Below are 288,358 nucleotides of genomic sequence, written 5' to 3' on the forward strand. Positions count from 1 at the left end.
AGGAGTATACTACCGTCCACCTGGACAAAATGGTCAGACAGATGATGAAATGCTAAGAGAAATCAGGGAAGCAAACCAATTTGGCAGTGCAATAATAATGGGAGATTTCAATTACCCCAATATTGACTGGGTAAATGTAACATCAGGACTTGCTAGAGACATAAAGTTCCTGGATGTAATAAATGATTGCTTCATGGAGCAATTGGTTCAGGAACCAATAAGAGAGGGAGCTATTTTAGATTTAATTCTTAGTGGAATGCAAGATTTGGTGAGAGAAGTAACGGTGGTGGGGCCACTTCGCAACAGTGATCATAACATGATCAAATTTAAACTAATAACTGGAAGGGGGACAATAAGTAAATCTGCAGCTCTAACACTAAATTTTAAAAAGGGAAACTTTGATAAAATGAGAAAAATAGTTAGAAAAAAACTGAAAGGTGCAGCTGCAAAGGTTAAAAGTGTTCAACAGGCATGGACATTGTTTAAAAATACAATCCTAGAGGCGCAGTCCATATGTATTCCGCGCATTAAGAAAGGTGGAAGGAAGGAAAAACGATTACCGTCATGGTTAAAAGGTGAGGTGAAACAGGCTATTTTAGCCAAAAAAACATCCTTCAAAAACTGGAAGAAGGATCCATCTGAAGAAAATAGGATAAAACATAAGCATTGTCAAGCTAAGTGTAAAACATTGATAAGACAGGCGAAGAGAGAATTTGAAATGAAATTGGCCATAGAGGCAAAAACTCATAACAAAAACTTTTTAAAATATATCCAAAGCAAGAAACCTGTGAGGGAGTCGGTTGGACCATTAGATGACAGAGGGGTTAAAGGGGCTCTTGGGGAAGATAAGGCCATTGCAGAAAGACTAAATGAATTCTTTGTCTCCGTGTTTACAAATGAGGATGTTGGGGAGATACCAGCTCCGGAGATGGTTTTCAGGGGTGATGAGTCAGACGAACTCAACGAAATCACTGTGAACCTGGAAGATGTAGTAGGCCAGATTGACAAACTAAAGAGTAGCAAATCACCTGGACCGGATGGTATGCATCCTAGTGAAGGGGTCTGAACGCTTCAACCTGACAAAGGACTTCATGTACCAGAATTCCCTGCTTCATGACGGGTTTACTTACAGTCTGCAATACAGCTGTAATTAGGACATTGAGAAACTCTCTGTCAGCACATTGCACATTTTCATCTTTTGGCTTCGCTGTTCTTATTCTCTGATAAGCTTTCACTGCTGTAACCTAGATTAGAACAATGGATGTATTATGTGATGGGCTGTATTACTGCAGACTCGCGAATTCCTTTCCAGAACTGCAAGTCCCAGCAGCCTCTCCTGCAGAACATGGGAGAAGTTTCACGAAAGTTCCAGGGTGTCGAGGGAGGGGGTCAGTAGCCCCTTCAGCCGGAATATGCTTGCTCAGCAATGCTTAGAATGCATGTGTAAAAGATAAGAACTGTAAAGTGCATAAGAGTCTGCTCCTGGAGGGGAGGGGCATGCAGTTGTACTAAGCCTTTGTCTTAGCTGCATCTTGCTGGCAATAAAAGTCTATCTTTACGGATCAGTTGTCTGGACCTCCTTACTGACTAAAAAGAGACGGTTACATTTGGCGAGCCTCAGCCAGGAGGTACCGGGGATGCTATTTTAGCCCCCCAGTTGGTCCAGGGGATTTTGTGGCGGAGTGATCCCCCAGACTTGCCTGGTGAGTGGCCACCGCTGAGTTCAGTGATCAGGTATCCGAGGGGGTCATTCCACGGAGATCCTCTGAGACCTTTGGGCTGGTGATCCGGGAAGAAGGCTTTCATGACGTTCGGAAGAACCCTGCAGGCGAGTATTAAGGGAATGATGGGAAAAGTGAAGAATAGCTAAAAGAGTAGCAAATAACCGGTCCATCCGTGAGGGGACCGAGGGGGCTTTGATCACACCCCAAGCGGTGGTTTGGTAGGAATTGCATTCCGAAAGCCACGCGCATAAAAAGAGGAAAAAGAAGTAACGCATACGATAGTGGGAATAGGTTTCTTGTTGTGTGAAAGTGACCCTTTTGTGTCTGACGGATACGGACCCCTTACCTATCCGTCTTCCCTTCCCTCCTTTGTCTGTGATTCTATCCTAATGGGAGGGGGCGGTTCTACTCCATTAAAGTCATGACGGAACACTATAGGGAAGTGTTCGATAGACATAAATGTACTAAACCCGGAATGATTCAACGATGCACCCATAGGTGGCCCGGTTTGTGTGTAAATTGGCCTCCGGAAGGAACTTTCAATTTCCAAACGGCCACAAGGGTCCTGAAAATAGTTAGTGAAGAAGGGAATCCGGGTTGCCCTGAGGATTAACCGTACATAACTGCTTGGATTGCAGTTATTGAGAATCCTCCGTCGTGGGCAAAGAAGTTAGTGGAGGGAGCCGCCCTCGTAATGGTGGCTCAGGCGCACAAAATGGGGAACTGGAAGTCCCCATTATTAATTAAGGATTGTAATGTATGTAACTGCTATCTGTGAATTGCAAGCACATGTACCAGGGATTCTTTGTTTTTAATTGTTTTAAACCCTAATAAGAAGAGATTTTGGGTTACAGATGCTGCACAAGACTACTATACAACAAATTAATTTACAGTGTTAAGTTAAAATACTGATTTGATTACTGGAGAATGCATTTACTGGTGTTGAAGTTTAGAACTTGATGGCAGTTAAGGGTTAACGGCAGAGATAATTACAGGAGAGAGGAGGGAATCGAGCCAGAGGAAAAAAAAAAAAAAAAAAAAGGGACATTGGCTAGCCTGGGTGAATGAAGACAAAGAGAAAGAAAAATTGTTTCGTTTGTTTTAACAGAACATTATTGAAAGTTAGTTGATGGTGTGCGTATGTGAATAAAGATAGAATTGTGGTATGTTAATTAAAAGAAAGGAAGATTGTAGCTCCAAGTTTCTGCTGATTAAATTTATTCTCCAAGGTCCTTGCTAAAACTGTCTGTAATCTGACAAAGGATTGCTACTTGCAAAGAAATACCAGAACCAAGGGTCCCTTACAAATCATTTAGTGCCTTATGATGCAGGCTATTTTTAAGACATTTTATAGCAGCAAATTAATTGTTACAGTACAAAGTGGAATGGTGGTGCGTCCCACTGCGTGTCAGTACGTAGTGCGTAGGCATTCAATATGGCTGTGCGTTTCAATGCTGGCATTGCTAATCAGAAGTTTTAGTTTTCTCATATCTTCTATCCCAGTGTCCTCCCTATGCTTATCTTTCTATTCTCTAATACCATGTTAATTATTGTTCTTACTTGTCTCCTATATATTATCTGTTATTTAAAAGTTACATTGGAACGCATGATAAAGTATGAACTCTCTTTTGCTGACGCAGTTTATTTTGAAGCTGTCTCTGGGAAATTTAGAGAAATGATTAAGAATGGGTTCTTTGTTAAAGTTTTTCTTGTTGCTTCTTTGGCTAGCAGTAGTTAAATATGCAGAGTTACTCCCTGTTTTAAGGAACTGGCAAGATAAGACAGCCAAGCATGTGCAGCGCTGACTGTGGGAATTACAGGATGCCGTTTGTAAAAAAAAAAAAAAACAAAAACGGAGAAAACAAAGACTTAATATTAAAAATTTTGATTCAGTGGCAGGCGCAAGATAAGGATTATTGGAAGTTGTGGGCAAGAAAAGGGGCCACTATGCAAGATTAGGAACAAGAGCAAATATGAGTCGGCCCAAATGATAAAGTAGTGGCCCCCACACACATATATATATATATTGCAATTATGTTCTTTTACCACTGGTGGGGGCTGGGCTCTGGCTATTACCATATGTTCTTAGTGTTTGCAATGTAATTGATACAAGGCTTCCAAGGGTTTGATCATCACTCCTGCACACCTAAAGCGCCCCCCCCCGGATCCTTGCCTGCAGATCCAGGTTGACTTTATTGAATTAACCCAATGCCAAACTTACAAGTATGAAGGAAGCAATGTTTTGCAGCTTCTCAGCCTCGTCAGAACTGATTTGCCTCCAGGCGCAAGTCACCTATTCAATTTCCAGATGGACTGTGATCTTTTCATCGTATTTTGAGATGTATGGGAACAGGGATCAGGAAGAGAAGAAAAGGGCCCGTCCCTGCAACCAGGAACTTAATAATAGAGACCCGACATCCGAAAGAAGCTGCAGAAGGCCGAAGGCTTTGAGGGCATGAGCCTCAGCCAGTTAAAAGCTATAGCAGACTAGGTATGTGGAAATAGAGAAGTGGAAGAGAAAAGAGAGAAGCAAGTAGACATATGAAGGAGAAAGTGACTGTTAGCCGCCGCTCTCGAGGACACTCGGACGGGAAGGAGCCAAGACAATGGCAGACCGCGAAGAGGAGGGGGAACAAGACCCCCTTTGGGAAAGAATCAGTGTGCGTACTGCAAAAATGAAGGCCATTGGAAGAGAGACTGTGAAGAATGGCAAAAGAAATACGGGAGCCCTGCAGTGAATACTAACGACAAAAATGGACCTGCACCGAGACAAAGGGGCCGAGGAGGAAGGAGATCGGACAACCCCCACTGGCAGATGGCGGGGGAGGCGACAAGGAGCATACAGCCTGAAGAGACCGGGAGGGAAGAATCCCCACTGACCCTCTGGTGGAGATCCACGAGGTAACACAACAAAAATCAGGGGCCTGTTGGACTCAGAGGCCAACGATCTACGAAAGAGACTGTTTCTGTAGTGGGTGCCTCAGGTTAGGTACTCACTGCCCCTCTGCAGAAAGAATGAACTATACAAGTAGGCGGGACCATGGTATCCCTTATCGGATGGAACCTGCTGTGTAAGCCTCAGACCACATTGAGATTTCAACCAACAGGGGAAGTTAAAGCCTCCTTCGGGGACCATCCAGTGATACTCATCTGTCCCCTCCAAGAAGAATGGAGACTACATCTTCCCATAGTCGAACGAACCATCGAACATCGATATGAAAACAACACCCCCCTCAACAAAAACGAAGACAACTGATGGATAGTGTACCCCAAGTATGGTCCGAGCAGAACCCGGGAGGAATAGCTATCGACACTACCCCCATATGGATAGAGATGAAACAGAATGCACAGGTGATAAATCAATCTCAATACCCCATTCCATATATGGCCAGACAAGGAATCCAGATACACCTGCAAAGACTGTATGATTTGGGCATTCTTCGGCGAATCCGATCTGCTTGGAACACCCCTTTGTTGCCAGTAAAGAAGCCTGGATCTAATGACTATCGACCAGTACAAGACTTAAGAAAAGTGAATAGTCAAGTAGCAGATCTAGTAGCCCTCGTCCCAAATCCGTATTCAATCTTGGCTCAAGTCTCTCCTGCATCAAAGTGGTACAGTGTCATTGATCTCAAAGATGCCTTCTTCTCCGTCCCGGTGGCGGAGGAATGTCAAAAGATTTTTGCTTTCACATGGGAAGATGCAGATACTGGAGTAAAGCAGCAGTACACATGGACTCGGTTGCCTAAAGGGTTTAGGCACTCACCTACGCTGTTCGGTGAGCAACTGGCAAAAGATTTAAAGATGTATCAAGTAAAGTATGGGCCAGTCATACAATACGTGGATGACCTTCTGTTGTTTCGAGAGACGTACCTCGAATGTGCGGTATCCACTCTTCAGCTGCTAAAGATGTTGTACTCAAAAGGGTATCGTGCAAGTAAAAAGAAAGCGCAAATCTGTGAATTGGAAGTAGAGTATTTAGGCTTCCAAATACGTGGAGGAACCCGATGTCTGGGGATTTCTCGCACCAGTTCTATAAGAGATCAACCTGTACCCACTTGCAAGAAAGAGCTCCGGGCGTTCCTTGGAGCTGCAGGATACTGTAGGCTGTGGATTGCTAACTATGCAGTTATTGCCCAACCCCTGTACGACAAGCTGCGGGGTAAAGAGGCAGAATCTCAACCCTTCCAATGGGAAGGAAACGAACTGGCAAGCTTACGTCAACTAAAAGAAGCCTTAATTGAACCACCTGCCTTAGGATTGCCAGATGTGATGAAACCATTTCATCTATTCGTCGATGAAAAGAAAGGAATGGCCATTGGGGTATTGACTCAAACTCTAGAATCATAGGAACGACCTGTTGCATATCTGTCAAAAGGAATGGACAATGTTGCAAAAGGATGGCCAGGTTGTCTTCGAAGCATTGCGGCTGCATGCTTACTAATTCCAGAAGCAGTCAAATTAACTTTTGGTCAAACTCTGAACGTAACAACTCCCCACACCATTCAAGGACTGCTAGAGACCCATGGACCAAAATGGATGACTAATTCACGTCTCGTCAAGTATTAAGCCTTACTGTGTGAAACACCTGAACTTCAAATACAGGACAGCAAAAACTTGAACCCGGCCACTCTTATGCCGGCACCTGAACCAGTTGCCCATGATTGTGAAGAAGTCATGACTACAATACATTCCAGTAGACCAGACCTGAGGGATCAACCCTGGCAAGGAGCTTGGACTTTATTAACTGATGGGAGCAGCCAAATCATTCATGAGATACGTTCTGCTGGATATGCTGTTGTATCCGAAGATGAAATCATTGAGGCTCAACCTCTTCCCCCAGGAACGTCTGCACAAAAAGCTGAACTAATTGCCCTTACTCGAGCTCTGCAGTTGGCAGAAGGACAAACTGTAAATATCTATACAGACTCTAAATATGCCTTCCTTACAATTCAAGTGCATGGAGCATTATAGAGGGAAAACAATTGAACAATGCATCAGAAGTACGTGAATTACTAGACGCAGTTTGGCTTCCTCGCAAGGTGGCTGTAATGCATTGCAAAGCACACACCAGGAAATCAAACCCTATTGTCAAGAAAATCAGAGAGCAGATGAAGCAGCAAAAAGGGGCAACTCGGGAACCCTTCCAAGCAGTATTAATTGCATCGAATCATCAGGCTTCAGGCAGTCCTGGAGCTCATCACCAACGACTGCTTTCGCTCTTAAACTCTGGGCAAAACAAAATACCAAAATTATGACTGCAGTGTACCAGAATAGATTGGTTTTAGATTACCCTCTGGCCCAGGAAGGAGGGTTTGTGGAACATTTAACCTCTCCAATTGTTGTTTACAGGTAGATGACCAAAACAAGGTTATCCAAGACATCACTGATCGCATGGTCAAGATGGCACACGTCCCTGTCCAGCAGTGGAATAGTGCTTGGGACTGGACCAATGGATTCCGTGGTTGGTTTTCCATGATCGGTGGATTTAAGAGCTTGTTTGTTATCCCAGCCAGTTTAATTCTGTTTTGTTTTTTAGGACCCTGAATTATTCCTTTCTTGCTCAAACCGCCTTCGTCGGGTGATGAAGGACATTGCTGAACGCAAAACAGCCACGCAGCTCCTGTCACTGTACATGTATTCCTCTGAACCTATAGAACCTGTTTAACCATCCTCATGTTTTATCCTGGGCCATCTTCCCATACATGACAAGTTCGGGCTACAAAGGGGGGTGGAGCCAATAGGGCCCATCCGTCTCAAACCCGTGAAGAAACCATCGGACTGTTTGGGAAATTAGGGCCCCCTGAGAACTCAAATTGCTAATTTTTCTTGTTTCTGTTTCTTTCAGCTCCACAGTTGCGTTGTGATGGTGTGATACTTTTCATAGAGAATGATAAGTATCAAAGGGGGGAATGAAGGGGTCTGAACGCTTCAACCTGACAAAGGACTTCATGTACCAGAATTCCCTGCTTCATGACGGGTTTACTTACAGTCTGCAATACAGCTGTAATTAGGACATTGAGAAACTCTCTGTCAGCACATTGCACATTTTCATCTTTTGGCTTCGCTGTTCTTATTCTCTGATAAGCTTTCACTGCTGTAACCTAGATTAGAACAATGGATGTATTATGTGATGGGCTGTATTACTGCAGACTCGCGAATTCCTTTCCAGAACTGCAAGTCCCAGCAGCCTCTCCTGCAGAACATGGGAGAAGTTTCACGAAAGTTCCAGGGTGTCGAGGGAGGGGGTCAGTAGCCCCTTCAGCCGGAATATGCTTGCTCAGCAATGCTTAGAACGCATGTGTAAAAGATAAGAACTGTAAAGTGCATAAGAGTCTGCTCCTGGAGGGGAGGGGCATGCAGTTGTACTAAGCCTTTGTCTTAGCTGCATCTTGCTGGCAATAAAAGTCTATCTTTACGGATCAGTTGTCTGGACCTCCTTACTGACTAAAAAGAGACGGTTACACTAGGGTTCTGAAGGAACTCAAAAATGAAATTTCTGATCTATTAGTTAAAATTTGTAACCTATCATTAAAATCATCCATTGTACCTGAAGACTGGAGGGTGGCCAATGTAACCCCAATATTTAAAAAAGGCTCCAGGGGCGATCCAGGTAACTATCGACCAGTGAGCCTGACTTCAGTGCCGGGAAAAATAGTGGAAACTATTCTCAAGAACAAAATTGTAAAGCATATAGAAAGACATGATTTAATGGAACATAGTCAACATGGATTTACCCAAGGGAAGTCTTGCCTAACAAATCTGCTTCATTTTTTTGAAGGGGTTAATAAACATGTGGATAAAGGTGAACCGGTAGATGTAGTGTATTTGGATTTTCAGAAGGCGTTTGTCAAAGTCCCTCATGAGAGGCTTCTACGAAAACTAAAAAGTCATGGGATAGGAGGCGATGTCCTTTCGTGGATTAGAAGCTGGTTAAAAGACAGGAAACAGAGAGTAGGATTAAATGGTCAATTTTCTCAGTGGAAAAGCGTAAACAGTGGAGTGCCTCAGGGATCTGTACTTGGACCGGTGCTTTTCAATATATATATATAAATGATCTGGAAAGGAATATGACGAGTGAGGTTATCAAATTTGCGGATGATACAAAATTATTCAGAGTAGTTAAATCACAAGCAGACTGTGATACATTGCAGGAGGACCTTGCAAGACTTGAAGATTGGGCATCCAAATGCCAGATGAAATTTAATGTGGACAAGTGCAAGGTGTTGCATATAGGGAAAAATAACCGTTGCTGTAGTTACACGATGTTAGGTTCCATATTAGGAGCTTCCACCCAGGAAAAATATCTAGGCATCATAGTGGATAATACTTTAAAATCGTCAGCTCAGTGTGCTGCAGCAGTCAAAAAAAGCAAATAGAAAGTTAGGAATTATTAGGAAGGGAATGGTTAATAGAACAGAAAATGTCATAATGCCTCTATATCGCTCCATGGTGAGACCACACCTTGAATACTGTATACAATTCTGGTCACCGCATCTCAAAAAAGATATAGTTGCGATGGAGAAGGTACAGAGAAGGGCAACCAAAATGATAAAGGGGATGGAACAGCTTCCCTATGGGGAAAGGCTGAAGAGATTAGGGCTGTTCAGCTTGGAGAAGAGACGGCTGAGGGGGGATATGATAGAGGTCTTTAAGATCATGAGAGGTCTTGAACGAGTAGATGTGACTCGGTTATTTTCACTTTCGAATAATAGAAGGACTAGGGGGCATTCCATGAAGTTAGCAAGTAGCACATTTAAGACTAATCGGAGAAAATTCTTTTTCACTCAACGTACAATAAAGCTCTGGAATTTGTTGCCAGAAGATGTGGTTAATGCAGTTAGTGTAGCTGGGTTCAAAAAAGGTTTGGATAAGTTCTTGGAGGAGAAGTCCATTAATGGCTATTAATCAATTTTACTTAGGGAATAGCCACTGCTATTAATTGCATCAGTAGCATGGGATCTTCTTAGTGTTTGGGTAATTGCCAGGTTCTTGTGGCCTGGTTTTGGCCTCTGTTGGAAACAGGATGCTGGGCTTGATGGACCCTTGGTCTGACCCAGCATGGCAATTTCTTATGTCTTATGTTTCTTATGTAAAAAAGCCCTTTATTGAAATTTGCCCGACTCTGGCAGGTGTAGCCCCGCCTCCTCCAGTGTACACTGCTCATCCTCTTGTTGGCTTCAGCCCCTGAGTTTTACATTATCAACCAATGCTTTCAGGACAAATGCTTTGAGGACAAAATTGAAAGTAGTGTTCTTCACATTTGACGCTACATGTCTTGACTACATGTTCCGTTTAACAGGCATCACAAGTTTGTATACATAAGTGGACGTACTAATATTGTGGCTTTAGCCCTGCAGGCATGCAATAAATCCTGCCGATACATATTGCCCCTGAGGAAGCTCTCGACCAAAGAGCGAAATTCGGCCAGAATCCGGCAAATTTCAATAAAGGGCTTTTTTACATAAACCGATCTTCACTTCTTTACTGTATTAAAAAAATACTGTACGGAATAAAAGATGGTTAAATACTTATTACTATCCTTAATGTATTTTATCTCAGCTTAATATTGTTTCTAAACACAACCCTTGCTTACTTTCTACCAAACCACGCAACAACCAGGACAGTAGTAGCAACAGCCATAAAGCGCATGCGCAAAGTTATTAGTGACCGCAGAACCGGAAGCGTTTATTGGATTCCGGAAGCTCTCCCACTGCTGTAGACAGCCTGTGACGTCACCATGTTGGTGCGCATGCGCGGAGTACACCCCTTCCCCGTCTTTTCCATGGTGTCGGCCAGAGTTGAATGTGAAAGCAAGGAAGGAAAGAGTTGTGGTTCGTTATCAGCGAGGTGAAAAACACAGCAGAAAACAAAAAACAGAGGCCCAGTTTGGTGGGAATACCATCTACTTGGCAATATTGGGGGTGACGCGAGTACCATCGGCTAGTAGTGGGTGTGCGGTGGTGACGCGGAAAGCGTCGGCCCGTGGTGGCCGACCCGCGCTTGCTTACTTACCATGGGCTACATGACTGCGGTTCCGTGAGGGGGACCCCTGGGAATGGCGCGACAGGGGTCCCCGGAGCGGCTGAGGGCTGAGCCGACTGACTCCAACGCTGTCCCCGAGGTAGCGAGCCCTACCGGCCTAAACAGCCACGGCCTAGAGGAGCAGTTGAAGACTTGCCGAAGCCAACTACGGAGAGCCCGGCGGTCGCTGCTGCAGAGCCGGAGATTGCGGCGGAATGTCCAGCGGCACAACCGGAATCTGCGCAGACAGGTGAGACCTGAGAGACCAAGGAATGTCCCCCTTCCAGGAGACGGCTGAGCCTTACCATCCCAGCTGTCTAGTGGGTACGGGTGAGAAGGAGGAGATCCCCTCGTGGCGAGGGAGAAGGAAGAGCAGTTGCAACTCCTGGGAGGAGAGAACGAGCAGAAGAATGTGTGATGTGACTTAGTGTACAAACAGTAAAAGAATTGGACCATGTAAAGGCAAAGGTCACGGAGCACCATCTTTTTAACTGGGGCCCTAACTTACGGGCCGATACAGTAAGGAGCGGTAGGAAGAGCTGCGTTAATGCCGGGCGCACCCACGTTTGCCGCACGCACAGTCCTGCTCACCTACCGCTCGATACTGTATTTAAATAGCTTGCAAATGCAAGCCACGTCCAAGAAGCATCTGTGAAGTGTTAGGCCCGCGCAACCCATTTTATTGTATAGGCGCTTAATACAGCGCCTATACAGTATCCTGGGTGCGCTGGTACCTGTCATTTCAAATGACATTTGAAATGACAGGCACTTTAACCCATGAAAACCTAAAATCCCCTCCTCCCGAAGCGGCTTGACATGTACCAACTTACCTTTTGTTGTTTTTCAGCCCTTTCAGCCTTCTCTGCCGTCCTCCGGAGGGCGCAGCTGGCAGCGAAAGCGGCTTGCAGCGGTCCCCCCCCCCCCCGCACAGGTCCTGGTTCTCCTGGCTTTTGATGATGTTCCAGCAGGTACTCCACGGCGCAATTTCCTTTAACCATCTACAGGCAGAGATTATGGCAACGGGATCCATAGCAAAGCTCCTATGTCCGGGACAGTGCACGGCCCCACTTAATAACATTTCCCAGCTAAACTCGAGAGGAGCTGGGAGCCAGCTCGACTTCTGGCTGACAAATTGACGGGCGCTCAAGCCAATGAAAGCACAGGGACGGGCAGGCGTGATGTCACACCCGCCTTTCCATGTGCTTTCATTGGCTTGAGCGCCCAAATTGACGGGTGCTCATGCCCATGAAAGTACGCTTCGCTTCCAAGGCCGTAACTCAGCAGTCTTTTTGGGGGGGGGGGTTAGCTGTCAGCCAGAAGTCGAGCTGGCTCCCAGCTCCTCTCGAGTTTAGCTGGGAAATGTTATTAAGTGGGGCTGTGCACTTTCCCGGACAGAGGAGCTTTGCTATGGATCCCGTTGCCATAATCTCTGCCTGTAGATGGTTAAAGGAAACCGCGCCGTGGAGTACCTGCTGGAACATCATCGAGAGCCAGGAGAACCGGGACCTGCGCGGGGGGGGGGGGGGGGGGGGGCGGGGACACCGCTGCAAGCCACTTTCGCCGCTGGCTGCCCCCTCCGGAGGATGGCAGAGAAGATTGAAGGGGCTGAAAGCAACAAAAAGTTGATAACATGTCGAGTAGCTTCGGGAGGAGGGGATTTTAGGTTTCTAGCCTTACCCCTGCCTCTAACGCAGGGGTAGGGGTAGCCTTACCCCTGCCTCTAACGCAGGGGTAGGGGTAGGCGGTAAAATAGCAGGTTAAACGCGCGGCTAAACTCCAGGTTAAAAAGGCGATAGTCGGGGCGCTCGTTACTGAATGGGGGGGAATAGCTAATCCGATTGTTTACATTAAATATACATGCCGCGGGCGGAAGGGGTTACGTGTTGATTTAAAGAGGTGGTAAGAATGGGTTAAAGGGGATAGTGAATCGCGGGTTGGGCTAATGCGGCCAAATTGTGAGTAAAAGGCGGGTTAGAAACAGAATAACCGCAGCCACACTTTACTGTATTTACCTGTTAGGTTGGCCTTGGCAGTGACAAGATCTAAGAGAATTTGAGAAAGAATAGGAGCAATAAAAAAAATCTCTATCTTAAAAAAAACAAACAAACGAGGAGAAGGTTAGGGTGAAAAAAGTGACATTTAAAAACTACAAGGGATCAGATTATAGAGGGAAGGCAAGGAAGCTTATCTAGCTTTGGGGGTTAGTAAAATGCGAATGAAAGAGAAATTGACTTAGATCAGAGATTTGCAGCTTTTAAAGCAGAAGAGCCATTTTTAAAACTTTTGTTTTTGACCTTAATATTTTTTAGAGCCACATCACATCCTTGACTGTTACTACATCCACCACATGCATACATACAAAGGGGTAGTTTTCAAAGCCATTTACATGCATAAAATACTGTCTTATGCGTGTACATAGTTGGTTAAAAAATTTGCTGGTCTTTGTGTGCAAAAAGTATGCATGTAACTCAATTTTGTGCATATTCTTGTGCACACAAAGAGGTTCTGGGTTTTGTGTTAGATTACGTGTATACTTTCAATTTAAAAAGTGTGCACATAAAGTCACATGCACAAGTTAAACCAAGTCAAATACAGGTGTAACATTGTGTGTGGGAGTTTGTATGCATACTTTCTGAAAAATTTCAAAGCAAAAGTATGTGTGTACATTCATTTTGAAAATGTGTGGAAAATCTGTGGGTAAAATATACTTGCAGACTTTGCTGTCTTTCAGGCCGATACAGTAAGGAGCGGTAGGAAGAGGTGCGTTACGGCCGGGCGCACCTGCGTTTGCCGCACGCACAGTTCGGATCACCTACCGCTCGATACTGTATTTAAATAGCTTGCAAATGCAAGAAGCGTCTGTGAAGCGTTAGGCCCGCGCAATCCATTTTACTGTATAGAACGCTATACAGCACCTATACAGTATCCTGGGTGCGTTGGTACCTGTCATTAAAAAACGTCATTTCAAATGACGTTTGAAATGACAGGTACCAGGGGGGATTGCGAGTCCTCTCCACCCCCCCCTCCCGAAGCAAAGCAGTGTGAAAATTAAAACAAAGTGAATAAAGTGTAATAAGAGTAATAAAAGCGTATTGCGGCTCCCTTGCCTCCTGGGGGTAGCCGGCAGCGAAAGCGGCGGGCGAAAGCGTACGGGCGAAAGTGAATGAATGCACGCCCGTACGCGGCGGGAGCCAGTGGGCGTGCATTCATCCAGCGGAGGGAGCCGGCGGCGAAAGCAGCTTCCAGCAGCCCCTGCTGGCGGTGAATGAATGCACGCCTGTGCGTGCAATTTGGGCGCTCAAGGCGTGACGTCATGGTGTGTGACGTCGGTGTTCGCTAATGCACTGCCTTGAGCGCCCAAATTGCACACACAGGCGTGCATTCATTCACCTTCGCCGGCGGGGGCAGGGGAGCCAAAGCGGCTTCCAGCAGCCCCCACCGGCGAAGGTGAATGAATGCAATTTGGGCGCTCAAGGCAGTGCATTAGCGAACGCCGAAGTCACACGCCGTGACACCAAACATCGTGACGTCACGCCTTGAGTGACCAAATTGCACGCACAGGCGCTCATTCATTCACCTTCGCCGGCGGGGGTTGCTGGAAGCCGCTTTCGCCACCGGCTCCTTCCGCTGGATGGATGCATGCACGCCCACCGGCGAAGGTAAGTGAATGAATGCACGCCCGCCGGCTCCCGCCGCGTACGGGCATGCATTCATTCACTTTTGCCTGTACACTTTCGCCCACCGCTTTCGCCTGCCCGCCCGTACGCTTTCGCCGGCCTCTTTCGCCGCCGGCTGCCCTCGGGAGGCAGGGGAGCCGCAGTACGCGCCTCGGGAGGAGGAGAGAGGACTGTTCAAAGAAAATTCACATGCAGTAAGTTTACTTTTATTATACTTTATTTACTTTTGTTTTAATGACATGTCGATTTTCGCCCTGCACCTTGCTTCGGGAGGGGGGGATTTTGACCGGAGCCTGCCTATTGCTGTCACACCACACTAACGCCAGGGTAAGGGTCCCGGGGGGGGTGAGGGGGTCGTTTGCCTATGAAATTTCGTCTCTCTGACCCGACGCTCCACACTAACGCAGGGGTAAGGGTAGGCGGTAAGTTAGCAGGTTAAACGCGCGGCAAAACTACAGGTTAAAAAGGAGATAATCGGGGCGCACGTTGCTGTATGGGAGGGAATAGCTAATCGGAGCGTTTACATCTCATATACATGCTGCGGGCGGAAAGGGTTACCGGTTGATTTAAAGAAGCGGTAAGGATGAGTTTAAAGGGGTAGTGAATCGCAGGTTGGACTTACGCGGCCAAATTGTGAGTTAGAAGCGGGTTAGAAGCAGGGTAACCGCGGCCGCGCTTTACTGTATCGGCCTGTTTGAAAGTTATCCTTCCTGAGGGCAATTTTCAGTCATTTCTGCAGATAAAACCATATTTTACATGTCCAAATAGGTTTTGTAAAAAATTGCTTAGCCTCTATGTGGGTAAAATATGAATGATGTCCTACAACATACCTACTTTTTTGCACATAATGTAGAGGTGTTCTTGGGGGAGGGATTAAATGAGGGAATCAATAACACATGTAGTTTGGCCCAGAGAAAGAACCAGCAAAAAAAGTAGGCATACATCTCTGTGAATACTTTATCACATGGCAATAATGGAAACAAAATTATATCTATAATTTTTGTTTTATTGATGCAAACCCTGTGGTGTCAGAAGTACCTGTAGTGGGTAGGAAAATTGGTGATTATTTTGTCATAGATTATACAACACATTTATAAGTATAGAAGTTTTACTTATAAGTCTGAGAATAAGCAATAAAAACATACAAGATTAGAGTTTGCATTAAAGAAAAATTCACAAAAATCCTTCTCACAGTTCCCCCAATGTGAGTCTAATATATCTTTGTAGATCTGAGAACACAGCATGTTGGGAAGTCAGCAACAGTTCATCAGGCACTTCATTAACCACTGTTAATGTCCAAAGCTATTCTTCTTAGCTACTCTTTCTCCGATTTCAAACAGTTTGTCTCATGTTGCTCTTTTTAAGTTAATTTTTCTGACCTTTGCTCTAGTTTCTTCTCCATGCCTCTCCCATGTGCTCTTTGAGGCCCCATCTGTCTGTCCTTATCACATCAGCAAGCAGTGAGGTGTGGCCAAATGGCTACTGTCCTCTTTTCCTCTAATATCTGCAGTTAGCCTCCTGAATGACTGCTCTTTAATATGTCTGATCTCAGGACATGTTTTTTGCTGCAAGCAGGCTGAGAAAAACAGCATATTCTCAGAATTTGTGGGCCTTCTATCAAATAATTACACTAATAATATCAGTGATTCCTCTGCTTTATTATTCTCTATCACAGCACAATATTCTTCCGCAAGCTAAATAACTCCTTAAAAGAATTTCCCACCGTACTTGAGGTATTTATACCATTGAGACCAGGGTTCGAGTCTTGTCGCTCCTTGTGACCTTGGCCAAATCACTTTAACCTCCATTGCCTCAGGTACAAACTTAGGCCTGGATTTATCAAAATGCACTAAATATCGCATACGATAGGAAAAGGGACGTGTTTTTGGTAATAGCACACTTTGTGATAAACTGCCTATCTTAGCACTTCGCATAGGTATTAGTGCAAACTGTGATAACTTTTTCGTTCTTTGTGATAAATGCCAGAATTGTTGTATTTCCTACATACAACCTCTGGGGGGACAATTTTTAAGGTCCTGGAGAGCCAGCCTAACTATCAGGGCCCTCCTACAACTACTAGGGGGAGAGAGAGAGACTAGCCATAATGCCCTCATACTATCAGGCTGAATCAGTACAGTGCGCTCCGACCCTATTAGTTATTCCCGCACGATTCAGAAAGTAAAATGTGCAGCCAAGCCGCACATTTTGAAGCGCCTACCCAAAGATAGGCGTTAATTTCTCTCGGCACCGAAAAAGTGTACAGAAAAGTAGTAAAAACTGCTTTTCAGTACACCCTCCGACTTAATATCATGGCGATATTAAGTCGGAGGTCCCAAAAGTGAAAAAGTAATTTAAAATCAGCTCGTGGGTTGAAAACCAGACGCTCAATTTTGCCAGCTTCCGGTTTCAGAACTCGTGGCTGTCAGCGGTTCCGAGAACCGACACCGGCAAAATTGAGCATCGGCTGTCAAACCCGCTGACAGCCGCCGCTCCTGTCAAAAAGGAGGCGCTAGGGACGTGCTAGTGTCCCTAGTGCTTCCTTTAACCACGGGCCCTAATTAGCATATTTTTATTTACTGTATCGCGCGCACAGGACACTGGCCTGTGCGCGTGCCGGGAGAGCGGGCGCTTACCCGCTCTTCTTTCTGTATCGGCCTGTATGAAAGTATTTATACCTCTATATGAGGCCCATCTAGTCACTCGAGGTGAGGTTTAGGTATTAGTGTAGGGGTTAGGGGCCACTTTGACATTCAAAGTGAGACGTACGAACAGAACAGTGCTCTCTTGTGAAGATTTGATGACCTTCGGAGTGAGGAAACTCACCCAAAGATGAGATTTGTACAATGTTCTCTCAACCTAGCTTGATGGACTCTCTACCTGGGCTTTACGCAAATGAAAAAGATGAAGTTAAAATACGCGTTAAAGCCGTGCAATAGGGCTTAGCAAATTATGAAGCCAGCCCACTTGGCCACAAAACCTGCCACAATCTCCTCCCCTTTTTCTAATTTGCATCGCACTATGCGTTATGGCGTTTTCGCATGCGTTAAAGGCGTTTTTTGTATGCGAAAACGCCATATAGCAGTTTGATAAATGACCCCCTTAGATTGTAAGCCCTCTGGGGATAGGGAAATACCTACAGTACCTGAAGCGCTGAAAAAGTGCAAAAAGCGGAATATAAATCTAAATAAAATTTAAAAAATTGTGTGGAGTTTATTACCCCTATAATGTAGATGCACAAACTCTAACAGATATGATATGGTAAACTAATTGTGACTGATGTAAGAGAGAGAAAAATGTGTAGGGAAATAAAATTCCTTTCACATTAAGTATTTTCTATTTTATTTGTGATACACAGCTCCAGGACTTTTCCGCCACAGCATTTTTCCCCAGCCTTCTTCCCCCGCCCCATTCCTGCACAGGGCCAGCACTATTACCTGCTCACAACCCATGATCCCACACTCCCCTCCAACTAAGAACTTCAGTTTCCCTAGTCCCTGCTTTCAAATCAAAATATGCTGCCCACGCCTCTGTTGTGGTTCTCCTGAAATAAATACTTAGAGCCAACAGCTTTGGAGAACACTTTTACTTTTATTAAATGCAAAAAAAAATAAATAAATCTTTTATAATAAGATAGCTTTTGGAGAGGCAGAGTGCTATGCAATGCATCCACATAAACTTCCTCTCAAATGATTTGATTGATAATATGATGTTGTATAAGATTAGTCCTGGGGGAATTCTGCACTTCTGCGGAATGCAGACTTTGTGCAGAATTCCCCCCTATGCAGAATTGCCAAATTCTGCGCAAAAAATGGCAGAGGAGACCCCGGCATGCCACGAACGGTACATGCGCCGTTCGCAGCAAAAATGAAAGCCCCGGCACTCAGCTCACGGCAAAGATGAAGGCCTCCACATGCCATGGGGCGCGCTTGGCTTGCGGCAAAGATGAAGGCCCCCACATGCCGTGCTCAGCTCATGGCGAAGATGAAGGCCCCGTAGGACATGCTCTTCTCGTGGTGAAGATGAAACCTCCGGCATGCTGCGGGACACGCTCCGCTTGCAACGAAGATGAAGGCTCCGGGGAGAGTGAATGTGTGTAAGAGAGATGGGTGTGAGAGAGAGAGAGAGCAGGGGGGGGGGGACTATGAGAGCAGAGGGGTTGCTTGAATGTAAATGCCAGAGAGAGGGAGCCTTTATGAGGAGATTGTGAAGGAGTGTGTATGTGTGAGAGAGATTGGGGGCTGGTGTGTATGAAAAAGGGATTGTGTGTATGTGAGGGTGCTAGCCTGTGTGAAGGGGTTGTGTATGTGTGAGACAGAGCCTGTGTGAAGGGCTGCGTGAGAGAGAGAGACATAGGTAGCCTGTGTGAGGATGTGTGGGTGTGTATGCAAGAGAGAGGGAGCCTGTATGAGGGTGTGTGTATGTGTACTAGAGAGAGAGGGAGCATGTGTGTGAGGGAGGGACAGAGGGAGCCTGTGTGAGGGGCAGTACTGAGAACGGGGTCAAACTCTGGGATTGGTGATAGAGTGGAAGGGGTTGAGCCTAGAGGTGGAGGGGAGAGAATACTGGCAGATGGAGGAGTTGGGGCCTGAGAGGGCAAAGTGGCCAGGGGACTAGGATGAGCGAGTGGAAGGGACACTTGCAGTGAATTTCTAGGAAAATTCTGCCCAAAATATTTAAAATTCTGCATCTTTAAGTAACTAACAACTTTTTTCTGTATTAATTTAAAATGTAATTACTTAAAAACTGTCATGTAAATTGTTATTTTAACCAATATAAAATGTGCAGAATTTTAAAGTTTTTGTGCGCAGAATTCCCCCAGGAGTAATAAACTTTCAAACTTATTTCTTTCCACCTCTAAAATGGATTACATAATTGTCAAAATTTCTATGATTTTTTTTTTTTTTTACTATAAACAATCTGAATCTAGTTTCCTCTTACTCTCCATGCTAATTAATCCTCACCTTGTATGTAAATATTTTCTTGGAGTTTTGCGGTTTTAATGTGGCCTTGTCTGTTCTAAGAATGTTTTCTATAACCCTATAGTTCAGTTCTTTTTTGTAATGTAACATCCCTATCTTACATCTTCTGTCTATGAAAACAAGCACAAAGTTGAAGTACAAATGTCGTGTTACAATATTATACTTGTTAGTAATTATAAAAGCTGCCTGTGATCGAAAATAAAAAAACTTAGGTGAACCAGAATAATAACTACTTTTGTGTGTTATGTCAAAAAGTGTTTCACTGCCTCTTCACCTCTTTTCTTTACAAGTCATGTCTATAAAAGGGCCATGAGAACTACATCACCTCCTAGCTGGCTATTTGGCCATGGTTAGACTTAAAAAATAAACTTGCTATCGAGCCTCTGCCACTTATCTTGCAGATAGGGAGGGAACCCTAGCATCAGATCCAGCATTAGAAACTTGACTCCACTATTGACCAGGAGTAAAGTTTTTAGCATTAAGAAAATGTGTGCTCAGCCAGTTAGTCCATGGGGATTCCTCGCTACTGTGGTGTGCAGAATTCCCCTCCCCCCCCCCCCTACTGTGGAGCACAGAAAATGGCAGAGGAGACCCCGGCATGCCGCGAATGGAGCGTACCATTCATGGCGAAGATGAAGGCCCCCAGTGCACTGGTTGCCATGAAGATGAAGGCCCCTAGCATGCCGTAAACAGAGCATGCGCGCCATTCGTGGCAAACATGAAGGCTCCTGCGTGCCTCAGGATGCATGCCACTCATGGGAAAGATGAAGGCCCCCGTGAGCATGAATGTACGTAGAGAAATATGTGTGAGGAAGAGGGAAGGGGTGTGAGAGAGGAGAGGAGGGGGGGTGTGGTGGAGAGGAGGGGGGTGTGAGAGAGACTAGAGAGGGTAAGCAAGGGGGGGGGGGGTAAGAGAGAGCCAGGGGTATTTGAGTGTGGTTGCCAGAGAGAGGAAGCCTATATGAAGAGATTGTGAAGGAGTGTGTATGTGTGAGAAATTGAGAGCTGGTGTGTATGAAAAAGGGATCCTGTGTGAAGGGATTGTGTATGTGTGAGACAGGCAGCCTGTGTGAGGGTGTATGCGTGAGAGAGAAAAGGAGTTTGTGAGAGAGTGCATGCAAGAGAGAGGGACCCTGTATGAGGGGGGGTGTGTGTGCGAGAGAGTGAGGGAGCTTGTATGAGGGTGTGTGTATGTGCACTAGAGAAAGGGAGCATGGGTGTGAGAGAGGGAGGGACAGAGTGAGCTTGTGTGAGGGGCAGTACTGAGAATCGGGTCAAAATCTGGGAGTGGAAGGGGTTGGGCCAGAGATGGAGGGGAGAGATACTGGCAGGTGGAGGAGTTGGGGCCTGAGAGCGAAAGAGAGTGGAAGGGACACTCTTACAGTGAATTTCTAGGGAAATGCTGTTCAAAATATTTAAAATTCTGCATCTTTAAGTAATATTTTTTTCTATATTAATTTAAAATGTAATTACTTAAGGACTGTCATGTAAATTGTGTTATTTTGACCAATATAAAGTTTGCAAAATTTTGCAGAATTTTAAGCTTTTGTGCACAGAACTTAGAATTTTTATGCGCAGAATTTTAAATTTGTTTGTGTAGAATTCCCCCAGGAGTATCCAGTGTATCTCAGCATTGGGAGGGTATGCTTAATATCCTTATTTGCTTGGAGTTTCTATGTGAGGGCACTGAGCTCAGTACACATTTTTGCAGGTAAAACTCCTTCCTCCACTGGAGTAATGTTTACCTGGAGAAAATGTGAGTTTGTGTGACTAAAACTGTGCATTCATTTCATAGCACTTTATTGTATTGGCCTGAGAAAGAAGCACTTTTTGCTGGGTTAATAGGAGCTGCAGATGTATCCCTGTTTTAAGTGGTCTACATTTGCAAAAATGAAGATGTGGTTTTGAGATAGGGAAGGGGAGAAGATTGTAATCTTCAAGCAGTGGGGACTATCTATTATAGGATTCATTTTCAGAGGGACGTCTACACATAAAAACAGTGTTTTGTGCACAAAAGTAACTTTTTATAAAATTGTTCATAGAGGCGATAACTTTAAAATACATGCTGCCATATATGCTGAAATCTTACATCCTGGACTCAGCTTTGTGTACAGGTTATAAAATAGGCCTTGTGCGTGCATGTGTTCCTAATTTTAAACATGTACACAACAGCTGGGAATAGTTAGCAGTTACATGCACGAGTAAGGAAATTTTATAGAATATGCGATAAAGAAATGACTAGTATAACTAGTTCGTCCACCAGTTTGCCCAGTTTGTCTGTCATCCAGAACCTCCTGGTCTTTTTAGCTCGGACTCCAGTTTACCCAGAACCCTCAAGCACTTCATATGTGGCTAAAAATATTTTATTCAGACTTACAGCTGATCTATAACAGAAGTAAATTTGTGTGGAAATGAACCGGACGCGTACCACATTTGCTTCGCTATATACATGCATATCTCTTGGCCCTACCTTGGAATGCCCATGACTGGCCCCCATTCCTCCCTTTTTTTTTTACTTAATGTGAGATATTCGTGCATCGGTACCTGTGCGTATACACGTAAGGTTTATAAAATAGGCTAGATACGCTCATGTGCTAAATGTGTGCGATTCTGTATTTTTTGGCATGCGCATAAGAACATAAGAAATTGCCATGCTGGGTCAGACTAAGGGTCCATCAAGCCCAGCATCCTGTTTCCAACAGAGGCCAAACCAGGCCACAAGAACCTGGCAATTACCCAAACACTAAGAAGATCCCATGCTACTGATGCAATTAATAGCAGTGGCTATTCCCTAAGTAAACTTGATTAATAGCCATTAATGGACTTCTCCTCCAAGAACTTATCCAAACCTTTTTTGAACCCAGCTACACTAACTGCACTAACCATATCCTCTTCTTTTAAAAGTTGGTAAACTTATAGCATGTTTGCTTTTAAGTTTATCCAGAGTAAGTGGCGTTATTTCTAGTGGTGTATTTGGGCAGGGATTTGACTCTTTGTGCATACTTCATAAAATTTGCCATTATGCACACAACTTCTCGCCTCAAAGGTAATGGAGTCAAGCTGTTCACAGGTGGTTGATCAGGATTTTTCCCCTGCTGAGGCAACCGGAGGAGCCCCCTGGTTCACCTTTGTCATCACTGGGGTACTGGGAGAGTGTTGTACAGATGCAGCTTCTAAACCATTTCCAGATATGCCTGACATCACACTGAAACACCTGTCATATTCAGAGTTTGTAGAACAGGTAGGGAAAAGGCATAAGGCCTGATTTTCAAATGCATGTACACATTTAAAACTGGGTTCTACATGTCCAAGTACACTTTACCTACATTAACCTTATTTAGAGCAGACCCAACAATGACTGACTGATGTGGCAGTTGGATGACTCCAAACCTCGGAGATTTTGGACTCTGCATTTGAGATTTAACTTTGTAGCCATAGTAATGCCAGAGATAAGTATTTCCACAGTCTCATCTGCAAACAGTTTAGAACAGGGGTGGGCAATTTCGGTCCTCAAGGGCCACAAACCAGTCGGGTTTTCAGGATATCCCTAATGATTATGCATGAGAGAGATTTGCAGCCTTCGAGGACTGGAATTTCCCACCCTTAGTTTAGAATGTTGTAGACTGGGAGAGCCACTGGCTCCAGTGGGGCATCCAGTATCTGGTGGGACCTGCAGATTTCTAAGCAGGGGGTCTTTGACGCTAATATGTGAATTTTCAAAAGTGTTAACACTCGTAAATGGTAACGTATTATTGTAGCATTATTTTAGAAGCTATTCAGTGAACTTAGCGCTGGTAAAACATATGGATAATTTATGTTAAACAATTTTATTAAGTGCAGAAGGAATAGTACAGCAAAAAATACACAGATATACTTCAATTTTCAATTATATCCCAAGTAATGACAACAATTCAATGTCACCAAGCATCCCACCTAAAATACCCACCCCCTTCCCTAACCCGCCCCTTTTCATCCATGTTACATTAAGTCCTTGTTACATTAATTCCCGCGCTGGTGGAACTCTCTCGGACACCAAACTGGGTCCAAACCCCTCAACAATTAAGAATGAGACTCCTGGCTCGATGAGATAGGGCTTGTATGTAAACAGTCCACACCTGAAGAAAACGTCGACGTTGCTGGGGACTGGATTTAGAGACCATATTGTCCATTTGCATCATTCTATGGAGATTATTTCTCCACATCCAATATGAGGGACAAACCATCGAAGACCCGGCCTTCGGATCACAGTGTTGGGAATACAATCAAATAAAATCATGTAAGGAGATAAAGAAATATTCACCGCTAACAGCCCCCTCAAATATTGCACAATCTTCCCCCAATATGCTTGAATACCCGGACATTCCCAAAAAACATGAAGGAGTGTCCCGCTGGGACAGGAACATCGAAGGCATGATGCTGTGTGCACCAGTTTCGCATAGAAGGCCATTTGCGGGGTTACATATGCTCGATATATCAGTTTCAGTTGCATTTCCCTATAATACATATTACTAGTTGTCTCCATCAGTCGTTTCATACTGGCTTGAATTACCCCAATTGGAACCTGAAACCCTCCATCTCGAGTCCACCTTTCTGACACACATCTATAAACCTCAACAGAGTTAACTGGGCCAAGCTTTTGGTAGTAGACGGACAAGGAAGGCCCTCCCGTGTTACCCAACAGGAGAAACCGCTCCAAAGCCTGCCAATGGGCTGGTTCTTTAGAAACCGCCGGGAGCGATTGATAATAATTGCGTATATGGATAATATAATAGTGTATACCTTATGGCAATTCTTAAAAGCCACTTTCTAGATATTCTTGGCAAAGAAGTCTTCTAAATCTGTATCTCTACACACCACTTCCATATGGTGCAATATCCTTGCATATGCATTAAAAATCTGATGGCTTTTCTGTAATCTGTAGAAGGAGGATCTTATTGCCCACACCTGCTTTTGAAGGCAAAAGAGTGAATTCATAACCACCTCTGTTCTGTCTACAAACATTTCAACTCTTTTTCACACATCAGCTTGGTTTGGAACTCGGCATATGACATAGCTCTGGGTGAATAGCATCCAAGATAATGTCCACTAGAAGTTGCTGGATGTACCTGGTCTCTGTGACAAGTTAAGAATTAGAATGCAGTAGTCCAAGCCTATTGAGGATCCTCAAGCAACTTCTAAACTTACCATTAGTCATACTTATATAGGAGTCTGTTCTGGCCTTTTCAGCGGTACCATCTACCACCTCTTCTGGCCCAACGTTAGCAGCTACCTTTGGCCACATCCCAGCAGCATGTGCGTTGTGAGCCTAAATCTACGCAATACGCACATACCCGGAGCCCGGTTTTTCATCCCTCTGAACTCTGTTTCAGAGGGGCCCAGGATCCAAATCTTCTTGGAGGTGTGGTGCCAAATAAACAGGGAAATCTAGATCTTCGAAATCGTGGAGTCTGGATACTGTTTGTGTTTCTCCTGGCTACAGACCTCTCCCCACTGCTCAATCTTGAACCACGTATGTTTCGAGTGATACAGTTTCTCTGAGAAGTGCAATAACTTCCTCACCAACAAATGATAGAACCAGTCTCTGAGTCTCAGCATGGATGGGATTTCTAATTCCCATGAAATCAGAAGGATTGAGACCCATTCTGGATCTGAGGCCCTTGAACATATATCTACTTTGATGGGAATTTAAAAGAAATTCCAACAGTTTGCTTCTCACTTACATCCAAAAACAGGAATGGATATGCACTCTTGAGCTGAAGGATGCATATACTTGTATACCCATTCATCCTTCCAATTGGCGCTACTTTCGCTTCAAGGTGGATTCTTCCCTCTACCGGTTGGAAGAATCCACCTTGGCAGTTCCGAGAGTCTTTACCTAATACTTTACAGTGGTAGCTGCACAACTCCGTCACCAGGTATTTCAAGTTTTTCCCCATACCTGGACAGCTGGCTAATTGCAACAAGCTCTCAAAAATAAGCATTGCGTTCCGTACACAAGACTTCTACAAAATTTGGACTTTTGAGGCCAATTTCAAGAAGTCAAAACTAGAACCTGCTCAGAGAATGAAATCCATTAAAGCATGGATAGAATCGCTGCAGGCGAGATTGTTTCTGATGACAGATCGCACATACACCATATCATTCATGCTCGCAGAGGATGTGTCTCCCAGGGCTATTAACCAGGAGGGAAGGGTTACGTCGGCCGTCATAGTTGATGATTCGATTATTAGGAATGTAAACAGCTGAGTGGCTGGTGAGCGTGAGGATCGCCTGGTAACATGCCTACCTGGTGAGAAGGTGGTGGAACTCACACATCACCTAAATAAGATTTTAGACACTGCTGGAGAAAAGCCGACTGTCGTGGTGCATGTGGGCACCAACGATATAGGAAAATGTGGGAAGGAGATTCTGAAAGCCAAATTTAGGCTCTTAGGTAGAAAGTTGAAATCCAGAATCTCCGGGGTAGTATTCTCTGAAAGGCTCCCTGCGCCATATGCAGGTCTTCAGAGTAACACGGAGCTCCAGAGTCTGAATGCATGGATATGAGAGTGATGCAAGGAAGAGGGATTCAGTTTTGTAAGGAACTGGGGAACCTTTTGGGGAAGGGGGAGTCTTTTCTGAAGCGATGGGCTCCATCTTAACCAGGGTGTAACCAGGCTGCTGGCGCTAACCTTTAAAAAGGAGATAGAGCAGCTTTTAAACTAAGTCAAAGGGGAAAGCCGACAGTTGCTCAGCAGCACATGGTTTGGAGGGAGGTATCTTCAAAGGATACTAATGAAGCATTAGAGGTAGGGCGTCCCAACAAAGAGGTTCTAATAATAAGAAAAGTAGTCCATGTGCCTATAAATAATAACCTTAGCTAAAAGATTCCAGTTTATCCGTGTCAACAGAAAAGCAGAATATTAATACAAACAAAAACCACTTTGAAATGTTGCATGCTAATGCCAGAAGTCTAAGAAGTAAGATGGGAGAGTTAAAGTATATTGCAATGAATGATGACATGGACTGAATTGGCATCTCAGAGACATGGTAAAAAGAGAAAAACCAATGGGATAGTTCTATACCAGGGTATAAATTATATTGCAGTGATAGATGATCAACTTGGTGGTGCTTTATGTCTGGGATGGCATAGAGTCCAACTGGATAAAGATCCTGCAAGATATTAAATGCACAATTGAATCTTTATGGGTAGAAATCCCTTGTGTGTTGGGGAAGAGTATAGTGATAGGAGTATTCTACCCTCCACCTAGTCGTCATGAAGTGAAATGCTAAGAGAAATTAGGGAAGCTAACCAAATTAGTAGTGCAGTAATAATGGGAGATTTCAGTTACCCCAATATTGACTGGGTAAGTGTAACATCAGGACATGCTAGAGAGAGAAAGTTCCTGGATAGAACAAATGACTGTTTTATGGAGCAATTGGTTCAAGAACCAACAAGAGAAGGAGCAATTTTAGATTAAATTCTCAGTGGTGCTCAGGATTTGGCGAGAGAGGTAACAGTGGTGGGGCCACTTGGCAATAGTGATCATAACATGATCAGATTTGAATTAATGACTGGAAGGGGGACAGTAAGTAAATCCACAACTCTAGCACTAAACTTTCAAAAGGAAAACTTTGATAAAATGAGAAAATTAGTTAAAATAAAACTGAAAGGTGCAGCTACAAAGGTTACGAGTGTGCAACAGGCTTGGACATTGTTAAAAAAAAAAAAAGCATCTTAGAAGTGCAGTCCAGATGAATTCTATGCATTAAGAAAGGTGGAAGGAAGGCTATTCAGATGAACTAAACCAAATTACAGTGAATCTGGAAGATTTAGTAGGCTAGATTGACAAACTGAAGAGTAGTAAATCACCTGGATTGGATGGTATACAACCCTGGGTTCTGAAAGAACTAAAAAATGAAATTTCAGACCTATTACAATTTGTAACCTATTATTAAAATCATCCGTTGTACCAGAAGATAGGAAGGTGGCCAGTATAACCCCAATATTTAAAAAGGGCTCCAGGGGTGATCCAGGAAACTATAGACCAGTGAGGCCGACAGTGCCGGGAAAAATTGTGGAAACTTATAAAGAATAAAATTACAAAACATTTAGATAGACATAGTTTAATGGGACACAGCCAGCATGGATTTACCCAAGGGAAATCTTGCCTCACAAATCTACATTTTTTTAAGGGGTGATGATATTATTGGTAGTTTGCAAATTTCCAATAGCAGGTCTGCAATTTCATTTCTCAGTTCTTTCAGCATTCTGGGATGTATACCATCTGGTCCAGGCAATTTGCTACTCTTTAGTTTTGTCAGTTTGCCCTAGTTATTTATTAGTTTCCCTGAGATTTGTTTCAGTTCCTCTGAATCATCATGTTTGAATATCATTTCTGGCATGCGTATATCTCTGACGATAGCCAGAAAATAAAAAACCTTAAGGCAGAGTAATAAAGTCAAAGAACCATACGAGGATGTCTATTATGATGGTCAAATTTAATTGATAGAAGCGTCTATTCAAATTCACTGTGAGGTTTTTGGTTTTCTGGCTGTCATCTTGGATAAATACCACTACCTTATAATTTAATTTACAAAGAGGCATTCATGGCAATTATTAGATGTGTATATCTCTTACATCTTCCTCAGTGAATACTGAAGCAAAGAATTAATTTAGTCTCTCTGCTATGACTTTGTCATCCCTAAGTGCTCTTTTTACCCCTTGATCATCTATGTTCAAATAACTCCTTCGCAGGCTTTTTGCCTTGAATTTACCTCAGAAAGTTTTTGAGTTCTTGCTTACATGGAAAGCTTCTTTTCAAATGCTCTCTTTGTCTTCCTTAGTGCTTTGCATCTGACTTGCCAGTGCTTATGCTGTTTCCTGTTTTATTCATTTGGATCCCTTTTCCATTTCTTGAAAGATGTTCTTTTAGATATTATAACCTCTCTCACCTCACCTTTCAGCATGCTAATAGTTGTTTAGTCTTCTTTCCACCTTATTCTGATACATGGAATACATCTATTCCGGGCTTCCAAGATGGTATTTTTAAACAACATGCCTGAGCTAAACTCTTAATTTTTGCAGTTGTTCCTTTCAGTTTTTTCCTAATCATTTCCTCATTTTATCAGTCACCTTTTTGAAAGTTAAATGTTACCATAGTAAATTTTTTTTGTGCTCTCTCCAGTTAAGTCAATTTTAATAATGTTGTGATCACTGTTGCCAAGTGGCTCCAGCGCTGTTACTTCTTACGCCAAATCCTGTGTTCTACTAAGGATTAAATCTAAAATAATTTCCTCTTTTGTTTGTTCTTGTATTAGGTGCTCCATGAAGCAGTCATTTATTTAATCTAAAAAATTTACTTTTCTAGAATGTCCTGATGTAACATTCACCCAGTCAATACTTGGGTAATTGAAATCACCCATTATTACTGTGCTGCTGATTTTGTTAGCTTCCCTAATTTCTTTTAGCATTTCATTGTCTGATAGTTCATTCTGGCCAGGTAGACGGTAATATACCCCTATTAGTATTTTATTCCCTGTTTCACCTGGAATTTTTATCTATAAAGTTTCAACATTGCTTTTTGTTTCCTGCAGAACTTGTATCCTGTTTGACTCAATGCTCTCTTTAACATATAGTGCTGCCCCTCCACCAGTTTGATCTGTCCTATCATTTCGCTGTAATCTGTACCCTGGTATCAGTGTCCCATTGGTTATCCTCCTTCCACTGGGTCTCTGAGATACCAATTATATCTACTTCTTCATCCAGTGCTATACATCTCCCATTTTATTTTTTAGACTTCTAGCGTTTGTATATAGACATTTCAAGTATGTTTCTTGTTTAGATTAACAACCTGTTGATGGGGTAATTTGGAATCTTTCTGCACATTACTTAAAGGCACCTGGTCCCCTTTGGAATTTATTGCAACCTCTCTACTGGGATGTCCTGTTTTCTCTGTTCTCTTAATATCCTTATTTATTTATTTATTTATTTATTTATTTATTTAAAAACTCTTCTATACCATCAAGTCAGATAACCATCACAACAGTTTACATATAGGCACGATAAAAAAAAATATGAGTGGTATAGATTACAAATTAAGCACGTGCCATCATAGTACGGTAACAATATAGTACACTAAGCTATTTGTTTAAGTTGAGTTTATCTGTTTGGTAGGAAATTGTTTAAGCGGTTCAAATTTAACATTAAAGTGCACTTGTAGGTTTAAAAAAAAAACAAAAACAACAACTGTTTGTTCGGTGCGTCCTTATCAATCGTTTTTCTCCTTCTCTTTGTCTTTATTGAAAGCTTGTTTGAAGAGCCAGGTTTTCAGGTTAGATTTAAATATTTTCAAATTTCTCTGTAGCCTTAATTTGAGAGGCATGGTGTTCCATAGCACAGGACCAGCCAGTGACAGTGCTCTTTCCCTTACTTGAGTGAGGCGTGCTTCATGGAGGTGGAACACCAACTACTGGCCAGTGGCCAGTAGTTGGTGTTCCACCTTCAGGCAGCAAAACACTGCACGGAGCGGCAGTAGCCACAGAGGCATTCACGGAGCGGGATGCCAGTGGCCAGTAGTTGGTGTTCCACCTTCACGGAGCGGAAGGATGGAGGGCTGCCATCTCAAAAAATAAAAAAAACAAACAAACAAGCAAACAAAACAGGGGTGGGTAAGGGGCAGGGGTGTGGCCTGCTGGTTGCGGCAGTTGCTACCCCTGATTGAGCTGGATGTTCACTAGGATGGCGCTGTTCTCTGCATTGGTGGAAGGGAATTGGGGCTGGAGGGTGCTGGAAGCCAATAGAGACGGGTGGGAGGGAGAAAAAAGGGGGGGGAAAAAAATGGATAAACTGCGTAGCTTGCTGGGCAGACTGGATGGGCCGTTGGTCTTCTTCTGCCGTCACTTCTATGTTTCTATGATTTAACAGAGGGGACATCATTCCGAACCATATGCTTTTGAGCGACTATCTGCTTTCCCCCATTATCTAGTTTAAAAACTGTGCTATCTCCTTTTTAAAGGTTAGTGTCAGCAACCTGTTTCCACTCTGGTTAAGTTGGAGCCCATCCTTTTGGAAAAGGGCCCCCCTTCCCCAAAATGAAGCCCAGTTCCTAACAAATTTAAAACCCTCTTCCTTGCACCATTGTTTCATGCATTCATTGAGACTTTGGAGCTCTGCTTGCCTCTGGGTCCTGCATCTGGAACAGAGAGCATTTCTGAGAATGCTACCCTGGAGGGTCTGGATTTCAGCTTTCTACCTAAAACCCTAATTTGGCTTCCAGAAACTCCCTCCTGCACTTTCCTATGTCATTGGTACCCACATTTATCAAGACAGCTGGCTGTTTCCCAGCATTATCTAAAATCTTATCTATGTGATGTGTGAGGTCTGCCACCTTCTCACCAGGCAGACAAGTTACCAAGCAATCCTCACATCCATCTGTTACCGAATTATCAACCTTCCTAATAATCACGTGCCCCTGGAGATTTATCCTCAGTGTGAGAGGATACTACATCATATCGCGGGCAGGTCCTAGCCATAGGATTGCTTCCTGCCTCATCAAGCTGATGCTTTCCTTTCAGGTGACCTTTCTTCTCCAAAGCCGCACAGGAGCTACCAGATTGGAGGTGGGACTTCTCTACTATGTCCTTGAAGGTCGTCTCTATATACCTCTCTGTCTCCCTTAGCTCCTCCAGGGCTGCCATTCTAGCCTCCAGAGATTGGACTCGTTCTCTGAGGGCTTGGAGCTCTTTGCACTTAGCACACGCAAGACCTCTCGCCAGCTGGGAGATAATCATGCATGTGGCACTCAGTCAAAAAAACTGGAAAGCTTCCCTCTCGCTGCTGGACTACTTCCTGCATCATAACTTTGTTGATTTGTTATAGATGTATTTATTTTTATTTATTTAGATTTTTATATTCCACTTTTTGCCCTTTTTTTTTTCAGCACTTCAAAGTGGATTACAATTCAGGTACTGTAGGTATTTCCCTATCCCCAGAGGGCTTACAAGTTTGTACCTGAGGGTAAAGTGACTTGCCCAAGGTCACAAGGAGTGACAGTGGGACTTGAACCCTGGTTTCTTGGTTCCTAGCCCACTGCTCTAACCACTAGACTACTCCTCCACTCGATTTAAAATTTCTAAGGGAGCAGGGATGTAAAGCTAACCTAAAGTGTTTTTAGTTTATGGATTTATTTTATTTGTGACTGGCAATTTCCCTCAAAACACTACAAGTTACCTAAATCTTCCTTACCCGAATTATTGACTCTTGTTTTGAATCTGTAACAAATTATTCCTACCAAACACAATTTCCATGTAAAATCAAAACATATAAAGCCAAATGAAAACAGATAAGGTCTAGTAAACAGATAAGATATAGCAAGGTAAATGGATAGAGTATATATAGTAAGAAAGTTTGTTTCACGTGCTATATGTCACGCGCTTCCAGTCCTCTTTTGTTGCAAGGGGTGCGGGGCCTCTGGAAGCTGGGGCTGTGGAGTTTGAAGCCAGAATCGCTCACTGTGACTTCTGGAGTCCTCTCCCAGGGACTGTGGGGTAGAATATGCAGATGAGAATTCCAGGCCGCCTTCTGCTGCCAGAGTAGTTAAATCTAAAGCGGATTGTGATAAATTGCAGGAGGACCTTGCGAGACTAGAAGATTGGGCATCCAAATGGCAGATGAAATTTAATGTGGACAAGTACAAGGTGATGCATATAGGGAAAAATAACCCTTGCTGTAATTACATGATGTCAGGTTCCATCTTAGGAGTTACCACCCAGGAAAGAGATCTAGGCATCATAGTGGATAATACATTGAAATCATCGGCTCAGTGTGCTGTGGCGGTTAAAAAAGCTAACAGAATATTATGAAGGGAATGGCAAATAAAACTGTGGATGTCATAATGCTTCTTTATCTCTCCATGGTGAGCACCTTGAATGCTGTGTTCAGTTCTGGTCACCGCATCTCAAACAAGATATATAGTAGTTGCAGTGGAGAAAGTGCAGAGAAGGGCAACCTAAATTAGGAGCATGGAGTGGCTCCCCTATGAGGAAAAGCTAAAGAAGTTAGGACTGTTCAGCTTGGAGAAAAGACGGCCGAGGGGGATATGATAGAGGTCTACAAAATCATGAATAGACTTGAACAAGTTAATGTAAATCGGTTATTTACTCTCTCAGATAATAGAAGGACAAGGGGGCAATCCATGAAGTTAGCAAGTAGCTCATTTAAAACAATTCTGAGAAATTCTTTTTCATTCAACGCATATTTCAGCTCTGGAATTTATTGCCAGAGGATGTGGTTATGGTAGTTAGTGTAACTGAGTTTAAAAAAAGATTTGGATAAGTTCCTAGAGGAGAAGTCCATAAACTGCTATCAATCGATAAGGAATAGTAGATTAGGTTCTCTAATGTTTGGGTACTTGCCAGGTACTTGTGACTTGAATTGGCCACTGTTGGACACAGGATGCTGGGCTTGATGGACCCTTGATCTGACCCGGTATGGCATACCTTATGTTCTTTTGATCTGTGCAAAGAGCTGCAGTATTTGATGTCTGAGTGCTTCCTGAAGTTAAGATGAGCTGTGCTCTCTGTTTGATTTTTTACTTTTTACTGTAAATAAATTGCACAACACTCATGTGAAAACTCCTATACACGCTCAGTATTGCTCAAAACTCTGCTAGCTAGGAGAGATGAGTCAATTCTGTGCACCTGGATAATATCACCCATAGATCATGGCTAATTTATCCTACTATCTTTTGAAAACACCATTTACAGCAAGCAAACTTGCTTTACTTCAAAAAGCAGAAATGGATGCACACTCTTTATTGGAAGGAGCTATCCATTCTTTCCATTGGCACTACCTTCACTTGAAGGTGGATTCTACCCACTACTAGTACAAGCTACTCCCATTTAGGCTTATTAACAACTCCAAGAGTCTTTACCAAATGCTTTGCAGTGGTAGCTGCACACCTACATTGCCAGGGAATTCATGTTCCTGTACCTGGATGACCAGCCAATCACAGCGACCTCTTGAGAATAAGAGTTATAGAAGACTGTGCATCTTCTACAAAATTTGGGCTTTCTGTCAATTTCAAGAAATCAAATCTCGATCCTGCTCAAAGAGTGAAATCCATTGGAGTATGACTAGACTCACTGCAGGAGTGTGTGTTTCTGGTGACTGATCAAGGGTACACCATGATATTGCTTATTTACAAACTGCTGACCTCTCAGACAGCCAGAGTGATTCTAGTTAGGTCATATGTTGGTTGCCATTTCATATGGTCCCACTGATCTACCTTTATATCTGTTATCTACATTGAGATCTATGCTCTTAGTGGGATCAGCTAATCCAACTATTATCAACCACAGTCTGTTTCCGAGGCAAGAGTTACACTGCTTGTTAACCTCCATGTTCTTTAGGATGGAGTACTGCTTCATGGTTTTCCTCATCAAGCCTCGCTAGCGACTGACACCTCAAAAGACGGGGCCACTCACTCGGGATCACTTCTATCCGAGAACACCTGGTTTTATGAGGAGAGCCACTTTCAGATCAATCTCCTGGGATTAAGGACAATCTGATATGCTCTATCAACGTTCATACATTTTCTTAAAGAAAGGAGCATCTTAATTCATATAGACAACTAACTTGCCAAGTTTTATGTCAGCAAACAGGGACGCACACAGGTCATGGCCTCTCTACAAGGAAGCGTAAAGGAGTGCACTTGTCTTCCATGTATCTCCACCACTCTGACAAATTGTTTCAGCAGAGTATTCTGACTACATGAGTGGTTTTTGCAGCAATCAACAGCCGAATTATTTGAATTAAAGGGTTGGCCCTTGATTGACCTGTTTATGCTGTAGCAGAACAGAAAACGATATCATTTTTCTTCAGTTCTACCCAGTAATCTCAGACTGGCTCAGGTCACTTTCCTCCTCCACTGGGGAACAAGCCTCAGGTATTGTTTTCAGTCAGTACGGCTGTTTGCCAGAGCAGTGCAAAAATTGCTTTAAGACTGCTCGCCTGATTCTTATAGCTCCAGCATGGCCAAGACAGACATGGGTTGTATATCTTGTACAACTTTCTAGCTATCCCTCCTATACATCTGGGAACAGACCCTACATTGTTTAATCAGGACAAAAGAACTCTTTCGCATTCAGTGCTGCTGCATCCTAACAGAACACAGACTCTGTCAAAGCTCATCATGTCAGAGCTATGGCTTTTACTGTTGCTCACCTTAAAGAAGTACCCCTCAAAAACATTTGAAAAGTTGCAGCTTGATGGTCAGTTCACATCTTTACATCCCATTACTGTTTGGATAACCTCTTAAGGGCTAGCAGTAAATTCAGACAAGCAGTTTTGCGTAACCTATTCTTGCAGTAGTCTGCTCTCCATGATGGAGTCTGGGTTGTTTATTTAATAAACGCTCCTCTGCAGCCCCTCAGCTTGGGACTCTCCACATGTAATGGCTAATTCAGCTTGCTTATCGACGGAAAAAGCAAGTTGTCTCACTGTAAATGGTGTTTTCTGTAGATAACAGGATAAATTAGCCATGGAATACCCACCTTCCTCCCTGGAAAGTTGCCTACTTAGATGTTTAAAATCATGAGAGGTCTAGAACGGGTAGATGTGAATCGGTTATTTACTCTTTTGGATAATAGAAAGACTAGGGGGCACTCCATGAAGTTAGCATGTGGCACATTTAAAACTAATCGGAGAAAGTTCTTTTTTACTCAACGCACAATTAAACTCTGGAATGTGTTGCCAGAGGATGTGGTTAGTGCAGTTAGTATAGCTGTGTTTAAAAAAGGATTGGATAAGTTCTTGGAGGAACAGTCCATTACCTGCTATTAAGTTCACTTAGAGAATAGCCACTGCCATTGGCAATGGTAACATGGAATGGACTTGGTTTTTGGGTGCTTGCCAGGTTCTTGTGGCCTGGGTTGGCCACTGTTGGAAACAGGATGCTGGACTTGATGGACCCTTGGTCTGACCCAGTATGGCATGTTCTTAGTTAGATTTAGCTATGGTATAGACTAAGGCAGCTCATGTGGGCAGCATGCATGTGAGTACTCTCATACATGATCAGCAGAGCTCAAAACTCTAGTAGCTTGGAGAGATGAGTCCATTTGGTACAGCAAGATGTCATTCCCCATGAAATGGCTAATTAATACTTCTATCCACAGAAACACTATTTACAGTAAGCAAACTTGCTATGTTGCAGATCAAGATCCCAGAAGTTTTCTGCCTCCAGAAAATGGTGGTGAATAGTCTGGGATAGCAGGAAAAGGTGTTCATGCTCCTAGATTGATATACTGGTCATGGGTCACTCTCCCTAGTAGAGTACAAACAGAGTAGAGGGAGTAGTGGGACAATGGTCAGGGCTGGCCTTTTCTTCCCGCCTTGAGAGAAATCTGTTCCTGTTTAGACCTGATATCGTCAGCTAGCCGAATGCCTGCATAAAGTTGGGAGAAAAAGAAAGGATGCCAGTAACAGGAGCCATGATGCTACTCTGTTCAATCTCCCCCACGAACCCGCAGGAGGTGATGGCTGACAGGGGAAGAAAGTGTCAGCATTGTGGGAACTGCTGGCAGAGCAGCATCACAGACTCATTTTGCAGAATTTGTGATGCACCTGAGACCATGGTTGGAGTTCAAACAGTGCAAAAGAAGTCTGAAGTGAGCGATTGGGACAAGCACAGTAGGGGGGGAGGCCAAGAGCAGTTGCATTGCTTTGGTGGAGGGTGGTGAGGAGATGAGCCAAGTTGGCAGGATGGTGTGGAGCGCCGTAGATGCATGGAAGTGCTGTCTCCTGCGTGGTTATTGCAGTGCCAGGGCCCAATTTGTCAAGGGCAAACTTGGGACCCTGGGGACTGCAGGGCAACAGCAGAGAGCTGTAATTGTTCCTGGAGTTTATCCTAGTTTTGCGTAAGGGGAGACAAAAGGAGGATGGACATAGGCCCAGGTGGACCCCAGTCCACTTCGTCCATCAAGAGGCCTCTTCAGTGGAGGAGGTAGGACCTATACATTCTGGTTAGAACTAAGGGGGTGATTATCCTTGCCTCAGTCTATTGCATGAGAAAGGCAGGTATTTACTAAATATAGTAAGGTTATCAATTTAAAGGAACAGACTTGTTTCATTTTATAGTCAGTACTTTATATAAATAAACTGGATGCTCCATTAGCTATTTGCTCAAAGATAACTACCCGTTTTCTATATTACAATTTTTGGAATACTTTACATCACTGAAATACCTGCAGTTTCTCTTTTGAAATCTTTTAAAGGAAAATATGCAATTGAGAGAGAGTGCTGTTTTCTCAATAGTAAACTGATGGTTAGTCTTAACTTACTGAATGCAGAAATTTTTGTGGTTTGTCTTCTGTTTTCTTACTTTGCCTTCTCTTTGTTTCTTTATTTCTTCATCTGTTACAGGCCGATGTAATATAGTGCACCGCTTGACGCATGGTTGGACAAGCTAGAATAATTCTCGATGCGATAATAGCTTTCATCACATGTAAATGCCATGTAGATGAGTCTTAGCTAGTACCCCAGATGTAAAAAATCACCATGCGCCCAACGTGCACGTTTTAACCCATGAAAATTAACTCTAGCCCTGCAGCTGGTGTTGTTGACGCACCGCAAGCCTCAGCAACACAGCAAAAAATACTGTTATTCTGTGGTTCCTCCAGCTTAATATCATCACAATACTAAGTAGGAGGAACCACAGAAAGCAGTATCATGAAAAAAAAATAGTCTTGACGGTGGTCAGTTTAGGGAAACATGCTCAATTTACAGCATCTGCTTTCCTAATCTGTGGCTGTGCATGGGTTAGGAAAATGGACACTCATAAATTGAACGTCCGTTTTCCTAACACGCAAAGCCACCTCTCCTGGGTGCCCAATACCAAGGAAACGCAAGGGATGCACAATTTATCCCTAGCATGTCTTTTTTTTTTTTACTGCGGCACTTCATTAACAGATCGCATCGGGTGCCCAAGAAAGCTGGATGGGCGCTTAATGCGAAAGCCCATTTTATTGCATGAGCCCCATAGTGTATTGATTGGTCTGTGTCCTTTTCTTTCTTTCTTTCTTCTTTTCTTTTGGTCTCTTCTATTTTTACAGTTTTGTTCAAGAATTGCAGGAATATGTCACATGTTGTTGTGCACTGTATTTTCTGAGATGATTGAATCAGTTTCCAGGTGTATATTCATTTCAATCAACCTTTAGATGTGTATTTGAGGTGATCATTGTTTGGCTTTTGAGTATTCAATTTTATTAGTCATGTCTGGTTTTTGCAGCAATCATTATTCAGTTGTTTTTGTGTATCCCATTCAGTCTTTAGATATGTATTCCATTTAATGGCTAATCTTCAGTCAACATGCTGGTCGGGCTATGCTACTATACCTCTTCACATTCAGAGTATAAAATATTTTCCCGTAGGTAAGCAGGTTGAATTAATCATGCTGTCTGGGACATCCCTCCTGGGTGGCCGAGGTGAAGCTTCTCAAAGATCACAGAGCTTTGCTCTGTGTGCGGCTGTGCGTCCTTTCCCGCATGGCTCCATCTTTGTCCTCAGTCTGTTTTTTTCCGCATTGCAGGCTGCACGTGGAGCTTTCGAGCGCCAAAAATCACTTCTGGTGCACCAAAATGATACCCAGATCGCCTGGATTTAAGTTTTGCCAGTTTGGAAAATTTCATCACAGAACGGCATAATTATTGTAATCTGTGCCTGGGCCCGAAGCATGATCAGTCCTTCTGCCGGGATTGTGGACGGATGTTGCTCTAGGCCCAGCGCCATAGTGCTGATGAAATAGCCCGGCCAAGAGAAGAGAGCTTGGGGTCCTACACCCCCTCATTGGATCGTCTGTTGGCCCATTCTTCACTAGGGCCATGCTTGGATCAGCCTGAAAAATCCAAGAGGGCATCCTCCTTGAGACCATCAGGCAAGCAGCTGGGCCAGGTGGGTCAACCTCCACAGTGCCTCCATGTCCCCATGCCTATCAGCCATGAAAAATGTCGGGAGATGCGCCGCCAGAGCCCGCGCAGAAAACTGGGGTGACCAGCATAGAGGCCTCAACGCCAGCGGCGAGCACAGTGATAGAGGGATGCCGCTTCCAGCCGACGTGATGCACAAGTCAAAAGCACTGCACGAGATGTGCAGTCAGTGCCTGCGTCAAAGCAGAAGTACCCATGCAAGGATGCATTGCAGCCCGATGCACTGAAGTGCCAGCAACTTGTCATCTGGCTAGAGCAGGAAAAGTCCTCGATGCAGTTCTGACGCAGGAGTGGGTGGCATAAGTCCATTACGCAAAAAGCATCAGTCTCATTAGGTACGTCCAGAACTGAGCTCCTCCACTGGGAAACTTTCCAGTAAGCCTCATCAGGCGGCGGATCCTCAGGTGGTGTTCACCCCAGGGGAATTGGTTGAGCTCGGGTTTTCAGATGTTGAGCCTCTTTTTAAGCACATGTACACCAGCTCCTCTGAGTCCTCTGGACGGGTCTACTCAGATCTGTCCTTAGTATCCAAGAGGAAGAGGTCTTCCCCACAGCTGCAGAAGCCCCTCCAAAAAGAGGCATAAGAAGTCCTCCAAGATAGAGCGGTCATAGCTCCGCCCTAGAGGTCCTGACTCTAACATCTTATTGGCAGCCTTTCCCCCAGAAGACTGTACTTGGGAGAGGATAGCTCATGGCCAAGGAGACTTAGCCTAACAGGCAGTGTCACAGATTTCTCAAATTCTGTTACAGTTTTTCACCTCCTTTGAGGATCAGAAGGGCATTCCATATAGCCCCACCCCATGTGATGCCTTGTCATCTTCTCATCTGTGGAGGGACAGCAGCCCAGCCCCTCAGTTCTCTCTGCAATTGAACATCTCTCCACAAGTTTCACCTCCAAGCTTGCCGGATTCCTCAACGGAGTTCCTGTCTGACTCCCCAGAAGAGCAACCGGAGCCGTCCTCACCACCAGAGGACCTATCCTATTCCAAATTTGTGGAAAAGGTGGACGCCTTCTTAACATTGAGACATGAAAGATGCTGGATCCGTGGGCTGAAGTGCTGGGGATCCTAAAGATTTTTTAATTTCCAGCTCAACCTACCACCTTACCATCCCATGCGGTTTTAGACTCTGTGATGACAAAGGCTTGGGAGTCCCCCTTTTCCAGTCAAGCACCCTTGCAGAAAACGGACCTGAAGTTTAGAATGCGACAGTTGCCGTACTACAGCATGGTCCAGCTCCCGCATGCCTCAGTGTTGGTCAAGTTGGCCATGAGGCGTGCCAAGAAGACCTGCCTCCATTCGAATACCCCTCTGGGCCGTGACGGCAAGTATATAGGCGACTTCCGAAAGAGCGTTCCAAGCAGGTATGCTGAATGCAAAAATACAACATCCGTTCTATATCACGCAGTATCTGTATGAGTGCTTACAGTCCTTGAAGCCCCACTTTTACCTCCGCTTTGCCGGATGCGATTTCACGACCTGGAGGAGGGGTTGAGACACCTTTTGAGAACCATCTTATAAGGCCTTCGAGACATCCACCCGGACTTCAACAGGGGCCATAGCGGCCCGAAGAATGGCGTGGTTGCGAGTTAATGCCATTCAGGAGGACATTCAAGAGAAACTAACTGACCTCCCAAGTCTCACAGACAACTTGTTTGCAGTCAAGTTGTGGGAAACAGTCGCTCAGTTAGAGGAGCAAAATGTAGCGGTGTTGTAACTAGCGTCTCCCATGGACCAGCAATCCTGGATCAGGAAATACTACCTGAGCTTCAGGAAGGCTTACTACCAGCGACGGCCTTACAGGCCATACCCAACTTGATGTCGGATGTGAGAACGTTCTCTGCCTCCATCTGCTAGTGAGAAGGGGTAACCCATGTGTCTGAATTGGTCTGACAGGATTTGAGGAAAGGAAATTAATAGGTATGTTTAAATTTCACCTTATAGGGCTCCTATCATCCAGGGCACCTTATAATAAGTCTACAATTGGAGATACTTGAAGATAAAATGGTACTGTGGCGTTACAATGTAAAAAAAAAAAAAAAGTGGTTGAAGATAGATGCAGTTGCAATACTGTCTAAAGTTAGACTGTTTGTAATTCCCAACCCACCCACCCCAAGCTCATCCCTTAATTTATAGGCAGGTGCCACTTGCTCAAAAAAAACAAACCCCATCAACAAAAACTTTATTGAGAATTCGATCAGACCCCAGTAGGCCACTACCAGACATATAGTGAATTCACTAATACATTTAAAGGAACTTAGACACATTCCTACTCCCATAGCAACCTAAAACTTAACTAGGAACTGATCAAAATTGAGATGAAGGCAGCAGTCCAGCAGCAAGAGGGGGGCTTCCCAGTCTTTTGCATCGAGTGTCACATGTATGATTTTTTACCCACCGGTGAGAAGTTGTACATGTGCATGCGATGCAAAGAGCTCCTGGCTCTCAGAGAACGAGTCCGATCTCTGGAGGCTAGAGTGGCAGACCTGGAGGAGCTGAGGGAGACAGAGAGGTATATAGATGAGACCTTCAGGGACATAGTAGTCCAGTCCCAACTTCAGACTGGCAGCCCTGGTGCTGCCTTGGAGGAAGAAGGTCTCATAATGGGAGAGCACCAACCAGATGTAGCAGGAAAGGATCCTGTAGCAAGGACCTGCTCTCTAGGTGATGCATTGTCCTTTCGCACTGAGGATATCTCCCCAAGGCCTACTGCCCAGGAGGGAAGGGTTAGGTCGGCCGTCATAGTTGGTGATTCAATTATTAGGAATGTAGATAGCTGGGTGGCGGGTGGGCGTGAGGATCGCCTGGTAACATGCCTACCTGGTGCGAAGGTGGCGGACCTCACGCGTCACCTAGATAGGATTTTAGACAGTGCTGGGGAGGAGCCGGCTGTCGTGGTACACGTGGGCACCAACGACATAGGAAAATGTGGGAGGGAGGTTCTGGAAGCCAAATTTAGGCTCTTAGGTAGAAAGATTAAATCCAGAACCTCCAGGGTAGCATTCTCTGAAATGCTCCCTGTTCCACGCGCAGGTCACCAGAGGCAGGCAGAGCTCCGGAGTCTCAATGGGTGGATGAGACGATGGTGCAAGGAAGAGGGATTCAGTTTTGTTAGGAACTGGGGAACCTTTTGGGGAAGGGGGAGTCTCTTCCGAAGGGATGGGCTCCACCTTAACCAGGGTGGAACCAGACTGCTGGCGCAAACCTTTAAAAAGGAGATAGAGCAGCTTTTAAACTAGAACAAAGGGGAAAGCCGACAGTCGCTCAGCAGCGCATGGTTCGGAGAGATGTATCTTTAAAGGATACTAATGATGCATTAGAATTAGGGCATCCCGACAGTGAGGTTCCAATAATAAGAAAAGCAGTCCAAGTGCCTGTAACTAAAAACTCACCTGAGCTAAAAAATTCTAACTTATCCCTATCAATTAAAAAGCAGAATAAAAATACAATCAAAAAACAAACTTTGAAATGTTTGTATGCTAATGCCAGAAGTCTAAGAAGTAAGATGGGAGAACTAGAATGTATAGCAGTAAATGATGACATAGACTTAATTGGCATCTCAGAGACATGGTGGAAAGAGGATAACCAATGGGACAGTGCTATACCGGGGTACAAATTATATCGCAATGACAGAGAGGAGCAGTCGGGAGGAGGTGTGGCGCTTTATGTCCGGGATGGCATAGAGTCCAACAGGATAAACATCCTGCATGAGACTAAATACAAAATTGAATCTTTATGGGTAGAAATCCCTTGTGTATCAGGGAAGACTACAGTGATAGGGGTATACTACCGTCCACCTGGTCAAGATGGTGAGATGGACAGTGAAATGCTAAGAGAAATTAGGGAAGCTAACCAAATTGGTAGTGCAGTAATAATGGGAGACTTCAATTACCCCAATATAGACTGGGTAAATGTATCATCGGGTCACGCTAGAGAGATAACGTTCCTGGATGGAATAAATGATAGCTTTATGGAGCAATTGGTTCAGGAACCGACGAGAGAGGGAGCAATTTTAGATCTAATTCTCAGTGGAGCACAGGACTTGGTGAGAGAGGTAACGGTGGTGGGGCCACTTGGCAATAGTGATCATAATATGATCAAATTTGATTTAATGACTGGAAAAGGAACAGTGTGCAAATCCAAGGCTCTCGTGCTAAACTTTCAAAAGGGAAACTTTGATAAAATGAGAAAAATTGTTAGAAAAAAACTGAAAGGAGCAGCTACAAAAGTAAAAAATGTCCAAGAGGCGTGGTCATTGTTAAAAAATACCATTCTAGAAGCACAGTCCAGATGTATTCCACACATTAAGAAAGGTGGAAAGAAGGCAAAACGATTACCGGCATGGTTAAAAGGGGAGGTGAAAGAAGCTATTTTAGCCAAAAGATCTTCATTCAAAAATTGGAAGAAGGATCCAACAGAAGAAAATAGGATAAAGCATAAACATTGGCAAGTTAAATGTAAGACATTGATAAGACAGGCTAAGAGAGAATTTGAAAAGAAGTTGGCTGTAGAGGCAAAAACTCACAGTAAAAACTTTTTTAAATATATCCGAAGCAGAAAGCCTGTGAGGGAGTCAGTTGGACCGTTAGATGATCGAGGGGTTAAAGGGGCACTTAGAGAAGATAAGGCCATCGCGGAAAGATTAAATGATTTCTTTGCTTCGGTGTTTACTGAAGAGGATGTTGGGGAGGTACCCGTAATGGAGAAGGTTTTCATGGGTAATGATTCAGATGGACTGAATCAAATCACGGTGAACCTAGAAGATGTGGTAGGCCTGATTGACAAACTGAAGAGTAGTAAATCACCTGGACCGGATGGTATACACCCCAGAGTTCTGAAGGAACTAAAAAATGAAATTTCAGACCTATTAGTAAAAATTTGTAACTTATCATTAAAATCATCCATTGTACCTGAAGACTGGAGGATAGCAAATGTAACCCCAATATTTAAAAAGGGCTCCAGGGGCGATCCGGGAAACTACAGACCGGTTAGCCTGACTTCAGTGCCAGGAAAAATAGTGGAAAGTGTTATAAACATCAAAATCACAGAACATATAGAAAGACATGGTTTAATGGAACAAAGTCAGCATGGCTTTACCCAGGGCAAGTCTTGCCTCACAAATCTGCTTCACTTTTTTGAAGGAGTTAATAAACATGTGGATAAAGGTGAACCGGTAGATATAGTATACTTGGATTTTCAGAAGGCGTTTGACAAAGTTCCTCATGAGAGGCTTCTAGGAAAAGTAAAAAGTCATGGGATAGGTGGCGATGTACTTTCGTGGATTGCAAACTGGCTAAAAGACAGGAAACAGAGAGTAGGATTAAATGGGCAATTTTCTCAGTGGAAGGGAGTGGACAGTGGAGTACCTCAGGGTTCTGTGTTGGGACCCTTACTGTTCAATATATTTATAAATGATCTGGAAAGAAATACGACGAGTGAGATAATCAAATTTGCAGATGACACAAAATTGTGCAGAGTAGTTAAATCACAAGCAGATTGTGATAAATTGCAGGAAGACCTTGTGAGACTGGAAAATTGGGCATCCAAATGGCAGATGAAATTTAATGTGGATAAGTGCAAGGTGATGCATATAGGGAAAAATAACCCATGCTATAATTACACGATGTTGGGTTCCATATTAGGTGCTACAACCCAAGAAAGAGATCTAGGTGTCATAGTGGATAACACATTGAAATCGTCGGTTCAGTGTGCTGCGGCAGTCAAAAAAGCAAACAGAATGTTGGGAATTATTAGAAAAGGAATGATGAATAAAACGGAAAATGTCATAATGCCTCTGTATCGCTCCATGGTGAGACCGCACCTTGAATACTGTGTACAATTCTGGTCGCCGCATCTCAAAAAAGATATAATTGCGATGGAGAAGGTACAGAGAAGGGCTACCAAAATGATAAGGGGAATGGAACAACTCCCCTATGAGGAAAGACTAAAGAGGTTAGGACTTTTCAGCTTGGAGAAGAGACGACTGAGGGGGGATATGATAGAGGTGTTTAAAATCATGAGAGGTCTAGAACGGGTAGATGTGAATCGGATATTTACTCTTTCGGATAGTAGAAGGACTAGGGGACACTCCATGAAGTTAGCATGGGGCACATTTAAAACTAATCGGAGAAAGTTCTTTTTTACTCAACGCACAATTAAACTCTGGAATTTGTTGCCAGAGAATGTGGTTCGTGCAGTTAGTATAGCTGTGTTTAAAAAAGGATTGGATAAGTTCTTGGAGGAGAAGTCCATTACCTGCTATTAAGTTCACTTGGAGAACAGCCACTGCCATTAGCAATGGTTACATGGAATAGACTTAGTTTTTGGGTACTTGCCAGGTTCTTATGTCCTGGATTGGCCACTGTTGGAAACAGGATGCTGGGCTTGATGGACCCTTGGTCTGACCCAGTATGGCATTTTCTTATGTTCTTATGTTCTTAACCAAAATTTGAATGAAAGGATCATACTGTCATAGGTAATAGCGCACGCAGTTACAAAAATAGATGTCCTTGTTGAATTGTGTGTCTCTTGTTTTCAGCTGACTTAGCTGTCAAGTCAGGTAGCAAATTGCAATGTCTCCCATATGTAATACATTAATGTCAGTATTGGTTACAGAGAGAAGTGTAATCGTTATAAGTTGATTCTTTTTAAAGAGCCTTAAATAGCCATTTAAGAAATATATTGTAGTGCATGAGTTTTGAAGACCTCACAGGCCCACCTGTTCAGAAATGACTACTGAGTTGTTAATTTGTGGACCTCATTACCTTGAGATGTTGTGAAAACATCTAGAGGTAGATCTTAAATAAGTACGTGCAACCGTCGCGAACAAAAATCCGTGGTCAGCGCGCACAAGGCTGCGCAAAATCGGCAGCCTGTGCGCGCCGAGCCGCGCAGCCTGCCTCCATTTCCTCCGAGGCCGCTCCGAATCAGAGCGGCCTCGGAGGGAACTTTCCTTCCGTGTCACCCCACCTTCCCTTCCCTTCCCCTCCCCTATCTACCCCATCCCCCAGCCCTACCTAAATCCTCCCCTACCTTTGTTGTGCAAGTTTCGCCTGCTTGAAGCAGGCGTAACTTGCACGCGCCGCCTCGGCATCCCCTGGCACAGGCCGCAGTGCCGGGGGACTCTGGACTGCCCTCCTGTCCCTTTTATGAAGCCCCGGGGCTTACGTGCGTCCCGGGGCTTTGCGCGCACAGGCGGCTTATGCAAAATAGGCGCGCCGGCACGCGCAGGGCTTTTAAAATCTAGCCCATAGTGCTCAATCTTACAAAACAATGAAGTAAAAAAGACAATATGGTTGAAGATAGATGAAAGCAGCAAAATGCTGTCTAACCAAATGTTTTCCCATAAGCCCAAAAACTAAAAGAATATGTATGTACAAAAATCTAAATTTTTATTTCAAAATTCAAAAAGGTAAAAAAATAGATCTAAAATAATAATAAAAAAAAAATCATAAAAACCTAGCAAAGAAAGCAAAATGTAATGGGTAGTCAAACTAACAAAGTACCCCTGGCATGGTCATATTTCAGTATGCCAATTGTCTCTTTCAATTGGATTCATTTTAAACATTCCCAAAACAGAAAATATAAAAGAAAAAACACAATATAATCTTATCTGTATTGAATTTTTTCCTTTCATATAGGTAAAAATAGTCTTCTCTCGTCTGCCAGTTTCTATTGTGATTTTAATTTCTGTACCTAGTGAAAGGCAGCATATTTTTTGTTGTCCTGACCATATTTTGTTAGGATGCTTTTCCTTGTATTACTCTTGGGGGTGGGGAATTCTCTGCTAAAATAATTAAAATTCTGCATATTTTATTTCTCATAGTATCACAATATTATAACTGTCTTTAATTGTTAAAGCAATTCAGAAAAAGTTGTTCAAAAACATAGGAATTCTACCAGTTGTTAATCGCTGTATCAGTACACCAGTGGGCAGTGAACCATCCTTTCCTCCCTTCCTCCTCATCTTGTTCTTGCCATTTTCTCTGTCCACCTTGTCATTCCTTAACACTTTCTTTCACCCTATTCTGCTATTCCTGTCACGCTCTCCTGTTACCTTGTCCGTTATTGCCACACTCTCTTTTTTTCTTCCTTCAAGGCAGACCTAACAACTCTCTCCATGCCTGTTGCCCCCTACCCCCATCCTCGTGCTTCTTACATAATATAATATGTCAGTTAGTGTATATATTTGTTTATTTTTATATATGTAATTTTTATCTGTGTATTGTATGATTGTAATGCTTATCTGTTGTGAACTACCTTAGGGTCTGTTATTGAGGAAGGTGGTATATATAAGTATAAGAAATAACCATTGTGCCAATCTTTCCCGAGTCAGTTTCTGAAAAAGTCTATAATTCTCTTATAGCTGCTCTAGAAGCATAAATATATGGCCACTGCTGCTGTTTGGGCATTTTAAAGAAAGGGTTGTTCCCTCCAAGACCTGATGATATACTCATCAAAAAAGAAAATGAACCATACAACTCATTTGTTTATTGAATCAGTCTGTCATAATGGATACTCTGTTTAACAACAACTTTAGACATGAATTGTACTGATTACAGGCCATTCTGATCCTTCCTTGTATAGAAATAAAAAATAGAATTACAAAAGCTAGGTTTCTCTGCATACATTTTTCAGAAAACCATACATACATAAAAAGGATGCTTATTGGAAATTTAAACGAAATATGGTTCTTATTGAGACCATTCAAGCTTCTGTGGTTGAAATTGAGAGAACTGGATGTTTGCCAAGAAGCTCTTAAATCTGCATTGAGTGGGGATAGTGCTTTAAACATGCAGAGTTTCATTCATTCCATGGATACCTTTCGAAATGAGCTTAAACAATTTAAGTAAAAAATAAAAAATAAATAAGATGAAAATGATTGTCAGGCTAATTATATCATTGGATGTTTAATGCTCAAAGTGAAACCAAATATTTGTTACATTTGACTCATCTGCTGATTCGTCTGCTGAGGATTCAGGTAGAGTTCTTTTTTTTTTTTTTAGAGGGTACTTAGGCACAGGCATTGGTGGAATTCTTGAGGCATGGTGCCATGTTCAAACTCTGGAGTCCTGTGTGCCTGCAGACATAGTTCCCGTAGGTACATGGGACTTCGGGTCTTTGGTAAAATTCTTCCCACCCTATTTCTGAGTGTGACTCCCAAGTGTTGAGTAAAGGATTATCTTTTGTAACAATTTCAGTTCACGATCCATTCAATTTTTGTTTCGATTTTTTTGAGGATTTTGAGTCTTTTGTATTTTTCTAGGATAAACCTTCAGCTTCCACCAATATAGATTCTTCAGTGTAATCAAAGCCATGTAGGTGGTGGCCCCTGGGTTTGGGGGATCATATGGTTTTGGTTTTTGAGAGAATGAGAATGATTGAAGTGCTTTGAAATTAATGTTATTTTTGGACTTTGAATCTTTCAAGATTGCAACATATTGCTTTGAATGCTGTGGCACCTGTTACTAGTGTTGTGGTTAAACCAGCTGACAAACGAGTTTGCATAGTTTTTTTGGATAGAGATGCTTATGAATTTGGAGGTCTCTTGTCAATGAAACGATGTAATTTATTATGAGAAATTTATGGTTGATCCCATACAAAGGTTATGGAATAAAGTGTCTGAGTTAGTACTTTTTGCCCTCTCAGAGTGTGTTATCACTGACAAGGAGTATCATTTTTTTCGAGTAATGGTTTTAACCTTCGCAATGTAAGAAGTTTATAATAGCCGTCTCTAAATTTGGAGGATATACTGTATATTTTTAAAACTTAGTTCTGAATCGATAATTATTATTATTATTTTTTTTTAACTCTGTTTATTGAGTTTTGTTCATATATTCCCAGTGATGGGACCGTAACCATACATCAACACATAATGGGTACAAAGTACAAGGTAGGATACCGTACAACATCGAACAACAGGTAATTAAAGTTGACATTCCACACCAAGTACCTAAACTGAACATAATAAACCAGCAAACTCAGCTCGTCGTACATTAGTCAGACCACAAAACAATTCTCACAACAGGAGCTTGATGCTGGATAGGGTGCACATCGACCCATCAGATCTAAGGGTAACGAAGCCCCCATCTCCCTCCCCTCCCCCCACCTACCCCCATCCCTGCCATCCCCAATTCCCCCCTCCCTTCCCACTTGAGTGTATCCTGTGTATGGGCTGTACAAGAACAGGAAAAAATCAGTGACGGCCAGTGCAATGTATCATAAAGAGCCCGCTATCTTATCCCGTGGTGGGTTGTAAGTACTTAAGAAAGGGTGCCCATAGCAGTGCAAGATCTGAGGTATGCAAGGATGATTGGTGATTACAGATATACATTTCATGAGTAAAAAGTCGGAGAAATAGTGTAAACCATATATCCCACGTTGGGGCATCAGCATCCAGCCATTTTGTAAGGATCACTTTCTTGCCTGTGAGGGCCGCTTTAAGTATAAAAGCTTTCAATAGTGCTCTACGGGGACTTGCCATAATATCACTGGGCACAACCCCAAACAGCCAAAATGCAGGTGTCTGTGGTAGCTGACAATGCCAAAGACGAGCACAAAAGGAGCTGATCGCCCGCCACAAAGACTGGACATTCGGGCAAGTCCAAAAAACATGGGTAAAAGTACCTGGAGACATTCCACACTTTCTGCAAAGAGGAGAATCACAAAGATTAGCCTTATAGGCTTGAGTGGGAGGAATGTAGCCCCGCCATAAGAATTTGTATTGGGTCTCCCGCATATCCTCATTAACGGAGATATCGGGAATAGTTGCAAAACATTTCAAAAAATCCTCATAAGTAAGGTCCAGCTCACTCCAAATGGACCATCTCTGGTATAAGGATTGCAAATGACCTATCTCTCTCGGTTGGGCCAATTCTTTATAAAAACCCGAGATTTTGGGGGGTTTATTAGCCGCTGTGCAGAGAAGGTGTCTGAGGGCAGTGTGGCGTGAGGAATCATTCCAATGCGCAGCACAGGACTGCATAAAATGGCGAATTTGTAAGAAGGCATAAAAATCAGTGTGTGGAATATTGAATTGGTGTTGGAGGTCCCCAAAGCTATATAAGGTCCCAGTGGACGGGTCGAACAATTGAGAGAGAAATATGAGTCCCTCCGCTTTCCATCTCTTAAAGGGTGTGTCCCCCTCTCCCGGTAAAAAATAACCATTATTTTGTATGTGTAGGAAAGGCGTGATACCCTGTGGTTGACGGTACAGGTGGCAAAGGCAGGCCCAGGCCGCTCGGCACGTGGTCACTAGTAAGTGAGATCTGAGCTGGACCGGAACCTCCGAGAGCCTTGCGTGAAGCAAAAAATTGAGCGAGGGGACTTCATACCAGATCTGTAAAACGGAGTGAGGCAGAAAGTGAGAAGACCCGAATATCCAATCCCTGACATAACGTAAATTGCAGGCTAAATTATACATTTTAAGGTTGGGCACCCCGACTCCCCCCCGATCAGGGGGGAGGCACAGCATCCCCAACGGAATGCGAGCTCTCTTGCCCCCCCACAAAAAGTTCCTGAGAGCCCGGGTCACTACAGTCAGATCCGCTGTAGAAAGCCACAGCGGCAACATTTGAAGGAGGTAAAGCCATTTAGGCACTATCATCATTTGGTAAAGACGGATCCGTCCCTTGAACGACAAGGGTAAGTTCCTCCACCTTTTCAAAGTATCAACCGTGTAAGTCAGCTTTGGGTGGACATTCAGCTGGTATATAGTATCCAATTGATTGGGTATAACAATCCCCAAGTATTTAAGGGTATCAGACGCCCATTTTAACGGGAACTCCCCCTCCCAGGTTTCCCTCAAGTTGCGCCCCACGTCTAGAGCCTCTGACTTGTCTCTATTAATCTTGAGGCCAGCAAATACCCCGAAATGTTCCTGTACTTGTAGTAAGTAAAATAGAGAACGTTGTGGGCGAGTCAGGAAAACCAGGACATCGTCGGCGAAAGCCGCGACTTTGAAAGACTGACCCCGTTTGCTGAACCCCCAAATGTCAGGGTGCATCAAGATCTTACGTAATAATGGGTCAATTGTAAGGATATAAAGAAGAGGAGACAGTGGGCAGCCTTGCCGTACCCCCCTCTGGATAGCCACTGGATCTGATAACAACCCATTAGTCATAATGCGGGAGTGAGGATGATGATATAATAACCCTAAATAGGACACATAATTCCCCGATATCCCATATCGCTCCAAGACGGAAAACATGTATGACCAGGCTACCCTATCGAATGCTTTTTCACTGTCAAAGCCTATAGCCAACGCAGGCACTGTATATTGTTGACACATCGTCATAGCTGATAATAGACGCACAATATGACCAGTAGCCGAGCGACCCTTGACAAAACCCACCTGCTGCTCCGTGATAAGTAGGGGCAACAGCAACGCCAATCTGTCTGCCAAAACCTTCGCCAGGATCTTTAGGTCGCTGTTAAGCAGTGATATGGGCCTATATGACTCCGGTTTATGCGGGTCTTTGCCCGGCTTTGGCAAAACTATGATATGAGCAGAATTAAAGTCTAATGGGAAGCTCTTCTGCAGCAATCCATCCACATAAAAATTCGTCAATGGGACTGCCAAATGGTCTCTCAACATTTTAAAAAAGTCATATGAGTACCCATCGGGCCCAGGGGATTTACCCGATGCCATATCGTTTATGACTCGGAGAACTTCGTAAGTCTGAATGGGGCGGTTGATAAACTCCCTTTGCTGAGATGACAAGCTCGGAGTATGTAAATTGGAAAAGAAAGACTGTTCCTCCCCCCCACCGGGGGTGGAGTCCTCCGCATATAAGGCGGTGTAAAAAGAATGGAAAACTTTCCCAATAGCCCTAAGGTCCGTGACTTTTTGCCCCTGAGTATTAATCATGGCCTGTATCGCCGTCCGAGCCCTAGTCCTCCTCACAAGGTTGGCCATAGGCCGTCCCACCTTATTGCCGTATCTGAAAAAATTGTGGTGGGCTACTTGAAGGGCATTGCAAGCTCTCTTGTGTAGGACAGTGTTGAGCTGATGAAGTATGTGGAAGTAAGCCTGTCGGTGGGATTCCGAGGGAGAGGATAGAAAGGTCTGCCTAGCCTGCTTAGTCCTAGCATCCAAATGAAGAATATCTTTCGTCATGCGCTTGTGCCTGGCACTCATAAAGCTGATTATTTCGCCTCGCAACACGGCTTTCCCCGTTTCCCAAAACAACTGAGGTTGAGTCACATGCTGTGCATTATCCCCCGCATATGCCGTCCATTTGGTTATCAGAAACTGTCTGAACTCCCTATCCCCTTTTAAGGCATTAGGAAATCGCCACCAGCGGTCTCCTCCAGATTGTTGACCAATATTAAGACCAACCGATACCGGGGAGTGATCTGAAATAACCGGGTTTTCGATGTCTGCCCTGTCCACCCTCCCAAGAGCGTCCTGAGCCAGTAAAATATAATCTATGCGAGAGAACGTCTGGTGTGGGTTCGAGTAAAAGGTATATTCCCGGTTCGTAGGGTGGAGGACTCGCCAGATGTCCAACAGTCCAGTCACTTCACAAAATTTTTTCACCCCTTCACCCCGAGCTCCCAAGCGAGTCCCGCTCTGTGTCGACCTGTCAAGTGTATTGTCCCACACACAATTGAAATCCCCTGCAATACACAGAAGACCCTCCTGGTGAGAGAGGAGCACATCCGCGAACGAACGCAAGTATTTCTGTGGATTGTCAGTGGGTACATACACATTACCAATAGTGATCTTCTGCCCCCTCCACTTTCCAATAATTAACACATAGTGGCCATTGGGGTCAGCAATGGAGCGTTCCACTTCCAAATCCGCAGATTTACTAATCAGTATAGCCACCCCAGCTTTACGGTGTGTGGACGCCGCATAGAAGCATTCTCTCACCCAGTCCCTTTTCAACTTTTGACTCTCAAGGGAAGTGAGATGTGTTTCCTGTATACAAGCGATTTCCCCATGCAATCTCTTTAAATGAGCTAATATTTTCTTGCGTTTAATGGGAGACCCCATACCGTGTACATTCCATGAAATTATTTTTGGCATGATCCCAGCCAAGCGTGAAGTGATCCTAACATTCTTCTCTGCAATATCTCCTGGTGGAGAGGGTCCCAGCCGCCCCCTATCACCAGTAAGGTCCCACGGATTGACATCCTCCTGCCCGTCTCACTCACCCACAGGGAATCCCATACACACTGCACTATCCGTTCATCCTCAGATCCCCGCTCCCACTTACACCCGCCATACTCATACACCCAATCAACCTCCCAACCCCCCCTCCCTCCCCCCTCCCCCACCCTACCCCAATGATACAAGATTAGCATATTGCCAAACGGGCACAAAATAAATGCACCCGATCTGGGAGGTCCGCTTAGGATGTCCGGGTGCCACGGACAACAAGAACTGAATCTATGTCCCCAACAGGAGACCTAGCAAAACAACAGTCTAACTTTGAGTCCAACATAGTCTTTAGGTGTATAACATGTCGGACACTGGCGCACGCGCTCAATCATCACCATCCCAGGTATACCAGATCATGAAAAACGCTGTAGCCCTCTCCGGTAGGGCCAGCGGCTGATAGTTTGAGAGGCATGCGGCAATGGGATCCCACCGAATCCAACGAGACCAGGGCCCGCACATAGTCTAAGTAATACCTGAGTAGACCAAAGGGAAAAAAATAGTAATCCATCATGGGCTTGGCCCCTTCCTGTTTTCCAGAGAGCTCACGAACGTCTTCGCCTCCTCAGGGGTCTTAAAAAGGTGGGTTTTTCCTTCCCACCCAACCCTCAGCGTGGCAGGATAAATGAGGGCAAATTTGATACGCTTCTCAAATAGCTGGGAACACATTGGGGAGAACTTTTTCCGTTGCTGTGAGACTTGCGCCGAATAATCCTGCGTAATCCTTACAGTATGGCTTTTATATTTCGCCTCTGGATTCCGTCTATATGCCATCCATATTTTTTGTTTTATAGCTGAATTAAGAATTTTGGCGATAGCTATACGAGGGCGCTTGTCTGAGTCTCGGCGTACCCCCAGTCTGTGCGCACGTTCTATTTTCATTGTCCCTTGTAAATCTGGGAGGCCTACCGCCGCTGGCAACCATTCCTCCAAAAAGTCCCCCAAGCCGCGCTCGTCCACCGCCTCCGGGAGCCCCAGGAACCTCAGATTATCCCTGCGAAGGCGATTCTCTAAATCATCCATTTTTTGCAAACAGTCCTGGAGAGACTTATCTTGCACGCCACTTTTCTCTGTTTGGGCCTGTAGCCCCTCCTCCAACCCCACGATCCGGTCTTCCAAGCCATCGAGCCGCGGCTGCAGAGCCGCCAACGAGGATTTTACCTCCTCCAGCTGGTGAGTAATCCCCGCAAGTTTAACATCTAGGGTAGAATCCAGCGTTGCCTTGAGCGTGTCCACGGTAAGTGGCGTCGCTACCACCGGGCTGATGGCGCCGGGGCTCGGCGCCATTTTGGAATCCGCGGGCTTAAGCTTGTCTTTTTCTTTGTCCTTTTTACCACCTCGTGCAGCCATGGTTGGTGGGGTTTTGTACATATAATGTACAATCGACATGGGCCGTGTCCCGACACGCGTCTCTTATGCCGGTTCGTCACCTCAGGGGGGTAGAAAGGGTATGAAAAAGTCCGTGGCACCCGGAGCTCAGGGAGAACACGTCCTCCCTAGCAGATCATCCCATGTGACCCCCCCCGAATCGATAATTATTACAAGGTTCTTTGCAAAGGTGGTTGGTTTATCTTAGTGTTATTCTCAAGTATTAATGGGGGAATATCATCATTTCTACATTTCCTCTCTAAAAGTATAATCTCAGTTTTGTCCATATTTAGTACTAGTACATACCTAGGCCTTCCCCTCTTGTTCTCTCTCCCTCCCTACGTCTCTTCCTATATTGCAGGAAACAGAAGGGGAAGGGGTGATATTGAAGCAGACGTTGCAGAATAAAGAATAGACGCACACAGAATTTGAATTACACAAGTTTGAAACTTATAAGCAGTAATGCCACTTATCAAGACTTTAACTCTTGCCTTGATGAATGACCTACTGTTCACAGCTAATACAATCCTTTTTTGTGTCCATTAGCAAGGGCGTAATTTCTGGCAGAACAACTCAGAATGGCATTCTGCCATCTTTTTTCTGGGATCCAAGAAAGCTGAGCAGAGCGGACACAGTATATTCTGTTTCCCTTGAGGCCAACCCTTGGAGGAAGCAAGTGTTGAAGCTGCTTACCTTGAGACAAGGGTTTTATTTTTATGCAATTTCCCAATGCAATTTAGGAGGCCATGGGGGCAACAGCCAAGTAAAAAAAAAAAAAAAATAGACTTGGGGTGAATGCTTGTCAGCCCCACTGCTTCTCCCGCTTCTGAATGTGTTGGCTTCTTGCTACTTATGCTTCTTCCTAGGCCTTGTCATCTTTGCTGCTGGTGACCTCAGTGGAGAAGAAGAGGGAAAAGAGTGAGGAGAGCAAGTGACATTGTTCCCCTCATTCCATCCCAAGGAGGCAAAGAGTATGCCATGCTTTTGAATTCCAGGCATTACGCTCCTATCCAAGGAGACTGAGGGCAGTGAACAGTGCATCCCAGTCTGTTCCTGCCAACTTAAAGCAGAGATGCAGTTGTATGTTTCTGTCGTCTTGAGTTGTGTTTTTTTGTGATTTGTTTTGGTTTAGGTATGTTTTTGTTGGTATATTTTTATGTTTGTGGTTTTAGTGTGGACACTGGTGTGGGCCCATAGCAGTGAGAAGACCCCTGAAGAACCATTTTGCGAAACGTTGGGATGATGCTACCATACATCCCCCTTTTTACATTTCTGCTAAGTGTAGCCTCTGTGACCCTTGTCACCTTTGGATTTATCTTAAATGAATCCTTGAATTTGAAAATTTCTCTCTCTCCTTTTTCCAACATTTTGATTTGAGTCATTTTTGTCTAGCAGGCTTTTGTGGTAAAATTATTTAGACTTCATAAGGCTCACGATTGGGGGGACTTTGTGTTTAATGTGTCTTGGTGGAGGTTTCTTTTTGAAGCAATTTTTTAAAATAGCTTTTTGTGGGGGTGTTTGTGTTTTTTTATATGGGCCCTGTTCGTGTTCTCTGATGTATTTGATTTGCTTAATATATGCAGAAGATAGGATTTAAATCCTCTAGCAGATCATTTATCAGTAGGATTTTTTTGACAGTGAGCAAACATTAGGCAGTATTTGTTCAGAATTCTACCCCCCCCCCCCCCGTGCAGAAAATAGCAGAGGAGACCCCAGCATGCCGTGGAGTGCATCCCGCGTGTGCTGCAAGACGCGCTCCATTCACGGCAAAGATGAAGGCCCCGGTGCGCTGTTCGTGGCAAAGATGGAAGGCCCCCATGTGCCGCGAAGGGTGTGAGAGAGAGAGAGCATGGGAGGTAAGAGAGTGGGGGGATGCTTGAGTGTGGGTTTCAGAGAGAGGGAGCCTATATGAGGGGAGAGAGAGCAGGAGGGTGTGAGAGAGCATAGGAGGTAAGAGTGGGGGAATGCTTGAGTGTGGGTTTCAGAGAGAGGGAGCCTATATGAGGGGAGAGAGAGCAGGAGGGTGTGAGAGAGAGAGCATAGGAGGTAAGAGAGTGGGGGTGGGATGCTTGAGCTTGGGTTTCAGAGAAAAGGAGCCTATATGAGGAGATTATGAAGGTGTGTGTGTGTGTGTGTATGAGAGATTGGGAGTTCGTGTGTATGAAAAAGGGATAGTGTGTATGTGAGGGTGCTAGCCTGTGTGAAGGGATTGTGTATGTATGAGACAGAGCCTGTGTGAAGGGGTGCGTGAGAGACATATAGGTAGCCTTATGAGGATGTATGTGTGAGAGAGAAAGGGAGCTTGTGTGGGTGTGTATGCAAGAAAGAGGGCCCTGTATGAGGGGATGTGTGTGTGTGTGTGTGTGTGTGTGTGTGTGTGTGTGTGCAAGAGATTGAGGGAGCCTGTATGAGGGTGTGTGTATGTGTATTAGAGAGATGGAGGGACAGAGGGAGCATGTGTGAGGGGCAGTACTGAGAACGGGTGGAGGAGTTTGGGCCTGAGAGGGCAAAGTGGCCAGGAGAGTAGGGAGAGTGAGTGGAAGGGACAATCTTACAGTGAATTTCTAGGGAAATTCTGCTCAAAATATTTAAAATTCTGCATCTTTAAGTAATAACTTTTTTCTGTATTAATTTGAAATGTAATTACTTAGACTGTCATGTAAATTGTGTTATTTTGACCAAAATAAAGTTTGCAGAATTTAAAATTTTTTTGCGCAGAATTCCCCCAGGAGTAACCTCCGAGGTTTTTCCATTTTTGCACTGCATATACAGAGTATGATTTCTTGCTGTTTCCAGTTTATTTTTTGTCTTCACATTTCTATTTATACATTCCTCATACCACATCAAAAATAAAATCAAGAATTATAAAAATAATTGTAAAATAGACTAATAGAATAAATATTTCAAAACTACTGATGTACAGAATAATATACAATTATTAAAAATTCTCTTCCTTAGGACTCACAGCTAGTCTCTCTGTCTCTCACCCTCCTCCTACATCCAGGCTCTTTCTCTCTAGTCACCTCCCTGACCAGTTTCTCTCTCTCATACCAGTTGCCTCCCTGACCAGTTTCTCTCTCTCATACACACACACCAGTCACCTCCTTGAGCAGTCTCTCTATCTCACATGCACACACACACACATACAGGCTTCTCACTCCTATGCTGTCTCTGGCACACAAAGGCTTCTCAATCCAATTCTCTCTCTCTCAAACACACACGTCACCACCCTGACCAGTCTTTCTCTCAATCACACATATGCTGTCTTACATACATACTCATGCTCTTACATTTACACAGTGCTCTCTCACACACTTGTTCTCACACTTGCACTCTCTCAATCACACTTAACACACACGCTCATTTACATACATGCTTTCTTACATTAACACACTTGCTCTTAATCGTTCAGATGGTCTCTTACTTACACACACACTTTCAATCACTCACTCCCCTGAGCACAAATAGCAGCTGCAGTAGCAGCTTTCTCTTTCAGCCCTCACGGCCCAAGACAGAAGAATCCCATCGGCTGCGGGGGCTAATGCTGCTCCTGTTGCTGATTGCCTGCTGCTGCTTTTTGTTTTGCTCCAGGCTTGCACTGCTGGGGCTGAAGCTGCTGCTGCTGCTACTTTTGTGTGCAGCATGGCCCTTGCTTCTTCCCACTCACCCCACTGCACATCATTTCCTCTTCTGGGTCATGGGGGTGGAAAGAAGAAAAAGCTATGCCACTGTTGCCAGCTTCCACTAACATTGCTGCTGTTCCTGCCTGAGCTTGAACATGCTGATAACCGGGCGGCAATGGCAGCAGTGTTAGTGGAATGATGTTTGCCTCTCGCTGAGGTAGAGGACAGAGAGGGAAGAGCAGTTGGGCCAGCTGGAAACTGGGAAGCTGCCAGTGCTTGGCGACGAACTGGTGTTGCAACACATTAGTTGAGAATCGCTGATCTGAACCAATTCATCTCGTTTTGCATCGCATATAAATAAGGACAGACGGGATCTTTGTACATGGGATTGTAGAAGAGCTGCTTTCTTTAAAAAAAAAAACAAAAAAAAAACTTGCAGAAAGTTTTCACAACTGTCACCATCAACTCTCATTACAAAATATACTTTCTTTTTTATTTTAAAGGCAATTACAATAAAAATCACATCAAATAAATCAACACAAACATTTAAAAGGTATGAGAGTCCACAAAAAGAGGGAGAAAAGCGACTTATAAGAATTGTTTCAAAAAGGAAAAAAAAAATAGAAGATCTAACAATTATATAAGCATCTGCAGCTATAAACTTGTAATCCTACTAACCGCTGCCTTACTCTAAATAGCCTGATCTACCCAGGTCCTTGGTCCCTAACTTTCCAGTGCTAAGGGACTTATCCTGTACAAATATTTTAGAAAGATCTGGATCAGTAAAAATAAATATCTTCCCAGGAAACTTGACAATACATTTGCAAGGAAATAACAAGAAAAACAAGGCTCCATTATAAATGGCCCCACAGCTGGTGACAAGTGTGGGAACACATTTATTTTCTGCCCATGAAACAAAGCATTCCGGTATCTAATGAAAAGTTTTAATATCAAATCTTGCTCCACTTCAGCACTAAAGTAGCCACCAAGGTAACTCCGTTTATGGTTTCTTTCCACAAGATTTCCAACACGATTTAGATTTAAACTATAAGGAGAAACCAAAACCTCCATTCTCCAGCCACTGAATCTATTTGACACAAAGACCCAGGAATATAATAAACTTTAGAAGTAAATGGAAAGGAATCTGAACCAATTTTTTAAATGTCTAAAATATCTCCTCATGAGATGTTAAGAAGTTATTTACCTGTTTCATGGAAAATTCAGAAAATGCAGATTCCTGTACTACAATGTAGTCTCCATGTTTTACAACTTTTATGTAAATGAGAGTTCTTGGTCAAAGCAGCATTAACAGACTCTCGTGTCTCCACTTTGCTGTTACAATCACTCGCTAAGGACTCACACGCCTCAGTGCTGTTATCTTGTGCTGAAATCTTGGAGACAGTTTCACTAGAAAACTTACACAACTTTCACCAGTTGTTTAACTCTGTTATCTCCATCTGGGTAATCAATTTCCAAAGAAGTTGGAGACATCTCTGGAGCATGCGGATAGCCAGACCTTCTGTTTCTGCTTGCAACCTGGTGAAAGATACTGCCTTCAAGGCCATATCAACAAAAACATTGCTGACCTTTAAAGATTCCTCTGCCCCTTTTGATGAAATTTCCAGCATTCTTTTGTTCCTCTTTGAGTTTCAAATGTGCCTCATGCATGTCAAGCATCACTCACTCTGATTCCCGCTGCCTTCTGGGACAGCTTATCTCCAATGTCTGCATTGGGAAACTGATTCAGAAAACCCAATATAATCTGAGCACCCTCTGGTAAGTGGGAGTGGAATATGAGCCTCAGCGCCAAGGGAATCTTTCACAGTCATCAACTATGCACTTGGCCAACAATTGAGGTTCCTTCATTCCTCTCATATATAGACACATAAGTCTGGACCATGGGCAACCATTAGAGTCAGTTTGGGATAGGTCTTGATCTTGCCCTTTTGCTTCACTGTCTGTCACACCTCTTAGTAAAAGGAAATGGCTTGTGTGCATGTGCTGCCTCATGACACCATGTTGGCTCCCCCTCCACCCTCCTTTTTTCCAAAATGTACTCTTTCAACTTGAATATTAACTGTATTTAGTACTATTTTGAATCCATACAGCATCTTTCAAATAAAGTGAAGGGCCATCATGTCAGGGCTACAGCAGATTCCTTAACACATCTTCGATCTGCCTCCATAAAAGATATATGCAAGGCTGACACTTGGTCTTCTATGCATTTCTTTAGTGCTCGGTACTGCCTAGAAAATGTTTCTCATCTAAGCAGCAATTTAGGACTGGCAGTTCTAAAAACCTTATTTGATCAATTCTTTCATCTCTTCCCTCTAGCCTCTGGCATAATTACGAATTCTATGGTCCTTTGACAACACAGGAACATAATATATAATTTTGTGCAAGGAGTCCATTATACTTACTCCAGTGATAAGCATGACAGAGATCAGGAACACAAAGTTGCTTACATATGACAGGTGTTCTCTGTAGCCAGCAGGTCAAATCAACCACACAAATCCACTCTCCTTCTCTTGGAGTCGAAGGTCACCTTACTATAAAGACTGAGGAGACTTGCGCAGGAATACCCATGCTCGCTCAGAAAACCACCTGGGAGTTTCTGAACTCTGAAATAATTTTTTTCCCTTTGAGTGCTGTTTGAATGCCAAAATCCATTTGTGTGACTAATTTGTTCTGCTATCTATAGAGAAACCTGTTACCTATGTTAAGTGGCCTGCATTAAGCATCTTAGATATTAATGCTGGATGTGTTAACCAGCATTAATACCTAATGAAGCCACTAAAATAAAATTTAATTTCAGTGGGCTCATCTGCATGCATCTTCTTACCATGTGATAATTCCCAATATTTCCTCATCCCGAAGAAGAGTGGGGGTTTCCGTCCCATACTGGACCTCTGTGCTCTTAACAAGTGCATTCAGAAAGAGAAATTCAAAATGACATCTCTCTCAAAACCATTCTTCCCTTCCTCCAGCCTGACTAGATATGCTCCTTGGATCTCAAAAGATGCTTATTCTCACATCCCAATCCACAAATCATCTTAGCTCTACCTATGTGTTCAGATCAATGCTCAGCACTAACAATACAAGGTCCTCCCCGTTGGCCTCTTATCAGCCCCCAGTGTGTTCACGAAATGCCTAGCTGTAACTGTGGCCTACCTAAGAAGGAAGTCTTCCCCTATTTCGACAACTGGCTTCTCGTTTCCTCCAAATCCCAAATTCTCTAGTCACATCTACTACAGACAATAAACTTTCTGGAAAGCCTGGGGTTCATAATAAACTATGAGAAGTCCAAACTTCAGCCAAAGATAAATACAGTCCTCTACAGAGTTTTCCTTCCCACTGAGAGGATCAAAACCTTTTGCATACTGGCTCTCCAGTTACAACAGCAGTCTCACCTCTCAGCACATCAAATACTCACTCTCTTGGAACACATGGCAACAGCAATTTACATCGTCCAGCACACTCCCCTTCTTATGAGTTGTCTGTAGTGGGGGCTCAAGACGAAATGGTCCCAGTACAACCAACCAATGGTCCATAAAGCTATGACTCAATCCATGAGGATAGACATAAAGTGGTGGCTGTCCCCATCTGTTTTAGAAACAGGGGCACCATTTCAGATCTAGCAGATGAGCCCTTAGAGAGCTCATGTGCTAGATCTGAAAACGCAAGGCTTCAATAGAGAGGACTTTCCAGATCAACCTTCTTGAGATAAGAGCAATAAAGGATACAATTTACACCTTTCTGCCTCAACTTCTGGGACAGTGAGTGATGATACATACAGACAACCAATTAGTCATGTTCTATATAAACAAGGAAGGCGGGTCCGATTCCAGAATACTGTTCAAAGAAGAGGTGCAGATTCTGGAGCGGGTGAAACACACGCCATACAACTACAGCCAAATTATCTTCTTGGAGTAGTGACTCAGCAGGATTTCTCATCCTCACGAGTAGTCTCTGTCAGGAGGTGGCAAACAATCTTTTCAGGACATAGGGCACTCCTAGCATGGATCTGTTCGCCTCAGAAAGCAACACAAAGCTGCCAAAGTTTTACTCAGTGTACCCGATTCTGCACAGATTCTTGCAGGATGCGTTCCTCGGGAGGAAAACCTCTTTTATCCATATCCCCCGATACCACTAATAGGTTGAGCAAGCCAGAAATGCATCGCGGAAGAAACAGATCTCATCTTCATAGCTCCAGCTTGGCCCAGGCAGCCGTGGTACACCTAACTAGTTTAACTTTCTGTTCGAGCACTAATTTCTCTGGGTATCAGTGCAGACCTGCTATCTCAGGAGGAAGGCACTCTGTTGCACACCTTGCAGTCCTCCCTATATCTGATGGCTTGGAGGTTGAGAAGAAGGAATCAAGCCACATACAGGACATACTAGTGTCTGCCAGGAAATCACCCACAAGTAAGAATTATGCTTTCAAATGGCAATGATACCTTCAATGGTGCCAATCACGGGAGATAGACCCATCCTTCTGGCCCCCTGAAATGCTATTAGAGTATCTATCAATATTTGCTCTTTATTAAGGGATTGGCAATGTCGTCTTTCGAAGTACACCTTAGTGTTATAGCTACGTATCATTCATCAAGGGATGGACTGTCCATTTCAACCCATCTGTTGGTGTCACATTTCATGAAGGGAGTACTGAAACTTCACCCACCAGCCTCAAAACCTTATCAACTTGGTGTCGGAAAGGCTCAAGCTGCCGCCTTTTGAGCACCTAGAAACTGCCTCTATGAATTTTCTAACATGGAAAGTTCTATTCCTGGTCACAATAACCTCGGCAAGACGAGTCAGGGAACTACAAGCACTAGTTCATTATCCTCCTTATTTGCAATTTTACCATGACAAAGTCACCGTAAGGACACATCTGTCTTTCTTACCAAAGATTGTTTCAGCCTTTCATCTGAACCAAACAATTACGTTACCTATGTTTTTCCCAAAACCTCATGAAAATGACAGGGAAAGAATACTTCACACATTAGTTTGTAAAAGAGCCTAGGCATATTATGGGAAAAGAACCCAAACAAATAACCGGGCTTCCCAACTTTTTGTTTCTTTCAATCCAGATTTGCCAGGGGTACCAGTAGCGAAAAGAACATTAGCTAACTGGATAATTCAATGCATTCATTCCTGCTACTCGTACCAACCTTTGAGATTCCCATCCAGAGTCAATGCGCCATCAGCTTAGAGCTGCTTGTTGCACATCTTCATAACGTACCTTTGGATATTTGCAAAGCAGCTACATGGTCCTCTCTCCATACCTGCACATCTCATTATTGTCTAGACCAGTAAGTGGCTTCAGATGCCTCAATGGGATCAGCAGTGTTGCATCATGCCACTAGAGCTCGCGGGTTGTGCACACAGAATTTATGAATTAGCCATGCGATCCCATCCTCCTCCCTGGACAGCCTTTGTCGTCATTGCTGTGCTTTGCTGACTATCTTATCAACTGAGGAGACCGGGGCAATCACATGGGAACAGCCGCACAGAGCAAAGCTCTGTATTCTTTGAGAGAAGCTTTACCCTCCAGCCGCCCAGAAGACATCCCAGACACCACGGCCAATTCATCCTGCTATCTACTAAAACACCGTTTACAGTAAACAAACTTGCTTTTGCTATGGCTGGAAACTTTGCATGTTCCCGACTGTGGAAATATGCAGAACATTTTGCAAGGCTTACTGTCCCCTGGGTGGAGCTGCTGTGTAATTAAAAAAAAAAAAAAAAGCTATACGGCCTTAAAGGGGGCCACATGGTCCATCTGACTTCTACCTTGTTGTAACAAAAAATCCAAGGTAATGCTAGTGGGTGCTTGGGTCCTTAGCAGAGAAGAAAAGTTTCAAAGCTGTGAGATTTAAGCCCTATCCCCCTCAAAATAGTTATCATAATGATAGTGGTCACCCCAGCATACTCAATATTTTGGGGAGGTTCTGAGGGCAGGAGTGATTCCCATTTGCTCTTGTGCCATTTTGGAAAATTATACTGATGGGGCAGATGTTAATTTCCTGTGCCCCCCCTAACCCCCACAAACTATTGGGTTAGCTTGAGGGGGGGGGGGGGTCAAGAGGGATGGTCTTAACAAGCTGTAACTTTGAAACCTTTTTACCTTGATTGGGGTGGGGGAAGGGGCACAGCACTACCAAGTTTTAATTTGTTTGGGTTTGTTTTTTACATTACTGGGCCTTAGCCCTGCATCACACGAACCAGCATGCAGGCTTCTGTCAGGCTGGCCGCAGAATAGAACTGCTAGGTGTACTTAATTTTTTTTCTCTGTGAAAACAGGCCTGCGAAGTCTTTGTGCATGCCTGTTTTCACTAAGTTTTCCAACACTGAGTTGCTTTGCATTTTACTTCGCAGCAGCATATTACTGGGGAGCTGAAGTAAACGTTTGTAAGTAGCAAACTGTGTCAAAGTCTATAACTGCAAAGCTGACTTTTGCACAAATTTTTCAAACGCATTTTCATGAAAAATTTCACGCTAAATGTTCACTCTAACATTTTCCATATTTGTGGACATTTTGCTCTATTTTCATGTAAAATCCCCTTTTGTGGGAAAAATTTGCACTTTACTCTCTAAATGCAGGTAAACACAAGAATGACCAATAAATCCCAGCTCATTTTGCCACACTGTCTCCTCCCATCATCAAGGGCTGGAGCTTCTAAGTTTTGAATGGTCCCTCTCTTTCTCCCTATGACATTCCAGGATTCTCTCACCCTCTCCACCAACCCTCCTCATCTCAACCTAATCTTTTCTTCTCTTCCTCCCTTCTCACGCTGGCAGAAGAAATGGCCGAGCAGTGCTATACACTGGCAGTTTTAAGTGCAGTAGTATGAACTGCACTATGCTGACAGCAAATCCTACAAAAATAGAAGAGATCTCGGTGGGGGGGGCACTGTGTGATTCAGACTGCAACTGGCTGGAAGATGGGGCAGTTTAAGTATGGCATGCCAGTGAAGTAAAAGTTCAAACGGGCCGATACAGTAAAAACGCGGGAGAGCGGGCGAACAGGCCACTCTCCTGTGCGCATGATACAGTATCTCAGTTTATTTAAATTAGGCCTGGCAGGAAAAAGAGACGCTAGGGACACTAGCGCGTCCCTAGCGCCTCTCTTTTGACAGAAGCGGCGGCTGTCAGCGGGTTTGACAGCCGACGCTCAATTTTGCCGGCGTCGGTTCTCGAACCCGCTGACGGCCATGGGCTCGGAAACCGGACGCCGGCAAAATTGAGCATCTGGTTTTCGACCCGACAGCTGCGGGCCCATTTTACATTTTTTTTTTAAATTTTTTTTACTTTTTAAACTTTAGAGACCTCCGACTTAATATTGCCATGATATTAAGTCGGAGGGTGCACAGAAAAGCAGTTTTTACTGCTTCTCTGTGCACTTTCCCGGTGCTCGGAGAAATTAGTGCCTACCTTTGGGTAAGCGCTAATTTCTGAAAGCAAAATATGCGGCTTGGCTGCACATTTTGCTTTCTGAATTGCGTGGGAATACCTAATAGAGCCATCAACATGCATTTGCATGTTGCGGACGCTATTAGGTTCGGGGGGGGGGGTTGGATTCGCGTTTTGGACGCACTATTACCCCTTACTGAATAAGGGGTAAAGCTAGTGCGTCCAAAACACGCGTCCAAATGCCGGCTAACAGTGTGCTCCGTCGGCCCAAAAGTGAACTGGTGGTGACCAAGAATTCTTTGACTATTGTCTTCCTAGTTTTTATGGTCTTTGCAAAATTCTCACATTGTTTGTTTGATATGTTTGTAGGATGCGGTACCTTTTATTGACACAACAAAGATGATGGATATTGTACATTAATTTTCAAGATCACGTTGTTTCCTTTAGTTATGACTGCAACGCTAAAAGCAGGAAATATTTTTACCCAGAGTATGTTTTGGAGTAGGAGTGGAACAGACGGCATCTTCAAGAAAAGTCAAATTGATACTAATTCAATCTGAATTACCAGAAGTTTAGTTGTTGGAAGTTTTACAGTATGGCTACTGAAATCTTGAGAGCCAGCTCGCTATGATGACAGGGATTTACAAATTGGTGACTCGGTTTGTGTGCAACTCAATGTGCTTGGACCTACACACAAACATTTAAGTATTCCACAGCCATGGCAACTGGAGTTTGCAGGAGATGGTTAAGGGAAAAAGGGTGGAGATAGAGGAGAACATAAAGAAAGGGAGCATAAAGAGGTGAGCAAGAAAGGAGGTTGCATTTTTCTAAAATTTGCTGAGGATCCCTTATAAACTCCCCAAAGCCACTGTCAAGTTGTCCATAAAGGTTGATCATGTCTGCCAATTCCTAATAATTTGATTTAGCTAATGGTTGGAACTCAGTGTCAGCAACCCTGTGTTAGAATTATGAACAGGGTGTTAAGTTAACATATTGTTAAGGTAACATATCACTGGGACTGAGAGCAAAAGGTGTTTCCTAGCGTGTAGCAGATGGACTCAGGACCAATGGGTATGGTGTACTCCTGTTAGCAGTTGGAGACGGATCAGATTTCAATCTGACGTCAGCCCCTAGTACATATACCCCTGCAGGAAGTGTAGTTCCTCAGTATTTTCCATCTTCAAAGAAGTTAGGGACTATCTGCACGCTTTCACAGCGTTTGAACCAAATTCTAAGAAGAAAACCGAAATTTAAAAGGAAAAATTTACCTGAAGAAGAGCCCCGCTCTCCTGCGGTGATACCTACGGGTCCCTCCCCCAGTTGAGATTCCCGAGGTGATTTCCATGGTCCCTCGGAGGTGAGCCTCGGTCCGGTGGCCGATTCGCGGCATGGTCCTAGCCCCCGAATCCTCGGGCGCGGCGTAGAGGCAGCCTCGGTCTGACGGCCGAATCGTGGCAAGGACTTAGCCCCCGATCTCGGGCGCGGCAGAGAGGCAGTGGGTGCACCCCTCGAGCGCGGCGGTGAAGGTATTTACCCTCTCCCCCCGCAGCCGGAGACCACCTGGGGCGAAACCGGGAAGCACCGAAGACAAGGTAAGGTGGAAATCTTCTACTTAAATCCGGTCTCCGAGGATCGAGGAGGAGCGCAGGTCGTCGATCGGAGCCTGTGCCACCGGGTTGATCCGCCCTAGCAGGGCTAGGCCCCGGCTGTTCCAGGGTCTGCCCACGTGGAGACCCTCCATGGAGGTCGCCATATTGCCTGCATGCTCGCCGTCGCGGACCTGTTCGCCGCACCGTCCGATCCGAGCGCACAAATTGAGCTAAACACACAAAAGTACTTGTGCGCATAAACTACGCGCACATAAATCCATACGCGCATAAGTTGCGCGCACAAAGCAAGGCGCACATCTACGGCTTGGAGCATATCTGCGCACATATATCAGGCGCACTGGAGCACACAAGAGCTTACGCGTCCACAGACATGGCACTTCCAGAAACTGGAATAAAAGCTCAAGGCCTCTGCCCGGCATGCCACATCAGAGCCGCACAGAGCGAGGAAGCCGACGCCCTATGCGCACACTGTGAGGAGGCCCTGGGTGATCCAGGTCAGGGCCAGCCCCACCCAGGGCCCAGTGCTAGCTCCTCAGGGGGCACCCCGGACCTAGCAGGCCCCAGTGAGTCCATCCCGGGGCCCCCCGGGAACCGGCGCCCCTCAACTTAGACCCAGCGTCGATCTCTTGGGTGGAGCTGTTTAAGGGGATTCACGCTTTTGTCAAAATGCAAACTGAACCCGGGCAGACCAGCCATACGCGCCACCGGAAGACCCTCATGCCCCAGGACCCTCGAGGCCTAGGCACAGGCTCCCACCACCCAGAAGCCCCACCTACGGGGATACGGATTTCTCCGAAGAGGAAGTCGAGTCCCTAGAGGAGGGGGAACTTCCCTCGGGGACAGAGCCACACCGAACCATGAGAAACTTCTTCGCAAAGGAAGAGCTCCCGGACCTTGTATCCCAATGTCTAACGGAACTCGCTATCCCGGGGCAAGGCACCTCGGGGGAACCTAGAATGAACCCCCTACTGGAGGGCCTTCGACAGACGTCTCGCCATTTTTCTCTCTTACAGGCGGCACAACAGCTGATTGACCTGGAATGGAATGCTCCGGAGTCCTCATTCAAAGGGGGTCGAGCTTTGTAGGCCATGTACCCCCTGGACCCGGCGACCAAGGAGCTTCTGGTGTGCTCTATGCGCACTACCATCCCAGTGGAGGGAGGAGCGGCGCTCAAGATGCACGTGATGGGCGCCTGGAAGCCATACTAAGACAGTCATTTGAAGTGGCAGCCATGTCCCTGCAGATTGCGGCCTGCTGCACCATGGTGATGTGTTCCTGCTTATCTCAAGCCAGGAACAACACCCCGGGAGAAGACATGGAATCAGCACTATCATTCCTCACTGACGCGGCTTCCGATCTAGTGCGCACAGCAGCCAGAGGAGTGTCATCCTCAGTGGCAGCCAGGAGACAATTCTGGCTCCAAAATTGGTTGGCTGACACCTCTTCCAAGACACGCCTCACGAGAATGCCCTTCAAAGGATCCCTCCTGTTCGGCAGCGGACTAGAGAAACTGGCCAACAAATGGGGGCGACTCCCCATCACCACGCCTGCCGGAAGACAAGACGAAGAGAAACCAGCGTCCCTTCCCCAGGTCCGCCAGAGGCAGAAGTTCACAGCGCTTCAACCCTTACAAGAGCAACTATCAAGCGCCCCGCCCTACAGGCAGGAACCAATCCTTTCGAAACAAGCACAACAGGAGGGGAACCAGCTCGGGTCCAGGCCCCAGCCGCACCCCACAATGAGAATCAGCCGACCCATCCAAGGGAAGGAGCCATAGGGGGCAGACTAACCCTATTCTACCGCAGATGGGTCGAGATAACTTCGGACAAGTGGGTCCTAGCCATCATCCGAGAGGGGTACTACCTGGACTTCTTTCGAACCCCTCCGGACAAGTTCGTGGAATCTCCCTGCCACGATCCCCTCAAGAGGGCGGCAGTGGAAGTTACACTGACCAGACTTCTGGCCCTCGAGGCCATAATCCCGGTACCTACACGGGAAATGAATACTGGACATTACTCCATTTACTTTATCGTACCCAAGAAAGAGGGTACATTCAGACCCATCCTGGACCTCAAAGCGGTCAACCGACACTTAAGGATCCCACGCTTCCGCATGGAAACCCTGCGACTGTCATACGTGCAATACAACCAGGAGAGTTCCTCACATCCCTGGATCTGTCGGAGGCCTACTTACACATCCCAATTCATCAGGAACACCAGCGCTATCTACGCTTCAAGGTCCTGAATCGGCTCTATCAGTTCCGGGCACTACCCTTCAGGTTAGCCACGGCACCCCGGACGTTCACCAAGGTAATAGTAGTGGTGGCGGCAACCCTCAGGAAGGAAGGAATCCTCGTTCATCCCTACCTGGACGATTGGCTGATCAGGGCAAAGTCACCGGAGGAAAGCCACCAAGCAACCAGCAGAGTCATAACACTACTGGAAAGCCTAGGATGGGTAGTCAACACAAACAAAAGCTCCCTACAGCCCTCGCAGTCGCTGGAATACCTAGGAGTCCGATTCGACACCAAGGAAGACAAGGTCAGCCTGACCCCCACGAGGAGGTCAAAGCCGTGGAACCGGCTTCAGACCCTACTGAGCGTCCCTCGTCCCACAGCATGGAATTACCTGCAAGTCCTCGGACTGATGGCGTCCACACTGGAAGTGGTGCCATGGGCGTGAGCCCACATAAGGCCCCTACAACGCTCACTTCTATCGCGCTGGAGTCCACGATCCCAGAACTACACCGTACGTCTACCACTACCGGGCAGAGTCCGGACCCAGCTACGGTGGTGGCTACAGATCAGCCACATGAGCCGGGGATCGAGAATATCCTCCCCAACCTGGACCCTGCTCACCACAGATGCCAGTCTACATGGGTGGGGAGCACACTGTGAAGAGTTAACCGCCCAAGGGCGGTGGAACGAAGAAGAAGCAGGATGGAACATCAACCGCCTAGAAGCACGGGCGGTCAGATTAGCCTGCCTGCAGTTCGCCTACAGACTTCGAGACAAAGTGGTCAGAGTGATGTCGGACAACGCCACAACAGTGGCCTACATCAACCGGCAGGGCGGAACCAGAAGCCAACAGGTGTCCTTAGAAATAGACCGTCTGATGGCATGGGCGGAAGCAAATCTCCAGGAGATCTCTGCCGTCCACATCGCCAGGAAGGACAACACCACGGCAGACTTCCTCAGCAGGGAAAGTCTAAACCCAGGAGAATGGAAGCTGTTGTCCACAGCCTTCAACTTGATAGTGAATCGGTGGGGGACCCCAGACATGGACCTTCTAGCAAGCAGATCCAACACTCAAGTACCCAGATACTTCAGCCGCAGGTGGGATCCGCAGTCCCAGGGGATCGATGCCCTGGTACGGGCCTGGCCACCGGGGACTCTGCTATACGCCTTCCCACCGTGGCCCATGCTGGGTGCAATCATTCACAAGATACAGCGACACAAGGGCTAGTTCTTCTGGTGGCCCCGGATTGGCCAAGAAGACCCTGGTACACAGACATGAGAAGACTACTGGCAGGGAATCCACTACCCCTGCCTCCACACAGAGACCTACTACAACAAGGTCCCATCCTCCACGAGGATCCAGCTCAATTCTCTCTTACGGTCTGGCCATTGAGAGAAAGAGGGGATACTCAGGGGCAGTAATAGATACTCTCCTTCGAGCACGTAAGTTCTCCACATCTCTAACATACATAAGGATCTGGAGAGTCTTTGAGGACTGGTGCGAAGACCACAACGTCAAGCCACGCTCCTCTAAAGTTCCCGTGATCCTGGAATTCCTACAGAATTGACTACAGAAGGGTCTGTCCCTCAACTCCATCAAGGTACAGGTGGCTGCATTGGCATGCTACGGCTCCAGGAGCGAGGGCGACAGCATAGCCTCGCATCCAGATGTATCACGATTCCTGAAAGGAGTCAAACACATTCGCCCACCACTAAAGTGGCCAGTACCTTTGTGGAACCTCAACCTCGTCTTGGAGTTCCTAGTGGGATCCGCCTTCAGACCCCTCCAAGACCTATCCCTCCGTCTGTTAACCTTAAAGACTGTGTTCTTGCTGGCCGTGTATTCGGCCCGCCGCATCTCGGAGCTACAAGCACTGTCCTGCCGTGAGCCGTTTCTCAGACTCACCCCGGGGATCATCCAGCTACGCACGGTTCCCTCCTTCCTCCCCAAAGTGGTCTCACATTTCCACCTTAACCAAACCATCTCACTACCTACGATGGACAGCTTGAAGAATTCGGAAGAAGCCCGGAGTCTACGCCATCTCGACATCGCAGACTCCTCCACAGATACCTGGAAATGTCGGAACCAGTACGAAGGACGGACCACCTTTTCGTCCTTCACAGTGGGAAGAGACAAGGGGAAGCAGCCTTGCGGGCAACCATTGCCCGCTGGATCAAGGAAGTCATCAAGGCGGCCTACGTAGAAGCGGGAAAACCACCACCTCTACAGGTCAAGGCCCATTCTACCAGAGCCCAGGCGGTATCATGGGCAGAAACTAGAATGCTGTCACCTGCCGAGATCTGCAGGGCGGCAACGTGGTCCTCCATCCATACCTTTTCCAGATTCTACCGTCTGGATGTGCAAGAGGACACAGCATTTGCAAGGGCAATCGTAAGGGGACCACGGGCAGCCTCCCACCTGGTTCGGGAGTAGCTTTTATACATCCCATTGGTCCTGAGTCCATCTGCTACACGCTAGGAAATGGAGACATTACTTACCTGATAATTTCGTTTTCCTTAGTGTAGACAGATGGACTCAGCATCCCTCCCTCGGCTGCCGTTATACATGGTTTTTCAATTAATCAAGGGTAAGCCATGTTTTCATTTACCTAGGGCATCCACCCTGCCGGGTGTCGACGCTTTCCGGTTGAGTACACTGGCGGTCTCCAGCTATGGTCAATCAACCAGTTCGAGTTAATCAAGTTAATCAAGTTAATCAAGTTTTAAACGTTCTAACAAGTTATTTAAGTTAACCATATTAAGTTAATCAATCAGTCAGTCACACATATATCCACAATGCTTTGCAAGGAAGAATACTGAGGAACTGCACTTCCTGCAGGGGTATATGTACTAGGAGCTGACGTCAGATTGAAATCTGATCCGTCTCCAACTGCTAACAGGAGTACACTATACCCATTGGTCCTGAGTCCATCTGTCTACACTAAGGAAAACGAAATTATCAGGTAAGTAATTTCTCCATTAGAGTGCAATGATGAATTCTGAATCCAGTGCAGTGGTTCAGTTCATTCCTATCTCCACTTGACATTTTCTGAAGATTGTGGAATTTGGTATCTCACCACATTCTTGCTTCCTTTGGCCTTGCAGTCACATCTACAGAAAAAAACATACATGATTTCAAAATTTCAGATACTTTAGTCTTATTTTTTTCGTTAGTCCAATAAAATATGACAACCTACAAAACTGTGTTTTCTGCAGGGCCAATGTAGTTACTAGAACTCTTTGCTACATATTGCATGGTATGTTATATCTTGCAGGTAGAAAAACTAAGCAGGGAAATCCATGAAAGGAAGCAAAAAGAAAAGAATAAGACTGATGCAGCAGTGCAGACAGAAGATTACACCACATGGTCCCATTCAGGTAGATCATGACCCTATCAGTGGGGAAGCAATGTTGTTTTTCTTCACTCCCATATTGGATCCCTTTCCATTCCTACATATTGCAGCAATTTTACTGGGTTGTGTAGATGGGAAAATGGAGTTTATTTTCTTGCAAATTATTTTTGACTCCGTTTCTTTTTGTTCCTTTCTTGTGCTTCCAGCTGACTTGCACTGATCACAGCACTATTTGCAACTACATGGGGATTCTTACCATATTTTGTATAGGTCCCCAGTCAGATCACTCCATTGCAGTAACTTTCTTTTGTCTGGGTCCATGCTTCTTTCAGAACATGGCTAACGTGTAACCTAAGGGGCCATTTAACTAATGGTCATAATCATAATGCATGCTAAACCAGTTTAGCATGCACAATAAATATAACATGCTATTCACCAAAGCCTTAATGTACATGTTGAGGTTCCTGCTTACATTTTAGCATACAGACAGCAAACCCCACAGTGTTGGGTGCATGCTAATAAGTATAATTAGATGCAAAAGAGAGCAGAATGAGCTTGTGTAAATGATCACCCTATTCACTAAACCTCAGGCTAATTAGCAACTGTGTACAACAGACAAAAATGTATCACCCTCTCCAGACTACACCTTAGGCATTCATTACACATGCTTTATTTTCAACGCCAGTTTGGAGTAAAAAAGGGAATAATTTTGGCTTTTGTAGCTAACAGTGGTACAGCAAGCAAGGAGAAGATTTGGACCAGAAGAGTAGGAGAGATACAGCAGGGAAGGAGAAAGATGGGGGTCAACAAGTCAGCCACGACTGAGTTTTCTAGCCCAGGACAGACTCCTGGCAACCATGTAACCAGTATCCCTTTCAAATGCCAGTCCTGACTACACATCGTGCATTGGCCCTTTGTAACTCCTTGGGCTATCATGGGTGGAATAAAGAGTCAAGGGTCAGAGCCTCAGGTGAAAAGAGAGTAGGAGCGGATAGGAGGTGGTGTGGGTCCTTGTACACAATAGGTGACAGGTTCCTAAACGCACGAGGAGATTGGGAAGAGAGGGAACAGGCAGTCTTTTTTTTAATTTCTCCATATTTCACATCCTTCTCCTCTTATCTACCCTCAGTCGCTTCTGAGGGAAGGATGATGTATAAGAAAGATCACTTGCCCTAATTCCTAAACCCACCCAGTTAAAAACACAACCCCCCCCCCCCCCCCAACATACTTGAAAATATTTTACACAGCACAAAAGTCAACAATAAAACAAATGTGATAGTTATGTTATGTTGCCTTATGCATCTATCTCTTTTATGCAATGGGAGACAGTCCACAACGAAAGGCTTTTGGTGGGACCTGTTCGTTAACAACAGTCAGATGGTGCAAAAACCATAGTCCTTCAACAGTGAAGCATCAAAGGGTACCTATGTTCTGTTGGCTTCTCAGCTTCAGGGTGCAGTCTTGTCCCTATTGAAGATGGCCAGGTCTAGGCATTCAACCTATTGTCTGTGGCCCTGTGATACTTAGGTTTCTGCAGGCTGTGAATGGTATGGACTTTGAGAAAGTGCTGTACAGGGTTGTTGCTGCTCACTGGGTGTCCAAGCCCTGCTTAATGTGTTAGACTGAGGTTGGAGATACTGTTGTCAGTCTGGAGTTTCCCATAAAGACCATTCACTGCCTTTTATTAATTTGTCCATGGACTTCAGCAATACCTGTTTTCAGTGGATTTGCAAATGTATTTCCTTTCACAGAACCTTGAGGCCTTTGTGGTAAGTACTGTTATCCCAACAATATCGGTTGATCCACAGAAGAGCAGGTGCCAGCCTCCTTTTAGTATCTCTTTGAAGGGAGGATAAGATGCTCAGAGAAAAGCAGCACTGTGCTTGCACAAAATATCACGCAAACAGTAAAATAGCATGTTTAACAGCCTATTTTACCAATTAATCATAATTTTCCGCTAGTGTACACTTTACAAAATTTGGCCCCTTATTTTATTTATTATTATTTATTTTATAACTTTTATATACCGGCATTCGTAAAAAAACATCATGTCGGTTTACATGTAACTGAGAAAGGAAATTACAATGATAGGTGGAGGAAAGATAGATAGTTAAAAGGTAAGTTAACTTTACTGTGGTGCCAACGTGCGTCACAGTTAAAAACGAGATTACATATAAACCATATTAGACAAAATTAGACAGTATTAGACAGAAATTAATTATGTACAAGGGGAGGTGGTGCGAGGGGTGGGGGGTGAAGCGCAGTGGGGAGGTGGAGGAGGAGGGGTTGAGGGAGGCGAAGGGTGGCAGGGGAATGAAGGGGCAGAATAGGGAAGGGGGGATGAAGGGTAGGGTGGTGTAGGAGGGGGGGTGCCATATACGGGATATGGCGATCATTATGAGTAATTGTACAAGAGGCGGGGGAAAGGGAAAAGTAAGAGGGGGGAGGAGGAGGGGGTGGAACTGTACAAGGGAGCTGTAGGTAGTGGTGGGAAAAGTGAGTTGGTAACTGTAAAGGAAGCTGCTTAGAGGAAGGAAGGTGGTGGAGGTGGGTGGGGGGATGGGGAGGTAAGAGTGTTGCGAAAGAGTCACAGCGCTAGGATTGTGAAGTGTTGGGATAGGCCTGTTTAAATAACCAGGTCTTGATTCCTTTTTTGAATTGATTAAGTGATTGTTCTAGTCGGAGCTCGGCGGGGAGGGAGTTCCAGAGGGTGGGGCCGGCAATGGAGAAGGCTCTCTCTCTGGTGGATGTGAGGTGAGCAATTTTGAGTGAAGGGGTGTAGAGGGTGCCAGCAAGGGAGTTTCTGGTGGGGCGGTTGGTCTGACGGAAGTGTGGCATATCTTCGATCCATGGGGAATTATTTTTGTAAAGTGTGTTATGTATGATAGTGAGTGTTTTGTATTGAGAGCGATAGGTGATTGGGAGCCAGTGGAGGTCTTGAAGTATGGGAGTGATATGATCAGTCTTTCTTGAGTTTGTGAGGACGCGGGCCATGGTGTTTTGTAAGATTTGGAGGGGTTTGATTGTGGAGGAGGGAAGGCCTATTAGCAGTGAGTTGCAATAATCAAGTCTTGATAGCATGGTGGTTTGCATAACGGTACGGAAGTCGTGTACGTGGAGGAGAGGCTTCAGTTTTTTGAGGGTTTGTAGTTTATAGAAGCCCCCTTTTAGGAGCGATTTGATGTGGGATTTGAAGCTTAGTTGTGTATCTAGGGAAACTCCTAGATCTCTGACAGTGGGCGGATGCGTGAGATTTTGTGAGATGTTTTGATGCATTTGGTGGATGGAAAAGCTGGGTTGATTAATAATAATAAGAATTTCGGTTTTTGAGGTATTTAGTGCAAGGTGTAGGTTGGAAAGGAGGGAGTTGATAGATGCAAGGCATGTCTCCCAGAAGTGCAGGGTTTCGTTGAGGGATTTTTGGATGGGGATAAGTATTTGTACGTCGTCAGCGTACAAGAAGAATTTTAGTTCCAGTTTAGATAGTAGGTGGCAAAGAGGGAGTAGATAGATGTTAAAGAGGGTGGAGGAAAGGGAGGAGCCCTGGGGAACGCCTTGTGCAAGAGGAATGTGTGTAGATTCGGATTTATCGAGTTTGATTAAATACTTTCTGTGGTCAAGGTAACAGGAGAACCACGATAGGGCTGTGTTTGAGATGCCTATTTCTGCTAAGCGTGATATTAAGATTTTGTGGTTCACCGTATCGAAAGCTGCTGAGATATCTAGGAGGGCTAGAATGTATGATTGGCCGTGGTCCATGCCTTTTAGGATGGTATCTGTTATTGCAAGTAGGAGCTTTTCCGTGCTTCGGTTTTTACGAAAGCCATACTGGGCGGGGTGGAGGATATTGTTGTCTTCTAGGAAGTCGGTAAGTTGTGTGTTGACCACTTTCTCCAGGATTTTACAAATAAAAGGCAGGTTGGAAATTGGCCTGTAGTTTGCAGGGTCATTTTGGTCGAGGGTGGGTTTTTTCAGTAGGGGCTTTACAATGGCAAGTTTAAGCGGGTCAGGAACCGTCCCGAAGGTGAGGGAGCAGTTTATGATATCCGCTAAAGGTCTTGCTATGACGGAAGGAATAGTAAGGAGGAGTTTAGATGGGATGTTGTCGGCGATGTGGGTGGCTGGCTGCATCTTTTTTAAGATGGATTCGACTTCCATCGTGGTAGTGAGATCAAGGGATGTAAGGTTAATGTTGTTGGTGGCGGGTGGAAGATCGATGGGAGTGGGGTTAGGGGGGAGACGAGTGAGAATGTTGGTGATTTTGTTTTTAAAGTAATCTGCTAGTTTATTGCATTTCTCTATGCTATTATCTTCCTGGGGGGATGGAGTAGTGGATTTTGTGAGTTCTGCTACATAGGAGAATAGGGCGGTAGGATTGAATTTGTAGTTGTGAATTTTTGCTGCATAGAAGTCACGTTTGGCGTGTAGTGTTGCTTGTCGGTATAGGTGTAGGGTGTGTTTGTAGACTATTTTGAGTGTAGGGGTGGGTTGCTTACGCCAGGAGCATTCTTTGGATCTAAGGTCTTGTTTTAATTTTTTAAGTTCACTGGTATACCATGGTTTTCTTTCTGTTTGGTTGGGGTTTATTACTTTGTGGATGATGGGGCAGGTGTCGTTGGCTATGTCAGCGGTGAGCTTATCCCATGAGAGGAGGGCATTATCTGGGTTAGTAAGGTCGAGGTTTTCACTTACTTTATTGAAGGCTTGGGAGAGTTCTTCCGAGGAACATGGTTTATGGTAGGAAATTGTCTTTTTATGTGATTTTGTGTTGGAGGCATTGCTGTTGATGGTGAGTTGGGCGTTGATGAGGTAATGGTCGGACCAGGGGATGGGTGTGGGGATGGGTGCATGGGGTGTAGAGATGCAGGTATTAACAAAGAGGAGGTCGAGTGTGTGCTCAGCTTTGTGCGTGGGTTTGGAGATGAGCTGTTTGAAGCCCAGGGCTTTGAGAGAGACAAGTAGGGTTTCACAAGATGTGGTGAGGGGGTGGGTGTCTACGTGGAGGTTGAAATCTCCAAGTATCACTGCTGGGGTGTCTGGCTTTATATTGTTGGTGATGTATTCAATGAGGGGGGAGGGGTCCTGTTCCAGCATACCGGGGGGGGGGGGGGGGGGGGCGTAGATGAGGCAGACCTGCAGGGCTTTGGATTTAAAGAGCCCAATCTCGAGTCTTGGGGGGGGAGGGGGGGCTGGTTTGAAGTTTGAGGTTCAGGTGTTTCTTGGCGGCTAGGAGAATGCCACCTCCTCTTTTATTTTTGGGCCTAGGGATGGAGAAGATGTCGTATGTCTGTGTTGGGAGTTGGTTGATGAAGACCTGGTCTGAATTCTTTAGCCATGATTCAGTAATGGCACAAATATCAGGGCTGGTGTCAGTGAGTAGGTCTTGTAGGATTGGCGCTTTTTTTATGATTGATTGGGCGTTGCAGAGGGTGATGGCTAAGGTGGCCAGACCTAGTAGTTGGGTGAGGGGTGTGATCATGATGGGCACTAGAGATTTATGTTGTGTGAGGGTGTGCGTGTGTGTTGGGCGGAAGATACGTCGCAAGGGGTAATGTATGATGGGTATGGCGGGGAGACACATTTCAGGAGGAGGAGGTGGGTCGTTGGCTGGGTAGTAGGGTGCTTGTGCGAAGGGTCGCAGTTAGGATTCCTTTCAGATGGTCTGAAAGGAGGAAGGGTTAGATGGGGTGGTGGACGGGTAATATGGGTGATATTATGGCAAGTTGCAGTTGAAGCTTTCTGAAAGAATTACAATACAGAGAGAGATAACATGATATATGATGCAGCGTACATTTCCAAACATTTAGGTTAGGCAGCAGGGAGGGTTAGATGACTTGTGAGGGTTTGCATAGATTTCAGTGATACAGTTATGTTACTTGCTTTTGGAGGGATGATAGACGAGTCCAGCTGTTGTCATAGAGTCATGTGAGACGCTGGTGAGAACTGTAGCAGGGATAGAGATGTCGGCGGTTGACGTTCTTCCGTGTGTAGAGGTGGCGAGGAGGTCCTGTGCGTGGTCCGACATTAATTAGAGTATGCACAAAGGTCGCACGAAGGGGCGCACAAAGGGGCGGGCCCCTTTGTTGCGCTCCTTCGGTGCGCGACGCCCGAAGTCGTGCTTGTTTTTAAATGAGCCGGGTCGCGTCGTACTGACGTCACTGGGTGGCATCCGTCTGATGGTCGGCGGTGGGAGGGCCTTCCTTGCTGATTCCGGCCGCGAAGGGGCGGATCGGAGGCCGGGTTCGATGTCGGTGATTTGAAGAAAAAAGAAGGAGTGCAGGTAAGTAAAGAATCCCACGTGGCCGGTGCGGGGGCCCACGGTGGCAGGGCGAGAGTTAATGGCCTTACCCCGATGGGCTCTAGCGCCGGCTGCGCGGGCCCCTCTCCCAGCTCCTGTACGCCGCTCCTGGGATCTGCCTCAGTGTGGGCTCGGCGCTGCTGTAGGCAAAAAAAAAGAAGAACACACACTGCATATCATTATCTTAGGGAATAGCACATTAAATAACCATTATAAAAATCAAGAATGTGCAAGAATGCTGACTCTAGCAAGTGTTGTGCACTGCTATTCAGAGGACTGGGTTTTATTCATGCATTCACAGCCCACAATATCTCAGACATTGCTCAACAGTGATGCTGAAGTTTATACTAAAAATTTTTAGTATGCATATGGTATTTTTTGTGTAAATACAGGTAGTTCTGTAAGTGTATATACCACTGAAAAATCACATCAAGATCTCACACAAAATATTTACAGTCTGAACTTTGAAGTCACATGGGAGTTTATGCGCACACTACCTAGTGAGTCCCTCCGTCTTTCTTCTTCTGAGCAAATGCATGGACTTGTTGCCAGACTTTTGCTAAGCATTTTGTTAGCCTCATAATATGGCCTGGTTTTAATTTTTTCTGCTTTGTTGCTGCTTTTTTTCTCTTGCCACTACCTCGGTAGTGCCTCAATAGAACTATTTTTAGTTCTTTGAAAAAAAAAATGGAAAAAGCCAAAACCAAGAAGCCTGCAGTCAGCCAGCAACTTTAAGGCCTATGTTTGTGGGCACCAGATGTGCATTACTATCTGCCATCACGTCCTCGGCCCGGATCATGACACTTCCAACTGTTATAACTGTGGTCATATATCCCTGAGTGCAGCAGTACCATGCCTGGAAGATGAAAGCCCTGTAAAACATTCCATTGGATAAGTGCCTTGTGTTGCAGTGAAGCCACACCTCATTCAGGTGCAAGGTGCCAGCAGATTCTCTGTGCCGCATGATTTCAAGGTGGGATCTTGCTTCCCCTCTCTCCCACAAGTCATGAAAGGCTTCCTTTCCTATGGTGCTGGCTCTTGGATCCGTCACAAGTCAGGGGGTTGAGCAAGGCTTTTGGTGCCAGAAGAGCACAGATCAGGAGCAGGAGACCATTACCAGCATCCTCCCCTGGCTGATATTAGCCACGAATGATGACCGGCCTTGTTAAATGGCTGCACTATAGGCAGACCTGGTGCCTAAAGTCCACGCCAAACGACATGCGCCTTTGTGCGCCCCTTTGTTTTCAATCCTCTGGGCAGTCTTTGGGAAAGCCTTATCACTTAAGCTATCACAATTATGCCTGGATTTAACATCCTCCTGTATGCCTGGACATCCATCTCTCACCTTCAGTCAGAAGGTAAGACATACTTGTCCTCCCAATCTCTGCCTGCTTGTCCACCTAACACCCATAGATACCCAAGGGCTCCGCCTCTGATACCTTCAAAATTTGCCACTCACCAAAAACTACTCTTCTACACCTCACATCGGCACAACTTTCTACAATCAAAGGACAAGACAAGCACTCACCATATTACATACCAAGTCCACACAGTCAAGCAAACCACCAGAGAGCTATCGTTCACCCACCAGTGATCACCCAAAACTAGGATAATGCATCTTGCTCATAAAGCAACCCGCACAGGATACAGGTACTACTCTTGAACACTCGTTCCGTCAACAGCAAGATAAACCTGCTTCACGACCTACGCAGACACCCCGGTGGACATCCTGTGTCTAACAGAAACTTGGATATACAGCTCAAGCAAATCTGCCCACATGACTTCATCCACTCCTATATATCCTGCAGAAATAAGGCAGATGGGTAGTTGCCTTTTTCAATACTTTCATATTGCTGTTGATGACTGTATGTGGAGGCTCTGAAAGGTCACCTTACTCAGCTGGTGCCAAATGCTGCTTCAAAGAGCCAGGTATTCACTAGGCTGTGAGATCTGTGGCTTGTCTAATATGGGGAGGGATGGCATTCCACAGTATCATGGCAGAATAGTAAAGGTTTTCTTCCTGGTATTGAAGGGGCACATTGTCTTGGAAGATGGAATTTCCAGATATGACTGGGATTGTGATCACAGGAACATAAGAACATGCCATACTGGGTCAGACCAAGGGTCCATCAAGCCCAGCATCCTGTTTCCAACAGTGGCCAATCCTGGCCATAAGAACCTGGCATGTACCCAAAAACTAAGTCTATTCCATGTTATCATTGCTAATGGCTGTGGCTATTCTCTAAGTGAACTTAATAGCAGGTAATGGACTTTTCCTCCAAGAACTTATCCAATCCTTTTTTTAAACACAGCTTTACTAACTGCACTAACTACATCCTCTGGCAACAAATTCCAGAGTTTAATTGTGCGTTGAGTAAAAAAGAACTTTCTCCGATTAGTTTTTTGTTTTTTTTGAAATTGGAATTTTATTGAAATTCAAATGACAATAGTCAAAAAACAAACGAAAATTCAAGTCACATACAGGGTGGAGAAACATACGCTATACAAAAAAGAAACAAGCGAAAGCAATACAAAAGTCTGACATTGGTGAACAAGCGGAAAATCATACATAATTACAACAGAATAGAACACCAAATGTAAGCAATCCGCTGAGTATGGTATGAGAGAATTTTCGAAACTAGGCATAAGCACATGTGAAACTTTCTCCCCATTCCCCCCCAATCCCACCCCCCCCCCTTCCCCTTAGCCCATCGAGTAACTGTGACAACATGGGATAAATAAAGGAAAAGGAATAACCTAGCCAGGATTCCTAAATTATTGGCAGAGAGCTATGCATAAGGAAAATTACCAGTCTTGACCATTAAGGCAAGTGTGAGCGCCTTCATATGCCATCAGCAAATGAATAGACGAAGCTATCCGTACAGAAAGCGTGTAAAGCACTCAAGACCAACGTGAACAAGTATCCAATCACTAACTGCGTCTTCTACAACCCCCTATCACCCCCCGCTCAGCCCAGAACTGGAGGCCTATTCCTAGATTAGTCAAAGGAGCTTATATACTTGGCGCTTGGTATAGATTCCAAGTTTTGTTATATGAGGCTACTCGATTATGTATAAGAGCAGTCAAATAATCAAGCCTTTTAAATCTGTTAATTCTACCAGTCACTTCCCCCATGGTGGGAATGTGGTTTGATTTCCAATGCTGAGCAATTGACAGCCTGGCCGCCATCAAAATATACAGGCAGAGTCTTTGATGCGAGGAGTCCAGGCCCTCGATAGGAACATTTAACAACGCCATTTTAGGGGTTAAGGTAACTGGAATCTCCAGGAACTTATTTAGCCAATCATTTATCCCCTGCCAGAAAAGTACTATGAGATCGCAGTGCCACCAAATATGCATATAAGAACCTGCCTGTCCACAGCGACGCCAGCAATCGGGGGATACAGAAGGGTATATTGTGTGCAACCTTGTGGGACACAGATGCCAGCGATATAGCATCTTGTAATTGTGCTCTTGCAGCCCAGCGGAGACCAGGTTTCTGCTAGCTCTCATAAAGACAATGCTTCGTAGAGAGTCGGGTATGGTTTCCCCGAGCTCAGCTTCCCACTGATCAAAATGAGGCAACCTTGGGGCTTCGCAAAAGGTAAGCATAGAGTATAACTTCGATACCACCTTTGACAAGGAATCCGCTCTAGCACAATAGATTTCAAATAGGGAGCGGGATTCCCGGAGCCTGCGTGCCTTGAGGATGGATTGAATGAAGTGCCTAAGTTGCGCATAAGAAAGATAATCATGCTTAGGTAAATGAAATCCATCCTCTAGTTGAGTAAGTGCCATCAAATCTCCCCCCAGAAATAATTGGCCTATAGTACTGATACCAGCGGCTCTCCACTTCCCCAGGGCTGGGGAATGGTGCCCAGCTACGAACTCTGTATTATGAAAAAGGGCAGTTTGATAAAAATAGGCATAAGAGCCAACTATCCTGCACTTCCATTTTTTCCATAAGGCAAGAGTATTCCTAAGGGACCAAGGCAGGCAAGAAACCTGTAGCCAAGTATTCCTGGGTTGCCATGCTAACGCCCCCACCGGCATTGATCCAATCAGAAGCTGAGCAGCCTCCACCCATTGCTTAGTTGTCTTTATTCTAGCCAAGTCTATAATCGCTTTCAGTTGGGCGGCTATATAGTAAGCCTCCAAATCTGGTACCCCCAGGCCACCCTGTTTTTTGTGCAGGTATAAGACCCGCCGTGCCACCCTCGGCGGGCATCGTCGCCATATGAAATCAAAGATTTTCTTTTGAGTCTTGGGTAAGAAGGCTTTTGGCAATATGATTGGTAGGACCATGAAAAAGTATAGGAATCTAGGAAGAACGTTCATTTTTATGATAGCGATCCTCCCCAGCCAAGAAAACGTACCCTTGTACCACGTATCAAGATCCCTGTCTATTTTCTTGGATAGGGGAACATAGTTAAGGTCAAAGAGATCTTTCACATTGGCGTTCAAGTGAACCCCAAGGTATTTCAGAGCCTTTTTTGCCCACCGAAACGGAAATTTGGAAGAGATATCTTGTATTTCAGAGGGAGGTAGATTAATATTTAACAACTCTGATTTTTCGAAGTTAACTTTAAATCCCGACACACTGCTATACTGATTAAGCTCCCGTTCCACGCCCATCAAAGAATGACAAGGACTAGTGAGCGTAAGCATGATGTCGTCTGCGAATAGAGACAACTTAAAGTGACGATCCTTCAGAGGAACCCCTTGTATGGAATTCGACATCCTAATTCTAGCTGTAAAGGGCTCTAAAAAAAGAGCGAATAAAAGGGGAGAAAGAGGGCACCCCTGCCGCGTTCCCCTCCCTATCTCAAAACTCTCCCCATAGCCCCCATTGACCTTAACCATAGCTCGAGGAGAGTTGTACAACCGAGAAAAGCCACTGCAAGAAAAACGGGCCGAAATTCATTTTGGACAAGGTCGAAAACAAGAAAGGCCAATGGACCATGTCGAATGCTTTTTCAGCATCGATAGATAGAAGCACAGTCGGAATACCTTCCCTTTTCACCCACCAAATCAGGTCAAGAATTTTCCGGACGTTATCGGCTGCCATTCTCTGTGGCACAAACCCCACCTGATCTGAGTGCACCAGACCAGGTAGGACCTTATTTAGTCTCAAGGCCAATATGCGAGCCAGAAGCTTTAAATCTTGATTAATAAGAGAAATCGGCCTGTAGGAGCTACACAACGACGGGTCCCTCCCCGGTTTGGGCAATACAGTTATTCCAGCCATGTTAGCTTGAGCTAAGAAGTATTCCCCTGCCCTAAGAGCATTGAAAAACTCCGTTAACAGAGGTGTCAAGCATTCCGACAACGTTTTGTAATATTCACCTGAAAGCCCATCAAGGCCCGGGGATTTGTTGTTTTTTAGTGTCTGAATAGTTTTGGAGACTTCAGCCTCAGTAATTGGATCGTCCAGCATTTCCTGCTGTTCAGTAGTGAGCTTGGGAATGTCCATAGTTTGCAGGTAATCTAATATATCCTGGTGGGCAATTTGAGAGTTCGAACTATAAAGCGAGGAATAAAAATCAGTGAAGCATCTCCGTATTTCTATTGGGTCAAAAGTTAGTTGGCCATTAGAGTTTTTAATTTTGGGAATTACACTCTGAGCGATTTGCCTCTTAAGCTGCTTGGCTAAAAATTTACCCGCTTTATCCGTACCCTCGTAAAATATTTGCTTAGTTCTTTCCATTATATAAGCCAGTTGAGCGTCGTCCAAAACTTGAAGCTTGGATCGCGCGTCTGAAAGCTCACGGTAAACTGTGCGAGATTGGGTCTGAAAGTGGGTGCTGGCTAGCCGGTTAATAGTGGAAAGAAGTAAGAGCCGTTCTCTTTCCCTCTCCTTTTTAACGGCTGTGGCTCTCGCTATACATTGCCCACGGATGACAGCTTTGGAGCAATCCCATAGACAACTAATAGACGTGGACGGTTGCCGATTTAATTGATAATATTCCGATAAGGAATGCTTGAGACTCTGTACAAAGTCGGAGCTTCGCAAGAGAGAGACATTGAGGCTCCAGAATATTTGGCCCCCCTGTCCTGCTCTGAGCGTTATCTCCAACCACACCAAGCCATGATCTGACCAGGTGCTGGGTTCAATCTCACTTTTAATAGTGCGCATCAGTAAGCATGAATCAATTAAAAAAAAATCAATGCGGGAATAGGAGTTATGAGGATGAGAAAAAAACGAATAGGAACGTGTGGAGGGGTTATGGAGACGCCAGACATCTTTCAAAAGCCATTTCGTTATAATGGAGTGAAGTGTCCTTCTGGCTTTTTGACCAGGAATATTACAGCTAGGAGACTGTTTCGTCGAATGGTCTTTAGCTGGGTCTAGTGTAATGTTAAAGTCCCCACCCCAAATCAAAAAACCCTCACAGTGCTCTTCAAGAAGAGCGTGTATTCTAGAGAAAAATGAAGCCTGATCGCTATTAGGCGCATAAATGGATAACAACGTGTAAATATCTCCCCCCAATTTTAATATAATTAAGACAAATCGCCCTTTATCATCATAGACCTGCTCTATCAGATCAAATATGATCGTTGACGCAATTAGGATGCCAGTCCCCGTAAATTTACAATCTTTCCCTGCCGCTGAATGAAAGACATGCGGGAACCCCTTTAGATGCAGCAAGTGAGCATGCCTTTGCCTCACATGTGTTTCCTGTAAAAAAACAATAGTTATACACAAACGAGACAATTCTTTTTGGAGCAGATACCGCTTTCTGTAAGTATTCAAGCCCTTAACGTTCAAGGACGCTATTTTCACAGACATATTAAAGCATCAAAGAAAAAGCTCTTGTAAGAAAAGAAACGACCCTTGCCACAGACTGGAATATGAGAGGCTGCTTCTCCCGCATAAAGTATATGTGCTCAAAAGTAACCCGAAGGCTGTATCCCTGTATCTTGTGACCCTTGTTAGGTCCACCAGTTAGTCTAGGACTTTCCCCCTCTTTCCCTCTCCTCCCCTTCCCGCCCTCCCACACCCCTAATGGATCCATAGAATTCCTATATCGGATCCCCATCTATGGGGCCCACCTGTGAGTGCAAGAAAACCCCCCACCCGCCCCCCCCCCCTTCCCCCTGAACATCTGAAAAACATAATACAGTTATAATGTCAGCACTCGAACCTGCTGTTGGAATATGGTAACACTACATTAACTTCAAATTGAGAACCCTTCACAACATTTCAAACATGGGACCTGAAAGCCCGCAGCTCCGTCAGTAATCGCCGACGTGCAGCGGGACCAAATTACAAACCAAGTTTATAAACGCCGCACACGTTCAGCCCTGGTCTGATAAATTGCCAAAGTCCTTCCCTCCGCGGAAGTTCGGACGCCGTTTCTTGCTGCGATCGACTTTCTGCCAAGTTGCCGGCTCCCGGCTTCGCATTCTGGCCGGTTTTGTCGGAATCTCCGGTAGTTGGATCGGGATGCCTGCGTTCTTAAAAACAGACGCAGCGTCCGCCATGCTCTTCAGTTTGTAAGACTGGCCGCCATGTTGGAGGGTTAATGCGAACGGAAAGTTCCACCTGTAGCGAATGTTAGCCTGGCGTAAGGCCTCTGTCACCAGGCGCAACTCAAATCGTTTTTTAAGCGTACTTGCCGCCAGATCCTGATAGACCGCTACCTCCGTGTCATTCCACTTCCATTGTCTTTTGCTTCTAGCGATAGCCAGAATTTGCTCCTTTTGGGTGAAACTGTTGAAATTTATGACAATGTCCCTGGCTTTATTGTCCCTCCGAGCCCCTAATGCGCGGTGAGCCCTCTCTATTGTGAGAGGTATTGGTTCTGGAGCGGGAACTATGGGGTCCTCCGATGTCAACTCCTTTTGCGCTAATAAAAAGAGGCAAAAGGCCTGAGCCACCGCCTTCGGATCTGCATTAGCCGCGGTTTCCGGGATTCCTCGCAGACGAATATTGCATCGCCTAGATCTATTCTCAAGATCTTCCAATTTTTCTGAGATGGATTGAATTTCAGCTTGGGTCTCATTATTGTCGGCAGATAAATCCTTTAAGGTAATATCCTGTCCTTCTAAACGAATATCAAGCTCGTCCACTCTATGGCCCTACGCCTGAAAGTCCTCCCGAAGATCAGCAAAAGAGGCCAAAAGCTCATCCCGATTTGCCTTAATTTCAGAGCGGAGCTCCATGAACCACTCCCTCATGGTAGCCTTTGAAGGTAAGTCGGCGATGGATGCTGGTGCCGCGGAGCTCATTTGCGGGGATAGGATCGGGGCCTCACTCGTCAAGTCGCACTCCTCGCCCTCTGCGCTTGCCATGCCTTCCTCCGGATCGAGGCCTGACTTTTTTAATTCCGAGGCAGCACGCGTGAAGGAAAATTTTTGCAAGTCTTGTCTCCTTCTCGTAGTCATGAGGGCAGCTTACTAAGGTGAGTGCCTATATTTGTATCCCGAATATAGTGCAGAAAATCGGTAAAATCGAGCGATTTATTCAGGGGGAGCTGGGAGCTGAAAGTTTAGCGGCCATCTTGCCTCGTGGCGAACAGCGCCCCTTCTCCGATTAGTTTTAAATGTGCCACATGCTAACTTCATGGAGTGCCCCCTAGTCTTTCTATTATCCGAAAGAGTAAATAACCAATTCACATCTACCCGTTCTAGACCTCTCATGATTTTAAACATCTCTATCATATCCCCCCTCAGCCGTCTCTTCTCCAAGCTGAAAAGTCCCAACCTCTTTAGTCTCTCCTCATAGGGGAGCTGTTCCATTCCCCTTATCATTTTGGTAGACCTTCTCTGTACCTTCTCCATCGCAATTATATCTTTTTTGAGATGCGGCGACCAGAATTGTACACAGTATTCAAGGTGCGGTCTCACCATGGAGTGATACAGAGGCATTATGATATTTTCTGTATCACTCCATGGTGAGACCGCACCTTGAATACTGTGTACAATTCTGGTCGCCGCATCTCAAAAAAGATATAATTGCGATGGAGAAGGTACAGAGAAGGGCTACCAAAATGATAAGGGGAATGGAACAGCTCCCCTATGAGGAGAGACTAAAGAGGTTGGGACTTTTCAGCTTGGAGAAGAGACGGCTGAGAGGGGATATGATAGAGATGTTTAAAATCATGAGAGGTCTAGAACGGGTAGATGTGAATCGGTTATTTACTCTTTCGGATAATAGAAAGACTAGGGGGCACTCCATGAAGTTAGCATGTGGCACATTTAAAACTAATCGGAGAAAGTTCTTTTTTACTCAACGCACAATTAAACTCTGGAATTTGTTGCCAGAGGATGTAGTTAGTGCAGTTAGTATAGCTGTGTTTAAAAAAAGGATTGGATAAGTTCTTGGAGGAAAAGTCCATTACCTGCTATTAAGTTCACTTAGAGAATAGCCACTGCCATTAGCAATGATAACATGGAATAGACTTAGTTTTTGGGTACATGCCAGGTTCTTATGGCCAGGATTGGCCCTTTCTAATAATTCCCATCATTCTGTTTGCTTTTTTGACTGCCGCAGCACACTGAACCGACAATTTCAATGTGTTATCCACTATGACGCCTAGATCTCTTTCTTGGGTTGTAGCACCTAATATGGAACCCAACATTGTGTAATTACAGCATGGGTTATTTTTCCCTATATGCATCACCTTGCACTTATCCACATTAAATTTCATCTGCCATTTGGATGCCCAATTTTCCAGTCTCACAAGGTCTTCCTGCAATTTATCACAATCTGCTTGTGATTTAACTACTCTGTACAATTTTGTGTCATCTGCAAATTTGATTATCTCACTCGTTGTATTTCTTTCCAGATCATTTATAAATATATTGAAAAGTAAGGGTCCCAATACAGATCCCTGAGGCACTCCACTGGCCACTCCCTTCCACTGAGAAAATTGTCCATTTAATCCTACTCTCTGTTTCCTGTCTTTTAGCCAGTTTGCAATCCACGAAAGGACATGTAGAGGGAGAGCAGTCTTTAGAGAGAGGTAGAGATTTGGCCTTTGAGCGTTTTAAAGGGTAGAACCAGGATTTTAAATTTATTATGATATTATGTCAGGAACCAGTGAAGGGTTTTCAGAACAGGGGCTAGACAAGTACATTTGCATTTCGTTGCTATCATATGTGCTGCCGTGTTCTATATGAGGTGCAGGTGGTAGTGTAGGGTGCAAGGGAATTCCCGCATAGAGGGGAGTTATAGTAGTCCAGGCAGGAGATTAAGAGGTAGCAAAGTCTGTCTTCATCCAGAAGAGGTGGCAGATGGCAGAACTATTGAAGGTGAAAGAAAGCTGCTTTGGATACTGCTTGGATCTGGGCTCTGATGGTCAGTTGGAAGTCTAGTTTAAAGCCTAGACTTTGAACTTGTGAATTGAAGGTTTGTGGTGTTCCATTTAGGGTTAGTTTTGAAAGGTGGTGTCTGGGTTCTTTATTCTTGATCTATAGCATCTCTGCTTTTTGGGGTTTAAACTATATTTTGAAGTAACCAATTGGCTATTCTCTTCAAGGACTCATTGAGGTTGTTGATGGCCGTTTCATGGTTAATGCTGAGAGGGATTAGCATATATAATGTCATTGGCATAGAGAGTAGTATGTTATTTGACAGGCTCTGATGATCTTTCAGAGGGGGCTATGCAGATGTTGAATACTATGAGTGACACTTTGCAGGAGAGAGAGCTGCTTCCAGAGCTACTGAGTTGGTGTGGTCCGTCACAGTATATGAAGCAGGCCAGTGCTGGGCCTGCCACTCCTAGGTCATGTAATCTGGAGATGAGAAAGTTGTGGTCTATTGTTTTAAAGGCTGCTGAGAGATCTAAGAGTATTAGTTTTGCCGAGTGTATGAAATCCAGGCTATGTCCGAGTTCATCCACCAGGTTAATCAGGATGGTTTCAGTGCTGAGATGTGGCTGGAAGACAGATTGGAAGGGGATCTAAGGCATTAGTGGTGACCAGATTATCGGAGAGTTGCGCAAACATTGCCTTCTCTATGATCTTGCTCAGAAAGGAGAAATTAGTAGTTGAGATTAGAAAGCAAGAGCGTAGTTGTTCAGATCATTTGGGTCTAGGGTAGGTTTCAATGTGGCTCTGACTATTGCTCTTTTTAGATAGATTGGGAAATGGGCCTCTATGATGCATTTGCGATAGACTCGATGCAAGGAAGTAGTCCTGATTTTGCTTGTTTAACCAGGATGGGCAGGGGGTCATCAAGAGATGTGGTTGGTTTAAGTGCAGTAAGCAAAATATCCACATCATCTTCCTGTAGAAGGCTAAAACTTGTTAGGGAGTATTGTGGGATGCGGTTAGTTGGGGGGTATGGTGGGGATGGCTGGCAAATTTATAGAGAGTTAGCCTATGTTTATCCTGCCCATTTCATTCCGGATGCAGGCCACCTTTCCTGTAAAAATTCAGCCAGCTTGCTGCAGTGGTTCATAAGATGAAAGGTGGGCAGGCAGTGGATCCTATAAGTTTGTTGATAGTTTTAAATAGTTTTCCCAGTAAGCTCTCGGCTTGAATGATTGATTGTTCTAGAATAGAATCTTTTTGCTTTAGCAGTCACTTTGTGGTAGACAGTTTGATGCTGTTTACAGTTGATCTTATCTGCATTGGATTGCAATTTGTGCGACTTCCATTCCAACCTTCTACCGACTCATTTTAGCTCCTTTAATTCTGGTGTGAATTAGGGGACTGGTTTCGGGTTTTTAATGTGGGAGATTTTCCATGGGGTGATCTTGTCCATGGCTGATTTGATATCTGTATTTCAGTTGTCTACCAAGATGGCCATGGCAGATGTAGAGAATATCCTTGGCTCTCTTTGCGAGGGCGTGCAGTACAGATTCTGGTTTAAGATGCAATTTTTGTCAGACAATTCTCATGGTCTCTTCAGGCTTGGACTTCTAAGTTGGAGATAGTGGGCTCAATTTCATCAGGCTTCCGTTCTTCCAAAGACTCCTCTTCCTTTTTTTTTTTCCAGTGTTATTGAACTTCTCCCACTCTCCAGCAGTTGCTTGATAAATGTCGACAGAGGGAGAATCGTCAACCAAAACCCCCTATTTTCTATATTTAACATAAATGCCTGCTTGCACATATATGTATTTTTATGTGTATATTTTGAGAAGTATGTGTGTGCATATCTATCTATATAGATATGCACACACAGATAGTAGTAATACTATAGCCTGTCTAAGGATGGGGCAATCTATCTCACTCTCCCTTTTCCTTTTCTCCCTACCATCTGTCACCTCCATTTCCCTACTGTTTCCTGTCATCTTACTCCTCTTCCCTTCCCACACCTGGCAGTTCTCTCTTCAGCAGCTGCAGATGTAGCTCTTCTGCTGGCGGTGGTATGGGGCTCCTGCCAGCACTCTTAGTGTCTCCATTGCTACCACAGGTCTCTCTCTGTTGTCCACCAGCAGGGTTTGGGGTCACACCATCAGTTCGGCCTCTGCAGCAGCACCACCGCATGTGTGTCTCTGTCCTCTGCTGGTGGAGATCATGCCGGCCTGTCTTGTGCCACTGTGCTTTTCTGTCTCTCCTCTGCCATTGGGGGGGATGGACTTCACAAGCATTCCCATCTTTCCATTGCCACTGCGGATGTTTCTGTCTCCTCTGCTGGCAGGGTGGAGTCCTTTTCAGTGCCTTCGCAGGTATTTGCCTCTCCTCCACCAGCAGAGGGTGGGGGCCTGCCAGCACTGCGGCCTCCTCTTGGCTGCTGTCCTCCCTTCTGCTGTCAATTATGGCAATGCAGAGGTGGAGTATGTTTCATGAGGCAAAGAGCAGAAGCACTCATTTGCATACCGATGACGCAGTTACAGGATAATTTTACTTTCTATTATATAGATATACGTATGTGTCTGTATTTTATATGTCTGTATGAGAAGGTAACCCATTGTGGGGACCCCAACCAAGTGCATGAAGGGAAAGGGAACTGTGGCTCAAAAACTTTGCTCACCCCTGGGCTAGCAGACTGTATAGTGCACTGTTATGCGCTGGATGGCTGGTTTACAGATTATAGACTCTAAGGCTCATCAAGTGAGAACCATGGCGACTTCAGTGGCTCATCTCAGGGCCACTCTCACTGAAGACAGTAGCAAGGCTGCAGCTTGGTTGTCGGTTCACACCTTTGCATCCCACTATTGTCTAGACCAGTGGTTCTCAACAGGTGTGTTGGGAAGTCCTGGGAGGTGTGTCGCAGAGCCAGCAGAAGACTAATCTTTCCTCATCAGTCTGGGCAGAAGTTGGCAGGAAGCTGCTCTTGCTTCCTTCTCCTCTTCCTGGCCAGAGGGAGGTTGTTCCCTCTTCCTTCACCCAGATCAGAGCACAATATCACCAACTCCTGTTCATATGGGCCCGGCAGGACACCGACTTTCTTTCTCTGCCTGGCCTGGCAGTGAGGCTGCTGATGCTCTCTTCACCCCATAGGGCTTGGATGTGAAAGCAGGAAAATAAGGGAGAAAGTTGCATGCTCTGTAGATCCACTGCTGCTGCCACCTCATCTTCCTTTCCTCAATGCTTCTTGCCCTCCTCTGCTGCTGATAAAGAGGGAGGGAGACTGGATTGGACTGAAGTCTTTTCTGCTGGATGGAAGCCAGGAGAAGGGGGAAATATACTGGGAAGATAGGAATTCAAGAGTCTGCTGGACAGGAAGGCATGGGGAGAGAGGGAGTCAGGGGTGGGGGAAAGGAGATTGGGGTTGCTGGGTAGGGAGATGCAGGGGAGAGGGGTTGGGGGAGAGGGGATGCTGAGCAGGAAGGGATAGGAAAGAGGTGGTCAGATGTATTCTGGGTAGGGGAGAGGGAAGGGCAGAAAGAGTTGAACAGGGGAAGAGGATGTGGGGTTGTCAGAAATATTGGACAGGGATATGAGCATGTGAAAGGATGACTAAATAGTTGGGAGAAGTGATGGGGGCATGGAGGGGAGTGACTGGGTACAAAGGCCATACTATGTCAGTTTTGAGAATATGCATTTCTTTTCTCTTTGAACTTTGCTTAGTGTAGGAGGAAATATATCTTTGTTTCTAGTCTTCTGTTTTGCACTACATGCAGAAGGTGGTCCTGGGTTTCTATTCCAGGTTTGTTTTCACATTTATAATTTGTGGTCTTTTATTCTACATTTGGTGAAGGCAGATCTGTCTGTGTTCTGTGTGTATGTGACTGAGATGAGGTACTTTACTAGAGGTTTGTATTAGCCTTTTTTTTGTATTTTCTCTATTATATTGCACTGGTGGTGAACTGCTGTCTTTTCATAGGTAGGGCTTATTGTTGATTCATTTTTTGGCATTAGTGCTGCTGAGGTACGATTGGTTTGATAGACATGTACAGAGTGATATTTGTTTGTATTATTTTACAATGCACCTGATAGTAGAGGGAGTTTGTGATGCTGTTATTCTCCCAGGACAAGCAGGATGGTAGTCCTCACATATGGATGACATCATCAGATGGAGCCCTATCACGGAATATTTTTGTCAAAGTTTCTAAAACTTTGACTGGCACACTGAGCATGCCACCAAACCTGCATGCAGCAGGGGTCCCCCTTCAGTCTTTTTTTTTTCCACGCAGCAGTAGCTTCGTGGTTCTCAGGAGCTCTGAGAATTCCTCACAAGAATTTTCCTCGCGGAATTTTTCTTTAAAATTTCAAACTTTTTTTCCCGTCCCGGGGTCCCCCATCGAGCGCTGACCTCCGCCGACGCCAGTAAATTTTACCTCGTCCTTTGCAGTCGGTTTCTGGTGGTGCTTTCATCTATGCCTGATGGCCACAGACAGCGCGCCACCCTTCTTTTTTGAAAAATGGCGATCTGAGTGTCTGAGGAATATGTCCATTATGGACCCTCATAACGTTTGTGTCTTGTGCTTGGGGCCTACCCACGACGTCCAACGGTGCACTACCTGTGCCCTGATGACTCCAAAAGGCCGCCAGGCCCGCTTGGATAAAATGGAACACCTATTCAAGCGTGTGTCTCCGTCTACTCCAGCCAAGAGTACATCAGGTCGAAAGCCTTCATCTTCATCGACTCCGTTGCCATCGAGACACCGGTGACCGCCCGTCACTGGCATCTTCACATTCGAAGACATCGACATCTTTGTCCTCTGTGCTGGAGAAGGACCGGATCGAGCATCAGGAAAAGCACCGTCATCGTCATTGACGTGAGCCTTCTTCCGGTGCCGACGCAAACAAACCTTCGGCATCGACATTAATTGAGCCACCGGCCAAGAAGTCCCGGAGAGAGGGGGCCCCATCCCCCTCTGGACTTGTCCACCGAGGCGTTCTCTACCTGCACTGATGCTGGAAGCCGAGACTCCACTAATTTAGGTGGACCCTCCAGCAATGCCTTCTGAGCCCGGTCGCTATGTTACCAACACCAGCCTTCTGGGAGGAATTGGACCGGATGGTCCAAGAGGCAGTACTTTAGGCACTTCGGGGATTCCAACCAGCACCGGCTCCCAGGCTGACACCTGATTCGATGCCTACCATGTTGGCTCCACTCCTCGAGCACTTGGATACACTAATCGGTGCACTACCATTGGTGCCTGTTCCTTCGATGCCATCTGCGCCTCCGACACCGATTCTCATTCCATTGCCCTCTGATGAGGAACAACTTTTGCCGGAGCCGGTTCCAGGACCATCGGGTCTACTTGCCACCCCGATATCCATCGAAAACGCCAATTCCATCGATGCCATCGTCGTCCTCTGTGCCGGTTCCTTCTGCTTCGGTGCCTCCATCCTTCCCATCGGTGCCACCTCCAGATCTGGCTGGATTTGGACCTCTACCTCCATCTGAATGCCCGCATGGTGCTGGAGATACACCATATGATCCCTGGGTTGATGGTTCCTCTGACACTCAGGACTCCGATGAACTCCTGTCAGAGCCTTCACCCCCAGAAGAACGCCGCCGCCACTCCCCTCCTGAAGACCTCACATTTGCCAACTTCATTAAAGAGATATCTGAAACCATCCCTTTTAAACTACAAATGGAGGAGGATGACAGGCACAAAATGCTTGAGGTATTGCAGTTTGTTGATGTCCCTAAGGAAGTGATGGCAATTCCAGTACATGAAGTGCTCCTTGACTTGTTACAGTGTACCTGGGAGCACCCTGGCAGAGTTTCACCAGTGAACAGAAAAACTGATGTCACATATCTGGTTCAGTCAGTTCCAGGGTTTCAGAGAAGCCAACTGCCCCACCACTCTGCAGTAGTTGAGACTGCCCTGAAGAAAGCCGAGATCCTGGCCCCATTCTTTTGCCCCTCCAGGTAAAGAGTAGAAATCCTTGGATGCATTCGGGCGAAAAGTATTCCACGGATCTATGCTGATGGCAAGTATAGCATCCTACCAACTATACATGACTCAGTACTCAAGGAATCTTTGGAAGAAAGTCCAAGAATTCTCAGAGACCCTACCGGATGAACGTCAAGAAGGGCTTACCGCAATCCTCCAAAAAGGAGTCAGTGCTGGAAAGCATGAAGTTAGGGCAGCATACAACATCTTTGAAACTGCCTCAAGAGTGTCAGCAGCAGGCATAAGCGCTAGATGCTGGGCATGGCTCAAGTCTTCTGACCTACGCCAGGAAATCCAGGAAAGGTTGGCAGACCTTCCATGCACAGGGGATAATTTGTTTGGTGACAAAATTCAGGAAACAGTGGCACAACTAAAAGAATCACCATGACACCTTGCTTCAGCTGTCCACTCTCCCCTCGGACTTCTCATCTACCACCAAGAGGTCTTTTCGACGGGAACCTAGGAAGCTATCCTATAAGCCACATAGGTATTACTCGTCTCCATCCCGTACGCGACAGCCTAGACCCTCTCAAAGAAGTCAGCCTTGGCAACACAGGGCCCCAAAAGCCCAACCAGCTCCGCAGACTGGTCCAGTATCAGGGTTTTGACTCCTTTCTAGAGAGCAGAAGTCAACCCACACCTACCACATCCATTCCTGTGGAAGGCCATTTGTGCCACTTTGCTAGCATATGGCACACAATTACAACAGAACAATGGGTCCTTTCTGTGGTTGCCCACAGTTACCATCTGAACTTCCTCACGCTACCACCGTACTCTTCACCACATCCGGCATGGAGTCTGACCGACCACACTCCACTTCTCGAGGCAGAGCTCTCGACCCTCCTGCAGTCCAATGCCATGGAACCGGTACCTCGACTGCATTGGGGACAAATGTTCTACTCTCGGTATTTTCTAATTCCAAAAAAGTCAGGCGGCATTCATCCTATCTTGGACCTACGCGCCCTAAACAAATATCTCCGCAAAGAAAAATTCAGAATGGTAACCTTAGGCACCATGCGCCCTCTCCTGCAACTGGGAGATTGGCTCTGCTCTCTAGATCTTCAGGAGACTTATGCCCACATTGCCATATATACTCCTCATCAAAAATACCTCGGGTTTATAGTAGGCCACAATCATTTCCAATACTGAGTACTGCCTTTCGGCCTAGCATCAGCACCCCGGTATTTACGAAATGCCTAGCAGTAGTAGCAGCTTACTTACGACAACGCAGCATCCACGTCTATCCATATCTAGATGATTAGCTGCTCAGAGGTCCATCCAAGGAGGTAGTCCTTCACTCCCTCTGTTTTACCATCAGCCTACTACAATCCTTGGGATTTCTCATAAACTATTCCAAGTCACATCTGACTCCATCACACACCTCTCGTTCATCGGAGCAGATCTAAACACCATCCAAGCCAAAGCGTTCCTTCCAAAGGACCAAGCATGCACATTATCAACCTTGGCCAAAGCAGTACAGACTTGCCAAACCACTACAGCTAGTCACCTACTAACCTTGCTAGGTCACATGGCATCCACAATTCATGTTACCCCAATGGCTCGACTAGCCATGAGAGTAACACAATAAACTTTAAAGTCCCAGTGGTCCCAATCACATCAAACATGTCCCACATTGTCCACGTCACCAGCCAGCTTCGATTCTCACTGGCTTGGTGGATACAGGAGTCCAATCTTCAGATAGGACTACCCTTCCAACCTCCAGAACCTCAAATTACACTAACAACAGATGCCTCCAACCTGGGTTGGGGAGCCCATGTCAACACCTCCAAACCCAGGGAACCTGGACTACAGGGGAAACAAAGCACCAGATACATTTTCTGGAGCTCCAGGCAATTCGATATGCGCTCTTCACTTTTCAGGATTGCCTCTCCAACTAGGTAATCCTAATTCAAACAGACAACCAGGTAGCGATGTGGTACCTCAACAAGCAAGGGGGCATGGGCTCTTACCTGCTATGCTAGGAGGTGGCGCAGATCTGGGCCTGGGCGCTCTCCCATTCCATGCTACCTGGCAGGCATGAACAATGTGATGGCGGACAATCTCAATCGGACCTTTCATCCCCACAAATGGTCCTTAAATCCCACTGTAGCAAACCAAATTTTCCACCAGTGGGGCCACCCACACATAGACCTCTGCGTCAATTCACAACCGAAAAGTGGACAATTTCTACTCTCTACACTTCAGCCACAACACACCACCATGAGATGCCTTCACTCACTCATGGACAACAGGTCTTCTATATGCCTACCTTCCACTTCCACTCATCAGCAAGACTCTCGTGCAGCTAAGGCAGGACCGGGGCACAACGATCCTCAGAGCCCCTCCCTGGCTGCATAAGGTTTGGTTTCCTATCCTACGCAACCTCTCAGTCCAGTAACCAATTTGCCTGGGCACAGATCCAACTCTGATAACGCAGAACGACGGACTATTGCGTCATCCGAACCTTCACTCCCTGTCTCTGACAGATTGGATGTTGAAAGGTTAATACTACAATCCCTTAACCTCTCTGACAATGTGTCCCAGGTCCTCGTAGCTTCACGAAAGCCTTCTACTAGGAAATCTTATCGTTCCAAATGGAAAAGATTCTCCTTGTGGTGCACGACAAAAGAAATAGATCCCTTTTCCTGGACTACCTGTGGCACCTTTCGGAGTCTGGTCTACAGACTTCCTCCATCCGAGTGCATATCAGCGCCATAGCCGTTTACCACAAAGGTGTAGGAGATGCCCCGATCTCGGCGCAACCCCTGGTAGGGCGCTTTATGAGATGCTTGCTCCAACTGAAGCCTCCACTGCATCCTCCGGTTCCAACATGGGACCTCTGTTCGAGCCCCTACACTCCTTCGACATCTCACTTGGAAAGTGATCTTTCTAGTTGCTATAACATCAGCTCGCAGAGTCAGTGAGCTACAGGCACTGGTAACATACCCACCTTATACCAAATTTCTTCACGATCATGTGGTACTCCGCACTCATCCTAAATTCTTACCAAAGGTAGTTTCTGATTTCCACTTAAATCAGTCCATAATACTGCCTTCCTTTTTTCCAAGACTTCACTCACAACCAGGTGAGCGGGCCCTACATTCCATGGACTGTAAACATGCGCCTGCCTTTTATTTGGACTGCACTGTAGCCCAGAGGAAGTCCACCCAACTGTTTGTCTTCTTCAATAAAACCAGCCAGGTGGACAGGGTCTGCTTCCAGTGGGCAAGCAGACCTTCTCCATCTGGCTGGCGGACTACATTTCCTTCTGCTATCAACAAGCAGGCCTTCCGCTACAGGGATGCGTGGAAGCGCATTCAGTAAGAGCAATGGCACACCTCCATTCTGTACCTCTTGCTGACATCCTCAGAGCTACCACATGGAGCTCCCTCCACACCTTTGCAACTCATTATTGTCTCGACAAGGCTGGCCGGAGGATTCCATTTTTGGCCAGTCTGTCCTGCGTAATTTGTTTCTAGTTTGATAACCCAACTTCCTTCCTGTGACCCACTAAGAAACTCAGGCTGCCCTCCTACCCAAAACCACCCCAGTTGTTGTGCCTGTTGCACGTCGTTGGTGCTTTTAGTTCACTCTATTCGAGCATCCTGTAGCTTGCTATTTACCCATATGTGAGGACTACCGTCCTGCTTGGCCTGGGAGAAAGCAGAGTTGCTTACCTGTAAGCGGGTGTTCTCCCAGGACAGCAGGATGTTAGTCCTCATGAAACCTGCCTGCCACCCCGCGGAGTTGGGTTCGCTTACGTTTTATTATTTTATTTTTCACTCGTACTTTTTGCTACAAACGAGACTGAAGGGGGACCCCTGCTGGATGCAGGGTGGTGGCATGCTGGGCATGCTCAGAGTGCCAGTCAAAGTTCTAGAAACTTTGACAAAAGTATTCCGTGATAGGGCTCCATCTGATGATGTCACCCATATGTGAGGACTAACATCCTGCTGTCCTGGCAGAACACCTGTTACAGGTAAGCAATTCTGCTTTAAGATGACGCTAGAATCAGAATATATTTTTTGTATGGTGAGTTGTACAGGGAAATATCTTAGTACTGCTCTGCACCCATTATTAGGAAGTGGGGTACTTCTGTGGATGCAGCACATATGCTTATATTAAGTCCCATGATGTTCATGCATTCATTGTGTCATGCATGTAAGCATCATCTCTCAGGTGTATCCTGATAGAAAATAGGTTGAGAACCACTGGTCTAGACAGCATGTCATGCTGAGACAGTAATTTTGGACAAGCAGTTCTGCACAGCCTGTTCACTCAGTAATCCACTCTCCACCTGGCGAAGCCAGGTTGTCCTTTTAGTTATGGCTCCATAATGCAAACCTCAGCTTGATAGTCCCTATGCTTTATAGCTGATTTATGCCTACTTGTTAATGAAGAAAGCAGGTTTGCTTATCTGTAAACAGGGTTCTCTGTAGACAGCAGGATGAATCAGCCAAACTTAACGCACCCACCTCCTTGGAGAGTCAACTACCTTGCTAAAGCTTAAGCTCTGGAAGAGACTGAGGGTCTTACGAGGCAGTATGCACATGAGGGAACTCCTGTACATGCTTCATAAGACTTTTATTGAGCTCTGAGAGCTAGGTCTGTGTTTTCACGGTCAGATGACGTCATCCATGCATTATTACTTATTTATCCTGCTTTCTGTGGAGAACCTAGTTTACATGTAAGGAAACATGCTTTCCCTTTCCATTGTTGCTGCAGTCCATGTAGACCTTGATAGGAAAACCCATGCAGGAAGTTAAGGGCAAATATTTTGACTTTTTGAGGGTCTTTAGGCTGTGCTTCAACGTTATACAGCAATTGCTAGCATTTTAACCTGATTAACTTTTTTGAGTTGACTAGGTTGGAGTGTTACTTTTAGTAGAAAGTGAACTCTGATGAAAGCTGTTACATATAGATCTTCACATATGCATAGCTCAAGATCTTCATTGGATTCTGTACATAACATGCTTGTGGTTGAGCTATATAACGTACCTAATTGTTCAACAGACATTTATCCTATGTTTAATCTTGCTTTTCTGTGGTACATCAGCTATGAAAAATGAGTTGTATTTTCATTTGAAAGTAAGAATAATAAAGTATTATTGAGTGGATTATTATTTTAAACTGTGAAAGTATCAATAATTTTGCTTAGAGTTGGAAATTCTTAGAAGTTTTGTAGTGGAAAAATATACATTCTAGATAGACATCTTTTGGTTGCTTTAAGTGGAAGTGACAGAATGGGCCTTCTGCACAGATAAGAACACTATTGAGAACCAGAGGAGTTAGCCTGGCAGAGGGCACTGTGAAGGAAATGCCATAGGAAAGAGTGAAAGTTTGAAAGGAAGTCATCACTTCAGGAAAGAGCATGCTGAGAACTGTGGTTTCAGAAGCTTCTGCCCTCCTCAAGCCTGTCAGAAAAAAGCAATGGCACGCAGAAGGGAAGAACATTCAGGCCAATACTGTAAAGTGCGCTCCGCTGAGGGCACTGTTTTACCCGCAGTTGGACACTCGTTTTCATACACTACCCCTTATACAGAAAGGGGTTTAGCGCGTCCAACCCCTCTCCCAAAACTAACAGTGCACAGCGGGATACCGGAAAAAATGTGCGACTGATCCACAGCCCAAAAAACGATATTATGTTGGAGGATGTACAGAAAAGCAGTATTTTCTGCTTTTCTGAACATCCTCCAACTTAATATCGTAGCGATATTAAGTCAGAGAAACCAAAAGGTTAAAAAAATAAATACCGGTAAATCTTTTTTTTTAAAATGTGCTGGTAGGTCAGTCAGGAAAACGAACGCTCAACTTTACGAGCATTCATTTTCCTAACCCGGGGCTGTGCACCGGTAAGGAAAACAGACACTCGTAAAATTGAGCATCTGCTTTCCTAGCCTACGGACAGCCAACCTCTCCTGGGCACCCACTGCTAAAGAGGCACTAGGGGCACGCTATTGCCCCTAGCGCCTCCTTTTTAGCGTGACCCCTCATTTGCATACAGTATTGCATGCCCAGAAGAGATGGCTGGGCGCGCGTTAGGAAAGCGTTTTCCCGCAGACCTTACAGTATGAATTATGAATGATTGAATCTTTAGCTCTGAATTTTTTGTTAAAGAGCATGGAAGCTCGCCAGGAGATTCCTGCCCAGAAACTGCCAGAAAGGCAGAAGCCTTAAAGCTGCTGGGGAGAGGGGGATTTAGGCAGATGTTCAGAAGCTCCATGAGGGTAGAGACTTCAGAAGCTGTACTAAGGGGAGCAGTGACCCAATGAAGGAGGCTAGGGATCCCCGAGCTGACATGTTGGTAAGAGATTTCCCTGAAGGAGGTCTTGGTGAACACTGTTAGACTTTGTGTGCAGCAGAAGCTTAAGCTACCGAAGGTGTTTGGGGATTGTTGCATAAAGCTGGTTCCACCCTGTATTAGGAATATCCATTGTGCTCAGAAGTGAGACCATAGTGTAGGGGTGGCCAACCTTTTATGCATCAAGAGCCAAGAAATTAGAATACACAGTCCCAAAGAGCCTCATGTTTTAAAGAGACTGCAGGGAGTGAGATGGGAGTCCAGATCCCAGAGCCCTTGAGGAGCGGGGGGAGCTGTTTCCAATGAGGACTCCCCTTCCTCCTCAGCTCCATCTGTAAATACCCCCACCCTGTCCCCACCAGTATCTCTTTCTCTCTAAATTTCCTCACCCTGTCCTGATCAGTCTCTCTCTGTCGTCTTCCCTCTTTCCACCAGTCTGTCAATCAACCCCCTACCATGTTCCCATCAGTCTCTCAATCCTTCCACCTGTGCCAATCAATCTTTCAATCCTCCCATCAGTCTTTTTTTCAATCCCCTTACCCTGTCGCTACCAGTCTCTCTCACCGTAATCCCTCCACCTGGACCAACAAGTCTCTCCAGTCTAACAGGATGTCTCTTAATCCTCCTACCAGTATTTCTCGATCCCTACCATGTCCCCACCAGTCCATCTCAAAATCCTTATATTCTTTCCCCAGTCTTTCTGTCCTTCCGCCCTTTTCCCTGTCTCTCTCTCTCTGCAGCCCCAGGACATTCTCGCTGGGTGGACATAAGGAAAACATCCTCCATGCCATACAAGAATAATGATAGAGGCTCAGTGGCTGTAACAGATTACATTTCACACCACTCCTTGTGCTACTATTAAACCCCCTGTCCCCCCATCCTCTGCCAAGCACCAGTATTCCCCGTTCCTCACTTTCCCCTTCCCCCACACCCCTTCTTCTTGCTTTCCACATACGTTCTCTTCCCCTCCTCTCCCCTCTACCCAGCACCAATATCCTCAAGCCCCCCCCCCCCGCACTTTCTTTCTTGTCCTGCCTACATCTTCTTCTCCCCCCTCCCTCATTCTCTGTTCCTGACAACAATGCTCTCTTTCCTTCTCCTCAGTACCCTCTCTGTTTCTCTCTAATACACCCTCCACTATTACCTCTTCTGGCTCTTACACATCCAGTCACCCCAATCACCTCTGTGTATGTGTCTCTCTCAAATCCTTCCCCTCTTCCATTCACCATTTCTGGCTCTCTCTGACCCCTCCTCCCCTTCGCACCTCTGAGTTTCATTCTCTTCCTCCTCTTTTACCATATCTGGCTCTCACGATCTCTCTCCTCCTTTACCATCTCTGGTTCTGTGTCAACCTTCCTTTCCCTTCACTACCTGTTGCTCTCTCTCTCCTCCAGCTTCCTTCCCCACATACTTCATCCCCTTTGGCTGTCTTTCACACACACACCCGCGTCATCACCTCTGTCCCATCGCAACCCTATTTCTTACTCATTACCTCACCCTGCCCCAGCACCACCTCTGGACACACCCTCCCCCTCTGACTTTCTTGCACCAGTCTACTGCCTTTCCCCCAGTTTTTCCAATTGCATCTGCCCTCATCCTCAGCTGTGTTGTGACCCACTCCCCCCACACTATTTCACACACAGTTCTCGCTCCCACATGGCTCTTATGCCAGCCCTTTCTCATGCCCTCTATTTCCCTCCATCCTAGCCCTCAGTCCCTCACACTTGCTGCAGAAAAATGGCAGCATAGATCTGGGGGAGGAATAAGGTGCCAGACAGCCCAGTTTTCTTTGCTGACTTCAGGAAGATGGGAAGGAAGTGGCATTCACCCCCTTCTCACAGCATTCAGTGCCAGGGGTGGGGTAGCTGAAGCAGGGAGTTAACTTGCTCTTCTCTGTTATGTTGTTTTCCCTGTTCCAGCCCCTCCCTTCCTGTCCTCTGTAGTGATGCTCAGTTGGCATAGGGCAGGAGCACGAGGGCCACATTTCTTTTTACATGAAAGAGCCACAGGTTGGCCACCCCTGCCCTAGTGCCACAAGGGACTTTAACTGAACTTCAGTCTGTGAAGGAACAGAAGAAGTCGGTAAAGAGACTTTGCAAGCTGCTACTTACGTAGATGCTTTCCTGCTGCTCACAGGCAGCAGTCCCGCACAGTAATGTGTATTAGTCAGTGTTTATAGTAGGAAGAAACAAAGCAAATAGTTTTGGTTAGTTATCCGAAGAGAAGCATTGTGATACTGAAAATAGCTAGTTAAGTCTCTTTGCATGGTTTTATGAGTATTTATAAAATAATGCTTGTCTAGGCAAGGTAATTTATTGGTTTTGTTTTGTTTCTACAGTTTATGACCAGCCACAGAACTATTACCAGAACAATGATTTTTCGATGAAGGTAACTGAAGGATGGGCAGACCAAGGAATTGAAAGAGCACCTCCTAAAATTGCAGATCGGTCAGATGCAGACATCGATGTTCACTCTGGTATCATCTGTGCAGTGAATGCAGAACATGGACAAGAGCAAGAAAACAATGGTCTAATCCAAAATTCAGAGGTATTGAAACTGTAGTTTATTATTATTGACCAAAGAGAGAATTTTAACAAAACAACTCAAATGTGCAATTTTTAAAACAGGCTATATCCAAGTTTATGCCAGTTTTCCATTGCTTTTCAATTGCTTTTCAAAGTTTATTGCCAGTTTTCCATTGCTTTTCAATTGTAATTATAGTCATTGAGAGGTGATGATAAAAAATAATAATTTTATTCAAGAATAATTAATGGAATCAAATATCCCTAGGTGCATTATTTTGACAATAATACAAAGTAATTCTGAAAGAAAACAAACTGAACTAACATGTTTTTTTTTCCATTTGAATAAATTAAAACTCTATTTTTTGGAGAGACTGTTTGCTGTTGAGCTATGGCTAAAGATGCTTCTCTTAAAGTTATCAAGATTTATGGTGTGCATGCAAAAGAAAAGTCAAAGATGCTCAAATGTGACATTAAGCAAAGATTATATTAATCATGCTGACTGGAAGATCCAAGAAAGTGCTGTTCTAAAAGATGCAACTTTCACTTCTCGTGGATGTAACTTGCTTTCTCTGAAGACGAGCAGTTCAGAGTCACACACATGGGGGCCATATGACCATGCCAGATTCTGAGTGGACATGAATATCAAAGAGATTTCAGAAAAGGCAAAAATCTGTCACCTCACATGCATGGTAGCTCTTATGTTGCAGTGATCCCATGGCTCCCCTCAATTTGTTGTTTGTTTTTTTTCGCAAAGATCATTAAATATGTTTTCTTCTTACTTTGACCCAACAGATTAAGAATTTCTATTTCTTATTTTGTTCTGGTTTTCTGCCAAAAATCCCTTAGTATTTTCTTTGATTGTTTTTTATCACTTTTTAAAATGTATACATTTTTAATTATATACAGTACTATATCAAGATAAACATCATCAAACAAAAACTGCATAACACAAAATAAATAAAAACAGCATCAGCTGTAGGCATCAGTGAACATTTTTAAGCACCTGGGGAAAGAGAATTCTTTACAGTATATTTTTGTGCGCTTTTATTTTTTTAAGTGCATTTTTAGTTTGGTTTTCTTTTTCGCCATTTGTTTACTGAATCCTTCCATTCCAGCCTTATTCCCTCCTCCTTTCCTCACCTCTCCCACTTATTGTGTGTCCTCAATGGCTGTTCCTCTGCCTCACCCTAGCTCCAGGGTTCCAGGATGTGGGCCTGGTGTCAGTGCTGGGCCCACATCCTGGAACCCAACTCAAGCCACAGTGCTTCCATCCTTCTCCCACTTTTATTGTGTATCCTCAATCGTTGTTCCTCTGCCTCACCCTAGCTCCAGTTCCTGCAGCTATGGTTCTGTTTGGCCCGGTATCCGTGCTGGGCCCCATACCCTGGAACCCAGCTCAAGCCACAGTGCTTCCACTCATCTCAAGCACTGATTCCAGTTCTAACCGTAGCACCTCTGCCTGGCTTCCAGCAACAGTTTGTCCACATGAACATTGGCATTCTTGCTTGTTTTCCACTATCTTTTTTTTACAGGCTGAGATATTAATTAAATTCTGTTTTTCAGTCTCTTCAAAGCAGTGGAGGGTGAAGTGACTTGCCCAAGTTCACAAGGAATGGCAGCGGGATTTGAACACAGGCTTCCCTAGCTCATAGCCTGCTGCTCTAACCACTAGGCTACTTTTCCACTCCACCCTTAAAAGGTTCTAAATCGACAAGCAGAGTGAATTAGCTATGACACGTGGGGTAATGTCATCCAATAGCGCCAAAAGAACCCATTTCTCCAAGCTCAATAAAAGTTTACTTAGCATGAACAGTGATTCCCGTGTGTGCTGCCTCATGAACCCCTCAATCTGATTTTTATCCAAGCTTTTGCACGGACATGTAAATCTTTCTCAATATTTTTCACTTTTTAGCCTAATTGCTATCTTTTACACTGCCTAAACAATCCCTCAAAAGCATTCTTAAATGCTACAATTTTTTTTTTCAATTGAGTTGCTCTTCTATGATGTCCAGGGAGGTTCCCTGGAAAAAGTCAGTTGTCAGCATCTTCAACACCTACATCTGTGGGTGCCAGGTGTGCATCACTGATGCCCATGAGATCTGTTACAGGTTTTGGGCCCAGACCACTATGTGGCAAACTGCTACCATTGCAGCAGGATGTCTCCCAGGGTCTAGTAGTCTTGAGCCTGAAAATTTGTAACCTATCATTATATCATTAAAATCATCCATTGTACCTGAAGACTGGAGGGTGGCCAATGTAACCCCAATATTTAAAAAAGGCTCCAGGGGCGATCCGGGTAACTATAGACCAGTGAGCCTGAATTCAGTGCCAGGAAAAATAGTGGAAACAATTCTCAAGATCAAAATTACAGAGCATATAGAAAGACATGATTTAATGGGACACAGTCAACATGGATTTACCCAAGGGAAGTCTTGCCTAACAAATCTGCTTCATTTTTTTGAAGGGGTTAATAAACATGTGGATAAAGGTGAGCCGGTAGATGTAGTGTATTTGGATTTTCAGAAGGTATTTGACAAAGTCCCTCATGAGAGGCTTCTACGAAAACTAAAAAGTCATGGGATAGGAGGCGATGTCCTTTCGTGGATTACAAACTGGTTAAAAGACAGGAAACAGAGAGTAGGATTAAATGGTCAATTTTCTCAGTGGAAAAGGGTAAACAGTGGAGTGCCTCAGGGATCTGTACTTGGACCGGTGCTTTTCAATATATATATATAAATGATCTGGAAAGGAATATGACGAGTGAGGTTATCAAATTTGCGGATGATACAAAATTATTCAGAGTAGTTAAATCACAAGCAGACTGTGATACATTACAGGAGGACCTTGCAAGACTGGAAGATTGGGCATCCAAATGGCAGATGAAATTTAATGTGGACAAGTGCAAGGTGTTGCATATAGGGTAAAATAACCCTTGCTGTAGTTACACGATGTTAGGTTCCATATTAGGAGCTACCATCCAGGAAAAAGATCTAGGCATCATAGTGGATAACACTTTAAAATAGTCGGCTCAGTGTGCTGCAGCAGTCAAAAAAGCAAATAGAATGTTAAGAATTATTAGGAAGGGGAGAGGAAGTGACGTCACCGGGCTGCATGGCTGCCTGAAAAGGGAGCTCCTCCGCTTGCCGATTAAAACTGCTTTTTTTGGGCATCTTCGAGCTTAAACGCCATAAAAACAAAGCAAGGGAACCGACAACAATCCAAGGATGGCATCGAAAAGGAAATCGGTATATTTCCAATGCTTCTCATACCGCAAAGGAGAAGCACGGGAGAGCAAGATGCTTGAGGCCGATGCTGCAATGGACAGCGCTGTGGATGATGGCGCAGCACATTTGTGTGCCGATGAAGTCCCGACCAGAAAAGAATTTAGAGAGTGGTTTGAGGAACCGCCGGTCCGAGGCTTACCTCTGAGGGATCGCGGAAATCACCTCGGGAAATCTCAACTGGGGAGGGACCCAATGGGTGTCACCACAGGAGAATGGGGCTCATCTGTAGAGGTAAGATTTTCTTCTTAATTTGGTTTTCTTTGGTAAGATTACTCTAACGCTGTGCTAGCGTGCATAGAGTCCCTAACTGCTATGGAGACGGAAAATACTGAAGAGCTGCACTTCCTGCAGGGGTATATGTACTAGGGCTGACGTCAGACTGAAATCTGATCAGTCTCCAACTGCTATCAGGAGTACAGTATACCCATTGGTCCTGAGTCCATTTGCTACACACTAGGAAATTTCAGTGTGTTAGAATATCTCTTGGGGCATCGTCAGGTCCATCACTACCGATTGGAAACAATTTGCACCACCAAGACACAGCTTGATCAGTCTGTCCCTCCAAAGGGAACATACATCACTCCCATCCTCCGGAACCTGCATTGGCTGCCAATAAAATACAGAATCTTGCACAAGTCCCTCACCACAATCCACAAATCCATCCACAATCAGCTACAACTAGACCTTCAGATCCCACTCAAACTATACTCATCCTCAAGACCCATCAGAGAAGCATATAAAGGAACCCTGCAAGTCCCCACTACTAAAGCCACACGTCTATCAACTACCAAAGAACGAGCATTCTCCACAGCGGGTCCTACCATTTGGAATAACATGCCTACAGACCTCAGACTGGAACCCTGCCCTCTAACCTTTCGAAAAAAACTTAAGACTTGGCTTTTCCTTCAAGCCTTCCCTTAACTTTCTATTCCATCAATATGCTACCTAATCAGACTCCGCTGACCTAACCAGACGCCCCGCCTAGCTTTGACGTTATGTTTCTCTTGAGTTCTGCTGTCCTTTGTTTCCGGCTACCTAGCCTCCAAGTTCTAGCTCCCTGTTATATGTAACTTTGCCTCTTGTTAAATGGTTTATTAATTTTAGACCCCCTGTTCCATGTAAACCGATCTGATATGAATCTATTCATGAAGGTCGATATAGAAAAGTGTTTAAATAAATAAATAAATAAATAAAAGTCAGTAGCCATAAGTTAAGAAAACTGCTGAAGGTCACACTTCAAGAGTTTCTGTCTGAGACTGGGGAAACATTTCTGACGTCAGATTGAAATCTGATCTGTCTCCAACTGCTATCAGGAGTACACTATACCCATTGGTCCTGAGACCATCTGTCTACACTAAGGAAAACTAAATTATCAGGTAAGTAATTTCTCCATTTTCTTATAGCCTTCCCTCAGTGTACCTTTTGAATATGTTATCCCGGAGTTTTCAGCAGCTCCTCGTTCAGCATGTTTTGACCTTTTCTTCACATTCACTTCATTTAACAGAAGTATTTGAATCAGCTCAACTATTGTGATTGGACGCTATGGGTTCTGTTTAACTTATGGGCCTTGTAAAGGCAATTTTTGGAACTGGAGCTAATTTGGGTTTGCTGTGATAACGGGTGTGAAGACTTATACAATCCAGACTTTTGATTTATCATTCTTATTTACTTTTAGAATATTTCTATAAATGTTCTTTCACTATGAAAATGTAGAGTAGGGATGTGCAGACAAAAAGTTTATGTTCCCTGTACGTACCCGGATCAGTCCAGACTCCTGGGTTTTGCCCCCCCTCTAGCAGATGGAGACAGAAGTTTACAAACAAAACTCCGCCTATATCTAGGCTGGTGCCACCTACAGTCTGGCAGTCTTCTTCTGTCTCCTAGCAGGTGGAGAGGGTGCAAAACCTGCAGTCTGAGCTAAGGCCTAGTTAAAAAAAAAAAAAAAAAAAAAAAAGTGATTGGTTAGATAGGGTGTTTTTAGGTTGTTCTTTCCTTGACGCTGGGACCGCAGTGGGGTGCCTGCAGGTCCGAGCCTGTCTCCTCCTGGGGGGTGAGGTCCCGCAGGGGCTTTTCCTCCGGGGAGTGGAGCGCGCTGAGGGTGGGCTGAGGGCCCTTGCCAGCGTTCTAGCCTGGGGGTGAAACCGGGGAGCTCGGTTCACTCCCCCCAGGTGGTCCCGGAGCCGGCGGCGAACGGTAAAAAAAAAACAAAAAAACAAAAAAATAAAACTTTTGTTTGTCTTTTCTTGCCTGTCTCTCTTTTCTCTCCCGGTTCGGGCTCGTTTGCGTGCGGGGGAGGGGGAGCGGCGCCGCGGGTGGTGATTGATTTTTTTTTTTTTTTTTCTGTCTTGTTTCGGCTCCTCTGTGGAGCATGCCGCGGCGTCCAGTGTGCAGGGCCTGCGGGGCGGCCCGTCGCCTTTCCCGGGACAGCCTTTGTTCCGGCTGTGTCTCGGGTGGCGAGGGCGTTTCGGCGGGACCCGGTTCGCGGCAGCCGGAGGCTTCGGGACACAGATCGGGGGCAGTAGGTCCGTTCCCGCGGAGCGCGGGAACGGGCGCCATTTTGGAGGCAGCGATTTCGGCGGGAAAATTCGCCATCTTGGGCTCGGCGGGGCCTGGCTGCGCGGTGCCACCGTCGCCGGGGGGAGCGGAGGACGCTCCTCCTGCACTGTCCCCACAGCGGAGGGTTTCCGAGGGGGACCAGTCTCCGGCGGTGAGCGATCCGGAGGAGGATCCGGATCGCAGCTCTTCTGACTCCTTCTCCTCGGAGTTTGTTCTGGTAATGCATAGGGCTTTTAAAGCAAGCAGGCAGGCCAGAAAAAGATCGCGGGGAGCGCCGGATTCGGGGCGGGGGCCGGAGCCTAAACGGAGCACCAGGCCCTCTCCTGTCTCGGATCCCCCGGGGGGAGCACGCCCGCTCCGTTTGGGGGCTCCGCGGGGGGATGCCGAGACGGACTCCGAATTTGGGGATCCGGAGGAGCCGGATCCACAAGCGCAACCGCGTGGCGTTGACGGGGAGGGGGATCAGGGAGCTAGTGAGTCGAGTGGTCTCCGCGCGTCGGATGGCGATGACCCTAAGGTGGTGCGTTTATTTAGGCGCGACGAATTAGCGCCGCTGATCCCGGCGATCCTCGGTGAGTTGACGATAGACTTGCCACGACCGGAGTCGCGCCTCGGACGCACAGACCCCGTCGTGTTGGGGCTGAGGGGACCACCGATGGCTTTCCCATTGCATTTTTCGGTGTCCGATTTGCTTTTTAAGGAGTGGGACACTCCTGATTTGGGGTTGAAGGTGGCTAAGGCCATGGACAAGCTTTATCCCCTGACGGAGGACGCGCTCGAGCTCCTTAAGATTCCGAAGCTGGACTCTGCGGTGGCGGCGGTCACCAAGAGGACTACCATCCCGGTAACGGGAGGGACGGCACTCAAGGATTTGCAGGATCGTAAGCTGGAGGTGCAGCTTAAGAAAATTTTTGAAGTCTCCGCGCTTGGAGTACGAGCAGCGATCTGTAGCGGTTTCTCTCTCTGTGCGGGGCTCAGGTGGGCCCAGCAGCTTTCTGCTAACGAAGGTTTGTCGCCGGAGGAAGCGCAGCAGGCGGCTCGTTTGGAGGCAGTGATTGCCTATAGCGCGGATGCCTTTCATGATTTGCTCCGTTCTTCGGCACGGGCGATTGTCTCGGCGGTTTCGGCTCGGCGTTTGTTATGGCTCCGCCATTGGGCGGCGGACGTTTCGTCAAAGGCTCGGTTAGGCTCACTGCCATTTAAGGGGAAGTTACTCTTTGGTAAGGAGCTGGAGGATTTGATTGAGTCTTTGGGCGAGAACAAGATCCATCGTTTGCCGGAGGACAGGCCGCGTCGGGGGACGCCGGCCACGCGGGGTAGATTCCGTGGGGGTCGGCGGCCCCGTAATGCGCGAGGGGCGGTCTCGTCTTTTCGCCACAATGCGGCTAGGCAGCAGGCGTACACGCAGTCCTTTCGAGGGCGCCGGTTCGGTAGACCCGGGACCGGGTCCGGAACGCCGGGCGGGAAACTGCCACAATGATGGGCTGCCGGCCCACGCCCCGGTGCCGGTGATCGGCGGCAGGCTGATGCAGTTTGCAGGGGAGTGGGCCAAAATCACGTCGGATCAGTGGGTGCTGGACGTGATAAATCGCGGCTACGCGTTAGATTTTGCACGGCGGCCCCCGCCTTGTTTCATGGTGTCGCCCGGCGGTTTTTCCGAGAAGCGGCTGGCGTTGCGGGGCACGATCCGACATCTGTTAGCCCTGGGCGCGATCGTACCCGTACCGTTCCACGAGCTACGCACCGGCAGGTATTCCATTTACTTTCTGGTACCAAAAAAAGAGGGCACGTTTTCGTCCGATTCTCGACCTCAAGGGCGTCAACAGGTGCTTGCGGATCCCCAGGTTTCGCATGGAGACTCTACGGTCGGTCATCGCGTCCGTGAGGCAAGGGGAGTTCCTCGCTTCTCTGGATCTCACGGAGGCGTATCTTCACATCGGGATCTGCGCGGATCACCAGCGCTACCTTCGATTTGCGGTGTTGGGACAGCATTTTCAGTTTCAAGCACTACCATTCGGGCTGGCGACAGCCCCGCGGACCTTTACAAAGATCATGGTTGTGGTGGCTGCTCATCTTCGCAAGGAGGGGTGTCTGGTTCATCCGTATCTGGACGATTGGTTGATTTGGGCGAAGTCCGAGCGTCTCTGTCGGTTGGCGGTTCGACGAGTGATCGAGTTGTTGGAGAGTCTCGGCTGGGTGATCAATCGAGCCAAGAGCCGGCTAGAACCGTCGCAATCCCTGGAGTTTTTGGGGGCTTTGTTCGACACGCGTCAGGGCATGGTTTATTTGACGCAGGAGCGCAGAATCAAGCTGCAGTGTCAAGCCAGGCGTTTGTTGGACAAGCCCATGCCGGTTGTCTGGGACTATCTACAAATGGTAGGGTCTATGACGTCCACGCGGGAATTGGTTCCTTGGGCGTTCGCGCATATGCGACCGTTACAATTGGCCTTACTCTCCCGCTGGAACCCGGTGTCGGAACAGTTTCAGCTGCCGTTACCGCTGCCACGTTCGGCCCGTGCCAGCATGGCCTGGTGGCTCTGTCACAACAACTTGACCAAGGGCATTTCGCTGGCTCTGCCCTCGTGGACGGTGGTCACCACGGACGCCAGTCTGTACGGCTGGGGCGTGGTGTGTCTCCGGAGCTCGGTGCAGGGCGTATGGTCCTCGACGGAGGCGGCGTGGTCCATCAATCGGCTGGAGACCAGGGCGGTGAGGTTCGCCCTGCGGGAGTTCCTGCCGTTGGTTCGCGGTCAGGCGGTCAGGATTCTGTCGGACAATGCGACAACGGTAGCGTACATCAACCGGCAGGGCAGCACCAGAAGCCTGCCGGTGGCCGCCGAGGCGCGGCAGTTGATGGCTTGGGCCGAGCGGCATCTGCGATGCATTGCGGCGTCGCATATTGCGGGCGTGGAAAACGTCCAGGCGGACTTTCTGAGTCTACATCGGCTGGATCCAGGCGAATGGGAACTCGCGGACGTGGCGTTTCGAAGCATTTGTGCCAGGTGGGGAACACCTGTGCTAGACCTGATGGCGACGTTCAAAAATGCCAAAGCGCTGCGGTTTTTTGCCCGTCGCCGGGAGACGGGGGCGGAGGGAGTCAACGCCCTCGCGTTGCCTTGGCCGACAGGGGTGCTCCTCTATGTGTTTCCTCCGTGGCCCCTCATCGGTCGGACGCTGAGGCGCATCGAACTTCATCCGTCGCCCGTGATTCTAGTCGCACCCGAGTGGCCGCGGCGGCCGTGGTTCGCGGATCTTCAGAACTTGGCGCTGGGGCCTCCCCTGCGGTTTCCGTATGTGCCGGACCTGCTACATCAGGGGCCCGTTTGTTTCGACCAGGTCGAATGCTTCTGTCTAGCGGCATGGCTTTTGAGAGGCGTAGGTTGAAGAAACGGGGTTATTCTGATGCGGTGGTCACAACGCTGTTACGGTCGCGCAAGCCTTCCACATCTGTGGCGTATTTGCGAGTATGGACGATCTTTGAGACATGGTGCCTGGCACAGGCTATTCGGCCTACGCGGGCCTCGGTGCCAGAGGTGTTGCTTTTCCTCCAGGATGGTTTGGCGAAAGGCTTGTCTTGCAGTTCGCTTAGGGTGCAAGTGGCAGCACTTGCCTTGCTGCGCGGGCAGGTCCACGGGGTGGCATTGTCTGCGCACCCGGACGTCGTTCGTTTCCTCCGGGGCGCTAAGCTTTTACGTCCTCCGTTCCGTTCTCCGTGTCCTTCGTGGAGTTTGAATCTGGTGCTGAAGGCCTTATGTTCCACTCCCTTCGAGCCTATCCGCGGAGCTACAGTGAAAGACTTGACACTGAAGGTGGTTTTTCTGGTGGCTGTGGCGTCGGCAAGGAGGGTGTCGGAGCTTCAAGCCTTGTCTTGTCGGGAACCTTTCTTGAGGATTACGGATTCGGGGGTGTCGCTTCGTACGGTGCCTTCCTTCTTGCCTAAGGTGGTCTCGGCTTTTCATCTCAACCAGTCTGTGGAGTTGCCTGCGTTTTCTGAGGCCGATAAGTCGCTTCCGAATTATCGAGATTTGCGGCGGCTAGACGTGAGGAGAGCCCTTTTAGGTTATCTAGAGGTGACGAACCCCTTTCGGAGATCGGATCATCTTTTTGTCTTGTGGGGCGGTCCTCGACGCGGTCAGGCGGCTTCCAAGACTACCATTGCGCGCTGGTTGAAGGAGGCCATTGGTTCCGCATATCTGCTGCAGGGCAAGTCTGTTCCGGTGGGGCTTAAGGCTCATTCTACGCGTTCTCAGGCTGCCTCCTGGGCGGAGTGCAGTCAGGTTTCGGCGGAAGACATTTGTAAAGCTTCAACCTGGAAGTCGTTGCATACCTTTGCTCGTCATTATCGCCTTGATGTGCGTGCACCGGGTACCGGCGGTTTCGGGGCAGGGGTGCTCAGAGCGGGACTCTCCGGATCCCACCCTAGTTAAGGTAGCTCTGGTACATCCCAGGAGTCTGGACTGATCCGGGTACGTACAGGGAAAAGAAAATTAGGTCTTACCTTAGTTAATTTTCGTTCCTGTAGTACCACGGATCAGTCCAGAATCCCGCCCGGCGAGTCTACTGTTCGGTATGAGAATCCGGTCTGTGGACGGTATGGTTTCTTTCTGTCCATTCTGTCTCTGTTGTCTCTTTTCTTCGTTATCGATGGCTCTGGTTCTGGTCCCATTTGGGGGATAGTTGAGCAGTTAGTTTGGTTGGTAGGTTCCTGTATATAGTTCGTTTGTAGTGATTTTGGGGGCTTCATCTGCTTTGACATTAAGTAAGACTGCCAGACTGTAGGTGGCACCAGCCTAGATATAGGCGGAGTTTTGTTTGTAAACTTCTGTCTCCATCTGCTAGAGGGGGGGCAAAACCCAGGAGTCTGGACTGATCCGTGGTACTACAGGAACGAAAATTAACTAAGGTAAGACCTAATTTTCTTTCCATAAGTCGAAGGTGAGGGTCAATTTCGGTCAATATGGACATATGTAGAATTCCATAAGTTGAGGCTATGTCCATACGTGCACCGGTTCCCTAAATAAAAATTTAAACCCCTCACCCTCCTTAATCCCCCCCCCCAAGACTTACCAAAACTCCCTGGTGGTCCAGCGGGGAGTCAGGAAGCCATTCCTGTATTCATTTGCGAGGAGCACGTGACGTCCGCGTCACTCCGACGTGACGCCGTCACGTGGTCCACCGCGGTTCCGCTCCCAGACCCCTCGTTGGACCCAAACGGAATTTTTGGCCAGCTTGGGGGGGTCAAGAGGCCCCCCCAAGCTGGCCAAAAGTTCCGGTTGGGTCCAACGAGGGTCCGGGAGCGGACGCACGGTGAATCACGTGACGTCCGCGTCACTCCGACGTGATGCCGACGTCACGTGCTCCTCAGGAATGGCGTCCTGACTCCCCGCTGGACCACCAGGGAGTTTTGGTAAGTCTTGGGGGGGGATTAAGGAGGGTGAGGGGTTTAAATTTTTATTTAGGATCAACGATAGGGATTTCCAACTTATTCAACATAGCTTTGTTGAGTAAGTTGGAAATCACGATCATTTTCGCCTCATCACTTTTTTTAGTTAAAAAAAAAAAAGTTGCGTTTTACATATGCGGTCAAAACGAATGCACACCCCTAATGTAGAGTGTATTGTATAGATCAGTGAAACAAACTTACTTGGATGCATTTTAATTAGTATTTTTTAGACACTTAGAAATGTGTGGCAAAGTATGAAATTGTCTGCTCTGGGGAAGCTTGTTACCCTGACAGTTTTTTGTCTGCCAACAGCCAACCGATTATTGTTATTGGCTTATTTGAGAAATTCTGCTTAGGGATACCTGTGATAATGTTCTAAATTTTCAGAATTGTAGGAGTGTGAACTTTGGAGTTGGATAGCGGGTTAACTAGTTGCTCAAGACATAGTGCCAACCCTGTGGGTGCAATGTCCGCTTCAATACCCCCAATATTGAGCAAACCCCTTCACTGTGTCTAGGTAGGAGTCATTTATGTTGAGTTTAGCACCCCCAGTCATTTTGAAAAATTGGCCCCTGTGCTCCAAGATTCCCATATGAATGTTAAGAACAAAAGTCCTAAAGTGCTTTTTCACATCTCCTTTGCAGAGATGCTTTTGAACATTTCTCAGAAGAGAATGTGAGCCATGAAGTGAACAGGCAAGGTTTTTGTAGCTATTTTGTATGAATGTCACCATTATTTCTATTGTTTTCAGACAATCAAATTGCAGTAAAAGTGTTAGGTCAGAGTTCCAACACTGCAATTTGATTGTGTTTCAAAACAATTGGAAAAAAATGAGACATTAATATAAATGGCTACAATGTCTTTGTTCATTTTATGACTCACGTTCCCTGTTGAGAAGAATGTTCAATAAATGGCATCTATGCAAAAAGCACTGTGGCCCTTCAGTCCTTAAGAATAAATTTAATTGGGCAAAAGTCTGGCAGTGCTTTTTGCATCTTCTTTGCAGAGATGCCTTCTATTGGATGGTTCTCAGCAGGGAATGTGAGCCATGGAGTGAGTGGACAAGGATATTGTGACCATTTGTAGGAATGTCATACTATTTTTTTTTTTTTTTTTTTTTTAAACAATTGAATTGCAGTAGTAAAGGGTTGTACCCAGAATTCCAACTCTGACCTATTAGTGTCTGTTTTTTGTTTGTTTTTATTTTGTGAAAGAAGAGGAAATGAAGGGAAATGTCTTTGCCACAGAAAGCTTTGGACTACATCCTATCTTTGCATTCAGATTTTGGTATTAAGTTCATTTTATTTTCCTTTAAACAGCATCTCGTGATGAGGGTATAAAATATATTTCTAATTTTTAGTTAATTTTTTTTATTGTTCCTGCCAGATTGACAGCACTGGAGACTAAAGTCCTCCATTTATCTGCAGAGCAGTGGATTTACAGGTGGCTCTGGAAGAGCCACCTGTAAATGTAATAATTTAATTTAGTTCCCATGCCTATGCAATCTTGGCTTCTCTGCTGAGATCACTAACCATTGGATCAAGAAAATGGATTGTTTTTTTTGTAATGAATTGATATTGTATGTCTGGTTTTTCTTTTACTTATTTGCTTATTTGCTTTTTTTTTTTTTTTTAAAGGAACTGGAAGGTACATCATTAGCAGAGAGTTTAAGAGCTACCGCAGAAGCTGCAGTGTCGCAAACTGGGTTTACATATGATGAAAGCTCAGGATTGTATTATGACCATAGCACTGGCTTCTACTATGACTCGGTATACATTTTTTTTTTAATTTTCTTGTTTTCCAGTACATGGATTGCATGCACAAATGAAGTGTAGTAGGAGAGGTAGCATATTTGCTTTTTTAATTGCCAACAGTGTTTATATAATATATTTTTTGTATCAGCATATTAAAACTTATTTACATGCATCGATTTCCTTAATAGTTTAGGCCAGTAACTCCAGATCCTTTTCCCAGACTCCCTCCACTTTATGGTCCTTTGTCACCTATTGAGTCTTTCATAACAATAGTGTGCTTCTCTGGAAATGGAGCTACCAACTTTGAGACCCTGAAATATAGCAGCTCTTCTCTCTGTTTTGCTGACAAAAAAAGGATAACGTTACCTTAAAAGGGTGTATGATGCTATAAAAAAAAAAAAAAAAGCAGTGCCCTGGTGGGAATGCTTCATTAGCGAAGATTTTTAAATCCAAATATTGCTTTACTTTGTGATGAATTAAAACAGTTTTCTCAGTTGAGCCGTCTTTGCAGCACATTTGGCTGGAATGAGGGGTCCTGGATTGTACATTCTCTATACTAGGGGTAGGCAATTTTGGAACTCGAACCCCATAAACCGATCTGGTTTACAGGATATCCACAATGAATATGTATGAGAGAGGTTTACATACTGCGGAAGCAGTTCATGCAAATATCTTACTCATATTCATTGTGGATATCCTGAAATCCAGACAAATTGGTGGCACTTGAGGTTTGAAATTGCTTACCTCTGCGCTGCACTTTTGAGTAAACTTCCTCTACAGATTAACATGAAAAACTTACTGCATTGTTTTTGGTTTTCTTCTTTCCAAAGGAAAATCAACTGTATTATGACCCTAGTACTGGAATTTATTATTACTGCGATGTTGAAAGTGGACGCTACCAGTTTCACTCACGAGTGGACCTGCAGTGCTACCATACAGAGACTTCAGGTGCCCCACAAGGCAAAGAGAAAAAGGGGAAAAAGAAAAGGCGAGAGCCCTGCAATGAGGAAAAAGTAATTGTCTCATGCATTTTAAAAATAGTTTGCATTGTCTTTTTTTTTTTCTTCTTCTTTTTTAATTGAAAGATTTTCCTCATACTAAAAAGTTGTTGACAGATGGTCAGAAGTAATGCATTTGAAAAATAAAACCACGGGCGGTTCTATAATGGGGCAGGTGAGGCGGCCACTTCAGGTGGCAGAATTTTGAGGTGGCAAAAAATGCCCCTTTCAGAACACCGCTGTGGCATCTCCCTCACCATGCCTGCCCCTGCCGTGGCTGCCCTCCCACTCATGGGCGGATTGGCCTTTAGCAGCTGAAGGCGAAGATACTGTGGGTTGCCGCCGGAGCCAAGCCCGGTGGCTGTTGAAGAGCAGAGAGAGACTGGAGACCGCTACCAGAACCAGGCTGGCGGCAGCTGAAGACTGGAGAGCAGTGGCGTAACCAGCGGTGGGCCTGGTGGCATGCACCAGCGCTCTCTCCTTCAGCCGCTGGCTGGTTAGGCTCTGCTGGCAAGCCCACAGCTTCTCCTGCTGCCTTGTGCCCCACTGATCTTCCTCTCCTCCTCCCAAGCAGGAAGATTGGATAGCAGGAGGCCCTTGGGGCCTTGGTGGAGCTCATCCCACCAAGGCCTGATGATGATTTATTTTATTTATTTATTTTTATGTACCGACATTCAATCTGAAATATCACATCGGTTTACAGTAAACAAATAGATGAAATAAGACATTGCTTTCTTATTTCTTACAGAATAACTTAGAAACAATATTAAAAACATTAGTGTAACTTTAAGAAAGTTTGTTACTAAGAACATAACAGGAGACCATGATATGTGTGAGCTTGTATGTATGTGAATGAATGCGAGCCTGTGCCTGTCTGAGAGCCTGTTTTTGTGTGAATGTGTATGTCTGTGTGAGATCCTTTGTGTGTGTGCGCGTCTGTGTAAGATCCTATATGTGTGTGCGTCTGTGTGAGATCCTGTGTGTGTCTGTGTGAAATCCTGTGTGTGTGCACGTCTGTGTGAGATCCTGTGTGTCTGTGTGAGATCCTGTGCGTGTGTGTGTCTGGGTGAGATCCTGTGCGTGTGCGTGTCTGGGTGAGATCCTATGTGTGTGTGTGTGTGCATGTATGCGTCTGGGTGAGATCCTATGTGTGGTGCATGTGTCTGGGTGAGATCCTATGTGTGTGCGCGTCTGTGTGAGGTCGTGTGCGTGTCTGGGTGAGATCCTGTGTGTGTGTGTGTGTGTGTGTGCATGTATGCGTCTGGGTGAGATCCTGTGTGTGTGCATGTGGATGCATGAAACAACCTCCTAGTAGAGGTGGTGGAGACAAGGACAGTATCTGAATTTAAGAAAGCTTGGGACAAGCACAGAGGAGACCTCTGAAGGATTGTAGTGTGGGTGGATAGCCTAAATAGGCCATATGGACTTTCTCTATGTTTCAGAGCAGCAAAAGAATGCAATGAGATGGTGGCCAGAGGCAGAGAGATGCCAGGGTACATAAGGAGAGTTATCAGTAGAAGAAAGAAGCTAGTGCCTCTCTATAGATATTTGGTGGAACCTCATCTAGAATATTGTCTCTCGATCTGAAGGCTGTATTTCTGAAAGGATATAGATGGGATCAATACAATCCACAGAAGGGCTATGAAAATAAGGCTGGATCCACATCAAAAGCCATATGAGATGAAACTTAAGGATTTAAATATGTATTCTCTAGAGGGGAGAGAGACAGAGGAAATGTCATAACCACATTTATATACCTCAAAATTATAAATGCACAAGAAGCAAACTTTATAGAGGAAATAATGTACTAGAAAAAAAGTCACAATGTGAGGCTCCAAAGGGTTAGACTCAGGAGCAGCATCTGAAAATATTTTGTCATAGATAGCGGGGTGGATGCATGGACTGGCCTCCAACTATAGGTGATAGAGAAAAAACAATAACAGAATTCAAGGTAGCATGGAATAAGCACAGAAGATCCCTGGTTGCAAAGGAGAGCAGGGAAAGCCAAAGATCAACTGTGGTCTATGGTATTGCACAAGGAATGAAGTTAGGCAGACTTGATGGGCCTGTGGTCTATGGTATTGCACAAGGAATGAAGTTAGGCAGACTTTTGATGGGCCTGTGGTCTATGGTATTGCACAAGGAATGAAGTTAGGCAGACTTGATGGGCCTGTGGTCTATGGTATTGCACAAGGAATGAAGTTAGGCAGACTTTTGATGGGCCTGTGGTCTATGGTATTGCACAAGGAATGAAGTTAGGCAGACTTGATGGGCCTAATGGTCTTCATTGTCATATTCTATGTGTTTGTCTCTTTAATATTCAGTTCACACATTTCCATAAATGTTTTCCATAAATTGTTTTCAAGGATTTGAACAAAGAGGATCAGAAATCATCCAAAAGTTCAAGTTACCAAAACATAGTTAACGGACAAGTGAGCTGTACAAAATGGAAGGAGTCTGCATACAACACAAAAAAGAAGGCTAAAGTGGCTATGGAAATTGAAAATGGGCTATTACATGCTGAAAGACAAACTGCAATCAAAAATATAGATTCACAGTCAGATACAAAAGAGACTGTGCCACTGGAGGCTGAGAGTGATGTGATAGAGATGGAGAGTGAGCCAGAAGAAGGGGAAATCACAGACTCTGAGAACAAGGATTACAGCGATGAAGATGAATCATGTACAGACACAAGCACTTCTGGAGACTCGGAGCAGGAAGGTGAACTCTTTTATGGCATTTATACACTATTTACACAATAAATTTATTATTCAGAATTAGTTGACTAAAAAGTAATGCACTGAAAAATAATTATATTGCAGTGATTTTGATCTTATATTAGTTAAAATAAAACCCTTTCTCTCGGATGAGAGTATAGGAGACTGTCGTTTGTCCCCTGTATGATGTCTACCGAGATGATGCACTCAATTCCAGGGAGATAAGGAATATGGCTACCGTTACTGTGAATTTTTTCTGTAAGCTGGAGGAGTGGTACTGAGGGTAAATCTCAGAGACTTCTTTACAGCCCTCCTGACTGGAGAGGGTACATATTGTGCCTAGGCTTGCCATCTGTAATGAGGTTTGTATTAAAAGAAGAAAATAAATTTTTAAAAATACAAATAAACTGACAAGACAGCTAAGTACAACTTAGTATATATTAGCTTGCAGTATCTAGAGGAAGAAGACATTGAGTACAGTTTAGTAAAATAATGTTTCACATTATTAAAAGTTTCCATGATGTATATTCAGGTGACAGTGCTTTGCATGGGTAAACACATTTCTCTATTGATAAGCAGGGCTGAATTAGCTATGACACATGGGTGATGTCATCCGACGGCAGTAGATGGACCCATTTCTTTAGCTCAGTAGAGCTTTTTCTACTGAGCATGTGCAGGAGTTCCCACGCACATGTTGCCTCGCAAGCTCCTCAGGCTTTTTGTCTGTGCTGCAGCATAGAAATGTACTCTCTTGTGAAATTATGTTGTATATCTGTTATAGGGCCTCGTTTTTTGTTTTTTCACACTTTTAACACTGCCTAGGGAACCCCTCTGCATTAATGTTTAATGCTGAAAAAAAAGTAAATAAATACCTGTTTTCTTTTCCACAGGTCTTGGATCTGTTTTGATAAACACTCGCCTACCATACATTTGAGTCAAGCTGGAGCACCTCGCACAATGCTTCCCCTCCCTGCGCCACCGAATTCCAGATTTACTGTAGCTTTGGGGTTGAGTGGAGAAGAAATATCGCCAACCAGCACCTTTAAATGTAGCCTGCCTGCTGCCAACAATACAGAGCAGCCAGTGTAAGCACTGTGATGAAGGAGCACCCCGGCACCATCAGTCTCACCACATCATTTCCTGATGCATTGGTGCCAGCACCTTGATGCATCAGCATCATCAGTGAGCTCAATGCTTCAGCACTAGCATCATTAGTGTGCTTGATGCTTCGGCATCATTGGTGCATCTGCATTATCTGTGCATCTTCATCAATGCATAAGGACATAAGAAATTGTCATACTGGGTCAGACCAAGGGTCCATCAAGCCCAGCATCCTGTTTCCAAGAGTGGCCAATCCAGGCTACAAGTACCTGGCAAGAACCAAAACACTAAGTAGATCCCATGCTACTGATGCCAGTAATAGCAGTGGCTATTCTCTAAGACATCTTGATTAATAGCAGTTAATGGACTTCTCCAAGAACTTATCCAAACATTTTTTAAATCCACCTGCACTAACTGTAATAACCACATCCTCTGGCAACAAATTTCAGAGCTTAATGGCGCATTTAATAAGAGAGCATTTTCTCTGATTTGTTTTAAATGTGCTACTTGCTAACTTCATGGAGAACCCCCTAGTCCTTCTGTTATCCGAAAGAGTAAATAACCAATTCATATTTACCCGTTCTAGACCTCTCATGATTTTAAAGACCTCTATCATATCCCCCCTCAGCTGTCTCTTCTCTAAGCTGAACAGCCCTAACTCTTTAGCCTTTCCTCATAAGGGAGCTGTTCCATTCCCTTTATCAATTTGGTCACCCTTTTCTGTACCTTCTCCATCGCAACAATATCTTTTTTTTGAGATGCAGAGACCAGAATTGTACACAGCACTGAAGGTGGATCTCGCCATGGAGCGATAAAGAGGCATCATGACATTTTCCATTTTATTCACCACTCCCTTCCTAACAACTCCTAACTTTGTTTGCTTTTTTGAATGCCGCAGCACACTAAGCTAACAATTTCAATTTATTATCTACTACGATGCCTAGATCTGTTTCCTGGGTGGTAGCTCCTAATATGGAACCTAACCATGTAGCTACAGCATGGATTATTTTTCCCTATATGCATCACCTTGCACCTATCCACATTACATTTCATCTGCAATTTGGATGCCCAATCTTCCAGTCTTAAGGTCCTCCTGCAATTTATCGCAATCCGCTTGTGATGTAACTACTGTGAATAATTTTGTATCATCTGCAAATTTAATTGCCTCACTTGTCATATTCCTTTCCAGATGATTTATAAATCTATTGAAAAGCACCAGTCCAAGTACAGATCTGAGTCACTCCACTGTTTACCTTTTTCCACTGAGAAAACTGATTGTGTTCTGTCTTTTAGCCAGTTTGTAATCCACGAAAGGACACCACCTCCTATCCCATGACTTTTTAGTTTCCTTAGAAACCTCTCATGAGGGACTTTGTCAGATGCCTTCTGAAAATCAAAATACACTACATCTACTGGCTCATCTGTTCCACGTGTTTATTAACCCCTTCAAAATAATGAAGCAGATTTGTGAGGCAAGACTTACCTTGGGTAAATCTATGCTGACTGTTCTATTAAACCATGTCTTTCTATGTGCTCTGTGATTTTGACCTTTAGAATAGTTTCTACTATTTTTCCCAGCACTGAAGTCAGGCTCACAGGTCTATAGTTTCCTGAATCACCTCTGGAGCCCATTTTAAATAATGGGGTTACAATGGCCACCCTCCAGTCTTCAGATACAACGGATGATTTTAATGATAGGTTACAAATTTTAACTAATAGATCTGAAATTTCATTTTTTAGTTCCTTCAGAACCCTGGGGTGCATACCATCCGGTCCAGGTGATTTGCTACTCTTTAGATTGTTAGTCTGGCCTACTACATCTTCCAGGTTCACAGTGATTTGGTTCAGTTCATCTGAATCATTACCCTTGAAAACCATCTCCGTAACTCTCCAACATCCTCACTAGTAAATACAGAAGCAAAGAATTCATTTAGTCTTTCTGCAATGGCCTTATCTTCTCTAAGAGCCCCTTTAACCCCTCAGTCATCTAACGGTCCAACTGACTTCCCTCACAGGTTTCTTGCTTCGGATATATTTTAAAAAGTTTTTATTATGAGTTTTTGCCTCTCTGGCCAACTTAATTTCAAATTCTTTCTTGGCCTGCCTTATCCATGTTTTACACTTAACTTGACAATGCTTATACTTTTTCCTGTTTTCTTCAGATGGATCCTTCTTCCAATTGTTAAAGGATTTTATTTGGCTAAAATAACCTCTTTCGTGTCACCTTTTAACCATGCTGGTAATTGTTTTGCCTTCTTCCCACCTTTCTTAATGCATGGAATACATCTTGGACTGCGCTTCTAAGATTGTATTTTATACAATGTCCATGCTTGTTGTATACTTTTAACCTTTGCTTCTGCACCTTTCAGTTTTTTTCTAACTATTTTCCTCATTTTATCAGTTTCCCTTTTGAAAATTTAGTGTTAGAGCTGTAGATTTACATATTGTTCCCCTTCGTCATTAATTCAAATTTTGATATTATGATCACTATTGCCAAGTAGCCCCATCACCGTTACCTCTCTCACCAAATCCTGCATTCCACTAAGAATTAAATCTAAAATAGCTCCCTTTCTCGTTGGTTCCTGAACCAATTGCTCCATGAAGCAGTCATTTATCCAATCCAGGAATTTTATGTTTATCATGTCCTGATGTTACTTTTTCACAGTCAATATTATATTTGGAGTCTCCTATAATTATTTCACTGCCAAATTGGTTAGCTTCCCTGATCTCTCTCAGCATTTCTTCATCTATCTGATAATTTTGGCCAGAATACTCCTATCACTATACACTCCTATCACTATACTCTTACTCAACACACATGGAAATTCTACCCATATAGATTCTACTGAGCATTTAGTCTCTTGTATGATCTTTATCCTGTTGGACTCTATGCCCTCCCGGCCATAAAGTGCCACATCTCCACCAAGTTGAATCCTCCCTATTATTGCAATATAATTTGTACCTTGATATAGCACTGCCCCATTGGTTATCCTCCTTCCAACAAGTCTCTGAGAGGTCAATTACATCTATCTCATCATTCACTGCTATACATTCTAACTCTCCCATCTTACTTCTTAGACTTCTGACATTGACTTACAGACATTTCAAAGTGCGTGTATTGGAACCTCTCTGTTGGGATGTCCTAACTCTCCTGTTTCATTAGTATCCATTAAAGGTATATTCCTCCGAACCATGCACTGCTGAGTGACTGTCAGCTTTCCCTCTTGTTCTAGTTTAAAAGCTACTCTGTCTCCTTTTTGAAGGTTAGTGCCAGCAGCCTTATTCCATTTTGGTTAAGGTGGAGCCCGTCCTTTTGGAAAAGTCTCCCCCTTTCCCAAAAGGTTGTTCAGTTCCTTACAATACTGAATCTCTCTCTTGTCTGCACCATAGTCTCATCCGCTTATTGAGACTCCGGAGCTCTGCCTGCCTCTGGGACCTGCACGTGGAACAGGGAGAATTTCAAAGAATACCACCCTGGAGGTTCTGGATTTCAGCTTTCTACCTAAAATCCTTGCTGCATCTATGCCATTGGTGCATCTGTATAGTCAGTATATTGACATCATCAATGCACTCAATGCCTCTACATCATCAGTGTATCTGCACCTTTCGTGCACTCTATATATTTGCACCAGCAGGGCATCTGCATGCCATATGTCTGCATCAGGTGCTTCTGCATCATCGATGCACCTACATCATTGGTTCATCTGTTACTATCGGTGCATCTCTAAAATTGGCACACTCAATTAGGCTGTGCCATCTGTGCATCTGCACCCTCTGTGCCCTTGCTTCATTGATGCTCTCACTGCACTCTGCATCATCTATGCAAAATCTTCCCATTTCCTGGCGTGTAGCCAGATGGACTCAGAACGAATGGGATAGTATCCGCGTGCTAGCAGTTGGAGACGGATCTGACGTCAGCACGGGGTATATATATCCCCACAGGAAGCGTAGCAACTTAGTAATTTCCGTCTCCAAAGCAGTTTGGAGAGCCTGCACGCTTGCTGAGCGTGTTTTCCAAATCTACTTTTTTCTTTTCTTTTTCGACATTGGCAGATTGCTGCCCAGATATCTGGAAGTGACACAAGTACTACGAAAGACGGACCATCTGTTCGTCCTGCACAGCGGGAGGAAGCAAGGTGAAGCGGCCTCGCGGCCCACCACCGCCCACTGTATTAAAGAAGTTATCAGAGCAGCTTATGTGGAGGCTGGGAAGTCTCCGCCTCTACAAGTCAAGGCTCATTCTACCAGAGCACAAGCGGCATCTTGGGCAGAATCCAGGATGCTGTCGCCTGCAGAAATCGGTAAAGCGGCGACGTGGTCCTCCCTCCATACCTTCTCCAGGTTCTACCGTCTGGATGTCCAGGCCAGGGAGGACTCAGCATTTGCGAGGGCGGTCCTACATGGTCCTCAGGCAGCCTCCCACCCAGGCTGGGAGTAAAGCTTTTGTACATCCCATTCGTTCTGAGTCCATCTGGCTACACGCCAGGAAATGTTGAGATTACTTACCTGATAATCTCCTTTTCCTTACTGTGGACAGATGGACTCAGCATCCCGCCCAGCTGCCTGTGTACATGGGTTTTCACCGATTCACGGTAAGCCATGTCATTTGTTTACATAAGAGCGTACACTATACCAGGTGTTAACGCCTTCCGGTTGTGAATGCTGGCGGTCTCCAGCTACTATCAATCGATCCGGGGAATCATGTTTCACTTTTCACTGAGCGTCAGTACACACACATCCATAACAGCTTTTGCAAGGAAGATTACTAAGTTGCTACGCTTCCTGTGAGGATATATATACCCCGTGCTGACGTCAGATCCATCTCCAACTGCTAGCACGCGGATACTATCCCATTCGTTCTGAGTCCATCTGTCTACACTAAGGAAAAGGAGATTATCAGGTAAGTAATCTCAACATTGTTTGCACAGAAGTTGAGGCCCCCGATTTGAGAGCTCCTCTCTACATCAGAAAATGCCAGAGCCCATTTTCTGACACATAATCTAGATGGGTGGTATCTTCTCCACGGAGCCCAGTACAAGAGGAATTTGTTCCAGAAAAGTGTTCAGGATCATCACAATAGAAGGGAGCCATGCCCGACTGAGGAATGTCATTACTTTTGCACATACAGAGCCCCATCAGTGTTACCTGTTTGAAACTCTACATCTGGAGTGACATCCAAAAGGCCAGAGACATTACAAGATAACACATTTTCAAGGGAGTTCCCCTTTTTTCTTTCTCAGACATCAGCAAGGTTCCCATCTTGCTTACTATGTTATTGGAGTGTCATAGTCCCCCTAATATGAAGTTCTTCTCTAATTAGAATAACTCTCATCCCTGTCACTGGAACTCTCCTGCCAAAATTCTGGATGAAAGTAATTGGAGCCATTCAGAGGTGATTTTTCATCAAAATAGCAATAATAGCTGTGCTACAGTGGTTCATTGACCACCTTAGCCATCATAGTAAGGAAGATTTAGTGATGAAATGTTTCTTCTTTCTTCAAAGGAACTGGGCATGAGAGTCCTACAGAACCCTCTGTGGAATGTTTGTATAGCGATTCAGACTCATGTGGTCCAGTGCTCATATGACAGTAGTAAGTGGATTGATATCTCTGTCTCAGATTATATTCTCTTTCAGAAGCTAAGGAGTAGTACCCAACCCTAGTTTTTGATGGGTCTTTGAGCACATCTGTCTCTCTTGTGCAAGCTAGTTTTGCACTATTCCTTGAACAGTTGCAGAAAAGTCACGAAGTACCGTTGAGTCCTCAAGGTTACAGAATGTGTTTACCTGTAATGTTTCCTTCACTTTCCAGTGCATCATCATTGTTTTGTCTCTCATTCGGACTGCCTTGGGGGAAGACGTTTCTTCACCAACAAGTGTTAGAGCTTGTTTCTCCTGAAGAGCATGATCTGGTTCTATTCCTGCTATTTTTCTCATCTTTAAGTACACAGAGCAGTTGAGTTCTATCCTTATTTCACAAAAGTTATTCAGAATAGTGTTCTTGGAGAAGTTCAAGATGAACACCTCTTACTCCACCATGCATGTGTTTCAAAGCAGAGAAGTGGATGAATGCTCAGAAGCTGATGGAGTGCTATTCTCTGGCTTTTTGATTGCCTGAAGGTCTTCACTAATTTGTTAGAAGTACACTTAATCCACTGGGGAATGTGTATTTGCTCATGGCTGGTGTTGAGATCTGATACTCTTTCAGCCCTCTGGCCGTAAATGTTATTACTTCAAGACATGGAAAGCTTTGATGAAGGAAGGTATGTTCCTCCCATCATATCAGGTCAATGATATTTCTTTTGAGTCACATGGTGGCAGCAGGGCTTGAAAGACACCTTATGCCCCTGAATCTGAGAGCTCTCCATCAGCTCTCATTGGATTCAGTCATGTTACCCCTATTATGATTTATATTGGTTCTTCGATAACAAACATGTCCCTTCATGCATGATTAAACTGTTGGTCTGGGGAATGCTCCCCTTTTTGGGTTTCTCCCATACTGAGTGTCACAGGTTCCTTCCGTTCAGGGATTATAGTTCATTATGGAGCACATTTTTCCAGATTAACCTTTTGGAACTACGAACCATTCCAGTTTGTGCTAGAGATACTCTCCCATCACAAGCAAGGAATGGAATGGACAAACCAATAATCAAATAGTAATCTATGAAAGCAAGTAAGGAGGCAGAGAGTGACCCTCTGCCAAGAATTTCAGCAGATTAGGCCTCCCTTTATGCAACAGACTTTCCCAGAGTCTCTGATTCATTAGTGGATCAGGTTTATAGGATCTTCCAGTCTAACAAACGGGCTGTTCTTTTGGGCCCTCGTTCTTAGTCCTTTTTGTATTGAAAGTATTGAGGCAATGAAGACACATCAGGCAGGATTCATGGCAGGCAGGAAAAGGGCTGACCACTCCCGTGGGTCCCCTTTTTATTGTACATACACCCATAGCATACACTGTGTCATCACATCATTGGCTCCTCTCCCCATAGCATACAGATGTGTCACTACACCATTGGCTTGGCTCAGGGGGTATGTACGGATCATCTCATTGGCTGCTGAATCCTATACCATATGTGTCTGTCTTTTAACTGCATCTGACTACGTGGCAACTAGCTATCCTTTCAGGCAGTCAGGGTTAATCATAAGCTAGAGAAATACGTGACAGTCAGGTATCCTCTCCTTGGGCAGAGAGGTTTAATTATAAGCTAGAGATTTAGATGCACTAGTGTTGCTTCATTCAGTGCAAAGGTCAGGGAGAAAGGAAGTTAGTGTTAAACCCTGACATGGCCTGCTGGCAAGCTCATAATTCCCCACATCAAGGCATCAAAAAGGCTGAATAATTTGCTCTATCCTACAGAGCGAATACAGATCCTCTCTAGTATCTTATTTGCTAACGTGAGAGGCATACCTGCTGTCTGTGTGTTCAACAACTGCAGTTAGTGGCAAGAACCCTTCAGAAAATTCTTTAGGTTTGCGCTAGCTTTTTCTTATTGTGATAGCATGACCCATTCAGGGTGTGTGTTTTCTCATATCTCATCTGGCAATTGATCCTTTGCCTGATTCCTCTGAGAGTCAAGCACTCAACTCCTATCACAGGGGAAAGGTCATCTGTAGCTTATGAGCCTTCCCTCATTCAACTTGATAGCAAGGAAGTTCAATGCTCAATTTCCTCTCTTCACTGTTCAAAGTAGTCCAGAGAATCTTCTATTTGATGAGTATGCCATACTCCAAAGAAGAGTACAGATTTAGATGGCGCATATTTTCATCCAGGTACCATGCAGGGGCCTTTTGTTTCCCTTCATCTGTTCTGCATCAATACTTCCCCTTTCACCAGCAAATCTCAACACTTATCAATGAAGCTGGTATCTTACTGCCACTGTGGCTTACTTCTTCCAAATATAGGAAACTGCTTTCATTTCATTCTTGCATATCGCAACTTATACAGGTTCTGCTGGCATTTAAAACCCCAGTTTTGAGACCTATCTCATGCAACCTTATGGTCAAGCTACAAAAATTGGCCTCTTGAAGTATCTGACCTAGAATATAGTGTTCCTAGTCGTGATCTCATCAACTAGATGAGCCAGTGACTGCAGTCCTTTCATAACAGAAGGATGCACCACACCCATCTTGAATTTCTCCTCAAGTGGTCTTTGTTTTTCACTATAATCATGCCACATGCACTGAGGACAGAAGGCCCTTCATTCCTCTGTGAGAGAGTTGCTCCATTCTACTATATTGCCAGCTACTACCACACTGCCGGCTTCTCAGCTGTCTGTTTTCTACGAACCCATCAGTTTGTGAGTAGCAGTAGCCATTTGTTCCTTATACAGCTAGCTAGCGGACCATCATGCACACTCTCATGAATTAGCTGGCCTTCCACTTACATACTTTGTCAAGGCTCATCAAATCGGAGCCATACATTTTCATTGCTCTTCTGAGAGATGTCGCCATAGCAGTCATCTGAAAAGCTGTGACTTGGTGATCTGTATTTTCTACTGCTGCCTGGACAACCTATGCAGAAGAGATGGTATTTTTGTGCAAGCAATTTGCTGTAGGTTGTTTGCCAGTAGTCTACTCTCCACGATGGGGTCTGCTGTAGCCCTCAGCTTGGGACTCCCCACATGTCATGGCTAATTCAGCCCTGCTTATCGACAGTGAAAGTTTGCTTACCATAAATGGTGTTCTCAAAGGGCAGTAGGATGAATTAGCCATGCTTAATACCAATCCTCCTTCCTGGAGAGTCAGCTATGTAGCTGGATTTAGTTTAATATTGATTGAGGGGCTTGTGAGGCAATACGCACACAAGAACCCTTGCACATGCTTAGTAGCAAAATCTCTACTGAGCTAAAGAGATGGATCCATCCATTGCTGTCAGATGATGTCGCCCATGTGTCATGGTTAATTCATTCTGCTGTCTATGGAAAACACCATTTATGGTAAGCAAACTTGCTTTAATTTATCTGTGTAAAATTGCATATAACTTATTGCCTCTTCAGTGCAAGTGAAAGTTTATGAACAGTGTGCGTTTTTACCTGCATAAAAAACAAAGTGGGTACAGCTTGGGGAAATGCAGAGCACATACAGAGATTGCATTTTTAAATCTCAGCTTGTACTTTGTTGCATACTTTTGCACCTGCTGCCTTGCACAGATGCTGGCCTTTATTTTCAAAGGGAAGCTCTCTTCAGTGTAAAAGAAGGTGAAATGTAAGCTTACTTGTTAATTTCATTTCCTTTAATCCTGCCAGACCAATCCAGGCCAATTGCATTGTCCCCTTGCTAACAGATAGAGACGAGAAAAAAAACATCTCAAAACTGATTTCACTCCCCTAATAAAGATCAGGTGCTGCTTTCAGCTCTTCATTATCCTATGTCAAAGCTAAAACAACCAAAGGCAATTGTTTTATTTTTGTCACCAAATCACCACCATATCAAAACTTGTTGCAACCAAGAAACTTCACTCTGTGGTCATTAACTGAGGAATTAGATAATTCCTACACCAAGATCATGATTAGGCTAACTATCTTTGGAGTGGGCAACAACTTACTTGTCGTTATTTATCTGAACTTGTCAAACCGAAAGCCATGGATTGCTGCAGCTTTCCCAGTTAGATTCTGGATTGGTCTGGCAAGACGAAAGGAAAGAAACAGGTAAGTTTAAATTTCACCTTCCTTATCATCCATGCCAGACCAGTCCAGACATGTGGAATGTGCATGAGGAAGCCACAATAACTCTCAATACGACAGTGTCCAAGGTGCAGCCTCTCCTAGTCCGCACACCCATATTAGGGTACTCAGAGTAGGGATGCAATGAAGACAAATGTACTTACCCGTCCATCATCCTCTGGAAAGAGACATTCTGACTTTGCCTTTGAGGTCTTCAGCTCCCCCCATCCCTCACCTCCATCGAGTAGGCTTGCCAATCCTCAGGGATCTACAGCTGAAGGATTGTATCTCCCTGATTCCTCCTGAAATTAATGCCTTACAAACCGCAATGCTTTCATAGGGCACATCAGAGACTTATTTAAAAAGAAAACTGGTGACCTACAAAGAAACTGAGAATGACCATCCTTGTCCTGGCCTACATCGCCAGCTTTTTTCACAGTCCTAAGTGCAACAAGCCCGATTCCAACAAATGCAATACTGTCCTTGAAAGAGGGAGAATATTGTGCACAGAGAAATTCTTTATTTTCAAATTAGCAAAGGCCACCAAGGAGACTTGAACAACCTGACTCAGAGACTCCACTGAATGAGGCTTGAGAGGAAGGGAGGCCAGATTCCTTCAAAACTAAGCTCCTGTTCCAAGTCAAGGAGACCTCCTGCAGCAGGGGACTTGCATTGTTGACTTCAAGGATGAAAGTATCCCATTCATTAGAAAAGCAAGAGAGCTGCCATGACTGTGATCCTTGCAGCAAGCCAGAGCCAGTCTCTGCCCTCTGAGATTTACCGGGTCTGCTTTCATCCTCATGCCCTCAATGGACCTACTGTCGCCTCCTTAAACTGACCTCATATAGGTTCCAAACTCTTAAGACAGGTTTACCAAGTGTTCCTGTCTTGCACCACCAGGAATTGTAACCCCTGCACTAAGAATCCTAACTATGTAGCCTGAATTTTTTCAAGTCAAGTTTATAAAAGAGAATGGAAGGGAACATCTGAGATAAAATCCTCTGATCAGGGGAAGGCGTGAAAGAGCATCCTGCTTGCACTTTCAGACCTCAGTCCAGGGAATATCCGGGCTTCTGATGAGAACACATGCAGGAGACTGGATATTGGTCATGGTTTTACAAGGATATCCAAAATCCCACCCCCATGCTCCAGGTCCCTGCTTGTTTGGGTTTTTTTTAACAAAGAATTTGCTTGTCTTGTAGCTTCACTGAGCTGATCTGAATTTACTCCCAAATGTGTCCTGCCTGGCCTGTGGTAGGACAAAGGTCACTGCTACCCATCCCTACACTTCAGGGTCTCAAGTAACAGCTCAAAACATTTATCGTATGGCAATGGCATTGGCCATATGAGCTGCTGCTAGGTACTGTAGGGTCCTCCATCCCAAACCAAATCTGACTCACTTCCTAGGGTACCTAAGGGGCTACTAGATTCTCCCTACATGTTCACATCAGCTTATGACCTTAACTGCTGCCATCCAGGCTGCCTTTTCCAAGCCTAGCAGTCCAGATTTCTGGAGCACTCGATGACTGATTCTGGCTCTTGGTGTAGAGCTGGACCAGTTATTCTCTGCCAGGACTCTTGTACCTACTTTGGCCACCCCAGATCATAACTCACCTCCTAACCTATAAAGCTATTAAGATGAAGGTAGCAATCCAGCAGCAAGAGGGAGAGGTCCTTCCAGACTTCTACATCGAATGTCACATGTATAATTTTTTTACCTGCTGGTGAGAGGTTCTATGTGTGCACCCGGTGCAAAGAGCTTCTGGCTCTCAGAGAGCAAGTCTGATCTCTGAAAGCTAGAGTGGCAGACATGAAGAATCCGAGGCAGACAGAGAGGTTCGGGGGTCATAGTAGCCAATTCCAAACTCCAGTCTGGCAGCCCTGGTCTCATGGCTGAAGAGCATCAACCTGGTGTTGCAGGAAGTGATCCTGAAGCAAGGATCTACTCTCCAGCTGATGCATTGTCCCCTTGCATTGAGGATGTCTCTACCAGGACTACTGCCCAGGAGGGGAAAGGGTTAGGTTGACATTCAGAGTTGGTGATTTGGTTATTAGGAATGTAGATAGCTGGGTGGCTAGTGAGTACGAGGATGAACTGGTAACATGCCTACCTGGTGCAAAGGTGGTGGACCTCATACATTACTTAGATAAGATTTTAGACAGTGATGGGGAGGAGCCGGCTGTTGTGGTACATATGGGCACCAACAACATAGGAAAATGTGGGAGGGAGGTTCTAGAAGCAAAATGTGGGTTCTTAGACTAGAAAGCTGAAATCTAGAACCTCCAGGGTAGCATTCTCTGAAATGCTCCCTGTTCCACGCACAGGTCCCCAGAGGCAGGCAGAGCTCTGGAGTCTCAATGCATGGATGGGATGATGATGCAAGGAAGAGGGATTCAATTTTGTAAGAAACTGGGAACCTTTTGGGGACGGGGTCCACCTTAGCCAGGGTGAAACCAGGCTGCTGGTGCTAACCTTTAAAAAGGAGATAGAGCAACTTTTAAAGTAGAACAAAGAGGAAAGCAGGCAGTAGCTCAGCAGTGCGCGATTTGGAGAGAGTTTCTTTGAAAGATACAAATGAAGCAGGAGAGTTAGGACATCCCAACAGAGAGGTTCCAATAAAAGCAAAAGTAGTCCATGTGCCTAGAAATAATCGCCTGAACTAAAAGATTCCAAATTATTCCCATCAACTGAAAGGCAGACTGTTAATACAAACAAAAAAACACACTTTGAAATGTCTGTATGCCAATGCCAGAAGTAAAATGGGAGTTAGAATATTTATTTATTTATTTATTTATTTATGAGTTTTTTATACCGTCATTCGGAGAGGGGTACCATCATATCGGTTTACATCAAAACACAAATCACTAATACAATGTTTGTTCCTAACACTTAATTTATCATCACTAAAATATTACAATTAATTAAAAATTATATCAAGAACATCCACTACACATTAAAAAATGTTAATACCTCATACTTCCTAAAATTATATATTGACATATTACATCCTTAAAAAATTTAAATACAACATCCTTCCTAAAAATATATCATAAAAGATCGTACTTCCTAAAGACAGAAGTATCTAAAATAACAATAAAACTTACAGTACTAGTATTTGAGCATATATCTATTGATGAAAATAGTAAGTAATTTGAACAATTATCATACAGAAACTAAGTTCATTAAAGTGAGCATATTGGTAACTAAAATAGGAAGTTACTGTGTATCATAAAAGGCCTGCCTGAGGAGCCTTATCCTTATCTGAAGGTGTGGTTCCAGACATATTAAAAACCGCCATTAAAAACCCCATAATAAAAAAAATATAATCTGGATCCTTTAATATTGAGTAAATATTGACCTATCTCAAACCTGTCATTTATTTCAAAAATTCTGGAAAAAATAGTAGAAAAGCAATTGACAGACCATCTAGATGATAACATCCTTTTTCCAACACAATTTGGTTTTCGTAAACACTATAATACAGAGTCATTACTATTATCCCTAACTGATACTACATTAAGAGGCTTTGATTACGGGCAAAATTTCTTATTAATTTTATTGGACGCCAATGTGGCATTTGATACGGTGAATCATGCCATTCTTTTAAAAAGATTGAAGGAAATAGGACTCACAAAAATAACGCTGTCATGGTTCACCTCCTATTTAGAAAATCGAAAATTTCAGGTGAAAATTAGTAACTCAATATCAGAAAAAATAAACCTAGGTACAGGCGTTCCGCAAGGGATCGGCATTATCCGCAACGTTGTTAATATATATATCTACTACCTTTATGTCACCTGCTATCAGGCCTAGGCCTAACTTACTTTATACACACGGATGATATTCAAATTCTTATGCCTATTACAGAATCCATTGAATGCACATATAAAAAAATTGCAATGTACTTATCATACATAAAGCAGCTATTGTCACACATGAAACTTATTATAAATATGGCAAAAACAGAGATCATACTATTAGAAAGAAAAACAAATAATGAGCCCTTACCTCCACTGATTCTTGAAGATAAAAATACAATAATACAACTTCTCCAACAGGAATGTGATCTAGGCTTCATAATTGACTTGGAATTAAATTGCAAGGCGCATATATCTTGTAAAGTCAGGGGGATACTATAAATTAGTAATACTAAAACATCAGTTTCAGTTACTCCAATATTGACTAAATAAATGTAAATTCAGGAAATGCTAGAGTGATAAAGTTCCTGGATGGAATAAATGACAACTTTATGGAGCAATTGGTTGGACCAATTGGTTCAGAAACTGACAAGAGAGGGAGCTATTTTAGATCTAATTCTTAGTGGCATGCAGAATTTAGTGAGAGAGTTTAATGGTAGGGCTGCTTGGCAATAGTGATCATAACATGATCAGATTTGAATTAATGACTGGAAGGGCGACAGTAAGTAAATCTATGACTCTAGCACTAAACGTTCAAAAGGGAAACTGATAAAATGAGAAAAATAGAAAAATCTCATAGGTTAGGAGTGTACAACAGGCATGGACATTGTTAATAAAAAAAAAAAAAATTTAGAAGCTCAGTCCAGATGTATTTCACACATTAACAGGCCGATACAGTTTTCGACGCGCTAGCTTTACCCCTTATTCAGTAAGGGGTAATAGCGCGTCGAAAACAGGCAGCCAAGCCGCACATTTTACTTTCAGAAATTAGCGCCTACCCAAAGGTAGACATTAATTTCTCTCAGCACCGGGAAAGTGTACAGAAAGCAGTAAAAACTGTTTTTCTGTACACCCTCCAACTTAATATCACGACGATATTAAGTTGGAGGTCCCAAAAGTTAAAAATAATAAATAAATAAATTTAAACTCGGCTCGTGGGTTGAAAACAGGAAGCTCAATTTTGCCGGCGTCCGGTTTCCGAACCTGTGGCTGTCAGCGGGTTTGAGAACTGACGCCGGCAAAATTGAGCGTCAGCTGTCAAAACCCATTGACAGCCGCCGATCCTGTCCAAAAAGAAGCGCTAGGGACGCGCTAGTGTCTCTAGCGCCTCTTTTTACCATGGGCCCTAATTTGAATAATTTTATTTACTGAATCGCGTGCACAGGAGAGTGGCCTGTACGCGCCCGCTCTCCCGCGATATTTAATGTATCGGCCTGTAAGAAAAGTGGCAGGAATGTCAAACGATTGCCGGTATGGTTAAAAGCTGAGATGAAAAGGCCATTTTAGCCAAAAGATCTTCCTTCAAAAATTGTTAGAAAGATTGAAGAAAATAGGAAAAAGCATAAGCATTGACAAGTTAAATATAAAACAATAAGACAGGCTAAAAGAGAATTTGAAAAGAAGTTGGTGGTAGAAGCAAAAACTCATAATAAAAACCTTTTAAAATATATCCAAAGCAGGAAGCCTGCGAGGGAGTTGGTTGACCCATTAGATGACCAAGGGGTTAAAAGAGCACTTAAGGAAGATAAGGCTATTGTGGAAAGACTAAATGAATTCTTTGCTTCATTGTTTACTCAGGAGGATGCTGGGGAGATACCCATTCCGGAGATGGCTTTCAAGGGTAGTGATTCAGATGAACTGACCTAAATCACAGTGAACCTGGAAGATATAGTAGGCCAGTTTGGCAAATTGAAGAGTAGCAAATCACCTGGACCGAATTGAATACATCCCAGGTTCTGAAAGAACTAAAAATGAAATTTCAGACCTATTACAAGTAATGTATAACCTGTCATTAAAATCATCTGTTGTACCTGAAGATGTAACCCTGATATATAAAAAGGACTCCAGAAGTGATCTGGGAAACCATAGACCCGTGAGCATGACTTCAGTGCTGGGAAAAATCATGGAAACTATTATGAAGAATAAAATCACAGAGCTTATAGATAGACATGATTTAATGGGACACAGCCAGCATGGATTTACCCAGGGGAAGTCTTGCCTTACAAATCTGCTACATGTTTTTGAAGGGGTGAATAAGCATGTGTGGATAAAGTTGAATCAGTATATGTAGTGTATTTGGATATTCAGAAGGCGTTTGACAAAGTCCCTCATGAGAGGCTTCTAAGAAAACTAAAAAGTCATGGGAGATGTCTTTTTGTGGATTGCAAATTGGTTTAAAGGCAGGAAACAGAGTAGGATTAAATGGTCTGTTTTCACAGTGGAAAAAAGGTGAACAGTGGAGTTTCTTAGGGATCTGTACTTGGACCAGTACGATGAGTGAGGTGATCAATTTGCAGATGACACAAAATTATTCAGAATAGTTAAATCATAAGCGGATTGTGATAAATTGCAGGAGGACCTTGCGAGATTGGGTGTACATATGGCAAATGAAATATAATATGGACAAGTGTAAGGATGTCGCATATAGGGAAAAATAACCCAAGCTGTAACCGCACAATGTTAGATTCCATTTTAGGAATTACCACGCAGGAAAAAGATCTGGGCATCAAAGTTGATATTACATTGAAATCATCTGCTCAGTGTGCTGTGGTGGTCAAAAAAGCAAACAGAATGTTAGACATGTTAAACACTCCATGGTTACACTACATCTTGAATACTGTGTGTAATTCTGGTCACACATCTCAAAAAAGATATAATTGCACTGAAGAAATTACAGAAAAAGATGACCAAAATGATAAAGGACATGGGATGGCTCCTCTATGAGGAAAGGCTAAAGAGGTTAGGCTGTTCAGCTTGGAGAAGAGACAGCTGAGGGGGGGGTGGTATGATGGACGTCAATAAAATGAAAGGTCTTGAACGGGTAAATTGGAAATGGTTATTTACTCTTTCGGATAATACAAGGACTAGGGGGCACTCATGAAGTTAGCAAGTAGCTCATTTAATTAGAGAAAATTATTTTTCACTCAATGCACAATTAAGCTCTGGAATTCATTGCCAGAGGATGTGGTTAAGGCAGCTAGTATAGCTGGGTTTAAAAAAGGTTTGGATAAGTTCCTGGACGAGAAGTCCATAAACTATTAATCAATAGGGCATTGCTTCTGCTTGTTGCTGGCATTAATAGCATGGGATCTATTCACTGTTTGGATACTTGCCAGGAACTAGTAACATGGATTGTTCACTGTTGGAGATAGGATACTACGCTTGATGGACCCTTGGTTTGACCCAGTATAGCATATCTTAGTTCCTTATATAAGGACAAACCATGATTGGGAGAAGGAAATAGTTCTGCAAAATCAGATTTCAGAATATCACTATGAGAGAAGTATGAAATGAGTGAGATACATGTTGCCTATATACCTAGTGTACTGTCTTCAGGTCTATTGTCTTAGAGCATGAAACCTGCAGAATGAATCATGCTCAGGGCAGATGTGGAAACAAAGGATTTTAATACCAGGAGTGAAGCTTTCAGTGCTTAATGCCCAAGGCCATAAAACTACTTTCTTGTATGGATACTAGAGAGCTTCCCTGTATCCCAGAGAGCAGGAAGGACTAAATGCTGTTTGAGATGATCCTCAGTCAGCCAAAGGGATCCACCCCTACATAACCTTGGCTGAGGCAAAGCAATTTTCTTGCTGTGACTCAATCTGAGTAGATAGACGACTGACTAAAGGAGGAAACATTGGATGGGTTTTACTACTCCTTGACCCACAGGTGTTTGGGGCTGTTCTTAGCTGGGGACAGCCTGATAGCTGTCAGTACAGAATCCAGGAACTGTCAATACATGCTCCTGGAGAAAATAAGGAGGAATATCACTTGAGTGTCATATGAGGGACCTGCCTAAGAAGAGATATGCCATTTTGCGCAGGGACCTGAAGCATAGGAGAACTTAAAGTCCCTTTTCTAGGAGATTTAAGTCAATAAAACTATGTTCTGACCTCTTTTCAAGGGAAAGATGGAACCCAAAAACCTGTGGCTGTCTGCACACCCCGAGCAGAAGACTCCAAGAGTCACTTAGGAGTCTGCCAAGAACACATCAGCCCCACACCAAGAGGATTCCACCCCCACAAAACCCCTTGTGCTGGGCTACTCTTCCCCCTAGAAGGGAGAGGGATGCCTGAGTAGGTGGTTTGTAGCCTCTGAAACAGCCTCCCAATAAGGCCTGGCATTGACAGGAGAGGTAAGAGCACTAAAGCAGCCCTAGCCAGCTTCTGATTGGACATTAAACTTCCTGGATTGCTGCTGAGGACCAATATCTCATACAGAAGGTAAAATGGTACATAAAGGTCGAGATTGGAATGGCTGACACTCTGTGATGGGACAGCTGAAAATTCAGGGCTGTAAACATTGTAGTCCCATCTTGAACTAGCTTGGATCCAGCCCAATAAGAGATCCAACTAAAGGAACTCCTAATATCACTTACCTCTATCGTGCAAGACTTGCCAATTGTGCATCGGTCCAGGAGCTACAGGTCTCTACATAGAAAGCTTCAAGACCTCCCTCCTTAGCACACTGTTTCCTTGGGGAAAGTTAACATAGCCTTCTCTGAGGAATGCTGGACCCAACACAGGAGGACTTGAGTCACAGAACCATTTCAGGTGCATGGAGAGAGAGATTATAGAAAAAAACGAGAAAAATTGTTCTCTCAATCATGGTGGTCCCTGAATGTTGTAGTCTTAAGATGAAGACCCCACCCCCTAAGGTGATTGACCATCTTATGTCTCTCTTACCTGGGTAGAGAACATAGCTCCCTCAATGTCTTGGGTACTTTAAGGATGGAATCAGGGGTATCCTATCAAGGATATCCCCTCTCCAACTGTCAGAAATATCTAGAAGCTCTTGATTGGGGGAGCTACAGGTTTCCAGGAATATGGTCTCCACCTACCGATTATTACTTTTCCTTGATGATCCCTGAGCTGTAAGAAAGCATGTCTTGCATTTATGGGTCATAGCTGCTATATCGACTGGCTTCCCTACTGAGTCATTATCCTCTAGGGATATGCATTCATTTTGAACAAATGAGCAAAATGTAACAAATGAGACCATTTTTGGTTTGTATAACTGAGACCCAGCATAGGACTAGGCCTGAGTTTTGACGACCAGGATCCAGCATCGGACCCAGCCTTGACTACGGGAACCCAGTGTCTGGCCTAGGCCCAGGTTTGGGTGTTAGCAATGGGACCTGGCCTTGTGCCTAAGCTTAGGCCCAGACCTCAGCTTTGGATCAGGCCTCAGGCCCAGGCTGCGGTGACAGAACCCAGCCTTGACAGCGGGACCCGGCCTTGGGCCTTAGCCTCAGAGATGGGATCCAGCCTGTTTTTTTCTTTTACATTAAAGTCAATGGGGACGACTTCTACTGACTTTCATTTAAAACAAATGAAAAAAAAAAAAAGATATTGCTTGTCTGTTGGTTTTTCTTGATGATTATGGATCATTTGTCACTTCCCAGGTAAGATCAGTAGCTCTGCTCAATAGCCCCTGATGTTTTTGTATTACTCTCCTAAAATGTGGCAGTATAGAATTTATGAAATCAGCCCAGATTATGTGCATCTGATGATCAGGAGCCGCCTTGTATCCTTGTTTCAAAACAATAACCAAATAATAGTAAACTCATTAACTAGAGTAGTGTGTCCCAACCCTCTCTTGAAGGCACATAGAGCCAGTTGTGTTTTCAGGATTGCCATGATGAATATGTATACAAAAACCACTCCTTAAAGGGCAACCCGACACTATTGCAAATATAAAAATATAGATGTATTTGCCAGCTTTATCAATTCATATGAATAATTTTTTTAATAGTTTTATGGGACCATCATAAAACCCCTTAGTTCATATCTTTTAGAACATGACTTATGCTCTGTTGATAAAACACAGGGGCACATGTACAATCATAGGTCCATTTTAAGACATTTTTTTTAGTTTTTCAATATTATAAATTGTAAAAGTGCACTACTTCCCTGTAGTAACTCACAAAAATTGGGAAGTAGTGCACTTTTTACAATTTATTATATTGAAAAACTTTTAAAAAAATGTCTTAAAATGAACCTATGATTATACATGTGCACCTGTGTTTTATCAACAGAACATAAGTCGTATTTTAAAAGATATGAACTAAGGGGTTTTATGATGGTCCCATAAAATTATTTATATAAATTGATAAAGCTGGCAAATACGTCAATATTTTTTATATGATGAATATGTATGACACAAATTTGCATACACTAGGTCTCCATTGTATGCAAATCAATCTCATGCATATTCATTAAGGATATCCTGCAAATCTGACCGGTTAGGTGTATCTCCAGTAGAGGGTTGGGAAACACTGGTCTAGAGTATATAGAGTATAACAAAACTGGAAATTGACATAAATATATTGTTTTAAAAGATGCTTCCATCAGTCTGAGGCAGAAGTTTTGCAACATAAGTTATTTGTCATGGTCTCATACTATTAAATTTTTAAACTTATTTTTTATAAATTTGTTTTTGGTTTTTTTCTAAATGTTGTAGACTCTGAAATGATTTGGCCTCCTTCTATGCGAGTAATTGTAATCAGGTCACCAGTGCTCCAGACTGGATCGTTGTATATGATCACGGCCACAGAACATTCTACAATTGGAAGGTAAGAGTTCACTCTTAGTGATGTATTCATATAGGGTTTTGGAAAGGGAGAGGAGGGTCTCTCTTGGTTAATTTCTTGTAGTACAGGGAAGTATCTTACATAACATTATTTTCATAAATAGTGCGCTGTATAGTTAATAAGGGATGCATTCAGAGCTGCATAATTAAAGTTCTGGCAATCTGTAGTGTTTGTTTAGATTTGATTAATCACCTGTCAGATATACTGAGTGATGTACATCAATTAGACATTCATAATCAATTTAAACATAAGCATAAACAATAGCAAAATGAACAAAAATTAAAATAGTTCTAAATACAAATCTAAACTTTACAAATATAGAATTAAATAACTAAAACCAGATTTAAAAAAAAAGTCTCACAACTAAAAACTAACATTATAAAATCTTCTAAATAAAAATACAAAAAGATTATTGCTGAATAATCAGAGCTGCACAAAATACTAAAAACAGAACATTTAAAAAATGGCATTAGAAAACAAGCCTGTAGAACTAAACTAAAGGCTAACCTTTTAAAATCTTCTAGATAAGATAAATGCTAGATAGCCACTACCTTATAATCAGGTTCCTCTACATAATGATAAAAACAAAAGCTCTCTGAAATAATTATGCTTTTAACAATTGTCTAAAACAAAGGTAGTTAACTTAAAATCTCAACTCTTTTGGCAGAGCATTCCAGAGAAGAGTAGGGGCTATACAGCTAAAGGCACTCCTAGTTTTCACTAATTTATATATTTTAAAAGATAGAATAATTAAAAATCTCAAAAGCCTCTCTTCTTTGGAACTTAAACACCACACTGGTTCTTAACTATTCCCCGCAAGGTATTCAGGTGTCTGGTAATGAAAAATTTAAAATGTAAAACCGATAACTTTAATTTCAGATCTGTACATCAGAAGTAGCTAATGAATATTGTAAGAAAAAAAAAAACTGGCATAATATGATCCCCGATGTGATTGCATAAAATAACATTCTGGATCAATTGCAAGCAGTGAAAGTTTTTTTTAAATGTAAACTCACCAGCAGAGAACTACAGTGATCTAATAATGAGATGTCAAGACTGCATTACATTTTTCACTAGCAGAAAATACTTTTAGAAAACAAACCAACTGCAGTTTGCCCCCGTCCCTTTAGCAGACTGATAAAATGTGAGTATCAAAAGTAAGTCGAGGATCAATAAAAACCCATAGACTTAACTTGGACTTTTGGAAGCAGGGGTATCCCATCCAAGCATATTTGACTGCCCACCAGTGATGTTCAGAGTTGGGAAGCCAGATTTCTGTCTTTGCACATTTGAAGCTAGCTTATGCTCATCCAGTTAGTCACTTGTCACAAGCAGCTATTAATATTCCTAATTGCATCAACTATATTACTGTCGTCTACACCAGTGGTTCTCAACCTTTCTTCGGCCGGGACACACTTGACAGATGGTTCTCACATGCGTGACACACTGAACATATGACCTTCACGGGGCTATATGTAAACATACACTCTGCATCCACGGGATCCCCCTTGACCCCTAACAATGGATGCAGAGCAGAACTAGGGCATTACCCATAGAACTCACCATGCTAAAAAAAGTTATTCTGGTTCTGATGACATCTCAATAAAAGCAAAACAAGCTCCCTTTACTACCAGACATAATAGCTCTCCTTATGAAAAGGCAATAATTTACTACTAATGCATATCCTATTGAGAAAACACAACAAATAAGATTGATACAATTGCCTACATGCTAGTAAAATACCTCACCTCGGGCACACACACAGAACCTACCTTCAACAAGTACAGAAAGACCACACATTATAAATATGGAGACAAATTGGAATGGAAAACCAAAAAAGCCACTCTGCATGCAGTACAAACCTGGAGAAATGGAAAGAGAAATATAGCACCTAACACAGTCCCAGGATCTGCAATAATACACAGAAACTAACCCGCACAAAGTTACACCTGCATTATGGAACACATAACAACCCTATCTATGAAAAGGCAACATTACAAATATTAAATCAGGTCCTAAACACTAATACACCTCCTATTAGGAAAACAGAACAAGCCAAGCTGCTATAGATCCCCATACAGAAATAACTGTAAAACTATATTAATAAATGTTTCAAAACAGCTGATGAACAGAATAACATCAAACAATTAAAACTCATACAAATTATTAAAAATTGTCCAAATATCAATAAAATATTTCAAAACAGACACATCACATAATACTCAATTAAAATGGCAATCAATCAAGAAAAATAAACTTAAAATGCCACCTTTACTTACCCTCTCCAGCAACTCTCCTACTCCTTTCCCTTGAAAGCACATACCAGGAGCAGCAGTGGCTGCTGAAGCTCTGTCCTCACGGTCCTCTTCTTTAGGGCCCACAAGTCACACACACGCACACACACACCAATTAAACCCTACGACCAGTCTCTGTCTCTCACACACACCCCAGTCACCTCTGTGCCCAGTCTCTGTCTCTCACACACACCCCAGTCACCTCCCTGCCCAGACTCTGTCTCTCGCACACATCCCAGTCTCCTCCCTGCCCAGACTCTGTCTCTCGCACACACCCCAGTCACCTCCCTGACCAGTCTCTGTCTCTCACACACACCCCAGTCACCTCTGTGCCCAGTCTCTGTCTCTCACACACACCCCAGTCACCTCCCTGCCCAGACTCTGTCTCTCGCACACATCCCAGTCTCCTCCCTGCCCAGACTCTGACTCTCGCACACACCCCAGTCACCTCCCTGACCAGTCTCTGTCTCTCGCACACACCCCAGTCGCCTCCCTGCCCAGTCTCTGTCTCTCGCACACACTTTGCTTAGAGCCCCAATGCTATGTTCCCCTTTAATTTCGCAGTACAGATTTCCCAGTGCTGCCGCTGCCTTCTCAGCTGCACTGAAGCAGCAAATATTTATTTTAGAAAAATATGCCACAGCATTCAAGCCTTTCTTCTGGCCGTCGGGGATATACCTAGGCTCCCGCGCCCCCCCATCTGCCTGCTTTTACGGTCGCTGGGAGCTCCAGTTGCCCCATCTGTAATTAGCATGGCTGAGTGCTACTTTTGCTTTAAATGCGGTTCTGCCGCACTCACTGTTGCATCGGGGAGGGGGAGAATCCCCGGAGCAACCAACCTCTTCATGCTTGCGACTCACTGCTGCTTTGGGGAACTGGAAGCCCCGTAATTTTTTTTATACCTTGGAGCCTGCACAGAATAGACAGCAGAATGGGCTTCTATGCCAGTTGCAGCGATCAGCGCCTCCCCGATAGCCATGCGGCAGCAGTGACAGTGGCAACAGAGGAATGAGAGAGGCTCCGAGGTTGCTGGCAAAAGAAAGGGGGGGGTGTCTGTCTTCAGTGTGTGCATGTGTATGAATGGGAGTCTGCCTGGGGGGGTGGTGTATGTGGAGGGAGCCAGAGAGAGAGAGTGTGTGTGTATGTGTATGAGAGAATCTGGGGGAGAGTGTGTGTGTGTATAAGAGCGAGTATGTGACAGTGTATGTGTGAGAATGAATGTGTGCATGCCTGGGGGGTGGGGAGGGAGCGGAGTGAGAATAAACGGGAGCCTGCCTAGGTGGGTGGGTGTGTGTGTATGTGGAGGGAGCCAGAGAGAGTGTGTGTGTGTGTGTATGAGAGAATCCGGGGGAGAGTGTGTGTGTATAAGAGCCAGTATGTGACAGTGTATGTGTGAGAGAGAATGGACATGAGTATGTGAGAGAGAGAGAGAGGATAAAGTTTGTGTGCCCCCCTAATCCTCAATAATCTCAGAGTGATTGGAAGTAGAGTTCCTAGGTATGGACAGCAGGGGCTTTTTTTTTTTATCCTCTGTTTTAATTATTGGGTGTTATTTGATATATGTGCTGTTTTGAAATATTTTATTGGTGCTTGGGAAATTTAAAACAATGTATATGATTTTAATTAATAGAAGTTTTAAAATATTTATTTATTTATTTAAACACTTTTATATACTGACATTCATAGCACATCGGTTTACAGGCAACAGGGGTAAATCAAATGAACCAAATGAGAAGCATAAAGTTACAATAAACAGGAAATAAGTGAACTTGGGCTGTAGGGGAAGATAGTAAAGTATTACAGAACCATAGAACAAGGTTTTTCAAACAAATAATAGCCTAGAGTAACAGCCAAGAGTAACAGTTAATATAATATAAAATATAATAGAATATATTATACGTTATAATAAATATAATACAAATATTGGCCTCGAGAAACAGGGAATTGTAAAACTGGGGTTGTGGCTAGTGGGCATCGGGGTGGGGGAAATTGTAGGGGAGTACTAAGGTTGAGTTAGAGTGGAGATGGGGAATGGCGGCGTGCGGGGAATGGCGGCGTGTGGGTACTTCAGATATAGGCTTGTTCAAACAGCCAGGTCTTTAGTTTTTTGTTTAATGTGGCCGTACAGTGCTCCTGTCGGAGATCTGGAGGCATGGAGTTCCATAAGGCTGGACCCGCTAAGGATATGGCACGTTTTTTTTGTCGAACTGAGTTGATAGATTTGGAAGTAGGAGTGGCTAAGGATCCTTTGTAAGCAGTTCTGGTTGGTCTGCTGGATGTGCGGAATTGAAGGGCATCGTTGAGCCATTGGACGTTATTATTGTGCAAGGTTTTATGGATAATGGTGAGGGTCTTGTAAAGAATTCTAGATGAAATAGGGAGCCAATGGAGATCTTTAAGTATTGGGGTGATGTGGTCAGCTCTGCGCGAGTTGGTTAGGACTCTTGCTGCAGCATTTGAAGGGGTTTGATTGATGATGCTGGAAGGCCTAAGAGTAACGAATTGCAGTAGTCTAACTTTGTAAAGATGGTAGCTTGGAGGACTGTGCGGAAGTCAGAATGGTGTAGAAGAGGTCTTAGTTTCTTTAGAACCTTTAGTTTGTAGAAACCGTCCTTGGTCATATTGTTGATATGTTTTTGGAGATTGAGATGGTTATCAAGGGTGAAACCTAGGTCCCTGACGTGTTGGGAGAAGGACTAGGGATGTACAGAAGGAGGGAGAATAAGGCGAGCTGGAGAAATATAAAGGAGCTCTGTTTTTGCTGTATTTAAAGCCAGTTTGAGGTTGGTGAGGAGTGCATTAATAGCAGAGAGGCAGTTATTCCAGGTTGTCAGAGCGTTGGGTACTGAGTCTGTCATGGGGATGAGAATCTGTACATCTGCGTAGATCAAGTGTGTAAGTCCAAGGTCTACCAGGAGTTGGCATAAAGGCAAGAGGTAGATGTTGAAAAGAGTCGGGGATAGGGAGGAACCTTGTGGCACGCCGTGTGTTAGATTAATGGGGTTCGATTCATGGATACCAATTTTGACTTTATATTGCCGGTTGTTTAGGAAAGATACGAACCAGCTTAATGCTGTTCCTGATATTCCTATGTCAGTAAGTCGATCAATAAGAATATTGTGGCTGACAGTGTCGAACACTGAGGAGATGTCTAGTAGGGCTAGGATAAACGATTGGCCTTTGTCCATACCCTTGAGAATGGTGTCAGTTAGAGATAACATAAGTGTTTCGGTGTTGAAAAAGTTTCTGAAGCCAAATTGGGAGGGATATAAGAGATTGTGGTTCTCAAGGTGGTCTATGAGCTGTGAATTGACAACTCTCTCCATGAGTTTGGCCAGAAATGGAAGGTTAGATATTGGTCTGAAATTAGCTGGGATTGAAGAGTCTAGGTTGGATTTTTTTAATATGGGTTTGAGGATGGCTTGTTTCAAAGGAGATGGGACCTGGCCTGTTGAGAGAGAGCAATTTATAATTTCAGACAGGGGTTTGGCGATCGTCTCTGGTATGGTTAAAAGGGCTTTTATGGGGATAAGGTCCTCAGGGTGGGTGGAGGGTTTCATCTTCTTTAGTAGAGTTGAAATCTCCAAAACAGAGGTTGTGTCAAAGGGGAGTCTAAGGAGAGGCTGGAGGTTTTGAATTTGGTGAAGGGAGGGGGGGGGGGGGAACTTTGCAATGATGTTAGTGATTTTGGAATGGAAAAAGGTTGCTAATTCATTGCATTTGAGTCATTGTCTGCTACAGGGGGGGGGGATGGTTTTGTGAGGAGCGATACATAAGTAAAGAGGGCCTTTGCATCGTATTGATAATGGTGTATTTTTTGAGCGTAGTAATCTTTTTTTGTTTGTTGGATACAGGATCTGTATGTGTGGAGAGTGTGCTTGTAGTCTGCAAGGGAGGCAGTGGAAGGGCTCTTGCACCAATTTCTTTCTTTGGTTCTTAGCTGTTGTTTAAGGGACTTAAGTTCTGCCGTGAACCAGGGTTTTTTTGTATTAAGAGGCTTAATTTCTTTGATTATGATGGGGCAGACTTTGTCAGCGATGTCCTTGGTAATTCTATTCCATGATCGGTGGGCATTGTCTATATTTGTGAGGTCAAGCTTTTTGAGTTCCGGTGTGAGGGCAAGGATTAGATCTTCTTGAGAGCATGGTTTCCTATAGTGGATGAGGTTGCTTTGTTTTTTGTTGGGCTGAGGGGCTTTAATGAAGGTAAGCTTGGCAAAAATGAGCGAGTGGTCAGACCATGGGACTGGAGTGCAGGAGGGGGATTCAGTGGTGTTTATGTGGGAGTTAGTGAATAATAAATCTAATGTATGGCCGGCCTTATGTGTATGGTTGGTTATTTGTTGGGTAAATCCCAAGGCTGTGATAGCTGATAATAGGAAGGCTTCACAGGGAGGTGAGGGGGGAATGCGGTCAACATGGAGATTAAAATCTCCTAGGATGATGACAGGGACATCCATGTCTATACTGTCTGCGATGAACTCAATTAGGAGGGAAGCGTTTCTGTTAAGGAGATCGGGTGGAGTGTAAACGAGGCAGACTTGAAGCTGTGGGGATTTGAAGAACCCAATTTCGAAAGTATGCGGTAGGTTGACCGTCTGAGGGACAAGTTTCAGTTCTTTCTTGGCAGCCAGGAGAAGGCCACCCCCTCTCTTTTTGTGTCTTGGAAGGGAGTGGATGTCATAGAGGTTTGTGGGCAATTGGTTCAGAAGAACTGTGTCAGTTTGTTTAAGCCATGTTTCTGTGTTGGCACAGAGGTCTGGCTGAGTGTCAAGTAGCAGATCGTTTAGGATTGGGGGGTTTTTAGCGAGTGATTGGGAATTGAAGAGAAGGAGTGAGAGTGTGGTTAGGAAGAGGAATTGTGCTAGGGGGGAGATCATGACCTGGACCAATTATTTCAGGTGGGGAAACACTTTTTTTGGAAGTAAGATTGGCGTCTCAGAATGGGAATGGGGTAGGATTCCATGTTGCCCAGCAGGACTGGGAAATTGGGCTTGAGGAGGGGGGAGTGGTATGCATGGGGTGTAGAGGAGTCTTATACCGACTGACGGAGGAAGAGAGGAGAGTGGGTAAGGGAGTTTAGGTGGAGGATTTAATAGTTTGGCTGGGTGTAAGGTGTAAGATTGGATTTGGTGGACGGCAGTGAAAGAGTGAGGGCAAGGGTTTGCAGGAGTGAGGAGTGGCTGCACTAAGGGGTGCACCAAGGGGCTTGCTCCTTGGTCGCGCTCCTTAGGCGCACGACGCATGGCGCGCGACGCCTGGGTCACGGCCCTACTTTTCCGAGCTGGAGGAACGCCTCCCACAGCTAATGTCACAGGTAGTCCGTCCGGTCATAGGGTGGGGGAGTGGCTTCGTGAGGACTGGTGAGACGGCCTGTTCAGGACCTCATTGGATCCTCCCCCGGTGGTGGGAGTGCGGGCCGGGGTCGGACGACAGTGACAGAGTTCGGGCGCCTGCGGTGAGGCGGCGGTGTTGTCCAGTGGAGGAGGATACTAATAAGATATTCTTTTATTAGTATCTTAATCTTATTTGTTTTATGAGGAATGATGGTTCTGTTTTTCCATTGTTACACGTAGAGTCTGGTTTCTTTAGGTTTCCATCTCAGTTTTTGTCTGCATATTGCTGGTTCTAATTTGTGATCCTTTATTCTGTATTTGGTGAGGGTCTGCCTCTGCTCTGTGCATGTGACCAAGATGAGAGATTCTGTTAGCATGAAGTGTCTATGTAGGGATCTGTAGCAAGCAGGTTTGTTTTGTTTCCCCAGTAGGTGATGTATTGGTATTCTGGGACCCAGTGTAATATTTACCTGTGATTTTTCACAGGTAGGGTTCTTGTTGTTTGAGTCCTTGGTGTTACTACTGTTGTGTTATGATAGGTTTATTGTATAGATTTTGAGTATCTTTTTTGCGGGGTTAGTTCAAACATGTCTGGCAATGTAAGGTGTTTGTGCTGCTATTACTGTGAGATGACACCAGAATTTGAAAATATATTTTTGTATGATGAGCTGTAAGGGAAATATCCAAACTCTGTTGTTGGTGGGAATTTTGGTGGATGCACAGTGTGTAACAGAACTAGAGATACAGGATTTATATTGACATTCTTTTGCTTCCTGTATATATTCCAGACTTTACTCTCATGGCCATATAGAATTAGTTGAATGAGGCTATCAAATAATTTACTAGAAATGTGAAACTAGCCAGCTTTTTAAAATTATGCAGAAGACCCTTTGAGCTTTCTTATTAAGACTTTTTTTTATAGCCAATTTAAAGCAGGGGGCCATGCTATAGAGGTGGGTATGATATGAAGAAATGTCATTTTGCCTCCCCCTCCATCTCTTAAATTCTTCTGTCTAGAGACACCACTGATTTTCTGTTACCTTAAGCATTAGTACAAGAAGGATGGGGGGGAGGGGCGCTGAAGAGGCACACAAATTCATTGGCCCCTGGTCCCTGGAGGCCCTCCGTACACCACTGGGTATCTGCCACTGCTATTACTAGCATCAGTAGCATAGGATATTCTTAATTTTTGGGTACTTGCCAGATACTTGTAGCCTGAATTGGCCACTGTTGGAAACAGGATGCTGGGCTTGATGGACCCTTGGTCTGACCTAGTATGGCAACTTCTTATGTTTCATATAATCAAACTCACATGCAAATATACAGTATATTCACACACACATATTCATATGAAATATATAGAGACAGACACCCATCTTGGGGGCCCCAACCAATCACATGAAAGGAAGCAGACCATGGCTCAAAAAGTTAGCTCACCCTTGCATTAGATAATCTATCTCTTTCATAATGTAATTGGACTGATACTGTAACAGTGCTTAGAGCACATGATTATGATGCTGCAGACTCTAGTTTTGCTCCCGTCTCCACCATTCACTGTGTGATCGTGAGTAGGCGACTTTACATCCTGCACTTCAGATTTAGTTTGTGAACTGTGTTGGCAGGGACACTGTAACCCTGTGAACTCTTATTCAGTGCTGTATATACTGGGAATCTGTGAATAATTAGTGGTATATAAAAAATCTATTTTCTCAGACTTTGGTGATCATTGCCAAATGGCAGGCCATAATTTTCTTGGCAAAATATTGCAGTAGTTTACCATTGTTTTCTACAGCCCACAGCACCCAGTCTTCCCAGACTGTTTCCCATCCAATAATTATTAATAGTATAATTAAAATTTATTATGCTTAAATAAAAACAATTTAAAACTCTAAGAAAAAATTGTAAACTCTAACAATCTTTCCAGAAAGAAAGGTCTGGAACATACTATCGTAATTCCTGAGGCTGCTGTCAGTAAGGTAAGCCTTGCAATCAATGAAGGAATGAAAAAAACAATTTGGAGTATAGATGTTAAGCATCATAGGTTTTAAACGTTGCTATCTTTTATCATTTTGTATTAGTTTCATGCAGAAGTCTTCTTCAGTCATGATTTACAAAGTTATGTTATTGTGGATCAAGGCAGTCAGACTGGCACAGTTATCAATGGAAATCTGATTCTGCAGGTAAGCATTGCTGCTCAGGGAATTAGAAGAATTCATACCATTATCTTGCATGCGTGGTAAGAGAGAGACAGGTTGAATTACACAAGTGTAAATCACATGAGTAACACTATTGTCCAGGCTTCATCTTTTCTTATTGTCCATATGTTGAAGTAGAACCTTTGTCTTCACCCTTATCAGCCTTCAAGCTGGATTTACAGAAATCTTCTAAACAGTGCAAGTCGGAAATCGTTTCCTTTCTTATTTCAGGTTTCTAACTTTAGTAGGTCACTACAGATTCACAATTTCATCACATTCAGCTTATACAAATTATTCCAGGAACTGAGAACCATATCTGATTTACATAGAATAGAAGAAATGCAAAACAGCCACATACAGAGCAAGAGCTCTTCTATTGCTTGTTTCATTCAGGCTCACTCAGTCGCTTTCTAAATCAAATCACAGGACATAGAAGGCAGAGGTCATAGTGTTAAGAAGAGACTGCCCTTAAAGATATTTGTTAGTCTGGGGTAGTAAAAAAATTAAAGGAGTCCTGTCATCTTAAAGATATTTGTACTTGAGAATGCATCTTCTAGGGATGTAATTATTTTGTCTGATTTTTATATTGTTTAATAAGTAACCATTTAAACTTCTAAAATGATACAGGTCAGTAGTTTAATCATTTAGAAGTTCACTGTTTCTGCCACCCTTACAGGGTGATCCTACTAAGGAGCTTCAAATTAAATTAGACAATACTGTGCAGGGAGCTATAGGTCTCACAAATAAAGAAAATAATTTTCTTTTGGTATCTCATCCACGAAGACCGATGATCTACTCCGTCCCGAAGATTCATAAAAACATGGCATCTCCCCCCCCCCCCCCCCCCCATATCAGACCAATAGTTTCACAAAACGGGTCTGTTTTGGAGCCCGCAGCCTCCTTTGTGGATTTATTCTTACAACCGTTTGTACAACGGACCAGATCATATATAAAAGACACGGCACATTTTGGGGGGTTATTACAGTCATTGAATATTAATAAAAATGGTATCATATTGGTTACAATGGACATTAGTTCCTTGTATACAAATATTCCCCAAAATAATGCTCTTCAGATTGTCAGCCATAATTTGGAACAACGTCCGACAACACAAAGAATAACAATTGAATTATTGTTTAATCTTTCAGCGATAGTTCTGTTTAATAATTATTTTTTGTTCGGCCAGCATCATTACCATCAGGTACATGGCATCCCCATGGGTTCGCCACTGGTGCCTTCAGTGGCAAATTTTACGTTGGAGATTTTGAAGAGCGACATTTTTCCATCAGCGTGGTGGGCAAAGATTGAAGGCTGGTACTGGTATATTGATGACGTTTTTTTAATATGGTCAGGTTCGGATAGTCAACTTGAAGAGTTCCTTAAATGGATTAATACAATAAATAAACATTTACAATTCACAGCACAATTTTCATGCTATCAGGTCACTTTTTTAGATGTGGCAGTGTCGTATCATAATGGAGAGTTTCATACCACTTTATATCGAAAATCAAGTGATAGAAATAATCTGCTGAAATTCCACAGTCGTCATGCCCGGAGTTTTAAGATGGGCTTACCCATTAGCCAGTTTTTCCGTATTAGATGAATATGTTCAACCATGGCAGAATTCGAAACACAGGCTAAGATATTGAAAGATAGATTCTTGGTGAGAGGATATCCCCATAAAGCCATACAACGAGCATATAAGAGGGCTAAATACAGTGATAGACAGCAATTGCTCCAATATAAACCAGGGAGAGAAGAGTCTAGGCTAGTTTGTGTTTTAAAACAAACCACCGCTGTTGGAGCCATTGCTTCCGCGATTGAGAGACATTGGCATGTTTTAGCGCTTCATGAAATTTGTAGGGAATTACCGCTGATTGCCACTACAAGAGGTATGAACATTAGAGACAAAGTGGTGTATTCCCAATTGGAACATCAATTTCAACCAGTGGATTCTTATGGCCTCTCAGTTTGTGGGCATAGCAAGTGGTGTGAATATTCCATTGTAGGGAAAGAGTGGATTGAGCCGGTGACAGGATATAGAATTTGGAGGAAGACGAATACAGATTGTAATTCTGTGAGCGTAATCTATGCTATAATATGTCCATGCCCTCAGATTTATATGGTGCGCACTACACATTCTATTAGGGTTAGGCTGGTGGAACATAGATCACATTTCAATATGGCGAAGATGACCGCACCAATAATACAACATTTAATAGAGGCTGGACATGATTTTGCCCAATTGAAGTGGACCATAATAGAACAGTTTAGCACCTGAGTCCGCGGAAGAGACCCTAATGCTAAACTTAATTACCGCGAAGCCTTCTGGATTTACACTTTAAATACCTCTTGTCCAAGTGGGATGAATGAGGAACTCAATCTCGCCATGTTAATGTGATATTGTGGAATCTCAATCTCGCCATGTTAATGTGATGTTGTGGAAGAGTAGGGAATAGCATACAGCAAATGGAGTGTCTCCCATTGGTTAAAGAGCAAAGGTGTGATAGTGGATTGGTTGATTTGAGAAGCTCTGATGACGCATAAAATACACCTCACGCTAGGGAACAGCTGATTTCGAATGGCGTTTTTTCGAATAATATGGTGCAGTTAGAGAGGACTCTCTAAACAAGGCGCATGGAGAGGACCCATCAAACATTTATACAGGCTAACACCCCTGAGGAAGGACGGTTTGTTTGAAACGTGGACACGTTGGGATTGCTTATAACTATTTGGGACTTTTAGCAGTTCATGTTTTATATTGAAGTGTGTGAAGTAAGTTAAAAAAAATAGGTACAAAGAAAATATATACAAAAAAGTTGATGCCATTCATTTGAAAGAATTTGGGACTTTAGCAAATTAAGAAAGTTGATGATTATACAAGTATTAGAGTGCTGGGGCACCAATAATTATATGAAACTAACAACCCCTTCTAAAATAATTTTTTCCATATATACAAAAAATTTTCTTCATTATAAAATATTTTTTTAAAAAAGACATTAAAGAACATGGGAGCCAGAGTTTTCTGGTAAGGTAAAAGAATTGTAATTACGCCCAAAATAAATACTTGTTTAATACAGCGGTGACGGGACTTTTAGTTCCAATTTTGATTGATAGCACGAATGACCAAAGCCAGGGAGAGACACCATTATGCTGGGCTGCGGAAAGACATTGCCCACTGACCAGAGTGATGACAGCTACTTCTATATTCCTTTATGCAAGTTACATGGAAAGAAGGGATTAATCCCTACTCAGAATTAGGGGACCAGTCACTATTCTGAACAGGGTTTGGTCCCATAGTTCTGAACAATGATTGGAGCCCCTATTTCTGAATGGAGATTTGTCCCTTTTTCTAGGTGAAGTGAATAAATAAATAAATATAGAAATAGCTATAGTCATGCTTTTCCCTCAGAGCTTTCATTTAACTGTTAACTGCAATATTTTAACGGTAGGATTAATGCTTATCAATTAAATGTTTAACATTTTAAACATAGAAACATAGAAGTGACGGCAGAAGAAGACCAACGGCCCATCCAGTCTGCCCAGCAAGCTACGCAGTTTATCCATTTTTTCCCCCCCCTTTTTTCTCCCTCCCACCCGTCTCTGTTGGCTTCCAGCACCCTCCGGCCCCAATTCCCTTCCACCCCTCCACCAATGCAGAGAGCAGCGCCATCCTAGTGAACATCCAGCTCAATCAGGGGTAGCAACCGCCGCAACCAGCAGGCCACACCCCTGCCCCTTACCCACCCCTGTTTTGTTTGCTTGTTTGTTTTTTTTTTTTATTTTTTGAGATGGCAGCCCTCCATCCTTCCGCTCCGTGAAGGTGGAACACCAACCACTGGCCACCGGCATCCCGCTCCATGAATGCCTCTGTGGCTACTGCCGCTCCGTGCAGTGTTTTGTTGCATGAAAGTGGAACACCAACTACTGGCCACTGGCATCCCGCTCCGTGAATGCCTCAGTGGCTACTGCCGCTCCGTGCAGTGTTTTGCTGCCTGAAGGTGGAACACCAACTACTGGCCACTGGCATCCCGCTCCGTGAATGCCTCAGTGGCTACTGCCGCTCCGTGCAGTGTTTGCTGCCTCCTCTCTATTTATGCCCACTAGACTTGATGGATCCACAGTGTTTATCCCACGCCCCTTTGAAGTCCTTCACAGTTTTAGACTTCACCACTTCCTCCGGAAGGGCATTCCAGGCATCCACCACCCTTTCCGTGAAGAAATACTTCCTGACATTGGTTCTTAGTCTTCCTCCCCGGAGCCTCAGCTCGTGACCTCTGGTTCTGCTGATTTTTTTCCTACGGAAAAGGTTTGTCGTTGTCTTTGGATCATTAAAGTTTTTCAAGTATCTGAAAGTCTGAATCATATCACCCCTGCTCCTCCTTTCCTCCAGGGTGTACATATTTAGATTCTTCAATCTCTCCTCGTACGTCATCCGATGAAGATCCTCCACCTTCCTGGTCGCCCTTCTCTGTACAGCTTCCATCTTGTCTTTGTCTCTTTGTAGATACGGTCTCCAGAACTGAACACAGAACTCCAGGTGAGGCCTCATTAAGGACCTGTACAAGGGGATAATCACTTCCCTTTTCTCACTCGATATTCCTCTCTCTATGCAGCCCAGCATTCTTCTGGCTTTTGCTATCGCCTTGTCGCATTGTTTCGCAGACTTCATATCATTAGACACTATCACCCCAAGGTCTCTCTCCTGCTCCGTGCACATCAGCCTTCCCCCCCCCCCCCCCCCCCCCCCCCCCCCCCCCCCCCCCATCAAATACAGTTCATTCGGATTTCCACTCCCCATATGCATGACTTTGCACTTCTTGGCATTGAATCTCAGCTGCCATATCTTCGATCAGTCTTCCAGCTTCCTTAAATCCCGTCTCATCCTCTCCACTCCTTCCGGCGTGTCCACTCTGTTGCAGATCTTAGTGTCATCCGCAAAAAGACAAACCTTACCTTCTATCCCGTCCGCAATGTCGCTCACAAAGATATTGAACAGGACCGGTCCCAACACCGATCCTTGCGGTACACCACTTAAAACCGCTCTCTCTTCAGAGAAAGTACCATTTACCATCACACATTGTCTTCTGTCCGTCAACCAATTTGCAATCCAGGTCACCACCTCGGCACTCACTCCTAAGCTTCTCGTTTTATTCACCAGTCTCCTGTGCGGAACCGTATCAAAAGCTTTGCTGAAATCCAAGTAGATGACATCGAGTGCTCTTCCTTGATCAGAGAATCACATTCAGTTATATGCTCACCAGCTCTTTTCTCTGTAATCTTAAGTCTGTTGTAGTTGGAAAGTATGTAAAGTAAAAATCAATGAAAATAACTTAAATGTTCAATTTGCTATTACATTCTTATAACAATTTAATGTGATTCCATTAAAAATACACTTCACAGTTCAGATGCCACTTGAGGCACTGGAAGTTTGCAGCGCAGTTTTTAAAGCCATTTACCAGAGTAAAAAGTGTTTATCTGCATAAATCGACTGAATTGCTTTCCCTCAGTGTGACTAAAAGTTGCATGCACTGTTCTACGATACGCATACATTTAGCTACACTTAGAGGCGGTATTCCCAGGGCATGTTTAGATTGGGGGGGATGAAATTAATGCTTGTAGATTGCATTTTCAGTTGCATGCATAGTGTTTTCATTGAAGAAAATAATGGCAGAAAAAGCAAGTGCACCCATGGTAATTTTCTAAGGAAACGATACATGCTCGCTTTTGCTTAGAAACTTGGGGCAAAACCCATGAGTAAATAATAAACATGGACCTTGTCCCAAAATGCATTTAGTTAGAAAATTGCCTCTTGATCTCTATAGTTGCACAATTAGAGTTGAAATCATCCAAGCAACACAGATATAAAAACTGTTTCTTTATCTTCGGTTTCTTAATTTAGTAGATCACTGCAGATTCACAATTTCATCATATTCAGCATGTACAAATGATTCCAGTAACTGAGCAACAGCTTTGGCTTGAGTAGAATAGAATAAATATAAGCACTGGCATACTTCAGAAACAACTCCTGTGCTGCAGTATCTTGAAAGTTTAGACTCCATCTGTATACAGCTTATAAGTGCTAAAGAGCTGAAGTCACAATATTGAGAGGAGACTTTTCATTGCACGTTCACTTACTTGTTATAAGGCTTCTCTCTCCACTGCTGGCTCACAACTACTCAGATCCTCACAAAAGAACAATCCAGCCTGTATTTCATCTTGTACAGTAGTGGGCATATGAACCACAGGCCACATCCAGTTTTGATCTATTCTGAGGCAGTGAGAGCATGTCACGTCCTCCTGGAAATGACATCTACAGGCCAGAAGTGATGTCACTACCATGCAGTCCAGATCTCTGCTCCTGCTGAAATTCCAGTGGTTATCTGAAGGGGTACCTCCCCCTCTTAATTCCAAACTTAACTGGGAGGGGAATAATTAAACTGTCAGATCCCCACCTGATCCAGGCACCAGTGGTGAGCCTTGGGCCCAGAATTTGCCCAACTTGTTCTAGTAGCTCTTTTGCTGTTCTTACCAACTTTTTGAAAACTATTTTTGTGACCTGGCTGTAAGGTAAATGAATGGACAGTAATATAAATTGAGGGCTTTATAATGGTGGTCTGTGTTCACAAATGTAAATCAAATGGGTTAATCCATATACTGTAACAAACTACAGAATGATAATGATGTGGGGTTTGTTTTTTTTTTTTTTTTTTTTAAGAATTCTTGTATCATTTTATTTTAATTATGTAATCCGTTAAATTCTGGGCTGTTTTAGTCATCAGAGATTATTAAAGGCAGTTAATATTTTCAGTTATTTGGTACTTATTTTAAAAAAAAAATAGAGAAGATTGGAGAAAAAGAAATCTCAGCTCTGTTTTGTGAGAATATTCCTTATATCTTTGAGCACTTTACATGGATCATTTCACATTTGATTTTGATATACACATAAGATGTCCTTGTGAAACCTGTGCCACACTGTGTATTAAAAATGTTCCTCGTCAACAAACAGGCATGAGTCAGCCATAACTCGTAGGTGATTTCATTTGACGGCACCAACATGGACCCAGCTCTCATAGCTCAGTAAAAGTTTTACTGGGCATGCACAGGAACTCAGGATTTCCAGCACATACACACTGTTTTGTGAGCCCTCAGTCTTTCTTCATATAAACTATGACAAGCATGTGTTCCCAGCCTGACTAAGATTTTGTTTGGGTCTCCTGCCAAGTGCAAGAAGAAGTGCCCCATGTGTTGGGGGCCGGTGCGGTTCACTTTAGGCATTTGATCTTTGGAAAGCATGCACAGGAGGCAGGGAGGGCCGCATGGGAGATCTCATGTGGCCGTGGACACAAAGAAGGCCGCTTCCAAGAAGTTCCCCACTGGAGCTGCCATGGGTGAGCAAAACAGAGTTGGATTGTCAGCCATCTTGAGACTTCCCAATTTGAATGGAAAAGGTAGGGAGAGCTTCGCTGATCCACAGTTTCTGGCCCCAATACAGGAGAGTATAGCCGCGTGGAAGGTGTTTGTGGCTTCTGGCTTCCCAGATTGGATAGAGCAGGCCTCCAAGGAACATTTATCCCTAGAATTTATAAATTTGATGCACATGGCCTCTCTGCTTAATAAAAAGCCTTGGGTTCTGATTCTTCTGGACTTCAGAGGACTCCGGGAGCAATTACTTCTCATCTTAAGCAGCCCAGGTTGGAGCTGGAACATGATTTGGAATCAGTAGCTTCAGGGGAGGAATTTTTGGAGTAAGTTCCTGGGCAGCTCTAGAGGGGATTGATCTGGGTCAACAGTTTTTAGGGGAAGGGGAAATCCACATGACCGAAGGGGATGATCCAAAAGTGTTTCGTCTTTTAAAGAGAGGAATTTCCTGCAGTGATTACCCAGACTGTAGTAGAGCTGAGTATTAAGGAAAAGAAAACAGAATTGGATCAGGAGGGCTGCAAGGAACCACTGAAGCTTTCCCTTATCACAAAACTGCTAGAGCCTTAATCTCTGTGGAATGGGACTTTACAGAAGCCATGATGAAACTCTGTTCCCTGCCTGAGGAGGCCTTGGAGTAATTGAAGTCACCTAGGTTGGATGCCCTGATATCTGCCCTTACATTAAAAAGACTAATTCTGGTTGAAGAACGTGTAGTGCTCAAGGATGCAGAAGTTTTGATACTCTTTCGCAACAGTAATCCCAACAAGCTATTCTCTGTGGTTTCCACCTTGGCCTCTGATAAGGCAAGGTGCTTCATTGGATAGAGATGCATTCAGGTCACTTGATTCTCATAGCTCCGGATTGACCCAGAAGCCCTTGGTTCACTGATCGCTTAAGAGAAAAGATGATCTGTAATTCAACCACATTCCCATGCTCCTACATAAGAGTCCAATATCCTTGGAATGGGTGGATCACTTTTGTCTTGTAACTTGGCTTTTGAGAGGATAATTTTGAGGGACAAAGGCTAGTCTGAAGAAGTGATCTCCACCTTACTTTAATCCAGGAAGGCTTCTACTTTCCTGGCTTATGTGCAGGTGTGGAAGGGATTCAAATCCTGTTGTATAGAATTGGGCTTGTCTCTATTTTGCTGCTTTGGTACCAGCTATTCTGGCCTTTTTGCAGATATCGGCTTTTTCTTGATTCATGGGCAGGATAGAGAAGGATTCATTGGCAGTTCATCAAGACATACTTAGATTCTTGAGGGGTGTAAAGCACCTACATCCTCTGGTTAGGGAGTTGTTCCTTCAGTGGAATCTTAATCTGGTATTGAAGGCATTGTGCTCCTCTCCTTTTCAGCCTCTTAAAGAGGCATCCTTAAAGGATTTAACTTTGGCCATCAAACACACAATCTTCTGTTTTTACTTCAGAATTACAGGCCTTATATACAAATTTTCATAGTATGGAATTATCTATTCAGTTGGTACCATCTTTTCTACCCAAAGGTGATAGCCTCTTTTCACATGGATCATCAGATGGTGGAGTTGCTTCCTTCCGAGTCGAATTCAGGCGAAGGAACTTGCTTCATATATTGGATTTTGGAGGGTACATTATTCGAAGGTGATGAATATTTTCTGGCAGAAGTATGTGTGTTATTCAGTGGTCGTAGAAAGGGTGAAAGGGCATCTAAAGCGTTTGATAACCAAATGAGTTAATAGGTCATTGCCTTGGCATATATTGCCAAAGTTTTGGTAGTTCCGGATGGTCTGAAGGCTCCATGAGGGATCAGGCAATTTTTTGGGTGGAGTTGCAGTTGGTGTCACTGTAGGACATTTGTAAAGCAGTGATTTGGTCTTTCTTGAGTACCTTTGCCAAGCATTACAGATTGGTTGTTCAGGCATCTGATACAGTTGCCTTTGGGGCAAGCATCTTGCAAACAGGTCTTTCAGTTTCCCTCTCAGATTAGGTGGCTTGGGTACATCCCATCAATCTGGACTGTTCTGGTGGATGAAGAGGAAGGAGAAATTTGTTCTTAACCTGCTAATTTTCTTTTCTTTAGTCCTACCAAACCAGTCCAGAAGCCCACCCATTTTATCTGAAGACAGCTCTGTCTGTTGGTGTATGTTTTCAGATTGGTAAGATAATATAGTATTGTTTATGGCTATGTCACTCTCGTGATGCAGAGTACAGAGCCTCTTTTGGATTCGTTAAGTTTTATTAGTCTCCTGCTCGTTAGGGGGATGGTGTTTTAGTTTTATTATAGCTATTTCAAGACTGAAGATGGCACAGTGCTTTAAGTATAATAGTGTGCCGTGAAGCTGTAATTCTCTGTCTCCATCTACTGGTTGAGGAGAAAAAACTATCAGTCTGGACTGATCTGATAGGACTAGAGAAAAGAAAGTTAGCAGGTAAAAACCAATTTCTCCTTTTCTGTAGTCTGGTTTAAATTTTTTTTAAACACATCAGCAAAGTTAAAAATAAAGCTCCACTTAAAGAATTAACTGAACTCTAAGAAAATTACAAATGAAAGATTGTGGCTCGTTTTGTTTGTTCCCTGAGCTGTCTATAAAATGATGCCTTTTGCAAAGGTTCTTTATTGTATTATCCCATGACCAATCCCAGATGATAAGCAGCAGGGTAGCAGGAAATTGCCACAATCCGAGTCCAGTTAATCTTTTTTAAGTGGATCACTGTTTTTGATTGTGCTGGTATGTTTATGAAAATAAAATGGGGCTAAATACTTAGAAGTAGATGTTCAAACTAGAACGTCTATATAAGTTAGCCGGATAAGATTTATCCTGCTAACATACATAAGATATTCAGCAGCACAGCTATGCTGCTGAATATCCCCATATTTGGCACTACTTAGCTGGATATAACTTATCTAGCTAAGATAAACCTTCTCTGTGGCAGGTCTGATTAACTTAACCGGAAAAGTCCAAATATCGGCACTTATCTAACTGTTAGCCAAATGAATAGTGCTGCCCCGATCCATCCACTGCCTGCCCACTAGATATCTGACTAACTGCTTAACCGGATAAGCAGCGACTTCTGAACATAGCCAGATATTCAGCAGCTGCCACTTACATAGTAATATAGTAATGATGGCAGAAAAAGACCAAAATGGTCCATCCAGTCTGCCTAGCAGGTTTACCCCCACGTTTCTGTTAAGGGTAGTAACTGCTGCTCCGTGCAGGTTACCCCACGATTCTGTTAAGTCACTAGATAATCCAGCTAAGTAGTGCTGAATATCTGGCTCTTACAGTCTGTCCCCCTCCCAGGTCTGTTAAAATTTTGAAATATACCCCCTTTGAATAATCATAACTCTCTCATTTCAGTTAGTTGAAGATGCCTTTAACCTTCTGGTAATGAGCAACTGGTGAAAGCAAAAACTTGGAAACACTTCCAGCCAGGAGGATAAAACAGCAGCAGACCTCAAGAAGGCATGGGATTAGCACAGAGAATACTTCGTTACAAAAATATAAAGTGTGCGCAAGAATTAACAGCTAGATTAGTCTGGCAGATTGCATGTACAGTAATAACTAGAATTAGAAGTCCTAGCAGAAATGAAAGTGCTTAGATAGCCAGATGTGTTTGGCAGGCTATGCCCTCCTCATGGTGACTGGGTCAGTGTGACAAGTTGGTTGGGATAGGGAGCCATCCAGAAAGATCACAGGGTCCTATATTTGGATAAAGGCCATGCTGGTATTAGTAGCTGTATGGATCATTGTGTCAACTGAAAAGCAGAATATTAATACAAATAAAAAACATTGAAATCGTCAGCTCAGTGTGCTGTGGCGGTCAAAAAAGCAAACAGAATGTTAGGAATTATTAGGAAAGGAAGGCAAATAAAACTGTGGATGTCATAATACCTCTGTATCACTCCATACTGAGACTGCACCTTGAATACTGTGTGCAATTCTGGTCACCATATCTCAAAAACGTTATAGAAACATAGAAGTGGCGGCAGAAAAGGACCTAATAGCCCATCTAGTCTGCCCAGCAAGCTCCCATATCTACCAGTTTCCCATGCTTATCTGTTACTCAGTCCACCAAGGTCAGGGCTCTTGTTGGTTACTGTTTGAGTCTAATTTCCTCTCCCCCCCCCCCCCCCACCGTTGAAGCAGAGAGCAATGTTGGAATTGCATCAGAAGTGTACCATAAGGCTTTTTAGTTAAGGGTAGTAACAGCCGCATCAAGCAAGTTACCTGCATAATCTTGTTGGTTACTGTTTAGGTTGAATTACCTTACCTTCCTGCAGTTGATGGAGACAGCAATATTAGAGTTGCATCAGAAGTGTAGTATTAGGCCTTTTAGTTAAGGGTAGTAATCGCTGCATCAAGCAAGTTGCCCCCATACTTATTTGTTTTCCCAGACTGTACAGTTCAAGGTCCTTGTTGGTTGACTGAATCCCATTCCTCTCTTGCTCTTTTCCCCCTGCCATTGAAGCAGTGAGCAATGGTGGAGTTACATCACAGTATGACGGCTTATTTGTTAAGGGTCGAATCCACCGTACCAGCAAGTTACCTCATGCAACAGCTTATTTGTTAAGGGTAGTATCCGCCACACCAGCAATTTGCCCCAAGCCTCTTATTTAATTCCCCTCCCCCTTTAGGGATCCACAGTATTTATCCCATGTCCTTTTGAAATCTTGCACAGTTTTTGCCTTCACCACCTCCTCTGGCAAGGCATTCCAGGTGTCTACCACCCTCTCTGTGAAGAAATATTTCCTGACATTGATTCTGAGTCGTCCTCCCCAGAGTTTCATTTCATGACCCCTAGTTCTGTTAGATTCTTTCCAGCGGAAAAGGTTTGTTGATCGTGCATCATTAAAACCTTTCAAAATATCTGAAGGTCTGTATCATATCTCCTCTGCTCCTCCTCTCCTCCAGAGTATATATATTTAGGTCCTTCAACCTCTCCTCATAAGTCATTTGATGGAGACCTCCCACCATTTTGGTTGTCCTTCTCTAGACTGCATCCAACCTGTCTCTGTCCCTTTTGAAATAAGGTCTCCAGAACTGAACACAGTACTCCAGGTGAGGCCTCACCAATAACCTGTTTGTAATCCACACCACCATCTTGGCGCTCACTCACAAGCTTCTCATTTTGTTCATGAGTCTTCTATGTGGGACCTTGTCAAAGGCTTTCTAAAATCCAAGTAAATTACATAAAGCACTCTTCCCCGATCCAATTCTCTAGTCTATATAGGTGCATTGGAGAAAGTACAGAGAATGGTGACCAAAATAAGGGCATGGAACGGCTCCCTTATGAGGAAAGGCTAAAGAAGTTAGGGCTGTTCAGTTTGGAGAAGAGATGACTGAGTGGGGATATGATAGAGGTCTACAAAATCATTAAAGGACTTAAGCAAGTTAATGTAAACCGGTTATTTACTCTTATCAGATAATAGAAGGACTAGGGGGCACTCCATGAATTTAGCAAGTAGCTCTTTTAAAACGAGTAGAAGAAAATTATTTTTCACTTAGTGCATAGTTAAGCCCTGGAATTCATTGCCAGAGAATGTGGTTATGACAGTTTGTGTAAGTGGGTTTAAAAAAGGTTTGGATAAGTTCCTAGAGGAGAAGTCCATAAACTGTAATTAATCAATAAGGGATAGTAGCTTGGGATCTATTTAATGTTTGGGTACTTTCCAGGTACTTGTGACTTGGATTGCCCTTCGGCAGTACAGAGGCATATCTCAGGCAGGACCCAGTATTTTTGAGGTGGATGAAAGCTGAACTGAGATACCCCTGGTCAAGGAACCGGGGCAGCTAAGTCTTCACAATGAAAGGAGGCTGGTCCACGCTTTCCTTCTGGCTGTCAGGTGGTTGGCCCAAATTTACGGGGAATGGACTGGAATTACAATGGACCAGTGGGTTGTGGGAATAATAAAATGATGGCTACACGTCAGAATTTACACACCCAGTATGGGAAGCCTTCATATTCTCCCTTGCGCTGCTCGTACCAAACAGGTAATGCTTTGCAAAATGGTGGATTGTTTGTGACAGTTAAGAGCAATGGTATGGTTCCCAGATAAAAACAGGGAGAAGGTCAGTATTCCATTTATTTTGTGGTCCCAAAAATGGAAGGGACGTTCAGACCAATTTTGGATTTAAAGAAGGTCAGTGCGGCCCTCAGGGTACCACGATTTTGTATGGAGATGCTGCTTTCGGTCATAGCAATAGTTCACAAGGGAGAGTTCCTGGCATCACTAGACCTCACAGGGGTGTACCTACGTATCTCAGACAGGAGCACCAGAAGTTCCTGCAGTTGTTTTTTGTTTTGTTTTTTAATTCTTTATTTTCGAAATGTTTACAATTTATAGCCAGCAACATGACTTAAACGAAATGTTGAACATTTTAGAGGAATATAACAATTTCTTATTCACTTACCAAAATCCCAGGAAACAGTTCAAAGAGAGCTCAAATGGGGACTGTTAAACTTATAATAAGAAATTAGGAAATAAACCAGTTATTATAATCAATATCCGCTCATTTTCTTATTCCAATAAACACATGTGATAATATTTATGAGGAAATATTTATAGGGGTTATCCTATTCTGTAAAAAACCTTCCAGTTGATCTGGATCAAAGAAAATATATTTAGTAGAACTTAATTTTACCAAACATTTGCATGGATATTGTAACAAAAATGTAGCACCTAAATCTAATACTCGTTTTTTTTCAATAGGAATACTTTCCGTCTCATCTGTGTAGGTTTAGCAAGGTCAGAGAATATTGTAAGCTGTTGACCAAGGAACTTTTTTCTCTGTAGTCCAAAAGAACAATTTCATTGTCCATATTTTTTATCCGGTTCAAGGGCAAACACTACTAATGTAGCATGACTCTCAATATTAATTTGAGTCTTGTAAGAAATCTGTCAAATTTTCTAAAACATTTGACTGTATAGGGGGAATACTTTGATTTTTTAAGTAGTTCTCAAAAAAATGTAAAATGCTTTTGTTATAGGGGGAATAGCATCTTGAGATATTTTGTATCTCAATGTAAAATTTCCTTAGCATATCAATAGGAGTAATAGTTGATGATTTAGGGAAATTTAATATCCTTAAATTTAATCTTCTAGAGTAATTCTCTAGAATTTCTAATCTACGTGAATTAGACTCTTGTCCTTTTATTAATGCCAAATCAGTTTTCCCCAATTTATCATAATGCTTCTCCAGATTAGTTAAGGATTCAATATTTTTCTTAATAGCAGTGTCATGCTTCTGTACCTGAGAATGAATCATGCCAACAGATTTATTAATGTTTTCTATTTTAACCCCTAAAGAAGCTTCTAGAGCTTTTATTGCAGTCCACAGTTCCTGTAGTTTATAATTCTGGGAGACCATTTTCACTTTTGAGCCCTTCCTTTCGGTTTTGTGACAGCACTGTGTACATTCACCAAAGTGATGGCAATGGTGGCAGTAGCCTTTCGGATGGAAGGATTGCTGGTAAACCCATATTTGGATGACTGACTCATTTGAGCAAAGTCGGGGGACCTGTCAGCTGGCAGTACAGGGGGTCCTAGCGAGGTAGAGGGCTCTGGGCTGGGTGATGAATCTAGCAAAGAGCGATCTAATGCCATCCCAATCCTTGGAGTACCTAGGGGCTTGATTCGATGCCCAGATTGGCAAGGTGTTTCTCACAGAGGATAGGATGGTGAAGCTGCAGAGTCAGGTTTGCTGCCTGTTGCGACTCAAGGTGCCCAGAGTTTGGGTTATTTGCCGGTCTGGGGGTCTATGGCATTGATGCTAGATCTAGTTCCCTGGGCGTTTGTGCATATATGGCCGCTTCAAAAAGCATTCTCCTCCTGTTAGATCCAGTTATTGGAGAAGTTGCAAATTCCTCTTCACTTCAGTGAGAGGGCTTGTTGAGTTAATCTGACATGGGGATGGAGTTGGAAATCCCATTTGGGTGATAGGGTCCACAGACACCAGCCTTTCTGATTAGAGAGTGGTGTGTCAGGGCCAGACCATGTAGGGTCAGTGGTAAAAGGAGGAGGCATTGTGGTCTTATCAGTTGGTTAGAGACAAGAGTGGAGCACTTAGCCTTGTTTTCCTTTCTGCCATGATTGCAAGTTTGGACAGTATAAGTTCTATTGGACAATACGACGACGGTGGCTTATATCAACTGACAGGGAGAGTCCAAAAGTCGGATAGTTTCTAAGGAGGCTCAGTTTTTGATTCACTGGGAAGAGCAGCACCTGGCAGTTTTGGCAGCATAATACATAGCTGGGGTGGACTACATGTAGGCAAAAGTTGGATCCCGGAGAATGAGAGCTGTCAGAGGAAGCAATGCTTCTCATTCAGGCCAGGCGGGGAATGTTTTGCATGCATTTGATGGCATCGAGACAAAACGCCAAGGCGGTACACTTTTACAGTCACAGGTGAGAACATGGAACAGAAGGAATCAACAATTTGGTGGCCACCAAGGATTCTTCTTTACATCTTTCTCCCATGGCTACTTTTGGGCAGGGTGCTATGACGCATAGAGAGACTCCCGGGCGAACTGATTCTCGTGCCTTGGGAATGGCAATGTCAGCCGTGGTTCGCAAACCTAGTAAACTTGATGATTCCATTAAGGCTCGGTCACCTTCTGAGATAGTTGTGGATCAGACTGATTGCTTCTGTCTTGCCGTTTTGTTTTTAATAGAACCCGCTTGAGACAGAAGGGGTATTCCGAAGATGTCATTGTCACCTTATTGCAGGCCAGACAGCCATCCACATCCTTGGTTTATGTTAGGGTTTTGAGGATTTTTGAGGCTTATTGTGTTGGACAGGCTTACTCAGACTTCAATTTCCTATACCTTGCCCTTTTTACAAAAAGGTCTAGGGAGGGGTCTAGCCTATAATTTCCTTCTGGTACAGGTGGCGGTTTTAGGCTGTCTTCAGGGTAAGGTGCAGGGAGTATCCCTGACCTCGCATCTGGCTGTGATTCGTTTTCTGCAAGGGGCCCCCAATGTGGAAGGTGTGTTCCTTGTGGAATCTTAATTTGGTGATGAGGGTGTTGTGTGAGACTCCATTTGAGTCATTGCAAAGGACGACTCTAAAGGATTTAACCCTGAAAGGTTTTTTTGACTATTTGTTTTTTTGACGATTGTCTTTTTGACGATTTGTTTGGCCAGAAGAATTTCAGAGCGTTAAGTGTTGTCTTGTAGAGATCCCTTTCTTCAGTTTATGGAGAATGCAGTGTACTTGCGAACGGTGCTCTCCTGTCTGCTAAAGGTTGTTTCGGCCTTTTATCTTACTCAAACAGTGGAACTTCCTGCCTTTCCGAATTTCGATTTGGCTGTACCGCACGACATTGGATCATATTTTTGTGCTTTAGAATGGGCCAAAAAGGGGTGCAGGGCATCCAAGGCTACTATTGCGAAATGGCTGAAGGACACAGTTAGCCTGGCATATATTTGTAAAGGCCGTCCGGTGATGGAGGGTCTGAGGGCTCACTCAACTTGGGCGCAGGCAACCTCATGGGCTGAGTCAGCTGGTTTCTTCACAATAAATGTTAGGCTGCTACTTGGAAGTAGTTATACACTTTCTCCAGACTTCAGTTGGAGAGTGTAGTGCGAGCGGAGCTATCACATTTCTGCCCCTTATAGGGGAGCTTGGGTACATCTTGGGAGTCTGGACAGATCTGGGGTATGAACAGGAAAGGAAAATGTGGTTCTTACTTGCTAATTTTCATTCCTGGAACACCCCAGATCAGTCCAGAACCCGGTCCGTTCAGTAAAGCTCACTCGTCATGGCAGTTTGGTTACATTAGCTTCTGCTTAATGTTGTTGGAACGTGTTTTCCATAGAGGCTCGGCCACACTTCTGCTCATTGAAGGGGGTTGAGGGTCTCAGTTATTGTTATAGTTATTCTCATCTTGACTTGGGTACAGATCATACTGAGGGACTACAGATGGCACAATAGGTTAAATAGCAGTGTCAATAAAGCTTTTCTTTGACATCATCTGCTGGCATGGAGGCAAAACCCAGGAGTCTGGACTGATCTGTGGACCTATCTTGATGCTTTGTCACCCAGGAGGGTGAAGTACAATGGGAAAAGAAGATAAAAATTGTCTTGGATAAGGAATGGTATCCTACTTGTGGTCGTGCTTTATTTAAAGAGTAGCTGGAATATATGCTTGGCTGTAGCAGAAATAACTGGGAGACAATTTGTCTGCCATTAGCTATTATGTTACTATGTAGGTAAAAGTATTTTCAACTTTTGAATTGCTTCGGTATTATAATTGGGGATCAGTAGACTCATGGTTTGGGGGGGGGGGGTTTCTCCTCCCCTCCCCCATCCCCTTTTCATCTCCCCAGAATTACCGTATTTTTCGCTCCATAAGATGCACTTTTTTTCCCCCAAAAGTGGGGGGAAAATGTATGTGCGTCTTATGGAGCGAATATAAAAAAAAACTAAAAATCTAACAAACCCCCCCCCCCCACCCTCCTGACTCCCCCAAGACCTGCCGACTTAATTTACTACAACCCCCCACCCTCCTGACCCCCCCAAGACCTGCCGACTTAATTTACTACAACCCCCCACCCTCCTGACCCCCCCAAGACCTGCCAAACGTCCCTGGTGGTCCAGCGGGGGTCCAGGAGCGGTTCGGGAGCGATCTCCTGGGCTTGGGCCGTCGGCTGCCAGTAATCAAAATGGCACCGACGGCCCTTTGCCCTCACTATGTCACTGGGACCGACCAATGGCAGCGGTAGTCCCTGTGACATAGTAAGGGCAAAGGGCCATCGGCTGCCAGTAATCAAAATGGCGCGGACGGCCCTTTGCCTTCACTATGTCACTGGGACCGACCGCTGCTATTGGTCGGTCTCAGTGACATGGAGAGGGCAAAGGGCCGTCGGCGCCATTTTGTTTACTGGCAGCCGACGGCCGAAGCCGAGGAGATCGCTCCTGGACCCCCGCTGGACCACCAGGGACTTTTGGCAGGTCTTGGGGGGGGGGGTCAGGAGGGGGGGGTGTAGTAAATTAAGTCGGCAGGTCTTGGAGGTGGGTCAGGAGGGTGGGGGTTGTTAATTAATTTAAAGGGTTGGGATGGGGGGGGTTTTTGGGGGGAGGGGTTCCCAGAGAAAGAAAAGTTTTCTGATCTGGGGAGTGGACCGAAATGGCCCTCCCCAGACCCGAAAACAAAATGGGGAGAAAAAAAAAAGCTATGCACTCCCCTAATTTGCTCCATAAGACGCCCAGACGCAGAGCCGGTTTAGCACAAATTTATTTTATTTTATTTTTTTTTTTAATTTTCCCCCTCTGAATCCTAGGTGCGTCTTATGGTCAGGTGCATCTTATGGAGCAAAAAATACGGTATTCTATATATCAGTTCCTTTAATTTTGTATTTATAGCTAAGTTCAGGACCTGATTTTCTGTGGCTTTTCTTCTAATGTATCTATGGAAAAAAATGCTTGATGCAGATAAATATTTTGTACATAATCACTACTGATTTTAATGATGTAAGATACCAGGTTGAACATAATGGGTAAGTGTCTTTCCTGAACATACCCAGATCAGTCCAGACAAGTGGGTTTTATTCATCCCTACCAGCAGATGGAGGTAGAGAACAAAACTTTGGGCACTGCCACATATACGAGAGTGCTACCTACAGTCCCTCAGTATTTCTCTACCTCCAGCAGATGGTAGAGGTGCTAAACCTGCAGTCCTAACTGAATTTGGATATTGTGAGGAATTGCGCTCCCTGAGGTGCCAGGTTCCTGTGAAAGGCCATCCCTCAGGTTGAGCTGGGCAAATGGGGGGTTGGGTACCCCTGCCAGGTCTCAGCCCGTGTTCGCGGGACCACTGACAACCTGAGCTCTGGTCTTCTTAGTGGGGTCTGAAGTCCCTCCGCCTACCTGTGGGATTAAGGGAAGTATCCCCTTATTTCCGTTTTCTTTTTAGCTCTGTAGTTTTAATTTAAAAAAAAAAAAGGTTTGCTTCAGAGTCCTGGCAGCTCGGAGAGGCTGAGCTGTCAAGTGGGCAGTCAGCCCGGCGAGGTTGTCGGGGGCGGGCTCCGAGGCAGGTAGGCAGTGCAAGGGGATTAGGAGCGCTACCGGTCGTTTTTGGAGGGTGGCCCTGGCTGGGGAAAGAGCTTCCCAATTATTTTTAAGTGCTGGATCGGTGCGCAGATTTTCTGACCGCGGCGGCAGGGCTTTCGCGCTGGCAAGAATTTGCCGCAGCGGTGCGCCCTCTTCCTTCTCCGGCAGCGACAGCGTGGTGCGCCCCTCCTCGTTTCATAACCGTGGTGTGCGCTGCTATTTTTAGTATGACAGTCAGGCCATTAGTGGAGGCCTATCGAGCCTTTGGAGTTGGTCAGCCTCTCTGGATTCCCTATCCCTCTGTACGGGGACAGGGAATCCAGAGGGGGAGAGGGGGCTTCCTTAAGGTGCCCAAAGTCACGGCGAGCTTCGTGGGCCACTGCAGAGTCGGATCACATGGGGAGGCCGCTCTTCCCCCTCAGGGGAGCTGGGATGCGGGAGTTCCTCCTCGGGGCTCTGAGGTGTCTCCTCTGCCACCTTCTCCCGCCGTGCAGCCTCGAGAGGAGGGTCCAGCTGATTCAGACCTCGGTAGCCCCAGGGGGGTTTTCAACCGAGTTCGTCCTCTTACTACATGAGGCGTTCCTGGCGAAGCAGGCGGGCAAGCAACCTTTTATGGACAGACTGTCGGGCTCCGCTAAACACGCAAAGGGACCCTCGAAGAGTTCCGTGGGTTCACGGGGACCGTTCCAGGGGCTTTGGCCAGCGCGTTTGGACTCCAATTCGGAGGAGTCAGAGGATTCTCAAGAAGATGACTATGTTCCTACGGCAGGAGATCTGGATGTGGACCCTGCGGGGGGGGACCCCCATGATCCAGGGGACTCTAAAGTGGATCAGGGTGCCTCTGAGGGCGCAGAAGCCAATGGCGTTGACCTGCAGGTGATTCACCTCTTTAAGAGGGGAAGAGCTTAGTCCGCTTATCCCCCAAGTGTTGGAGGAGTTGGGAGTCAAGTTCTCTTTGGAGGATTCGGATAACGAAGGGGTTAATCTGGTGCTCGATGGCCATCGGAGACGTCCCAGCACCTTTCCCATTCCTAAGAAGGTCCAGAAGCTGATCAACCGAGAGTGGGAGTCTCCAGACTCTGGACTGAGAGTGGGCAGAGCCATGGCGAAGCTTTATCCATTGTTGCAGGAACATTTGGATAACCTCAAGGTCCCGAAGATGGATGTGGCAGTTTCGGCAGTCACCAAGAAGACCACCATCCCCGTCGCTGGGGCCTCTGCTTTGAAGGACGTTCAGGATCGGAAGCTAGAGGTGCAGCTCAAGCGGGCATTTGAGGTTTTGGCTATGGAGCTGCGAGCGGCAGTATGTGCCAGTCTGATGCAGCGAGCCTGTTTGTGTTGGATCCAGAAACCGCAGGAACAGTCGGCCGCTGGAACTTTGTCCCCAGCCCAGGCGGCTCACCTAGAGGCGGGAATCGCCTATCGAGCTGATGCCTTATATGACCTTGTGAGGACTACGGCTTGGGGCATGATCTCGGTGGTAGTGGCCAGGTGTATCTCGTCGAAATCACAGCTGTATAATCTGCCCTTTAAGGGCAAACTATTGTTCGGTGAGGATCTCGATCTACTTATGAAGTCGTTGGGGGAGACAAAAAGCAATAGGCTTCTGGAGGATAGGAAACCTTCTCGGAAGCCTTTCTCCACGCGCCCCCGTTATTGGAACTCGAGGTGTTTTCGTGCTGGCAGGTCAACAGGGTCCTCGATACCGAGGCAGTCTTCCAATAGACAGCAGTCCTTTCGAGGATCTGGGAGAGCATCTAGAGGGTCTGCCCCGGGTGCGGGCGGAGTCAAGCCCTCCCAATGAGATCAGGCAGGTCCACTCCTCAGATCTAGTGATCGGGGGCAGGCAGTCCCGGTTTTACGAGGAGTGGACCAAGATTACCTCCGGCCAGTGGATGCTGGAGGTTGTCAGAGACAGTTAAGCCTTAGATTTTTCTCGTCCTCTTCAGTCGGTTGTTCTGGAGTTGCGCTGTCTTTCCCGAAGCAAGTGAGCAGCAGTTCAAGAGACTCTTCAGCGACTATTAAGCCTGGAGGCGGTGGTTCCTGTACCGGTCTCTGAGCAGGGTCGGGGCAGGTGCTCCATTTATTTCGTGCTGCCAAAAAAGGAGGGCACTTTTCGGCCCATCTTCGTCCTTCAGAAGGTCAACCAGAGTTTGAAGGTGCCACACTTCCAAATGGAAACATTACGCACAGTGATTGCGGCGGTTCGAAAAAGGAGAGTTTTTGACGTCCCTGGATCTCACCGAAGCTTATCTTCATATCCCCATTCAGCAGGAACACCAGAAGTTCCTCCAATTTTTGGTGCTGGGACAACACTTCCAGTTTCTGGCCCTTCCCTTCGGTCTGGCCACCGCCCCTCGTACTTTCACAAAGGTGATGGTGGTCGTGGAGGCCACCTTGCGACAGGAGGGAGCTTTGGTGCATCCGTATCTGGATGACTGGCTGATCAGAGCAGAGTCACAGGAGGAGTGCCTGAGGTCCGTGTCCCGAATGAGGTCTCTCTTGGAGTCATTGGGCTGGGATCATCAATTTGCAAAAGAGTCACCTGGTGCCTTCTCAATCCCTGGAGTACTTGGGAGCTTGTTTCGACACTCAGCAGGGCAGAGTGTTTCTCACAACCGACAGGGTAAACAAGATTCAGGAGCAGATAACTCGTTTGCTTCGTCTGCTGCTGCCCAAAGTCTGGGATTACTTGCAAATTCTGGTATCAATGGCATCCATGTTGGAGCTGGTCCCTTGGGCATTTGTGCATATGCGGCCCCTGCAGAGAGCTTTGTTGTCCCGATAGAGTCCCGTCTGAGCAATATTACCTGACTCTGTCTCTCACGCCGGTGACCAGGGCCAGTCTGGCCTGGTGAATGACAAGGAGCAATTTGGAAAAGGGGATGCCCCTCGAGGTCCCGAATTGGATTGTCGTCACTACGGATGCCAGCCTTCGGGGCTGGGGGGGGCGGTGTGTCTGGGCAAGTCGGCTCAGGGTCTCTGGTCGACGTCAGAACAGACTTGGTCCATCAATCGGTTAGAAACGAGAGTGGTCCGCAGGGCCCTCTTGGCGTTCCTCCCCTTGGTTCAGGCTCGCATGGTGCGAGTATTCTTGGACAATGCGACCACAGTGGTCTATATCAATCGCCAGGGGGGGGGACCAAGAGCCCCGCAGTGGCTCAGGTGGCTCAGTTATTGTTCAAGTGGGCGGAGCTCCATTTCGAGGGGATCGCCGCTTCCCACGTCGCAGGAGTAGACAACATCCAAGCAGATTATCTCAGCCATCAGCAGTTGGATCCGGGGGAGTGGGAACTGTTCTCGGAAGCCTAGGACCACCTCTGTGCCAGGTGGGGGATTCCTCAGTTCGATCTGATGGCGACGAGTCTCAACGCCAAGACGGAGAGGTTCTTCAGCCGCCAAAGGGAGATGAGGACCGTAGGGTTCGATGCCTTAGTGTGCCCGTGGCCGACCGGTGTTCTACTGTATGTCTTCCTTCTGCGGCTGCTCATCTGCTCATAGCGCGGGTGCTCTGAAGAATAGAAGCTCACCCGGGGCTGGTAGCTCCGGAGTGGCCACGTCATCCATGGTTTGCAGATCTGCTGCATCTGGCGGTGGACAGGCCACTCCGCCTGGTCCACTTGCGGGATCTGCTTCGTCAAGGTCCCATATTTTTGGATCGTGCGGATCTATTTTGTATCGCAGCCTGGCTTTTGAGAGGCAGCAATTGCGTTCTGTTGCGACCGTCGCTGCCCGACGTCTCCACCCCGCCCTCCTTACCTCCTTGGCACCTCCCTCTTGTTCAAGTGGAAGGTTGGCTGCCGCAGCGTCTCTCTGCCGTTTTCCTCCGGCATCGCCGGAGTGGCTTGACGCTGCAATCCGCCATGTTTCACAAGGGCCTAAGGGCGTGCACACGGCGCGGCCCCGACTGATGTACCAGCAGTGGCGCGAACCTCAGGGGCATCCCCCTGAGATGATGTCATCAGTACAGGATATATAAGGTCTTAGAAATCGCTGACTAATGGAGTTAGCAAGGAATAGGATTGAACTTAGGATTCGTTCCAAGCTACTCTGCCTCCTCAGACTTACCAGGGGTACCCGCTCCTCGGGAGCCTCGCTCTCTCTTTGTTTTTCAGGTCACAGTCAGGAACCGGCACTCACTCCTCGAGGGCCCATGTTCCCGGACTGGTTGCTGAATATCTCTTCTGCCTGGAAGTCATCACTGCCTACTACACCAGTGAGTCACCTTGTCTCTCTCAGAGCTTCCCCTGGAACAGATACTCGCTCCTCGAGGGCCTAACTCATTCCAACACCTGGACTACTGCTAGAGACTATTGTGTGAGTGTTACCATCAAAGTTCTGTTCCTGAACTCTGCATACCCTGCCTACTCACTATATTCAGTTTGTCTACAGCTCAGTTATCCAGGATCGCTGTTCCAGTACCTGAGGAGCTACAGCCAGCCGGGCACTTCCAGCTCACTACTGCCCCCTCTGGTGGTTCAATATACTGTTTAATAAAAGAACTAGTGTGTGTCTGTCTCCATACTCTGAGCCTGACTGGTGGTCCCTCTCGAGGTCTTCCCCCGGGGGCGTGCTCATCTGCCACCGGCCCAAGGATCCACCCACAACTACCTCAAACACCAATAAGTTCAAAGGGATATTCTGAACCGGTGATTACTACCCTCCTTCAGGCGAGATGGCCTTCTACTTCCCTGGCCTATTCAAGAGTATGGAAGATTTTTGGGACCTGGTGTGAACAACAGGGAGTGGATCCCTTTAAGGCGTCCATATCGCATATCTTGTCTTTTCTGCAGTTGGGCTTATCCAAGGGTCTGGCCCACAGTTCGCTCCGGATTCAAGTTTCAGCTCTAGATTGTCTTAGATGGAAGGTTCAGGGGCAGGCTTTGGCTGCCCATCCGGATGTAGTCTGCTTTCTTCGGGGCGTTAAGCATCTACGTTCCCCTCTTCGCAAAATATGTCCAGGATGGAGTCTCAATCTGGTGTTGCGAGCAGTCTGTGAGGAACCCTTTGAGCCGCTGTGTCGGGTGTCTTTAAAGGTTCTGACCTTAAACTGTCTTCTTGGTAGCCATTTGCTTGGCTAGGAGGATTTCGGAATTGCAGGCGCTTTCGCGTTGGGATCCTTTTCTCCAGATTTCGTCTGATAAGGTGTCCTTGCACACGGTGCCTTTGTTCCTTCCTAAGGTGTTGTCTGTTTTTCATGTGAATCAGATGGTAGAGCTGCCAGGTTTTCCGGATTGGGATCGGGATTTCTCTATGGGAAGGGATCTCCATCTTTTGGATGTGCGTCGTGTCTTGTTGCATTACTTGAAGGTCACCAATTCTTTCCGACGCTTGGATCATTTAGTCATCCTTTTCGGGGGACGCAAAAAGGGAGAGAAGGCATCTAAAGCTTCTGTAGCTCATTGGTTGAAAGAGACTATTTCCGCTACTTATGTATCCAAGGGCCGTACGGTTCCGGTGGGGCTTAGAGCTCATTCGACTCGTGCTCATGCAGCATCGTGGGCCGAGTGTCAGCTGATGTCTCCTGCGGAGATTCGTAGGGCCGTGGTGTGATCTTCGCTTCACACTTTCACTAAGCATTATTGCTTGGATGTGCGGGCCCCGGAGACAGCACCCTTTGGGGAGAGTGTCCTGTGAGCGGGTCTTTCGGGTTCCCGCCCAGTTTAAGGGGGCTTTGGTACATCCCACTTGTCTGGACTGATCTGGGTATGTTCAGGAAAGGAAAATTGGTTCTTACCTGCTAATTTTCTTTCCTGTAATACCCAAGATCAGTCCAGAGGGCCCACCCTGGAGATCTGTGCTGAAAGACTGCTTGTTCTGCTGCTGGATTCTTATTAGCAAAGCAGAGTTTGTTTCTCAGTTTGTTCAGATTTTTCACTTATGTACAGTTGATGTTTTTTTAGTGTGGCTAGGCGGTCCAGGGGTATCCATCCTGGAGGCTTAGTTCGCCCACTGGTTTTAATTATCTTGGCTTTGGTATCGATCAATACTGAGGGACTGCAGGTGGCACTCTCATATATGTGGCAGTGCCCAAAGTTTTGTTCTCTACCTCCATCTGCTGGTAGGGATGAATAAAACCCACTTGTCTGGACTCATCTTGGGTATTACAGGAATGAAAATTAGTAGGTAAAAACCAATTTTCCTTTAGTTTGAAATCAGTGTAATTGTATATGTTTGATTAAAGGCTGATCTTTTCCTTATAGCCTGATATTATATCAGAGCCGTATATACTGGAGCATGGAGATGAAGTAAAGTTTGGGGAGACTGTGCTGTCCTTCCATGTCCACCCTGGCAGAGGAACCTGTGATGGATGTGACCCAGGACAGATCAGAACACATCTCTGCCTCAACAAAGAGTCCCCTACTTCTTCTGGTACAGTTTGTTCTATTTTCGTGGTCTGCAATAATACTCATTTTGCACAGTCTTATTCCACTTACAAGTTTATATTTGTTTTGGTAAATTTGTTTTCTTATGCTTAATTGTTAGACACCGAAAGAATTTGGCCTCCTTGTATTCGAGTAATTGTAATCAGATCGCCAGTTCTCCAGATTGGATCCTTGTATATAATCACAGCAACAAAACATGCTACAATTGGAAGGTAAGAGTTCACTTTTTGGCATATAGTCATAAAAGGTCTTGAGTGTGAAGCGCAGCCCTTGGTTAATTAGGCCCCTTAGTGGCTCCTTTGTTGTAGTATAGGACAGCGTTTTTACATAGTGCTATGTTCATCATAAGAACATGCCTTACTGGGTCAGACCAAGGGTCCATCAAGCCCAGCATCCTGTTTCCAACAGTGGCCAATCCAGGCCATAAGAACCTGGCAAGTACCCAAAAACTAAGTCTATTCCATGTTACCATTGCTAGTAATAGCAGTGGCTATTTTCTAAGTCAACTTAATTAATAGCAGGTAATGGACTTCTCCTCCAAGAACTTATCCAATCCTTTTTTAAACACAGCTACACTAACTGCACTAACCACATCCTCTGGCAACAAATTCCAGAGTTTAATTGTGCGTTGAGTACAGATTTATCGCTGTTAAAAATGTGTTTGACACGAACATTGCTGTACGCAAAGCTGTGGGAGGGCCAAGTGTTCTGCTCTCCGCAGTGATTGTAATTTTGTTATATGTGAAAGTTAATAAAAAATTGTTCATATAATAAAAAAAAAATAAATTGTGCGTTGAGTAAAAAAGAACTTTCTCCAATTAGTTTTAAATGTGCCATATGCTAACTTCATGGAGTGCCCCCTAATCTTTCTATTATCCGAAAGAGTAAATAACCGATTCACGTCTACCCGTTCTAGACCTCTCATGATTTTAAACACCTCTATCATATCCCTCCTCAGCCGTCTCTTCTCCAAGCTGAAAAGTCCTAAACTCTTTAATCTTTCCTCATAGGGGAGCTGTTCCATTCCCCTTATCATTTTGGTAGCCCTTCTCTGTACCTTCTCCATCGCAATCATATTTTTTTTGAGATGCAGCGACCAGAATTGTACACAGTATTCAAGGTGCGGTCTCACCATTAAGCATAGGAAACTCAATGCCATAGGGAGAAAAATCTTCCAAGGCGCCATGCTGGTTGCCTGCATAGTGGCCTACCAACTTGACATGACTCAGTACAACCACAATCTCTAGAAGCGAGTCCAGGATTTTGCGGAGGGCCTTCCCCAGCAGCAGCAGGAAGCGCCGCCATTGCCTCGCTGGGTCTGGAAGAAGGAAAACATGAGGTGTGTTCCACCTATTATGTTTTTGAAACTGCAGCCTGCTTAGCCACCATGGGCATCAGTGCCAGACGAATGGCTTGGCTCAGGGCCTCGGACCTCTGGTCGGAGGTCCAGAATAGGCTCGCCGATCTCCCCTGTAAAGGCAAGAATCTATTCGGGGGGATGAGGTCTGGGATGCGATGGCGCAGCTGAAGGACCATCATGATAGCCTCCAGTAGCTATCCGCTAGTCCCTCAGAAGGGCCATCCTCAGCCAGGAAATCCTCCTGGCAAGGTTCTCATAAGCCCTTCTACCGGTACAGGAAGTATTACCCTCTGGCTGCTCGAACACGACTGCCCCGGACCAATTCGAGGGGTCGTATTCGGACCCCAACAGATGCCCCAGCCCATGGACTTTTGACTGGCGGCGATGGAGCTTCAGTCAGCTAGCAGCCCCCTGGCGTCCGATCCCCCAGTCGGCAGCAGGTTCCTTAGCTTTGCCCGCTGCTGGGAAGGGATCACGTCAGATCACTGGGTCCTCTCCATCGTCCACCAGGGGTACCATCTGCACTTCAGCTGGCTCCCAGAGACCTCTCCCCCATATCCTTCATGGGGTTCATCCGCCCATTTGGTCACTCTTCAAACAGAAATCTCCTCTCTCCTCGCAGCAGGCTCAGTGGAACTGGTCCCTCGCGAACAACAGGGCGAACACTGTCGTACTCAAGGTATTTCCTTATCCCGAAAAGGAATGGTGGCGTGCGCCCCAATCTCGATCTCAGGGCACTGAACAAATTTCTCGTAAGAGAAAAATTCAAGATAGTCTCTGGGCATGCTGATCCCCCTCCTCCGAAGAGGAGACTGGCTTTGCCCCCTGATATATTCTAAAGGAATTGTAATCTTCTCATTTGATATTTGGTAAACCCAACAATAAGGAATTACAATAATCAATTCTTGATGCTATAACACATGAACTAAATTCTTCAAATCATGAAGCTCCATATAAGGTCGTAAACGACAGATGTAACTAAGATGAAAGAAAGCATTTTGCACTGTAGGCTCCCTCACAGATACACATGCTCTCTACACTCTCGCTCTCTTACACACGCACACACACACACGCGCGCACACACACACATGCTCTCACATTCTCAGATTATCTTATACACACACATACATTAGCTCTCAACCCCATAGGCGTCTCTCTCTCACGCTCCACTTCTGTCACGCACATTCTGTCCCACAGGTTACCTTTCACGCAGAAGCTCACGGGCTCTCTCACATACACTCCTGCATATTTTCTCTCTCACACACACACACTCTCACACACACACACACTCCCGGCCTCCCCCTCTCTTCTGACCTTTTCAACTGCTGTTGGATGGGGTCCGTGGCAGCCTGCCAGGTCTCTTCCTCAGCCGCCGCAGGATGGGGTCAGGCCTTTTTTGCCACCACCGCAGAATGGGACCTGTTCCTTCTACTTCTTAGCAGTGCAGACTGGTCTTTTGATGTGGAGGATTCCCTGCACTCATTTTCTCAGACCATCTTAATGCAGAGCTCACTTTTTCTGAGCAGCTGCACTTCCCATGGGACCCCCTGTTATGGCCTGGCCGATCCCTAGGGATCTGTGGATCACATGCTGGGAACCACTGTCCTATTTTGTTTTTATATTCATACATTTTTGTATTGTTTAAGAAGCATGAGTCTTAATAAACATGAACTAAAAAAAGTAAGAAATAACTGGGAGACATTGTGCAGTGAGCAATCCTGTAACACTTCATAATGTAACTGGACTAGCACTGTTACAGATCTTATAATATGTGGCTATAATGTTATAGACTCCGATTCCATTTCTTTTTCTCCCTCTCACTGTGCAGCCCTGAATAAGTAACATTGGATACTAATTGTGAACTTTTTGGGTCAGGGATGCTGTAACTGTAATAATTATGTGCATTGCTGTTTATGTTGGTACACTTTTAATAAATTGTAATGTGGTTAATGTTATTCATAAGGAAAGTATATTAAACTCTTTCCATCTTTCCAGAGATGGAAATCTGGAACATACGGTCCTAATCCCTGAGGCTGCTGTTAGCAAGGTAAGTCTTAGAATAATGCTGTTAACATTTCCTCTCAGGATGAGGGAAGAAAATCTTCGTTGTTGTGCAGAAGTCGAGCAGACATAAACTTGCTTTCTGTTCTTCTCTTAGTTTCATGCAGAAGTCTTCTTCGACCATGAATTAGAAAGTTATGTTATTGTGGATCAAGGCAGTCAGATTGGCACAGTTATTAATGGAAATCTAATTCTGCAGGTGAGCATTGCTTCTTGATGAGCTAAAAGAATTCATATCATACATTGCAAATGTGGTGGTGCACAAAGGGTGAATTTGCACTTTCCCAGTCGACGAGCAGTGCTGAATTAGCCATGACACATAGGTAATTTAATCCAATAGCATCAAACAAATCTCTCTCTCCTAGCTCAGTAAAATGTTTACTGAGCACATGCATGCATGTTGTCTCATGAGCCCTTCAGACTTTTTGTCTGAACTCACACACAGACATATGACCCCCTCTATCTCAAATTTTTTCTTCTACCTTATCTGCCTCATTGCAGCTTATTTTTTCTATTTACTCACTGCCTTGACAGATACTCAACAGCACTTTTAAGTGCTGTAAAAAAATAAATATAAATGTCATTTATATCTATAGATATAATTTATTTAAAACATTTTATATTCTCCTCATATCACTTGTTCATGGCAGATCACATACAAATATACACAAATTTGAAAACTCAAAGCACATAAACTAAAACAAAATACTGTGGTCTCATTGTACACACAAACTGCTATAGCAAAGCAATGTTGAGTTTATATTCAAACACATCCAAATAATCAAGGTAACTGGTATCGTTGAATCAATAGTCACACTGTGGAACCACATATGCAAATTATCATTCTTATATGTGAATCTATGTTTGTAGGACCTCTGAACTACATGAGTTTGTCACACCTACAAACTCATTTCAGTAGTGTACAGGTCCAAATTACTTTAATTAATTCTGAAGTCAATATTTGAAAATTTTTTTAGTAAATTTTGAAGTTTTTCTTAAAATATTTTATAGACCCAAAAAATTGTAGACTGTTTTGCACATATACTGCTATTAAATCACTTCAATGTGTTATGAAAATCCAAACAGTCTACTCATCACATCAAATCAGTGTCCCAAAGGTATACTTGCAAACATCCCTGGCATGCATCTCACATCCTATTCAAACCACTGGTATCTTTATCTCTCTATCTGAATATAGAAGCAGGTCTAAAGTTATCCGGATAACTCTGCTGGATATAGTTCAAGGTCGGCTAGGTTAGCCATAATAACTTAACTCCTCTCCAGAATGCCTGTACTGAATATTCCAGTACTTGCCATTTAGACAGATAACTTGTGAGTTTTTCATTTAAATGGCTTTGAATATTGCCTCTAATTGTCTTAAACTATTAGGTTAAACAAGGACAAAACATTTCAGTTTTAAGGTCATGGAACAAGTGTATGTTTGACTAAGTGCTTGTTTATTGCCTTGTAGCCTGGTGTTATATCTGAGCCCTGTGTACTGGAGCATGGAGATGAAGTGAGATTTGGGGAGACTGTGCTATCCTTCCATGTCCATCCTGGCTGTGAAACCTGTAATGGATGTGAACCAGGACAGATCAGAGCACACCTTCGCCTCAACAAGGAGTCACCTACCTCTTCTGGTATTGTCTGTTCTACATTTTATGGTCTGCAAGCTACCATTGTGTTGGACTTGAGATTTTTAAATGATGGCCCAGTATTCTGATATTAATAGGCAATACATATTTATAATACCTGAATGTAATCTGCTTTGAGGTGCTGAAAAGCAGAATAGAAATAAATAAAATATGTGTTTACTGTGAAATGAGTATGTTTAGTTAAGGCTGCCATGACTCAGTAAAATCCATGTCTAGGTTACATTATCACTTAAACAATGAGTGAGGTGCATAAACAAGGTTGGGGCAGTTATTTTATATGATGATGTGACTGGCCTGATAGTGGTGTCTGGCATTCTAAATGTAGAGAGATAGTTGAGGATTTTTGAGATAAAATGTTTTGGTGAAGCTGGAGTTCTCAGTTCTTAAAAAGATGTATGTGAAGGCCAATCATATAGTGCAGTGCAAGAGCTTTGGTTCATGTTTTATAAGCTGGGAGAGCTCAAGGTCACCCATAAAGGGAAATAAAAAGAACTGTTCCATTAATGACACTTTCTGGCTGAGATTGGAATAAACAGGCTCCAGAAGCAATTTATTCCTATATTGTCAAATATATGTAACTAGTTAAAGGCTGAAAAGCTAAGAGAAAGTAGGGGGTTAGGGAGGAGGAAACACAGTAGGGATGCATAAAGCAGGGAGACAGAGTGAGCAGGGGCACTGAAGAAGGGAAGCTAAGAGAAAGCTGTAGGTGAGACAGGAAAATGAAGGCAAAAGAAGTGATGGAGGGAGAAATGGCAAAGACATGAAAAGATAATAGGAAAGAAAAACGAGGAAAAGGAATCAGAAAGGGAAGCGGCGTGAGAACAGAACAATGAGGACAATATAAAAATATTTTTAGCTTATTGGATTTTGTGGTTTTTAATGTTTTGAATGTTTTATTTTTTAATTGTTTTTAAAATTATATGTGTAATTATGGAAAAGTGGTTGTTGCTAGTCTAGTCAGGTCAGTTTGTAGGGGCGCTTTGAAAAGGACTTCCTATGAAGCTATCATTACTGCACTATGAAATTGCACTGATCAGACTTGTAAAAACTATCCAAGTTTGCTGAAATGCTAGCAGGTATGCCAAAAGTAAAACAGTAAGTTAAGGGTCAGCCTTAAGTTTCATTCCCGCCTTCTGGGTTCAGTTTACAAGAAATCACCTGAATTCAATCCTATTAACATATGTGATAAAATTATAATGCCAACCAATTATAGGAAAATGTTATGCAAACAAACTAGCATTCTTTAGTGTATAAATTAGAGGCAGTAAATTATTTAATCTATTGTATCAGCAATGTTCCGAGAGACTGCTTCTGAATTGCTGGGATATCCCATACTTTATCTAAATAAAGATCTTTCTTCAAGCTGCTGGTATTAAGTATTTGTTTATCATCCACAACAAGCTTATCTCCCACTCTTAGTTTACTAATACCATTTATCTAATTTTTTTTAAAATATTTTTTGAGGGGAGGGTGAGAAACCTGGCAGCTTGTAAGATATATGGAAGAGTGTATCAAGAGAGAGACACGAGGAAGAGAGAGCAGAGGTTGTAGACAGTTATTGGATTGAGAAAAATTGAGTGAAAAGATGGTAAGAGACTGAGTGACAGGAAGAGGAACATAGAGAAGAACATGGGGAGATGTTTTTTCTAATTTGCAGGGGCCCTTATAAATTATCCTGTGGCAAAATCATCTAATTTAACTGTACAGTAATATCTAGAATTTCTAGCAGAAAAGCGGGCAACCACACAATTGGATCTGCCTGGAAGGCTTCAATAATAGAATTAACTGGCAGCAGGGTGTTGCGTTCGTGCCTGCTCTTGCCCTCACTCCACCCTCTCTACCTCTGAGGCGACTCCCTTTGGGTCTGATGGACGGTTGCTGCCGTGGCTTCTCCTCGCCGTTTCTTCTCGGAGTCCCCAGGCTGGCCTGACGCTGCGGATCTGCCATGTTCCTGATGATGTAAGGTGCGCGCGCGCGCTTCGAAGTTTGTACCAGCAAGGGCGCGAACCTCGGGGGCGTTCCCCCGTAGTGAGGTCATCCGCTTCCATCATAAAAGGTCTTTGCTTATGCTTACGAATTGAGCTTGCCAAGGGATTGATTGTGGGGATCATCTCGACCCGCTTCATTCTCCACTGCTCTGCCTCCTCGAACTTACCAGGGGTACCCGCTCCTTGGGGTCCCGCTCTCTCTTCTTGTTTTCAGATTGCTAAGATGGGATCCGGTACTCGCTCCTCGAGGGCCTATGTCCCTGAACGCTCAGAAGAGACTCCCCATTGCCTGGCAAGCCTGGAAAGCTGTCTCTCTCTCTCTGGGGCATGTCTTGGGAGGTATCCACGGAGCTTTCTTTAAACGGCCATCCGAGGTTCATGCCCGGTGAACAGAATAAAATCTTGGAAAATTGGGCTAAGAAAGGACTAACAAGAATGAAACAATTCATTCAGGGAGACACTGGCACCATATGCTCTTTCCAAGGGCTAAGAGATGAATTTGATCTGTCCCATAAAGAGTTCTATGTATATCTACAATTAGGGCATTTTATAGAAACAGATTTGTTTAAGAAATCTAGAACTATTCACCTCCACCCAGTAGAAAATTCTTTACCATTCCTGCAGGGGGCAAGTTGTCTTGTGCTTCCATCAATAAGGCCCTAAACAGGATCAAAGGTCATAATGACTTACGGGCACTGGCATCCACGTGGTCCAAGGAAACAGAATCCCCAGTGTCCCATAGATGGTTAAAATATTGTTTCGACCACTTATTTGAGGTCTCTGAGAATGTGTTGTTCCGGGAAACTCAATTCAAGTTCCTGAGGCGTATGTATGTACCTATCACATGGACGTTTAAAGCCAAGATAGGAACCTCTAATACAGGGCTTCCCAAACCTGTCCTGAGGACCCCACAGCCAGTCGGGCTTTCAGGATATCCACAATGAATATGCATGAGATAAATTTGCCTATACCGAGTCTCCATGGTTTGCAAAATTATCTCATGCATATTCATTGTGGATATCCTGAAAACCCGACTGGCTGTGGAGTCCTCAGGACTGGTTTGGGAAGCCTTGCTTTAATATGTGTAAAAAAATGTGGATTAGCTCCAGGCATGTTGTTTCATAGCTTCTGGGCCAGTGATAAAATTCAGAAGTTTGGGGGTCAATTTTAGACTATCTGCTCAAAATGAATCGATGTACCATACCAAGGTCTGCACGTGTATGTCCTCAGGGTTCCCTTTCGGTTTGTTTTTATTTTTTCGCTCTTATTTTTGCTATGTTACGAGACTGAAGGGGGAGACCTAGCGTGGATGCGCGGGTAGTAGCAGGCTGGGCGTGCTCAGTCTGCTGGTCAAAGCTTCTAGAAACTTTGACAAAAGTTTTCCATGCCGGGCTCCATCGGATTATGTCTCCCATATGTGAGGACTAACATCCTGCTGTCCTAGGAGAACACTTGTTACATGTAAGTAACTGCGCTATCCCCATGAATAAGAAAAGGAACCACCATACCCAACCTCAGGGCCAACACCTTTGCCAGTATTTTTAAATCCAAATTGATATGAGATGATCCTATATGACCTACACAGTGTAGGGTTCTGCCCCCCCCCCCCTTAGCTATTACAGTAATATCTACAACATTTGGTCTCTTATGGTAATTCTCCCCCCTCCGTTAGATAGTTGAACATGTCTGTAATAGGCCTAACAAACACTTGTTTACAGGACTTATAAAATCTAGCTGTGTACCTAGCCAATCCTGGGGCTTTTCCCAATTTGAGGCCTGATATCACCCCCAAACTTCCTCCTATCTAATCTTCACATTCAACTGACCTCTCACGTCTGGAAGGCAGGAGAAGGATATTTCCTTCAGATATTCCTCAATATCTCTCTCATTAATAGCGTTATTCCAAGTGTAAAGCTAAGCATAACATTGGGCAAATCTGTTGGAAATGTTTACTATCAAAATGAACTTCCCTTCTCTATTCTTGATTTTTGAGAATCTGATTTTGCTTATGTTGCTCTTTAAGACGCCTGGCTAGCAGCCTGCTCGCTTTATTGCCATATTAAAAGTATTCTGTTTCACCCTTTCCATCTGAAAGGCTAGTTCAGCCACATCACATGCTTTCAATTCCTGATGCGCTGTCTCCAAAAGCAACAAAGTAGAGCTGTCTCAGTTCCTCTTGTGCTTTATTTCCAATTTCCCAATTGTTTGCATCAACTGAACCCTTGCCTTTTCCTTCTCCTTTCTTAGAAAAGAAGCCCTATATATTAATTTACCCCGCACTACTGCTTTTAATCCCTCCCACACTAGAACCGGGTTCACGTTGTCTGTCTCATTAATTAAGTACTCCTTGATGTCTTTTTCAAGACTGGCAACAAAAACCTTCTCTGACACTAAATCCTCATTTAACCTCCAGAATTTCTGCCCCAAATGTTCTCTGCCTGCTCTCAATACCACCCACACTGGCAAATGGTCCATCCACATTATGCTTCCAATAGCCGCTTCTAGGACTTTCCCCACCAGTACCTTGTCTAGCAAAAAGTAGTCTATTCTGGAGTATGATCCATGTAGCTTGGAATAGAATGTGTAATCTCGGGCTATTGAGTTCCTTAGTCTCCATACATCTATGAGACCCCATGAACCTAATATCTCTTTCAGACTCCGTCTCTGCAGTCGTGAGGCCCACTGAACCCCCAGAGTTTCCTAAAAAAGGATAACTTATCATTAACATCACCTCCCAAAATAATATGCCCTTTTTTGAGGTGCCTCATGACCATCTGACCCCAAGATCGCTGTGCAGATGCTGGACACAATTTGAAAACAGTCTGCGAAATCAGGCAGTTCCTGCACACCCCTGAATCATAGATTTACCCTAAGGGACCTATTTTCAAGGTCATTTAACTTCTCTTCTAATTCATGGGCCATTTTTACCAAGCCCCTGGCTGCCTCTTGCCGTGCTGCCAAATCAACGGCTTGCTCATCCAGACATGTTGCCACCTCTGTCACGTGGTCCCCAGAGCCACATCTCCCTTCACCTCTGCCACCATCGCCCTGAATTCAGCCTGTAACAATGCCATATCCTGCCTCAATTCAGCAAATCAGCGCTGAAACTCTGCGCAGGTGGGCTGGCCTGTGTTCTCTGCCTCGGGTGCCATGCACTTGGTCTCCTCTTTGCCGTCTAGTCCCACGTGCTGTGCTGATTACCTCTCTGCTGGCAAATGAAAACTGCTTCAGGTCAGTTTTCCTTTTAACCTGCCCCATCACCAATCTTTCTGCTTTCACACAGAGTGTTTGTTTCTGTTCCTCGGGGGGGGGGGGGGGGGGGATTGATGCCTATACAGATTAGGGGGAACGGAGCACCGGGATCAAGCATCCATTTTATATCACGTCCTTCTACATTAGTTGATTAGCTCTCAAAGAGGACAGGGGGTAACTGGAGAGGTAAAAATGTATGATCACTCTTCTGAATAAGAGTCTTGTGCTCTGTGTGGTCACAATTCTTCATCATCTTGTAATGAACTTGGTAAATGTAAGGTTTTTTAAATGTAAAGCCATTTACACATATTGGTATAAATGCCTACTTTTGTTTTCTTTTAGCTGGTCCGATACTGAGCAAAGAAGAAAAAGAGTTAATAAGGAGAAAAGAATTGAAACACATACGTGTTAAGTATGGCTTACAGGTAAGTTCAGAAGAAGTGGGATAGTAAACATGATAGCATTTGTCAATCTTTTGAAATGAAGAATTCCCTTTTTTTTTTTTTTTTAAATTTCCCAAACACATACAATTATTTCTTGAATTGTATCAGTTTACTCTCTTTTGTACTTACCTATACAAAATCAAAGTGGTACATATTACCTGCTGAAACAGCATTTCAGTATAGCCGCCTGAAAACCGTGATGTTGGGAAGGGCCATTTACTAGTTAAGGTTACTAGATAACTGGGCCACCCTGTTTTTTGTTTTACTTTTTTATTTTAAGAACAGTGCTATAAATGAATCTGATATTCACTTACCATAGGAGGCTATAACTTTGGAAACTGCAGCTGTTTTAAAATGCAAATTGGTCCACCATTTTTTTTTAAAACAGGTTACTTAAAGTTGATTACAGTAGTGCTGTGTAACAGTTGGAACTGGGCTGCTGATGTCACTGTAAACATTGACGATATATGCAAAATGTCATGCCTGCAGTAATATTAACAGGCAAGCCAGCAGCAGCAGCATTACATTAAAATATGAAAAGACCCTTTTTAACAGATGCTGTTAACAAAATCACAGCCTGTCTTTGCATATGGTAATATGCTCAAGAGCTAAATATCTATGTCTAGGTCCATCCGTCATGAAAGGGTTTCAGGAAAAATTGTGTAGTTTTGATTATTCTTCATTGAAGGAGCACAGATATCAGTAATTTATTATATGGTCCATGGTTTGGATTGCATGGTCACGATTGCATTGTGGCTCTTCTTTAATTTTCTGTTTATGGAAAAAATGTGTGCATTTCCCTGTTAAGATCTTGTGTGGTTGAATAGCACATGGCCCATCTATTACGTGTTTATTTTAAATACAAACTAATACCTTTGAACAGGTGACATGGATTGTAAATGATTACAGGGTTCATTTGAAAGATTTGAAATAGTCTTTCTTTTAAGATGTGAGCAATATGATGCATGCATCATGCAATGTTTAATGGACTTTCAAAGTGATATTGGTGATTGGTTCATACATTTCTGTAGATCTAGCTGTTATAAGTGTTCATTTTAAATATCATAAAAAGTTATGTATAAAAGGGTTAAATGGATTGTAATATGTGCAAAAGTCCCATGCTAAATGAACCTTGCTTTCACAAAATATATGTACTCTGACAGGCCAACCAGGGAAACCTATGGCAATTAGAAGCTTCATATGGAGGTAGGGTTTAAAGGCCCCAGCACAATTTATTAAAGTGAAAACTGAAAGGTTTGGAGTCTACTGTCCTTTACAGCATTCTTGGTCCTAACATAAAAGGATTATATTAGTTCAAAATAAATAACACAATAATACTAGTCTATCTCCATCTGTTCAGAACTGAAGATCTTGGCAGACCTTTTTGTAGACCTTGTGGATAATGGGAAATTCTGCCTATACCTGCACCATGGTATTTACAACTTTACTTTTGGCTTAGGGAAACAGCTATGCCCTCTTTTTCCAGGCTGTCTGTGACATCCAGACTTCAGGAAGCAGTAAAACAAAAGTTCTAGTGCTTACCTCTACAAAAGCAAAGAGCACTTCAGTCTCCTTTGCAGGGAGCAAAGCTTTCTCAGGTTTGAAGGAAGTAAGCTGCAATTTCAGCTTCTGGGGTATTCAAGCACAACTGTTAAGCTAATAAGTTAAAGTCTGCAAAACTTCTCTTAGCTACCTTACAAAGCAGCCAGTCCCTGCCTGTAGATAAAACATAACTTGCTTAGTGTAGAGTTCATTCACTGTCAGAACTCTGTATTTCCAATAAGAAAATTGTCAAAAGGAAGGGAGAGAGAATTCCTGCTACATCCTGAGTTTATTTGTATTTGTCAAGAAATTATGTTTTGCGCCCATGGTTGGATGATAAATTAATTATATTTATTTTCTTACATTTGTAAAACTGCCTATCCTAGTCAGCTCAAGGTGAGCTTCGGTACTTGTAACAATAATATAGTAATTGAAACCAGCCTAAAAAAACAAAAAACACTCTATACAGCTCATAAGCTTGCTTATAAAGTTGGGGCAGCACAACACCTTTTTGGTTGGAGAAGCCAAACCAAGCAACCTGCACCTCTTCCCTCCAAGCTCCCTAGTTGTGTGGGGAAAAAGGGTGGTCAGGCTATGGCCCCCAGTAGCTCACCCCATTCCACTGCCTATATTATAAAGTGTTATTCATGAAGATATGTACCTTTTTTATTTGCCTTTCAGAGCCCAGAAACCTGAATGGGTTTACTCCTTCGCAAGATAGCATAATTCCAACCAAGTTTTGTAACAGCCTCACAGTTGTCATAATAGCAGTAGGAGCAATTTCTTCTTCATCCAGTCAGACCAGTGTAGACGAGTTATGCCTCCTCCCCCCCACACCCCGCCCAATATATGAAGACAGATGTCAACAGAGTCATAGAAACATAGAAATGACAGCAAAAAAGGGTCTATCCAGGCTGCCCAGCAAGCTTATGCCAGTATCTGCTGCGCTGTGTAGGTTACCCCATGCTTATCAGTTTCCCAGACTGTAAAAGTCAGGGCCCTCGATGGTTACTGTTTGAATCCAGTTCTCTGTTACCCTCATGCTTATCAGTTTCCCACACTGTAAAAGTCAGGGCCCTTGGTTGCTGTTTGAATCCAATTCCTCTTTACGCCTTGCCATTGAAGCAGAGAACAATGTTGGCGTTGCATCAATGTATCAGGCTTATTGGTTGAGTAGTAATTGCTGCAACAGCAAGTTACCCCCATACTTGTTTCCCCAGACCATAAAAGTCAGGACCCTTGGTTGCTGTACGCATCCAATCTCCCTTTTTCCCCTGCCGTTGAAGCAGAGAGCCATGATGGAGTTGCATCAACAGTAACAAGGCTTATTGGTTGAGGGTAGTAACTGCCGCACTAGAAAGTTACTCCCATGCACTCTTTTCTTCATTTCCATCTTTTAGCCTTTAGAGATCCATAGTATTTATCCCATGTTAACTGTTTTGGTTTTCACCACCTCCTCCATAAGGGCATTCTAAGCTTCCACCACCCTCTCCTTGAAGAATTATTTTCTGTCACTGGTTCTGAGACGTCCTCCCTGGAGTTTCATTTTGTGACGCCTAGTTCTACTAATTTCTTTCCAACGGAAAAGGTTTGATGTTTGTACATTAAAACCTTTCAGGTATCTGAAGGTCTGTATCATATCACTTCTGTGTCTCCTCTTCCAGGGTATACATATTCATATCCTTCAGTCTCTCTTCATAGGTTTTCTGATATTGACCCCACACCATTTTGGTAGCCCTTTTCTGGACTGCCCCCTTTTGAACTCTATCCAGAACTGACACAATACTCCGGTGAGGTCTCACCAAGGTCTTGTACAAGGGCATCACCGCTTCCTTTTTCTTACTGGCTATTCCTCTCTTTATGCAGCCCAGCATTCTTCTGGCTTTAGCTATTGCCTTGTCACATTGCTTCTCCATCTTCAGATCGCTAGCCACCATCACCCCAAGATCACACTCTTGGTCCGTGCATATCAGCCTTCCCCCCCCATCACATATAGCTCTTTTGGATTACCGCATCCCAGATACATTACTGCCCTTCTTGGCATTGAATCCCAGCTGCCAAATCTTCGTAAATCACTTTTCATTCTCTCTACTCCTTCAGACATGTCTTTTCTCCAAGGACAAACAGGATGGTAATCCTCACACATGGATGACGACATTCGATGGAGCCTGGCACGGAAAACTTTTGTCAAAGTTTCTAGAAACTTTGACCGGCACACTGAGCATGCCCAGCATGCCACTAAGCACGCGTCCACGCGGGGTCCCTCTTCAGTCTCTTCTTTTCTGCGACGCTGTTGCCTCGCGGTCGCAGAGCTCACGCTCTGTTTTGCAATTTTTTGCTGTTTGAAAGTGTTTTTTCCTTCCATGTGTTGCGTACAGTCCCTCGCACCTTCAGGTCCTTTTCAGTGATCTGGTAAGTCCCTCGTGTTTTCGCAGTCACCGACAGCCTCTTTCCCCAGTGCCCACTGACCATCAACTGCACACCACATACTTTTTTCCATGGCATTGACTGGCTTCTGCCAGTGCCCCAGACTATGTCCATCACAGACCCCCACAAGGTCTGCGTTCTCTGCCCTCAGATGTCCACAGTTGTGATCTCTGTGCCCAGATGACCCCTAAGGGTCGTCGGACTCGTCTTGCCAAAATGGAAAAATTATTTGGGTCCAAGTAGTCAGATCTGTCCTCTGCCTCGGGGACCTCCACTCAACTCGGAAAGGAGATCCTGGTCTCACCCCCTTCAGGATCACCCCCCTCCTACGTTCCCAGGGCCAGGGGTTCTACTCCAGGTATTTTCTAATCCCCAGGAAAATGGGTGGCCTCCGGCCCATTCTGGACCTGAGAGCTTTAAACAGTTTTTTTGTGAAGGAAAAGTTCAAAATGGTTTTGCTGGGCACCCTGATTCCCCTTCTCAAGGAAGGAGATTGACTCTGCTCCCTCAATCTAAAAGACACATACGCCCATATCCCCATCTTTTGGTCAGATCGGCAGTACCTGCAATTCCTGGTCGACAGGAATCACTATCACTATTGCGTTTTGCCCTTTGGCCTGGCATCTGCGCTCCGGGTCTTTACCAAATGTCTGGCGGTTGTCGAGGCCCATCTTCAAAGACAGGGGACCCCACAATAGAAGTGCTGTTCTTTGGTGCAGCAGATTGCAGGCTATACTTCCCCAGTTTAGGGATAGCCCTGTCTGGGGACAGGGGAGTCTGTGCTTCCTTGGGGGGGGGGGGGGAGTATATGCTATCATGGCTGAGGTATTAATACCTAAGCCAGGTTCATGGCAGTCTATTCCGAGATTGCCCTTACCCTGCTCTGGTGCCCTTAGGGTTTCCAGGATGAAGAAATTCTGTTCAACAGGGGTTTACACTTGCAGCACCCCAGCTTCTTGTCTCTTAGTGGAGTGTTTCTGGATTTCTTCCCTGGGGAATTTGCTCTCAGATTGCAGTAGTTCCAAGCAGGCTGAGGGCTCTATCTCGATGGGTCACTCCCTACTGGAATAAGCAGTGAGTTATTCGCTTAGGTTTGAGTTATACAACCTAGTGACTTGTGCTTACCCCAGCAGTCTGCCTCCTTGTGTTCTTTAGTCCTTCTGACTTCCAGTTGAAATGTCGGGGAGAGGAGAGAAAAAGCTGAGGCATTCGTGGTCTATCTTAGTGTACACATGCATGGAAAGATATACCACTTTTTCCCTATATTTTCTCCAAGCTCTGGCCAGTACTGCCTTTAACTTTTCTCACTTCACTAGATCTGAACTATCCTGTAGAAAGGATGGATAGCTCTGCCCTTGCCAGGGTGTAGTGTAGGTGAGCTTCAGGCCTAAGTTTCTCCCTGCTTGTGGATTTGGGCTAGCAATCCTATTCAGGTATTGCCTTTCATCCCCTGAAACTCTTGATGCTGTCCTGCTGGGCAGCTGTGTCTGGTGCTTTGGCAAGAAAGGTCTGTCACAGACCTTGCCATTGTTGCTGATTATTTTATCAAGCATTGCTTGGGTTTTCTGCCCATCGTGCCTATCAGCCAAACATGGGCTCACTTCTGCAGATGCATTCTGTCCTTTAGATGTCAGTGGATCGCAGTTTCTTTCTGGGAGGTTCTTGGGCCTCAGTTGGTTTTCGGTTGTCTTGTAACACAGAAGGAAACTATGCGGTCTTTGTCCACATCTCTTGTTTACATCTCTAGATTTTTTCCTGTATCCAGGAGGTTCTAGATCTACTGTCGTCAAGGTTTACTGATCCAAAACCCTGCTTGTAATGTTTTCCGTGATGTGGAGTATGTTTCTTGCTGGCATTAGCATCACTCCTCTGCCTTAGGCGCCCCTGCTACGCATGGGGGTTTTCTGCCTCAGTCATTTCTATCATTTTTTTTTCTTTGTAGAACCCAACTCTTTTCCCACCTAGACCCTTTGTGGGTCGGCTGCCTCACAGGCAAAATGGAGAGAGATGGTGCTTTCAGCACGGTGCAATTTTCCATTTTGTCTTGCTTGGACAATCTTGGGATTCACTCATTGTGAAAAGCTTGGGATTCACTCATTGTGTGGAATACCATCCTGCTTGTCCTCGGAGAGTACCTGTTACAGGTAAGCAACTCTGCTTTCTTTCTCTGCAGAAACAATTTGGTTCAGTTGACATCTTAGGAAGGTCAGAGTATATTGGGATGTCACTGAGCATTTATGAAGTTACCCTGCCATAGTCATAACCAATGTTCCCTCAACTTTGTGAAAGCCTGTGTGTGCCAGAATTTTGTTTTTGTGCAGCTTTTTTATAGGCACAAGTTCAAATGTGTGCATTATGGGCCAGTATAATGCCAGTAATATCTGGATTTCTTCTGTACATGTGTGTGCACATAGCTTAGAGGGAACAGTGGTCCTAATGTGCATATTTTTAGGTATCTTAAAATATTCACACATCTCCGTATTTGTACATAAGATATGAATATTTTTTATTTGCAAAGTGGCCAGATATCTCTGACATTTTTCTAAATCTTGAATCTGGGTAAATTAAATTGTCATTTTAGGGAGGTACTGGCACAACATTACAAATACTGTCATACATGATTGCCAGACTCTCTATTTTATACAGGTGATTCTCCAAAATCTGTTTTTTTGGGAGCTGTGTGAGATTGAGCTTTCAAAATCCATTTCATTTATTGAAAATACAACAGGCAAAATGCATTTAACTAAAACAGAAAAAAACATATTTTCTCAGTTCTTATTCTTGTAAAAATAATTTAAATTGTTTGTATAACTTTTTGATTTATATTTATAGATTTGTAGGGAATTATTACTGCTAATTTTATTGCTAGCTGATGGCTTCTGGGTTTAGCTGAACCTGAAAATCCCTGATAAATCCACTCCAGTATGAAAAGGGGTAGTTTGGATTTCAACTGAAAAACAAGCCAAACACTGACAGTTCCATCCTCTGCTACTGCTCCTCCTTTCTTTAGACCTTTGTGCTCCAGCACTTGCTGACTGCTGTACCTGTGCGGTTTCTATACTCCTATGCTATTCTTATTAACAGCACAAGCAGAGTTTGACTGAGAGCTGCACATCTGAGCCAGAAGGAGCATGGGAACTGATAGCGGGAGTGGTTTGAGGCACTGCTGGAAGGAAGATACTTTTGTGGCTGTCGAGAGAAAGAATGCGATAGGGCTTCCAGATGGACCTAGATCCTGGGGCTACTGGGAGACACCTTGCTATGGGTGGGAGGGGCAATGAAATGGAAGTGTTTTACTTGAACTAAATTTTACATGAAATATTCCATGTAAGAAAACATTTTAAGCAGAATATCTTGAAATATCAGAAAAGTAACCCAATCAATGTGATTGCAACATGAAAACACAGATAAATACCAATTTTAAGCACCCTCACAAAAACCCTAATTAGCTGGAAAATAAATCCCAAATTTATATTTTATAAATATCTAATAGAAGTCCTAATCTTAGCTTAAGAGTTTTGATGCACCAGTTTCATTTTGTCTTGCAACTTTGGCTTATATAAAAACATTACAGGTTCTAATGTTTGGTGATTTACTTATTGAATCTGATATTCATAGAGCTGTTCCATAGCTATTTATTTCTCTTCTCTATCGACAAGCATGCTGAGTTAGTCATGATACGTAGTGGATATCATCCAGTTGTGTCGAATGGATCTATGCCTCTAACTCAGTAAAGTTTTACTACTGAGCATGCATGTATCTATTGCAAACCCACTGCTGCAAAATGATTTTTAGTGAGTCCACTCCAATAGATACACGGCAGTGAAGTATCTGAAGATCGATAAGACTAGTGGCGTCCAACCTGTTCTCAAATAATAGAACTTTGCAATTATCGGATGTCTATGGTGCTCTTTTATGAAAGAGTCGATTAGTTCAAGTGATGAGAAGTGGATAAAATGATAACCTAACAGTGCAAGCGCTAACCTTCAGGATGTGTTGAGATGAATAAAGGTATGGTTGTAGAAAGCTAAGAGAGCTGGGAATACTGGCAGTTAAGGAACATTCGGATCTGAATACACTGTAGAGTGTGTATGGATAATGTGACCTGCTTATTAATATATACTGCTTAAGCTGTATTTATGGAAGAAGTATGCTTTTTTTAACCATGCACTTATCCCCTGATGAAGACGGCCTATGGCAATTGAAACTAGGATTCTAGTTGGAGGGTTTGGGTACAATTGTTAGGGTTTATATTGTTTTTATTGATGTAATCATTATCTATGAATACAAATTTAAAGGTTGAGTGGTGACATCCTTGGTATTGTGTGTTATGACATTGATGCCACATTAGGTTACCTTCAATTTGACACTATACAGAATTTTGTCAGGAGCAGAGTAGGATATGATACCCCCTACTCCCACCAATTACTAGAATCCTTATGCCAACAAAATAAATAGAACAAGGGCTGACTCCAGATCCCATATGCTCTCTGGTACTTCTCATATCTAATTGCTGAAAAGCAGAACATAAATAACTAAAATAAAAAAACAATTGGCCTCCAGTTCAAATTTTGCAGAGCCCAGAAGTGCAGGATTCCATTCTGGTATCAGAACAGGACAAAAGGGCATGTCAGCCCCTCGACCAGATAGCAGACTTGGTGAAAGATTTCTTTACCTCTGTGTAGTTAAGGATACGGAGGATACCTTCCAACCTCTCCTTTCCAGGATATCAGATCTACTCCCACAAGGAGTCGTCCCAGTGACCCATGTTCGGGTGGATAGGTTCGGGTGGATGGTTCGCTTGCAGCAAAGTCCAGCTAGTCAGAGGATATCCACCAGGAGTATACCTCTCTGAGGCAACCAAGGCCCCTCCTCAGTCATTGGGGTTCTGGATCAGTGTTCCTACAATTCTAGGGTCTGAAGAGGGGTTGATGGTGATCTATTCTGAACCCTTTGGAGCACTCATCTGCACTGGAGAAATTTTTCTAACTCCAAATTTCTGGACAATCTGCGAAAAGCACTCTGAGTTATCCTTGCACAAACATCTTTGGTGGCCTCCAAATTATGGAAATGCTGATGGAGCTAGCAGCAATCCTGCAAATATATACTTGAATACTCTGCCAGGGAAGGACCCTCGATTCCTGGATAATTTTGGTAAAAAAGTGTTTCAAAGCTTCATGCTTAATGCACGGCTCTTCACACTCCAATTCTACATGATTCAGTACTTACATGATTGTATGCAGAAACTCACTGTTTCTTCTGCCTAGGATGGTGAAAATATTTACCTTCAGCCATTCTTAGATGAGCAAGAATTTATATACTATCTTCTTTGATCCATCTACGAGGCATTCAGTACCACTGCATGCACTTTGACAGCAACCGTCAGAGCATGCTAAATGACTTGATTAAGAATCAGTAGCCTAGATGATGATGTCCATGACTAGTTAGCAAACGTCCCATGCTGGGTGATCACCTTTTCAGAAATAGTGGCTTAAATTATGGAACAGCATGTGGCAGTCCAGTCTCCCTCTACAGAACAGGAACAACAGTCTTCTGCAGGGTGTGCTTACTATGCTTTTAAAACACCATACTTCCAGAGGCATCCCTTCCAGCATTTTCAGTGATACTGGATGCCACCCCTACATCCATCGCAGCAAATTCTGACTGCATGAACATCGTCAACCAAAACAACACAACACAACAAATCTAGCCAAAGCCTGGGTCAAGCTTTTAACTACCTTTCCAGTAGGGGGGGGAGAATCCAGTACTACCTGGAAGAGTGACTCAAGATCACCAAAGATCTCAAAATGTTGGTATCTGGATATTGCTTGCATTTCTTACAGCTTCCCATGCTACCTCATCACTCAGCCTTCAATCCAAATCCATCTCACTCAACACAACTCCAGCTGGAAGTGAAGTTGCTCCTCACCATCATCATTGCCAGCGGTTCTGCTCCCGCTACTTTGTTATCCCCAAGGAATCTAGGGACAGAGACCCATCCTGGATTTAAGAAGCCTGAACAAGCTTATACAATAGGAGAAATTAAAAATGAATTCCTTCTACACTATTCTTTTCTTCATCCAGAAGGGGAAGTGGATGTGCACCTTGGATCTAAAGGATCCTTCCGTGGGGGAGCCAGGTTGCTTCTTACAGTAAGTGCTATGCTACACAGCCCTCAACTTTGGACTCCCCCACATGTCCTAGCTAATTCAGCCCTGCTTGTCAACAGAAAAAGCAAGTTTGCTTACCGTAAATTAGGTTCTTTGTAGACAGGATGATTTAGCCATGCTTAATGTCTGTCACCTCTCTAGAGAGTTGACTATCTAGCTAAAGGTAAGCTCTGCACAGGACTAAGGAGCTCATGAGGCAGCATGCTCAGGAACTCCTGTGCATTCTCAGTGGCAAAACTTTACAGATGGGTCTGTTTGGCTCCATGGGATGACATCACCCCACATGTCCTGACCAATTCATCATGCTGTCTATAGAGAAGCCTGTTTATGATAAATTCACTTTCCTCATTACTAAGCAGAACATTTATTTATAAAATAAGATGATTTACATATTTCTATTAAGCTGTATGCTTTTTTATGCCAAGAAATTTTTAGGAGTTATTTTATTTTTGTACAGAACACCGATTATGAAGACTGCAAAGCTTTAAAGAATCCAAAGTACAGAGACAGAGCAGAAAAACGCAGAAAGAGAGTGGGAAGTGAAGCCCCTTTTCAAAGAGAGTGTGCTCCAGCATCTGTACATGTGTATGTTTCTAAAGCTTTATTTCAGATTATGATGGCTTCTTGTAATTTAATAATTAATTGTAATCTAATGTAATGCCAGTAATGTTAATGGTCAAAATGCAGTGCATGCTTACATTTTACCTTGTATAGTTTCATTTAGATCAACTTGCATGCCAGTTTCATGTCTAGTGAGCATTCTTACACTATAGTTAAAAAATTGCTTATCAGACAATTCATTAACATGGCATTTTGTTATGGATCGTTAAAACAAAAAAGTAAATTTTCTGATGATTTTTGTGGTGTGATCATGTACTAAATTTTTGAATATATAGCAAAAATGTTGCTTTTTTGTTCTCACACATCAACCATCTTTATTTTTACTCTAAAGTGAAATCAATGACAGCAACAAAGGTCGGAAAATGCTGGAGAGAATGGGATGGAAAAAAGGAGAAGGACTGGGAAAAGATGGAGGTGGGATGAGAGATCCGGTAAGTCCCTAAGTTTTTATGCTTGCATAAGGTTTGCACAGTTAACTGCAACAAACGCCTTTTACAGAATTAAAAACAAACCAAAAAAAAAGGTTTCTATGCTAGTCTTGGGTAGGTCTTGACTTGCAGTATTGACTGGTGTCCTCTGTGGAGTGAGTAGAAGCAAAACAAATTCTGAGAGATTCATCCATCACACCCCCAACTAAGAATTTTTAGCAAGAAATGGCTTCACTGCATCATCTCCTCTTTGTAATTTAAGACAGATTATTAGGAAGAAAGAATATAGGGGCTCCCCTCCTATGTAATCTTTTGTACTAGCATTTGTTAGAAATGGATGATCTACTATGATTTTTCCACTAATTTTAATCTATTGCTGGTTACGAATCTCAGCTGGTAGAATTGTTATATGTAAACTCCAGGAAAGGACGATGCACATGCTTTAGAACTTGGCAGATAATGAAAGACAGTACTCTCTTCCAATCATGAAAGGATGTAGAAGAAATGAGGAGGTCTCCAGCAGGGTATAGATTGAATGGTCCTTGGAATTCTTACTCTGGTTGGAGCATAATGCCATATCAGAGAGGTAGCATTCCAAATAAATATTAAATTAAGCTGGAGTTTGTGCCCTAATTTTGTACCATGGTTTCCCCTTAAAACAGGTCCACTACCAAAAAGCAACTGCTGTGGTGTCAACAGAGTTGCTTACCTGTAAGAGGTGTTCTCCTAGGACAGCAGGATATTAGTCCTCACACATGGGAGACATCATTGGATGGAGCCTGACAGAAAACTTATGTCAAAGTTTCTGGAACTTTGACTGAGCATGCCCTATTCCACATGTTCACACGGGGTCCCTCTTCAGTCTTGTAACATAGAATTACAATAAAAATTTAAAAAAATAGGAGAAACCAATTCTGCAGGGTGGTGGGCGAGTTTTCTGAGTGCTAAATTCCTGCTGCTACAGGTAAGCAATTCTGCTTTCTCTTAAGACAAGCAGGATGGTAGTCCTCACATACGGGCAAATCCCTGGCTAGCTACAGGCTGTTTCCCAACACAAGGGGACCAACGAGCACCAAGTGCCAATGGGCATAACCAGAGTGCTGGTGGGAACAGGGGAAGACAGCCTGAACCCAAACAATGGGCCCTAGGCAGGGAGAGTTGGGTTCTATACTTTGAAGAAATTCCTGAGGACAGACTGGCCGAACCTACTGTCAGGTCGTCCATCCTTGTCCAGACAGTAATGGGTTGTGAATGTGTGGAGAGAACTCCACATTGCAGCTTTGCAGATCTCCTCCACAGGAACTGCTTACAAGTGGGCCACCAACGTTGCCATGGCTCTGACAGAATGAGCATTGACATGACCCCCAAGATGCAGTTCCATCTGGTCATAACAGAAGGAGATGCAGTCTGCTAGCCAATTGGATAGTATCTGTTTGGCAACGGCAACTCCCAACCTATTCGTATCAAAAGAAATAAAAAGTTGGGTGGACTGTCTATGGGCTTCTGACCACTCCAGATAAAAGGCTAAGGCTCTCTTGCAATACAAACTGTGCAGGGCTCGTTTGCTTCGGTGCAAATGGGGCCTGGGAAAGAATGTTGGTAGGATGATTGACTGGTTAAGATGGAAATCCATCAACACTTTAGGTAGGAACTTACGGTGCGTACGCAAGACCATCCAATCATGATAAAATTTAGTATAAGGTAGATAAATCACTAAGGCCTGGAGCTCGCTGACCCTGCGCGCTAAAGTTACTTACACCAAAAATATAACCTTCCAGGGTCAGGTACTTCAGGTCACAGGTATGCAGAGGCTCAAAAGAAGCTTTCATAGCGGGAGGCCTTAGGGGAGGTTTCAATTGAAGCAGGCCTCGCATAAAGCATGCAACTATCGGCTGTACAGAGATGGGCATACCATCTACACCTTGGTCGTATGCGCCAGTTGCACTGAGATGAACTCTAGCGGAGTTGGTCTTCAAGCCAGCCTCCAATAGGTGTAGAAGGTAGTAGAGCAGTTTATGCATGGGGCAGGAGAACAGATCTAGGGCCTTCTGCTCACACCACACAGAAAACCTCCTCCACTTCAGTCCATAGGACTTTTTAGTGGAAGGCTTTCTGGAAGCCACCAGTACCCGAGACACATCCTCAGAAAGATCGAGCGATTGCAGGATTAACCTCTCAACATCTAGGTGTGAGCGACAGGGCCTGGAAGTTGGAATGTCGCAGCCTGCCCTGATCTTGCATGATGAGATCTGGTGAAGTCTCCAGACTGATCTGTTTCCAGATGGACAACTCCCAAAAGAGTGGAAGCCAAATCTGTCTCGGCCAGTGAGGTGCTATGAGGATCATAGTCCCTCGCTCCTTGCAAAGCTTCAAGAGAGTCTTCGTGACTAGAGGAAGAGGATAAGCATACAGAAGACCCCTGCCCCAATGTTAGCCAAAGGCATCCAAGGCTGATTTGTCATCTGACCTGTACAGGGAGCAGAACTAAGTTTGCCTTCCTGTTGCAGGGGGACGCGAACAAGTCCACATCCAAGCTCCTCCAGAGGTGGAAGATCCACACGACTCAGTCTGACCACTCACATTTTCTGTTCCGGCCAGATACATAGCTCTGAGTATCATCCCATGGGACAGGGCCCAGGACCAAATCTGGACTGCTTCCCGACAGGATGACCCTCTGCCCTCCCTGCTTGTTGACATACCACATAACACATTGTCTGTTTGTGTCAGGACAGTTTTTCTGGACAGCCAATCTCTAAAAGCCCATAGCGTGTACCTGATCACCTTTCGTTCCAGGAAGTTGATCTGACATCATGCTTCCTGGGCAGACCAATAAGCCTTTGGTGCGGAGCCCCTCTACATGATCTCCCCACCCTAATGTGGACACATCGGTGGTTAGGACAATTTGGGTAGGGGGATTTTGAAAAGATAGTCCCTGTTCCAAATTCGAGAGAGCCCGCCACCAGGACAAAGAGTCCTGGAAAGGCAGAGTGACTTGGATGCAAGCCCAGAGGCTCTGCATGGCCTGGCGCCACTGCGACCCCGGGGTTCATTGGGCTCTGCACATGTGAAAAGGTGAAGGAGTAACATGGACAGTTGCGGCCATGTGGCCCAACAGCCTCAACTTGTGTCGAGCTGAAACCTGCTGGCTCTGTTGAATCACCGCTGCTATGGACGCCAAGGTGATTGCTCTGGACCACGGCAGGAAGGCTTTTGCCTGAGCCGTGTCTAGTAGGGCTGCTATGAAGTCCAATTGAGGTGATGGGCTGAGATGGGACTTTGTGTAGTTGATGACGAACCCTAGTGACTCTAACACCCGGATGGTCAAGCGCAAGAACCGATCAGCCCCTATCTTAGAGGTGCTCTTGTCCAGCCAATTGTCCAAGTACAGGAAAACATGCACTCCCAGTCTGCGGAGGTGCGCCCCCACCATGGCCAGATATTTTGTGAAAACGTGGAGCCGATGCTAGCCCGAATGGCAACACACTGTACTGGAAGTACTGTTTTTCCACCACAAATCTGAGATACTTCTTGTAATCCAGGAAGATCTCAGTTGCGAGTATGCATCCTTTAAACTGAGGGAGCATAGCCAGTCCCCTTTTTGCAGAAGTGGTATCAGGGAGTCCAGGGAGATCATTTTGAAAAGATTTCTCAAAAAAGAAAAGTTCAAAGCCCTTAGGTCAAGGATGGGATGTGCTCTTTGAAATCGAGAAGTACCGGGAGTAGAATCCCTGCCTTCTTTTCCCTAGTGGGACATGCTTGAGCACTCTGGCCGTTAAGAGGGCAGAGAGCTCCTGAAGTAGTACCTCCTGATGTGCTATTGGCCCCCAAAACAAGCACCAGGAGGAGGGCAATTTGGCAGGACATCCAATAGGTTTAATTGGTATCCTTGACGGATGATGGACAAGAACCCACTGGTCCCAGATTATACTGGGCCACTGATCCGCAAAGAACCGAAGCTTGCCCCCAACCTGAGTCTCGGAGTAGAAGTGGCTGGCTTATACTCCCTACAATCCAGTCAAAACCCCATCCCAGGATTTGGCGGGGGAGCCAGCTGGGGCTTGGGAGCTCTCTGTTGCCTGGGATGGCCACATGAGCTCACCTTCTGTGAACGGGAGCAAGGGGGCTGGAGAATAGTACTTCCTCTGGCAGTAGAAAGACTTCCTCTGACCCTACCTCGCAGACCTCTTGGCTGAGAAGGGCGGGTCTGAAGTGCTGGCAGAGAGCTGTTGGAGGGTCTCATGGTGATCCCGCAATTGGGCAACCGGGTCCCTCACCTTATCTCCGAACAGATTCTCTCCTGTGCATGGCAGGTCAGCTAGTTTTTTCTGTACCTCCGGTTGGAGATCTGAGGCCCGCAACCATGCCATTCTGTGGGCTCCGATTCCTGCTGCAGAGACTCTCACTGCCATCTCAAATAATTGTAGGTTGAACGAACCTCATGTTTTCCACACTCCAGGCCCTGCCGCACCAGCAATAAGAAAGGGTCCTGCTGCTGTTGAGGCAGTCGCTGGCCGCCTCTGGCACCTTCTTCCAGAGGTTGTGAGAGTATTGGCTTATGTAGAGCTGGTAAGAGGCAATGCAGACAATGAGCTTGGCCCCTTGGAACACTTTCCTCCTAAGAGCGTCCATCGCTCTATGATACTTGCCTGGGAGTGCCAAGGCGTGGGTCCAAGAGCACTTGTCCGCCTTGAAAGCCAATTCGACTACTACCGATTGGTGTGATTGCTGACGATTCTCGAATCCAGTAGCCTGTTGAACAAGGTAAACCTCATCTGCCTTCCTGTTGATGGGAGATACTGTGAGGAGGTGCTCCTAGATCCTCAGCGGCAGCTCCCTAAAGATCTCATGCACCAGGACCGCCACAATCTTTTTAGGGGCTTCCATGAACTGGAGGATTTCCAGCATGTTATGCCTGGCATCCTCCTCCATCATTAACTGAAAAGGGATGGCCTCCGCCATCGCCCATACAAAACCTGCGAAGGTCAGGTCCTCTGGAGGAGATGGTTCTGAAGGGAGACCCTCCAACTCCTTGGAGAAGGATTCCACAGTGTCATCCCCCCAGTGGTAATATGGGGCCTCATCCTCACTATAGTCCACAGGGGATGGAGCCCTGGGTCCTCTGCCTTCGTCCAGAGGCACGGGCATTAGTGGCACTGGTGCTGGCTCAGGCAAAGTTGAACAGGGAGCTGCAGGCATTGGTGTCTCTCCCGGCCTCGATGGAGCTTCCTGCTCAGAGGAAGCAGCAACAAGCATTGAATCAGTTGGCGGAAGCATCAGTGCCTCGCCGGGTATCGATGGTCTCCCGGGAACCGATACCAACTGGGTCAGTAACACACCAGTAAGCTTGTTGAGCTATTCCAGGAGCAGTTCCAGCAGGATGAGTACGGCAATGGCACTGTTGGTGCTGCTGGTTGCCCACTGCACCGCCATCTGGACCTGCACACCAGCTCCTTCTCGAAAGTTGCTGATGCCAAAACTGACTGGGAGGCAGGAGGGGTGGCCAAATCTTCCTCGGATCCCCAAGGTGGATCGGTGACTGGCACCAGGACCAGTGGAAACAGTCACGGACCCCTGGCATCGATGGAGGATGGGCACTCCTCGCCATGGAATCGCTTCGGGTGCATCCCGGCATGAACCGGCGCCTTCCCGAGCCCGGTGCCGATACTTCCTTGGCTTCCCTCTGTGCTCAGCCTGGTCTTTCCCCTGTGCCAAGGTTAATGACAACGAACCCAGTGTCCTTGACTTGGAAGAAACCAACAGAAGCCGGTCCCCGGCATCGACAGAACAGACAGCCCCACCAATGCCGATGGCTTGGTGTCCATCTGTGCAGATGCCACCGAAGCTGTTGTCAATGTCTCGGACTTCCTTGACCTGAAGAGTTTCTCCATCTTGTTGACCTGAGCGGGACGTCCCTTGGGGGTCACTTGGGCACAAATGTGGCAACCCCAGATGTCGTGCGATGCCCCCACGCAGAGGACATGGACGTGGTTCTCAGACACTGGGGGTACCGACGGAAACTGGATGAGGCCATGATGAATGAAAAGAAAAGGAAAAAATCAAGAAACAATGTCAGCGGGTAGTCGATGCCGGCGGCCACTGAGGCACCGCTGCCACAGGGGGAAACAGAAGTGAAATAAGACTTACTGAACCGCCAAAATACCTGACTGAGGAAACTAGAGGGATGGATTCACGAGAAAACCCGAAAAGGACAGTGAAAAAAGTTTCCAAAAGCAATTTTTAAGGAAAATCCACAAGCTCACTCTACCGCGAGGTGAAAGCTACACAAAAAAAAAGACTGAAGGGGAACCTCACGTGGATGAATGGAATAGGGCATGCTCGGTATGCTTAGTCAATTTTGACATAAGTTTTCTGTGCCAGGATCCGATATTGTCACACATGTGTGAGGAATACCATCCTTCTTGTCCTAGGAGAATTGTTTTTGCTTTGCTTGGACTTTATTTTTTTTTTACTTAACATTTATTTAATGATAGATTTATGATTACCATTTCGATATTGTTTATTAAGTACAGTAGCATTGACGTAGCTTTGACATTATCCATGTTCCATATTTTCTAAGTTGGGTTTTGTTTAGGTTTTATTTAGAATGCTGCCTTTCTTTGGTGCATAGTTCCCAAGGCTAGTGAATTTGATACCTGAGTAAGTGTTTTGGTTGTAGAACATAATGACATCATGAAATCTTTATGTAAAACCTATTTTGTGAATAACAACATTAATGTAGAAAAGGAGACTGTACCTAATCTTATAATGAGGTCAATATTCAGACACAGCTGACTAAGTAAGTTAGCCAGAAGACATTTCCGGCTACCTTACACAGGATATTCAGCAGCATGCGTATCTGTATTCCCATATTTTTCATTACTTAGCCAGATAAGTCTTATCTGGCTAAGTTCAGACCTGCTATGGAACAGATCTAACTTCTCTGGTTAACTTAACCAGATAAATCAGAATTATGCTCACTGACTTATCCAGCTAAGTGGTGACTGCTGAACGTAACCGAATATTCAGCAGCCACCACTTAACTGGATAAGTCCTACTTAACCGGATAAGTAGCATTTGAATATTTACCTCAATGAATATTTGCTTGTATCTTTTTTAAAAACATAAAGACAATTAAAAAAAAAAATTAGAAAAGTATGTGTTTTTCAGTGTGGATTGATTAGGAAGCCTGCACAAATGCAATTCTATCTACAATTTTCAAAAGCCATTTTGCAAAGTAAATAGGCTATCTGAAACTTGCCCACCCTATACACACACAAATGTATGTGTGGGGATCAATAGCATTCATACTTTTACCTGTGGGAAATGAATTGGAAGACGATCCAGCTGTCTGTGTAGCAGTAAAGAATGCGAGGATCGATGTATAAAAAAGCCCTTTATTAGAAATGGCCCGACTCTGGCCGAGTTTCGCTCTTTGGTCGAGAGCTGCCTCAGGGGCAACTGGAACACATAATATGTAAACAAATTAAAAAATGAGCACACATACAAAAACTTATAAAAGTTAATAAAAATTAAACAGACAACATATTACTAATACAGGGATGGTGCCTTTGAATTGGACAAACGGATGCCGCCACTTGGTGGAACAAATATCAGTGAAGAAAAACGGACCGACATCGGCCAAAGGAATATTAATAGAAAATATCACCGGGTGGTCCGTTGCATAGCCGGAGAAACTAAAAACTGTGATGAACAAATTTGTTTGTTATTAAAGAGAGTTAAAAAGTAAAACCATGTGTACAAAATATGTGTTGTTATGAACAAAACCCAAATAGGGTTGACAAATCATATGGTTTTGAAAAATGCTACGGCTTACATACACAACAGGCTGCCCTACCGGAAAATGAGACCATGTAGCCTGAATCTAGGTGATATAAAATCAGCACTACGTTTAAAATGCTGAGTGTTTACGGCCAGCTTAAGGTATAAAATTGTACCTGTGTTTTGAGTAACTCGACATGTTCTCCTATCTTACCTACCCCGCATCCATTTTTTTCGATTTGTCAACCCTATTCTGGTTTTGTTCATAATAACACATATTTTGTACACATGGTTTTACTTTTTAACTCTCTTTAATAACAAAAATAAAATTGTTCAACGCATTTTTTAGTTTCTCCGGCTGTGCAACGGACCACCCGGCGATATTTTCTATTAATATTCCTTTGGCCGATGTCGGTCCATTTTTCTTCACTGATTACTGTTCCAAGTTTTCCTCTCCAGTGCCTCCATGATTATACCTTCGATGCTTGGCACCATACTTGATCTGCATACACACTCCTCTTTTCAGTTTACCTGCGTTTCTATGTATACCTTTATGATGTCACCATACATACATGTTATGATTTGATTTGTTTGTGCAATTCATACATCCATATATGTTGTCTGTTTAATTTTTATTAACTTTTATAAGTTTCTGTACGTGTGCTCATTTTTTAATTTGTTTACATATTATGTGTTCCAGTTGCCCTTGAGGCAGCTCTCGACCAAAGAGCGAAACTCGGCCAGAGTCAGGCCATTTCTAATAAAGGGCTTTTTTATACATCGATCCTCGCATTCTTTACTGCTACCTGTGGGAAATGGACAGGAGGTTTGGGCAGAGAAAGCACAATGCATGTACCGTAATTTTGCAGGGAAAATGTATCTACTGCAAAAGCAACTGAAAATCTCTGCGAGTATCTTTTTCCCTGGCACTTTTCAAAAGAAAGGATGCTTTTACTTTCCCCTTGAGAATTGGTGGAAAGTCTGTGGTTACCAGCATAGTTTTGAAAAATGTGTGCCCCCACTGAAACTTTTTAAAAGGATGCATCTTGCCGCTGCTTTAAAAGTCTGAAGAGAATTTGCGCTTTTCTCTGGATTGGCTGGAGTATCATTCTACTAATGACATGCATTATTATGCAAATTTTATTCAAAGAGCATGGTAGACATTTGGCCATTAAGCAGAGTACAGGTGTGTGAATATTGTGATTCCATATTTGCAAAGTGATAGTAAACGAAAACCAATCAACATGGAAATGAAGTGAGACATTTTCATCTGTAAAGCAACACTTCAGCCTTGCTGACTTGGTTTAGGCGATTAGTAAAAGTGAACTTTCTCCATTTCAGTTGTAGTTTAGGAATCTGCTTTGTATTTTAGCCATATTGCGAGTATTGGTGGCTGAATTCAAAACTCATGTTCTTGGATGAATGGGCAAGGATCTGTGAGGCCTAAAATATGATTAGATTTGGTTGTTTACGACTGGTAAAACTACTATGACTGTTCTTACCCTATCAAGGTCTGAAAACAGTGCTGCAAGCCACTGTATTGTCGCACTTACATTACTGCAACTCAGTTTATTTGGGTTTGCCCAAACATGGTGTAATCAAGTGACAACTTGTGCAAAATGCAGCCACCAGAACTATTTTAGGCCGTAAACCTTAGGAACGAGCATCATTATTAACATCCCTTCATTGGTTGCCATTCCCTCCAATCTGTTTCAAGTTGTTATCTTTAATTTATCGGGCTCTGGCAGGTATTGGTCCAAGTTTCTTGAGGGAGAAGATTCTAGAGTATTACATTCAAGTGAAGTCAAGAGTTTAGATTGGAAATACCATCCATTAAAAAAAAATGGTTAAATTCAGAACTAGGTCACGAGCATTTGCAGGTATGGCTCCCATTTGGTGGAATTCTCTTTCAGATTCCCTTAGGAGGGCACCACATTACATCACTTTTTGATAACTCCTAAAAACCTCACTTTTTAATAACTAAGTTTTATCTTTTTTGTGCTTTTATCATAGGATGTTATTGATTAAGTGCAGGTGGGCTCTTTATGCTAGAGGTAATTTTTTAGGAGGTTAAAGATTAGGGGTTTTTTTTTTATTATTATCATTATTTTAGCTAATTTTTAATGTATTTTTATTTAATGTTGCAATCCACTGTGAAGGTAGTATCAAATCTTGTAAGGCGGAATATAAATGTTAAATTAAATTGTCTTCTGTCCATTCTGTTTTATAGATTCAACTTCAGTTGCGGAAGAAACAAGCAGGCCTGGGTGCAAGCATGCCTAGCTCGATTGAGGATGCTCCTGTCAGAAGCAAAAACAAACAGAACTGGGAGAAGGCCAGGGAGAGGTTTTCTGAAACCTTTCAGAATGTTAAATTGAAACACGATCCGTCCAGACCCACCCCTTGGGTGAAAGGGGCCATGGAATGAATATGCTCAGTTACTCCTAATTCTTGCAGAAGAGCAGCCAAGATAGTTTGTGGTATCTGTGATCCAGAATGCCATCCTCAAGAGTCAGTGCCAGAAACGAGACTTGGGAAAGTTCAGCTGAATTGTATTGATTTCTTCGGGACATTTTTAAGTAGTCATGTTTAAAATTGTAAATTACAATGGCACCAGGTATGATTAAGCAGTCATTTCAAATGTAAATAAGTCACCATTATTCATGAGTGTAATTGTTTTGTTTGTTTTAGTTAATTTTAGTGAAACATCTCCAGCAAATTAAAGACATTTTTTCTTCTGGTTTTGACTTTTGCCCACCTTGTAGATATTGTTTTCTTACTACTATTTAAATACAGAATATAACTAGGACTCTGCAAAGTCTGATGAGCTCTGAGCTGCAAGCAGTGACGACCACAGCAGTGTTGTTAGATTTTGAATGATATTTCATCCAGAAAATGCAGACAGCTCCTGTTTTGACACAAGACCTGGCAGCTCCAGGAAGTTAGCACTGCCTGCAGCTCAGAGCTCCTGTTAGGCTCCACGGCAGGTCAATTTTAAAATCCCTGAAACCCAGTTGCCTTAAATTTGACTGCAGATAAAGCATTACAAGGCCTGTGTAGTCTGCCCAAACGTCTAGGTGTTACAGTTGCCATGGACACCAGCTGATCTCTGGCATGGAGAAAACAAATGAGCATATATAATGCAGGCATCTGTTCCTAACTGCCATCTCTTCTCTGTTTGCCTGCTTACAATTCAATTGATACATCTGAAAGGAAGACCTGTTTTAAATAATCTAGTACAAGAACAAAATGTAATACTGACAATAAATGTTAAAGCAGCAGTAATACTTAAGATCCTTAAAATATCAATTATCTGTTTCCTGGTTTTACTCTAATTCCTGGACCATCTTTCATTTATCTTAAGTTTTACATGTTATTGGGATTCAAGGTGTGTACCTTTTTGTTATCGACACTTCTTTTGTTAATTTATTTTTATTGAAAATAAAATTGTGTACAATATTTGACTTTTGACTGAGACAAAGTTTTAAAGAAATTAGTATAATAATCAAATAATTATAAATGGTACCTAGCACAAGTCTTCAGTAAAGGCAGAATATAAACATTTTAAAATAAATTATTGCAAAGATTATCCAGTACAAAATATAAAATTATCCAGTATAAAATCCAATACCATATTCATGTTTTGAAATGCCATCTAATATAGGTGGTGTGTTCTGACTAAATCACCAGTTCCAGCTGCACATGACTCAGAAGATGAGGGATTCCCTGCATTGGTGTAATCATCAATGAGGTTTGAACTGGTGACTTTAGAAAGCCAGGAAGCTGCAGAGAAACTAGGGGAGATAAAGACAGAAAAAAACCAGGGGACATTTACCCTTTGTTAGATAATTACACACCTTGGGAAGGGCCCATATTTCAGCATTAGTCGTGCCCTTATTGGTGATAGTATATCAGGAGAACAACAAGACACATATTTGCTAGTACAACAAACTCCAGGGATACGTCCTCTAGAACCTCTGCTCATGTAGCCTTGTTTTCTATACTACATTCAGCTCTGCAATCTGCTCTAGTGTTCCTGCTCTGCATCCAGCCCTGCACTCCTGCTCCAGTGTTCCTGTGGCATGCCTTGATGCCTCCCAAACTAGACCTGGTTTTACTGGACTTGGCTGCACTTCTGAGGTCACCACTGGGCCTTCTCCTTGCCCACTCGATTCACAATCTTCATCAGACCATCCAGCCTCTTCAGGTACACCTTTTCCTATACACCATTTGCTAGCAACTAAACATATCCTGATAGCATGTACCAGTCCAAAACTTAGAGGCTAGCCTGGGATGAAACAGGCAGCTAAGATGCCTGACATTCTGATGGGCTTATTTAAATACCAATCAAACGATGCAGACTCAGTTCCACAGCTTTGGACAGATGATCAGTACCCTGGAAGGACTTATTCTGGTCCAAACTAAACAGTTACATAGTAACATATTAATGATGGCAGAAAAAGACCAAATGGTCCATCCAGTTTGCCCAGCAAGTTTCCCATAGTAGTAAATGCCGCTCCGTGCAGGTTACCCCATGATTCTGTTAAGGGTAGTAACTGCCGTTCCATGCAGGTTACCCCCATGATTCTGTTAAGGGTAGTAACTGCTGCTCCATGCAGGTTACCCCCAGGCCCACTACCCCTATGCTTCTTTTCATTCATTCCCATCCTCTAGCCTTTAGAGATCCACAGTGTTTATCCCATGCCTCTTTGAAATCCTTCACAGTTTTAATCTTCACCACTTCCTCCAGAAGGTCATTCCAGGCATCCACCATCCTCTCCTTGAAGAAATATTTTCTGACATTGGTTCTAAGTCTTCCTGGAGTTTCAAATCATGACCCCCTAGTTCTACTAAATTGTTTCCAATGGAATAGGTCTGTGTTGACCATGGATCATTAAAACCTTTCAAGTATCTGAAGGTCTGTATCATATCACCCCTGCTCCTCCTCTCCTCCAGGGTATACATATTCAGGCTCTTCAACCTCTCCTCATAAGTCATTTGATAGAGACCACCCACCATTTTGGTTCCCTTCTCTGGACCGCCTCTATCCTGTCCTTTTTGAGATACAATCTCCAGAACTGAACACAGTACTCCAGGTGAGGGCTCACCAAGGACCTGTACAAGGGAATTATCACTTCCCTTTTCATACTAGATATTCCTCTCTCTACAGCCCAGCATTCTGGCTTTAGCTATCGCCCTGTCACATTGCTTTGCTGACTTCAGGTCATTAGACACTATCACCCCAAGGTCTCTCCTGTTCCATGTTCACCCCCCAACACATTCAGTTCTTTCAGATTACCACCCCCCAGATGCATGACTCTGTACTTCTTGGCATTGAATCCCAGTTGCCATATCTTTGACCACTCTTCCAGCTTCCTTAAATCCCGTCTCATTCTCCCTACTCCTCCTGGCATGTCCACTCTGTTGCAGATCTTATTATCATCCGCAAATAGACAAACTTTAACTTCTATCCCTTCCGCAATGTCGCTCACAAAGATGTTGAACAGAACCGGTTCCAACACTGAGCCCTGTGGCACTCCACTTAACACCATTCTCTCTTCAGAATAGGTTCATTTACCATCACATGTTGTCTTCTATCCATCAACTAGTTTGTAATCCACGCCACACCACCTTGGAGCTCACTCCCAAGCTTCTCATTTTGTTGATGAGTCTTCTATGTGGGAACGTATCAAAAGCTTTACTAAAATCCAAGTAAATTACATCGAGTGCACTTCCCTGATCCAGATCTCTAGTCACCCAATCAAAGAAGTCTGTCAGATTCATCTGTCAGGACCTTCCCCTGATGAATCCATGCTGCTTCTGATCGAGCAACCCACTGGATTGTAGATAGTTCACTATCTTTTCCTTCAGCAGAGTCTCCATTAATTTTCCCACCACCGAGGTGATGCGAACCGGCCTGTAGTTTCCAGCCTCTTCTCTGCTCCCACTCTCGTGGAGCGGGACCACCACCACTTTTCTCCAGTCTCCACTGTCCACCCTCTCACAGATCCTCAAATGTCATTCTCAGAAAAATTTAGTGGTACTCAAGGAAGGTGTTCCAGAATTTTCTGCATTACTGCGCCAATAATGAGGGCTAGATGGCCCTACTCTTTAGTCTGTCTGAAGAAGCTTTAAACTGTGCTTGCCCCTTGCTAGAGTGAAACAGCCCTTTCTTAAAGGCAACTGGAGATTTGTGGGGCCTTAGCTTGAGCCTTTGGACATGACCTGGAGGAATCCCCGCTGATTCAGCCAGTACCAAATTAACATCTTTTTTTTTTTCTTGCCTGAACTTGCACCTAGAGGAGACACTCACCTGTCCCTGGCCCCAAATAGAGGATCAACTTCTGTTTTCCTTCCTCAAGATACCTTGACTGAACCTACTCCCATAAAGGGCAGGTATCTGGATCTGTCTCCCAGAGAGGAATATGCTCCAGTTATCATAATCCCAGGCAGCATGACAGAACCTATGCCTGTAGGATATTCTAGTTTCCTGCTTCAAGGTGAAAAGCCAAATGTTTCCTTGACTTCCGAAAGAACTTTAGAATCTGTGTTCCCAAAGTGTACTCTCCAGTTCCCATCTTTAGGGGAAGTGTCAGGCTCTGTGGAATCCATGCTCCAGGACCTACTACTGTCATCAGAAAGTGTACTAATCCCTGTTTCTGAGTTATTACAGGAGCTTGTACCTGTAGTTTGTCACTCACAAACCCTTGTTCATATGTGCATCAAAAGGGAATGTCTTGCCACTCCTACTTCAGGATGAAGGGCCATCTCTCGTTTCCATGGATCCTAATCCTTTGCTTATTTACGTGCTCAGAGAGAGTACCTCAAAGTCCTTGCCTAATGCAATAGTGCCTTCAGAGGAGAATTCTTCAGTCAACCTATCCAAAGATATGTTGAAGCCTACAGCAAAGGAATTTCTTCAGTACCCAGAGACCTGCCAGAATCTGTAGCAGCTCCAGATCCATCCCTGTGCATCTGACTCTTGCAACTCTATTACCCCAGTCCCTGTCAGTCTGGTTCCACTGATTCTTAATTGCTTACCTGAACCTGTGCCCAGAGAGGGTGCGTACTTGCTTCTGGTCCTGATCATGTGACTCCATATCAATCTCCTTCTATCCTAGTTACACTTACCATAACTCTCTTACCTGAACTTGCACGCAGGGAAGGTGCTCCCTTTTATCTGGGTCCAGTTGATGGGCCAGTTCCTATTCAAGTGACTAGTTCCTTTGTCTGAGCCTATATCCCTAGGGGGTGGTGCTTGTCTACATCTGGCTTTACATAAAGGACCAACCTTTAGGTCTTCTGTCTCCTGATAATCCATCAGCATTTGCTTAAGAGTTCCCAGCTGGTCCTACCATTCAAAGAACGCTTTGGTTGCCAGGTAGATATGCCCTCAGAAAGGCCCATTGGTTCAACATAAGGTGTAATCTAAGTGGTGGTATATTAGAAGCACAACAGAAACACATCTTTGCTAATACAACAGTCTCCTGGGATATTTCCTCCAGAACCTCTGTTCATCTAGCCTTGTTCCTGTGCTATATTCAGCTCTGTCTGCTCCATGTCCAGCCCTTCTCCAGTGCTTCAGCTGCATGCCTCGATGCCTTCCAAAGTAGCCTGGTTTTACCAGCCTTTTCCACTCCACTAGGACCTCTGTTGGACTCTCTTTGCCTGGATGAATCCTCACTTGATCCGCAGCCTTCATCCAGTCATCCTACATATTCAAGTATGCTGTTTCCTAACATGCTGTTTGCTAGCAACTAGATGTACCCTGACAATTTTGTAGTTTTACAGGGAGGATCTAGATAGTGGGTGATCACCACAGACAAGAGCCTTGAGATAGAGCGCCACCTTCCTGTACATAGGAACATAATGCCATACTGGGTCAGACCAAGGGTTCATCAAGCCCAGCATCCTGTTTCCAGCAGTGGCCAATCCAAGTCACATGTACCTGGTAAATACCCAAACATTAGATAAATCACAAGCTACTATTGCTTATTTATTACCGTAATAGCAGTTTATGGATTTAACCTCTAGGAACGTATTCAAACCTTTTTTAAACCTAGTAACACTAACTGCTGAAACCTCATCCCCTGGCAATGAATTCTACAGTTTAGCTATGCGCTGAGTGAAAAATAATTTTCTTTGATTTGTTTATAATGAGCTACTTGCTAACTTCATGGAATGCCCCCTGGTCCTTCTATTATCTGAGAGAGTAAATAACTGATTTACAGTAACTTGTTCAAGTCCTTTCATGATTTTGTAGACTTCTATCATATTCCCCCTCAGTTGTCTCTTCCCCAAACTGAACAGCCCTAACTTCTTTAGTCTTTCCTCATAGCGCATCTGTTCCATGCCCCATATCATTTTGGTCGCCCTCCTCTGCACTTTCTCCAGTGCAGCTATATCCTTTTTGAGATGCGGGTAACCAGAATTGCACACAGTACTCAAGGTATGGTCTCACCATGGAACGATACAGAGGCATTATGACATCCTCCGTTTTATTTTCCATTCCCTTCCTAATAATTCCTAACATTCTGTTTTCTTTTTTGATTGCCACAGCACACTGAGCCGATGATTTCAATGTATTATCCACTGTGATGCCTAGATCTCTTTCCTGGGTACTAACTCCTAAGATAGAACATAACATTATGTAATTACAGCAAGGGTTATTTTTCCTATATGCATCACTTTGCACTTATCTACGTTAAATTTCATCTGCTATTTGGAAGCCTAATCTTCCAGTCTCTCAAGGTCCTCCTGCAATTTATCACAATCCACTTGAGATTTAACTACCCTACATAATTATGTGTCGTCTGCAAATTTGATCACCTCACTCATCATGCCTCTTTCCAGATGGGACAAGAAATTACCAGCATTATCCAAAAGACAGGGAGGGGACATTGCTCCTATCCCAAGCACTTTCCAGTTTTTAGTATATAAAAAAGAGCTAGAGAGACAGAGAGAGCATTTCCTGGATGTGATAAAGCAGACTGATCCTTTGGAAATGTAAGCTTTGCTGTGTGTGTGTGTGTGTGTGTGTGTGTGTGTGTTTTTTTTGTAATCCATTAATAATTCTCAAGCACCACCCCCCCTCACTCATCGTGCCTCTTTCCAGATGGGACAAGAAATTACCAGCATTATCCAAAGACATGCATAGTGCCAGCATTGACAAAATATTAACCACATTGCAGGATGCTTGACCATGCAGACTGAGTGAGCAGAACAGTTCTTATTCCAGAGGACTGTGAATTCAAGTTGGAGATCTTCAACCTGGCTTGTTGCAACTGGAGCATGCTCATCATGGATCAAGACTTTTGATCACTTAAGGGGCAACAGGTTGATAGCCATTGGAGCTATGTAGAAAATAAGAAAATAAAATATCATGTATATTTTTTTTTCATGGGCATTCGTCCTCAGGTTCTGGTTATAATAAGATTTTGTAAGCTATTAATAATTCTCAAAGGCAGTCTTGGTTTCCAAAGCTCATGGATCTGAAGGTGTGGTCATTCATACTAAAAACTGGAAAGTGCTTGGGATAGGAGCAATGTCCCCTCCCTTGTTACTTATCAGCTGTAAGCACAGCGGTGCTGTTCTTTTAACTTTCCCATCTTGGAATAGCTGGCAATAACTAAAGTTCTCAGATTCTTGTCCGTGAGCATTGTTTAGATTTCACAGTGCAAAATAGTGAATATGAGTTCACTCAGAGGTTGGCATGTGGCCTTCAAACTAGTTTCAGTAAATTCCATTACAACAACCTTTTCTAATCTGAGGCATGCTGGGGTGAATATGGATTTTCAGTGACACCACCACTTCTTGAGTAGTACAAAATTTTAAAACCACTTTTTAGAAGACAATTTTCTCAAGTCATTTACACAGGGAAATCAGCTGCCCAAAAATTGTCCTACCCTGTATGTGAGTAAAATAAGCACATTGTACCACAATGCGTATACTCATACCTGCATTTTTGGGAAGGTATTCCTGGAGCAGGGTTAAATTGAGTAAACAACAATGTGCATAATTTACTATGCACGTTTTTGGTCTGAAAATGTATGTGCAGAAAAAACAAGTGTAAGTCTCTGTGGGTACTTTTTGCTGAGCAGTTTTCAAATGCATGCATGCAAAATCTGCCGGTAAAAGTACCTGCAGATTTTTCACCTGCCCACACAGGTTTGATAATTGCCCCTTAATGAGATATTTTGGTACAGTCTCATTTGTGGGTTCAAATGTTGATATGCCATGCTCATTTCTTGCTTTACTGACCATGGAAACCCTACTACCTTGAGTAAGTTACTTAGGTACAAACTTGGGGTATATTTACTAAGCCATGATAAGTGTTTATCACAGCAATATTGCATGATATTTTAAATATCATGCTTTATTTTTGCCCAAATACTGTGGATGTGGAAATGAGTTGCTATGCATGCAAAGCAGCTCATTAATAGATAATGCAAATAAAATAATGCAGCTTCCCTCAGAAAATGCAAATTGTTATTTTCTGGAAAGTTAGCTACAACTCAGGAGTTGTAACTAACTTTGCCCCAGAGCATTGGGAGGCTAACACGCATCCTGATTCTCCAGGGCTGCTGCTTAAAGGTGATGGGGATATTTTATTTGTCATTATCTGTGGCTTCCATTTTGTTCAGTGTGGAATACATCATTAACATACATAATCAGTTAATTATAATAAAACATAAAAATTATAAAATCATTCATCAACTCCATATGCTTCAGTAAAATATTATGCCTTCACCTGTTTATGGAATATTTTTATATCCTTCTTCTCATGCAATACCAAGAGCAAGGTGTTCCAAAAGACTGGTGCAAAGTATGAAAAAGTTCAAGAGAGCAATAGCTACAACCTTTAGTCCCACTTAGAAGGTATACCTAGTAAGAGGGCCGGCTGGCTCCATTTTGACAAGTACATAAGAAAATGCCATACTGGGTCAGACCAAGGGTCCATCAAGCCCAGCATCCTGTTTCCAACAGTGGCCAATCCAGGCCACAAGAACCTGGCAAGTACCCAAAAACTAAGTCTATTCCATGTTACCATTGCTAATGGCAGTGGCTATTCTCTAGGTGAACTTAATAGCAGTTAATGGACTTCTCCTCCAAGAACCTATCCAATCCTTTTTTAAACACAGCTATACTAACTGCACTAACCACATCCTCTGGCAACAAATTCCAGAGTTTAATTGTGCGTTGAGTAAAAAATAACTTTCTCCGATTAGTTTTAAATGTGCCCCATGCTAACTTCATGGAGTGCCCCCTAGTCTTTCTATTATCCGAAAGAGTAAATAACCGATTCACATCTACCCGTTCTAGACCTCTCATGATTTTAAACACCTCTATCATATCCCCCCTCAGTCGTCTCTTCTCCAAGCTGAAAAGTCCTAACCTCTTTAGTCTTTCCTCATAGGGGAGTTGTTCCATTCCCCTTATCATTTTGGTAGCCCTTCTCTGTACCTTCTCCATCGCAATTATATCTTTTTTGAGATGCGGTGACCAGAATTGTACACAGTATTCAAGGTGCGGTCTCACCATGGAGCGATACAGAGGCATTATGACATTTTCCGTTTTATTCACCATTCCTTTTCTAATAATTCCCAACATTCTGTTTGCTTTTTTGACTGCTGCAGCACACTGAACCGACGATTTCAATGTGTTATCCACTATGACACCTAGATCTCTTTCTTGGGTTGTAGCACCTAATATGGAACCCAACATTGTGTAATTATAGCATGGGTTATTTTTCCCTATATGCATCACCTTGTACTTATCTACATTAAATTTCATCTGCCATTTGGATGCCCAATTTTCCAGTCTCACAAGGTCTTCCTGCAATTTATCACAATCTGCCCAGAGCCTAGGAGGCACTCCAGGCCCTACTGGATCACCAGGTATGTCTGGGAGGGGGTTGGATGACACAGTTTGGGGGGGAGGAGGGGACAGATCTTTGGAACTAGGGAGACTTTTATTTTTTGGAATGGGGCAGGGCATCACTGTGCGACTTTTCTATTTTAAAAATTTTTCAAGTGCTCAGCCACCTCCAGAGGTGGCCAAGGAATGTGGGCGAGAATCTTGCCAGACCTTCAGGGGTGGGGGTAGGGGGGTGCCTTCTCATGTTTAGGAAGAAGACTATTCAGTCCGTACTGGCCCTTTAAGCAGATGGCAGCCCTAGAGGAAAAGGACCATCATCACGCAATGTTCTTATTTTTTCTAGAAAATTTTTCCACAAGGAAAAATACTGCATGGTTTCCACAGCTGTGATACCTTACAATGCCAACATGGTATTTTTCCCCTCTGCAGAAAAATACCGCAGTAAATGACCCCCTAAGAGTGTCATTTTTCTGAGGACAGGAAAAATGCCTGGTGTACTAAATATAACTCACCTTGAACTACCAATGAAACAATGTGCACTAAATGCAAATAAGTGCCTGTATGTCTGTGCCTTTGGGTATGGAGGCCTCTGCTTGTGTGTGTTTGGTAGAGCCGGTGTGTAAGGCCTCTACCCGTGTGTTGGGGGGGCCCATGTGGGTATGTGTGCGTGACCCAGTGTCTGAGCCTGTGCAAGCTTGTGTGCTGCTATCCCTGCCTGTCCCTGTGTGTGGGAACATGAACGACAGGGCTCTCCGCTGTGTTTAATTTCATCACTTCCAGACCGCGGCGGCCACAGGGTCGGGCTTCTTCGCCACTCCTCCCAGCCCCCTTCAAACCGCCCCCCCCCCCCCGCCCCACCGGCCAATCAGAGGCTTCCTCCTCCCACTGGCAGGAAAAAGGGAGGAGGCTTCCCATTGGTCTGCTGGGGCAGGCAAAAGGTAAAGGGAAGTTTAACTGGGGCTGTGAGACACCGGGAGCTGCAACACACCAACTGGTACTTGGCGAATCACTGGTCTAGAAGCAGGAAGATCCTGGATTGTTTGCAAGAATAACTGTTCAGACAACTGGTAACAGAACCAACACATGAGGGGGCAAACCTGAACCTAGTACTTATAGATGGGAAGAGTATTTTTTATGCCATAACGGGGAATAATCTCGGATCCAGCATTGTTCAGTTTTTGAACACAGGCAGTGTAAGATGGTGACCGATCCTGCTGGAGTGGCTGACAGAAACGCTGAATTCCTTTTATTGTTGCTCTCGATTTCTTTCTGCTTTTGCGCAAAATGGCGGCGCAAAATGGCGCCGGCCGTAGACAACACGATTCGACTGCAGGAGGTCGTTCCGGACCCCCGCTGGACTTTTGGCAAGTCTTGTGGGGGTCAGGAGGCCCCCCAAGCTGGCCAAAAGTCCCTGGGGGTCCAGCGGGGGTCCGGGAGCGATCTCCTGCCGTGAATCGTTTTTCCATACGGAAAAACAATTCGCATGCAGGAAGTCATTCCCGGACCCCTGCTGGACTTTTGGCAAGTCTTGTGGGGGTCAGGAGGCCCCCCCCAAGCTGGCCAAAAGTTCCTGGGGGTCCAGCGGGGGTCCGGGAGCGATCTCCTACGCTCCTGACCTTGGGGGGACAAAAAACAAAATGGCGCCGGCGCTACCTTTGACCTGTCATATGACAAGGCAAAGGTAGCGCCGGCGCCATTTCTACAAGCACAGGAGGTCCGAGAGTAAAAGATCACACCGGGACCCTTCCTCTGGACCCCAGGTAATTTAAGGCATTTTGGGGGGGTTCGGGAGGGTGGGGGATTTATTTTAAAGGGTCAGGGTGGGTTTTAGGGTTGTTTTAGTGTGCCGGTTTTCCCACCCTCCCCCCCACTGGACCCCAGGTAATTTAAGGCATTTGGGGGGGTTCGGGAGGGTGGGGGATTTATTTTAAAGGGTTGGGTGGGTTTTAGGGATGTTTTAGTGTGCCGGTTTACGATTTACACGATTTTCACGATATTTAAAAAACCCAAACGGCGACGATCCGATTCCCTCCCCCTCCCAGCCGAAATCGATCGTTAAGACGATCGATCACACGATTCACATCTCTAGTGCATGTGTCTATTCCTGTGCGCACGCCATGTTTGGTTACTTCTCTGATCACATGCCCCATCCCTATATGCAGGCCAAAAAATTGGGACGCGAGAAGAGCAATCTATCATATAGTTCACTTTCCCAATGTGAACGTGCTGTATGAAGTTAGATGTGGTTGGCATCCCCTTTGCAAATTACTGCATGGCACGTGATGCACAACTTGAAGCCCTTCTGTGAGGCAGATGAGGTTCCATTTCCTGCTGCCCTACCTTGCTGTCTGTTAAATTGTTCCATGCTATCATGAGCTGTGAGGCAATGAAAGGAATGACCTGTGAAAGGGCTGACCGAGAGCAAGGTCTGTTTTGACACTTTTATAGGCAGGAGTGATGTTCAGATATGAAGGAGGTAGGAGGCGGACAGGGAAAATGGCATTTTGGGGGGCTTTGGGAACTGCATACATTTGTATTTATTTAGTTTAATTGTTTTTTTAGCAATTAATTACCTGCTTTTCCATAAAGCAAGTTCAAAGAAGGGTGTATAATAAAAATATGATCATCCATAAATCAATAAATATGATAGAAACATAACTCAAAGATTATAAACAAAAACCACAGCAAGTATCAAAAGCATTAATTTATGTGAGTCTTGGTGATGACCTTTTCTCCATTATTTCCTAAGGAACTGGGAAGCTTACGTATTTGAGAAGATATTTAAATAAGGCAATGAGCCAAATCGGGTGTGGGCAAGTGTTTTGGTTTCTTATCCATACTTACTTCATATTGTCATCACTTCTGGAACATACTCGGGGTGGGACTTTTTCCATCCAATTCTAGATGTTAACTGGTGAGATTCATGTATAGTTTAAGGAAGACAGTAACTATTCCATGTCCTGGCCCAAATTCCTCCTTATATACATTAATGGTGTTTTAACTGCTATTCAGCCTTCTGGGTAAATGATTTATTTTGCACATGGAGGACGGTACACATTATCAAGCTACTGAAATAGCTATCCTCCCTTCCAGCTGCTATACGGGTGGATCAGCCCCATAGTATGCTGCCTCTTTCCTACCATTGTGAATCAGCGCTGCTGCTAGAACAGAGGCACACAATATCTTTGAAGGAACTGGTTTATGAGTACCGTTGTGATTGTGCTCAACCCAATGAGAATTTGATTTAAAAGTTTTCTGTATTTTCAAAACAAAGATCATCTCCCCTTACAGGGCTGGAAAAATACCAGGTATCCAATTGGGGTCTGCCTGGGACCTGACAGAAGCTGCTACCTCTGGCCTGGACCCAAGTGGTAAGATGGTGAAGGAGGGTAAAGTTGGAGGGAAGGAGAGAGAAGGGAAATAGACATGAGCAGGGAAGGGAGGAAACTGGAAGAAGTGGAAAGAGGTTAAAGGGTGGGAAAGAGATGGAGAAGCTGCAGGGGAAAAGCCCTAAGGAAATGTCTTTTCAGCACCCAGGGTTTCTAAATATTTTCCATCCCTGCCAGTGCCTCCACCTCTGGATCCCTTTGCTGCATGAAGCTTGGGCTGAATAGAGCAGTTTCATTTTTCACGAGCCTACTTCCAAGACTAATAAGTTACAAATCATTTCATTGTATAACAAAACAACAATTACTGTCCTTGTCAAATGAGTTTGCCTTTTCTTGCTGATGGATTGTCCAGATGGTAGCTACTCTGGTGCTGCCCTCTCCCTGGCAATGGAAATGTTTTCATGAGTGTATTATTAATGTGTTAATTTGATGGGGCCTGGCAGCTTTGAAGAGGTCAGCTTCTCACTTGCAATGAGGACGAGCCCAGCACTGTCTGCGCTGAAAGGTTTTGATTATTACCTCCGACTCTTGTTGACAAGAGCACTATGGTTGCTAACTAGGGGATTGCTCGCACAATACACATTTGACAAGGAGGCAGAATTAAAGATCGGTATTGTTCCTTTGTAGGCTTAGCACATGTGCTCGTGCTTTCTGCTTAGGAGGGAAAAGGTCCTTTCTTTCAGTGAATATCTGGGGGGGGGGGGGGGGGGGCGGTTTAAGACTTTTCCTTCACTTTTCTCTCTCTTGCGAAGTTTAAGATGTTGGCTTGTAGGCGTCAGCCACTGTCCAGGTCACTGCTGCAATGGCTTTATTACTGCCTCCACTTGAGATCTCATTCTCTCTACCCTGAACAGGCTTCCTTTTGTTCTTATGCCTTTTCTCTTCTTGAACCCCCTTATTGGATATTTTCAGATGGAAAATTAATAACTCATTAGCATGGCCATGGGCCTGTTCCCTTGCTTTTTATTTGTGTAATAGTTTTCCTCAAGTATTTTTGTATCATTATACTTTGCTGGTCTCTTGTCCTATGAAATCCTGAGTAGGACACCATTTAAATAGTTAATAAAATAGAGTTTGACCATCAAAAAAGTAAAAAAAAAAGATTCCAAAATAAGTATTCTGAAAAGGTTAAAGTATTGCTTTAACTCAAAGTTGTCTGTCCCAGCGGCACGCGAAACCAGTCCAGTATTAAGGATCGCCACAATGACTATGCATGAGAACAGTTTGCATACTGAGAACAATGGCTCGACCGAAAATTGTCCCCCTTCTGCCTGCTTAAAAGTGCACCCTGTGGGCACGGGGAGGAAGGTGGAGTGAAAAGGTGCACGCACAAGGGATTTTCACATTTCTGTGCATTTTTTGCCCCTGCTCAGTCAACCATGCACAGAACATGTACAAGCTACATGGATGCTTTTGCCGCATGCACTTTGCACTTGCTATTAATATTCAAAGTGAAACTGCCCACAATGGACATGGGCTAAAAGCGCGCGCCATGCAGCCTATTCAAAATTTCCCCCAAGGCGTCTCCCATGTATGCAAATCTCTCCCCTGCATATTCACTACAGATATCACGAAAACCAAATCAGTTCATGTATGCCTCCATGACCCAGCGGGGAAACACTGCTCTAAAGCTGCACACAGACAACCTATTTCCTTAGAAACCAAAAAGGAAGAGCAGAGTAGGAATGTAAGGTCAGGCAGGTCCCATACCTGCCTGGCCACCGTAATATGTGCCAGGCACCACCCTGGCAAGCAGAGGGTTAAAGCATGCTGGGGGATGGGAGCTGCGGCATTCTCTCTCTTGCCTGCTGTCGCGTCTGACGCTGCAACCCACCCATCCGTCCCTAATGTTGGTTGATGTTACTTTTGGGGGTTTTGGCGTTGTCGCAACTGGGGGGGGGGGGGGGGGGGGCAGGTAGCCTAAGCCGATTGAGGGATTATGCAGTGGTTAAAAGTGTCTGACTTGACAGGTGTCAGGTCAGTGGTTCCTAACTGAACAACTGGGTGCAGTTGTTGATGGTATGACTCCTTGCTGGGGCGGTGGCCGGGGACGTGTCCATGATGTGACTACATACAGGCTGTGACAGCCTCTGAGAGCCCGTCTTGCTGGTTCGTGGTGGATGGGTGGGGGTAGGGGGAATTTGTTGTTACGGTAAACTGGCTCAGGCTCCGGGATGTTGTTAATAAAAGCTGCGGCCTGTTCGATCCCAACCTGTGTTATATGTATTCATGTGTTGTAAAGGGTCGGGCGTGGGCATAACCGTCTGTCCTGGCTACCCATATTATATTGTAGAAAACATTTTCAGCAAAGCCCGTGCTCCTTTTAGCAGGCTACAAACATCATCTTAGTGCACTGGGGGGGTTCTGGTCTATGACTCCTTCCTGTTTGCGACATATAAACAAACTGGACCACAGCAGGAGTGGTGGGTTTTGGTTTTAATAGGCTACCACTATTCTCTTATAGAAAAAGCTTTCATTTTATTTGTGCAGACGACACACAGCTATTTCTCCCTTGTGGTAAGGGAATTTTCCCTTTGGGTTGGTTTCAACAGCATATGCACGGCAAAGTTTTGGTTAGGGAAAAAGGATTTGTTTTAAATATTGCAAGGACCAGACTTTTTGTGGGTTAGAAAAACACCACCACCTGCTGGATGTCAGATAAGTCATGAAGAGATTTCACTACCTGTTCTGTCAGAGGCTCACATCCTAGGGATAATTTTAGATTCAAAACTATCAATGGTACCACCTGCGAAGAACGTGGCTAAGAATGCATTCTAAGAGCTTAAAATGATAAAACCATTAAAAGCCCTGTTCCCACCTCCCCTTTTCAGAACAGTTGTTCAGGCACTAGTTCTGAGCCATATTGATTACTGTAATGGACTATTTGTTGGTCTGTCAGATAAGTTCATTCATGCTTTACAAATGGTTCAACATGCTGCGGCCACAATTATCACAGGAAGCAAGCTGTTTGACCATATGACTCCACTATTAAGAGAGCTCTACTGGCTCCCTATTAAGCATCTATCACGATTTAAACTTTTAGTAACTCTCCCTAATCTTCTCCATTCTGAAAATCCAAGTTTTTTGGATAGTAAATTACATCATTATGTCCCGACATACTCTAAGATCAGAAGGAGCTGAATTATTAGTCCTGCCCTCAAACTGTGAGTGATACATGGCATATCTGTAAAGAACTTTTTCTTATACTGCTCTCGCAATATGGAATATGCTCCCAGTACAATTAAGGAAAGAAGATGATGTTTGGAAAAGGCTTAAAAGGCCTTTCTTTTCCAAGATGCTTTTCACTAATTTTAGTTTGTGTTTTTTCTGTCTACTATTTTAGGTGTGTTATAATTGTAACCTGCCCTGAACAATGCTCCTGGAGAGGCAGGATATATAGTAAATACAATTTTTACATATCCAAGCGGACTAACACAGAAACCTCATTATTCTATTAAACCTGTACTGGAAGATGATTGCAGAGATGAGAAGCATGTTTCTGTTCACTGTCTATGTGCTAAATAGCTTGTTGACACTCATTCTATTGCCTATCCAATACTGTTCCTATAGATAACATACCAAACCACTAGGTGGCACTGCTGCACCATAGTTAAAGCAGGGATATGGAATGTTACATTATTGAGAATGGTGTAGTTTTTGCTTAGTTTTTTCAAAATAGAAGGTTATTCCTCTGTGTGCTCACCAAAAGTGAATTTGTTTAAGGTTGATTGAGACATACTTGTTAAGTTCTTTAGGCATTTATTTCAACTACTCACAACTAGGTGAAATGCAAAAGGCAGAACAATGCACCGGCAGCCTCAACATCCTGTAGTTAGACTGAAGAACTTCTTCCTTAAGTATTTGCTTGTCTTGTGTGAGTTATTTTTTATGATTTAAGATACCTTACTATATTAGAAGCAGACTTACATGTGGTTGCAATCAATAAATCTTGGTGTAACAAATCAGGATTGGGATTTGGATGAGACTATAGAAACATAGAAGATTAGGGGACCCACAATGAAGTTACTAGGTGACACACTTAAAACTAATAAGAGAAAATATATTTTTGTTTTACCCAACACAACATTATGCTCTGGAATTCATTGCCAGAGGTCTTACTGCACCTGTAGTCTTCTCCCACCCTCCACCACTTCTTTGTGTCTATCCCATGCATTCTTGAATTCTGCCATAGTTTTGGGGACTATAAACTCTGTTCAAGTCTGTTCCAGGTGTCTATCATGGTTGCAGTGGGGAAAGTATTTTTCACATTCCTTTTGTGCCTCCCTTGCTTCAGATTCATCTGATAATACCTTATCCTTGAGCTTTTCATGCTATGGAAAATGTTAACTTTAAAGTGCTTTATTGAAATCTGACCCAATGTTTGAATCACAGTTAGTATAGCAGTTAGTATAGCTGTGTTAAAAAAGGATTGGATAAGTTCTTGGAGGAGAAGTCCATTACCTGCTATTAAGTTCAATTAGAGAATAGCCACTACCATTAGCAATGGTTACATGGAATAGACTTAGTTTTTGGGTACTTGCCAGGTTCTTATGGCCTGGATTGGCCACTGTTGGAAACAGGACGCTGGGCCTGATGGACCCTTGGTCTGACCCAGTATGGCATTTTCTTATGTTCACATCTCTCCTTTCTCTTCCAAACGGTACATCTATAACTCCTTATAGTGCATGCCACACACCAATTTGGTGGTCCGTCCTTGTCAAAGTTCTTTGGTAGATATGGTCTCCAGAACTGAAGGTGAAATATATTTAGGTGTATAAAGTGACATGCCGTTATTAGAAAAAGGGAAGTAATATTAACCTCTGTACAGGTCTCTAGTCAGACCCCCACCTTAAGTCCTATATGCAACATTCTAAAAGCCACATCTCTCCAAAAAGATATTATTAATGTGGAGGCAATTGAAAGAAGGGTCACCAAAAGGTACGTGGTCTGTAAGTCATACATAGGGAGAGTAAATGAAATAAAAATGAACTCTTGTCTAGAACAATGTTTCCCAACCCTCTCCAGTCAGGTTTTCAGGATATCCATAATGAATATGCATGAGAGAGGGATTTGCATACATTGGAGACCCACTGCCTATTCATTATGGCAATCCTGAAAAACCAACTGGCTAGGAGAGGGCTGCGAAACTCTCTCTGGTCTAGAAGAAAGAAGGGAAAGTGCAGATATGATTCTAGTACGAGGCAGGCCTCACTAGAGAAGCAGAAGGAAGCATTTTCCATCGAAGGGCCAAGGAGTCATCATCCGAAATGAGGCAGGCGCAAAAAGAATGTGAAAAAAAAACCAAAAAACTTTTTCACTGAGAAGGCGGCGGACACAAGGAACAGAGTTCCACTGGAAGCGATAGAGAAAACAGCGACAGAATTCAGGCATGCACAGGATAGGCACAAAGGGACCTTAGTGGCAGAGTGAGGGAGAAGACTGCAGATCCAATATGATCTGCAACAGCACAGTGGGCAGGCAAGAAAGGACCCCATTTATCTGCCATATCTGCTGCCATCTTCTTTATTTGTAAGTTTTTAAACCAGAAACCCTTAAGCTATTTCCCCAAACAGCTGCAGTTTTGAATGGAAAATGATACCAATCTCTCTCTCTTGATACCATCTACACACTCCATTGTAAAATCTACAAACAGGGAAATCCTGGTGTATCAGTCCTACCAGGAATTGATGCACATACAATAATACATATCTGAACAGAGGATTCTGAAATCCTTAGTAAAAGATACCAAGAACTTCATTCAAGCCAGCTCAGACTTTCCAAACAAGATAAACAACATTAAAGCAGCTAGCACCCGCTACCTTGCCTTGTCAGTGGGGATGTGAGATTAGTATACAACAATGTGAACCGTACAGACCGCATGGCTGCACACCAAAAATGTCGAAAAAGACGCTTGCCAGGTATCACGATTATACACCAGAAGCTAGCACATCAAATTTATCCTGATTCTCAATGGCTTCAGCTTAGTACAGATACCTATTTACAGATCGATCACAGCAACTACTGTAGGTGCCAGGATGGCAGCTCAGCAGCCCAGGCTTTATACGGCAAACAAGAAAGGAGAATTGCTGCACAGAAACCAGACCTTTCAGATACAGTTTTTTCCAACATTTTTATGATTTTTGATGCAGCGGGGAGAGAATCTTGAAAACTAATTTACAACTCCTAATATGTTCTATCCTTCAATAAAATTCACAAAAAAAAGTGATTTTGGACACAACTCGCAATTAACAATGAACATTTCTATAATCTCCTTGTCCTTGAGAAGAGCAGGTTCTATTTTAGTTAATATTATAAAGCTCCCCTGAAGCAGGCATTAGTTGCCTAAACATGATGGAACTTGTTTTGTAATGTTTTTTTGTGAACTGATTCAAATACCTATAGCACTTGAATGTAGTCTGCTTTGAAGTGTCACAAAAGGCAGAATATAAATAAATTATTATTACAGAAAATCTTTCACAGCTCCAGTTACAAAAAAGATACAAAAATGTCCAGCATACACAGCCAAATCATACTTTGATATGATACTACTACTATTACTAACTTGTCTATTATTATTTATATAGTAGTACCAGATGTACACAGCACTGTACAGACATTTAATAGTACCTTCGCTTAAACAAGGATAAAACCTCAAAGGTACTAATTGAATCATTCTAGCAAAAGGCTATATTCATAAAATTATGAACCAAGGAAAATTCATCTTCACTTAATACCCAGAGTGGACTTGCTAAAATACAAACAGAAAAATTAGAAGGAGCATGCAACTCTTGAAGTAAGAGAGCAAGGAAAAGTACTCAAAACACAGATCATTGCTACTACAGGATAAATCAGTAAACAAAATATTTCTTGCTCTTACAAATCTAAACAAAAACTGGTGAGAAGCATGCTTTAAACTACAATTCTGAACAAGGAAAAGGCATGAAATTAAACCCATAACATACTGCAAGCTCTGCGTATATCAGGACCCTACAGTTGCTCTTAAAAGGAGCTCTATTGTCATTTTTGCTATACCAGACTAGCACTGCTATTCCCTCTGAAGATTTTCATCTCAAAGGGAAGACATGAACATCAAGGAATCCTATACATGCTCCTCTGCTAATAAGATGTACGTCATCCATAAGAACATAAGTAGCAACATCCTGAGTCAGACCAATATTCCACCGAGCCCGGCATCCTGTTTAGGACACTGGTCCATCAGAGTCACTTGGAAGTAAGTACCCTGAAAGGTATTAAGAACACACAAGAAGCTGGTGGAGAGGGGAGAGATATCAACTTTGGAGCTGAGCGAGTCCAACAGCCATTCCGAGGGTTTTCCTGGCCCCAACGGTGAGCAAAGAGCACAGCTGTGAATCCTTTCCTGATACGTCATTTCTGAAGGCCCGGCTGAGTGCCCATAAAGCCCGCCCATCTGCGGCGCGCAGCCGATGCCGGCGCGCGGCTTTGAATTGCCTATAACTCTTCTCAATTGACGTGAATTATTGGACTTTGGATTTATCTCCGGTATATCTCCACAGCTCGGGTAGCACCCGAGCAACAGATTTCAAGACTTTTGGAAGCTATGGTGAACTGTGAGTAGTGCCGGGAGGCACAGAATTTTCTTCTTTTTTTTAAATGCCCCACTCTGTTAGGAAACGGAGGGCCAAAGAGAAAGAGGCTCAGCCGCTTCCACAAGGTATGCTGGGCCCGATGGACGCTCACATACACGGGGGTACGGATAAACCAGGGGAAGTCTCGCTGAGAGGGGGAAAGGAGAGAGGATTATCTGACCCCTCTCCTGAGTTGTATACCACCCTTTCCCCGGTTGAGCGGAGCCCCCCAGGTAACCCCGCTGAGACGAGGCCTGAAAACCAAATGCTGGATCATCAGGACTTGGGAAATTCCTGATTACTAGATGTCCAAGGGGGTGAACCATCACAGGCATCTGTCAGTCTCTCTATCTTGCCATCAGGTGCTGGGGGTGCTATAAATAGTACTTCATTCAAGAGGAATACTGGGGAAAAATATGTGCTTCCTCAACTTACGAAATTGGAACTGCCAAGACTAACTAATATCTCACTTGAATCTATTTGGGATGCTATACAGACACTAAATTCAAATATATATAACCAGATGGCCCCAGTTCATTTATATGTGGAGAAATTAGAAACACGTATAGAGAAGGTTGAAAAAGAAATTGTAATAGAAAAAGAATGTATTGCTAAAGTTAATATAGAAATGGGAAATACCTCTGCCTTTCAAAGTGCTTTATTGAAAGAAAGTAACATATTGAATTCTAGGTTAGAAAATATGGAAAATGCATTGAGGGGAAGGAATCTTTGGTTTATTAATTTCCCCAAGAGTCAGTTTATATCCCCAAAGAGATGTGGAAGAAATATATGATAGAAATATTAAAATTTCTGACCAGGCTCTACCGGTAACATCAAGGATTTATTATATACCTTCTAATATTAAAAAGAATCTGGTAAATGGTAAAGACAACAATGTAACATCTAATGCTGACCAGTTACAGCTAAATTTAACTGAAATCCTGGAAACATCTCAGAAAGATCAGGTCACTCCTGCCACATTGGTGGTTACTTTCCTGCTTGAAGCAGATAAAGAGTGGACATTAAAAATGTTCTTTAGACATAGATCAGAAAGGTTTTTGGGCCTTAAGGTGAATGTTTTCCCAGATTTATCAAAGGCTACTCAAAAAAGAAGGAAGCAGTTTCTATTATTAAGACCTAGAGTAATGGAAATTGGGGCTATGTTTTTGATAAAATATCCATGTAAATGTCTTATAAAATACCAAGGGATGTCATATGTTTTTTATCAACCAAATCAGCTTACTGCTTTTTTGGTGGGAAAAAACATATTACCAGGAACCTCCTCTCCTATAGAATGAAAGTCAGTTCCGCCAATGAGTAAATTAAGTACCCAAATATCTTAATAGCTTCTTTTTCCTTAAAAAAGGAATTGTAATATAAATGTACAATTTTGTTTTCCTCAGGTTATAGTCTCGGGATCTATTATTGTGGACTTTGTATTGAGATTCAATGTTTATTTTCTTATTGTATCTTTATATTTTCCTTTTAAGATATTCAACATGGTGTATCTCCTTTTCAAACAAGAAGTGTTTCTTGGAAATAATTGTTAAACTTATAAAAATAAAATAAAAAACACACAAGAATCATGCCTTTTCTGATGGAAAGGAAGCTGTAGATCTAGCGGTCATGATATAAAAGACTCAGGAGCAACATCAAGAAATGTAATTTTCATGGAAAGGCTGGTGGCTGCATGGAACTCCCTCCTGGAAGAGGAGATAAAGACAAGAATGGTTACAGAATTCAATAGGGTGTGGGATAAGCAGGGAGGAGGATCCCTAATGGCTAGAAGATGGAATAAAGAAACTGGGAAACTAGTGGTATATGTTTGGTGTAACATTTCTGCATTGGGGTATCCTACAGAAGGCAAGGGGGCAACGTGCACAGAGGGGCAGTTACAACCCTAAACAGCAGGCATGGGGTAACCTGCACAGAGCTGCACCTTGCTGGGTAGACTGAATGGACCATTTTGGTCTTTATCTGCTGTCATTTAAGTTACTGTGTTACTCAACAAATCCTAATGGAGACGTCCATTCTATATTGCTCACTCCCAGAAGTAACGGCTGACAATTCCCAAGTCTTCCTGACTAATAATTGTTAAAGCAAGTTTACTTCCCATAAATCCGTTGACAGCAGGATGAATTAGGCATTACTCGTGGATGTTTGTCATCTGACAGCGCCGAACAGACCCTTCTCACTAAGCTCATAGAGCTTTTGCTCTACTAAGCATGTGTGAGAATTCACACATGGGCGTTGCCTCATGAGCCTCCTCAGTCGATATTAGAACTAAGTCTAGGTAGTCAACTCTCCAGGGAGGCAGGCAAGTATTTAGCATGGCTAATTCATCCTGAGGACCATATTCAAAAGCCATTTAGACAGATAACATAATAATTATCCATCTAAAGGGCTTACCTGGCTATATTTAGCCATTATCCAGCTTAAATTCTAGCCGGGGAACTGGTTAGCCAACTAGAATTTAGATGGATATCTAGTTAGGTAACTAGTTACCTGACTAGAATTTAGCCAGGTTTAAAAAAAGAGCATTTCAGGGTGTTCCGGGGAGGACTTAAGTTATCCAGTTAACCTAGCTGAATATCGAGCATATCTGGTTAGGTTAGCCGGATAACTTTAGGCCTAAAGTTATCCAGCCTCATGGGGCCAGATAACTCATTACTTACCCGGATATCTTCAGAGATATCTTCAGAGATATCCGGGTAAGTAGCGCAATTTAAGAAAAAAAAAAAAAAAAAAGCTCCAAGTCTTGGGCCTCCCGGCCCGATGTCCACCCCCCCCCCCCTCCCCCCTCAGCTGTCCTTATAAGCTGGTCCAAACCTTTAAAGATCAGAAAGTTTAAAACTTTCATCCGACGATTACCGGTGGCCCAGGCCTCCCTCCCTGCTAAAAATACTTTAACTATCTGTCCTCTGTCCCCCCCCCCCAACTCATTCCCCCTCCCCCACCCATCTTCTTTGTGTGGGATCACTGAGAATGCTCGAAGGCCTGCGACTCGTAGCTTTTTTATTTCTAAGTCATGCTACTTATCTGAATATCTTTGAAGATATCCTGGTAAGTAGAAAGTTATTAGCTACACAAGGCCAGATAACGTTAGGCCTAAACAGTCATATTCAATCATTGGACATTTATCCCGCTGAATAATCTGGACAAGTTATTTAGCTAACTGTAGCCAGATAACTTGTCCTGTAAACGGCCTACTGAATATTGGCTTCCCTGCTATCTACAGAGAACACTGTTTACGGTAAGCAAACTTGCTTTTTCCATCGACAAGCAGGGCTGAATTAGCCACAATAACACGGGGGAAGGCCCAAGTTGAGGATTGCAGTGGAGCGTATACTGAATAAGCAACTGGACTTCTCTGTGAAGAGTGGACCACTGAGTGAACAGGTTATGCAAAACTGGTTGTCCAAATTTACTATTACTTTTTGATATATCGTCCAGACAGTAATGGGGCATGAAGGTGTGCACTGACAACCCAAATTGCAGCTCTGCAGATGTTTTCAATAGGCACTGCTCTCAGATTGAGCCACTCTTGTGACCATTGCTCTAGCTTGAAGAGTTTTGATAGCAGACATCCAGATCAGAGACTCTAAGGCATAGCAATGTGCAATACAGTCTGCTGGCCAACTGGACAATGTTTGTTTGGCTACTGCTATACCCAGTCAGTTAGGATCATAAGAGAGAAATAATTGTGAAGCCTGACAATGGGGCCAGGTGCTCGTGCTGTAGTAAGCCAAGGCTCTTTTACGTCTAAGGAACGAAGGGCCTTTTCACATTCATGTGCATGTGGCCTCAGAAAGAAAGTAGGTAAGATGATGGCTTAACATGAAAAGCTGATAACCACCATTAGGTTAAAAAAAAAAAAAAGGTCAGGTGCATGGGAAGCACCATCCTATTGTGAAAGAATTGCATGTAAGGAGAGTAATGAGCTAAAGCTTGAAGCTCTCCGACTCTTCTGACTGATGTGATTGCATCTAGGGATAATACTTTCTGTGTGAGAAATTTGAGAGAAGCTGACTCCAGTGGTTCAAATGGAGGCTTCATAAGTGAGTTGTGCCAGAACCACATTCTGATAGTTGGAGGTTTGGTATGCCATAAGCCCCTTCAGGAACTTGGATGTAAGTGAATGATTTGAGATTAGCCTACCCTCATTTGAAAATGGTAGGCCACTACGGCACTGAGATGTGCTCTCAATGATGAAGTACTGAGGCCCAAGAAAGACAAGAGATAGTAAGTGCTTAAGCAGGTCTTTTAGTTCACACGTGACTAGGTCCAAGGAGGTCTGTAGACACCAAGATGAGAACCTTTTCCTTTTGAATCCATAAGCTCTTCTAGTAGACAGCTGATAGGCAGACACTAGTATATCCTCAAACTCTTTGGGTAAGAAAAAGTGTGTGATTAGTGAGCATTAAACATCCATGCCAGCAGGTTGAGTGAGGGAAGTTTCAAATGGTACAGTCATTCTTCTTCTTGAATTAGTAAGGATGGATATGCCCTAGGAGGGATTGAAGGGTTGCTGGACAGCTATACCAGGTACACCAACCAAACTTGTCTGAGCCATATTGGAGCAATAAGAATCATCCCTCCCCTCTGTCATTTTTGTCACCATCCTCTGCACCTTGTCTAGTTCTGCTGTGTCTTTTTTGAGATGGGGCAAACAGAACTCTAATTTGTTAAACATTTCGCCTCCTTGTGTCTACACCCCACCCATACTCTTAGATCTTCTAATTCAGGCCTGCTTGATGTTCCACCTCCAAAGGCAGCCTACCTAGGTGAAGTTAGAGGCAGAGCATTTTCCATATCAGGACTGGTCTTTTGGAACTCACTCCCTGAAACATAAGAACATAAGAAATTGCCATGCTGGGTCAGACCAAGGATCCATCAAGCCCAGCATCCTGTTTCCACCAGAGGCCAAACTAGGCCACAAGAACCTGGCAAAATGCACCATCAAAAAGTAAAAGGCATTTAAAAGGGCCTTAAACATGCATTTGTTCAAACTCTAATTTGATCCTCCAAGCTAACATTTACCAGTCATTTAAGACTGTGGTGTTTTTGTATTTTTACAAGATGATAATCTAATTTGCCCATATTTTATTTGCTTTTTTACCTATTATGTTTTGTCTGTTTTTATGTTCACAATATTTTGCTTTTATTGTGTGTAAATTATACCCCACCCGAGCTATGGAAAGGCGGGTAATACATACAATGCATAAATAATAGTTCTTAGAACTCTAGGGTGAATGCCATCTGGCCCTGATGATTTGTTAATCTTAAATTTGTCAATCTGATTATTACTTCCTTCATTGTAAGATTTTTTTTTTAGTTGTTCAGAATCTTCATCATTAAAGAAAATTTCAGATGTGGGTATGTTTCCAACATCCTCCTCCTTAAAGACAGAGGCAAAGAATTCATTCAGGTTTTCTGCTATTTCCTTGATCTCCCTGAACACCCCCATTTGCCCCTCAGTCATCTAGCAGCCCATCTGACTCCCTCACAGACTTTTTGCTTCAAATGTACTTGAAAAAGTTTTTTATTCTTAGTTTTTGCCTTACTGGCAAACTTTTTCCCAAAGTCTCTTGGCCTCTCTAAGTACTTTTACATTTAACTACCACTACTTATGCTCTAACCGATTTTTATCATTTGGGTCTGCTTTTCATTTTTAGAACGATGCCCTTTTAGTTTTAATAGCCTCCTTTACCTCACCATTAAACTGCACTGGTAATAGTTTGGTCTTCCTTCGACCTTTTTTAATGTATGGAATATATTTATTTTCAGTTTCCAAAATGGTACTTTAAAACAATGTCCACGTCTCATACAAGCTTTTAACACCTGTGTAATATTTGCAGTGTTGCCTTTTCATAGGTAGGGTTGTTACTGTGCAAGTACTGGCAGTTCGTGCTGTTTTGGTATGGGAGATTTACCATATTGTAACTATAATTCACTTTACACATGGTTTTCTGAAGGCCAAGCCCACACCTAACATGCATTACAATAGGTCTATATCATGAGTCCCAAGTGTCTTTTTTGCAGAGTTTTGTGGAAAGCATCACAGCAGTGCATGTAAATAGAAGGTGAAATTTGTTCTTACCTGATAATTTTGTCTCTTTGAATCCAGCCAGACCAGTCCAGATGTATGAGTTATGTCCACCAACTAGCAGATGGAGACAGAATAACAGGCTTGCTGACATCACTCATATATGCTCCCGTGCTGACCTCAGCCTGCCAGTATTACCTCTAACAAACTAGAAAAACATGCTAACTCCCAAATTTAAAACACATTCCCTGACACTGGGGGACTTCCAAGGAAACGGAGAAAAATACTAAAAAAACTGCATAAACTTAACTCTTACTCCTTATTTACAGTGCAACACTGCTCATGAGTCCTATGTACAGACCTGATGATAAAATGTTTTGGAGATGCAGGAAGGATCCTGCACTGATTTGGCTGGATTCAAAGAAAGGAAATTATCAGCAAGAACAAATTCCACCTTCCTCTTATCCAGACCAGTTCAGACATATGGGAATTACTTAGGCTAAACCTAAAGTGAGCTGTAAACTACCAAACCCACTCTCAATACTTCTGAAGCAAAGGACACCTCTTCCCTGGCTCTAATATCAAAATGATAATGTTTAGCAAAAAAGAATGCGAGCACCAGGTTGCCGCCTTACAAATATCTAATGGAGAAACCAAACAAAGCTCCACCCGAGAAGCAGCTTGCACTCTAGTACAATGCATTCTAACTTTCTGAGCTAAGGAACAACCTCTATTCATGTAGGTAGCCATCATAACCTCTTTGAACCAATGTGCTAAGGACACTTTGGATGCCACTTCCTCGTTCCTCAGACCACTAAACAAAAGAAAAGTAAGAAGATCCAATCTCCGAAATCCATTAGTAACTTTCAAGTACCGCACAAAAATCCTTCTCACATCCAAATACTGGAACAGCTGAAAATCTTCACAGTACAAATCCCTATCAATGGGGAGCAAATACACCAGCTGGTTAAGATGAAAAAGAGTTGAGCGCCATCCCAGACCAGTGGGTTTCCAGTGCTTTTCTTTGCTGGAGTGCACTTTACAAGAGTCCCTAGGTCCTCTTCCTGGGTTATCCCTCCCCCTTTCCTTCTTTACTGGACGCTTAAGACTTAAAATAATAATAAAATTAAAACAAAGAGTAGTTCAATTGCTTTTTTTTTTTTTTTTTTTTTAAGAGGGGGTGGCATTTGCTGTTTGCTTTGGAAGAAAGGAGGGCACTGTATAAATCTTAACCAGATCATTTGTAAAAATAAAAAAATGGTTCCCTACATGAAAGGGCCTGCAACTCCGAAATCCTCCTAGTGGAACACACTGCTAATCCTGCTACATACAGCAAGAGTCTCCCCCTCCCCCCCCCCAAAAAAAGCAGTTGAATTACTCTTTGCTTTTTAAGTTCCAAAGATGGGGTGCACTCCTACTATCTGCTGGAGATAGAGAATAATATAGGAGCCTATATTAGTGATATCAGCAACTCTGATACTCTCTGTCTCCATCTGCTGGTTAGTGGGCATAACCCATATGTCTGGACTGGTCGAAGAGGAATAGACCTGCTGTGAGTGTTATTTTAATCTCAAAAGTCTATACTTTGAATGTCCTTTTCTGTTTAAAATCTGATATTAAAAATGCATAATTTTAAATTATGAATGTGTGTGTGTGTGTGGGGGGGGGGGGGGGATGCTAGGCTGTAAAGTTAATTTAGGCCATCTAATATCCTTACATCTGTCCTGCCAGCATGAAGTTCTGAAGGATTCTTATATTTCACTTAAATGTTATTCCTAAGTTTGAAAGCCCAGTGCTCTCCCTCTGTTTTAGAGTCAACTGCTTCTTCCACTGCGGTTAAATGCTGATCCTAGATATCAGTTTGTAAATCACATTACCCAAAGACTGTAAAACCTTAGTTAAGAGCCTGAAAGCATAGTTTTGTTCCAAGTATTTCCCTTCCAATAAATGCTGCCTTGCTTCTTACCCTCTTGGTTATGTCTATCTCTTGAGCTTGTCAGTCCTTTGTCTCCATCACATCTGGATAAAGAGGCTTTTGAAAATTGCCATCTGCTATCCTGTTTAGAAGTACCAGATAGTTTCATGTCAATTAGGAGAGGCTTAATCCATGCCTGGTTTTCTCCATTGTATGGATGAACATGAAATTCTGATTTGCATAAGAGAAAACTATAATTACAAGTCTGTGAATACAATGGAGAAAACCCAGGCCTAGCCACCTATCCTAGTTAACATGGAAACAAGTGGTAACCCTACCTCCTTCCCTTCTACTTGCATGTAATATTTTGACGGTTTCAACCTTGTCTTTCCGAAAGATTCTTCTATATTTATCTGTATTAGCAAGTATGGGATGATTATTATATAAACTCAATGCAGCAACATCAGCAAGTTCACTTTAAAGCTTAAGACAAACTACATGAAGCTGTATAGCTGTGACAGACATACAGGTCAACAAAAATGATAAAGGTGACAACTTTTTATTGGACTATCAATACATCTCTTGACTAGCTTTTTGGTTTTTATGTTCTTGTAGTATGAGGGAAAGTTGTGGCTGCTAAATGTCAACTTTCAAAAACTGGTGAAGAAATGAAGTTAGTCCGATACAAATAGTTTTTGGTGATATTTTACCCTTTACTCCATTTTTTTTTTTAAGTTTTTGCATCAGGGCTGCCAATTTTAACTCACAGGAAACATGAAGAGTAAAACTCTCTACCTCTGCCCTGCTACATCTCCAATGAGGAAGTGGTGTGGCAAGCAGCCTATTTAACTGATTAGATTCCCTCCTTCCCACACAGCAAATGCATTGATTTCTGTAACCTGGGGAAGGCATCTGAGCTCTCCACATACAATCAACCCCTTTGCAGTGCCCAAGCAGGGAAACTGCTCCCTCAGGGACTGAGAGCGCTGTCAACCAAACTCAGACATCCAGCTCTTATAGAGTTCAGTTTTGGCCTAATGGATTAAAAAAAAAACAACCCACCACTGGAAGGTAAAGTTGCTGTATTTCATCTTGTTCCTATGCCGATTTCAGTTTGAAACTGTAGAGCTAGTGTTTGTCCTTTAAATTCACAATCACCTGAAACCTTTTATACATTATGATGATGCAAAGACAGAGGATGCACTGCATTAATATTAGTTTTCTTTGTGGAGAATGTAATAAACGGTGCATTAAACTGCCATTGGAATTCAGTGCAGAGTTTTCTAACACACATGCAAAAAAATAGTTTAACTCCCGATGCAGTAAGCAAGTGGTATGCTAATATATCAAGAACTTAAAGAAAAGCAGGCTAACCTGAAAATGAGCGCAGAAGACATTCTTAATGCACATAAAATATGATTTACATGCATAAAACATGTTTTCTAAACAGCTTTTATACTCCTTGAGTTAGGGCACAGGTTGTATGCGCAAAAAACATTTGTGCACAAATCATGTTTTCTACCCATAAATCCTGAGTAGAGGTGCTCTTCACTGCAAACTCAAAGTTCAACCCCATAGACTTATCAGTACCTCCAGAAACCTTACTCCACCTCTGACCAGGAGTTACATTTCCAGGGTTTAGAAAGCATGAGTTAAGCTTGCATACCTCTGAGCACAAGGGAGGCTAATGCCTTAGGATGGGATTTGAATGGAGGAGCACTCATTTTAGGCACACGTTTTTTGTGCATTAAACTCCTTGCTGCATTGGGAGTGAAAGTGTTATGTGCACACAGCCCAGCACACCTTTATCATATTGGGGCCTTTATGGGATGGCTCTTGAACTACAATGGTCAAATATGCACATACATGTGAGGGTAAATTAAACAGGTATTATCGTTATATCACATATATCAAACAGTATACCCTTATTACATTTTTACAATATTTTATTATTAAATTATTTAAAAAATTAGACATAACATAGTTTATATAACCTATACAATGCATCTCAACCATTCATTCGCACACACATCCCAAATAATATCCACATTGACTAACATAACATGTTATACAAGTTAAAATACAATTACATTTACCAAATATCCCAATATTGCACTAGAAGTTACAACTACTCTGCTTATGTTTCCCCCTATATATTATCCCACTATTTATCACATATTGGAAAACTTTATTAATAGGATAATGCTCCCTTACCATAACTATAGTAAAGGGAGCATTATCCTATTAATAAAGTTTTCCAATATGTGATAAATAGTGGGATAACTTTTATAACATGTTATGTTAGTCAATGTTGATATTGTTTGGGATGTGTGTGCGAATGAATGGTTGAGATGTATTGTATAGGTAATATAAACTATGTTTATGTCTAATGTTTTAAATAATTTAATAATAAAATATTGTTGTAAAAACGTAATACGGGTATACTGTTTGATATATGGGATGGCTCTTGAACTGCCATATACCATTCTTAATGATGGAGTGGTTCGTCAAGGTCAGGTCATTTAGGTTCAGATACTGCCGAAGAATAAAAAGATACAGTACACTTCAGGCCTTTGCTTTGAGGCTGGCCACAGGGACAAAACTTATCCGCAGACATCTGCACCTTCCGTTTCTGTGAATACTTTTTGCAAGAAAACTAATGCACACAGATTTGAAAACATGATCTGCGTGTGTAATTTTCCTCCCCCCAACATAAGCATGGCGTCAGAACGCTACTTCTTAATGCTGCTGAAGACATGCATGCCGTGGACCACGGCATGGATTTTTAGCTGCGTAAATGATGGGCAATTTGTTTTAAACAGCTCTTTCACCCGGGCAGAAGGCTTTCAGAAAGTGCCCACCTCCCAATCTTCTGGCCCACTTTTGAATGCTGTCTTTAGCCAAAGGTTTCTACGATCCCACTCAAGGGTGCAAATTCCACCTCCCCATGAATTACAGGTGCAATGCTCCTCTCATGGTTTGTGGCTTAAGTTTACTGATGTTTTGAGTGCTGATTTCAGAGAGCAAATGGTATCATTTTGTATTGAGCACAGAAGCTGCATCTATTAAACACAATGACTGCTAGTGAAAGAAAATCCAGCAATACTACACTTTTCTTGATTCCTTTTAATAAGCCAATTGTCCATTTAAAAGCTACTGAGGCAGATGTCCTCTCTTCTTACTTGCACTGTGCTGAAAACCGTTACTACATAGCAGTACCTGAGATCTTAGCTAGGCGCTTTCATCATGCACACAATTTATTTGTCCCGGTCAGATCTGCTTTTGATAAAGCAGCCCATTTGCTTGGTATGAGAGTCCTTCAGCTGCTCCAGTTGACGCTGACCTCGCCGAACAAGGTACTCAATGTGCATGATGTCAGTCTTGGGGATCTTGGCATTATTCCGGAACTCGCCTTGTACCCGGGGCAAGAATCCAGGTTTCTCCTTCCCAGCTTTTAAGAATTGTTTGTATAAACTCAGTACTTGTTTCTGGAGTTTGCTGTGCCTCATCATAGCTTGTGAGAGTCCCCCTCAGGTCTGGAGAAGAAAGTAGAACAGCAACATCTGAGCTAGGGAGTAAAATAGAGGCAGAATTAGGAGAAACCCCTGTAACTTATGGTTTTCTTTTCTTTCAGCTAAACTGTTTTCAGCTCACATGCTCACATTTATGGCGATTCACAAGGCAGCAAAAAAAGTGACTGCAAAACATTTTGGCCTGATTTTTAATCCCCTGCGCACTGGAAAACAGGGGGTTACACGTGCGCTACACGCATTTTAGAAGAGGCCCAGCCGCGCGCGTAACCCCCATTATGTGCACAAGAGCTCTCTTGCAAGGGGCGGTCCTGGGGGCAGCGCCATTCATCACTGTCCCGGACACTCACACGCAGGCTGACTGCCGGCGCATGCAACTCACTTCAGGTTGGGCTCTGAAGTAAGTATTGAAACAAACAAACAAAAAAAAAAAAAAAAGAATCGGTCGGATTTAGGGGTTGGGGAGGAGAAGGGAGGTTAGGGTAGGGAAGTTCCCTCCCAGTCTGCTCCTTACTTGGAGCGGACTGGGAGGGAACTGGGGAGGGGCGCGGTGTGTTGCCGCACGGATTTACAAAATTTTACTCCCCCTTGCGCACGTGAATTATAAAATCGGCGCGTCCATGTGTGCGTGCCAGGAAGCGCGCGTGCACACCTTACAAAATCTACCCGTGAGGGCCCGATATTCAAAAGGATATATGCACCTAAAATGTGGCTTTATGAGCATAAATGGGCTATTCAAAATTGCTTGCACTACTTTCCATGGGGGGCACATGAGATGGGGAAATCGTTTCCGCGCACTCTTGATTTTCAGAAGCGCATATGGAAATCTATTTGCACACTTCCACAAGCAGGTTTAAATGTATGTAGGTATGCCGTGCTGTGTTCAGTGCATACACTAATTTTCAAAGCAGGCTTACGTGCATTAAGTCCGGTTTGAAAATTCCATCTAAAAGTCTGCGGGTATTTTGTAAATGCATACTTTAGCCCTACGAGGTCCACTGAAAATGACCCTCTGAAGGAGTCATTTTATGCACACTCACATTGGTGGTGGGCAATTTTTACCAACAGACAGGTCGATCCAGTAAAGTGTGCTCCGTCGGAGCGCACTGTCACCCTGCTCTGGACGCGTGTTTTCCCTTACCCCTTATTCAGTAAGGGGAGGAAAACACGCGGCCCACCCGCGGTACCTAATAGCGCCCTCAACATGCAAATGCATGTTGATGGCCCTATTAGGTATTCCCGAGCGATCCAGTAAGTAAAATGTGCAGCCAAGCCGCACATTTTACTCTAAGAAATTAGCGCCGCCCAAAGGTCGGCGCTAATTTCTTCCGGCGCCAGGGAAGTGCACAGAAAAGCAGTAAAAACTGCTTTTCTGTGCACCCTCCGACTTAATATCATAGCGATATTAAGTCGGAGGTCCCCAAAAGTAAAAAAAAGTATAAAAAAAAAAATAAAAAATTTTGAATTCGGCCCGCGGCTGTCGGGCCGAAAACCGGACGCTCAATTTTGCCGGCGTCCGGTTTCCGAGCCCGTGGCTGTCAGCGGGCTCGAGAACCGACGCCGGCAAAATTGAGCGGCGGCTGTCAAACCCGCTGACAGCCGCCGCTCCAGGCCAAAAGGAGGTGCTAGGGACGCGCTAGTGTCCCTAGCGCCTCCTTTTCCTCGTTTGCACCGCGTCGCCTAATTTAAATACTGGATCGCGCGCACCGGCCCCTCGCCGGTGCGCGCGCCGGGAGAGCGGGCGTTAGTCCGCTCTCCCACGGACTTTACTGGATCGGGCTGAGACTTTGCACGCATCTTCAAAGGGAAAGTCTGTGCAGTTTCCTTTGGAAGATGATTCCAAGCAAACATCCCTCATACATTTATACCTGCTGATCTGTCCAAGAAAAATGAAGCGGGTGCTTTTGCATTTCCAAACTTAAGCGTGCAAGTGCAAACCCCCCTGCCCTGGAAACACCTCTTCAGTGTGGATAAAGTTACACATGTAGTGGCACTAGGCATAAGTTCACCTGCACATACAGAGGGCAATTTTTAAAAAGCCTTTTCTGCAGGTCAAGCACTGCTTTAGCCATGGAAATGGCTTTGAAAAATAACCTCTAAATCACCTCTGCTGCCCAGATCAAAAAGCTTCTTCCCTGTTGTCCAGCAGGCGGCAGGCATGAACACTAGATCAGCAATCCTACCAACCAAAGATTACGCACATTCATGTTTGAAAAACCTCCTTGATGCAGATCCTCTTTTTCAAAACACAGTCACGCTGGGTGTTGCTTTCTGAAAGCTTTCTTTTGAAGCCAGATAACGTCTGATTTTATATCACATAATAATAAAAAATAAAATAAAATTATAATTCATTAGCAATGTATGGACTGTGACCAAAGATTATTCAGCATTCAAATGAAGGCCACATAGCTGGTAGTGCCCATTATGATGGTAATCACTAAATGTACACTTTTCATTAGTATGGTCAAATGATCATTGGAGGAAACATTCGCTGAAGTACATTATTAAACAAATGTCCATGCCTCATGCAAACTTTTCATCTTTGCAACTGCTCCTTTTAGGCTGATTTTTCTAATTTCCTTTCTCTATCATAATCTCACTTTTTAAAGTTATACACTACTGCAGTTTTACTTAACGTTCTCCCCTCCAGTGATTAAATAAAATTTGATTGCATTTTAACTATTGCTTAGCAGCCCCCCCACAGTAACCCCTTATCCCAGAGTCGTGCATGTCACAGAGAGTACCAGCTCTAAAACAGCTGCCCCCCTCTCATCAGTTCTAGGACCAGCTGCTCCGTGAAAGTCATTTATGGTATCTAAAAACTTAAATCTCTCCAGCATTGTCTTGATAAGACACTGATCCAATCAACACTGGGATAACTAAAATCTCCCATTACTGTGGTTGCTTCTTTTTTTTTTTTTTTTATTTCAGCTACCTTTTCATAGTCTATTTCATCTTGGCCAAGTGGCCAGTAGTACATACCCATGCTATGCTCTTACTTACCACACATGCAGGCCGATCCGATACAGCACGCTCAACTGAGGGCACTGTTTAACCCAAGGTTGGACGCTGATTTGGATGCACGCCCACAGCTCTTTATTCCATAAGGGGATTAGCAAATCCAAAACGCATGTTCAACCCCCCTCCCCCCCATGAAACTAATAGTGCTCATCGATGTACATGCATGTTGAAAAGGCTATTAGCTATTCTCCCCGATACAAAAAAAAAAGTGCTCCCTGAGCAGGCATTAACTTATGAGAAGACCAAAAAAGTGTACAAAAAAAAGCAGAAAATACTGCTTTTCTGTACTTCCTCTGACTTAATATCATGGCAGTATTAAGTCGGAGGAACAAAGAGGACGAGAATGTAAAAAAAATTTTTTTTTTAAAGTATGCCGGCAGTCAGGTTAGGAAAAGGAACACCCAATCCACCAGCGTCCATTTTCCTAACCCGTGACTGTGCAGGAAAATGGGCGCTCGTAAAATTGAGCGTCCGTTTTCCTAATCCACTGGCAGCCACTTCTCCTGGGCACCTGCTGCCAAGGAGGCGGTAGGGGAGTACATTTGTCCCTAGCACCTCCTTAGCAGACAGACCCCCCTCATTTAAATATTCTATCATGCGCCCAGGAGAGGTGGCTGAGCCCGCATTAGGAAACTGGGCCATCAACACGGAGTGCCCGTTCTCCGCGCGGCTTTATTAGATTGGACTGATGGAATTTCTATCCATAAGGATTCCAGAGCGCATTTGGTTTCCTGCAGGATCTTTATCATGCTTATCTCTATGCTATTATATATAGCGCCTCCCCTCCACCAATTCAATATGCCCTATCACATCGATATAGTTTTTACCCTGCTATCACAGTGTCCCATTGTTTACATGCTTCCAGCATATCTCTGAAATGCCTATGTCTATATCCTTGTACAATGCCATACATTCTAACTCACCAATCTAACTATTCGGACTTCTGGTATTCACATACAGATATTTTAGCTCATGTTTATTTGTACTTTTATATATTTTTGTATTCACAACTTGCTTATTAGCAAGTGATATGGGCAGCGTACAGAGTCATTCACATCTGAGTGCTCTTTTATCTACGGTACATCTGTCTTGGCTACTTCAGCCTTAATCACAACCTTTCCACTGGGATATTCTAACTTCCTTCATCTGCAAGTATCCTCAGAAGACACCTCCCACTGAACCATGGGTTTTTGAGGCTGCTTTCCCCCATGGCCTAGTTTAAAGGCTGTTCTGTTCCACTCTGATTAAGATGCAGCCCATCCTGTCGGAACAGGCTCTCCTTCCCCAGTTCCTAAGAAATCTAAAGTCCTCTTCCCTGCATCACCGCCTCATCTGCACATTCAGACTCTGCGGCTCACCTGCCTCTGGGGTCCTGTGCGTGGAACTGGAATCATTTCTGAGAACGCAACGCAACCCTAGAGGTTCTGAGATTCAATTTCCTATCTAAGAGCCTAAATGTAGTATCCAGAACCTCCCTATGTTATTGGTACCCAGAACACTCTAAAATCTTATCTAGGTGGTGCATGTGGTCTGCTACCTTCACACCAGGTAAGCAAATCAGAAATCTGTCAAGTTAGTATAATAAAAAGCCATCACCTGCAACTTTTTAACTGACCTTATTTCAAACGTCTTCAATACTATCCAATAACTTATGTTCATTATTTCCTGAAATCTTGCTAGAAAGCCTACTTTATTACCAGAAGTTTGGTCACAGGTAATTTAAAAAAAAAAAAAAAGCAACTTGTAAATGCAAAATGCAGCAGCGTTTCTTCAAAGGAAGAAGAACCAAGATTGCTTTTGCATTCCTTAATATTGGAGGATATAACCAGTCAGAAGCAGTACAAAGTACAACTGCTTTACCTTCTCAATCCTCCGCAAAACCAAAACATTTTTCAATATTTACAATTCTACCTCTTACTGACAGGTGAGCCAGAGCAACAACTCTGGTAAACTGGCATTAGAAAACAGGTGTGATTCTTCTAATTCATGCTGCCCCTTCCCATGACTTCACTGCAAATCTTACCATGATATGATTAAAGAAGGATTTCATTGAGAAATATTGCTTTCTGGAACCTGTTGTGGTTCCAGAGGGAACCTGTTGTGGTGCCCTGGCTAATGGCCAGGGCACCACAACGGGTAAGCCCTTAACCCCCTACCATCACAAACAGGTCGAGATGCTAACCCCTGCTCAAAAACCTATTTGTTTTTTTTTTTTTTGGAATATTTTGTAAGATGTGCACAGTTTACACACACCTGTAATTTTAAAAGTCCAAACAAACACTCACCCCCCCCCCCCCACCACCCCACCAATGCAGACAGCCCGTTTCCTATATTTTCTAGGAGATTCCCAGGTTGTTTGCCAGACTCTTCTCTCCCTAATCCTCCAGGCAGCAATAGCAGTCCCAGTGTGGGAGAAGCAGGTCGCTGCCATGTCTGTATCCCCCACCACCCCATGGGGTTTCCTGTGTGTAACATCAAGCCATGAGATGAAAAGGCAGGGTCATGGGGGACAGACAGCATAGCTCACAAGACTTATGCTACTGCAATGTTTCCCAAACTTCACACCCAAGGTACACCTACATTAACAGAAATGTTGTGTGGCAGACCAGCTTCCATGGAGTAGGCAGTTCAGACATGAGGAGTGACTCACATTTCCAGAAGAAGTGTTAAGGAAGCACTGAAAACCCCACCAGTCACTTTTCCAAATTTTAAAACAAAGAGAGAGCAAAGACAAACATAAAATGCAAGTATGGGAGATCTCAGTGTGGTGTGGGCAACCAGCTCAGTAAGTTACCCTGGCTGCCACATGCTGATGCCTAGCTCCTACACTGCTGCTGCTCCCACCACTTAAAAAGGCCAAGGCAATACCCGCGCGGGAAAAACAGCACTCATGAACGAGCGACACTTTCCTAACGTGCGCCCGTCCACCTCTCCTGGGCATGCAATGCAGTAGGCAAATAAGCCTCCGCATTAAAAAGGAGGTGCTAGGGGAAATTGTGTGTCCCTGGCACCTCCTCGGCATCAGGCGCCCAGGAGAAGCGGCTGTGCGCAGGTTAGGAAAATGGACGCTCATAAATTGATCGTAAGTTTTCCTAACCTGACCACCATGACGACTTTTTTTTTTCACATTGCTGTTTTCTGTGGTTCATTTGACATAAATATTGCCACGATATTGTCAGAGGAACCACAGAAAATGAGAAATTACTACTTACCTGATAATTTCATTTTCCTTAGTGTAGACAGATGGACTCAGGGACCAGTGGGTTATGCATCTCTGCCAGCAGATGGAGATGGAGCAAGCTGACGTCACAGTATATATACCCCTGCAGCGACATCAGCCCGTCAATATTCTCTTCAAAAGCAACTATGAACAAACAAGCAAAAAACTTGATTAAAAACAGTCAACCATTACTGTACTCAACCAACAGGAAACACTGAACTCAGGCAATGAATATAAGTACCCCAATCTAGGGACTGGATGAACACTTACTAGTAATCCCCTGGAACACATAGCCCCACAGAAGGACCATTAAATCAATCATTCGGCAGCCAAGGGTGGGAAGTTGAGTCCATCTGTCTACACTAAAGAAAACAAAATCATCAGATAAGTAGTAATTTCTCATTTCCTGTATAGACAGATGGACTCAGGACCAGTGGGATGTACCCAAGCCACTCCCGACTAGGGTGAGAGGCGGCCTGTGGTCCAGTCAAAACTGTACGTGCAAAGGCTGCATCTTCCCAGGCCTGCACATCCAGCCAATAATACCTGGAAAAAGTGTTTAAGGATGACCACATAGCAGCTCGGTAAATGTCGACAGAAGAGAACAATCTAACCTCCGCCCATGACACTGCCTGAGCTCTAGTGGAATGAGCCCTAACTTGAGTAGACAACGGCTTTTCAACCTCCACATAAGTGGCCGTGACTAACTGCATAATCCAGCAAGCTATTGTAGCCCACAAAGCTGGTTCGCCCTGCTTTCTTCCACCATGAAGAGCAAACAGGCAATCCATCTTTTGGAAAGGTTTAGAAACCTCCAGATACCGCAGGACATATTCTCTTGACATCCAAAGGATGCAACAGGTGATACTCTTCCGCATCTTTTCCCTTATCCAAGGACGGCAAGGGAATGGACTGATTCAAGTGAAAATCTGAGACCACTTTAGGCAAAAAGGAACAGTACACAGCTGTATTGATCCTGGAGTCATCTGAAGGAACAGCTTCCAGCAAGAAAAGGCCTGCAGCTTGGAAATTCCATCATGCAGAACAAATCACCACCAGAAACATTGTTTTCAAGGTCAGTAGCTGCAAGGAAAGGCTACACAGCGGTCGAAACATAGGGCCCACCAAGAAATCCAAAACCAGGTTAAGACTCCACAAGGGAACGGTAACCTCAAGGGAGGACAAAGATGATTCACTCCCTTCAAGAAACTGGCCACATCAGGATGAGACTATAAGGATTCACAATTGACCTGGCCTCTGAAACAGGCAAGAGCTGCAACCTGTACCTTCAAGGAATTAAGGGTCACCCCCTTATTTAACCCATCCTGCAAAAATTCCAAAATGAGCAAGATCTTCACTGAACAAGTAAGAACACCTCGATCCTCACACCAAGCCTCAAAAACTCACCAAACTTGCACATAGGTTAAGGAAGTGGAGAACTTTTGAGCTCAGAACAAGGTGGCAATCACCACAAAAGAATAACCATGCTTCAATAAGTGAGTCCTTTCAAGGGCCATACCATAAGACAAAATAGAGTCAAATCTTCGTGAAGGACAGGCCTCTACCTGTGCAGTGGAAATCAAATGAAAGCCTCTACCAGGAGTCTTTGCAGATCCACATACCATGGTCTTCTGGTCCAATCCAGTGACACCAGGAGCACCATCCCCCTATGACCTGCGATCCTGTGAACTATCCTGCCCAACAGGGGCCATGGGGGAAGACAAACAGCAGCTTGTCTTCCGGGCAGACTTGTATGAGAGTATCGATACCCAAGGACTTCAAATCTCTCCTGCGACTGAAGAAGCAAGGAACCTTTGCATTGCGAGAAGTCGCCAACAAGTCTAGGAACGGAAGGTCCCAGCAATCCACTGGCGAAATGCCTCATCTGACTACACCCATTCTCCTGGGTCCAGACTCTCCCAGCTGAGAAAATCTGTTCTTACATTGTCTTTTCCTGCAACATGAGAGGCCGAGATCATCTGGCGATGCCCTTTCACCCATGCCAGAAGTTGGTCTATTTCCAGCGACACTTGCTGGCTCTTGGTACCTCCCTGCCAAATGATGTAAGCCATTGTTGTTGCATTTTCCAACATATTATTTGGTCTGCTTGACCCTACGGTCTGTCACTGAACTGCAATACACCAACCAGACTGCCCGTTCTTCCAGGCGATTGATGTTTCAGAGAGATTCTTCTGTATTCAAGCACCCTTGCGCTGTTAGTTCCTGACAGTGAGCTCCCCAACCCTGGAAACTCGCATCTGTCGTATCAACCAGTCCAGTGTCGTCAGGGAAACTCCCTCTCTCAGATGAACCTCCTGCAACCACCACTGCAGGTGAGAGCAGATTTCCAGCAGTATGTGGAGCCGAATCGAATAGCCCTGACAGTGTAGGTTTCAGCGAGACAGCAGGGAGTGCTGAAGAGGACGCACATATGCTCTTGCCCATGGCACCACTTCCACGGTTGCTGCCATCAAACAGAGTACCTGAAGATAGGACTACACTGTCAGGCGTACAGTGTTCACCAAAAGACACACTTGCGACACCAACTTCTGATTCCTAGTTTCCAGCAGGAAAACTTTGCCTTGCCTTGTGTCAACCAAACACCCAGGTACTCCAATGACTGGCAAGGCTCAAGACTGTTCTTGGCCAGGTTCACTACTCAACTGAGCGCCTGCAACAAGGAGATCACCTTGCGGGTCACCAGGCAGCTCTCTCCCAGAAACTTGGCTTGAATCAGTCATCCAAATACGGGTGTACCAGCATCCCATTCTCTCTCAACTCTACCACCACCACCACTGCCATAACCTTGGAAAAAGTTCTGGGAGCGGTAGCTAGACCAAAAGGCATCACCCAAAACTGATAATGCATCCCAACACTGTGAAACACAGAAAACGCTGGTGCTCCAACCAGATGGAAATATGGAGATAGGCCTCAGTCAGATCCAGAGAGGTCAGATATTCCCACGATTGCATGGCCATTATCACCGAGTGCAAAGTTTCCATGCAAAAATAAGTCACTCGCAAATGAAGGTTGACTCTTTTGAGATCCAGGATGGGATGAAAGGAGCCCTCCTCCTTGGGCACAACAAAATTAATGGAATATCGCCCCGTATTTTCCTGAGACATAGGCACTGGAACCACAGCCCTCAGACTGAGGAGGCTTGACAGGGTAGACTCCACTGCCTGCTTCTTCTGCGGGGAGTGACAAAGACACACCATGAACACGTCCTGAGGAACACTGTGAAATTCCAATGCACACCCTTCTCGTATCACCTCCAGGACCCACTGATCCGATGTGATATCAACCCACCTCTGATAAAAGAGAGAGAGACGTCCCCTTATCTCTTGTCCTTGAGGGTGGGTCAGCAAACCTTTGTGAGTCTCGGGAGGATTCGCCACCCGAACTTGTGCCTCTCTTGGATTGTCTGGGTCGAAAGTACTGAGACCTGCTGAAAGGCCAGTCCTCTGCAAGGTCAACCCTCTGTAGGGATGAAACAGCTTGGAATCCCCAAGACTACCCCCATACCAAAGGGGCATTGCAACTGCTTCTTATCCTCCAGCAACCGAGAAACCGGGAATTCACCCCACTTATTGACCAGTTTCTCCAATTTGCTCCCAAACAAGAGGGAACCTTTAAAGGGCAACTTTGTAAGGTTAGTTTTGGAGATCACATCGGCCAACCAATTATGCAGCCATAATTGACTTCTGGCGGCTATTACCGAAGCAACTCCCCTAGCTGAGGTACAGACTAAACTGCAGCTCGCATCTGCTAAAAAGGTGGTGGCAGGTTCCATAACTGCTCTGGAATTCACCCCAGAAATCATCAACCTCCTGAGAGAGAAGCAGACAAGAGCAAGCCCCCGGGGAGCAAAAGAAAGCTATCTGCAATGTCATTGCCACTGCTTCAAATGCTTTTTAAGATTGGCCTCAATTCTCCTATCATGCACATCCTTCAAGGCTGCTCCTCCCTCCACGGGAATAATTGTCCACTTAGAGACAGAACAGACAAGCGCATATACCTTCAGAAAACGCAAACGCTCTCTCATCACTGTATCCATTCCTTTCCCGACTGAGTACAGAGACAGTCTCGGGCTGCGGGGGGGAGAAGGCAACTGCCATCACCGCCAGGCTCGGCTTCCTGCACCCACAGCCTTTAAGCTGTACAATCAGCTAAGTCCATGCCAGAAAAAAACAGCTACCAGATCAAGGCACACATCTGAGGGACCACAGAAATCACCTCAGGAATTCTCAACTGGGGAAGGGACCATCTGGTATCACCACAGGAGAGTGGGGCTTTTTTTTTTTTTTTTTTTTTTTAAATAAAAAATTCTCCTTCTGAAATCTGAAGCAATCCCCATAGGGAGATGCACATCCATCATCTGCTGGAGACTGAGAATACTGGTGGGCTGATGTCACAGTATATTTACGCCTGCAGTGACATCAGCTTGCTCTGTCTCCTTCTGCTGGCAGAGGTACATAACCCACTGGTCCTGAGTCCATCTGTTAATACTCTAGGAAAGTAGTATTTCCTGCTTTTTAGTTCAACTTTTGGGGCTCCTCAAAACTTAATCCCAGCTCCGAGGCTAGTGTTAATTTTTGAGGGTTAAAATGTGCGCTTCGGGCACACAGTTATTTTTTACATTGGGGGTAATAGCTAATAGCCTCATCAACATTGTATTTACATGTGATGGGCTCTATAGCTACGTCCTGGTTTGGATGTGCATTTTGGACTTGCTGATCCCCTTATTGCATCAGGGGTTATGGATGCGCATCCATAACTCGCGTCCAACCCCGGGTTAACCTGTGCGCAAGGTATTGCATCGGCCCGATAGTGAGTCACATCCATGCTCTTCTTGTCTCAATCAGCATGAGATAAGACAGAGGTTGGAAGATGAGGAGGTGCTGTATGCAATGTATGTACTGCACAAAGCAGGTCCCAGCTATCCATACCCTGTATGCTGCCCATTAATTACCACACTCCAGGGCTTATGCTTTAGCTAGGAAGAGGATGCTTGCATGATTACATGTTCTCCGAAAAGAGTTCCTGCAAGTTCGTGAGCCGACACTACTGTCTCTTGTTGCTGTGAGATGCTGAGGGCAGGGCCTAGGTGCAGGTCTGGATCTGAGATCAGGCAATGATGACTTTTTGTGGTACAACTGATCAGGTCTGAAGGCACTCCAGTGTGCCATAGCGCACTAGTTGAGCTCATGTGCTCCAGCTTTCATTTACAGTTCCTCCTCCCCCTGCCTCTAAGAAGCTAGTACCAACCCCTTTGGTCCCACACTGGGAAGGGGGAAGGCGGCAGTGGCTGCAGTCTCAGAAACTCCTGCTCTGAATTACTACCCCCAATACATACCCATAAAGATGATAATGTGAGAAAAAGGAGAGTCAGAGGGGGAAAATAAAATAGAAAGGAGACAGGGGATGACAAACCAGATGAAAGCAAAGACGATATAAACAGGTAAAATATTTTTATCATATTGGAAAGAGTTTAAGTTAGGGATCCCCAAACTATGCCCATGGGCTGGACCTGGCCCACAGAGCTCATTTTTGCAGCCTGCCCTGCAGAGGAAGATTTTTTTTTTAATTTATTTAATAGAAAGGCTGGCAGGATTTCCCAGATCCTACCAACAGGGGAAGAGTTGATTTTACCCATGCAAGTGAAAAAAAAACTGCTGGTAAAGAGACCAGGCTCTGCCAGCAGCAGAAAAGTGCTGCTGGTGGGGAGGCCAGGGTGAGAGAGTGTGCATTACAGGGGTGAGAGTGAAGTGAAAGGAAGACAGGGGAAAATAGAGAAGAGAGGAGGAGTAAATATGAGGGGTGAGTGGAGGGGGGAAAGAGAGGGTGAAGGGAGTGAACTACAGCCATACACACATGCCTCAGTGGGAAGATGCAGGGGAAGGAGAAAGCAGAGAACAGGGTTCCTGGGGGGTCTGGCAGGGTTGCCAGCTTCCGAAATTCCAGAAATATTATGTTTATTACTACTTGATTAATTGAAATTACAAATGTAAAACAAAGCAATGTACAAATAAAATAGTCAAAGCTAACAAAGCAATATACAGATAAAATAAAATTAGTAATAAAAACGACAAATCAAATCTAAAAGAAAAAAACTAAATACAATAAAAAATAACTAAATACAGATAAAATTCAAATAAGAAAATATCAAATACACATATACTGGCTGATTCAGTTAACAATTCATTTTGAAAAAGCCTATACAAACAAATAAGATTTTAGTGCCTTCCTAAATTTAAAAAAATCTCTCTCAAAATGAATATTAAGAGGTAAAGAATTCCAAAGGTGAGGATATAGGTAAGAAAAACAAATTACACGTGAGCTTTCAAAATGAATATTATGAATAGAAGGTAGCACTAAAAGTTCTTGCTGTGAAGACCGTAATTGAGGAGAAGGAAGATAGGGAGAAATTGCAGAGGCAAGATAAGTAGTGCCCCACCTCAAAGCCTTAAAAGTAAGGCGTCGGAGGAGTTCGAGCAGAGACTTCTCTCCGATTGAGGAGAGAACAGGCCGAGTGGGACTGAGGCAGAGAGCTGGTAACACCTGAGCCGATTCCACCGCGATTCCATCCGAGGCCACGCCCCCTTTGTGACGTCATCCAGGGGAGCCGGGACGCCGAATAAATTCAGGCCAGGAGTATTACCTGGTTGGAGGAGTTCGAGCAGAGACTTCTCTCCGATTGAGGAGAGAACAGGCCGAGTGGGACTGAGGCAGAGAGCTGGTAACACCTGAGCAGATTCCACCGCGATTCCATCCGAGGCCACGCCCCCTTTGTGACGTCATCCAGGGGAGCCGGGACGCCGAATAAATTCAGGCCAGGAGTATTACCTGGTTGGAGGAGTTCGAGCAGAGACTTCTCTCCAATTGAGGAGAGAACAGGCCGAGTGGGACTGAGGCAGAGAGCTGGTAACACCTGAGCCGATTCCACCGCGATTCCATCCGAGGCCACGCCCCCTTTGTGACGTCATCCAGGGGAGCCGGGACGCCGAATAAATTCAAGCCAGGTGCGGCGCACAGCCGCCGGCGCGCGGCCAAAGCCGCGCGCCAAAGGGGCGAGAATTTTTGTTTTCCTGTTTTACTTATATGGGCAGAAAAAGGAAGACCAAGCCTTGGACTTCATCGCCGGCAGTACAGGTAACAAGGGGTCCCATTGATGCCCATGTGTTGAGACGTGTGAGTCAATCTACTCGGGACATAATTCCAGATATTTCCTTTTCTTCTGGCTCTTCTGACAGCCCAGGCCAAAGGCAACAATCTCAATCTTTGCTAGAAATGCCTTCCCAAACACCCCAAGGTGAAAATATTGGAGCTGCAATACCAGCTCCAATTGAAAGTGTAGAGGTCGGGAATATGGCGAGTTCTATACAGATTTCTGTGTCAGAACCCATAGACCCGCAGAATATAACCTTGAGTGATGTTTGGAAGGCTATTACGGAGTTACAAAAGGTTGTCTCGAATGCTATGATTGTAAATGATAAAACCTCAATGGAAATAAAAAATACTATAGGGAAACATGACGAACGAATACAAAATTTGGAAGAATTAGGTAAAGCAACATCAGCCCAAGTTTTAACATTGCAGTCTGTTAATAATTCCCATATCAGGGATAGTTTTGTGACCCATAGGCAATTGGAAAATGTGGAAAATGAGTTAAGAGTCAGGAATCTGAGATTCCTGAATTTTCCCATTACCAGACTATTATCAGCTACTGAGTTGCTAAAAAAATATTTAATAGAGGTTCTATCAATTTCTTCTATTGATGAAAAATGTATTTCAAAGATTTATTATCTTAGCAATTCAAGTCTGAAAATCCAGGGGGAGGGGGAAGGAATGGATATTGTTCAGCAACAATCCCCGAACTTAACTTCTTTTCTTGAGTCATCCATGGATGATATACCTCAGAGGGCCACGTTGTTGGTTTCTTTGACTAAAGAAAATGATAAGAGCTTAATTATGCAGAAATACTTTAAAAATAAAGATTTGTTATTTTGTGGACAAAGAATACAGATATTTCCGGACGTATCTAGAATTACTCAATTAAAGAGAAAATAATTCTTGGTTTTGAAGCCCAGGGTTATAGCACTAGGAGCTTCTTTTTTCTTAAAATTCCCATGCAAATCTGTAATTGTCCACAAAAAGAATAAATTTATATTCCATGAGCCCTCCCATCTGGAAACCTTTTTAGAAGATAAAGAGAGAGAAAAAGATTGAAATATTGTTTGCAGGAAAAAATATGTCTCTTATTATAACCATTGGGTAGATTACTTTGATTTTTCTTTATTTAATCCTCCCATGTAGTGGACTAAAGATTTGTGTGATAAATTCTTATTTCTAGAGTGATATTTACGATATGTATTATGTTTCACCCAATCTATTCTTTCGATTTTATGACTGTAATGTTTAAAATCTTAATAAAGTATAAAAAAAAAAAAAAAGTAAGGCGTCCAACTTTAAATACAATTTGAAAAGATACTGGAAGCCATTGTAAATTAAACAGTAGAGGGGTGAGGATCATATTCAGATTTGTGAAAAATTACTTTAGCCACTGTTTTGTGCCAATTTAAGCCATTTAAGTTAAGTTATAGAAAGACCAGATAATGCATTTCAGTAATCAAGCCTAGAGATAACAAAGGCATGAGTTAGAATTTTTAGATCAGAACTATCCAAAAATAGCCGGAGGTGAATTATAAATTTGAGAATTACTGGCACTATCTATCACAACCCTAGGAATCTTGTCCCCTCCCTTTCTCCCCGCATTTCAAATCATCCAAAGGGCTAGACATGGTAGCACCTCTCGCAGTCCCTGTTCAGCAAACTCCGAGGGGGACCCTCTCGCACTGGCCCTTTTGCTGATTTGAAATGCCCTCTTCCTTGAAAGGAATTGGGGGATCCCTAATTTAAGAGCCACTATAAAAATACATGTAATGTTCCAGATACAATAACTGATACCTAACATGTGGAAAATGCTTTATTTGTATTAGCTCTGTGTCCTGCAGTATTTAGCAAATGGCATTGCATGGTTTTTTCCTTGTTTGGCAGGACGGGTCTGAAATATGTACTGTAATTCTTGCATCTCCTCTCTCTATCCCCTACCCAGTCTCCCTAAAGTCCATCGTTCAAACTTATACCACAATAGAAATTAGGACTTCTGGGATATGGAGGAAGGAAGGAGGAATAGCCTAGTGGTTAGAGCAGTGGACTATGAACCAGGAGACCAGGGTTTGAGTCCTGCTGTCGCTCCTTGTGACCTCGGGCAAGTCACTTTACCCTCCCTTGCCTCAGGTACAAAAGCTTAGATTGTAAGCCCTCTGGGGATAGAGAAATACCTACAGTACCTGAATGTAAACTGGTGTGATGATCGAATGTCAGTATATAAAAATAATTAATAAATAAATATGGCACTTTGCAAACTTGTGAGTTTAGTTTAGTAGCCCACTCTGAAACATCCAAACACCATTCAACTGAACCCACACTAGAATAGTAACAAACCTGTCAGGCTTCAGTGTCTGCCTAGGGTTGAGGAAGATCATTGTTTCTTCTTTCCTTTAAATCATCTTTCATTTAGTTGTCTGATCTCCTGGAAACAACAAATTCCTAAAGCCAGGGGAAACTGTCTTGCAGGATGCACAACTGTAAAACAGCAAAGCAAGAGCTAGGTAAATGTCACTACAGTATCAATCCGATCAAGCCAAATGTGTAGGGTCAGCATGGGCTGATGCCTTGGCAGAAGTGCTGGGCTATGCAAAAATGTTCTGCAGGAGACCCAAAGTTGGAGGGTGGGAGTGGACTTCCTTAACAGTATCTAGTCAAAGAACACAGAGAAGTGGTAGAAGTTGCATTTCAATCTCAAGCAGGTTAGGCTGGTGATAGCACTGCCCATCCCACCCCTTTTCCAACCAAACACAGCATATGAAGATTTCCAAGCCAACGTATGCTCTGCCTATTAGTCAATGTGACCTTGATATGATTACAACAGATAACCAGGGAAGTGAAGACAAGAAAGTAAAATTTAAAAAATGATATAGAAAACATGGCTATGAGAAATGGGTCAGGTATATAGTATGCTAGTTGAAATGAGGGAATGAGATTAAATGAAAGGATATACTTCACAAGGGAGGGAAAAAGGTCTAAAATGGGCGAGACTGGAAAGTGACGATGTGAAAAAGAAGCAGGAGTTTCCAAAATCTGTAGTGTTAAGACTGCCATTTTTAGACTTATTAGGAGCACGCAAGATTTTTAATGACAACTGCAAGAAAAGGTTGAATAATCATTTCCTCTTCCGTCTTCTAAATGTAACTGGTGGTGCAAAATATTTGTACTAGGATAATTTTACAGTTGTTTGCTCTGGAAGAACTCATTTACAGAAACTGCAAACGGTTTTGTGTAAATTGGTCGCTGACACCAAAAGGTATAAACTAAACTATGTATTACAATATGAATATGGTATTAGTATCTTCCCAGCCATGTTAATTTTCTTTTGCTCAAACTCTTGTGAAGTCACTAAAATATATAAATAAAAACATATTTTCACAGTGTCCTGGAACATCATAAAACTAAAAGCCATCTCCGGGTCGGATACGCGGGAGGCAAGATTATAGCAAATGTGTTGCTTAAGTTTCCAAATTCAACCTTGGTTTCTATTAATATACATGACATTCAGGATATACCGAGGCACAAGTAAATGGTTTTGTTTTTTTCAATCTCAGATCCGGAGCAAACTTGAATACAAAACAAATTCTCTATCCTCCCAACACCCAAACAACCTCGTCACCTCTTCCTCAGTCCCACTCTTTCGAATCCAAAGCAGCTCCTCCACTCCCTTTTTCTAGTCACTTCCTCCTATCTTACGCGGACATCCACACTCACAACAGCATCGGCTCTAGTAAGTCTCTCCACAAACTGAAGCACTTCGGGAGAAGACTAGGTAGCCTTCCGAACTGGGGCATCATGGGAAATAGAGTTCTTAGACCCTCACGCTCCATGAAGCTGCAGGGTTTTTGGACTACATTTCCCGTCAGGCGTTTCTCAGGCAGGGTTTTAGACGTCCTACTGAGTGGGCATGGGTGGCGTCGCTAAAGATCTTGCACAGGGAAGGGAGCTCTCTGCACTCTGCAGATTCGTGACACAGATATTGGGTCGTAGGAGTGTGTCAGGCTAAGTCACCTTACCCGTCTAGTCCATAACTTCTTGCCAACGTGAAATGGCTGCAGGAACCGTCCTTGGCTATAACGCCGCTCGGAAGAAATTATTACAGTCCTCCTACCTTGAGTGCGATTGTATAATGATCCGAAAAACTCACTAGATGCCAAGTCAGAGTTAGTGGTATGAATAGAGTGAAAAATGGGGGGAAAGAAAGTTTGTGGTAATAGGGAATGCGTCCGAAGTATGGGTGTAGGATGAATGTATGCAACCAATGAGAGTGGAATGGTGGGGGATGGGGTCAAAATATAGGAAGAAAAGGACAAATTAGTGACATAATGGCGCATTTAAAGTTTTGAGGGGCACTAGACAGTATTTATATTGGTCTGCTTTTGTTCTTTTTTTCAGTTTATGTACGAACCATGACTTCTTGATGGTTTATACTTGTTGATGTAATGTCTTTGTTGTATAGGTTGCTTTAATAAAACGTGTTTTCCAAAAAGAAAAAAAAAGTATATACCGGTAGATATTGTTTCTAATGGAGAGGGCAACTTTTATACTCCCTGCAAATGAGTACCGGGTTGTCACCTTCTCCTTCTCTCACCGCCACACCCTCATACCACCATAAGCCCACCATGAATTGTAACAGAGCCTCTAGTTTTTACGAATGAGGTAAAGAGACCATATCAACAGAGCTAAGTGGAACATTAAAGCATTGTAACTTTGCTTGACAGTCACTCTGGCTGCTATAGAGCTCTGATATTCATTGTAATTGGTCAATAAAATGTGACCTTTTTTTAAAGATTGATTTTTCAGAATTGCAAATAAAATGAGCATAAATGAAGTGGCATATAAATGTGGGGAAATTTATTTTATGTAAGTCTCCCTAAGGAATCCGCAGCGTTTGTTTCTGTGCCCATCCGATGCACATTTCAGATTCAACATCATATACTTGCAGTTTTAAAATTGCTCATGAAAATAAATTATATCACATATCTAAGACTATTGTGGCTTCTGTCTTAGTCAGTACCTCACTTATTTCACAAACACTGCATGTTGATGCCATTTTTAAATTATACAGGTGACCTACTCAGAATATGTGATGCTAGTATATCACTCATTAATCACTGGATCTGAAGCAGAGTTCTCAGCATTTCTTCAACTCGGTGCTGTAAGTCTGTCACACCCTTCTTAAGTGTATCCTGATAAGTAAAACGATGACCGCAGACAGACAAAAGCATCAGACATGCCTTCAAACAGTCCCTGACACCTTCCGGCATATACTGGGAGAGGCAAGTAACTATTTCAGAGGTCAAGTCAGAGCTGTGTCCCAGCCTTACATTCTCTGTCACATCAGCTGCCTCTCAGGCCGATACAGTACAGTGCGCTCCGACGGAGCGCACTATTAACCTGCTCTTGGACGCGCGTTTTCCCTTACCCTTTGTTCAGTAAGGGGCGGAAAACGTGCGTCCAACCCGCGGCACCTAATAGCGCCCTCAACATGCAAATGCATATGGATGGCCCTATTAGTTATTCCCGCGCGATACAGAAAGTAAAATGTGCAGCCAAGCCGCACATTTTACTTTCAGAAATTAGCGCCTATCCAAAGGTTGGCACCAGTTTCTTCCGGCACCGGGAAAGTGCACAGAAAAGCAGTAAAAACTGCTTTTCTGTGCATCATCCGACTTAATTTCATGGCGATATTAAGTCGGAGGTCCCGAAGGGTAGAAAAAGTAAAAAAAAAAAAAAAATTTAAATGGGCCGGCAGCTGTCGGGCCGAAAACTGGATGCCCAATTTTGCCGGCGTCCGGTTTCCGAGCCCGTGGCTGTCAGCGGGCTCGAGAACCGACGCCGGCAAAATTGAGCGTCGGCTGTCAAACCCGCTGACAGCCGCCGCTCCGGGCTAAAAGGCGCTATGGATGCCTTTAGTGTCCCTAGCGCCTCCTTTTGCCCGTTTCTACCGCTGGGCCTCATTTGAATACTGAATCGCGCGCGCCGGGAGAGCGGGCGTTCGTCCACTCTCCCGCGGACTTTACTGAATCGGCCTGTTTGGCTCAGGACCTGTGCTGCAGCATTCAGTTTGTTGTGACTGGTCCAACCAGACACAGTATCAGAAATCTGATCAGTGGGAACATTGCTAGACTTACACATGATCCAATTATTAACAGCAAAAGGAACACGTATCCTTTTTGCCACACTCTGCCACTTACTTAACTGTATAGCAATATAACACAAACTAGGAGACAAATAAAAACCAATCCCATCATCCTGTCGCCAAATGTAGCGAGTTGGAAAAATTGGAGTGGGTAGGAAAATTATTGGTGATTATTTTGTCATAGCTTACTTACAGGCCGATACAGAAGGAAACCGCTCTTCCAGTGTGCGCACAGGCCAGTGTCCTGTGCGCACGATACAGTACATAAAATTATGCTAATTAGGGCCCGCGGTAAAAGGAGCGCCCGCTGTCAGCGGGTTTGACAGCCGACGCTCAATTTTTCCGGCTCACGGCAGGATAGCGCTTGTAGTTCTGAAATGCGGCGGGCTGAGCAAACTGCGAGTAGGAAGACTGTCTTTAAAGTTAACAGGCGGAGGGAGAGACCTCGGAGGGGTCTGAAGGAGGTTCCTGCTAGGAAATCCAGGATCAGGTTGAGATTCCACAGAGGTACTGACCACTTTAGTGGTGGGCGAATGTGCTTGATTCCTTTCAGGAAACGTGCCACGTCCGGGTGAGAAGCTATGCTGTCGCCCCCGCTCTTGGGGCAGTAGCATGACAATGCGGCCACCTGTACCTTGATAGAGCTGAGGGACAGCCCTTTCTGTAGCTCGTTCTGTAAGAATTCCAGGATCGCGGGAACTTTAGTTGAGCATGGCTTGATGTGTTGGTCTTCGCACCAGGCTTCAAAAACCCTCCAAATCCTTATGTACATTATAGATGTGGAGAACTTGCGGGCTCGGAGTAGGGTGTCAATTACAGCCCCCGAGTATCCGCTCTTTCTAAGGCAAGCCCTCTTAAGGGCCAGGTCGTAAGAGAGAATTGAGCTGGATCCTCGTGGAGGATCGGTCCTTGTTGGAGTAGGTCTCTGTGTGGAGGTAGTGGTAGGGGGTTCCCTGCCAATAGTCTTCTCATGTTGGCGTACCACGGTCTTCTTGGCCAGTCCGGGGCCACCAAAAGAAATAGGCCCCTGTGTAGCTGTATCTTGTAAATGATTGCGCCGAGTAGGGGCCACGGTGGGAATCGTATAGTAGGGTCTCCTGAGGCCAGGTCTGTACCAGGGCATCGATCCTCTGGGACTGAGGTTCCCGCCTGCGGCTGAAGTACCTGGGTACTTGGGCATTGGACCGGTTTGCCAGAAGGTCCATGTCTGGTGTCCCCCACTGGTTCACTATCATTTGGAACGCTGTGGATGACAGCTACCATTCCCCTGGGTCTAGACTTTCCCTGCTGAGGTAGTCCGCCGTGATATTGTCTTTCCCGGCGACGTGGACGGCCGAGATCTCTTGGAGGTTTATTGACTGAAAAGTCAGCACCCGCTTTCCGCAAATTTTATTGCATTGGCCCCCAAGAAAGGTAACATTCACCTTCCCCCCCCCCCCTTACCATGGAGGGAAAACAATAGGTACATATAAGATGCGTATTGGATGTGTATGAACTAGTAACGTGCAGGTTAGAGTCTCATTGAAGTTTATCCGGGAGTTCAGCAGGAAGCACCGGGGAAAATGGCTTCCAGATGGCTAAGAAGCTGTTAAAAGAATTAAAACATGAAGGATCACAGAGCAATATTCCAAAAGTAGTAAGTCCAATATAGGCAGTTTCCAAACATTTAGCAGAGGGCCCATTCCATTGAGCCAAATTTTTAATATACACTTCTTAGCCACCAAACAGCTTTTAGTCAAGAGCAACTTCTGATGGTTTTTTCATGAGATCCAACTTTTCAAGAAAGCCCAGAACATAGAAATGCACAGACCATGGAAAGTTGGAAATATGCAAAGAAGAGAAAAAGGATTTAATCAAAGACCAGAAGGTCTGAATATCAGGACAAAACCAGAGGCAGTGCAAAAAAGTAGCTTCCGCTTTGTTACATTTTACACAGGCATGAGAGGTTGTAATTCTGGCTTTAAAAGCTTTTAAGTGGCCAAAAATAGATCCAGTGCAGAATATTGTACTGCAGCTCTCTCAAGGCTATACTTTGGAACAAGAAATAAGATCATGGTCTGTGATTTCCATCATCAGGTCTGTACCCCACACATCAGCAAGAGAAGGCAATATATGATAATCTGTAATAGGCAGTAAAAATTTGTACAACATAGATAAAGATACCTTCCTTTTCCGATACATGTGGAATAGCCTCTGAAATGGACCAGAGGTATACTGATCTCTATGTAACTTTTGAGTTGTAAATAGTGAAAGACCCTTTGCAGTAAATCATGAGAGATCAGATAAAGAAAAAAATACATTTGGTCAGTGCTATTGTCAATAAAGTGCATCACATAACCTGTGTCATTGTCTTGAAGTTTAGTATACATATTCCCCGGTAAAAAGTCTAAATTATCTACTAACGGGAGGAGTGGGGAGGCCGCCCAAGAAAGATTCCAAAAACCTCTCACAAATTTCCAAGAAGCTCTGTTACAGGTCGATCCAGTAAGGCCGCGGTAAAAACAGTGAGGTAGTGTCAGGCGCACCCTTCCTCCCCGCACGCACAGTTCTCTTCACTAACTCCCCGATACTCTCCTCTAATCGCATGCAAATGCATGCCGCGGCTGTGAAGCGTTAGGGAAGGGTTATGCCCGCGCAACCCATTTTACTGTATAGGCGCTGTAACAGCGCCTATACAGTAACCTGGGTGCGCTGGTACCTGTCATTTCAAATGACATTTGAAATGACAGGCACCAGGAAGTGTAAAAAGTTTAAAAAGTGTAAAAAACAAAAAACCTGTGTGTTATATAAAAAAATAAAACAATTTTAAATACCTGTCGGAGGGCCGTGGGTCCCGGTGGGCGGCGGGCAGCCATCAGCGGCATCCGGTAGTCCCTTCTCCCTTCCTCCCTCCCTCCCCTGCCTGGATGAGCGCCAAAATCGCACGGGCGGGTCGGCAGCGGGGGGGGCGGCAGCAGGATCCGGGAGCGGCGGGTAGGCGGCAGCGGGGTCCGGGGGGGCAGCGGCAGCGGGGTCCGGGGGTGGCAGCGAGATCCGGGGAGCCAGCAGCGGCAGCATGTTCGATCGGGTAGGCTGCTAGGTGGCAAAGTAAAGACGGCCGCCTGCACGGGAAAATCGTGCAATTGGCCGCTGAAGACGTGACGTCACACCCCGCACATCTTCAGCGGCCAATTGCACGATTTTCCCGTGCAGGCGGCCATCTTTACTTTGCCACCTAGCAGCCTACCCGATCGAACATGCTGCCGCTGCTGGCTCCCCGGATCTCGCTGCCACCCCCGGACCCCGCTGCCGCTGCCCCCCCGGACCCTGCTGCCGCCTACCCGCCGCTCCCGGATCCTGCTGCCGCCCCCCCCCCCCCCCGCTGCCGACCCGCCCGTGCGATTTTGGCGCTCATCCAGGCAGGGGAGGGAGGGAGGAAGGGAGAAGGGACTACCGGATGCCGCTGATGGCTGCCCGCCGCCCACCGGGACCCACGGCCCTCCGACAGGTATTTAAAATTGTTTTATTTTTTTATATAACACACAGGTTTTTTGTTTTTTACACTTTTTAAACTTACCATAGCAGGCCCGAGCCTTGCTACTTTTTCGTTTGTTTTTTTTTGCCCTGGTCCCGTCCGGTCTCCTGCATCCCCGTCCGGTCCGGACGGGGCTGCAGGAGACCGGACGGGACCAGGGCGGGTAAGCAATGTTTTTACCCTACACTACACTACACTAACTCCTACTAGGGGGAGGCGGTAAACTAGCAGGTTAAGGCCGAGGCAGAACAGCGGGTTACGGAGGAGATAATATCAGCGCCCGTTACAGTATCGCAGGGGAATAGCTAATTCCTTCATTATACAGCTTTTTCGTTCATTTACATGCCGGGTGCGGAAAGGGTTATGCGTCTGTTTTCAGAAGCGATACGGACGCGTGAAACTGGAGACTGTATCGCCGAATTGCCTTGCGCGCCCGAATTGTGCGCTACGAGCACGTTACAGATGGGCAATCCTCGAGCGGACGATACTGGATCGACCTGTTAGTCTGTACTAAAAGAGAATCTCTTATTTGAACTGGAAGTTGAGCTCTCTTTGCAAGTAAAACAAAAACTGGTATCAAGAGGCGAAACAAAACTCCTCTCATAGTGTAGACAGAGGAATTTGGGCTTCCCCCCATCTACTCCCCCACAGATATCAAATTACAAGCAATGTTATAGTATTTTATATTTGAGACTCCCAAGCCCCCTTCATCTCTCAGGGCCATAAGCTTAGTCAATGCCAACCGGGATTTACAATTGTTTCAGAAAAATTGAGTAAATAATTTGAGAATCAGATGTAGATTTTTTTACAAGAGAATTAATGGAGCGTACGGATTAAATAGAGGAGCTTAGGTACCAAAACCATTTTCACCAATGCCACCCTACCCATAAGAGACATTGGAAAATGTTGCCATGATTCCAACTTTCGCCAAAATTCGCCAGTTAGTGACATAACATTAGAAAGGTAATTTTGAGCTGGATTAGAATGTATAGTAATGCCTAAGTAATGAATAGAGGATTTAGACCAACTAAGGGGAAAATTTGGCCAATGCGATTGTAATTGACCATTAATATCCAAGCCCTCTAATTTATCAAGATTTAATTGTAGGCCTGAAAAATTTCCAAATTCTTGGATGGTATGTAGTACAATGGGCAGAGAGTAATGTGCCTTCGTTAGAGTCATTAACATATCTGCGAACAACAACATTTTCAAGGATTCAACACCTAGTCTATTTTTTTCTTTAAGGTCCTTTCGAGTTAACCAAATAGGCAACATTTGCATTAAGTAAAGCCATTTTGGAATCTCCATCATTTTCAACAAATGTATCTTACCAGTTAGAGACAAGGTCAATGAGTGCCAGTGGGATAAAGATTTAGACAAACTCTTCAATACAGGCTTAACATTTGCACTGTATATTGAACTAATATTAGTGGGGGTCTTAATTCCTAAATATTTCATTTCCCCCTCAACCCAACATACAGGAAATCTTCCCCCCAATTGCCTTACATGTTTCCAGAAACATCCAGGGCCTCGGACTTATCCTGATTAATTTTCAGCCCTGCAAACTGCCCAAATAAACTCTGATGCCCTAACACCTTTATTAGAGACTCTTTTAGGTTTATAAGAAAAATTAACACATCAACAAAGGCTGCCACCTTGACTAGATGACTTCCTTTACAAAAACCCTGAATACTGCCATCCTTAACCAATTTCCTTAAAAGGGGGTTGATAGATGGAATGTACAGGAAAGGGTGAGAGAGGACAACCCTGCCATACCCTCTATAGATCATTTGCTATGATGTTTGAGACTAGCTCCTTATATAACAGAGGTATGTGCTTAATATTTCCTTGAAACCAAATCTTTGAAGCAGTGAGAACAAGTATGGCCAGGGACCCAGTCAAAATCCTTTTCAGAGTCAAAACCTATGGCTAACACTAAGATGTTGTATGCCTTACACATGGTCATAGGTATTATTAATTTTATTATGTGAGATATGTGAGATATGTGAGATTATGTGAGATAATCAAATTTGCAGATGACACAAAATTGTTCAGAGTAGTTAAATCACAAGCAGATTGTGATAAATTGCAGGAAGACCTTGTGAGACTGGAAAATTGGGCATCCAAATGGCAGATGAAATTTAATGTGGATAAGTGCAAGGTGATGCATATAGGGAAAAATAACCCATGCTATAATTACACAATGTTGGGTTCCATATTAGGTGCTACAACCCAAGAAAGAGATCTAGGTGTCATAGTGGATAACACATTGAAATCGTCGGTACAGTGTGCTGCGGCAGTCAAAAAAGCAAACAGAATGTTGGGAATTATTAGAAAAGGAATGATGAATAAAATGGAAAATGTCATAATGCCTCTGTATCGCTCCATGGTGAGACCGCACCTTGAATACTGTGTACAATTCTGGTCGCCGCATCTCAAAAAAGATATAATTGCGATGGAGAAGGTACAGAGAAGGGCTACCAAAATGATAAGGGGAATGGAACAACTCCCCTATGAGGAAAGACTAAAGAGGTTAGGACTTTTCAGCTTGGAGAAGAGACGACTGAGGGGGGATATGATAGAGGTGTTTAAAATCATGAGAGGTCTAGAACAGGTAGATGTGAATCGGTTATTTACTCTTTCGGATAGTAGAAAGACTAGGGGGCACTCCATGAAGTTAGCATGGGGCACATTTAAAACTAATCGGAGAAAGTTCTTTTTACTCAACGCACAATTAAACTCTGGAATTTGTTGCCAGAGAATGTGGTTCGTGCAGTTAGTATAGCTGTGTTTAAAAAAGGATTGGATAAGTTCTTGGAGGAGAAGTCCATTACCTGCTATTAAGTTCACTTAGAGAATAGCCACTGCCATTAGCAATGGTTACATGGAATAGGCTTAGTTTTGGGGTACTTGCCAGGTTCTTATGGCCTGGATTGGCCACTGTTGGAAACAGGATGCTGGGCTTGATGGACCCTTGGTCTGACCCAGTATGGCATTTTCTTATGTTCTTATGTTCTTAAGTACCAGCTGTTCTTCCCTTTACGAATCCAACTTGATGTTTTGATATAATAAAGGGAAAAATCAGACTCAACCTATCTGCTAACATTTTGGTAAAAATCTTTAAATCACAATTTAACAGATATATAAGCCTATATGAAGAAGGGAATAGTGGGTCTTTCCCTGGTCTGCCCAGGACGGTGATATAAGCTCTATTAAAATCATGTGGGAAGGCCTTCTATTGAAGAACATCTGCAAAAACCTGCTCAATGGCCCAACCACCTGTGTACGCAGTATCTTAAAATAGTCATACAAAAACCCATCTGGACCCAGGGCTTTGCCAGATTTACTGGTACTAATCACATTAAGAATTTTGTACACCTGAATTGGTCTATTAAAAAATCCAGTTGATTCTCTGTAAACTTGGGAAAGGGTAGATCCTTAAAAAAAGATTTTCCTCCTGCTGCCCCCTGGATCTGTCATCAGAGTAGAGTGTCTCATAAAAGGTTTTTAAGACCTCATACATTTCCGCCTTTTTAGTTACTACTGATTACTGTTGGGTTCTTAATTATTCAATGAATGTTTTCCTATGCCAAATCTTTACTGCATTAGCTAAAATGTTTCCCGTTTTGTTTCCAAATCTAAAGAAATTGTGCTCTGAATGTTGTAACATCTTTTGCACCAGCTGATGAAGACCTACATTCAGACTTTCCAAGATATCACTATATTCTGCCTTATTTTCTTTGGTCAAATGTTTTGTCAGTTTTGCCTTGGCTATCTTTAATTTCTCTTCTAATTGCAATATAATCTTATTAAGAGGGGAATTTCTTCCAATTAAATATATTATTTCTCCCCTCAAGACAGCTTTGCTGGTTTCCCAAAAAAGCCTTGGGAAATCCACATGTTGGCCATTATTAAGCTCAAATTCATTCCATTTTTTTGTAGGAAAGACTGGAAATCAATTTCCCCTTTTAAATGATTCGGGGACTTCCAAATGGTGTCCCTTCTTTCAATCTCAGAAAGCCTAAAATCTACCCAGATCGGGGTATGATCTGCCCATCTCTGCTGTAATTACTTTAGAAAACAACTCTTGGGAAACTAATATATAATCAATTCTGGATAAAGAAGTGTGAGCTCTCGAAACATGGGTGAAGTCTTTCACCTCTGGATTTAGAACTTTCCACATATCTAATACTTTTAACTTTTGATACAGAAATGCAATTCCTTTCCCTTTGCTGCTTCCCTGTTGTTTAGAACTAGTAGACCTATCCATAATCAGATCATGATCACAGTTATAGTCTCTGGCTAAGAATAAAAGGCCTTTTACATTTGCTATTAAGGTATTTGTTAAACTGACAAAAAAAATCATAGACATATTCATTAGGTGCATAAAGGTTATAGATGTGACCTCCTTCCCATTTAATTTTCCAATAATGATTATGAACGTGCCTTCTGGATCCCGAATTTCCTTCCCAACTTGTATGTTCATCATCTTATTTATAAGAATGACTACTCCCGCCTTCCATCCCTTCGCTGCTGAGAAGTAACAGGGGCTCACCCATTCTCTACAATTTTTTATTTTCTACATCAGAGAGATGGGTCTCATGTATGCACATTGTTGAAGCTCTGTTCCATTTTAGAAGTTGTAATACTTTTTTCCTCTTAAAGGAAGGCGGTCCGGGCTTGTCCCGGCCCGACGCAGATAACATGGGCTTGAGCAGCTGTGAGTAAGGGATAGGATTAGCAAAGGCAGGTGGGGGTGAGGGAAAAAAGGGGAGTTAGGTAACCAATAGCAGCATCAGCAATTTGAATGCTGTTATGCTATTGGTCAGTAGTTAAACAATAGGCTGGAGCAGAGCTCAGAACGGCAGTTGGGAATTCAACAGCAAGCAGAGGGCAGGTTTTTGCTTTGCTGCGCTGGGGATTTTCCAACTGTCATTTGCGCGGTTTCGCTGTCTTTTAGTTATTTAGCAAAATGAAGAGAGCCAAAAACAAACCGGAGGTGGCTGCAGCGGGTGGAATTTCATCCCGTTCCTCAGCGAGGTTGTCAGGGGTTGGCAGGTGACGGTCTCTACAGATCTGCAGGCCTCATTTGGTGAGTGGCTTCGTCTTCACTAACTGACGTTCCCCCCCCCCCCCTCCCAATTCCCCTTGCCCTGCTGCCCCGCCTCCCCCACTGATTCAGGTGTAAGCGGCCCAGAACCTGCTGTTCCCCCCCCCCCCCCCCCCCCGGCAAAGCCCAGCCCTTAGGGGACAGCCTCGTGTCAGAGTTCCTGCTGCTTACGGTTTCCACAACCTTGTACTTGTTTTTTCTCCTCAGCCAGGCTCGTGCAACATTTTGTGAGAGAGGCAGTCAGCGCTGAGGTCACTGGGAAAGAATTATTGGTTTCGGGTTACAGAGTGATTTACATTTAAATGTGAATCCGATAAAGGCTAAGAAACAGAAGGAGCGTGCCTGCTCTAGTGGCAGTGGAGCCCCCTTTCTCCAGCCGGTGACTGCCTGCTATGTCTCCTGTTATGATGGGATATTCTTTTAAGGGCAGTGTTTTACGGGAGCTGCTGGAACGGGCAAGCAGTGGAGTAAGGGGCGAGTTAGTGGATTCTTCCCAGAGCAAGTTCCCAGCAGGGGATGGTGAATGTGGTGGCAGACTTCCCAGTCGGCCAGTTGCCCCTTCGGTGCCCATCGGTGCTAGGCCAAGGCTACAGCTGCATTTATTGTCAATATTTTAGGTCTCATGGCTAAAGCAGGATTTGTTAATTTTCAGCATTCAAATTGCTGATGCTGCTATTGGTTACCTAACTCCCCTTTTTTCCCTCACCCCCACCTGCCTTTGCTAATCCTATCCCTTACTCACAGCTGCTCAAGCCCATGTTATCTGCGTCGGGCCGGGACAAGCCCGGACCGCCTTCCTTTAAGAGGAAAAAAGTATTACAACTTCTAAAATGGAACAGAGCTTCAACAATGTGCATACATGAGACCCATCTCTCTGATGTAGTGTGGTGGGTGAGGGGAAAGGTGCGGAAGGTATAGGAGGTTGGCCCTCAGATTTAGGAGCATCTTTAGGCAATCAGATTTATCCTCAGGATGTTGGAATAAAAGGGCGGCCCCTTGTGGGCAAGCAAAACGGGGCCCCTTTACAAAGATCCCTTTACATTCAGGGGCGCTAAAGGGGGATTTGGTGGCGGGGGAGGGGGAGGATTGTTGCGGATACAGGTGGTTTTGCAGATGAAGCCGATGATTCGGTGCCTGGACCTTCCAGTCGTGAGGCCTGGAGGGAGTTGGATACAGCAGCGCATGCCTTTACTGCTCAGGGCGATCAGGAAGGAATGAAGAGGAATGTTGCGGACGACAGGAGTGGCTTGGCATCGGGAATACAAGGCAGCAGTGTTTGGGAGCTGAGCAAGGTAAGGCTTCCAAAGATAGTGCTCGGGAGAGTAAGAAAGATAATAAGAGGAGAAAGAGGGCTCATTCTAGTAGTAGTTTAAGCTCTTCTTCGTTTTCCTCGAGTACTAGCGACACGGGGCCAGGTCAGCATACGGCTTTATCTGTAGGGCCATAGTATGATATGGGTCCTCCGGCTTTAGCTTCTTTAATGGAGCTTTGGGAGGAGGTCCTATCCGGTTAGTTACAAGGCTTAAAAAAAAAAAAAAAATTCTGTTAATATTTTGATTGTAGAGGGAAGAAAAGGGGGAGGAAAACATCTATAAGTCTAACAGGCAGAATAAGAAAGGTAGTGCGGGCCCAAAAATGTCTAAGAATATAGTCAATTGGGTAAAGGGGTTTTTTGCGTTTAGTAAGTGTTGGTAGTCATTTTGATCCTACTCAGTACGGAGCACGTCTGTCCTCCGCTGATAGTATTCTAGGAGCCTTTAAGGATTATGAGGGTTGGGCATGGCCCAATTATGCTGAAAAGTTCTGGGATAAAATGGCTGGGAACAAATTTGTCATGGGGTTCTCAGGACATTCATTTATGGTTAACTCAGATGACCAACAATGGAACCAATTTAGTAAAGTGGGACAGGGAGTGCTGGCTTTAGTGCTAGTTCCGGTACTTTATCCTCCAGTATTGGTAAGAATACTTCCTTTTGTGGTCCTGGAACTGTTCGCAAAATCGAGTCTGGTACGAACAGTAAGGGACGCGAATCTGACATCTGTTGGAGGTTTAATAAGCTCACTTGCCTGTTCCCCGAAGGTAACTCCAGGTACGCATGTGCCACTTGCGGGGGGGTGGGGCGCATTCGGCTGTCAAAGGTTAGCAAGGTCAAGGTGCTAATGTTATCAAAAGCGCTAAGTGAATCTCCATGGTAGAGCAAGGCTGACTCTCCCATAGTTTATTGCAGCTTTAGTGGATGGTTCGAAATCGTATCCCAACAGAGATGCTGTTGATATGTTGTCTGGGGATTTAGATGCGACTTCCATATCCGTTAAGAAGGTCCCGGGGTAGGGAAAGGGCTGAGAATTCTAAATCTGTTTATCGGATGGCTGAGGGTGCACGAGATAAAATACAGGTGGAACTTCAGTGTGGAAGAGTAGCCGGGTCATTTCCTTGTAAACATTTTGAGCATAGGCACTTCTCACCATTAGCAGTGATTAAAAAAAAAACGCCGGGAAAATTTAAGTTAATTTTTAATTTGTCACACCCTGAGAGATCTTCAGTTAATGATTTCATCCCTAAACAAGTGAGTCGCAGTCAAGTATGCATCATTCGATTAAGCCATAGACTTGGTCCGTAAGGCGGGTCCTGGGGGTCTTGGTTATCCAAAGCTGATATTGAATCAGCTTTTTGGTTATTATTAATTGGTGTGTATTTTAGGGGCAAGCGGTGTGCAGCGCAGTGGCCAGGGCTATGGGTTTCAGATGTTTTAGTATTGAATATAACTTTCTTGGAGCTTTTTCCTATCATCGTTGCCTTAACTATATGGGGCAAGGAGTGGTCTAACAAGAAAGTAGTTTGGTGGTGTGACAATATGTGCGTGGTCCAAGTAGTTCATAAGCAAGCAGCAAAGTGTCTGAGAGTTTTGCTTTGTTGAGAGTAATGATTATATTATGTTTAAAATTGCATGTAACATAAGGCAGGACATGTCCCGGGGAATTTGAATATGATTGCTGATGCTCTTTCGCGTTTTAAATGGGATGTCTTTGGGCCGAAGCTCCTCACGCCAGTGGGTTGGGAGAGAGCATGCCGGAACACCTTTGGCATCTTTGCACGTAGTAACGCGGAATTTGATCAGACAATCCCTGGCTCCTGCTATATGGAGCTCATACTTAGCAATGGGGGAGAAGATGAAAGAGCAGTGGTGTTGTTAAAGCGTATGGTTGTTGCATTGGTGGCGGTAAGCCCGAGCCCAAATATTGTTGATTTATTGTATTGTTAAAAGGTATGCAAAAGGAGGGGGGTGAGTCTTGTGCAGTGCGGGGGGGCTGCTGCACGGGATGGCCAATGAGCAAAAAGGGGGCCGATGCTCAGAGGCGATATCCCTGACCCACGCTCGGACGAGGTGGGGTTATAGGTCTAGAGGATACAGGTGGAGCTCTACCACTGGGATGCGGTGGGGGGCCGGTTAAGAAGGATGTTACAAGGGGGGGGGGGGGTCATGTTTTAGCTTGTTATAAAGTTATGGGGCTTGGGTCTGGTGTAAATAAACTGTGGCCTTTATTTGACCAAATAAAGGTGTTTGTCGTTTTCAGTGAAGCAAGGAAAAAGGGGAATGTGTTTGGGGGGGGGGGGGGGGTAAAAGGAAAGCGAATCTTGCCTCTACCAGTTATTGGTTTGGGGTTGGAAGTGGGGCACTATTCGGCACCTTCATTTAGGAGGGGCACAGCAACTACAGCCGCGGAATTGGGGTGGTCGGCCCGGAGAATTCAAGCGCTGGGACAATGGAAGTCGGAGGTTTATCGTAGTTATGTAAGAAAATAGCTTTTCTTGGAAGATGAGAAGACGATGTTCTGCATGAAAATAATTGAAAAAATTTGTTTTGCAGACATAAAAAGGGGGAGTGGATCCGTGAATGAGCTTGGTCGTGGGCCATTCTTTTGCATCGGGCTCTGCAAAGAGCGGAGGAGAGGCCTTATGGTGAACACCCGGATCTGAATCATACAGAATGGATTGTTCGCTGGTTTGGCAATGGGGGAATGCGTCGGGGGAATCTGCTTATCTTTCTCCAGAATAGAATGCTAAGATGGGGAATCCCGGAGATTGTTATCGATTATCTGGGGGGTAATGATTTTGGTAACTTCACACTTCGCGAATTAGCAGCGATCATATGCAAAGATTTGGCTACCATACTGAATTACCTGCATAATACTAAAATTGGCGGGTCTAATATTATAGTTCGTATCACACACTACACGGAGCCTTTATGGCGAAAGGGTTTTGGAAAATGAATTGAATAGGCAAGTTGGTAAATGGGTAGTTCAACACGGTGGTTTTTTGGGTTCGCCACACAGGGTCATGGGTAACCTTAGGTGGTTTTTTCTTCGGAGATGGGGTGCATTTTTCTGACGTGGGCATTGATTTATTTAATAATGCTTTGGAGAAAATTTTCAAGCAGCAGCTTTTAGGTTAAGTGGCTGCAGTGGGGGAACAAAGGCAAATATTTTGCCTTTGTTTGTGGCGGAAAAACCCGAGCCATATGTTTAATGTATTATTTGGAATTGTAAAGGACATTGGAGGGGGGGGGGGGGGGAAATGCTCGTGTAGTTTGGGGCTGCTACACGGGAAGGCCTAAAGAGCAAGAGGGGGCCGATGCTCAGGCCGCATGCTTACCCTCGCTGGTGCCATGGCGGGGTGAGTGATGGGGGGGTGCCTAAAGTCGGCGGGGGGGGGAAATGCTCGTGTAGTTTGGGGCTGCTACACGGGAAGGCCTAAAGAGCAAGAGGGGGCCGATGCTCAGGCCGCAGGCTTACCCTCGCTGGTGCCATGGCGGGGTGAGTGATGGGGGGGGGGGGTACCTAAAGTCGGCTTACCATTGAGACGCGGTGGTAAGCGAAAGAGGGGCATGGGGGCGGTGGAGGTTTGGGGGAATTAACTTTGGAATTTTGTATAATTTGCTGGCTCGGGTTATGTTTTAATAAACTGCGGCCATTATTTAATGCCACATTGTTGTTATGCGCATTTTGTTCAGGGAGAGAGGGGCAAGTATGTGTATGTATGCACGAACAGCTAGTATCAAGTCCCTATGTTATTGGGGACCCCAGCCTGTTAACGCTCCAGAATATTAATCTAGTGACCTCACCTATGTACCTGGTACCTTTGCATTAGCTTAAAAGAGAGCCACCATATCCAAATGTGAGCTAGCACAGGCCCTGACAGAGATGGACATCCCACACAGCCCCAAAAAGACACACACCACACCACACCACTATACCACACAGGACACCACACATGTAAAAAAGTGTGAAATACAAATAGAATTCCACCAAATTCTACTAATTGCACTGTGTCATTAACAGCTTGTATGTTGTACAGGATCATGGGGGCTGAGTCCTGGTTTTTGTGTTCCATAGAGTGGAAAGAGGAAGCTTTCACAGCAAGCAGATGAAGAGGAGTATCTATAAAAGTTTGCAAGGAAACAGTTTCAATGTTTTCTCCATCCCTTTATGTGCAAGCTTCAGATTCCAGGAAAGTGTAAGAGAGGTCAGCAGGGCTGCATTTTCTCTGAAAATCTGGGTAGTCATTTTTTTAACTGTTAAGTGTTACGTAAGCTCCTATTTAAATCACTAATAGTGATTAGTTAACCTGGTTTGAGGGTTAGTTTAAACATGAAATATATGTTCGGTGTGGAGTTTTGAAAACCAAACAAAATTGTAACATGTAAAGCATGAGAATAATTGCTGTGCTGCATTTCAGTCTTCTGAGCTGCAAGAGCAGGGTTTCCCCCTACCTCTTCTCTACTGTTTGGTGTTGCAAATAAATCCCGTGATCTTGCAACAAAGTGGTTCTCAGACTCAACCAGTGCCTTCAGTCTTCATTGGGCCCAAGTAGCCATAGGTCAGTAGGTGGCAGCAGTTAGCTGGCTACACACACACGCGCGCGCATGTGTAGAATGGGTGCTTATGTTAGAGCTAGTTGGCTTTCTAGAAACTAAGGTCCAGCTCACTTCCACTCACTAAGACAAATACATCACTGGCTTTTCAATATGCCTCATTTGCACACCCCAGTCTCAGACTTTTTAAAATTATTTTTAATAAACAATTAAATCTTACAGCTAAGGATAATGAACAATTAACACCAACAGGTCAGGAACGCAAAACAAAATCAATCGGCCAATGAAGGGCTCATCACTTTGCAATTGAAAGGAGCAAAACAAAATATTTAACTTTCTTTGGAAATATTTTTCTTTCAAATTTCATGATTTTACCCACATGTCCCGTTCAGCGTCCCATGCCTCAGCACCTATACATGCACTGAGGAGCAGGGAGAGGGATAGAGAGTTTGTAGTGACAGTACAAGCTCTGTGAAAGTGACACAGGACCAGGAAAGATTTTTCTTTTTATTTCATCATTTTTATCCTCACGTCAAAAATTCCTTTCAGAGTCCCCCTATACCCCTCGCGTTCACATGCCAGGCATAGGTGGACTGAAAGTGATTTTTTGCACTTTGCAGACACACATGCACACTTCTGACTCTCTCTTTCTGCTCCCCCCATCTCAGGGTAGACTGAGCAGGGAGAAAACAATCACAGCCGTATGCTTATCTTTTGCTGAGAACTTGCCTGAAACGAGAACCAAAAATAAAAATAAATTAAATGACTGGCAAGCATGCTTAGAGCGAGGCTTACATTTCCACTTCTCTACCTCCTGCCTCTCCTCAGACTACCCTACTGTCACAATGATCCCCTCCCACATGTTTCCCTGCTCAGCCCAGAGTCTGGAATGAGACTCAGTCGGGGCACTATGAAGACCGAGTCTCTCTTCCAGAAAGAAGCCACCGTCCTCTGAGGCTCAGAGCTGTCACCACATCTGCCTAACAGAGCTTCACAGCACTGCAAGAATTTCTCCAGAGTGCTGGAAAGCACGCAGCTAACAAGCAGGCCGGTGCAGTAACCTGTGCATTTCAGTGCAGTATCTTAACTCACAGGTTACATTTTTTTAAAACTCTTGTTGCAGTAAGCTAATGCTATGCTAATGCATAAGGAAATAAAATGTGCAGATATCCGATTAAAATGTGTGTTCAGCACAGGCTGAAAAGCAGTTTTTACTGCTTTTCTGTGCACTTTCCCGGTGCAGAGAAAAATTAATGCCTACCTTTGGGTAGGCGCTAAATTCTGAAAGCAAAATGTGCGGCTTGGCTGCACATTTTACTTTCTGAATCGCATGGGCATAACTAATAGGGCCATCAACATGCATTTGCATGTTGCGGGCGCTATTAGTTTCGGGTTGGGTTGGACGCGCGTTTTTGGCGCGCTATTACCCCTTACTGAATAAGGGGTAAAGCTAGCACGTCGAAAACGTAATTCCAAATGCGGGTTAACAGTGCGCTCTGCCGGAGCGCACTGTACTGTATCGGCCCGACAGTAACCACATGTGCTACTGTCGTGATTCTGTTAGCATTCATGGGGGGCAGAACATAAGAACATAAGATTCGCTATACTGGGTCAGACCAAGGGTTCATCAAGCCCAGTGTCCTGTGTCCAACAGTGGCCAAGCCAGGTCACAAATACTTGGCAAGTACCCAAACAATAAGGGGTAGATTTTCAAGGACTCGCACGCGGTTCCTGGCAGGCGCATATGGATGAGCCGATTTTATAAAATGCGCGTGCCGGTGCGTGCATGTTATAAAATCGGATGGTCGTGCACACATGTGCACCAGATTTTAAAATCCATGCACACGTGTGGGTGGCATGCACGGGGGGGGGGGGGGCAAATTTTCATTAAATACGCACGGCAATGCAATACGGCCTTCCCCAGTTCCCACCCAGTCTGCTCCAATTAAGGAACGGACTGGGAGGGAACCTCCCTACCCCCTACCAATACTTTCTCCCTCTTCCCCTCTTCTCCCCACCCCCAAAACCTAACCTACCTTTCCCTAAATTTTTTATTTTATTACTTACTGCTCCTCCGGAACAGAAGCAAGTTACGCGCACCAGCCGGCTGCCGGCAAGCACTTCCCAGGAACAGCGGCTAATGGCCGCTGTCCCAGCTGGCCTCTGTCGTGCCCCACTCCTCCCTGCCCAGTTCACGCCCCCGGACCACCCCTTTTTCAGGGCCCTGCATTTGTATACATATCGGGATTTAAGCGCATGGCTGAGCCCTTTTGAAAATGTGTGCGGCGCACACAGGTACCAGCCACGTGTGTAAAAACCGATTTTTACACGCACAGCCCTTTGAAAATGTGCTCGTAAATGACTAGATCCCAGGCTACTAACCCTTATTGATTAATAGCAGTTTATGGACTTCTGCTCTAGGAATTATGCAAACCTTTTGTAAACCCAGTTACACTAACTGCCGTAACCACATCCTCTGGCAATAAATTCCAGAGATTAATTATGCATTGAGTGAAAAAGAATTTTCTCTACTTTGTTTTAAATGAGCTACTTGCTAACTTCATGGCGTGCCCCTTAGTCCTTGTATTATCAGAAAAAATAAATAACTGATTCACATTTACCCGTTCAAGTCCTTTCATGATTTTGTAGACCTCTATCATCTTCCCCCTCAGCCATCTCTTCTCCAAGCTGAACAGCCCAAACCTCTTTAGCCTTTCCTCATAGGGGAGCCATTCCATCCCCTTTATCATTTTGGTCGTCCTTCTCTGTACTTTCTCTAATGCAGCTATATCTTTGTTGAGATGTGGTGACCAGAATTGTACACAGTATTCAAGGTGCAGTCTCACCATGAAGCAATACAGAGGCATTATGACATCCATCATTTTATTTGCCATTCCCTTCCTAATAATTCCTAACATTCTGTTTGCTTTTTTGACCGCCACAGCACACTCAGCCTACGATTTCAAAGTATTATCCACCATGATGCCTAGATCTTTTTACTGGGTGGTAGCCCCTTCTATGGAACCTAACATCGTGTAACTACAGCAAGTGTTAATTTTCCCTATATGCATCACCTTGCACTTGTCCACATTAAATTTAATTTGCCATTTGGATGCCCAATCTTCCAGCCTCACAAGGTCCTCCTGCAGTTTATCACAATCCACTTGAGATTTAACTACTCTGCATAATTTTGTGTCATCCACAAATTTAAGCACATCTCTCATAGTGCCCCTTTCCAGATCATTTATAAATATATTAAAAAGCACCAGTCCTAGTAAAGATCCCTGAGGCACTTCACTGTTTTACCTTTTTCCATTGTGAAAAGTGACTATTTAATACTACTCTCTGTTTCCTGTCTTTTAACCAGTTTGCAATCCACAAAAGGACATCGCTTCCTATCCCAATACTTTTTCATTTTTTTAGAAGCCTCTCATGAGGGATTTTGTCGAACGCCTTCTGAAAATCCAAATACACCACATCTACCAGTTCACCTTTGTGGACATGTTTATTCACCCCTTCATTAAAATGTAGGAGATTTGTGAGGCAAAACTTCCCTTGGGTAAATCCATGCTGGCTGTGTCCCATTAAACCATGTCTATCTAAATGTTTTGTGATTTATTCTTTATAACAGTTTCCACAATTTTTCCCAGCACTGAAGTCAGGCTCACCGATTTATAGTTTCACAGATCTCCCCTAGAGCCCTTTTTAAATATCAGGGTTACAGTGGCCACTCTCCAGCCTTCAGGTACAATGGACAATTTTAATGATAGGTTACAAATTTTTACTAATAGATCTGAAATTTCATTTTTGAGTTCCTTCAGAACCCTGGGGTGTATACGATTCAGTCTAGGTGATTTACTACTCTTCAGTTTGTCAATCTGGCCTATTACATCTTCCAGTGATTTGGTTCAGTTCACCTGAATCATCACCCTTGAAAACCATCTCCGGAATGGGTATCTACCCAACATCCTCTTCAGTAAACACTATTACAGAGGAGAGGTGGTGGTGGTGGTGTCTGGGGCTTGTGTATTAAAGGTTTTTTTTTTTCAGTTTCTGTGGGTTGGAAGAGGAAGTGGAAGCTTATCATATCTGGCCCTCTCGCAGTGAAAGATTATGGTGGTGTGGAGTGACTGGGCTTGGGGGGAGGGGGAGTAGTGAAAAAGCATAGCAAATCTGGCCCTTTTTTTTGCTTGGATTTTAGCCTGCACTTCCAATTAATCTTTGTACTGATTTTCAAGGATTTTTGCAGGCATTTGTTCCGTTCTTGAAGTAGACTAAAGATAAAAGATTTTATGGAGTTTGCCCTTCAGCACAGTGAAACAGCACTGGTTTTGGTGTCAGCTTCGTGGGGAGACCTCACCCGGGCAAAGGAGAGAAGGAAAGGAAAGGCTGCCTCAAAAACAGCGCTGGAAACTTAACTCCATCTCTAACCCAGGAGTTAAGTTTCCAGCACATGGAAAACCTGGGTTAGGGCCAGTGCACCTCTAGGCATTGGGAAGTACTGCTTAATAGGGATGTGAATCGTTTTTCGACGATTAAAATTATCGTCCGATAATTTTAATATCGTCTTAAACCGTTATGGAACACAATACAATAGAGATTCTAACGATTTATCGTTATAAATCGTTAGAATCGTGAGCCGGCACACTAAAACCCCCTAAAACCCACCCCGACCCTTTAAATTAAATCTCCCACCCTCCCGAACCCCCCCCAAATGACTTAAATAACCTGGGTGTCCAGCGGCGGTCCGGAACGGCAGCGGTCTGGAACGGGCTCCTGCTATTGAATCTTGTTGTCTTCAGCCGGCGCCATTTTCCAAAATGGCGCCGAAAAATGGCGGCGGCCATAGAACAACACGATTCCACGGCAGGAGGTCTTTCCGGACCCCCGCTGGACTTTTGGCAAGTCTTGTGGGGGTCAGGAGGCCCCCCCCAAGCTGGCCAAAAGTTCCTGGAGGTCCAGCGGGGGTCAGGGAGCGATTTCCCGCCGCGAATCGTTTTCCGTACGGAAAATGGCGCGGCAGGAGATCGACTGCAGGAGGTCGTTCAGCGAGGGTTCCGGCGCCTCGCTGAACGACCTCCTGCAGTTGATCTCCTGCCGGCGCCATTTTCCGTACGGAAAACGATTCGCGGCGGGAAATCGCTCCCTGACCCCCGCTGGACCTCCAGGAACTTTTGGCCAGCTTGGGGGGGGCCTCCTGACCCCCACAAGACTTGCCAAAAGTCCAGCAGGGGTCCGGAAGGACCTCCTGCCGTGGAATCGTGTTGTTCTATGGCCGCCGCCATTTTTCGGCGCCATTTTGGAAAATGGCGCCGGCTGAAGACAACAAGATTCAATAGCAGGAGCCCGTTCCGGACCGCTGCCGTTCCGGACCGCCGCTGGACACCCAGGTTATTTAAGTCATTTGGGGGGGGTTCGGGAGGGTGGGAGATTTAATTTAAAGGGTCGGGGGTGGGTTTTAGGGGGTTTTAATGTGCCGGCTCACGATTTTACGATTTTTCACGATATTTTACCCCCCCAAACGGCAACAATACGATTCCCTCCCCCTCCCAGCCGAAATCAATCGTTAAGATGATCGAGGACACGATTCACATCTCTACTGCTTAATGCCTTCATTTGCATTGGGCAAGTGGACAAGTGCAAGGTGTTACATATAAGGAAAAATAACCCATGCTATAGTTACACAATGTTAGGTTCCATATTAGGAGCTACCACCCAGGTAAGAGATCTAGGCCTCATAGTGGATAACACATTGAAATCGTCAGCTCAGTGTGCTGCAGCAGTCAAAAAAGCAAACAGAATATTAGGAATTATTATGAAGGGAATAGTTAACAAAACATAAAATGTCATAATGCCTCTGTATCGCACCATGGTGAGACCGTACCTTGATTACTGTATACAATTCTGGTCGCCGCATCTCAAAAAAGATATAATTGCGATGGAGAAGGTACAGAGAATGTTGTGAACCCCGGCCGCTGGAATCCACGGCCAGGTCCTCACCTCTCCTGCTGTCTCTCTTCTTCTGGTCGCGGCATTCCCCGCTCTCCTCCGGGCCGCAGCTGGGCATTCCCGTGGCGTTCTCCCCATAAGGGAGACGCCGCCGAGCTCCTGCCTGAAACCCCGCCCCTTAAGCACGCACGCAAGGGCTCGGTATTTAAAGGAGCTGTGGCCCGGCCCCTAAAGTGACATCAGACGCCACTGGGTATTTAAACCCAGCCAGTACTTCTCCTTCTTTGCCTTAGCAACAGGTCTTCTCCGTTGGAGTGCTAGTTGCTGTTCCTGAGTTCCTGACCTGGTGTTCTTCCAGACCTGTTCCTGCCTTCTTCAGTTCCAGCCCTGCTCCTGCCTTCTTCAGTTCCAGCCCTGCTCCGCTCCTGAGTTCCTGATCCTGCTTCCTTCTTGGATTTCTTCTTCTGGTTTGACCTCTGCTTGGATAATGGTTCGCCTTCTTCTGCTGCCTGCTCCAACTCCTGGTTTGTCCTTCATCTCCGCTTGTCTTCAGCCAGCTTCAACCTCTTGCCTGAATATCCGTCTTGCTCCATTGCCGCCTGCCATGACCTCTGGACTGCCTCTGTTATTGCCACTTTGCTGCCTGCCACGACCCGGACTGTACTTGACCTTCTCTGTGCCAGGGGACCCTCGCCTAAGTCTTGACAGCCCTGGAACCCAAGGGCTCAACCTGCGGGGAACGAGGGCTGGTTAAGGTAAAGGTCCTTTCTGGTCTCCTGGTGCAGCACCGCCTACTGGTTACATCTCCGCTGCAGGCCTTCCTCCAGCGGCTATCCACCACACTATAGCCGGACCAAGGGCTCACGTCCACAACAGTTTGCTAAGGCCATGGACCCGGCAGACATATCTGGTCTTCAAGCCATTCCCGGCATGGCTCAGCGTTTACAGCAGCAGCAACACTGCTTAGATGTCTTGGTGGCCACCGTAGAGAGGTTAGCTAATCTTCTGGACACTACTCCTCCTGTAGCTACTCTGCCTTCACTTCCGACTCCTGTCCCTGGGCCAGCTGCATCGCTACACCTACCAGTGCCGCCGCGATATACAGGGGACCCAAAGCAGTGTAGGGGTTTTTTTAACCATTGCTTCATGAGGTTTGCCCTACAACCTGCACAATTCCCATCGGATCAGATTAAGACAATGTACATTCTATCCCTCTTGGATGGGCGAGCTCTAACCTGGGCCTCGCCGCTCTGGGAATGGGGTGATTCCTTGCTGGGGGATATGCAGCAGTTTATTCACGCGTTCAAGACTGTATTTGATGAACCTGCTCGGCAATCCACAGCCGCTGCCAAACTCTTGCATCTTCGCCAGGGCTCCCATCTTCTAGTTCATTATGCGGTGGAATTCCCCACCCTAGCATCGGAGCTGGGTTGGCGAGAAGATAGCCTGCGGAGCATTTTCTTGGAGAACTTATCGCCCTGAATAAAGGATGAACTCGCCGCTCAGGATCTCCCAGAGGACATTGAGACTCTAATAGACCTTGCAGGTCAGATTGACCACCGGCTTCAGCAACAGGCTTGGGAAGTCAAGCCTGCTAGAAGACCGGTCTCCCCAGTGCCTTCCTTCTCACATCCTCTGGTTCCATCTACTGAGTCTTTGACCAGTTGTGGTGAGGAACCTATGCAGCTGGATCGCAGCCCTTTGACCCCAGAAGAGAGGAAACGCTGCCGTTCTCCAGGTCTCTGTTTATACTGTGGAGGTAAGGGTCACCTGCTGACCTAATGCAGGGAGCGGCCAGAAAACTCCAGGGCCTATGTGTCATCGGGGAGTTGACCCTAGGCTGCATAAACCAAAACCGAGGTGATTTGTAACTTGTTACATGAATATCGGTATATAAAAGTGCCAAATAAATAAATAAATAAACCCTGCTCCTCAATGTACCGTTCCAGTTACTCTTGAATATCCTGGGGGAACATTCACCACCCTAGCCTTCCTTGACTCTGGGGACGGAGGGAACTTTAACCTTGCGGACCTTGTACAACTACAGCTCTCTGTACTACCTCGCAAGCTGCCACTATGAATTTCGTCCATCCATGGTACATTACTTCCAGGGTGTGTTTCTGCTACCACGACTCCTGTAACCCTTCACACTGGAGTGCTTCCCACAGAAGAAATTTCATTTCTGGTCTTGGAGAAAGCCATCCACCCTATTGTCTTGGGCTTGCCATGGCTTCAGAAGCATTCACCTGTCATTCAGTGAGACATCCTTCAGATAGTGGCCTGGAGTCCGCATTGCTTCTCAACCTGTTTACCGAAGATACCATGACCTAGCGTACCTCTGCTGGCCACTTCCCTCGCATTACCCATACAATACTCTGAGTATATGGACATATTTTCCAAAGAGATGGCCGAACTTCTTCCGGAGCACCGCCCATTTGATTGCGCCATAGACTTACTACCAGGCACTATGCTACCTCAAGGGCGAGTGCATCCGTTGTCTCTCCCAGAGACTCAAGCTATGTCCAGCTATATCAAAGAGAATTTGGATTGTGGTTTCATTCGTCCCTCTAATTTACCAGCAGGAGCCGGCTTCTTTTTTGTCGCAAAGAAGGATGGCTCCCTTAGACCCTGCAGAGACTACAGAGGGCTCAACGCTATCACCCACCATGACAGATATCCATTACCATTCATCCCGAAACTCTTGAACCGACTACAGGAAGCTAAGGTTTTCACCAAACTCAATCTCCGAGGGGCCTACAATCTCGTACGAATTTGCCAAGGAGACGAGTGGAAAACTGCTTTCAACACTCGTGACGGGCATTACGAGTATCTTGTTATGCCTTGGCTTGTATAATGCCCCTGCGGTTTTCCAAAACCTGATGAACGAGGTACTACGGGACATGCTCCATTCTTCTGTCATCATTTATTTGGATGATGTATTGATATACTCGAAAGACCTCGCTACACATCAACAGCAAGTTAAGCAAGTGTTACAATAGCTTCGAGACAACCGTTTGTTCACCAAGTTGGAAGAATGCCTGTTCAAACAAGAATCTCTACCTTTCTTGGGATATATAGTATCCTCGACTGGGTTCCATATGGACCCCGAGAAAGTATCTGCCATTAAGGATTGGCCCCAACCTGTGGAGATCAAGGCTCTCCAGTGATTCCTCGGGTTCGCAAATTTCTACAGACAATTCATACCGCACTATTCTTAGAGGGTGGCTCCCCTCACAGCCCTCACAAGGAAAGGAGCAAACGCTAAAGATTGGCCCTTGGCGGCATGTCAGGCTTTCAAGGATTTGAAGAAAGCCTTTCTGTTGGACACTTGCCTACATCACCCAGACCCCCAAAGACCCTTCATAGTGGAAGTGGATGCGTCGGGCCTAGCTGTGGGAGCGGTCCTCAGCCAAATTTCCAGCAAGAGCAAGCTACACCCTTGCTTATACTTCTCTCGGAAGTTCTCTGCCACTGGGAAAAACTATGGTATAAGCGATAAGGAACTCTTGGCCATAAAATTGGCATTTGAGGAGTGGCGTCAGTGGTTGGAGGGGGCCCAGCATCCAATAGTAGTGTATAGAAATGAATGTGTTTTTTTGTTTGTTTTTTTTAAATGGAGTTGTCAACTGCATATTAACAAACTCCAGACTACTGTTAATTGGAATAAATATATCAAAACATCATTGGTTAGCTAAGATCAGAAATATTTTTTTAAAGTTTACAGGGTTGGGTTCCAGAGTATTTCAAGGAATATTGATTCTAGCCTCAGTTCCTGGCTTGAGCAGGTGTCTAAGGTAAACTGGAAAGGGCTGAGGCTGCTGCTTCTCACTGCTTTCCAGGGCCTGAAACATTGGGGCTTCAGGTGAGGGAGGCTGAGCCTCTCTGTCTCTCTCCCTTCTCCATGCTAGCCCTCCATCCGCACTGGTTAGAGCAGAAGATGGTAATGGCAGCAGCACAGGAATGCAGCAAATATGAGAACTCAAGGTCCTACCACTACTCCTCTTCCATGGCTCGTATTCCTGGAAGAAAAGTCCATAAACCATTATTAAGGTGGACTTGGGGAAATCCATGGCTTATCCCTGGGATAAGCAGCATGCTACCTATCTACCCCAGATACTTGTGATGGGATTGGCCACTGTTGGAAACAGGATACTGGACTTGATGGAACTTTGTTCTGACTCAGTATGGCAAGTCTTATGTTCTTTAAAAAAAAAAAAAAAAAAAAAAGAAACACACAAGGCAACAGGAGCACTGAGATGGCCAAATGCATGCATTTCTGCTTCAATCCCATACCAGTTCTCCTCCTCCAGTCCTCTCTAATTTCAGTGTGACTGCTTCCATTGTACTTATGGACCTTGAAGAGAACAAATAATGAGTAGAGTATAGCAGAGGGGATTAAGGGGGAGGGGTAAAGGGAGGGGAGGAAAGGTGAAAGGATGGAGGAAAAAAGCACAAGGATGGAGAAGTTGAGTTGGAAGATAAATGGGGTGAGCATAAAAGGAGGGGAGATATGGGAGAGATAAAGTGATTAATTTTGAGATCTGGAAGAGGTGTAGATTTATTTATTTAGATTTTTAAATATCACTTTTCAGCACTTGAAAGTGTACATCACAGCAGATTACATTCAGGTACTGTAGGTATTTCCCTATCCCCACAGGGCTTACAATCTCATTTTGTACCCAAGGCAATGGAGGGTAAAGTGACTTGCCCAAGGTCACAAACAGCGACAGCGGGATTTGAACCCTGGTTTCCCTGGGTCATAGCCCGCTGCTCTAACCACAAGTGAGATGAAAAAGAGGTAAACTGAAGAGGATGTACAGATGGAGATAGAAGGCGAGACCTAAGTGATTCCCCTCTCCTGGGCATAGGAGCTCATGGGGAAGCTCACGGTCAACAGCAGATTCCATGACCTCTCGGGGTTGCCACACACAAGGGAGAAGATTTAACTCTTCAAGACCTTTAGGGATTTTCCTCACTGGGGCTTTTCTGCTCAACAACCCAGTACAGGTACCAAAAGACCATACTGACTCAAAATAAAAGTTCTTTTCTGCACGGACGGCAGGAATGAACAACTTCCAAAATATTGATATGCAAGACTACCGCACCATACAGCAACACAAAGTCCAAAACAACATAAAAAAAATCTCAGTCACTTTCCAGCAGCAATATACTGCTCTCCCAAGCCAGATGAGAAATTTCAAACACCTCTGCTTCTGGTAACCTCTTCAAGTCTCTTAGGGTTCTCCTTGTTGGATCCCCAGGACCCTTTCCTCCCTGGAAGTACTGGATACCCTTACCATGGGCCCCGGTCTCCTTCACTAGACAGGAATTCTTCTTTTTCCGACACTCCTCTGTAGTGAGAAGGTCCCTCTCCAGGTACTTTCCCTGTGAAAGGAAAGACCCCCACTAGCACTACACCTTGGGGAGGTAGCAGCCTCAGAATGTGGATGGCAATCTGAAGCCTTTCCTGAATCCAGTCTCTTAGGAGCCCCCAACAGTCCCCTACTGCTTCAAATGGGTGCAGGAGTTTTATTAAACCAATGACTCCTCCCTCTGGGGAGTACCACACCTCCTAACACACTCCCACTTACACTGACCTCACTGACAGGGTTAGATCACCGACTCTAAACTGCAAGACTACTACACTAGGAAGGGACAGATTTGGGGGGTCCCCTTACATAAGGGAAATAAAATGAAATAGAAAAGGAGTTGGGAGAAGATAGATAACATTAATGAGAGAAGAAAACATCAGACAATGCAGGTGGAAAATAATGTGTTTTTTGATTCTGAGAGTTGTGAAAGTTTAAATTTAGACACTCTAGAATTTTTCCTGTGCATCTGACTCTATGGAGCAGGGACTGTGTCTCATATATATTTCCACAGCACTCTACACATCTAGTAGTGCTATAGAAATGATAAGTAATAGTAGTATGAAGGTTTATTGAATTTTATTTAAATTATATATACAAAAATTGTGAAGCAGCACTGCTCTTGTTAGCTGAATAGAAAATTTAGTAATAGTGTTTTTGTTTTATTTTCCCTATGTTGGGGTAGGTGAGGCAGTCAGTTTCCCCCCACTATCTCCCTGAGATCAGCAATTCTAACTTGGGTTGTGTATTAACCAGCTTTATGGCTATACTAATTGGTCATACCACCATGAAGAAAAGGTTTATCCATAGTGTAACACAGTGTGAGTGGTTTTTAGCTTGCTGGAGGACAAAATAGATGGGATTCTGGCTATTTTTCTACAGACTTTATTATTTACAGTTGAATTAACCAAAATCTTGCTTACCTTAGCAGTGCTGGAAAAATAAATGCAGTAGTTTACAGATAAGTAGTTTTACCAAAACTCTTGCTTTCTTTTAGTCTTATCTAGGACCCTTTTTTTCTCTGTGGGCCCTAGCATCTTATCCCTCTCCTCAGGGGAAATGCCCTGCAACCAGGATTCCCTTGTGGCTGTCTTAAGGAGGACCAGGTGAAATGCCTGGTCCTGGACTTTTAAGCAGGGTGTAACGCACACTCCTTTACACATACACAGACTGTATCTTGAGGAGTTGAGAAAATTAACTTTAGCACGCCTGTCCTTTCTGCTATGAGTGGTATGAGCAGATGAGAACTAACCTGTAATCCTATGTAGTTCTGTGTAGGTGCTACTACTTAAGTTCCAGGGCTGTACTTCCAGAGGGTGAAAGAGGACATGTCGACTAATACAGTGCTATCACCAATAACACGTGCCACCTCATGCTTTCTTGCTCTTTCTGCCTTGTATTTTTAGCAGAGGATGCACATTTTTTATTTGTCAAAATCAGTAAATATTTTAAAGCTTTTTTTTTTCTAGGTCCTGAATTTGGGTGAATTGAGGTACTAGTGCAGTGATTCTCAACCCTGTCCTGGGGTCCCCCCCAGCCAGTCGGGTTTTCAGGATATCCACAATGAATATGCATGAGAGAAAATTTGCATGTTATGGAGGCAGTGTATGCAAATTTTCTCTCATGCATATTCATTGTGGATATCCTGAAAACCCGACTGACTGGGGGGGTCCCCAGGACAGGGTTGAGAACCACTGTACTAGTGC

The 288,358-nt window shown here is 44.3% G+C and overlaps 2 protein-coding genes and 1 non-coding gene across 7 annotated transcripts; 1 reads left to right on the forward strand and 2 right to left on the reverse strand.

Moving 5' to 3' along the window:
* Nucleotides 1–10,468: 10,468 nt before the first annotated feature.
* On the forward strand, nt 10,469–210,384 carry AGGF1 (angiogenic factor with G-patch and FHA domains 1). Of its 2 annotated transcripts, XM_029575326.1 has the most exons (18): nt 10,469–10,998; nt 72,056–72,158; nt 103,318–103,526; nt 116,425–116,556; nt 117,372–117,554; nt 119,906–120,260; nt 141,401–141,512; nt 151,084–151,135; nt 151,238–151,339; nt 177,012–177,180; nt 177,295–177,406; nt 180,550–180,601; nt 180,713–180,814; nt 182,087–182,255; nt 187,853–187,935; nt 198,550–198,677; nt 199,045–199,144; nt 209,151–210,384. In XM_029575326.1, the coding sequence occupies exons 1-18, from the start codon at nt 10,783–10,785 to the stop codon at nt 209,346–209,348; spliced, it is 2,577 nt and encodes an 858-aa protein (XP_029431186.1). In that variant the 5' UTR covers nt 10,469–10,782; the 3' UTR covers nt 209,349–210,384. The 2 variants fall into 2 exon arrangements, with proteins under 2 accessions (XP_029431186.1, XP_029431193.1); XM_029575333.1 differs by lacking the exon at nt 72,056–72,158 and having other exon boundaries at nt 10,876–10,998.
* A 30,340-nt stretch (nt 210,385–240,724) lies between these two features.
* Nucleotides 240,725–258,497, reverse strand: SDHAF1 (succinate dehydrogenase complex assembly factor 1). 4 transcript variants are annotated; one of them, XM_029575368.1, is made up of 4 exons: nt 258,315–258,466; nt 257,033–257,173; nt 255,441–255,470; nt 240,725–241,322 (listed from the first exon to the last, which is right to left on the reverse strand). In XM_029575368.1, the coding sequence occupies exon 4, from the start codon at nt 241,264–241,266 to the stop codon at nt 241,012–241,014; it is 255 nt and encodes an 84-aa protein (XP_029431228.1). In that variant the 5' UTR covers nt 241,267–241,322; nt 255,441–255,470; nt 257,033–257,173; nt 258,315–258,466; the 3' UTR covers nt 240,725–241,011. The 4 variants fall into 4 exon arrangements, with proteins under 4 accessions (XP_029431228.1, XP_029431222.1, XP_029431205.1 ...); XM_029575362.1 differs by lacking the exon at nt 255,441–255,470 and having other exon boundaries at nt 258,410–258,497; XM_029575345.1 differs by lacking the exon at nt 255,441–255,470.
* LOC115082820 lies at nt 246,057–246,180 on the reverse strand. The gene has a single exon (XR_003854309.1). It is a non-coding gene; the product is annotated as a small nucleolar RNA SNORA47 (small nucleolar RNA).
* Nucleotides 258,498–288,358: the final 29,861 nt, after the last annotated feature.

Source organism: Rhinatrema bivittatum, chromosome 1 (assembly GCF_901001135.1).
Source record: "Rhinatrema bivittatum chromosome 1, aRhiBiv1.1, whole genome shotgun sequence".
Classification (NCBI taxonomy): domain Eukaryota; kingdom Metazoa; phylum Chordata; class Amphibia; order Gymnophiona; family Rhinatrematidae; genus Rhinatrema; species Rhinatrema bivittatum.

What these genes read in the sequence shown, in the direction of transcription:
- AGGF1 (XM_029575326.1), top strand. Translation starts at nt 10,783, where the DNA reads ATGGCGCGACAGGGGTCCCCGGAGCGGCTGAGGGCTGAGCCGACTGAC. An exon ending in CACCACATGGTCCCATTCAG is followed by an intron (nt 72,159 to 103,317) that starts GTAGATCATGAC and finishes TTGTTTCTACAG; the next exon opens with TTTATGACCAGCCACAGAAC. An exon ending in GCTCCAGCATCTGTACATGT is followed by an intron (nt 198,678 to 199,044) that starts GTATGTTTCTAA and finishes TTTACTCTAAAG; the next exon opens with TGAAATCAATGACAGCAACA.
- SDHAF1 (XM_029575362.1), bottom strand. Translation starts at nt 241,266, where the DNA reads ATGATGAGGCACAGCAAACTCCAGAAACAAGTACTGAGTTTATACAAA.